Source organism: Meleagris gallopavo, chromosome 3 (assembly GCF_905368555.1).
Source record: "Meleagris gallopavo chromosome 3, MGAL_WU_HG_1.1, whole genome shotgun sequence".
NCBI classification, from domain to species: domain Eukaryota; kingdom Metazoa; phylum Chordata; class Aves; order Galliformes; family Phasianidae; genus Meleagris; species Meleagris gallopavo.
In genome coordinates, this window is record NC_139406.1 from 72,857,651 (window position 1) to 73,137,708 (window position 280,058).

General features: G+C 41.0%; 3 protein-coding genes across 6 annotated transcripts; 2 read left to right on the forward strand and 1 right to left on the reverse strand.

The window, feature by feature from the left end:
• Positions 1-36,054: 36,054 nt before the first annotated feature.
• KCNS2 (potassium voltage-gated channel modifier subfamily S member 2) lies at positions 36,055-60,006 on the forward strand. Of its 2 annotated transcripts, XM_010709169.4 has the most exons (3): positions 36,055-36,420; positions 42,127-42,213; positions 55,802-60,006. In XM_010709169.4, exon 3 carries the CDS (start codon positions 55,839-55,841, stop codon positions 57,270-57,272), a length of 1,434 nt encoding a protein of 477 aa, XP_010707471.1. In that variant the 5' UTR covers positions 36,055-36,420; positions 42,127-42,213; positions 55,802-55,838; the 3' UTR covers positions 57,273-60,006. The 2 variants fall into 2 exon arrangements, with proteins under 2 accessions (XP_010707471.1, XP_085077593.1); XM_085221467.1 differs by lacking the exons at positions 36,055-36,420; positions 42,127-42,213 and adding an exon at positions 54,706-55,298.
• Positions 60,007-66,959: 6,953 nt separating this feature from the next.
• Positions 66,960-206,556, reverse strand: STK3 (serine/threonine kinase 3). Its single transcript, XM_085221468.1, has 11 exons — positions 206,359-206,556; positions 198,434-198,514; positions 197,866-197,994; positions 196,331-196,445; positions 177,673-177,837; positions 177,064-177,231; positions 137,948-138,085; positions 134,953-135,078; positions 122,745-122,937; positions 114,324-114,499; positions 66,960-70,691 (listed from the first exon to the last, which is right to left on the reverse strand). Exons 1-11 carry the CDS (start codon positions 206,379-206,381, stop codon positions 70,533-70,535), a joined length of 1,473 nt encoding a protein of 490 aa, XP_085077594.1. The 5' UTR covers positions 206,382-206,556; the 3' UTR covers positions 66,960-70,532.
• Positions 206,557-225,527: 18,971 nt separating this feature from the next.
• OSR2 (odd-skipped related transciption factor 2) lies at positions 225,528-230,075 on the forward strand. 3 transcript variants are annotated; one of them, XM_085221471.1, is made up of 4 exons: positions 225,528-225,806; positions 227,831-228,527; positions 228,887-228,986; positions 229,356-230,075. In XM_085221471.1, the coding sequence occupies exons 2-4, from the start codon at positions 227,872-227,874 to the stop codon at positions 229,428-229,430; spliced, it is 831 nt and encodes a 276-aa protein (XP_085077597.1). In that variant the 5' UTR covers positions 225,528-225,806; positions 227,831-227,871; the 3' UTR covers positions 229,431-230,075. The 3 variants fall into 3 exon arrangements, with proteins under 3 accessions (XP_085077597.1, XP_085077595.1, XP_085077596.1); XM_085221469.1 differs by having other exon boundaries at positions 225,529-225,806; positions 229,274-230,075; XM_085221470.1 differs by lacking the exon at positions 225,528-225,806 and adding an exon at positions 227,377-227,626 and having other exon boundaries at positions 229,274-230,075.
• The last annotated feature ends 49,983 nt before the right edge of the window (positions 230,076-280,058 follow it).

Sequence of the window (280,058 nt, forward strand, 5' to 3'; positions counted from 1 at the left end):
TCTCACATGTGTAAGAGCTCAAAGTTACTCAGATTAATTTAACCTTTCTTTAGGTTTTAAGCCAGTCCTAACAGGAAAGTAAACAGCACTTTAGAAACAATTTCTGCTCAGTTACCACCCTGCATTATTTAAACCATTTCAGTATGTGCACGTCTCTGTAAATGTACATTGTGGATTTCAGGCTGTAAGTGATACTGAAGTGATGTGCGTAAAGGTAAATCCCTCGAGACCCATGCTCAGAATATTCTGAGGACATGTTCCATGGGGGCAAAACAGAAGATGGGATCTGTAGGATGTTTTGACAGAGAGCAGTGTTTCCAGTCTTCAGTGTAGCCAAAGATGGAGGAGATGCTGCCTGAGTTGGCAGTGCTGCTAGAAAATCTCAAGGATGCTTAAATTGAGTCATGCACAAGATGGGAATAATCTTCGACACTTCTCATCCTATTGCGAGTCATTTTGGGGTAGGAGAGAAGGGGTGGCTCTCATCAAGTTCTTATCAGCTTGTGTTACTTCTGAGCAATGGAGACACAATAGACTTTTTTGTGGGATTTAATTGCATGATTTCCCCTACTTGGATATTGTATTTATATCACATATTCCGTGGCCAAGTATGGGTCTCTGTTAACAGAAGATGATGTTTGTTGAGTCACAAAGTTTTGTAGACTGAATGGACACTTTGTTGACCTCAGGCCCTGGTTATCTGGGACGGTGCTTCATCCTTGTCACTCCCTGAACTCTGGCTTGTCTGTTACTGGGACCACATAAACCAACAGAGTCTTTGTGCTGTCCTTTGCATGCAGTTTCTTAGCTCTGGCTTTCTTAAGCTCCTGCTTTCTTCCATGAATAGGTTGACCTGACACTAGGGTTTTTTCATTTCAGGCACTCCATGCACTTGGTTGTCTAAAGCCTTTCTTGTTTGAGAGGGCCCCAAAGCCTATTCCCTTTCTAAGATTATATTTTGGTTGGTGGGTACCTACAGCTTCCGTAATTAGAAGATAGAATGGCAGAAGAGCAAGCTTCTAAGAACCTGCCTCACTGCCAGTCAGAGGATCAAATACAAGGGATGCCTTAGTTCTTATCATCAAAAGTTCTTCCTTTTTAATTGCATTTGTGCCCATTGGGCTCTTTTTTTGTTTCTGGTGTAATTTTCATAGCAGCTGGAACAGTCTGGAACTGCACTGTGGTTGCACTGTAGAAAGTAAGTTTTGTTGGCCAATATTCCATCACTTCTTAGAGTTTACACTTTGTCACTGTAGATGAACCACATTTTTAGATAAGGAAAGTACACGTTCCTTGTCTAATGGGTTTTCGTCAGTCATGAACACTCCTTAAGCCAGTAAATGGTTGAAGTTATGGTTACTTTCTCAGTCAAATAGGAAAGCAGCCCTTTCTTCAGGGTATGTTGGTGCTCCTACCACTGTCTGCTCTCCACTGTTCAGACAGTCTTGGTAAAGGAAAGTTCACTTCTGGGATGGATGGTATCAGCTGGGCAACAGAAGAGAAAGTGAAGACCTTGGCTTTGAGGATATGGCTGCTAGTGTCATATTAATGCTAAAAGCACAAAAATGGCACAGAAATATTTCTAAGTTAAGTCCATCAGCAGGCTTTTGCTGGATCATTTACTGTGTGAAGTAAAGGTGGTACCTGGAGCTGGGGAATCCGCCCAGTGTGAGATGCAGGTTGGGTATATTGTGTAGTACTAGCACAGAACAAATTGTGTAAGATTTGTGTAGACAGTACACTGATACTTACAAGTAACTTTCATCTCCCTTCCCTCAGAACCTTTACAAGTCCACAGTACAAGTGTGTCCTACTCCATATGCTATCAATCTCTGGAAGTTGCTTTCCATCTTGAAGCCTACAAATGTATGAGAAACAGGAGTCCTGGAATCAAGATGTACATTACAGACCTTGGAAAAGTCTTTTGTCTTTCCTTTCTGGATGGTGGATCAGTGAGAGATTTGTAGACTTTGGATATTTTCATTTTTGCCTTTTAGACTCTACCAATTTAGGCTTAATACTGATCCTTTCCAAAAAAATGGCAAAGTTCCCACTAACTTCAAAAGAGACAGCTTGAGCTCTAAAATACTTTAAAGAACAATTTAAAACAAACAAAGCTAAGATGGATAAGAATTGCATTTTCTCTCTCTATTAGGTATGCAACTGATTTTCTCCAAATGTAAACGTTACCTGGAGAGCTAGCAGTGATGTGTTTTTTATTATCTCTTTAGGAGGCTACGGTACCCAAAGTATACTCCATACATACTTGTTCATTTAGGAGCCAAACATAGCTATGTAAAGTGAGCAGCTTGTTTACAGTAGGCTCTTACGGCTTGCTATCAAATTAGTGGCAAATCAGGACTGCAGTAAACAGAGGTCAAAGATCAAACCTGCAATTTCACATAAAATTCCAGACCATGTACACAAAATTTAAAATGCAAAATCTTCAAATCACAAGACCATCAACTGCTCTTAAAACTAATCAAAAGCAGGATAGGGACCAGAGGAAATGAAATTTAAACATGATTTTAATCCAAATTTTAATGGAACAGCTACATCATGGATATCTTTTAAACCATGACAGTTGACTCCATGCCATTTATTCTCACTTGTCATGAAACAGGGTTTAATATATCTCACTCACTCTTCACACATTATTTTTCTTTTATTTCTCCAATTTGAAATAAAGATAAAATAAATTACATGAAAAGTGTAGCCATTTAAGAATTTACAGTGTTTCAGTTCCTGTTCATGCTCCTGGTAGTTTTGCCTCACTCATTTTTAGTGTAGTGATTGTTCATCTTTAGAATGAGAAAAGTCAAGACTCCATTTGTTCTATTTTGCAATGGCATAACTGAATATGAAGGCAAGTAGTGGCTAATGTTCCCTTCCTTACCTAGTGGACAAAATTCATTTAAATGTCACTCAGGAGAGTTAGAATAATTCCAGTCCCATAGGTGGGCATCGGGCTAACTCCTCAACCTGAAACTGTCTGGGAGGAATCCTCAGTTTCCTGATCCAACTGAAGGAAAATGAGAATAACTCCTTCAAGCTGAAACTTATTTGTTTAATGAAGATTTGGTTACTGAATGCCACCAGATGTCAGCATATGCTATATGATTGCGAGCAAGTACCTAAGACCTCTTAAAGATGAATGATGATAAAACTTAAGTCTTCTATCTCATGGAAATGATGTACAAGTTCAGCTTTGGTGAGGGAAAAGTATGCCTGGGATGTGCTGGAAGAAGTTGGCTGGGAGATTTTGCTTGAATATCTGCTCAGTTCTTCTCTACTTGGGGGTGTCCATTCACCCCTCCAAGCAGAGTGCTGCCCCCTAATTCCTTCTCTCCATCTGCAGACCTGCACATGGGGGACCAGACCTGTGTCCTATGGCATTTTCCTCAGATCCAGGGCATGGGAAGGAACTTGCTGTGGATCCAGATAACTTTTGCACACACATAGTGAAGATACACCACAACTCCAAATACTGCAGCACTGGCTACTCTGGCTGTGTAGGAACACAGGAACCCACTGAGTAGGTGACAACAGAGAAGTATTAGAGCTGGCTTAGGGAAAAAAATGAGTAGCAGGAAAATTGTGTTGTTGTTTTTTCCTGACAGACACTTTCCCACTCTGGTAAGTGCCAGTAAACCAAAGCATCATCCTGTTTAATCCTGGGCAGATTGAGTGATAGCAGTTTTAGATGTTCATTTAGGCACACGAGGGCTCTATGTTCTGTTTCTGAAATCAATAACAAACCTCTTTATACTAATAGCAAATCTTTGGGAACCTTCAGCCAACCCTGTCATTTTCTTGCCTGTTTGATATGCCAAATGTGCCCAGTGTACATTCTCATAACTCAACAATTTAAATGTTGATACATTTTCTTAATGAAGAGCTGGAGACACTGTTCTGCCACCTCAGATTTTGCCCTCAATCTGCCACTGAGAACAAATATCTCAAGTGGTTACAGATTATTACTCTATGAGAAAGAATGAGCCCAAGTAATATAGCCAGAGCCTCAGGGGAGCAGGGCAAGGTGATATTCCTCTGGATGTGGGAGTCAAAATAGCCTACAGCTGAGCTTCTCAGACATTATCTTTTTTTTTTTTTCTTTTTTTTTTTTTCCTCTCTTTGAGATTTAATTTAGTTTTGAGGATTTCTCTGTGTTTGGCTGACTTTCTGATGTACAGCAGCTTTAGCTGAAGATCCAGTGCAAAAACATTGGCATGCCTGTGAACTTCTCAGCCATGGCTACTGTGCTGTAGCAAATAAACCCTGCTGCAGGCACGTACTTTTGTCACCACACAGCACCATGGCAGATCTGATGCTTTGGGGCAGCTTTAGAGGCCATACATTCTTAGGAAAGGCATATAAACTGTGGTGCTTCTGGACACTATCAGCACTGTTGCCTACATGCTGCTCAGCTGCCTTGTTCCTGCTCAGCTGGTCTGGTGCATCCCAGGAGCATCAGATGTCCCTATCAGAGGCACATGTCTGCAGACCATATGTACAGCAAGCTCAGTGGACGTGTGCATGCATTTACATCTCAGATTCTCAAGCAATCCAAGGGCAAAAGATCCATCAAATCTCTCAGTTTCACAGCCTAAGCCAGAGAAATCTGGGGATGCCTCTGCCTCAGTTAAGTCTCACCTGAAGGAGTGCACATTCTGCCTATGTCTTATATTAGTGGCTTCACCACAAGGCTAGGGGATGTGCAGCCATGGATTACCTGGCATTGATCACATGACTGTTTAAACAGTCTCTAGCTATGGCCTGAAGAACCCTCCCACCTTTGAAGGGTATCAGACAGATACCTTGCTTCAAATCAGCGGAATATCCTTAGATACAGTTTGGATGCCTATGTGTCTTTGAAGATCCAACCTGTGCCTTGGTAGCTTTATCCATTGAATAGACTGTTGATTTCAGAGGAAGGATACAGCATATTATAAAATCTTTACTCCAAAACCACAGTGAAACCAACCCTGGAGCCGGATATTTCATGTATTATAGCCTTGACAACACTTACATATGGTGGCAGTGAACTGAAACAGAAATGATAAGATCTGATCTGGGTTGGATCTATCAGAAGAAAGATTAAAAAATAAAAATTATAGTAGTTTGGTAAATCCATAAAATCCCTTCAATGTTAAAGATAAAAACTAAAATAACCTTAGGCAATCTCCAGAAGAAATGGACTAAGAAAGCACTGTTTTCTTCCCTTCAATAAAATTTATTTATTGTTAACATGAATATCACATGTGTGTGTGTGTGTGTGTGAGTGTGCTGGGAGCAGGGGAAGAGCTCAAATATGTTTAATAAGTAGTCCACGTATATTGAAAAGCTTGTATATACAGAATACTGCTTGTTAAAATATTTGGGGAATTGGAAACAAGCTTTCTTCACATTACAAAGAACAAAATGATTTTATGCCTTTCCATTTTAAATTAAGATTCGAGATTTATTTCCTTACAAGTTCTGATTTCATAAATGCACTATTTTGCCTTATAAAAATAGATAGGATATCCTGATTATAAACTAGCTTTTATAAACACCACAGATCAAAGTCAAGTGTTTTTTACATTAGCTTCAGAAATACTCACTGGAACAGCGTTTTGGAAATGCTGCTTTAATCAGTGTAAATTGCAAACAAAACCTATACACATCTTCAGAGATGAGCACAAACTTGTTGGGTTATTTGGACAACGCAACATTAAATAGTAATAAATCAAGAGCATGGTGACAGATTTCTTTCTGAGAGAGCATCCTCACTGAGGTGTATGGACACAGATGTTTCCTGAAGGAGCATCCCAGAAGCATTTGCTTCCCAGAAGTGTAGACATTTATTTTGGTGAGGAATACTATCACCAGGTGTAAGCGAACAGTACTCGGATTTTGTAGGGGTATCTGGTGCAGAGGGGCTACACTTTCTTTAGACGAATGATGGAACTGTACTGCACCACACTGAAGAAAAAAACTAACTGCATTAGTGGAGAAAATATGTATTTGGTCTGTGATTTGTGGTTTCTGTAGACCTAAACAGTTTTGTTAAAATATATATTTGTTCTCAAAAGCACAGAAAGTACCTCCATCAGGGATGCTGCATGAGATTTATCTTCCGTAGGGGAAAGTATTTCTTTTCTTGCCAGAAATTTAGGTCCTTATTAGAGTCTGTAGTACATTCCTCCCTGTATTTATTATATTTTTACCATATTATAATAATTTTAAGTCAAATCAATCTTTTTTTTTAACCTTAGAATGTGTGACAGTGTCCCTTTTTCAACTTAGCCATGAGGAATTGATCTTCCTTCTGAAAATACCTTTTTTATTATTAGAAAGCCATTTGTGATACAGAGTTTACAGACTGTTTGTGATAGTTTTGAACATGATGGAAAGAAAAAAAGAGCAGCATAAATTGAAATCTAGCTGTACCAGACAAGGAAACATATTATATAAGGAAAAGATTTACAGGATTTCAATCAAGAGTGGTTTATGTGTATAACACATGGAGAGGTTTCAGTTTGGTCACTGCAGATCCTCCAATTCCTCATCCAGTCTTTGCACATGTGGAATAAATGGATTCCACCCAAATCTCAAGTCTGCAAGGTTTTCCTTTGCCCTGCAATATACTCTCCTAAGCAGAACAAGTTTTGTGGCTTTCTCCTAAAGGTCGATGATCAAATTCCAGATGCATGTGTGGGTGAGGAGAGCCCATTTCCAGCCCACAGTGGAACTTCATGCAGAAACCCACTCACCTCTTTATAAATCAAATGCGGCAATTTCTGTTGTTTAAATAAGCAGAGTTTAGACTGTGCACAGATATATGTGCTTATTACCAGATCAGAGTTTATACACTAATTTGCTAGCTCAGGACATGTGTAACTGAAATGTATGGCAGCAACTGTGGTGATTGGCTTTACAAATAGCTGAGATATACATAGAAACTATAAGCCATGGGGATTAGAGGGCTCTGACATTTTGAAGAGTTATGATTTTTTTTCCCAATTTCCTTGAGGATGTTTTAGATTCTTAGTGAGAAATGTTATTTTGGAGTTTGAAGGCTAAACCAGGTTTCCTCTAGTTATTTACACTGAATGCAAGCTGCATTTTCAGCTTCTCACCCCCCTGACTTTTTCATTTTTGTATTCTCCTTCATGACAAAAATTTCATATGGGTACATCCTCCCCATTCTCTCTCTCCTCAGATATAGGAATGGCAGAGCAGGAGTTGTGCCATTAAGCCTGTGGTGGACTTCTGAAATCACATTTATTTAACCTGCATGCTCCCGAGTTTGTTACTTTGGAAAATCAAAATGTAGACAAAGACCACTAAAAAGAAGAAGAAAAAATCTTGAAATTGCCTTCTAAAAGGATTGCAGGATTAGCTTCTGAGATGGGAAATCCCTGTGGACAGGCAGGCACCATGTCAGCCCAGATAAAAATGCACAGCCTGGATGGCAGGAGGAAGAGGACCTTGGGGCATGCTGCCTGGCATGGTGCTGACAGGGATGGATTGGTTGTGTTGACATTGGTTGTGGTGTAGCACAGACGTTCAGGACAAAGCGGTCTAAAATAACATCCTGCTATTTTTGCCTTACCTACAGCTGAAAGTGAATTTCCTATCATTACTAGTATTATCTTTTGAGAGAGCTGCTTGGAAAATGGATATTTTTTTTCTTTTGCAAGGATACCATGGTTTTTAAACTCAATATAAAGCACATCTGAGTCTCAGTTTTCCTAATGAATTTGAAGTGTCCTGAAAAGACAAGTTGGACACCAAAAAGACAAAAATAAATAAATAAATAAATAAACAAAAGTGAAATTTTCATTTGAAAAACTTCCATAGAAAACGTATTTGCCAGGCATTTTGACATTTGTAGATCACCCATCTGTCTCAGGTACAGCTTGAAAGCGTTCCCTGTGTAGGCACATCAGTAATTTTAAATGAAATTTTGCAAGCATCAATCTTTAGCACCAATTTAGTTCTGTACCATTAGCTCAACCTCATGTTGTCTGGAGATAAATACAGATTCCGCTCACCCACTAATTTCAACAAGGAAGGATGTATTTTGTGTCTGATACTGCTAATAACTTGCATTCTGGTTGTACCTACATTTCAGACTCCACTGTACAAAATAATAATGCTTTCCCCCAATAATTATTGTCACATGGAGGCAAACAGCAACTTTTGCATATTTGCTCCTTGCAGTTTGATTCAGTGCTCCAAGTTACTGAAAGCAGCTACTTCGAAATCATGTTAGATCTCTGTGTGCGGTCACACTGTAACCAGTTTGTTTGTTTATCATTTCCCATGTGTAGCACATTACCTAGTAGTGCATGCTTATTTTCCAGCACATGCTGATGCTGCTGTACTGTCAGAGACATATTCCTTCCTTTGCAAGTGTAGCATTATCTTCGAAGTTGTTGTGAGCTTCTTCTCAGTAGAACTGTGTGTGAAACTTACTGCACGGGGAAAAGCAAATAGGAAATGAAAGGAAGGTGCTTTTTAATTAATTTTTTAAAAAACCTCTTCTAGGAATAGCTTAAATACAGTGTCCCTGCAAGGCTTAAGAGAACAGTTTCATATTGATCGTATCAATGGAGAATAAAAGTTGGACTTTCACATGGCTAGAAGTTTCATAGGCTTTCATTTTGGGTAGTTCCACAGGTTGGCTGAGGTTGGCAGGGCCCTCTGGGTCCTGGACTCACCCATTACTCCAGCAGGGACACCCAGAGCAGGGGTCCCAGGCCCATGTCCAGGCAGCTTCTGAACATCTCTGAGGAAGAGACCTCACAGCCTCTGGGCAACCTGTGCCAGTGCTTTGCAATGAGCTACAGCAATGCTATCCATGGACCTGGCTTTGTAGGAGCTTTGTACATTTCGTCTGGAAGATCCTAATGCATCCAGGCTCTCCATTCAAATGTTGAAGACTGAAAGCACCATCTGCTCCTCACAGGACCTTCAGTGCTGCAGTGCAGGATTAAGTGACAGACATGTATATGAAGCAAGCCCAAGAACCATGTTGCACTAGGAGAACTCTGTGTCCAACCTGGTTTTCCTGCCACCTCAGAAGTCTACTTCTCAGTGTTTTAAGGTTTTTCACCCCAAAGACAACACAGATTTATTCTGCTCATCTCTTCAAAATCTCCAAATTTTGTCTGTGTACAAAAGTTGATCCTAAAGGACGTGACTGGTATTGAGGTTTCAAGAAAACTTGAAGCAGCCCAGCAGGTACTGCCAGTGGAAACCACTGTCAGACATGATGGACATGAAGACATTTTTTTTGCTGGGTTACTTTTGTAGCTTTTCTCCTACAGTTATACTTATCTTGATGTAGAATTCTCCCAATTCCCCCTATAAATTATGCAGACACTACAGTACGCAAAAATAACATACTACTTCAAGGGTTCTCAGGAACCACAGGCACCACATCTCAGCAAGGGCCTGCACAAAGTGATGGGCTTGCACACAGCAGAACAGGTGTGAGCAGGGCCTGAGTGCTTTAGCACAATTTGGGAATAAAGAACCTGAAATACAAACCACTGTCCTCTGGTGTTTCACTTTTCCTGAGGCATTATGTCACAAGCTGTTGTTTAAATGAACAATTTCTGCAGGTACTATTTTTTAATTTCTTCATTACTATCTAATGGCAAGGAGCCAATGAATCCTTGTTTTTTGGAGCAGCTTAATTTGCTCCAAAATACAATGTTTTACCATAGGTACCCTTGCCTAATCACTGACACCCCATTCAGTCACAAACAGAGCATACACAGCCTGCTCATCAACACTTCCCTATTCTGATCTTGGTGGCAACCTGCCAAAGATATTGGGAGAAGATTCTACTTGTTTCAAGACTGGAAAAAAATAAGATAAAATGCTATTATCTTTGAAGGCCGTTAAAAAAATCCTGAGCTACGCTGGGGCTGAGGCTCAGCCCTGCCCAATGGTGCGTGCTGAGTCACTGCTGTCTGAGACACATAGATGGGCAGGATTAGCCCAGCCTACAACTCTGCTATGCTCAGTCTCCCAACAGCTGTCTCCCAGGCCTTGTTTATGACAGGAAATTACGCTGTGGTAGTCACCAGGAGTCCCAAGCAACATGTTCTAACATGATGTAATTTCCCATTGTAAACCATCCCTCTGGTGTCTCTTTCCAGTTGCAAGGCCAACAAATAGCATTAGCACTGTGCTCAGTTGCTAGTATTGCAGAAGCGTCCAAGAATGCCAGTGCAAGGAAGCTACAAGCTCTTTTCTTTCGTGCTTCTAATCTAATCTAGTGCAGTGGTAGAAAACATAGGTGAGAGATTTCATACTTGTTCTACACGTGTATCCTCCAACCCTGGAGGTGTTCGAGACCAGGTTGGATGGGCCCTGGGCATCCTGATCTGGTGAGCGGTAACCCTGCCCATGGCAGGGGGCTGGGACTGGGTGATCTTTATGATCCTTTCCAATACAAGCCATTCTGTGATTCTATGATTCTGTGTTCTTACGATTGACTTTTCCAATGCTAGGGTTACAGGTTGCTTTCCTGTGTGCAGCTGTGACTGCTGTCCTCACCTCTGTTAGCACTCTGAGTAGCTATCACAGAGGTACTAGTACCTCTGTTAGTACTCCGAGTTCCTCTGAGTAGAGGAATGTAAGCACTCTTTCTGCCCAAGTAGTCCAGCATCTTCTACAGTTCAAACCATTTTTGCAGCAGCAACATTCACTTGCACAGTGAGAGTGCTCAGTCTCATATCTCTGAGTTACTTGAAGATTTATAAAGCACACGCCAACTGATGCTGACATTCCCTTGGCCTTCTTGATGACCAGTGGTATTTAATGATTTCCTACAGGCACAAGTGGGTGCCTTAAAATCATGTCTCAGCTTCACATACAGTTTGACATTTACACAGGACAAAAACTACCTTCAGGATGCTATGGAGAGAGACAGGAGAGCAAAGAAGGAAAAATGCATTTCAGATGGCTTCAATACACTCAGCATCTTGCTGCCATGTGGATTCACTTTGTAGGAATTAAAAACGATTATGATGATGAGAATAATAACATTTTGCAGTTGGTATGTTGCAAGGCCTAAAGCAAGCACTAACCTTACTCTGTCAGAAGGGAGACCAAGGAATTTTCTCATCCATTGGGTCTCACATTTTTTCTTACAAGGAGCTCGACAGCTGCTTTCCACCTGTATAAGTAAAAGCAGAAGCTGCTGGATTGCCTTGCTCTGTCAAAACAGAGAGGAGAATCTAGAGTTAAGCGCATGGCTTAGGAAGTTTTTCCTAGCTAATTGATAAGCCAGCATTTTCTGTCGAAAGAAAGACATAGCAATGTAGCAATACACTTTTGTAGAAATAGGCTTTTCATGACTTCTTCCAAGGCAGGTGGGGCACTGAAAAGATCTTTGCTAGATAAGGAGTTAATTTACCCTTCTTATTTCTTTTAAAGTTGGCAGGCAGAGGCACAATAGCTGTAAATGTAGTAAATCCAGGAGAGCATGGTGCTTGAACACAACCATGATTTCAGCTGAAGTATTCAAGAAAACTTAATTTCCATTCCATAGCATAGGCAGCAAGCACAGGAGCTGCAGGTGATGTTTCTCTCTCCAAAGGCATTGATGCTTTTGAGCTGACAGCAGGGATTTCCTTCTTCAGCAGGTGTCAGCAGAAGGGAAGGTAAATACACAGCAGGAAAATCACCCATCTGTGAAATCTTAAGTGCTTGAATCACATTTGAACACCTCTACACAGGAAAGAGTTTCCTCTGCAAAAAGGCATCACTTCAGACAGCAAACATGATTTTAACACAGCCTCTTACCACCACACAACCATGATCCATTTATATCGGGCAGTCATACTGTCATTAACCTGATTCTCTCTGGCTGTCAGCTGAAAACCTTTATGATATTGCTAATTTAGATTAACTAAACACAGATATATTAATAATAAGTAAAATGCTGTCTCTGTTTTGCCCTTACATCACAATGACAAGGAGAAAAAAAGGACCATTTGTTGGAATTAGTGCTGAGAGTATTTTGGCTTTTGGTGGAACCTTTTCTGCTGATCAGCTGTCATCCTCAAACAAGGGCATCAGGTGCTGGGTGGCTGCGAGCAGCACATCAGCATTGTGATTTCAGCTTGTTTGTGACATTGTCATCAACTTCTCCAAGTTTGCAAACAAAGCAGCAACAACTAGGTGTCCTATGTAAAGCTACTGATCTCCCCAGAATTTGCCTCTGCACCTGCAAAGCATCATTCACATGATGCTGAATGATTCTGATGTCCAGGGAAGAGTACGCATGCTGAAGGTGTCGAGAGCTGGCTTTGAATTAAAACAGTGAATTTATATTTATTTTCTTTTGTTGCTTACTCATTTACTAAGGAGAGAATTTGTCACTTGTTCAGTTTTTCCATTGCTGCATCGTCTCTCCCTTCCTCTGTCGGCATATTCTTCAGCCGATTTGTATAGGACTTACACTCTTTTCCTACACCCACTTAACTCCTAATGTCTCTGAAATGCCTACATCATTTATACTCCTAAGAAAGCTTTTTCTCATAAATGACAATAGAAGTGGATACCCCACAGACAGCATGGGGGAGCTGGAAGTCACCCTACATGGAGCACATCCTTTTGCTCCAGAGGAAGGCTTCCCATGCTATCCCATGCTCCAAAGGAGCCTCAGTAGTGACAACTACTCAAAAACCAACTTAGTCCCCAGGGGAGAGTGATGAAATCTACCTTGGTCCAGTGCCCAGAAGTCTGGCTGCCCCAAGGCTGTGTGCCAGCAGCTTGGGAGGGTCGATTCCAAAGCCAACACCAACACCGTTAGCACAAAGCTTTGTCTCTCCTGGGGCTGCAGAGCAGCTGAGGAGCGCAAGAGAGCCTTGCTCCGAGAACTGCCCCTGCCTTCTTGATTAGCCCCTTCTGTCCCTGGGAGGCAGCAGCAACTTCCACATGTCCCTGGATCCCATGCTGGGATCCAAGCAGAACAGCCCCTCACAAAGCTGTCACTGAAAAAGGTTTCTTTTGGTGGGAACAGTGCCTTCCCAACAGGAAGAAAATGTGTGTGTGTGCACATGGAAAGGGATGTTTTCTCCTTAATCACTACCTATCACTTTCTCAGGTACTCTTGGTATTTTACAATATAGGAACTTATTCATTTATGCTTCTACCTTTATATCATTTCATTTCCTGTTAGTCTCTCACTAAAAGCCTGCTTTGATTTAACTTCATGTGGCCAGGCAGGATATTATCAGCCAGGAAAATAGCGAGGCTCTTGATATTATATTGATATATTGATATTTATGAAGAAAACAAAAGGTAGATATTTTCTCTCAGTCTTTGTTCAGGGGGTTTTCAAATGAACCTTAACTTATAGCAGTAGCCAGGAAGGGTTGCAGCACTGTGGAGAACAAAGCTGGCCTTCTGCCCCTTCCGTGGCTTTTAGGAAATGGAAATGTGAAATTTTCTGTGATCATTGTTCAGGTGGAAAGCTAAAGCTAAAGTCTTAGAATAGTGCTCATTCAGTACCTAGCACTTTTGTTGCCTTCAGGATTCATGAATCATAAGTTCTTTCTACTTCAAAAAATTGCCTTATTATATAAGAGACATCCCTGAATCTATTTCATCTTAGTATGATAGATTTTTTCCCTTCTCACATCTAGAACTTTGTACTTGCCTTTATTGAATTTCATCTAATTGACTTCAGACCATATCTTAAATTTATCAAGACAATTCTAAATTCTTCTCATGTCCTCCACAGTGCCTGCCAGCATAGTGTTGTGTGGATTTTACAAGCATGTTTCTTCTTCCATCATTCAAGTAATTCATGACAATTCTGAACAGTACCAAGCCCAGGACAGATTTCTATGAAATACCATGCACACCTCATGTTCAGTTTGTCAGCAAATCCTTGAGAACTACTTATTTAACTATGTTTTCCAACAATTTGTTCATCCTTCCCATGGCAGTTTCAGCTAGACCAGACTGCTGAATCTCTGCATAAGAACATTTTATTCAAAAATGACAAAAATCTTACTAAAGCCAAGACAGATCACATCTATTCCCACCTCTTCTGTATGTCCATTTCTTTTCGAAGAGAGAGAGTAGATTGCTTTGATGTAATCTGTTCTTAATAATCCCATGTTCCTAACTGCAAGTTTTCCATCTAGGTGCTTCTAAACAAATACATTTATTTGCATAAATTTAAATCATCACAAAGCTGTCTAAGTAACACATTTCAGGCCCTTCCCCTACATCTCATCCCTTTTAAAGGCAAGTATCTTTATCTACATCCTTAACTCTGTGATATCATCAATTCAAATCCAGTTACTTCTTGTTCAGGGATTGTTTTGATAATTCTTTGACTCTCCAAGTTTTATCAGGCTCTTCAGCATGAGATCTCTAATTCATTAAAATAGGTTTCATATATTTCACCCATCCTCTTCCTAAAGCACTATCCACTTGTTATTAATAATTACATCGTGCATCTGTTTAAAGCTTCGTATTTTCAGTTCTTTTTTGATAGAATTCCCTTGCCTTCTAATTAGCTGCATTCATTGAACTCATTCATGTTTGCTTGGGGTTTTCTGTATCTCTTGCTGTTGGTGTTTTGACATATCTAAGTCTTTTTTGTGGTTACCTAGTTCTTATCCTGCAGTTTCTATTCAACTTAGGAGAAAGCCCTTGCTTCTCTTCTTTGGATTTCCAGGCAAAAAAGAGCACTTGAGCATAGTGTGTCAGACTGTTATGGTGCCTTTGAGTAGTGTTTGTTCTGTGTTCTTTCCTGGTGTTCTTGTTAGAGCTCACTGCCCATTTGCAAGGAAGGAAGAACAATTTGAGTTTCCACTTAGCAGGCAGTTAATAAAGGGTGAACAAGAAGCTGGCCCCATCCTGGCTAAGACCTTCACCACTTGAAGAACTCTGAGCCACATACAGGCTGCTGCAGGGCATCCCACCGCATCCCACCTCAGGGTGGAAAGTTGTAGTAAACCCAGACCAAAGATTGAAGCTGGAAAGAGTGGTGCTCTGAAGAATGATGTGAGGCTGCCCATGAGTGAACCCGTGAGTGGCTATTTGAACAGGGAAGGCAAAGGTGCTGTGATAAGAAGACAAACTTATTTTGTGGGCCTGGTAATGTCTTTTGAAAGTGAAATTGCTCTTTGGGACTCCTCCAGTGAGAAGGCGACATGCAGGAGGCTCCAACCACCTGCCCAGAGATTGTGGGGTCTCCTCATTGGAAACCTTCAGAAGCCACCTGGACGTGGATCTGGGCCCCTGCTCTGCATGTTTCTGCTGCAGCAGAGATCAGGCCAAATGGATTCGAGGTCCCTACCAGCCTCAGGCAACAGTGTTTTTTTTTTCCCAGTCCCTTCGTTAGAAAAATGCAAGATTTGGGCTGGATCAGAGAATGGATACAAATGGAAACAAAAGCATACTTTCTCAAAGCCTTTTCTCTTTCTCATTCAACAAGCTAGTTCAGAACAAAAATGCACAAAACCGTCACAGGCAGCAGTAGCATAGCAGGAGGCCAGGAACAGCAGGAACCTCTTAACTGCTCCCTGGTGAAGACAGGCCAGCTCCAAAGGGGAGACCAACTTGCAGATCTGAAGTGAGCGCCAGTGAAATGCCATGCAGAGCAGAGCTGGTCAGGAATTTTGGCTTTAATTACTTTTCCCCACAAGAAAGTTTATGTTGCAGGAAGAGGGCAATAGCCAGAAACCTCCTTTTTGTAATGTTTTGTAAATAATTGAAATAGGATAGTTCAGGGGGCTTTGGTTCAAAGCCAGCTTTTTTCAATTGTAAGTTATTCTGTAATTTTAAAAATATGATATCAACATCAGAGCTATTTCTAGATTATTAGCCAGGCTGTGCAGATGAAGGGGTTTCTAGATTAATGGCTGTTCCCTGAAAAAAAGCAGCATGGTGCCTGTAGGACAGAATTTCCATCTTCATCCCTTCTCAAACACTAAATATTTATCAATTCTCAAGGAGGAAACATAGGACAGGAAGGAGTGATTGCTGTGGGGCACAAAATGAGGCAGGGTGAGCTGGAGCAGGCTTCAGGAGTTAAACCTTACTTCTCTGGGCTGCACGCTGATGAAGTGGGAAATCTTTGGCTGGTCAGTGATTTTGAGACAAATAACAGTAAGAGCTTTAACTGCCTAAACTTGACACAGCAAAGAGACCCAAGCAGAACTGATCAGCTGATAGGGCTGAATAATCAGTCAGTGATTTACCCTTGCAAAAAAGTGAATGATAAAAACAAGGTTAACAGCATCCTGGGATGGGACAGCAAGTTTTGTGGATGTCCTGATGACCATCAGATAGCTCCGTTAGCTCCTCAGATATGTGCCAGAGAAGTAATACTGGGGTCTAGCCCTGCTGGAATGTGATGACTTTTAAGAAGTATGAAAGTCAAACACATTGTTGGTAGTGAAGATATCTTCCCAAGATGTAATCATGGAAAATTCCTTTCAAGAACTGGTGTTTAGACCTCAGAAAATGCACAGCAAATTGCATTGTGATTTATTTGTCAGTGTCTTTATAGGTTGGGCGTTACTTTACCCCACAGCTGGAGTCAATTTTTAATATTTAAAAGTGGAAAGAAAGCAAAACCTAAACATATACAGATCTGTCTGTTTTAGATTGTACTTTTCCCAAACATTACTGTTTAGAATTGAACCCTGAATAGATTTCTGCAGAGGCCAGCTGGCAACGCAGAATTGAAATAACTAGGGCTGGGTAGACTGTATAGAAAGACCTCCTAAACTGCAGTAACTGATCTGGTATTCGTAGTCACTCCAAGAAAAAATCTAATCACTCATTTTTTCTGATAAAGGACACGGCGCATTATCTTTATAATGTTTTAGCTCTACCTCTTTCGCCCTTTGTCTGCCTTTCCATGTTTCTGTCTTTCTCCTTTCCTCTCCCCCTTCCATAGCAAAGCACTGTGCAGAGTAGGTGTGGTGCAGTGCATTCTTTAAATACAGTAGTTGCTGGTTACCATGAGAGCCTGCTGAGGAAACAGATAAATAGAGTGAGGTGGCAGTGATGATTTACATCACTCTTGAATCACACACATTCGGAGCAATTAATGGAGAAATGTGCGACAAAGAAATTTTCCGGAGTCCATCAGCTTTTCCTCAGTTAGCCAGGAAAGACCAACAAAATAGCAGCTGCAGCCAAAAACAGATCCTATTTCAAAGCTCATACTGTACCTATGCGAGTAACTTCAGTATGCTGTGAGACGTTCTCAAGCTTTGTTACAAGCCTGGGCCTGGTTTGCTGCAGCGGTAAATTAACTGACAGCCAGAGCTCAAAGCACAAGGATTTAGGAATTTTATTGCCCGTTCTGCCAACGAGTCAGGTGATTTCAAAGCCTAGATGTGAAAGTGAGTTACTGCAGTTATTACTGCGGATCTACCATATAGGGAAACAAAACCTGCTGAGTCTGTTCCCCACCTCCCTCCTTTTTCTCAGGAATGGTACCTGTGGAGGAACAGGTCACTATTCCAGTGAATTCCAGCTGCTCAGTGTCTGCGTGCTGTTGCAGCACACACATGGAAACTGTACCATCTCTGCATGGCATGTTGGGCTTCACGCACAATTTCCGTCTTGAAGTTGCTGGTGAGTGGCCCTGGCACCCCTGCAGGGAGCCATGGATATGTTTACCAACAAAAGGGCTCAGTAATATACAACATATGGAGATAGGAAAAACAACTTTAATTGGGAAAGGCACAATCCCATTTGGTAACATTGTTGTACCTCTTAATAGTACTTTATTTATTCTCTCTTCCCTACTGAGTCATGGCGGATGCCAAAAGCCAGGACCACCAAGCAAAGCTGGCTCCTTCCCAAAAACATGCCTTGCCTGAGTGGATTTTCTCTGTGAAGGATTGCAGGGAGATGTTCTCCTTCAAAGATTTTTATATGATTGGAAGGGATGTTGTGAGATAGGCAAAGAACGCTTCCAGCTGAGAAAGGCTTTAGCTTCCTGCCTGTCTGGCCCAGAGCAAAAAACATTTTGGCTGTTTTCATGGAGCTGCTGTCTGTAGACCACAAGGCTCTTGGTTCAAGCCTCAGCTGTGAAAACGTGCACAAAAGGAGCATTTATTCAGCAGATGGGGGACAGGGCTGCTTGAGAAAGGCAGCTTATTCGGTATCTGGCCAGCAGCTGGCAGTCCTGGCAAGTGATCCTTTTTTTTTAAAATATCGGCTCTTGTGGTTTGTCTTCTCCATCATGAATTTTCACGTGCTTCTTTGAAGATTGGCACAATTACAAAAGGTTTCTATTACAGGATCAGAAGGGATCCCAAGAACGATTCCTTTTTTCTAAGGGCATCTGGCCTGAACAGTCAGGCTACCACACAATGGGACTCTTTATCTTCCAGAAACCTGCAGGAGGTGAGAAAGGTAATGCAGATTGCTGTAATGGCTAATAGGAAACACTGATGTGGAGGGCTCGTTACTTCTTATTTCAGACTGCATGTACTTTTTTGAAAAGAAGCATCTTGCTAGCTCTAGGGCCTACCTGTAGTCTCAGAAAACACAGCATGAAGTTTTCCCAACAAAATAACACTACATGAGAAAATCTTTTTTTCCTACTCTAGCAGTGCTTTTGTTTGATAGATCTCTTGCTCATTCCAGCTTCCACCAAATCTGGATACCATGCCACTCCAAAAGCAAGAAGCTTCCAAGCCCTGTCTCTGAATTTGGCTTGCTGCATCATAGTAGTTATGCTGGAATCCTGCAAAGCCTCATGTGGAGCTGCCACTTCCCAGCTGCAGAGACCAAGACAGGGCAGGAGAGCAGGGTGGGACTGATGCAGCTCCTGAATTTAAGCAGGAAAGTCAGAAGGCAACATTTGGGGTCAGTTTGGCCCAAGGCAACATTTTACAAACTTTTCTGAGCTCAGACACTCTGGTTTTGGACTACCTTTATTGACTCAACTGAATTTACATGTTAAAATAACTTGCAGTAATAAAATGGGGAACCCTGCCCAGGCTGAAGAAGCCACCTAGACAAAGCCATCTCCTCCCTGGCATATACGCACCCTTATCATGGGCTGTGCTTGATTCTTACTCACACAAACTGCATGATCAGCTATCTGAAGGGAAATGAATAGATTTGAACTAGAACTGCCTGTTTGCAAGAATGATCCAAATCTTACCCAACCACTGCAAAATTGTCATGTCTCTACAGAGATTCTCAAAATCAAGGATAGTAAAGAAATGTGCTTTTAAGAGCACTTAGAGCTCAAGTGGAGGAAAAAAGAAATACTTAACATACACAGAAAAATATTAAAAAATGAAGTCAGACACAGAAGTATAAAGGATTCTTCTTCTTAGACCTCTACTCATTTGATCTACAGTGGGTACGTGCCAATCTTTTCATAAATATCTTTTTTTTCTGTCTGAGGCAAAACAGAAGTACGTGTGGAATCCAGGGATGGAAAGATACTTGAAAATCATACAGCTGAATGTCTCTGGGCTGATCTCTGCATCATGTCTCAACCTTCTTGTTGAACACATTCATAACCAGACTTGATTGACGAAGAACCTGACACATCCTTAAATAAGTTGCTCCAGTGTTAAATTCTCCTCAGCAATAAAAATGCATACTGTCAGGCATTGCCAGTCTTCATATGTCCTGTTGGGAAGGGGATCTATTTGAAAAGTCACATGGCAGAGGAAGAGATTTAAAGGAAGTTACAAAGTTTGGGTCAAGATTCAACAACATTCTCATGCAGCCAGGGTCTAAGGAGGTTTGGCCTGGGTACATTTCTCTAGAGAAACCAGATGTGGGTTTGCATAGCCCCAGGACTGAGTGCAGTACATAATTTAAGCCAGGACTCCATAACCCTGCCCATGATTACTCTGTTCAGTGTCACTTGAATGTGACAGCCTTCTTGCTGTGGTCACCCCAGAGTCTTTAGCCATGTTGGTGTTCATGGCATTGACATGCCTTCAAGTTGAACAACAGAGTCTCAGAAAATCCATCCCTGATTCTTGTGGTGAAATCTCACTTCCTGGGGCTACATGTGCTGATGAGGACGGGGAATTTCCCTTCACCCCACTCTAAACAATGCACTTCTTCAGAACCGAAAGAGAAGCTACCACGAGTGACAAAGATGATCTGTGTGCGAGTAAGAGAGAGAAACTTTTACAGAGGTTCTCTGAAAAATATCAGGGAAAAAGTTATGGAACAGTTTTGTCGTCTCAATAAAGTCTTAAAGTGGATAAACTAGAAACGTCATTTCAAGGAAAAGCCTTAATGAAGACCCAGGGTAGCTTTACTCCCAGTTGTAAATACTTGCCATGTGACACAGGTGATCTTTTTCAAAAAGAGAATCTTTTCAAAACGTGTCCTCATCAGCACAGATGATTCAACAGCATGCAGGTGGGAGCAATTCCAGCAGCAGCAGTGAAATCAGCCTTCCTACTCCTGGCAAAATATGACTAAGATATTCTCCAGAGTGGCTCCTCCAAGCAGCAGAGCACTGTGCTATTGCTGGATAAGAAGGAAAGAGCACTAACCTTCAGAAACAAATCCTCCTGCTTTTCTGTGTCGGACTTAATAGCACAAATGAAGAACATGCCTGAAGGGTCTTAGCAACACTCTGATACTCCCTTTCAACTGTTTGTTTTAAAATATGCTCGAACAAGCTGTTGTCTGACTTTCTGAGTTGTCAGGAAAGGAAGCTATAATGCTGTAACACTTAAATTCCTGGGTGAGATCTTGGCCAGATTTAGTCACTGAGGTATTTGCTATTTACTTCAATGGTGTGAGAACTTCTCCGCTCTCACTTTCCTGAAACCACAGAGAGGGACTGTCTGCAAAGTTGGCTGCAGACAGCTTTCACAGAGCCATTTCATGGGATTTTGAGATTGCTGCCCCAGGAGACGGATTCTTTATGGTTTCTCATTTGGCAATTTTGTGCTTCTTTTAAATTCTGCTATCAGATAAATAGGAATCGTCTCCAAATTGAGAGTTGTGATCATGCATCCTAGGGCAGGGTTGATTTTTTTTTTTTTAAGAAAAAAATTTGACGCACATTATGTGTGAACTCCTGGATTTGAGTGTGCTTTTGAGAATCTTGGTCAGGGTAGACAAACCACTTGTGTCCTCTCTCTGTACTTGGGCAAGACCTGCCTACTAACGGTGGCTGCACCTCAGAATGACACCAAGAAATGGGGCTAGATAGTACCCATCGTGTGCTGCCAGATACCTGCTGTGGATAATCAGCAACTGGTTCCTGAGTTGTACCACGGAGCCTGTCTGCTGCTGCATATAGAGATGGCTGGGGACAGCTCATCATTTTGTTATTGTTTTTCATAATGCTAGCATGAATCTATGGGGCATCTCTTATGAATGTAGATCTACTGCAGAGCCTTCAAAAGTGAGAGATCAACTTTTCTACAGTATTACTGCTATAACATTTTTTGTTTGGATGAATTACCAGTTACTGATAAAGCTCATAGCACCTAATTTGTATATAGCATGCTCAACAAAGTATCTTGAAATATTTCACAGAATTACACAATCCCTTTTATTCTGTATTCATCTGGAAAATTTCATATCCTTGATTTAACTCATTGCTTTACACAGTCTGATGCATCTTAGGAGACAAAGGCAAACACAGTGGCCTTTACTTGGTGTAGTTATCCAAGAGAACATCACTGGTGCTACACAATCATGGGGAACCTGGAATCGGGGTAGGTGCCAGCAGTCTGTGAAGAGGGAACAGTTGTGAGGACTTACACCCACACTCACACACAGCTGCAGCTGAACCTGGCCTTGCCTTCAAGAAGGTGTAGAAATAGGTGTAGCCTAAATGTCACCTATCTCCTTATGGCGGTGTAGAAGCCTCAGAGAGTGATTCATGGGACCTAGAGGAGGCAGGAGGCAGGCAGCTGCCTGGAGCTGGGCAATAGGAACACGAGGCACAGAAATGCAGATGGAATTTGGCCCCAGTGGCTTAATATAAAAGATCTGCCAGTGACCAACCCACTGCTTGGGTGGTTCCTCCAGTGGTAGTTTGTGGTTTCAGTTATTACTTTCAACAAAGGAATGACGATAATAAAGTCTAAATTAATCTTTAGAGGCTTGTAAAAGTTATATTTTGTACCAGCTTTGTGTTAGGCACAACCAGGCAGCTTTTATTTCTGTGAATGTCCTCAACTTCTGAAATATGCACAATACGTGGAGACACTGGATTCTACAAGAAACATGAGGATGAAATCCACGTTTATTCTGCATTAAAATACTTGATGTTAGATGTCAAAGGCTTGTCAGTGGAAAATGTTTCTTGCAAACAAAACACTTCAGATAGAGCAGAAACAAAGTTTTGCTTAGAATATACAGTTTCATGCTGTATTTAAAAAAAAACCACACAACTATGCTCACATGACTAGCAAATAGGCCAGAACAAAATGAGAGTTTTGGATACTTTATGCACTTAAGCCAGCTATTGTGAAAATCTGAAAACCTATGCATGCTTGTAAACAAGTCACGCTTACGTGGAAGGAGGTCTCTAAATCCAGTGTGATTTATGAAGCTTGGGTTTACAAGAACAGATAGTGTATTGCATAGTGTTGGAGTTTCGTTAGCATTATATATTAACAGACTTAACGTATCTTGAGGAGGCTTTGGTAAGAGCACTGGGGAACGAGAGTGTCTGTGTACCTGGCAGATTTTGAGGGAAAAACAGATGAATGTCACTTTACTTTCCTTCTCAGTAACAACTAATCAGTCTAATAATTACCAAAAGGACATTGTAAAAACTTAGGAAGGTCTAATAGCACCCAGTAAGGAAGGAAATATGTGGCTATCCACAGAACATGTCCTGCAGATTTTGTAACCATTGTAACATAGGCCATCTTCTATCTTTTTGACTCCTTATAGTTACGAATACTCAGAAATTAATTGCTTACAGGCTTAAAGTTAAGTGCATGCTAAGTGCTTTGTTGGACTGCTGCTTTGCTTAAGTGCTTTGCTATGCTCTTGATTGTCTGTGGGCTCAAATTCTCATCTGTCTTCCCAGTGATTTTTGTATTTAAGTACATACTCTGCATCTACGTATCCCTGCAGGATGATGGACTCAACATCCTGTGCAGCTCCAAGTCCTTCTATAAGATCTCCTTTTGCTGGGTCAGCACATCGTTCTATGTGGATATGTATTCCCACATCTTCTGGGGCTTGTGTGCTCCCAGCCACACCAGGGAGAGTAGAGGTAAGTGGGTTGGCACAGCCCCTCTTAATGGAGGTCCTGGAGCTGTCAATATGAGACAGCAGAATGCAGTTCAGGCACAGAGATCTTGATTTGAAGCTTCTTAGAGCAGTTTCTTGTCCATTGCCTTCTGAGCATTTAGAGTCTCAGATGAGTTCTTGTCAAAAACAAATGCTCAAAGACAGCACTGACATGTTTTATACATTTTTCACATGATTCCAAGGGAATGAAGACTATAAACATCCTTTATTCGAAGCTGAAAGATGAGATTTTGGAATGCAGATCTTTGGCAAATTTGGTAAGGAAGCTGCCTGGAGCTCTGAATTTGGCTGATGAACATACTTACAGGCTTGCAAGCCAGAAAGGGGCAGCACCAGCAAACACAACAGGGAAAAGTAAAGAGCTAAACTTTGGACATATCTACTCTGGGAACCTGCTTTTGGCCCCATTCATTGATCAGCACATGCTTGAATGCTTTCTTTAACTGGTGCTCTGAAACAACACAAACCATGTGCTCCAAGGAAGGAAAGGAACTCCTGAGACTTCTGCAGCCTGAATTTTGAGCATCAAACACTAACATCATTAATTGCTTCCAACTGAGCTAGCAGAGCCAGAGCGATGCACAACACATCTGTGCATGAGCAGCTCACATTGAATGCATTTAGGAACATTGGGGCAAGCCTATCTGGAAGGCCAGTAACATTTGCTAGGCAAATCAGCCGCTGCCAATTATTCACTGTGCTGTAATTCAGAACACTGTCCTTATGTTACAGATTTCATGATCATGGCCCCAATTCAGAAAGACTCTTTAGAAGCACGATGCATTCTGTGTACAGACTCTGGCTCTGCACAGGGTTTCTGCATATGAAGGACACCTATTTTCATTGGAAGAGGCAACTGTCAAATTTTGGCCCCGTGAATTTTGTTTGTAAAAGGAAAATTTTAAATCCATTCTTTGACTTGGAAAACAACTGAGTTTGTGACTCATCTTGCTATTTGAAGAGACAAATTAATGAACTCTAATAACACATTAGTTCAATCACCTCTTCCCTCCTCTTGAAAAAAAGAAAAGATGATATAGAAAGAGTTAAATAATGTTGTCTTCCTGTGTTTCTTGAGTTACGAGGTGCACACATTACGAGCCTGCGGGGATGCAGAGCTTTGAGTGCATTTTGATGCCTTCCATTCTCTTTGCCATTGAGAAGTTTGCTGACAACCTAAGAGGGTGGAGGCACCTCTGCAGTTCTCTCTGAGGGCTTTTAAGGTTTATTTTACATTTGTGTTGTATTCCAGGCTCACAGCTGCAATTTTTCTACTGTCCATTTAATATTATTACTGGCCATGAGTTCATTTCCTTACCCAGACTGGCTCAGACCTGTTTGTAGCCATCCCATTCTCTTGCCACATCTCATGACTGAAGACATCCCCACAGCCAGTGTCTATCTGAGGAATATTAACTGAGAAGCTCCACTTTCCCCTTGCCACAGGTCCTTTCTTAGTACAACAGGCCCAGAGACCCTGGAGATGGCTGTCAGGGATCCAGAGATGAGAGAGAGAGATGCCCGAGACTACCAGCAGCCCCTTATGTGCACAGAAAGCTCCAAAAGGCTCTCTCAGCCTTGGCTGTCCTCTCAGCCCTTTCCCACTGTCACTTCCCCAGCCCCAAGCTCTGACACAAGCCCCCGGCATACCATAGATGCCCCAGGTATTGGCTCAACAAGGTCCATAGCAGAGGCAGCCACACCCTGACTTCTGTTCAGCTGACACAGAGCTGCTCCCTGACCACCCATAAGCTCAGATGCTAGTTTGAAAACAGGAGGCATATGAGGCCAAGCCACTCTTTCACTTGGGCTGCAAGCCACTCTCACATGGGCTGATGGGAATGTCCATGACAATGCAGCTTGCTAACTTGGTTTTCCCTATTTCAATCCATCCAGTTTCTTGCCACAGCATCTGGATGGCCCAAGACTGCCAAACATTCAAGAGAAACAACAACAAAATATAAATCATGAAGTCAGTATAAGTAGGAGCTGTTTGATAGATCAATCAATCTCTTCACTACTTTTTCTCCCTGTCTTCTGAGGGATTGGGATGTGTGTGTATCACATTTTGAGTTTTCCCTCTGCTGCCCTTCTTTCTTTAAATAAAGCTTAAGATTCTCACTCAGTAACTTCTCTGTGCAGCTCTAAGAAAAACGAGAAATATGATGACACGTGTGTTAGAATCAGTGTTGGCAGTACTATCTCTTATGCTGAGTTTTTCCATGGCAAAGCGTAACTTTGCCATTCACCCAGAACATGGAGCAATCTCCATTGGCTCACAGAATGACAGTCTGGTAGCCAACAGCCCCTTGGCAAGCTGCTTGTAGTATGGATGAGGAAACCAAATCTTCACTCCATGGGTGGAACAGCTCATTTGAACAGATAAGTCATGAAGACACATTGGCATAAGGTAAGATGCTTTTTGCAAACTATCCAAGCCTGTCCCACAGCCTTCACATCACACTCCCAGAAGACAAAAGTCCCTTAGTACTTACCAGAGTGCTTCTGCACAAAGCTGAGATCTCAGAAGAGGGACCATATTTATTTACACCTTTGCATGTCCCATATCATCGCCATGAAGGTATGTCATCCTGTACAAAGGACAGCATTCAGTGTTGAATGTCCACTGTCAGTAGTTTCAAACTTTCTATGACTGGGAAATATTTTGAATTCTCAAGTCTTTGTCAAGAGAGAGACAATCAGCCATGGTGTAAAATATCCATTCTTTAATGGCATCCATACTTTAATGGCATCCATTCTATATTCAGGCTCAAGACTGGGAATAATTGAGTTAGTGTGGTTTCTATTTATATCTAGTTTCTGCTCAATTTCCTCTCCTGCCTTTCCCACAGTAACTCGGCATGGCAGGCCTTGGGCTGTGGACCATACAGGAAAATTGCTAAGTCTGAGTTAAAATTTGTTTCACTAAAAAATACTCGCAGGTCATACAAACCCATTAAATGATCCCATTTTCAAAAAGCTTTACCTGTGGCCTACCTGAGCTTGACCACAACCCCCTAAGTTTTTGATTATTTGAATTTTCCCAGATATTACTTACTGTCTGTTTCTAATTCATATGCATGTTCCTGGCCTATGACAACTGGCTGCTTTATTTTTAATATCATTGCTGCACGTGAGCATTAAGGGGTGACACTTCTTCAGAAACATGCAAACTTACAGTGTGCTTCTTCGGTTACAATGGAACAAAGCAGAGCCCAGCCATCATGGAGAAATCACCAAATCTGAGGGAGAAGTTGCAAACAGGAGGAAAAAGTCCCCACATGATTTGCAACTGACGTACTTTTTTTGTCCACTCAGGTTTGTTGCAATTGCCAGCCAAGTCCTACACAGCAAACTCAGCTCCGCTAGTGTATCTGAACTGCTCTGGCACTCTGAACTTAACATGAGACTGCCCTGTGTAGGCAGAAGTGGTCTTCCCAGTTGCAGAGGATCCTGAGAGAAAAATAGAGATCATCAAGCGGATGCATGCACGGGTATCATAGCATATCTAAGGCTTCTTAACATTTTGGGAGGTGTTTCGCGCAGAAAAGTGAATTTTCAAAAGAGTTAACTACGGGTGAGAAATTACTGTTTTGAGGCTAAAGAAGCTTTTGGGACAGCACTGGGTTGGCCTAACACCCTATTTGTCTTCCTCTTCTTAACCCAAAATGAATGGAGCTACAAATTCCCCCCCCCAGTGACATCATCTCTCCTGCCTGCTGGATCTGAGTGGGATGAGCAGCATGAGCATGAAGACAGGCACAGCTGCTCTTGGATGGATGGTAGAGGGATAAGCAGACTCTTCACCACGCATCAGCACCTGCAGCATCCACCAAGGTGGGCAGTTATTATAGAGTGAAAGAGCGTTAGAGTTTACATTTCTAGAACATTGTTTATTCAGGAATTTTATAAATATACGCAAGTAAATATATCTGTTCATTCCAGCAACTCCACTGTTTTTCTGACACATCTCTTTTTGATAAAGGCATATCTATGCAAACAATGCACTTCCAGCTCTGTAAGGCAACAGATCCAGTGTTACACATTGCTTTGATGACAGCATTAGAAAATACCAATAAAGTGACCATCGAGCTGGTAAGAAACTGACATACCATAATGACAGCCATTATCAAATGGTTAACTTTGTTAAGGCTCTGTCAGGGCAAATGCTGAGCCTGGCACTGTTGATATCTTCATCAGTGACCTAGAAGCATAAAATCATCACTGAAAAGATATTTGGCCACAGAAATTAAGTAATTGTGAAGTCTGGGCAGTTATGTAAGACTGGGACTCTGTACTGATTCTAAATACTTGTTAATACAGGTAAATTCTATATTGTACACTACTGAACAAGAAATGGAAACTAAATCTTTTCAGAGAGGAGGGATGTTTGCCTTGAATGGGTGGCTTGGAATAGGATTTTCCTATTTTCTCATCTGTGGTTCCCATTAAACAAATACATTACCAGAAACTCCCAATACACAGAGGAAGAGATAGTGAGCAGAACTAAAGTCTGCCACTGATTACAGGCACCAAAACCATGGTACTGCATATCACCAGCAATTTCTTTCTTGAGCTTTTTAGAAGCCTTCTGGGAAACTGAAGATGATGCAAAAATACATAAAAATATTGAAACACTGGAGAGAAATGCCTTATTTTGGGAGACTTAGATATCAGGCTGCTAAACAGGTGTAAAAAAAAAAAAAGAAGAAGAAGAAAATACCTGATTTGAAGGGCACTTCATTCTCATGGCAAAAAGCATAACAAGAACCATGGATAGGAGGTAAAGCCAAATGAGTTCACATTGGAAATAAAGAACAGATTCTTAGCAATGAGAACAATTAACCACTGGGAAAAAAAGTTGGAAGGGATGTACTTTCCATAATTTTTTCATTAACGTCCCCTACTCAAATCTGAATGTCTTTTTGCAAGCTAACTTTCAGTTTTAAAAGCCCTAGTTGTTGGACTTTACTGAATAGCTGGAGATATACAGAAGGTTGGACCCAGCTGGCAGTTCCTTCTGGTCTTAAAAATCCCCCGAATCTATGAGCTGTGTTGCTGAAAATTTGCTTCATCTCATAACAAATGTAATAGGCAGAGAAACGTTCTTGGAACGGCTAACCGTCAGTTTTGATTGGCCAGTGATACATATCACTTAATGAAATCTAAAATGAAGTGACAGATAGTATCAAAAACATCACTGACAGAAATTGTTCAGATGTTTGTTGTTGTATTTGTTTGTACATTTGCCGAAGGGTTTCTTGGCCTGAAGAGGTGATTATGTGCCTTATTGTACAGATGGGAAGAAAGTACTCTTTTAATGTAGATGATGCAGACCATATTGATTGCAGTAGTCAATTTATTAGAGAAGCAAGCTCCAAGATGCATACCAGTTAGTTGCCTGGGGATTATAGTCAGTTGCAATTTTTCTGCTAATTTAAGTTACTGTAGAAATAAAAATATTTCCATGTTGATTTTATTTCAATAGCAATGAGATTGCATGTCTACTGCACAGCTTTATTTGACAGAGAAACCTGCGTCTGTAGTATATCACTGACAGCTAGAGCATTTGCCTGCGTTATACTATGGAAAGGTCATGATTACCAGGAGAAACATAAATGCATATGCACTCACTAGCTTATTTGACTTGGAAGCTCACAGCTAAATGTAGCTGAGCAAAGTACTGCAATAGGTAGGGATGTTTCTCAGAAAGGGGTGTAGTCAATGTGTGATTTTCAAAGAAAACCATGAATGTGCCGTCAGTCTACTGTTCTTGCCTTCAATGGGCTTGTTGGTCTGTGTTACATTACTTTAGGCAGCAGCTGCATATTACAAGATTTGTGAAGATCCTGCTGATTCTGAAAGAGCAGGTTTCATACAGACAGATTGAATAATAATACTGTGCTAGGAACCCAGCTTCCCACTCTGCTTGTGATCAATTGAAATTCTTCAGGAAAAGAAGGTATTCCTTTTTGTTGGTATCTCATGCCTATCTCCTCTCCGTGGATAATAACAAGTATTTCCCCAATACTGGCTTTGTTTAGATTTTCAGAAGATGTAGCAGTAATTGCATTGAAAGGCTCAAGCTCTGGAGAGGGGAAAAGTTCACCTCTCCTGGTAAAACTCAGCATGCCTCTGAAATCATCCAGGCTCCCAGCTCTGACTGCCTTTCTCTCCCCCACACCACAAAAATAGCCCTTGAGTTCAAAATGATCACACACTCATCTTACATAAAATGCACAGGTTCCAGAGAAGCTCGTGTCCTATTTGCTGAGGCATTTACGGAATTATTTCAATCCCTGCACATGATGGAAAAATTCAGGGCTTGTGCTACCGTTTCAGAGCTAATTCATGGGCTGGAGATTACGAAAAAGGGGATATTAGAAATAATAATGGGAACAGCACTATTACTGATGGACCTCCAAAAATAAGACTGACAAAATGAATCTATTTCAAAAGAGAGCTGAAAATGTAGGTATCGCCTGCCAAGTCTGGACCTAATGGTGTGTTTGAAGCCCAAATCACCTGTTGTGTAGATATCTGGACAGATACCTATTCTCAGAAGTTTTCCATAACCAATGGAGAGCATTTGGTCAGCCCTGCCTTTGAATGTGTGGAATGCACAGGCACCTGGATGCCTGGATCCATGGCCATTACTATACACTTAGTCCATCAGTCCCTGCAGCTGCATCCCACAGCTGACATCATGCAGACAAATCTGCCGCAGAGGGCTTTTTGTTGGATCTGACACGCTGAGCATCCAAGAGTTGCTGGGGGTCTGCAACTCTGACCTGCACTCTGCACAGGGATGGAAGCTCTGAGAGTAGGTGTTTCTCTCAGTTCTGCAGGGAGTGTTAGAGAAAAACAATCCTTCTTGCTGTGGGCAATCCTGTTCCCATGTACCAGCTCAAAGCCAGCAGCCTCCAACCTGCCTGTGGCTGCTCGCATTGTCCAGACAGGCATGGTCATTGCTCTTGCATCCACCTGGTTTGGGAACCTGATGCTAACTTCCAGCAGGCATTTGCCTTTTTTGTAACTTTCCCCCAGGGACCTAAGGTGTTTCCAAAATTAAATAGTTACTGAGCAAAGGTTTTTGGGAACCATACTTTGGGCTCTGGTACACAGGAGCCATGTATGCAAGTCCTCAGGGGAATGTAGGCCCAGAAGAAAGCTCCTTGGTGGCCTGTCTGGAAACCAGGTGATTTTCCAGTTCCAACCCATGTTAGTACCTTTGAGAGGTAGTTAGTCACAGACTGGGACTAAACACAACTCCATCTGTTGATAGCATTATAGATTGTATTATTTTTCCATGGGAAGGGAGCTCCCAAAAGCCTAATAATCAATGTGATTTGCGTTAAATACAACACACTGAAGTCCCTGTAATGTAACCAAGAGAGACTGTCCTGCTATCAGTGCCCTACTGCAGTTCAGGATTTGCCTCAGAAAGTCCTTGCAGGAGGCCATTTAATCAGCAGGGCCCAAATCAGAGTTTGCAAACAGACCTTATAATAAAAGATATGGAAGTGGATTAAGCTGAACACGCAGCTTGGCATTCCTTAACACAGAGGAAATTTGTTTTCGTAATTTCTGTAACTACAGCCTCTTAGCCCTAGGCACATAAGCACCAATCAACCTGCAGGGAATCATTAGTTTAAAACAATTACCAGCAGATTTCTTTCAGGTCTCAGGAGTGCTGGGGACTGTAAAGCTTATCATTTGGCATTCACTGCATCCTTAACCTTTCTGAAGGCAGCTAGAGAGAGCAGAAACCAACAGAGAGCCTTTCAAAGATCTTTTAATAGCTGCTTTCTCCGTTTGTGTTTATAGCGACCATAGCTGTTGCAAAAAGCTTTCTAAAGTACTCCAGGCCTCCCTGGAGCAAAGTCTGGCTGATGCTGGGCATTGTAATAGCAGCACACTCTTTTGCAGGTGCAAAGTCACTCTAAACCCTTCCCTTTTCCTCTCTCCTGAGACCTGAGCTTGCCATAATTTTCCATACCAAGCCGTCCAAGTCTGGTGTCATTACAGCAGATGTGGTTTCAGCACAGTGTATGGGGCTGGGAATTGCACTGGCAGCTCACTGCTGTGTGCCTCTGTGCTGGGGACCCTCTCTCTGGAATCACCATGCTGGCTGAATAGGAACATCTTAATGACTTCTGCAGTTCAACTTTATTCAAACCAAGGGTGGCTTTACCCCTTTATACATAGCTCTTAGGTATGTGGCTTGGTGCAAGAGATGTTTTGTGCCATTATAAGTTCAGTCATAGAGAACATTTTTCACTCATGAGCAGAAAAGTCCAGATCCTCCAAAGCAGCTGAGACTGTCTAGTGAAACTGAAGAGCAGTGACTGTTTAGTGGCTTCTAATCCTCTGTTGTACTCTCTTCAAACAGCTTAGTACCATTTAATGCTTTTAGCTCTAAAGGAATCACTGCAAGACAAACCACTCCAGCTATTCCTTTACCATAGCACACTTTTTCCTAATACAGGCTTACATGAAAAATAAAACTGAAAATCTGGTTTCTAAGAGTATTGAAAATGTGATTTTCTTCTCTGTTATTCCCATGCTCTCCAAGAACCAGGATCTCTGCACGCAGCATTTATGGTAACTGTGCCAAAGAGCAAAAATTCCTGATCTCCCCATTCCTCAACATATGGATCCACAGCTACTGCTGTCTTTGTTCCTTATGTTTTGTGTGAGGCTGAGAAAACAGTAATAACCTTCATTCCCAAAAGTAATTTCTTCATATTGCACCCTTACCTTTTTGAAGCCTCCCTACAACAAGCAAGTGACTCTAGAGCAAGCATCCTTATTTACCAACACCTCCAGCATCACACTGACACCTATGTACAAATCAATAAGAGGTCCCAGATATTTCTGCTGCCTTACTCAAGTGTCAAGAACTGTCCTACTAATGCACTCATAAGTGCAAGAAAAGATAAGGAAATAAGCAAATAAATGCTCTGTTCAGTGGTCCCCATGCATGTGTATCATCGCATGGTACTTGCCCAAGTAATGCACTGGACTTGTAAAGGTTTCACATTCTGTTCAGACATTCTCACAGCATTCCCAAGGGCTTCACAAGGGAACAACTGTATGTCCTCACACAGCTTCATAAGAGGAGATGTAAAACCCAATGTACTCAATCTGCTCGCTGCTGACCTGGCTGCCCAGACACCAAGCAGTGACACTCACTGTAGAGTGGCAGCCAATGCTTTTGTCTTTGCTTCTGTCTAACTAACTTTTTAAAGTATATCCTGATTCCAATGCTTCAGCTATAAGGAAAATGTATTTTTGATTGTGGGTGAAGTGGAACATGCTATGCTGGAGTTTTAACTGGTACCTTTCCTTTCATCCAAAAGCACTCATTCAGTTACTCTCTCCATAGGAAGGATGCAGAGCTGTCTTCTGCATCACCAACTGTCTTGATGACATGACTGTTAGACATCAGCACAAGTGCCACAGATTTGCTTACCAGTCTAACCAGTAACCATGGTTTTGACTTTTTTATAAGAAGCTTTTCCATCCACTTCACATTTACCAGATATTCTTCCTGTATTTTATTTCTAAAATGTGACTTTTACGTGGGATTTCTAATGCTCCTTTTGTCTGTTAAGAACTGTTATCAGAGAAACAGCCCTCCTTAGGACTGTCTTTTGGGCTTTATTGCACCCATGGCCCAGGCCTGGCACACAGCAAGGTGAGCCAGTGGAAAGGCTCTCCAAAGCACCTTACAGACTAAGGAAAAGGTATGGGACTCAGTATGGGATGTTTAGAAGGAACACAGGTGGGGAAGAGGAGTGAGCTAGATTGTTTGGGAGGAACAAGCATGCAAAAGATAGGGAAATAAAAAGGGCTTGTTGCATGTAGAGATGTGGCTGATCAGTATGTTTACCTGGCTATGGATTGCATCTGATAAGCTCAGTTTATTCCATCTTCTGATAAAACTCCATTTCTGTTTTCCAGTGTGAATGGATTCTTTCCTACATGCATGAGAGTGAATGGAGGCCAGCAGCTAGTTTTGGACCACAAGCAATAAGGACCCACTGGGAAGTCAGCAACTGACGCAAGTGTGAGCTCATATTTCAACACGTGATTGCTAGCGAATATCAAGCTGGACTAGCTGCTAAGTGGCCATAAGCCAGAGATCAGAGTAGCCATGAGGCTGGACTGGATGCGTGCATGTCTGTGAGGGGGACTGCAGGAACAGCTCATTTGTTTTCAACCCAGGCCATTCTATGATTCTATATACGTGTATTTGCTACTAAAGGACTTTTATCCTGATCACCCATGGAGGGAAACCAGATAAGGCCTTTGTTGCTGTTCGTGTTTCTCTGAGTGCTGATAACTGGTCTGTGTAAATCTATGCAGTTATCCTTGTGTAGAGTGTCGGTCTGTGTCTGTATATATTGTACATGCATGTTTGTGTGTGCCTATTGAGAATATATATCAGTCCTGCAAGTGGCAGAACCTGCTAACACAAAGCTGCAGTGGATTTTCCTCTATAAGCCTGCTGCATCCAGTGACTTCTGAATGGTTGTTTCTAGGTCCCAGCTCCTGATCATATCTTGCCCTGCCTCCCCTGCATGGTTTTCTTGCTAGCTCTTGCTGCAGGATTGACTGATCCCATCCTGAGACCCTGCCATATTGTGTGGACTCCATGGTGCTGACCTTTTCTCCAAATCCTGATCTACACTCTGTCATGTCCCTTTCTGTGTATACAGCATCATCTCTGTGAGTAAATTATAAAGCACCAGTGATCGTTCCTAGGCACTGAACTGCATCACAGTAACAGTAAGGTCGTAAGAACAGTCCTTGTCAGGCCTTGGGGCTATGCCAACAAACACTCCTAAACAGTTCAAAGGCATAATGTGGGATGTAGATCAAGTTTGGGTTTGCATGCACTCATCCTTTTTTGGAAGCTAAGTGAACTAACAGGCATAAATAAATAAGGCCCATCCTGTGTCTGCTAATCTCAGTGCCAGAGATTCAGCCTGAGCACATTTAATTTACTGAGTTCTCAGAGTAGAACCCTTCATTGCGTCCTGTACCCTTCACTTGGTCACTGAGCATGATCTCCCTGCACTGAAAAGTCTGTGGCTTCTCCCATCTTTCACATCAGCCTGCCCAGACCATTGCTTCCTGGCCAGCTATGTTTTGGATCGTGTGTTAGGTCATACCACTCACCCGTCATACACAGCTTTCAACTACACCTCTGCACATACCCTCTATTCTTTATCTCTCCACTGAGTCTTGATTCTCCTGGTCTGGAAGTTCACGCAGTTTTCTATAATCCTTGCACAGCCTCCATAACAAAGCCATGGGCTGATACTAAAGCTGATCGAGTTGACCAAGATTGTTTTAATGCTTCTTTGTATTCTCCCAATAGATGTCTAACATCTGTATGCAGCTGATACCGTACCATAACAACACATTGTCCTCCCCAGCTTCTTAAAACAGTCTGAAGATATCACAGACCAAAGCCTCTAGAGCAGCAGGGCAGGAACCTGATGCTGAAAGTGAAGTGTTGGCAAGTCATTTTTATGCTCCTGAATGATCCTTTGGGATATTTTCCAGGGAGAATTGTGCATTACTTCCCACAGGTGCTTTCCCAACTTGAGATCCAGTGTAAGGCTACAGGAGCTGAGAGAGGTCACATGTCTCTTCAGAAAGAGGGGAATAAGAAAGCAGATGATGAGATAGCAGAGAAAAATGAGAGTGCTAAAAGGATTGAACTCTGCCCCTAAAATAAAGAGCAAGAAGAAACTGGCAAGATGTTGAGATATCTTTTTCATGGAAGTTTAAGATGTTTAATTTGTATGTCTCAGCACCAATAGCATTCAGAGAAGTATAGTGTCCTTTCCAGTGGAAAGGAAACCTGACACAGCATTTCTCTTTGTTACTTTATCATGGGTCAATCATATTAATCCCCATGAGACTGTCTTTCCCACAAGATGAGTTCCCTCATTGCCTCCTCTGCACCAGCATGTATGGCTGAGCCATGGCAGCATCCTGCTGGGGATTGCCAATGGTAAGAGATGAGCTGCAACACCTCCTGTTCCCTAATCCTGCCTTCAGAGGCCAGGTTGCCGCAGTCATATTGCAGGTCATACTGCAATGCAGTAAGGAGGGATGCTGACTCTGCTGGAGATGACATTCCAACTATTTGAATCTCCTTCCTGCCTCCACCGTCCCTGATCAGTCACAATTATTTTCTCAGAATTTGTAAATGACAATCTAATTCCTCTTGCTGCAAATTCAAGACCTTCCTAAGCAGACAGATAGAGTATTTGCTAGTGGGAGGCAATTAGAGCCAACACAGAATAATCACTAACTGGTCATCACGACCCATATTTTACGTTCTTAAGGGATTAAGTTAGTAAGTACTCATACAATGGGATTAATGCATTCAATAAACACTGAGGAGCATAGGTAAATCTCATGCTGGTGGAGCACAACCCACATCACCAGTGATGGTGTATGAAAATCATCCCAAAAAGTTAATTAAGATTAATTTTTGCCCCCCAAAAATGCAATCACTCCTTTCTTATTGATTTAGAAAACCAAAAGATGAAGGGAATAAAGAACTAGCCTACAGCCAATCCTGAGTAAAGCCTCAGCTACAAAACATGCAATGAAAAATGAATGTAAGTTGGCTGGGAAATGAGTGCTGTCACAGAGATTGAACACAGGCTGTGAGTCCATAAACAAAGAGGGATGAAAGATAAATATAAAGAGCTGATGGGAAAGTATCTGGGGCATGGATTGGTTGTGGGGAGGGGAGGGAGAGAGGGCTAGAAATCTGCTTTAAGTCTGGTTTTATTTAATGTCTATCTACGATCTGGAAGGAAGCAGTAAACACCACATTCATTCAATTTATATTTGATGTAATGACTCGTATGAATTAGAGGGGTGTTGTGTAAACCAATGGGGACAGACACAAAACACAAAGAAACCTAGACAGGCTGGAAATAACAAAGTGAGAGCCAAGTGGATGGGCAAAAGACAACGATCTGCAGGAGGAAGCACAGCCTAAAGTGCAGATATGAAGTGGAGAAATGTGCTTAAAGAAGGGAGACAGAAGGTCCTAATAATGGCTGAGTCCAGCAAACTGGCTGTGAGCTTGTGGAACAGAGTCATCCCAAAGGAAGACAGAGGGTAAGTATCTGGACCTATTGATTTATGAGGAATTAAGTCAATGAGATGAGTTTGGCTGCATGACAGCTGAGCAAAGAGATCAGAGTGTGCTGAGGCGTTAATGCTGAGACAATCTGCCGGAGGTGAGGAACCACCCCGGGGACTTCTATCTACTTGGACAGTGTAAACACCACAAAGGAGGAGGAGGACTGATTTATGGTGTGGGGAGGAACGAGGGTCAGAAACAAGCTAAAAGAAATATAGACTGGTTTAGTAACAGGGTGAGCCGTGTTGCCCTGTGAAACAGCTACCTGTGAAACGGTCTGACATTTCTTCTTTCTGAATCCCTTAAAGCTAGACTGCAGAAAGACGGAAGAGAGAACAGGTTTTTGTCTTTAAGAGGATGAACTGAATGAGTATACAGAGTAATGACAGTCAGGGTGACCGTAGTCCAGATTTGTCTGCTAATACATCTCATCTGTTGTAAAATTCTAAGAAGAGGTGGGCCTTTCCATCCCCTCAACTGCCCACACAGCATAGTTGTCTGGGAGGCATAAGCTGTAAAACCAGGGGAATGCTACTAAGAACACAAGGATGAGAGAGAGGCCAAGGAGGTACCACTCAGGAAGAAGAAATGTTCAGATCGGGAACGTTGACATGTCACAGCTCAGGAGCTGGAGCATTCACTGGGGACACCAGAAACCTGAGCTCATTCCCCTTTTCACCGTGCTGAATTTGAACCCACACCTCACAGCTCTCAGGAGAGTCCTAACCGCTCAGCCTAGCAGAAGGAGTGGTGGTTGCCATCCCTCCTGTTGATGCTTCTACTCCTTGTATCCCCTCAAGGGTTTACTATATTGCATGATGACGAATGAATATGATATTCTCACCATGCAGTAAGTAGACCACAGGTTTGGCTTGCAGTCCTGAGGAAACACGCTTCATCATTCCTCAGGAGTGACTGCTCTAAAGTAAGGTTAGAGTAAGACATTCATGCAGTCTTTTCTACAGGAGAAGGGAGGAGACATGATAAAACTTCAAGAGAAAAAATAGATAGGGTGGCAAAGCAGACTATAAACTTCCAAGCTGGCTGCTCCACACAGAACAGATCTGTATGGCTCTGGAAGCAGGACCAGAAGCAGATGATTAGGAGGAACTTGGCTGACAGGCATGCAGATGGCTCGGGAATTTAGGCAGTCTGAGGGTGAAGTGAAAAGGGCAAAGGAATTCTGAATTCTAGTTTTGGTTATGGGGTAGGTTAATCTGGTACTAATAAATACAGGATCATTTTTTTAAGGCATTAAACCTCTTACGTACACCACAAGAATGTTCAGAACATGCTGGAAAATTACCCTTCATTTAGATAAGTCCTTTCCCCAGACAAGAAGCTATAATGCGTTGTAAAATGAGATCTCATGCACTGGGGTGAAGGTAAGGAGAAAAGAAAAATGAAAGAAGAAATGCATTGAAAATCATGTTTTCAGCTGTGAGACACTGGGAATGGACCTCCAGCTGTCTGAAGAAGATAAGGACAAAAGTGAAAATGAGGAGCATTTTAATATATCATTGGTGACAGAAGCATTAGACTTGGCAACAAGCTGTATTTCCTTACTTAGACAAATAGCTAATGTTTTTGAAAAACTACACAAGGATGAAAGTAAATATCCAAAAAAATAACCAGTTATGCTTGCTGCAGGGGGCTGGGAAGGGACTCAAACTCCCAATTCTTGAAGCAAGGGAGGAGTCCCACCATACACATTTGTGAAAGATGTTCAAACGTCAAGTAATTCTACTTTGAGTCTACTTATGCACGAGTAGAACAGCTGCCTTCAAGCTTAATGAACAAAGAGCTACCCAGTATCTTCATTTCCCATGAGGACTTGCTTGTGCTCTCTGCACACTGCTGCTAGAGTCACCAGATAGGGCAATGGCAACGTCTGGGGGTCGTCTAGTCAATCCATGCCCAAAGCAGGATCACTTGCCCAGTGTCACGTCCATCAGGTTTAAATATTTCCAAGGATGGAGATTCCATAACATCTTTGTGCCAGTATTCGACCGCCTTTGTTTGCACCAAAGAAGCTTTTTCTCAGTGGAATTTCCCATTTTCCAGTTTGTGCTCAGTGCCTCTAGTCTTTTCACTGGGCGTCACTGAGAAAAGGTTGTTCCCATCTTTACAGCCCTCTCTCAGATTTCTATGCACATTGAAGAGTTTCCTCCTCCAGGCTGAACAGTGCCATCTCTCTCAGTGTATCCCCATACATCAGATGCTTGAGTTCCTTAAACACCTCCAAGGTTCTTCACTGGACATATTCTGCTACATCCATTACTCTTGTATTGGAGCCCAGAGCTGGACACAGCCCTCCAGACATGTCTCACGTGCCACAGAGAAACTTCTCACTCCCCTGGGCAAGCAGGAGAGGAGCTTTCAGACAGCTACTGGAAAATGGTGAGGAAAGTGAAGCAATGGAAAATTATGCAAGGAGACTATGAAAAGCCTGTCACTTCAACAAGTGCCTGAGAGGAATATATAGGCCTGGAAGATCCTAATGTCAGACAGGGGAGCAGATTAAATAAACTTCCGAAGATTTTGCCATGGTTCTCAGCTAATTCACTATATGTAAATTGTGGCATCAGTATTTGAAAAAAAAAATCCTGTTATTCTAAGAATGGCACCTCTGACACAGCGCTGAAAGACAGCTACTTATTCCCAGAAGGCATTTTATGCTCTTCTCCTCTGCAGGATCCTGGCGTTCTGCAAACACTGATAATTTATGTTTGCAGGGCTCCTGAAGAAAGGGAGGGAATATGAACCTCCACATTTACTCATGGCAGCTGAGGTGTAAAGAAATAAAAATCAAAATTGTTGAAAGAAACCATAACCACAGTTTCTCATTTCAGATGCTTAAGAATAGTGTTTCATCACTGTGCTTTTTTTCAGGATCTACAACGTATCTTCAAAGCACAGTTCCCATAATAGTGACTATTCACCCGGTTCCAGCTGTCAGGGTTTCCAGAAGAGCAGTTACCATCTGTGAAAAGTTCTGAGTTAAGTGAGCAGCCCATCATTTCATAGGAATGATGTTCAAGATAATAACAACAAAATCCATAATAGCAACAAAATCCAATACCAGGACAACACTCAGTTTCCCAAACCACAGCACAATCCTTTCCTATCTTGAAATCCTCCACCATCACCCTCCAAATTCCACAGTTTCTGAATGAGGTAACCATGATTCATCCCACAGCAGGTCCATCCTGTGCAGTGAAGAAAAACCACAAAAAAAAAACAGTCTGTGGTGGTCATACAATTAGAAACTGTATGACAGTGCACACAGTGGATCTGAATTATGGCAGCTTTAGTTCTGGCTTTCTCTGTTTTGGCTTGACAGTTCAGGTGTTCTTTTCTTATGGGTTTATTTTTTTTACAGTTTCAAATAATTCTTTAGGTTTTTACAAAAGCAAACTGGAAAGATAAATTCCTTGTATGGAACCAGCTGATCTGCAGCTGGGTAAACAGCAGAACTGGAACTCTTACATCCTCTGCACATTTCAGCAGATCTATGGAGATATCCTGGCAGAGTTGCTAATAACAACACATTAAATACCGTCTTCAGATGGCATTTACATTTGCATATTTTCAGACATGGTTTAAGCATTCTAGAAGGAAACAACGGTACATCCTCTTTTCTTGAAAAAACGTATTCCTCAAACAGACTTTTAACTCCTGCCACTTCAGCTTCTTTCCCTCAGGTTTTGTTATTTTTATAGCACGCTAACTATTCCCTAGTTCTAATAAAGTCACATTGTTAAAAGTGGGTCACTTGGCTACATCTGTCTGCGCTGATGCCTGGGACAAATAACCCATGCTGGATAGGAAATTTATTCCTGAAGCTGTGCACAGTTCCTGTGCTGATTTCTGAACCTAATGTAAAACCAAGAGCATAGATTTCAGTTCTGATCTTCGACACGTTTTATGTACATACAACTACTCTGAGTCTTGCATAGTTGTTTCCAGATAACTAACACCAGTGAGTACACTAGCAAGTAAAAATAGGTTTATGTAAATGCATTTTATTATTTAAGTATGGCCGGTTTCTCATATTAGAAGATCATGTATGATCTAATACTTATATCTGCACATGAAGGCCTAGTTAATTTCTTCTTGGCAATGTCTCTTGCCTCAATAAAAGTCATCATAGGAGCACTAATCAAATAATTAGATTTGAAGTACCTCTGATTGTTTAATAAGTTCAGACCTCTATACAAATGGGTCTTCCACTGAACAAGCCTGACGCATTCCCCTGCAGATGAAAAGAGACTGAGGCTTGATGTATCGCATCTAGGATGTAGAGGCAAGAATCACAGAATCAATCATCCAAAATAAATGATATTATTATTAATAACACTCAAGAAGCCATGTGAAAGAAGACAAGATGAAAGCATGTGTTTAAACAAGTGTTATCCCGAATGTGTTTGGAATATCTTACATACAGTTCACAGTTCTCAGATACACACAGATTGGTGTGTATCTAGGCTAGCTAGCAGTTACAAAAGCACAGCAAAGCAGTACACTGGGAATCCAGAACATATAAGAGAAAGAAAGAGCATATTTTTGCCATGATCAGTGCTACTTACACCCCCAGTGACTTACAGCGTAAGGAACATTAGGTTTTTACACTTTCTTTCTTTCTAATAACTGGGCAAAATCCCCAAATGACACACTCTGAAGGAAATCTTTGAGCCACGTTCAGGACTCATGTAGCCCGTGAAATAGCAATGGCAGGCAAGCGGGCTAAAATCTGATATCTTTAATAAGATTCAGTGATATGGCAGGAACACCAATCCTTGACCAGCACATCCAGTTAGTACTTGAATCACACCTACTTGTTCTTGTTCTCTCGTATGATAGCCATGCTATGTATCAGTGTGCACATGTTTATAACTACACACACTTCAGTTTTGTTGCTCCACTAATGATGCTTGATCTGTAATTTATACCCACTGTTTGCTCAACAAAAGAACATAACGTGCCTAAGTGTCAAGAGGGCTAACATCTACCTGATTCACTGAAATGCTCAGTTCACTACTGTCTGCATTAATGTGTACTTGAGATTTTATAATTGAATTTCACAGAATCACATACTGGCTAAGGCTGGCAAGCACCTTTGGGGAGTCTCTGCCCAAAGCAGGGTCAGGTCGCCCGGGAGCATGGTCTAGTTTTGAGTACCTGCAAGGATGGAGACTCAGAGCTTCTCCAGGCAGCCTGTGCCTTTGATCAATCTATCTGTCTTTGTAAAGATGATTTCTTCTTTTTTTTTTCTTTAGTCTTAATGGAATTTCACATATTTCACTTTGTGCCCATTGCAATGTCTGGTTCAATCTTCTTCACCCAATTTATACACATAGCTGAGATCCTCCTGAGCTTGCTCTCCCCTTGGCTGAGCAGCCCATGCTCTCTCAGCCACTGTTTCCATGTCAGATGCTCCAGTCCACTGAACATCTCAATGGCCCTTCACTGGACTAGCTTCAGTAATGCCCATGTCTCTTGTACTGCAGAGCCCAGTTCTGCTTGTCTGTTTCTCATTGGAAAACATTGCTGTGCTGTTCTATTTTGCACCATCCTATTCCGTATTCTCATTCTCCACCCATTCATACACAGAATGAACACTTTCCACTTTGGGAAATAGTTAGCCTCGTTCACCTGTTTACTCTTTAATTCTTTCATAGGTAGAGTTGGATGTCCTTCTGAAAATCACCAGACGACATACATTCCCTTGGAAAAGAGGAGGACAAAGCAACATACCCACACTGAAGGTAGGTCTTCCAGATACTTCTAGTTGATCTGAAGTTAGTGGTCACAGCAGAGGGCTCACAGACATTTATTTCAGTATAGAACAGCAACTCAAAAACAGTTCTGGGAATGCATATATACTATCAACATATACTGAAGTCTTGCCTGGTCTTATGCTTTCATCATTCAAAAGAGCCAGCTATTGTGAAAAGGCCTTTCTGCTGGGTAATCCCATGTTCATTTGGCAATGTAGGCAAGCCCTTCATGTCTTATTCCTTCTTCTGACCTATGCTTCTGGGCCAACCTCCAGGAAAATCCTGTGTCCTGCACAGAGAAGCCTCACCACTCTTGTCCCTCCATCTTTCCAAGGTTGCGTCTCTGATACAAATCTACCCAGATTAACACAGGAATTTAGTGAGAGGAATTGGATATGTAGATAAGAGAAATTTTCCTGGCTTTGTTATTTGGCTACGCTGCAATAAGAATACCTATCTAGAAAGCGTTTCCTGTTACTAAAGGCATCGTTGAGGAATGTTTAATTCTTAGCAGAACTGCTGTACTTGTTCTACACAAACCAGATGATATAAATAAATAAACCATGAAATGTTCAGAGAAGACAAATCACCAGTCCATCAAAATGCCTGATAAATTAGTTCAACAGAATGGACTACGGGCATGTTCAATGAATCATCATCACCAAGAGTAAATAAATTCAGATTAAGTAAAACTTGATTGAATCATGTTGAAGTTTGGCACTTAACAAAATAGATCAGTCCGAAGTCTTGCATTAGGAACACATAATCTCTTAAGATTTATGAGTGTTGTTGCACACCACACATGTTTCTAGGTTACTGTTTGCTGTGTTGAGAACTGGATGCTCTCAGTGTACAATGATTTGCTTGCTTTTACATATTTTAATTCCAAGAAACCATTCTCCTTGCTCCCCTCTTCAGGGTACAGAATAAACTTCCACAGTAGTAAACTTCCCGCTTTCTTCCTCTCCTCTAGACAAATTCCCAGTTTCTCAGAGGCAGTTTTTGGTTCCATCTGATTATTCAGAGCAGTTTGCTGACACATCTGTAACATGTTGTGAAATAGCCAGAACATAAATGGACTGCAAGCTGAACTCAGTCACTTGGGTTCAGTCATTGGAAAGAATCCTCAGCTTTCTAAATTTGGTAACACAATCTTCACACACTGGCCATACTAATAACTTCTATTGGTAGCCATATAATAGGAACAACATATGTCCGTGGAAATCTTTTAAATAACAAATCAAGACAAGAAATAACTTGCCCTTTTTTTTTTTTTTTTTTTTTTTTTTTTAAATCAATAGTTACTTTTGTTCAGCATTTATATTGTGGCAATGTCCAGAGGTCACAATCAAGTTGGAAATCCAGATGTGCTGACTGCTATGGAGATGGGGCAAATATAAAATTTGAAGCAAATTTTTAAAAGAAATTAAAACAAATTAAAAATTATAACCACTTACAAATCTGATGTCAAGTTCTCATTTAGTATAATAGCACACAAACCCCAAATATCTTTGCATTTAAGGTTTTCTTTGTGCTACAAATATTGTCTGGGAATAGAGTTACTATTATCAGTCTTATTATACCTAGCAACATAATATGCAGTTCAAGTACCAGACTAACACTGTGGGGGACAGGACTCGCTTTTCAGCCTGGAATAGAAATTATGTTTTACAGAATGCTTAAAACAACCAACTAGGATTTACAGTGAGCATTATGGGTTGTGAGTTGACATTGTCAGAAGCTGATATTTATAACCTGAGTGTCATCACACAGGCAACAAAGTCTCATGTCTTTATCCAAGCAGCAGTGTACCTATTTGTCTGGAAATACTGATCCTTCTCCATACCCCCAAACCACACCTTGCTGAAGGACATTATCTATTTAGTATTTAAAGGAGAAATATAAGAAAGAAGGGAACAGCCTCTTTAGCAGAGTCTGTTGAGATAGGACAAGGAGAAAAAAGTTTTAAAATAGAAGAGGGGAGATTTAGATTCGATGTAAGAAAAAAGTTTTTTTACTGTTAGGTGGTGTGACATGAACAGATTGCCCAGAGAGGTTGTGGATGCCCCATCCCTGGAGATGTTCAGCATCAGGCTGGATGGAGCTCTGAGCAACCTGCTGTAGCTGTAGGTGTCCCTGTTCATCACAGGGGAGTTGGACCTGATGGCCTTTAAATGTTCCTTCCAACTCAAACAATTCTGATTCTATAATTCTGTGATTCCATGAAGTGACAGTCTTTGTAGGGCCCAAAGCTCTGTCCCAAGAGGACACAGTTAGAATATAACATGCTGAATTTTAAGTATGTTCACTAAGAGTCAAAAAGTGCACTCATTATAAGTAGTTTTACTGCTATAGAAACAAACAAAAATGCATGAAAGATTAAGTTTTAACCAAAGTCTTGTCCAAAAGGTTAAGAAATATTGCATACAATAAACAATGCATACATACGCACTCATATACATAGATGCATGCACACTAATGCTATTTCTTACATCGTGACTCCATTCTAAAATAAGCTGAGTTTCTTGTGAAACACAAAAGTTATACTCCCTGAAGGAAACTTGCCCCTCAGTTAGCCTTTAAATCAACTCCAGCAGTTGAGAGAATGGAGAGCAGAATCTCACTGCTGCTCTCCCTACCACCGTGCCTTGGCTGGCCGAGGTACATCTCAACACACATTTTGTTCAAGGAACTGCAGAAGAACAATCTGCAAACATGAATCTGTGTCAAATTCTGTCTGGAAAATATGGCATAAGGTGGGATGTCCAAAAGCAAACATGGCCACTGCATGCACTTGGCAGGGGATATAGGGAAAAGTGGGTGGAAGAACAAGGGACAGTGGAGCAAATTGCAAGGAAAGATGAAGCCTTGTAAGGGCGGAACAAGGACCGCTGCATCTCAGACAGCTCTTATTTCCAGGCACAGCAGCAATACATCTGCTGTACTTGTGGCAGATTGTGTGAGTCACAAATAGGATTTCACAGTCAGCAGCAAACTTGTGAGCCATAAAACCCACTCCCTTCAATTACAAAGCGATCACCTCACAGAGATGCTGTAAGGCTTGATCAACTGATATTTATAGAGCACTTTGAGATCCTTGGATGAAAGTCACTATAAAAAGCTGCAGATTTTTCATAGTGTTCATAGGCCACCTGCTCAGACCAGAAGCATTCACTTTCAGCATCGCTTGAGCCAGCTACCAATCTGATATCTCCACGGGAATTTCCTAAAACAGATGTGGCTGTCACATTTAATCTCTCTTTTACTAGGAACTCTGAGAAAAAGAACTCCTGGAAAAGGAAATAAAACAAATTGCATTAAAACTGATGGCGAGAAGAAGCCCCGTAATTCTGTTCCCACAACTCGTGGATCCTCCATCTGTACCTTTCAGAAAGCTGCCATAGTGACTAACTCCACTGGCTTCACAAATTAGACCTGACCTAGATTCGCTGAAGTCTTTGTTCAGCAGCTGGTTAGTGTAATATCCTGACTGCAGCAAAGTTCAGGATTGCTCTACAAAGCAGCGGGTTGAAAAGAAAAACAAACAAAACGGAATGCATGTTCCCTGTGCTCACAACATGCTGGCCAGCACTCCTCTTTATACCCAATGAATGTCAGAGAGTGGAATGGTGAGGTTTAAATGGCTGCCATATTCTCATGGATCCGTAGTTTGTTCTTGAAAAAAGATGACTATATTATTTCCCCTCAGTCTTTATTAATGGAAGAACAAACCCCAGGAGACTGAGGAAAGGCATGATTCTGAAGACAAGAATTGGCTCTAATTAAGCATGTCATTAAACGCTTTGCAGAATTAAGATTAAAAAATGTGAAGTTTAAAATCCTGTTAGCTAAGGATAGAACAGTTCATGGTCTTTTTTATGAACTGATCTGAACCATATGGAACTCTTCAGAGCATGGATCAGGACTGGCATCCCTTCAGAATAAGGTTTCCCATGATGTTTTGGACTTTCTGCGTTGTGTGTAGAAACTGAGCAAGATATCCCAACATATTTCAGAGACTGAAAACCTTTTGTTCCATGATAATAGTGGGAAACATCAATTAGAATCTTATTTAATGATCTGGTTTGGTGGGTTTTGAGGGATGATTTCTTTTTCTTTTTGAGTTGGCTTGTTCTTATTTCAAATACAATCCAAAAAATATCAAAGTGAATTCAAAGGAAATATCTTCTTGATCCTTCATTCACCAGTGAGAGATTCCTTAACAACCAGAACGTGTTCGGAAAGATGTAAGAATGTGCAAATTCCCAATCACACCCTCAGTCGGTCACGTCAGACCTCTGAGATAAATTACAGCCCAGGCTGCATTGGAGATACCTTTCAGGAAGGGCACTATTGATGCTCAGAGATGGGCTGTTGCTGCAAACTGCTCATTATCATTATTGAAGGGGTGGAGGATGCTGTCCCAAAATGGTGACATAAGCATTAAGCACGCTATGGATAAGTTCTTAAATTCCATTTGCTGTGTGGGCAGTTATTACAGAATAGAAGTTTAAAGTTGATTATCTGTTTTCCACTGAGCAGAATTTTTTTTTTTTTTCCAAAAAAATATCTGTACAAATCACAGTAAGGCTCTGTGAGGCAGAAATTTTTTCTCTTTGTGTTTTTAGTTTGTCACTAAAAGACGAGAAACTGCTGAAGGCAATTCTCCATTAGAGAAACATATCTTGTTGGATGAGTGTAATGGTCACTTATAGCCTAATCAGTGCCCTTCCAGGCTATGTGCTCCAGGCAGCCCAAGGAGAGAGATCTGTCCTAAATTGCCAGATGGCAAATTTTGCACATGATGGTTTATGAGGCAATGCTATCTGGTCCAAAAGACACAAACTGGGAGAGAGTTCTCACCTGTCCTGGGGAGCTTCGGGAAACTTGATTGCTGTGATAAGCCTTTCACTCCTTTCCTTGGGCAGTACTGGGCAGTGTGGATGTACCTGTTCTGGGGTCCTTCCTTTCATGCAGCTACTCCCTCAGCCACCCAGGGACCCTCAGCTTTCTCACTGCCAGGCTGACTGTAGTGGCAAAATTTGCTCTTCTTGTAGAGGAGTAACTGGTGCAGCTGAAGTGGAGACTGAAGAACTGTGAACTCTGAAGGCTCTGATGTACCACCTAAATACATTGTAAGAAGCATTAAGATAAAGGCTCTGTTGTCTGGTGGCTTCATAAAGACCGGACACTGCTGTTACTGTATGCAGAAGAAGCTAGAGCCATGTGTAGGATATAGGAACAAATAACTTCTGATTCTGCTCTGAGATGCACAAACCAGAGAATCATTAAGGTTGGAAAAGACCACATTCATCTTGGAGACTATATAGTGAATAATGTAGTGGGTCACCTATGGCACTCAAAAGGAAATAAAACTTCAGCCCAGGAAGAACCAGTGACATTGTACTCCTCTCTGCTCTGATCCATCCAATATGAAACAGAAATGGAAGGATGCCCATAGCCATTTGCCTTCTTTGTTTCTAAAACTGCAGCTTCCAGGTGGCACTTACTCAAAACAAAAACACAGCACAGATCATAGTCAGCAAATCACAGCTCAGGTAAACACAGCAATGGATATTGCAAGCAAGTCTCAGGGAGGCTATTCTTGCCAGATTGATACGGAAGATTGAAGAGTAGCTTCAGGACTTGTAAGCATCAGAGGTCACTTAGACAGCAGGCAAGCAGCATCAGGCTGCTTGGGATAGCAAGAGGTGGCAGAGGCAGCCCAGGTGAGACATGCAGTGCATCTTCTGCTCCATCTCTGCAGAAACACTTTTGGGACATGCAGGGAATGCTGCTGGCATGCCTGTTTCCATTTTCTTTTCTTATTTGTTATTATTTCATTCTTTAATCAGTTGAGCTTTAAGTTTTTCAGTAATCAACTAAACACATTTGGACAGCTGAAGTGCAACATTTACGTTCCCTTAGTATTTCTGAGGTTAAGCAACGTCCATGACTCCAATCTGGCCCTGTGTAGGCCAGCCTCACAGCATTTGGGTGCTGGCCATATAATGATGATCTCAGGTTTGTATTTGCCCTGCAATGAGGTTATACATAGAAAGAGAAGAGCAGGCTGGATCTATCTGTGGGGCACTCTCCGGTTGCACCTGATGCAGAGCAGAGCATGCCAGCAAGGTCTGTGCTGGGGGTGATGGGGCAGGTCTCATGGGAGGATATATGATATGTAGTGTGACTGTACTGTTGGGAGGAATTGGGCACCCATCAGAAATTGATCCAAAGAACTGGGAGAAGGAGCTACTGGCAGCAGAAGCAGCTTTGGGGCTGTTAGAAGCACAATCCAAAAATCTCCTGGGGGTTCTTGTGGACATGAGGCAGCAATGTGCCCTCACAGCCCAGAAAGCCAACTGTATCCTGGGCTGCATCAAAAGAAGTGTGGCCAGCAGGTGGAGGGAGGTGATCCTACCCCTCTGCTCTGTGCTGGTGAGACCTCAGCTGTAGTACTGCGTCCAGATCATAGAATCATATAATCATAGAATTGCTCAGGTTGGAAAAGACCTTAAAGATCATCAAATCCAACCACAACTAACCATACTACCCTAACTCTAACAACCCTCCGCTAAATCATGTCCCTGAGCAAATCATATCCCTGAGATGTGGAGTCCTCTGTGCAGGAGACATAGACCTGTTGGAGTGTGTCCAGAGGAGGGCCACAAAAATGACCCAAGGGATGGAACGCCTCTCCTATGAGGACAGGCTGAGAGAACTGGGGCTGTTAGCCTGTGAAGAGAAGGCTCTGGGGAGACATGAGAGTGGGCTTTCAGTATCTAAAGGGGAGCTACAGGAAAGAAGGGTACAGATTCTTTAGCAGGATATGTGGTGATAAAACAAGGGGAAATGGCTTCAAACTTGAAGAGGGGAGATTTAGGTTAGATGTAAGGAAAAAGTCTTTTACAGTGAGGATGGTGAAGCATTGGAACAAGTTGGCCAGAAGTGTGGTTGATGTCCTGTCCCTGGAGACTTTAGGTGAGGCTGGATCAGGCCCTGGGCAGACTGATCTAGCTGTGCATGCCCTTGTTCATTGCAGGGGAGTTGGACTAGATGGCCTTGTAAGGTCACTTTTAAGGATTCTTTGATTCTATTATTCTAATATCAATGTTGTCAATATTTGAAATGCTGATGATGAGGCTTCCATAACTCCACACTCACAGAAAAAGAGTCAAGAATTGACAAGGAGACAATCCTGATACCTATGGCAGGCAAGGATAACCACACTGGAGTTGTCCCACCATTCCAGCACCAAACAAGCCTGACCTGAAGCTCACTGACCTGTACTGTATACTGCAGAGCTGCATGGCTCTGGGCTGCTCCAGGTGCTGGGAGAGCTGGTGTGATTGGGTCATTTCACTGGAGAGGTTTCTTCTGCCCTCCCGCATGCTGCTTTCATAATCAACATCAGTTTTCCACCTACACTGAAATTGTTTTGGATTTCATTTTGGAGAGGTTTTCTCATAGCTGTGCTTTCGGAGTACATTGTTTGCAAGTAAGGATTGCTCTCTGATTTTTTTCAGCTTGTTTTCTTTTTTCAAGATAGAGATTCCTGCACCACAGGTATATACATATATATATAAACAAGAAATGATCTCAAATATTCTTGCTATAGTAAAGTGCTTTTTCTCACTTGCCTAGAATAAGTCACATTTTGACCATCTTCTTCAAATCTGAACAGAAAAAAAGAATGGAGGCAGAACATCCTGCTATATGTAAGCTTGAGGCATGTTCTCAGTGAGAGCAAATCATCTGAGAGTATACCACAAATAGGGATGTGCCCAGGGGGTCTGTGCTGTTGCTGGATTTCCTGTGTCTTTGTCTTCTATGTATATATATGCCTGAAAAGTGTAAGAAATGAAATATGAGGGTAGGTTCCAAATGCAGGTGAAATGGCCTTCATATGCTCCAAGTTAGCTGGCTGATAGCACAGAACTAGGCTTTGTAGTCACAGTTTAAAGCCAACAGCCATAACCTGCACCCAAACAAGATTCTCTTTCTCCTCACTTCCATTCAGCCCAGTATCAAAGAAGTTGTGCCCTGACAGCACAGGTGTCACAGGGAAGGCAGCAGCTGGACAGGTTTAGCTCATCATCTTAAATCCAAATTGCACTCCTGAAAACCCTTCTTCCCCGTTGCTTTAAAACCCCAAAGCACAGCCATGCATCTCCTATAACAGAGCACCTGCAGTGCAGACACCTACACCCGAGCTAGGTGTTGGTTGTATATCCACTAGCAACCAGTGTGGCTCATTCAGAACAGCTCGTTAAGGTAGAACACCTGTTGCATAATGTGCATGCTGTAGGTGATATAAATGCTCCATATATATATATAAATATATTGTCTGGCTGTAGGCTGTGGACTGAATGCCCATTTGTACTGGTATGCCTTAGACATGCTCTCGCAGCTCAGCTTGTGCACTGTTTTTACCTAGAAAGAATACAGGTCTCAGCCTCAGTGTAAATCAAGTCACAGTATTGGAGCTAGTCATCCCAAGTGGAATGCTCATGAAGGAGACCCACTGCAGGCTCCTCCAGCATTAGTCAGAGGAGTCCATAGGGCTGGCTCATCCGACCCATCTCAGACACCACTGTTGAGTAGGGTGCAAAAGACTGAAATTCTACAATCTGTACTAAATGGGAGCCAAGCACAGAACGATCCTTTCTTGCACTCTCTGCAAAATGATGATTTACTCAACGAAGACAGTCCTGCCCACAGGGCTTGCAAAGGTAATTACCATTGTTGTGTCCCTTGCAGCGGAGCACGGGGTGCAGCGGCGCAGTGGTGGCTGAGCAGGTCAGCTCAGCACAGACAACAGTCCTCACAGTGCAAAGCTGCACTGCTCACACAACCGCTGCACTGCCAGTAAGTGGGATGTGCCACTCTGCGGAGTCACTGTTGGGTGAAACTCCTTCCCCAGTTTCAGTCTGCAAATGCCACAACAACTTACAGAGAGCCTTTGCCTCCCAAGAAATCAGACACGTCAGGCAGAGCACTTACGTACGGAGCAGGTTCACAAGCAAATGGCTCTGCGGTTTGCCTGGGGCTGAGGGAGGCACGACATCCTTCTTCGCAGCAGAGCTCGAAGGCCCCACAGCTGGGCTGGCCTCAGAATCACAGAATCACAGAATGGCCAGGGTTGGAAGGGACCTCAAGGATCATGAATCTCCAACCCCCCTGCTGCATGCAGGGCCATCAATCCCCCATTTAATACTAGACCAGGCTGCCCAGGGCCCCATCCAATCTGGCCTTGAACACCTCTAGGGACGGGGCATCCACAGCCTCTCTGGGCAGCCTGTTCCAGCACCTCACCACTCTCATAGTAAAAAATTTTCCCCTGACATCCAACCTAAATCTTCCCTCCCTCAACTTAAAACCATTTCCCTCGCCTTTCTCAGTTGGCAAAAGATGGCCATGGGCAGCTGTGAGCTGTGAGAGCTTGTTGGTGGGAAGGTAAAGGTGAGGCACTTTGGGACCAGCCCTCTGTAGCACCTCCCATTAGTCGGGTTCTGTCCAATTCTGGCAGTGCTAAGATCCCTTCTATAAACATCCAGAGAGGGAAGTAGGCTGTCTGAATTTGTTTAAATTCATCGTCAACTTATTCATTCCTTTTTGACTTGGCAATATTCTGCAGTAGACCTTTTCCAGTATTTAAATGAGCATTATCTGCAAAAATATTTTTGTTCTTTTGAACACATGCACCAGCTGGCCACAGTCAGCGGTCATGGTAGTAAGAATGTTGTCAGGAAAGCTTTGCTCCCAGCTGCCTGCGAGGCTTTGCAAAGAAAAACAGATCGTATCTATCGATCTTAAACTAACACATTAAGACTCCGGGATTTTCCAACCCATCTGGTGCAAAAGGAAGCGGTCAGCACGAATGTGAGTTTGAGTCTGGCTCCAGGCAAAGGGGGACCTTCCAATAAGCGTTACGTGCAGACTTTCCACCTCCAGCCTAATGAGGTTTGTGGCCTCAACTCCAAAGCGAGCCTACTCACCAGTGGAAGTGCTGATTAAACCACTGAGCTGGGTCCAATCTCCTCATTTAGATCCTATTCAATATTTCATTAATGCTGCAGATGCAGTACTAGCAGGAGAAGCAGATTCACTTCTCCCAAAGCTGGCGAGGCTCTGCACATCGGTACCACGTCCCCATCAGTGTGGGTGGGTGTCGTGTGGGCCAGTGCACCCAGGTGGCCGCTTCTGACACCTGGCAACAAACTCCCATCCTCTCACAGTTCAGGTCACCATGAGCCCAGAGCAGGGCGTATGGCCATGGGAAGCACACTCTAGCTGATATGCAGCTGCACATAGTCCGGGTCATTAGATACCACCGGCACCCTCTCATGCTCCTTAATTAACATCGTGTCATGTGAACAGAACTAACTCTGTATCTTTCACACTGTGTCTGGGAGTCACAAGCACAGCCAGCACACCCCTTAAGCTGGTCATTTGTAATGTTGCCCTAAGGTGATATTAGTCACCCATCTACCTCCCACTCCAACAGGCAACTCCCCAGCAGCAGAAAAATGCCCTGATTCCCTCTGGCAGACCAAAGCAGCTCGTTTCCCCTGGATTCCACCATTGTCAGGGTGTCTGCAGCCTGTACCCTGTGCTCACCTTAGAAAATGCAGAAGCACTGTGTCCATGGAGCAGAATGATGCCTTGCAGAAACATTCAGATGAGTTTTGGATTACTACCTTGGGCGCTAGAGGCATTTTAACCTTATTAGCACAATGCTCTGGCTGAAGCAATTAGCCCTAATTACGGGAGCAGTTATATTGGACTTGGAGGAGTTGTATTCTCATAGTTATATTGTTTTGCACTTTGAGTTATCTCTGCAGAAATTCCACTGTGTCCTTTGATGAGAAAATGCATAAAGATCCCAGGTTAGAGGGTGACCGGTGACCCTTCCAGGGTAAAGATAACAGAAATGGATAAATCCAATTCCCAAAATGAATATGAGGCCGCCTATGATTTCTTCTAAGACAAGCAGCTTAACAGGAAAGGAAAATCTGCTAAGTGTATCTCCACTTAGTTTCTTTCTAAGCAGCATTAGGGGGAAAAAAGAATCTAATTTAAGAATAGGAAGGAAAGTAATGAAAAATACATCTTCCACAAATTTGCAATGTTCCAAGCCCTTGCTAAGTACCCAGGATGGTGCAGAGCTGGTGAAAGCACACTGCCTGATGCACTGTCAGCTGCAGCTCACCATTCCTCACTATGACACTGAGGAACATGACTTAATTTTATTCTCATTTTGAATGAGAAATCAAAGCAGAGAAGTTCTGTGAGGTAGCCAGGCCCTGAGGATTATGGGGGGACCTCCAGAAGAAAGCTCAGCAAGGGTGTCCGCAGCCTTTGTCCTGCCATCCCTGCCCCGAGCAACAGGAAGAGCATCCCCAGAGCTGCGTCCATCAGCCCCAGGAAAATGAGGCTGCAACAGTCTGCCATAGGAGCTGCACTGTGGAGGTGGGATACACAGGGGGTCCATAAGGCAAAGGGAGGCTGTAGGACAGCCTTCCTCCAGTGCCCTTGCAGCAGGAAAGCTGAGCAAGAACAAGCCTCAAGGGGATTGTTCAGTTTGGAGAAGAGGATGCTGAGGGGTGACCTTACTGCACTCTACAAATGCCTGACAGGAGGTTGTGGCAAGGTGGGGGTTGGCCTCTTCTCCCATGTAATTAGTGACAGGACTAGAGGGAACGGCCTCAAGTTGCCCCAGGGGAGATTCGGGCTGGATATTAGGAAATACTTCTCCGAGAGAGTGATCAAGTGCTGGAATGGGCTGCTCAGGGAGGTGTGGAGCTGCTGTCCCTGGAAGTATTAAGAAACATTTAGATATTGTACTGAGATATTGTACTGTGGCTTTGTGGGGAATATTGGTGATAGGTTTACAGTTGAACTGGATGATCCTAGAGGTCTTTTTCAACCTTGGTGATTCTATGATTCTATGATTCTAAGAGAAGGGCAGCACCTGGAGGAAGAAACACACACAGGTGCTGCAGGGCTGTGGCCCATGGTCAGCACTAGAGGTGTCCCAGGAGGTGCAAGGGCTCCAGCCACACAACAGCAGCACTGGTGGGAGCGGGTGGGGTGCTCACAGCACCTTGCTGGGATGTCTGAGCAGCACCTGAAGACCCGGCCGCTGGCAGGCACCAGGGCTTACTTATTGCAGGGCTGTATTAAGGAATGGCTCAAGCTGGAAGGGATCTGAAAGGTCATCTGATTCCAACCCCCTGCCGTGAGCAGGATTGCCCGAGGGTCTGAGGAACAAGCCGGGGGTGATGCGCAGGGCTGCGGAGGCTGGGGGCCGGAGGAAGCAGGAGAGGAGCACCACCGCCCCGCATCACCCCTCCAACCCTGTCAGGTGCAGAGCCTTCCGCGGTCGGGAGCGGGTCGGGCGGGTAGTGACGGGGCTGGCAGGCGGGCAGTGAGCTCCCGGCCTGGGTGTGCCGTGCCGTGCCGTGCGCTGCCGCCGCCCCCGAGCGCCGCCGGCGCGGCACCTCCCGCGGGAACCTCGGCCTCGTGTCGGGCTCGGAGGGAGGAGGGAGATCGCTTCGCAGAGCGGGCGGAGGAGCTGCCATCGGCAGCCCCGCGGTTAGCCCTCATCCCGCACTCGAGGTCGGACCCCGCGACCGCCGGGCTGCCGGGCAGGTGCGCTGCCACCGGGACGGCGTAAAGGAGCCCGGGAGCCCGCTGCCCGCCGGCCGCGGGTGGGGTCTCCGCACGGACCGGCTCTGCGGATCTCCCCTCCCGGCGGGGGAGGTGTCCCGAGGCGGGCGGGGAGCCGCCGCCTCCCGGTGCGCGGGGGCAGCAGCTCCAGCAGACCCCCCGCCGGTGCCCCGCGCGGCCCCGCGCCGCCCCCCGCAAGCGGCGGAGCTCGGAGGGGAGCGCGGCCCCGCGGGGGTCGTCGCCATGACGAGCGCGTGTGCCGCCGGCCGCCGCCGCCGCTGAGCCGCCGCTGTCCCTTCAGCACCGCGGCCCGCAGGCAGCGGAGCGAGGCGGCGGCGCGGCCACAGGCAGCGGGGATGGCGGCGCGGAGCCGGCGGCCGGCCGGGCGTTGAGAGCAGGTAGGGGTGCGCCGCCCGAGGAAGGGTCCTAGGGAGGGGGGAGAGGGCCGGGAGGATGAAGGGCTGGGGGTGGGATGGAGGGAAGGGGAGCGGGGAGCCGGCGGGGAGAGGTGGGAGAAGAGGTACGGCTGGAACAAAGGAGCAGCAGTGGTGTGTGGTAGGGAGGGGGAGAGAGAAAAGGGGAAAGGGAGAAAGAGGGGGAAAGGGGAGAGGGAGAGATAAGGGAGAAAATGAAAGAAAAGGAAAAAGAGAGATGGAGAGAGAAATGAGAGTGAAAGAGAGCAGAGAGAAAAAAGAAAGAAAGAGAAAGGAATAGAGAAAGGAAGAATGATAGAAAAGGGGAGAAAGGAAAAGAGAGACAAAGAGAAGCAATGAAGGAAGGGAAGAAGGAAGAAAGAAAGAAGAAAAGAAAGAAAGAAAAAGAAAATGAGAATGTTAGGTGAACAGGCTTCAGATTTGCCCATTCTGCTGATGTGCTGATGCTTTGTGCAATTACATTCTAGGCTTTTATTTCCTACACACCTTTGGAAGGAGGTCACTATGACAGGGCAGAGCCTGAAGGCTTTATCTGAGGCGAATTTTGAAGACAATGAGATCAGCATCAACGTTGGAGGTTTTAAGAAAAAGATGAGATCCAACACATTATTGAGGTTCCCAGAGACCAGACTGGGCAAACTGCTGAGCTGTCACTCGAAGGAATCGATCCTGGAGCTCTGCGATGACTACGATGACACCAAGAATGAGTTTTATTTTGACAGGAATCCTGAGCTCTTCCCCTACGTGCTCCACTTTTACAACACTGGCAAGCTCCACGTGATGGGCGAGCTCTGCGTTTTTTCTTTCAGCCAGGAGATTGAGTACTGGGGAATCAATGAGTTCTTTATAGACTCATGCTGCAGCTACAGCTACCACGGGAGGAAAATGGAGCCAGACCAAGAGAAGTGGGAGGAACAAAGTGACCAGGAAAGTACCACATCTTCCTTTGATGAGATCTTGGCATTCTACAACGATGCCTCTAAATTTGACAAACAACCCTTTGGAAACATCAGGAGGCAGCTCTGGCTTGCTTTGGATAACCCTGGCTACTCAGTCTTGAGCCGAATCTTCAGTGTGCTCTCCATCATGGTGGTGCTGGGCTCCATCGTGACCATGTGCCTGAACAGCCTCTCAGATTTCCAGATCATTGACAGCAGCGGGACCCCCGAGGAAGACCCTCGCTTTGAAATCGTGGAGCACTTTGGTATTGCATGGTTCACTTTTGAACTGGTGGCGAGATTTGCAGTAGCTCCTGACTTTTTAAAATTTTTCCAGCATGCCCTGAATTTGATTGACCTAATGTCTATCCTACCATTTTATATTACCTTAATTGTCAACTTGGTGGTGGAAAGTAGTCCAACCTTGGCAAATTTAGGCAGGGTTGCACAAGTCCTGAGGCTCATGAGGATCTTTCGCATCTTAAAGCTTGCTAGGCACTCAACGGGTCTTAGGTCCCTTGGAGCCACCCTGAAGTACAGCTACAGAGAGGTAGGGCTCCTTTTACTCTACCTCTCTGTTGGCATCTCCATTTTCTCAGTAGTGGCCTACACCATTGAAAAAGAAGAGAACGAGGGGCTAGCCACCATCCCTGCTTGCTGGTGGTGGGCCACTGTTAGCATGACCACGGTGGGCTATGGGGACGTTGTGCCAGGGAGCACTGCTGGCAAGCTGACGGCATCTGCATGCATCCTAGCTGGCATCCTGGTGGTAGTGCTTCCCATTACACTGATCTTCAATAAATTCTCCCACTTTTATAGGCGTCAGAAGCAGTTAGAAAGTGCCATGAGGAGCTGTGATTTTGGTGATGGCATGAAAGAAGTTCCATCGGTCAACTTAAGAGACTACTACGCCTATAAAGTGAAATCCCTTATGGCTAGCCTTACCAATATGAGCAGGAGTACTCCCAGTGAGCTGAGCCTGAATGATTCACTGCATTAGTGTACAAGTCTGACAGCAGTTTGCATGAGAGCTATCAAGAGCTGTGTTTATAAATGTTTTCCTATTTGTCATCCTTTTTTTTTTTTTTTTCCTAGAGGGTAATGTTGCTGACACTGCACTAACTTTGCACTTGAGAAACAAAAGAAATTTATATTCTGAGTTGACAGTTTGCACATTCTCATCCTGTTGCTTAGGCACCGAATGCTGACTTTTCCATCTGAATATTTCCACTCCCCTGATATTAGTGCTAGCAGTGTAGTGATGATTTGTTACTTTGTGCATTTCCTCATTTGAGCAAAGAAATGAACATACCCAAGTGGAATAAAAATTCTCAGCTGTGAAACTAATGATGAACAAAGCACCCACCACCTAAAGTGGTATTTGTAGCAGTTCAGGACCATCGCAAGACAGACATAGGACTTCCAATGCATTTCACAACTGTTTTCAAAAAAATCACCTGGGAATCACTGACAAGGGACCGCTCTTCTCCATCTTTCTGACTGGTAATTTCAATCGTCACATGTCCGAAAACACCCCCAAGCTTCATATTTCAATGGAAGCTGGCTTACTCTTAAGCACGTGTTAAAAACTGGGTATTCTTGTTTGGAAATGTTATGTCCAGTAATATTTTTTAGACGTTCCTCAGCATAGGCCTACCTCTATTTCCAAGACAAAGTCAATTGCTAGCCCTCCAGAGAAGCCCAGCCTCATTTCTGGTGGCTGTGTGTGCCAAGGCCGCGCTGTCACAAGCAACTTGAGGTATGGAGGCCATGGAGGCGTCTCAGGTTCCTGCTTTCAGAGGCACACAGAGTGGTTCCAGTGAATCTGGAGATACTCTGTATTTCAGTCCATTCAAATGGTTCTGAGATTAGGCACACAAAGATGTGGGTTTTCAGCGATTAGAAGCTCCAGTGGAAAATCTGGATTTGTTTAATGAAGAGAAATATTCCCACATGAACAGTGCAGGCAGCATTTTAGGAACTGACATTCATATACTGCAAAAAGACTAATTATAAAGATGCCATATGTGACGCTGAGATACAGAGTCTAATTTTATCAGGAAAACTTGAAAGCAGGTGTTGATGGCAGCCAATTCCATTACACTTTCTGCCAAGGATACTCTAAGAAAAAAAAAAAAAAAAAAAGCCCTGCAAGTCACATTTTTCCTCAGAAAGGAACTCACAAGTTACAGCTAAGAAAGAGTGCAAGGGCCTAAGAAAAGAACAGATACAGAAAAAGAGCTTAATGCTGCATGCACTGTGGGCAGATCCTCCCACCAGTTCTGTGACGCAGCCAATGCAAACCCTCTCAAGGGCTAGCCTGTACTTTTATTTAAAAAGAGAGAGAGAGAGCAGATCATCTGGGTTCTCAACAGTAATCATGAATCTGCATAAACTTATTGAGCGATCAGCCTTTTCCCTTATGTAACTGTTCCGAGATCAAACACTTGTAGCCAACAGGCAGATCCAACCCCTTCCTCTCCCAACACCTCTGTTGCTCTGTGCTGTAATATCCCGCTGGCACTCAGAGGGCACAACGGCATTTCTTTTCAAATCCATCGCCTTTTCCACCCCATTTACTACATATTGTGTAGCAATTGATTGTTTTTCGTTTTAACTTGTGAAGACTAGAGAGGTCCTGAAAATACATTCAAATACATTGCAACTGAAACTGAAATACTAAAGCTAAAATTGCCTTGTTTGGAAGCCCATGTTTGTGTACTGCAACAAGGAGTGGTACCTAAACTAAAGCAGCCGCATTGGCAGAATGAAGCAAATATGGTAAGGATATGTCCTCTTCCAGACTATCAAGGGTTGCCATCTGGATCTTTTGATGATGATATTGTATCAGCTCGACCTAAAACCAGAAGGCTGAGCACTCAGGATCAGACTCCAGTGATCTACCAAAGAGTACTCAATAGGAAATACCTTTCCCGCACACAAAATGTCCTTTGAACACTGTTCCCTCAGAATTGATTTAGGCCACGATCTGAGGGAAACAGGTCCTTCCCAGCCTTACCAGAGCAAAACTCTGAGAGATTTCAGCACAGCATTCATAGATGTCAGACGTTGCTCTCTATCTCCAAGCACCAAACAGCCATATACATAGCCCTGAAGACTGACTTAGGTGCTGAATGAAGCATCTGAACTTGAAACACTTTTCACTCCTTTGTTACCCAGGGGATTGAAATTCCATGAGTGAAAGAAGAGAAGGGATGGGCTTGTGTAGCACATTCACAAGCTCCAGTTGAGCTAAACACTGCAGAGGAGGCAGAATCTCCCACTGGTGCGAAGGCCAGCGCAGCTCCTATTAGGTTTGTGGGTTTGGGGCCTGCAGAGAATCTTCCAAGTCATGGTTTTATCTCAGTTCCACAATCAGCAGATTCACAGAGCTTAAAACCAGTGACTTCCAGGGCAGTTATTGGAAGAGACCTGTAAACTTGCCAAAGAGTCACAAATTCCCTCAGCTGTTATTAGTTTAATGTTGCAAAGGTTGGATCCAAACTTTACAACACATCATTTCAATAACCTATAGCTTATCTTATGTTCCAGATTTATTATTCATCGAGCTGATGCTCTGTCATTTCTGCGAGTATTGAATGGAATGTGTCCAAATTGTGTTTCACTAAAGAAAATGAAATACCCCAAGGAATTATGACTTTTATTGTACCGGTTGAAAGGAATTTTCGTTATTGCTTTTTTATATAAGTGCTTTGGATCAAAGACACTAAATAAATAAAGTACTGAAATTTAATATGTTCTTATTATCATGACAATGACTCTATGCAGTACACAGGAATTCCCTTCATAAACTTAACTAGCTCCATGTCAGAAGTAGCCAGCCTTTGCTCCCACTCCCCTGGAAGTGCATTCCAGAACCGCGCTGCTCTCCAAGACTTGTTTAATTTTTAGCGTAATTATACTAACAGCTGCTTCATATGAGGTTTTTCTGATGCCAGGACTTTTCCTTAGTTTAAATAATTCCTTTTCCTCCTAGTGGTTACATGCGTGGTGTATACACAGACAGCAATCATACGCCATTTCAGGCTTATTTTCAGGGGATGATACCTGCCAAGACTGTTTTAGTTTTCCTTTTTGCTCTGATCATCCTAGGAGATCTAGCCTTATTTTCTGCTTTATTTCTGCTTAGAGTTAATCTGTTTGAGCTGGCACTGCACACCACTGTATCCTGAAAGAGATTGCTTTGTCCAGCAGCACTAATATTTGCTTAGGCTATTGGAATTTTTCACTGAGGCAGATGGTAATTATTCCAAGTAATGTTGTCTTAACTCACCAAATATACCCACGTAAGGAAGAATGAGGCACATCCTTCCTGCCATTTGATGGAGTAACCAACCTCTATGCCAGGGCTCATCCCAATAATCATAGGCTCATAGAAGTATTGAGGTTGGAAAGACCGCTAAGATCATTCATCCAACCACCAGCCCATCACCGCCAAAGTGCCAAGAATTCTCATCTCTCGTTAAACAGAAAAATGTTTATATTTTAAAGGAAAATTTCAATATCTCAGAAGTCTTTGCAACTGTAAGAGGTTACATTTTGAGTAATCAATACTTGCTCCAGACTTATAAAATCATTGGTCATCTTCATTTCTCTAAATCTAAAGGTCAGAATTCAGTTAGAGAACTAATTGGCCACTTTCTCCAGGATCTGAAACATGAAAATTATTGTAGTCAGTGATCTGCTTTCTATGGACATTGAAAAACATTGCATGTGCTCTTCTGCCTTTTGATGGTCACTTTTTTGTAACCAGTGAAGATGCTGCAACTTCTCTCTTAGGGCTGAAAGCTCTGAAGTGCTTAAATGAGGATTATGATAATATTTCAAATTAGGAAATTATCAACTCTTTGAAAGGGTAGATAACTGCAGGACAAGGGGAAATGGTTTTAAGTTGAGGGAGGGAAGATTTAGGTTGGATGTCAGGGGAAAATTCTGTACTATGAGAGTGGTGAGGTGCTGGAACAGGCTGCTCAGAGAGGCTGTGGATGCCCCGTCCCTAGAGGTGTTCAAGGCCAGATTGGAGGAGGCCCTGGGCAGCCTGGTCTAGTATTAAATGGGAGGAAATTGGTGGTCCTGCATGTGGCAGGGCCATTCTCTGATTCTGTGATTCTGTGAAACTTACTTCAGGAATGAGCAAGTATAGAATCTTGATTTCTAGTACAAATCTAGGCTATTATAAAGATTCAGAAATGTCCTTGAGAAGCAATGTTACATTATTTTCTTGAGATGTAAAATCTATATATAGGTTGTGATTAAGCTTTTTATGTACATTCAGAGTTTGTATTATTGCCTGGTTTATGATTCACATACTTTCATCAGTTGCAAATTCTCTTTTTCCCTGCAGACTATCGTACTCACTTATAAAGCAATGTTTTCTTCACATAATGTAGCACAATCTCCTTCACAGTGAAACTTCAGAACAATGAACTTTGCATTTAATTTTCCAAATTTATACTCCAGTATTTCTTCCTTTGGTACAAGACTTCATGGGATTGCAGGAAACTACAGTATCCGGTGCTCATTCTGCTGCATTTCTTGACCCCATAGTGTACTGCTGTACTGCTCATTCAAGAACTCTGCTTTGTGCCACATTATGGAAGTTAAATGCACCCAAAAAAATGCATCAATACAGGGTTTAAGAATAAATCTAGATTTCAGGGTATTGTGAGTATATACAAAGGAAAAAAAATATATAAATATATATGGAGAGTATATATATATATTTATATATAACAAAGGAGAAGCATACCTTTGTTTGAAGGTTTCTTTAAAATGAATACTTCTTTCTTTGTTTCTTTTAAATGTATACTTCAGGCTAAATTTCTGTTTTTAAAAATGTTCTTAATTGGGGGTGTAGAGAAGATGAAACACATTTTTTAGTTGAGCAAATAGCACAAGCTTCTCATTCTCTACATCATCAATTAGGGACTAAGCAGCACACCTATAGCACTTGTAGGTACTAAATCAATTTGACATGACCTTTCATCTCTTCCAAGCGGCCCCTCTCCTGGTGGGCCCCAGCTGCACACACACGAGCAGCAGAAAGCCCCTGGAGTAGCTGTTCTTGCTTTCCCAGTTATCCATTTCCTTTCACAACACTCCTGACTTCAATCTACCTTTCATGGTATTTTCAAGCAATATTCAACCCAGAGTCACTACTCATATCCCTTAGTGAGGTGTTGAGCCCAAACTATTTTTTTCTCATCGTGTTCTTCTTTTTCTTCTTTTCTCCCAATTTATGCACCTGACTTCCTCATGGGCCTTCTGTAACATATTTTCAGGCTTCCCACTATTCTGGCAGAGTTGAGCAATATTCCCATCCAGTCCTGAAGCATCTTTTACAGATTCTGCCTTCTTCCTAAAAAAACCCACACAAACACCCACCACCAACCTATGCTTTTCAGCTGAGAATAATTTACAGTCAGCCACAATGTATGGGCACTCAACGCAGTTGTTTGTCCCGTTGCTGATTCCTTCAGTGTTCAAACACAAAGATATGGGCCTTCAGCTGGAAGAAGCAACCTCCAAGCAGTCCAGAAAGTGTCTCCCACATAGCATGATGCTGCTGGCAGTCTGTTTGGCATTCACTTCTCCTGTAGTGCAGCAGATGGAGAACCACCTCACAGCCTCTGGCTGACCTTCTACTGCACACAGAGACATTCATCTGCCCCAGTATGCACAACCCTAAACCTGAAAGTCCTCAGTTTGGTGAATGCATGCATCTGGCTGGACAGGCAGGGGAATGCATCCAACCCTTCAGAGAAAAACAGAAGAAACATCAGCACCTCAAATTGTTATTTGTTTCAAGGTACCAGTAGGATTTAGCTTCTCACTGAACGTTCCAAACTTCATCTCTTCTGAACCTTTTCATCCCTCTCTGGACGTGCCTTTTCCCAGTATAGTGCCCCTCCATATCACTGTGGGAGTATACTCTTCAGAAAGCTGAGGTCGATAAGAGGTTGGTGATGCTTGCAAGTCCCTATGGGAAGAGTAAGCTGTACCCAACCATTTTCCCAACGTGACTCTCTCTGTCTTGCGCTACTGGCAAGGCCAGCTTCTCACAGTAAGACCATCTCAAATTGAGATGGAATCTTCTTGTCCCAGTGCTGAAACAATGCAGGAGACAAGAGTCATGCTGCAAGGTGGGGGCAGCAGGTGTGCTCTGCTGTGTTTGGCTTTCTTCAGTGATTTCCATTTAGGCACAAAGAGAGCTAAGTCTAGACACGGCAGGAATATAGAAGAGAGCGGCTGTGTACTTTGTCAGAGTTAATGGTTCCTGAATGAAGAGAGCTGGGGTGTCAGGAGGTTTTCCTTCCCTCTCTCCTGGCAGCAACAGACAGCTCTGAATGCTGTGGTGGCCCTCAGTATTTGAGGCAGAGCAAGCAAGTGTTGGGAAAGCAAAGCCACACAACTCCTGCAAACCCCGTAGCTGCTGGTGCTGCAGCGCTGTGCACATTCGGTCCCGAGCAGCTCCATTTCTATACATCACTGCAGAAGCTGGAAGGCAGCTGAGAAGCACAAGAGTAATCTTTTCTTAAATACAACTTAATCATTGTTCCTTCTTCTAGAGCAAAGAGCTGAACTAAACACTTTCGTTCAGCATCTGTCTACAAAATAAATTATTAGTCAAACACTTTGCTAATAAGACTTCCTCCTACTTCAGCTGCAAGATAGGACCTAACTATTGTGCTTTTTGTGGAGGCAGTAACTGAAGATAAGTGCTGTGAGATCTATAAAAATTGTGTCGGTTGATGGGCTGAATAAATCAGTGTTAACCACATTTAAAAGGCTTCAAACTTATACCCACTTGTGGAATAAATTTGCATTAATGATTGGGATGTGGGTCTGCTGTATTGCTGGTCCTACACACAGAATCACAGAAATTCTTGATTATTTATCCCAATAATAACATGCTCGGGGGCTACTCATGGATCTGTGTCAACAGAACACAGCTACACTAAGTAGGAGAAATGCGTCGATTAAGTCTAACATATCATTGCCACTGATCTCAGACACTTTTAATTGTGGGCTATAAATAACCCCCAAAGCAAACGAACATGCGTGAAAGCTGAACAGTCTGCAGTGGACATGCCTTCCTCGGTAACTGAAAATAAAATGGGAGGTGTATGGTCGCTCAGCCCTTTTTAGAACAGACCCACAGTGGGCTACCAACTCACTGCTGGTTGTGTTCCCATGCCTGATAGGAGGAGAGGTTCTTGCAATGAGGAAGAGCAGTGTTTCAGAAGTGCAGCTGCATTTAGTGAAATACAGCACCAGTACTCACTGCATTAGAGACCTCTACTCAATTTGCAGAGGTAAATCAGACTTTGCTTATAATTACTTGTATGTGCATATAAATGGCTGAACATTGGCGAATTACCCCACTATTTTCTGGATGGTCTCAACGATGTTACTCTACAAAGATCAACAACAACAACAAACACCAGGATTTTAGGAGACTCAGTTTGTTAATTGTATCTGTAAGTACATAGTTTGATCTGTTTCTGCTTTTTTTTTTTAATCACAAATAAAACTTTAAAAATTTTAACCTTCTTCCACAGTTTCAGCAGAGAATTGGTATATGACAAATAAGTGACCTATCTGAGAGAAGGCCTGCATTTTAAATAGATTCTCATGCTTTTGGATATGGTTGCTAAGAAAATTGGTAGCTCTACTTAATCCTTCTTCAAATAATCTCTGACCTACATAATCCCTGGACTGTGACACCTGTTTTCATGTGCTGGGAGAGATCAAAAGGACACCTCTCGCTGTTTAGTCTGTATACCCAATTGTGCTGTAATAAAAATGAAATATCAATTGATGCATCACACTAAAGGCTTAGTGTCAGATAAATCAAACCAAAACCTTTTGGTCTCTCTCTTTGATGTAGTCGCCGTGTGTTTTTCCTTAACAGTAACCACGCTGGCTTTGCAAGTCCAGGAAGGTGTGAAGTGGCAGAAAAATCTTAAGGGCATTGTGCTGTGAATATCTGAGGGCCACGGACACTTTCCCATGATGGGAACGGAGGAATGAATAGAAGGCAGAGGGTGTGTGTCTGTGTGCTCATGCACACACCTGTGTACAGAAAAAGAAGGATTATACCAATTATACCAGTCAGGTCCAAATATTGTGGAGAAACATGATTAGGAGAGCTGTATTTCTCTCTAGGAGTGAAGCAGGGAGAGATTCTGGAATATAAAATCTTTTTCTCTATAAGAAATATCCACATAGGGCAGTGTCTAGTTCTTAAGTAAAGACCATATGCCTTAATTAACTTGTAGAAGTGAAATATATATCCAGACAATTAGCATGTGGTTGCACAGCAAGTGAGAACTCTGTTTGCCACACACACATGAAAACTTCTTATTCCTGTGTCAGGCCATGCTGTCAAAGTGTCAACTCCTGCCAACAGAGCAATGCTGCACCAAAAGCCATTTGCCACTGCAGCACGGCTTTGCCCATTTGATGATGAGCTGCACCCTATCAGGCTTCCTTCACAACAGGCACCGGTTTGATACAGTGCTACCCTGATGCTGACCAGCAGTTTCCAGATCTGTGCCACATCTCTTGGTGGCAAGGAGACACACTGCTTTGTGCTGCTTCCTCACAGTTCTCGGGAGCCTTGATGCCACTACAGCAGAGGACTCTTGCTAAAACCATCTGCATCCATACAGCATGGATGGTCTGTCCATGTCAAAACATCTATATATTCATCATCTGCAGTAAAGGCTTCCACGACCCAGAGAGGAGTAGGAGAATAAAAGAAGAGAGAATCATTCTTTCAGTGACTTCTTCCTGAGGTTTAAGTACTTGGCATTGTTATGGTGTTTTCAATTATAATTTGTTTAAAACCACTAAAAGTGGCAACTGAATAACATAAAGCACAGACATAAAAGACAGTAAGCATTAATGGAAGCAAGTCAGGTATGAAACACTGATGAAGAACAGTTAGCTACAAAGGCACTTTTGTTAGCCAACATTAGTCTCAGAAGCAGCATGTCCAGAGCAGCTGAGACTTCGCTTCAATGATCTCTTATGAATGACAAAAGGAATAAATGCCATTGTTGGCATCTGTGGGACAACATCTCAAGGACACTTAGCTCAGGGAAACACTTGGTTTAAAGCAATGCCCACATTTGTCTTTCTGAGCAGGGAGAAGCAAACCAGGAGGAATGAATAAGTATTCTTCAAATACTCTAACAAAGAAAAAACCAAAGGATGAGAGCACACCATATAAATAGCAGCTCCTTTCCATAGTGAATACGCTAAACAGAGAGAAAAAAAAAACAACAAACATTTTGTGAAGGAAACTTGTTCTAAACTTAATGGGGCAAGTCCCAGGGACAATGTAATGAGCTTACATTGAACTATTATGAAAGTAATTTTGCCTTTCCCTCAAAGCAGTGCAATATTACATCATCTGGCACCTAACAGTGGCAGGAAGCACCACCTGTTGCCCAAGACTTTTTTTCTGCAAGGCCCTCGTTGACAATAGTAGACATAACAGTGTTGTACCACAGCCTCGTACAGAAAATTCCCTAAGCCAATTTTCCAGCTCACTCTATGATATTAGAGAACATCCTCCTAAGCCTTCAAAGTGCAGAAAGAAACACCACAGTAAGATGGAGCTCTTAATATTTACAAATGCAAAGAAATAAAGGCATGCTTATGTTATAAAGTCTTTTTAATTAGCTTTATAGCCATGAATACAATTAAAAGGAAAATGTAACCTTCACCACATCACATTGATAAAACAACATGCACACAAAGTGCTTTACAGAATTTGTGCAGAATACATTCCATTTAGAAGCACCAATGCATGTCAATGGTGACTAATGTTACCTCATGGACTTGTGCACTGATTCATTAATCATTTACCATCAACCACTTTTATACTGAGAAGCTCAACATACTGTGCAGGTGGACAAAGAAGGAGCCCGAGCCACTGCACCCTCTCCTCTGAAAATACCTGGGCAAATACAGACAAGCTGTTATTTACTGGTGATACAACTATATAAATGAACATTAATGATTACTAGTGACATTAGCTTTAGTTAGAATGAACAACAAGACAGCATTATACACGAAAAATTCACTTTTATTACAAATGTTTAGTAAAAGGTAATTATTTTTCAAAACTATTTCTCTTTTTCTTCCTAAACCTAAACAGACAAAATCAGATGCAAATAAGAAACCACTTGGTTAAAATCTTACTGAAGGTTACCTTGTCAGTAGTTCTATCAGATTTTCTGCAAATCTCGCCTTTAAAATGCCGTATTTACTGTACTATCTGCTTTCCTTTATGGAGATGCTCATCCTGCAGTAGAGATGTGCAGCCGTTAGCACGGATGGTTTGATTCATTTGGACAGAAGAAAGGAAAAATGAGTTGTAATCATCTCTTAATATAAAAGCTATTTCTACAAATTATGCTTGCACTTAATTTAGAGGCTGGAATGCAAGCTTCTGGAACCAAAGACAGGTTTCACACTGTCCCAGAAGGGCAACACGAATAACTTCAGTTGTGGAAGAATTCTTTGGTCACAAACTGCTGATACCTACGCAGTTCAAAGTGTTTCAAAAGCCATTTTTCCACCTCTATGAAGTGGCTTGCTTCATTTAATTATTTTATTCCGTGACTTTTAAATTTTTCTCCTCTATGTGTGTATGCTCATGCACTAAGTTTACACAAATTGCTTCTATTCAGACAGATCAGGAGTGAAGAGAGGATGTCCTTTATCTTCTGCTACCTTTCAGATGTCAGACTGCAGCACCTCTAGTCTAAAATGGCCTTTTACTGGAGTCCCTCTGGACAGTTAATTCATATTTAGTGCACTACATTAAAAAGCTTTCAGGATACATGAGATATGAAAGTTCTGATCATTACGTTACACTGTTATTATACAGATTATACTGCAAAGACATTATTCAAAATCAAAGCCCTTTTTTGGTGGGAAAAGTTTCAGAGAGTAAGGGAAAAGAAAGCTGCTAATGATGAAGGCAAGAGTGTCTGGACACTTTGCTTAAAAGGCACACCAACAAAAGGCAAGTTACATTCCTCTCCTGATGGTTTACGTAATCCTGTTCTATATTTCTACTTATAGACATGCATATATATACACACACACGTGCATATAGACACACACACACACCAGAAATTTGAGGAAATAGGAATGAATTTTAAATAAGAATCAAACTAATGGGGGAGGTGTTTGCTGCAGTTATTTTCTGCTGCATTATGATTATAATCTAATGATATGATTATACACTTTTTTACTTTACATCATTTCATTGTATAAATGTGAGGCATAAGATTACAAGGTGCATTTATCTTACCTAAAGTAATTTTTATGGATCTTCTGTGTTCTTGCTTCTTCAGAAGGGATGCTCATTATTTTAAGAAATATAAAAAGAGTTGAGGGTAAGGATGTTCTAACAATCACAATTAAAATTTATTTGACTCTGGGGTGTACAGATCAGAGCGTGGCATGCACGCAAACACACACAGAATGACAACAATGGCTGTAATGCAGCTCAAAACCAAATTCTGGTCCCAGCACGGCTGTAATATGCTGATATTGTAAAATCTTTTGTTTTTTTTTTTTCCTTTTGCTTCAATTTTAAGATATAATGCACCATTTCCAAAACCTGCACTGTTCCATCTAAATGGTCCACAAACGATGACAGTAAATGTTAAGAGGTATGAGATGATTCCTAATTTCCAGAAAACATTCAACAGAAGATGCCCATACAGTAGTCACCATTAAAAGCTTAACAGCTGGAGGTTGAAAGTAAAGACCTTTTCAGTTGTATTGTTTAAAGAAGTCTGACTATCACAGTAAGGTTAGTTATAAAAAGGTAACAACGGTAAAGATTGCAACAGAGAACCCAGTAGATTGTTCAGAAAGTGGATCACATTTTTGGTTAAGTCTGAAATAGCTTTTGCAATGTTGTAAATCTACCTATTAGATATTACACAATATAAATCAGACAGAAGAAGCTGTAAAAAGATATTAAAAGCTTGGTCCTGCATTTCTGATTTCCCAAAATCTACCACAGAAGACTATAGGAATTTTGCATGTTTAGTGATTGCAGGACAGAACTCTCAGAGATCTGCAATACCTTGCTTCATTTCAGTACTTACATTATATATAAGTATTCAATTGATATTCTTTGGCTTTTAAATTACTATCCCTTAATATCTATAATGTGAAACCAAACCAAGCCCAAACCACTAATAACTCCCCTCTTCCCTCAAAATAGTGCTAAAAAATTAAATGAACTAAAAAACATATCCAGTATGTGTAAAGTGTAGCTGTTACTTCATTATAAAACTAGGATATAACTACGGTGCAAAACAGGAAGGTGATACTGGTCAGAATTGCAATAGCAATTGGAAAATTACACTGCAGGAGTGACTGCAAGCGTTGCTTCTCCTGAATAATAGAAAAATCAAAACCAATTAGGCACTTGTTTTCTTGTTTAATGAGAGACCATTCTGTGTGCGTAAAAATGACAGAAATATTCTCTAAAAGAATGCTCTCTAGTGTAACAATTGTATTGCTCAACTGCAGCCACAATCCTTCAATCAGGAGAGCAGAAAAACATGTGCTTATTATTTCCTTTATGCTTAGAATTCTGTTGATAGGAATGGACTGAACACAGGTTCAAATGCTGTCCTGAATTGGGATGCTTGCTGAAATTGGAGTATTAAAAGATAATATAGTGGTGAGCTTCTTTTCATTCTACTACAATACTAACTTCATCTAGTCTAGCTCTTCTCTCCACAATATTATCAAATATTTCCTAATTAAAAAAAAACAGGCATAAAATAAATAGGATAATCAAAGATTACACAATAAATATGCTACTAAGTGGGAGGAAAAGTATATTGCAACATAAGGCTCTGTAGTGTTGTACAATCAAGAAATAGTTCCAGGTGCTCCAAACTCACCTCCTAATGTACAACACAAAGTTACCACAATACACCTGAAAAAGACTGGGAAGTAACAGACCAAATTTCTATTACATTAAACGTTTGAAAATTTAACAAGTGGTAATGTGTTTCACTCCCTTTGCAGAACACCACGTGTTTTTTCACTGCTCCAATTGTCATTGCTTGTGAAGGAAGAATGAAAAGATTGTGTTTTTTTTAAACTCTCACAATAAAATTCCTTCAGACCTACAAAGTTACCAGTGTCCACACTGACTCATAGCATTATCTCTGAAAGTAAAATGAACTCAGAAATTTTGTTGTCTCCTCTTCTTGGCATCCATTGCATCCAGGATAGGTTGCCTCTTTGCAGTGTACCTCTGACGAAGCTCTTCAATTTCTCTTTCCATCATAGGGTCCAAAGCCTTTAATCTCATCTGTAATTCTTCTAAACTTAGATTCTTCAACTGCAAAAAAGACAAAACAAGCAAACAAAAAAAACACAGAAAAAGATTACAAACTATTTATAAGCAATATGAAAACCATTGCTTTTCATAACCCTTTAGTTTACAGTTGCAGTGTGTTTTTACATACCCTGTGTGTACATATATATATATATATCACTGTTTATGTAGACAGAAGCTCCACAGTAAGTAACAGCATATGAAAACACACACACACATTCAGCACAGTTAATAAAAATAATAACAATTAAAAAAATCCCTTTGAATACCCTGTAATTAGACTGTGAATAAATATAGGCCTGGGATTAAACTCCCTAGGCTGAAAATAAATGCATGCCATAGTACACAAGATTATATTCACACATATAAATTACACCGGCTGATCAAATATTTCTTACTGAATTCAGTCTCTCACAGAAGCCTTAAGAAACAGACAAGTGCTGTAAGCAACAATCTGAGAGATATTTGGAGGTACCCTCTGATCAGAGTGACAAGACACCTGTACTCCTCGACAAACTGCTGCCAGAACCAGTCAAGGCCAACAAGATGCTTAAATAACACAAAATAATTTCCGGAATTCATGGGAGGAAATTACCTTTTACCACCCTCTTTTCTTTCTAAAAATGCTTTCTCACAGTGTTAAAAGAGTTCATTACATTTCATTCATTAAGAACGATGGGTGACACAAGAAGTATGCAAGCAAAGGCCAGGTTCCCGGCAGGCACCGGGACACATCAGGTATCAATGCCCCACCTGCTCTTGCAGGGAGGATCCACTGTTAAAACTCCTTCCATTGGTTGCCCTATGTAATTCTTTCCTGGGGAAGTCCAGTGCCTTTCTTCACTTCTCTCTCCTGCTGGAACTGCCTGTGTGTCCATTACTTTTCACACAGTGTCATGAACATCAACAGATTTCAAAGATCCTAGGAAAGGGATGATCTATACTGTGTTTGCAAACATGCTGGCATTGCAAACAAGCATATCACCTAACTCAGGAGAAAAAAATATATATATATATTTTCTGAATCAACCTATTAATGAGTCAATGCTTAGTTTACGAATCTAGGGCAGTTTTCCATCAGCACCGTCTGATCTGCTTTCCCTGAGGAACGAAATACTACTTTTGATCTTTATTTTTATCAGCATCTGAGGCATATAAATTAGCAACACATATTGCTACATACAGTCCAAACCCCAGCACTATGATTTCTACCGATACTCTACACCATACATAGTAAACAAACTTAAATGCATAACCAAGATGGAGTGAAGAACAGAAATGCATAGAAAAGTGTATAGAAAAAGATGCCTATTTTCATTCAATGCTGTTTTAATGATAAGATTTCTGTGAAGGTCAGAATTAAAAGTCAGCAGTCAAAATATCCCCAGGACCAGAGACCCTCAGAGCAGCATCAGCTTCAGAAACTCCAGATGCACTCAGCAGCCCAAAACCAATGTTTGTCTCTGATGAGGACAAATGGCACCTTTTGCATCTTAGGATGGAAGAAGTTGCCTCTGCCCAGTTAATGACATTTCTCCCACCTGATAAATGTAAGAAAGGATGGGGGAAAGGAATCATCATTCCTCAGTCACCAAGACTCTTAGAGAAAAACTTCCTTCAGTTTTCAGAGAAAGAAAAGACTTTAAAAAAAAACCAACCAACCAACCAAACAAAAAAAGAAACCCTCTTTCTTTTTCAGTCCATTGGTAAATATTACTAGCATAATACAGAAACTTTTCAGAGAAGATGTTCGCTAGATGAGCGAATTTGCAGTACTATCAGAAGATACAACAGAACTGATTCCCCTCTTTAACTGGTTCCTAGCAGTAGAGATGAGAGAAGCAATAAAACCACTGTTTTTAGCACATCTGAGAAATGTGTTTGTGGCTCCATGGACTAGCAGTGGACCAAGACAAGCACCATCAATGACCACTTGTGTGAGTTTTCTATTGTCACTGATGAAGTCCTGTGTCTGTTCAAGGCCAGCTTGGGCAACCATTTACTCCCTCTGAATCACCACTGCAGACATCAAGTGTAAACTGCACGTAATAGACTCAAGCTTATGTGATCACATAACTATTCTGCACAAAAAAACCCAATTTTTTAAAAAAATAAATTGTCAGAGAATAATGTGATGGCTCAGTTTTTATTTAAATTTCAGTCAAAAAACAGAGCCAGCAAATGGAATTAAATATTCTTTAAGGATCACAGACAGCTGGGCTGGAAATTAAAATACAAAGAGAATGAATTTTTAAATCCAGAGAATAAGAATCTTTCAGAATGATCTCAGTCATGTCACCCAGGGGACACGAGGAACTGCAGTGCTCATCTGTATGAACAGATGAAGCTTGGGACACACAGAGGAAGCAAATAACAGAAAAAAAGGGAAATTAAGAATCTGAAAACAGTTATGAATCTCATCCATCTGACATCAGATGTTAGATTAGACAGTAATGGTCAGAGAGCTCCATGTACTATAGTAAACCACTTAATCACGTTGAAATGCTGCAGCTCACTCTAGGAAGTGTTTCTGTGCACACACACGTATATCTCCTCATTCAGAATGTTTGCTTCTTGACTTTTCTCTGTGCCATGAATGTTTTTTTGTGAACCCTAAAGACTGCAGAAGCCCAAGCACTGATTGCAACAGCAAATATATTAAATGAGATGCGCAGAAACAACTCAAACAGGAAATGTAATTATTCCTATGCAATTTATTCCCATGCATGATGAATATTTTTATTCAGTTTCTTAAAGTGATAGAGCTTGGCACTCTCATGCACTTCCATTTGTAAAGAGTTCACAATCTAAACTGCCATAGCTAATTTCCCATGTGGCTTGTTGAAAAAAGGGCTACCAACACAAACGGGAAATTCTCTGCAAGCAACCAGAATTCAAAAAGGTTTTAAATGATAGTTTGATAGCATTTTACAAGCTGCAAAAACAGTGGTTCAGTAATCAAGCTATTATTTGTCTGATAGTGACCGTTTAATCTCTGCCACTCCAAATAAGAGAATCAATCGCGTCCTTTCTGAGCTCAGATGCTCACAATCAGATGACAGTTAGTGTCAAGATGGTCCAGCTCCAAGGCAGAGGCAGGCTTCAGTGAATGGAGCATCTGCAAGGTGCATGGGAACACTCATCTTCACTGATATCTTTTGGATACCAAAGCATATCTATCTAATCCTGCAGCTGAACTGTTATTTTCTAGGAAAAGGCAACACAACCATACACTGCACACTCTCCTCTAAGGAAAAAGAAATGAGGAAACCTGGTATAGCTCATCTCGAACTTTTACCAAATGGGATACCCATCATTTGCCTCCTCCTGGTTCACTTTTCAACCTACTCATAACAGGGTAAGCAACTTCTCCAAAAAAGCTAAGTGCAAAAGTTAAAAAGCAGCAGAACAGATTCAGAATTGTTAGCAACCTTCTTTTAATTTGACCACCTTTGTTACTGAGAACTGAAGTTGGGATACAGCAACAATCAAGAGGCTGGGAAAGTTCCAGGCACATCCACAAGCTGTGATCAAATCACAGATGAGAGCTACTGAGTCTCCAGAGACAGGTACATTCCCTGGTGTGAAGCTGGCAGGAACCACAGCTAATCACAGTTACATGGGTTTTTAAGAAGCAGTGATAAGCTCTGCAGCTGAAGAAAAAATAATCCAGTGCTATAAATGAAAGATAGAAGATTCATCAGAATATTTTCTATGCAGAAAACATTCTTATTCTGGTCAGCACTGGCTTCAGGCGGTTTGCTTTCTTTTACATCTTCAAACAGTGACATAGAAGGAATTCCTTCCTCCCATGCTGATGCAGTCATCTCTCAGAACTAAACCCCAGCAAGGGAAAGGCAACAGTTTTTATGTTTTTCAGTCTAACTGAGTGTATCTCAGATAGATCAGCTACATTTGGATTGTTATGTTCAGCAAGACAAAGAATCACTTGCAGTCAATACTCCTGCCTGCAGGAGGACCCACACCATACCTTATATATTTTGTTTGCAACCCCGATCAGACCATATTGACAAAGATTTGAGCCAGAATATGCAACTGGAAAATATATAGGCATTCCTGTCTACAGACCAGAGATCTCTGTTGATAAGTTGAGAAGGAAAGAGATAACACACAATCATATGTGGACCTTCAAAGGTCATCAAGACAAGCGGTGCAATGTGAATCCTAACTACCTGTGTCCAGCACAGGAGTCAGAAGGAAGGAAATGTATCTGAGATACTTGGCGGTGCTTGCAGTCCATGAATTGCAGTCCATGAGTGAAGGGGTCTGGAAAAGAGTCTGGAACTCATTAGCTGGTCTTGGCCAGCACACATCTGTAGCCATCCAAACTTTTCAGGGGGCGAAATCCAAAGTTTGGGTGGATGTAGCACACTACAGTCTTAATCCACCCTTGACAGCTAACAGAGGTAAATAAAAGCTCTAGGCCTGTGATGTTTTCAATATGATAAAATTAGATTTCATTAGCAATTCCATAATGCATGAATTACTATTGCAAACCTCCAATTCTATCAAACTAAATTATGGAATACTGCCATTAAGCTGCTGCAATGAAAACAAGCAAATGCATTTTCGGGGTTTAAATTGTTAAGAAAATAGATAATTGATCAAAAAATAATCTGTATCAAGTTTGTTGTATTTACTTGAAAAAACAAATTCTTCCTAGCAACTGCTTAAACGAATCTTACAGATGCAACATGCCTTATTAGAGGCCTTTGATTAAAAAAATATGGATTGCTAATACTGTATTCTGAGTCATCTATTTTCCCATCTGCTAGTAATTCCTACAATATGAACTATCAACGGAATAGCTAACAACAATAATTTTCTATGGCAATTGCAAGAGTGGGTTGCCTATAGCACTTTCTAAGATTTAACCAGTGCATGCCTTGGATTGCTCTGTGTTGTTAGTGGCCTCAGGTAAAAGAAACTTTCTCTCCACTGTAGCCTTTCCTTTACTTTTGTTGAGCAGTTTTCTTCTCTCCTAGTGAACAAGACCCACTGATGATTTCAAAATCCTTTTTACTAATATAACGAGTTAGACTTGAGTCAGGATCCCTGAGACAAAAGGTGAGCCTTCCTGACAAATTTTTCTGGTCTATAAAAGTTCATACCCAAACTCCAAAAGCTCACTTATGTGGTAGTTTTCTTATCCTTGCATGCAAAGAAATATGCCACAGTTGCTGTTATGTGCTCAGCAGTAGCTCTCCCCTCCCTGCTGTACTTGTCAGGTTGCATGTCAGAGCTCTGACCTGCTGTCATCCCTACCCCTGCTGTCACTGGAGGAGGCAAATCACACACAAGCAAACCACCTATAACAGAGAGTAGAGCAAAAGCAATTATTTCTGCATGTTAGGGAGCAGGTTTCCTTGTTGCAAAACACAAAATACGAGGCTATACAAATATAAAAAAGAACTCAATTACTACTGTTGCTTTTGACAACTTATGGGAGAAAAGAACTAGGAACGTAAGACTTTAAAACCTAAACTTCATTCCACAGGACTACTTTATGCATGGGGAGGGGTAAAATAAACACATAGAATTAAGAGAAAATTAAATCAGGACAACTTCACTTACTTTTAAGAAGTCCTTTTTAGGAATAAAATATTATATACAAATGTTCAATTATTTATTCCTATCTTCACTACTCAAACCTCCACAGTTCATACATGAAAATGTAAATTGTTTTCAAAACACAAAGCTCAATCTCCCCTACTATAATCATTTTTCAGCCTTTGAAGACTTTTCTCAGCTTCAGACAGTATTACATATGAATAGCAAACCACCAAGAGAAAAAAAAAAAAGAGTTTTCTATAGTGTTACAGCGTAGTATGATTTGCATACTACCCAGGGCTTTTCCTCTTAGCACATTAAGCACTGCCAATCCTAAAATTCAAAAATTATGAGCTGGGTCCTTCATCTTTATTAAACTACCATAAAAAATTAGATTCCTAAAACGACAGTTTTAGGTCTTTCTACCTCTCTTTTTATTTCTGAGCCATGAGGAGGTAGCTAGAATTTAAACGTTTCTGCTTAGAAATTGCAAACACTAAAATGTTCAGGGAAAAGAAAAACACCAATCTAGGAGTTTAAAGCTTTTATGAGTTATACTGACTACAGGAATTGAAATCTACAGAAAAGCACAAATCATCATGAAGAGTTGTGTAAAAATCAATGATATTACAACTCTTGCATACTGCAATTTTCCACAGTTCCTGACAACACCAGTTAAGTAGCATGTGTTTATGCTTGATCATATCGTAAGCAGCTCAAACATAATTCACTTTGCTTTTACTACTAAAGAATATGATGTTCATGTGGCTGGATTATAATAATTTTCACTAAAAGCGGTAAAACATAAAAAGCAACTAACAGAGGTAAATAAATTGCAAGCCATGTGCCCTAGAAAACTGGTAGCTCAAAAATGTTCGTTGATAAGTGACTGTGAGATCATTTTCTTAGTATCTGATAATAAAAAATTAACTTTAGAAGTGTACAAAAGGAAAAAAAAAACAACTCCTTTTATTCCGTTTCTTTTTGCTTCTGTCACTTATTGTAACATTATACACTTACAATTGAATCTACTGAAGCTCAGTAATTTGCTATTGTCCTCTCTTCAGAATTGCACCATCTATCACAGACATTTTTCAAAATGACTTTTAAGAGTATCACAGGCAAATACTCACCATTTAAAATGCCTCAGAGAAGACTTTGGTTTTCTTTAAGTACTCTGATTTTCTTTATCAGGCATGTAAAGCTACAGTTAGCCATGAAAAAAACAGTGGAGTTCCCAACAGAATAGGTAATCTAAAGCTTAGGAAAAGCCCTCCATCTGGGTTTCCACTGTGCTATTTAAACTGAGTTGCAAATACATCCACACAGTAAGGAGAGCAGAGCAGCTACCACACCAGATCTAAAAACATACAGGATCTCCCCTCTGCCCTTATTGCTTATAGAGGGAAAAACAAAACAAAACAAAACAAACAAAAAAACAACAGCAAAAAAACCAAACCTATGAAAAAATAGTTTTTCAAACATAATCCACATAGATACACAGCTTTAAAACAAAAATGAACTACGTAACTGGAGTTTTTAGTGTAGTAATTATGTAGTAACTAAAAGCATTTTATCCATATTAATGTGTAGATCTCCAGGGCAAGTAGTTTGTCTTTCATAATTAGTTCTCTCAAAAATAGCACGCTTAAGGTTGTAAAAACTACATATCCCATTTCAGCAAACTGCAGTTATCATTCACCTATATAAATGCAAACATTACTCTGTATGTTTTTTTCAAGGTAAGGTACTGTCTCCTTGCCATTTCATTTCTCCATGAGAGAATCACTTATAAAATGGTCAGAAAACAAGATTTTTGTATCTCTTTAAAGTTCTACTGATCTACATGCAAGTACAAGCTGTATTAACTACTGACATACAAATGATTTGGGATCTTTTTCTTTACCTAAATTAATCCAGGTAAGACGTCCAAGTATAGTAAAGTTAAAATAATAAAACAATAAAGATGTGCCATTTTTGCTAAAATATTTAGTAGATGCAAATTTATATTTGGGAGTAAAATTAAAAGCATAAATAATATGAAATAGAAGTTTTGAAGTTAAAAAGAAAACAGTACCAAAGCAAACAAATTAATGCAATACGTAATGAGTAATGTACAGCAAGTTTACATAATAGTTCAATTCAATATTATATTTAAAAGAAAAACTGAAGTTCCTTGAATAATCAGAATCTCTGCCATATAAGATATATCCATGCAGAATTTAGCTGCAGACACAGAGAAGAGTTTAACCTGAAGAGGTAGGAGAGTTCTTAAACCTTAACCTCAGTGTCCTAGTGGAAGACAATACACATGAATCTGAAACTTCTTAGAAATACAGAGTGTTCATAGCTCAAACTACAGCAAAAACAAAAACAGCAAAACTAAATTTTCTAGACAGGAAAAAGTTTGTGGGGGGGCAGCATCTCCCCAGCCCAAAACACACAAATTCTTATTTTATTTGCTGAGGAACCTTGAATTATATTCTTTACAGGGAAGAAAAATCAATTTAGTTTAAAATAGCCTATTCAGAATTCTAGGAAAATTCTATTTCATTTTTATTTTATTCTAGGAAAATAACATATCATCTTCAATAAATGGGAGAATGATAGACATTCTGCTTGTTGGTTTTCATTTCAAGCAGAAAGCATTCTAACAGGTACGTCCAACAGCGTATAGCTTTCAACCACTTTTGGTACGAAATGAACTGGAAAAAATCTATAGTCCAAAAACCAGAAAGGGCAGACACGGAATGCAGCAACTAGACAAAGCAGGGCTAAGCAGAGAAATGTAACTGAGCTGTTAGTCACGGCAGGGAGAAACGAGACTCCTGCTGCACAAAAGTCACAGAGGTTAAGGGAGAAGAGGACAGCAGGGCCTAGCTGAGGGAGCACCACCATGGCTGCTGCACAGGGACCTGAGGCAAGTGGGGGGCAAGGCTCAGTCCCAGCCCCCTGCCATGTAACGACAGCTCCCATGTTAGGGAAAACAGCTCTGAAATTTTCTTATATTCAAGAACTGAGAAGATTTGTGGAATATCTCTTTAGAATTTAAGGGATACTTTAATTCTCCCTAACAACATCACTGTTTCACTGAAGTCTTATCTACAAATCAGCCAGACAATGACATTTCAGCAGCTTCACACAGTCAGTTCTTCTTTTGATGAAATGCACCAGCTCTGCATTGAATTATTTAACTAAAATTTAATCAAAGAACCACTGATTACCATATAATTTTTAGCCAACCTGGGGAAATACACATTGCAAAGCTCCAAATGTAATACAGGTACTATTTTCCTCCTAATCTGGACTAACCTATAACTAAAATAAGTTCATGCATACAGAAAGTGATAGCCAATCAAATAATACTACTTAGCTTGCAGCTTTTAAATAATACACAGTATCTTCTCCTGCAAAGACAGGTAACATGCTACTCACACTACAAGTAATATACTAAGAAATATCCTATAAAAAATATAAGAATACTAAGAACAATATATTAATTAAAACACATGAATTAAAAGGCCCGCGTACTAAAGTACAAGTAGCAGCAACAGTAAATAATAAAAAAGCCACTACCATCTTAATGAATAAGAAAAGCAGGCAATCCCAATACTGATTCTAATTCTAATCTCTAAAGGAGACTATTCTACAAAAATAATATACCTTGTGAAAAGGATGATGCTTACGCCATGCAGAAACCCCATTTATTTATTAAACAAGATTCAATGACTCAGTGGCATATTCACTTACAGAGTCGAGAACTGCCAAAATAATTTGCCAGATAAATATTTATTATCAAATATTTTGCCTATGACTCAAACGTGCATGTGATTAAGCCAAAAACTAGCTTTCTTACCTGCACAATATTATCTCCTAGGAAGGTCTAAAGCATTCGATCTACACACTTTGAGCATTACTTTGTTTATTCAGTTTTTTTATTATAAATTTATAGTTGTAGTTTATTACGATGAAAGAAAAGCATTAGATAGAGCTAACCTCAGTGCAAACAGGTACCATGGACGCTTTTGTGACAACACTGTCGATTAATACCAGTTGCAGTTCTAGCATTCACTACTCCATGTTCACATTTCTAGAGTGAATTACATCAGCTACAGAGCCCACAGCTAGGGAATGGTCTGAGCCCTGTAAACCCTGTACACATATGATGTGACTCCAGTTTTGGTAAGAATCCTTCTGTTCTCTCTATCCCCTGCTGGTTTTTCACCTCATTTTTCTGATTGTTTACACTCTGATTATGTTTCACTTTTCTAGACTTAAATTAGTCAAGAAAAAGAAAAAAATCACTGTACAGTAGCAGTAAAGAAAAATAATTATAAAATTCTAATCATTGCTTGATGTATCAACAACAAAAAAGCTGCACTTGCTGCATTTGATTTTGAGGTGGCTGCAACTTCAAATGTAAATTCTTAACCTGAAAAGCCCTGTTGGGAGTATAATCTAGGTTTTATAATTGAGGTAGCACTCACAATCTGGAAACAGAAGTAAAACTAAGGGCATTATCTACATTATTTCCCACTGTAAGAGCAGGAAATAATGAAGAGTTCCTATTACGCTCAAACTTGCACCAAAGAATCTGTCTACCTCATTCCCAGGCCACATAAAAAGCATAAGGAAAATGCGAGCCGGGCAAATGCATTCCTCCAATGCAAGGTGTCAGTACTCAGAAAAAATCTGGGCTTGGCTCAGTCAGTTGTTATGTAGTTCATCTTTAAATGAAATTATGTTTCACAACTGCACATTCAGAAATAATTAAAAGCCAAATAGAATTTAATTTCAATTTACGGTGTCTTGTAAATACAATTCCATTGTTAAGACCATTTTCAGAGTAGTGCTTTTCTAAAGTAAAGACCAAATTACCAATGTTGATACTATTAAATGCTTTTGCAATTTATTTAAAATTCATCAGCCAGTTTTCTGCTTACAGCAGACTTATTCCTCAGTTTGAATGGCGTAGTGCATTCAAAGATGCAAAACTGAAGAGACAAGGTACAAATTAATGGGTTTCATCATCTATTAAGTGTCATTGTTGAGAGTTTGTTAGAACAAGAGAGTGTGAAAAAGCCCTTTTCACCAACAGGCTCTAAAGCATATGCATGAGTACAAATGCAAGGAAACACAGGGTTAGTGTCAAACAGATTGCCTATCTGTTCCAAACCTTCTGAGTTACACATGAATTTACCAACACAGGGATTGCTTCTTGATACAGCTACTGCATGTATCAGGATGCACCACTGAAAAAAGTCCTGCTCTCAGGAAAATATATGAATACACTCTACATATTCCTGAATTGATGCTAATGAAAATCAACTTATGTTGCAGAATGATGCAATTAAAAAAAACCATGTATTTTAAAAATGCTAACATCCTTCACAAGGAGGAAACATCACCATATTCAGAGTTTAAAAACTAGTGTTAATGTGCAGAAATTACAGTTGAAATTACACACACCATATACTTAATGATAATACACAACTCTGTAAGGAGAAAATCAACATCCGATTATATTTACAAAAAAAATTTGGTTTATTACAGGTGAATACCAAATTCACCAAAGGCCCTGTTAGAAGGCAAAATGAATGCAAGTAATGACTTCTAAATATTTTAAAATATCAAATAGATCAAGAGAGTTTTTAAAGTCGCAACGTAGCACAATGTATACAAAAACCCGAGAATCTGGTTCATCAGTTCATTTTTTTTCTAACTATGTAATTTGATTATAGCATTTTCAAACTTTAAATACTTATTTATACAGATATTGGCTCCTTGCAGTCCTCAACCATTTCCATCTCAAACCACTTTCCTCTTTCCTACACGAGCATCTTCTCTTGCTTTATACAAAATCTTCTGTCATTTTTGATATTAATATCTCCAAACATCAGCCATCCTGGAAGCTTGTCTTTATAGCATATGACAGTTTGTATCATGCAGGGAAACCTAGTTATGAACTGAACACCTATTAACCTGATTGTTATCAAGTTGCTTATCAATTTAATATCATGCAATATTTTAAAAGTAGCAATGTCAGTTGAAAACTGACACATTTGCTATTTATTGTTGCTGTAACAACCACAGAAAATTGTATAAGAAAATACCAAGCAATAAAGGATGAAACACCATAGAAACAGATAAGAATAGAACAAGTTGTGTCAGCACTGGCCTGAAGTAAAATTTTACACACGAACAAGTGTGTAAAAGATAGAATTATAAAAAGCTGGAGAAACAGAAAAGTGCAGTTAAGGTGGGGAAATAAAAAAGGTAGTTATACGGAATACTAACAACGTTCTCCAACAAGGATTACGTGCAGATTACATGAAACCTCTGTGAAAACTAAAACGCATTAAATGAGAAATTTTGAGAAAACATCCAGCAGAGATAATGATACAAATTCATTTCAAATATATATTTCAAACCTCTTGCTTATAATAATACTGCTGCAGTGTCATGCTATATAAATAGCCCTCAAAACCAGAAGACAGTAATAGCTACATTGCTGCCAGTTCTACATAATTCTCTAAAATTCCCTCCAGCAGAAGGAACTAGCAATTGATTTAGGAAGTTACGAAGGAATTTAAATGTGGAGATCTATTTTCCTGTAGGTCAACCCACTACTGCACTGTATAATGAATGTAAACATGAAATGATATCATTTCATCTCTGTTCCTCACCTTTCCAATGACCTTTCAGAGAAAACATCCCGAAGCCTGAATTTTGTTTGGCATGGAAGTCATACAGGCTGGATAATACGATATTCCTATCTACAAGCAGAACACCTTTAATGTATTAATTTCACTGAATGCAAAAAGAAACGTTAAATAGATATCTCTATACCAAAGCTAGTATCAATACAAGGGGCATTAAAAATCAAAGTTTTAGGTCCAGCAGAAGAAATAATACATTTACAGCTCTTTCTTTAATGAATCTACAAAGCCAAAATTGAACTTCTGTCTAGTAAATCTTCTCTTTGGATGTTATCCAATGACTTGTACTAAGAGCATAGTCAAGACAAAAACACTTATTCTTCACATCTCTCTTGTTTCAAAGAAGGACAAAAAAGCAGATGGTATTAAAATGCAGCTCAAACCAAAGGTGATAAATTTAGACTTGATTCAGCAGACACATGGAAACCATTACCTAAAGAAGGGAATTCTTCCATAAAAAGTTAGTTCAGGTGAGATGTTACTGAACCACAGACAGGAATCTTAACAGAAAGGACTGTCCTGATTTGCTGATATTAAAACAGTAGTGGAACTGGGGACCAAACAGAAAAAAAAAAAAAAAAGAGTAAGGAAGCAGCTTCGTTTTACACTTAATCTGACCTAATGAAAGGAGGCAGCCCAAAGGGTCATTCCTACTGTGTGAAACCCTCAGGCTGCTGCCTGCCTCCTTACATGGGATTCACCAACTCACAGCTGTGGGTGAGTGGGGAGGAAAAGGAGAGAGGATGCAGGAAGGGAGGCTGATGTTTGCTGTGCAAGCCCAACCAGCCTACCTTGCTGGGCATCTCGCTGCTCTGATCAGCACGGGTCAAGTCACAGAACTAGATGGTGCTCTTTTCTGCCAGACCCCTCTCACCATCTAATACATCTCCCACATGACTGAGGATACAGTGCCCCACATTCCATGCTTCCAAGCTCTGGCGGAGGAGGTCAACCCACTGGCAGGCCAGAGAAAACTCAGACCACAGCCCTCATCTCAGCGCAGATGTAGGACTGCCAACTTCTTCTTGGACACTAACTATTTTATGTAGAAAACTTGTAGCAAATCAACTTCAAGATCTCCACATTTGCTGAATTTGGACAAAAAGGCTCCAAAGTTATCAAGACAAACAGCACAGTCATCTAAGTCTCATTTTGTCAGGAAACAGACCAGAAATAATACAAAGCCAGATTGCAAAAGATTTTTCTCTGAACAAGGTAATTAAAAATTAGAGACACCAGCATGATTAAATGTTAACAGAACACACATAGTGAAATTGAGTATTGCATTTTGGGTAAGTATAGGTTTGGGGGGCAATCATAAATACCTGTGAAGGACGGTCATGCTTTCACGACAAAGTGAATCAAATTGATTTTATACATTACAACTACTAAAAAATTAATTGTATAACTTTTTTTTTGCCAAAGTTCTGTCAAATGGATTGGTAGTTTCCTCAAATTCAGCCTGTAAGTAATTCAAATGCAGCAGGGGGGGACCCTGCAGGAGGGATGTGAGAATCAGAACCAAAGCTTTTTTCTCTTTCTGGCATTCACATCCCTTCAGAAGAAACACAGAGATGGTGTATTCTCACCACATTTTAGGATTCATGTATTTGAGAACGTACTTGACAACAGAGTAAGAAGACTGCCCTACCTACACCAAAAATGGCAGGGGATTTCAGAACCAATCAAGCTGTAAGTGAAAATCTAATACAAACAGGCAAAGGTTTTGTACCTACTACTTACAGGGTAAACTACTTGTCTACTTCAGAAATACATTTTTAAATGCTAGATGCAAACAGCCAATGCTGTGGTATGATTATTAGACATCAGCAATGGATTGTACAACGCATGCTTTTGGAAACAGTATTTTAAAATATCATCTTAGAAAATTATTGCAATAATTTTGTAAGTTTTTGTGTATCTTGATAATATAAATTAGAACTATCACAAGAAATGAAAAGGGAATAAAGGCTTGTTTTATCCTCTACATAATTTTAATCTTCTCACATTACAAAAAGAAGTGTACATTATGCCTTAGCAGTGGATGTAAATGGGGATCCACTTAAGCACTGCAGTTGCCCTGCGGTTGCCATCCAGCAATATATTTTAAAACATATCCTAACTCATCATATGTATTTCTAAAAAGATTTTGCACCTGTGAAGTAGCAGAAATATGGTCTTTGTAGAAAAAGCTTATGGTGTCACTGGCAGTCCACTGACAGTCCGTCCTTTGTATTGCTGCAGTGTTATCGCAAAGTCCTGCCTTGCTTTGATTTAACTGCTCAGGCAGCCCATCGCTTAATTTGGAAGCATTCAAAAGCTCTCAGAAAAGCGCTCAGGGACTTGGCATGTCTTTTCTCTGCTGTGCAAAAGCACCACTTTGTTTTTGCATTTTCATCAGAGCTATCGGAAGAATTGTGGACTCTGCTGTTCATACACTGCTTTCAAATTTGTGATGGTTTCGGCAATCTTAACACTTCAACAAAACCTTTAATTAAAGTATTTCAGAGAGAATATTGCTATTTCACTTTATGCAATTTATTTGGCTCGATTACTTAAAAAAATACAATTCATTTGAAGAAAAGCTTACATTACAATCGCAGTCTAATTAGGGAACATTTCACCAGAAAGTGAATGTTAAGCAATTCTGTCTGATTAATTAAAAGGCATTTGTGGACCTACTGAATACAGGAGAGAAAACAGAAAAATACAAATCTGCAGGTACTACAAAATAAGCTACTATATAGCCGACTAAAACTTTCCCAATAGTGTATCTTGATTCTGAAGTAATTTCACTTTTTACAAGTAATGACTAAAATACTTCATACAGTTACTTCACACTATGAAGCACATCACACAGAGGTCAAAAGGTGTCATTAAAATGCCATGCTAGGGCTATTCACAGCCTAAACTGGCAAACCCACACCAGCAATGAAGAAGAGGAGTCTATTCAAGGCCATTCAGAGCAGCATGTGGGCCAGGACCATGAAATGAGCCCCAGCAATAGCTGAGCCATAGCGTAGATGGCTTTTAAAGGAACAAGTCTGAAGCGCAATCAAATTGTATTTAGATCTCCTGCATCACATCAGCATGACACACTCATTAATTTAAAGGATTCAAATAATTTCAGGGGACTGCTTTGAAAATTTCAAAAGCATACCAAGTCTGAGATGGTTACTGTCAATGACAAAGCCCTAACTGAGCATGTTTCAGTTTGACCTTTACATATATAGACTTGGAAAGAAAATATCATTTCTTAACATAAGCCATACACAGATAAAAGCTGAAAGCCCTTCTATGCTCAGACATGAAGTCACTTAATATTTCTACACAAGAGTATAGAAATAGAATTCTTTGCAAGTAAGGACAAGAAGCTGTCTGTTAACGATTCCTATGATTGCACATCTAGTTAGGAACTTCTTAACATATCAGTGTCAGCATGAGACTTCCTACTTGCAACATCTATAAAAATGATTACACGCCTGAAGGTATCATCACTAAGAAATTACGAACAAAACAAGAGAAGCAACAAAATATTTCATAAGAATTTACATAAAATTAAAACCATGTTATTATCATTAAATGTGATCTGCAAGTTAACAAATGATTTACTAACCTCCTCAGATGTGTTCTGTAGATCTCCCTAAATTGATTTAAAGTCCTGCTGTATTTACAGCAAAACTCTCTTGCCTATTTCACAAATACATGTGCGTTCACAGAAGTAACACAAAGCACGTGTTGTATTGTTGTATTGTTTTCCATAAAATCAACATATTTTTTTCTGTCGTACAACCACTGAAGCAAGCACTCCCTTAGAGAATGCACCAAGAATGAATAATCTGCTGAGAAATATGTAAGACATTACTCATACATAAAAATGTGTATCCCATGTCTATGAATGTATCAAACACAGCAATTGCAGTTCAGTTTCACCCAAGGTTAGTTGTGATCCTAGACTGCTTGGCACCAAGTACCATTTATTTAGATGAGTACAATCCAACCCAAGCATGAAGCTTCCTGGCACAGTCAGCTAAAAAATAAAAATATTAAAACATATGGACAAGCCAGCCAGCTTTCACTTAAATACCTGACACTTACTCAACTGATAACCACCTGCATACAAAGTCCTTCACAGCTTTAAAATGACTTCCTTCTTTCTGTTTTTTCCTTTGAAAGAATAAAATATTTTTCAAGCTATTTCCCATCATATCAAGTAAAAACATGCTTTCATTTAACTTCAGGAATGGAATGTGTCTTATTTTGATCTTTCACCTTTGTTCAGTTAGAGAAATTTGTATTGTTGGTAATAAGAGGAAAACCAGATCTTACTTAAAATAAGATTTATGCTATGTTTTTGTATATTCTCAGGGACACTGCATTCCAAATTGATAATTACTTACATTTTCTTTCTTTCTTTCTTTCAAAAAAAAAAAAAAAAAAAAAAAGAGCAAATATGTATTTAATGTAGTCAGTCCTGCAAAGACAGCTGGCAGGATCACCAGCCTCCTGAGTCAGTAGTATCATACATCAGGCATTCATTTTAATTCTTAGCTGAAAAACTTACTATATATCCCATAAATCATGGTCTGGTAATAACAGACAGGGATGTCTGCTTTAGCAGGGGGGTTGGACTCAATGATCTCCTGAGGTCTTTTCCAACCCCTGCGATTCTATGTTCGCATGACTCTGGCACTAACACTTTTATAAAGGGGAGTGCATGTTCTCAGAAAGGGAATACAGGAGCTATGCAGTTACAGACTCTATATGTAGTTACTCCAGTATCTTGTTGGATCCCAGTACAGAATAGGATGGTTGGGCATGTTAACACATAGAATCATAGAATCACAGAATGGTCTGGGTTGGAAAGGACTACAATGATCATCTAGTTTCAACCCCCCTGCTATGTGCAGGGTCGCCAACCCCCAGACCGGGCTGCCCAGAGCCACATCCAGCCTGGCCTTGAATGCCTCCAGGGATGCGGCATCCACAACCTCCTTGGGCAACCTGTTCCAGGGCTTCACCACCCTCTGTGTGAAAAATTTCCTCCAATATTTAACCTAAATCTCCCATGATAAATACATATAGACACTTCAAAATGGACACACAGAGGAACTGTGCCAGTGTTCAGTGCTATACAACCCCTAGGGCCAAAGAGGAGTGCTGACAGCTGATGTAGTTGATCATCAATTACAGTAGCTACAGTGTATGCTGCAGCTTGCTCCAGTGCCACACAACCCAGGAACACCCGATCATCTTTGCGTTTCTTTCTGTAATGGGACTTTGGCAATGTCAGCTGCTTTGTTTTGCAAATCAAGAGCAGGTTTATGAGAAACCAGGGCAATAGTTTGGCTGTAGGTTTCAAGAAATGAATACTTTTGCAAATCCAAAATTGTTGGGAAAATCTGCAAAAAAAAAAGAACACTTTAGAGTAGAAAACAAGATTAATGAAAAAAATGTGGGCATAAGGAAAAAAGAATTAGTTATATGGCAATAAACAAGGGGAAGGCAAGAAAAATAAGTATATATTTATAAACACAGGCATTAATCTGACATGAAAATAATCCTATACATCATTACATTTCCATAACTGCAACTGAAACAGCCCGGGAATACTATGGCTATCCTTACTCCTCACCTGGGAACAGGCCAGAGTTCTAAAACGAATAACAAAATTAAACAAGATTACAAGTTGTTCTCTCATGCTGACCCATACTCTTGACAATTTCTGGGCTTGTTACATTTCTGGTGCTATCCATACAGAATGACAAATGACAAAAGTAACATCCCAAATATTTTGGTTGAGCTTTCTAAAATTTCTATCTCAGAAATTACTGCCTGAGCATAAGATTCAACAACTTGTTCCCGCTGACTGCATTACTGTAGGAAGTGAACAACTTCTCTACTCCTGTGGTCCTTCCAAGGTATCTCTTCCCAATTCCTGGTTGCTTTTAAGCAGAGAAATGTTATTGACACAAACTGTTGAGAGTTTGTAACCAAGAACATTAGAGTTCTAAAGAAAACGTGCAACTCTAAATCATCTAGTTTTTATGATTTCAACCACATAGGATATTTAAAATACAGAGATTCACGAAAGCTAAGTATAGGCCTTTCTTGTTTTATCTGAATTCGGTGAGACCAATGTATAGTACCTCCAAGTGACTGATTTCAGACAACGGACTTCATTTTCTGAAACTACCACCAGCATCTCCAGTGGAATTTTCCAAAAAAACTGCTTGTTACTTTGGTAAATACTAGCTTAAAATTTATGTACCTCTGTAGCTTGGGCCTACTTTTAATTATGAAGACAAATTTAAGGGGCGTTACAGATATGAAATCCAAGAAACATAATTACTATCTATGTCTTTGACTTAACTTTTCCAAAAATAAACAAGGCACAATAGTGAGAAGCACAGGAGAAGTTTGGCTGGGTCAGAAGTACAGAAGCAATGAGAATCATCACTGATAAATCAGTTCTGTCCCCATTAGCATTTGGTTACTGTGTGGTAAACACAAGTTTCCACCACTGTATTATACAGAGCAATTACCAAGAAAGAAATTCAACCCCATCAACACAAAAGTAGTCCGTGTCCTCTCAAGTATGATTTCTACCACTTTGAGTCACTTGCTTGGTACTGTGGCTATCAGTGGAAGTGCACCTTACTAACATTTTGCAGAGTGTCTAATAGACTCTCCTGCTAATACCTTTCTCTCTCTTTCTTTCTTTCTTCCTTCCTTTCTCTTTCTTTCTTTCCTTCTTCTTTTTTTTTTTAAATCTATGCCACAGAACTATGTATCATATACATTTTATCTCCACCCAAATTCAGCACTAGGCATGGGAACATATTTCTGTGCTACAGGTACTTTTGTAAAAATCTGTGAGTAGTTTAATTTAAAAGCATGGACAGCAACCTAAAGCAACTTTTAACCATGCAAAATGTTTTATAAATACTTCCATGTGCGCTGTTCATCTGGAGTCTCACCAGAGACGAATAATGACCTTGTATTTTGTTCTCATTTACTCTGAATTAGCCAAACCTTGTGTTTTTAATTATACATTTAATACACCTGGCATGGTCTAATTACAGAAAACAAAACATCATTTAAACAAAAGGTGACCTTGAACTCAGTCTATCAAAATACCAGTTACTTCAAGTTTTCAGTTTTTAACAAACTGCCAAGACATGCAATAGCAATTTTCCAAAAGCGATCATATGCCTTTAGAGCAACAGACCCACTGCATTAGGAAACATCTGTACGTACTCTTTATGGCTTTCTTCATTATTAATGCAAATCCCTCTTAGATTTCAATCGTGCAATAAACAGTTCTATAGGTAAACACTAAGTTCACACTACTCATATTTTTAATGTGTTAGAGTGTACTAAATCTAGATTTGACAACCAGCAGCCTGATGGAGCTAAAGCTACATTTTTCAGGAACTAGTGACTTTGCACGAGTATTGCAACCACGAACAAAGGGAACATGAAGCTGTAGCAATGAAAATACAATGCAGAAGGGGCAAAGGGCTTTGAGACAAGAAACTATTTTAAAAGGCGTGTTTATTTTAAGCACATTAGTTATCCTACTGCTGTAATGCGGTTACTTACATGCCTGAAATTGAGTATGTGCTTAAATTTCTTCTTCAGTTGTGTTGAGTTTTAGTGACAACTTGTTTTTATAAGAATGATTCAGTGAACGGTTTTTACATATTTGATGCATGTTTTTTAGTCCTATTTGTGACCAAGTAATGCTAAGAAATTAGGCACAGCATATTTAATAAAGCATCTGGGATTTCAAGTAAACAGAATATAATTCTTACACAAAATTAAATAAAGCATACAATTTCTGTAACATAACCAGGCCACATATCATTTTATGTTATAGCTTTTTTTGACATTACAAATTCACTTTAGTACAAGAATAACTTCAGTATACATTTTCCTCAAAAGAATCCTAGTAATTTTCTTATACCAGTTACTTTGGTCATCACTGCAATCCTAATCCTTCCCACATCAATGAGCCAGAGCATTGAAAGTACAGTGCATTTGTGGTAAGCAATATTAATAACAGTATTAGAAAAAGGATGAATTAAAACATAAGCACACTCATCAAAGATCTACCTAACTGTGGCAAATTCATAAACAGCTGACTTTACAAACGCATAATCTCAGAATATTCCTATTTCTGTATCATTGAGCATTGCATACTTCTAAAAAAGAATACTTCACTAGGAATACAGAAAAAGCTGTTCAATGTTGACACTGTTTCAGCATGACAACAAACTACCATCACCACTCAACACACAACATTCTGAACAAGCTGACAAAGAAAGTGTTTTGCACAAGCAGTAGATTTGAATGGGTAGATGCTTGTAGAAAAAAAAAAGATTTTTAATCCATTTTTCAGTTATACAAATTCACGTGAAAGTATATTAAACAAATATCAAAGAACAAAAATAGATCAAAGCAGATCTATTCAAGTCTATCATGAATGTTAACAAGCATCCATCACTTTTATTAGGCTGACAAAACAAGGAGAATAGTTATTGTACAAAGGGGGAAAGAACCCCAAGCTTTTAACATCCAATAGATGGAATTTAATACAAAGAGAAAACAGTAGGAAAAGGCTTTATAACATAGGTCATTTATCCAATAGACGTTGATTAAGTAATGAAATACATTACTTTTTATTTACCTGAACTGCAACAGCAACTAAACCAAGACTATTACACAGCACTTTCTGAACTGCAGAGAGTGGGACACAGCCTAAGATAAGCTTATCACAAAACAGGAGATCCTTTGAAAGTGAAAGTAAGATACACCACAATGAGCAATATTCACACCTTACATAAGACCTGATGCTAAAACTCCTGCATCTTATGGTAGCTCTGCTGTGAACTCATCTTGGAAACACCTTCTGTTTTTGTGGGCTGAAGATAACATGTTAATTTTTGTTTTATAAAAGGTAACAAACACATGAACAAATTCTTAGATCTGAATCCTTTCCACTGTCCATCAACAAAATGGTCCCTGCCAGTGCAATTACACTGAATTAACCATACCAAAAACTATGCTGATGCTGCGACACAGGCTAGGCCAAGCACACAGATATTGCACCCAGTGAAGCACACAAGTGGTTGGATCTAGCACCTTTCTCCTCAGGAGAAGAACTTTCCCATCCCTACGTCCCTGCTTAACTATTGCTCTCAATTATCTTTTCCTTGGCCAACATGCTGACATGACCCAGTTAGACAGCACAACAAATTTTCAAAAGGTTGACAACCTCGAGGCATTTCTGTTTAATTTATTAAGATTTTTTTCTGTCATTTTGTATGCTGAAAACTTCTAACTGAACATACTGTGAAGTATGTTGTTCAATAAAGACAAGTTTCCCTATAAGCCACAATATTTGAAACTTACAACTGTCTGTTTTACACAAACTGTGCTATTTATACACCATGAAAACCATTTGTCAGAAGTTCAGTCTTTCATTCCCATAAGACCTGGCACAGCTATGTTAATTGGGAAAGAAAACGAGTGCTGTCTGTCAAACAATGCTAGTGATGCAGCCTGGAGAAAATATGTGTGTCACTTTCGCACAGAGGAATAAAATCAGAACCAGCCGTTAAATAATCTTGATAAAACACCTTGAGACCATGCAGGACAACATGTTAGTCAAAAAAAGGAAGAGTGCTTTCCTAAATTATAAATACATAAAATAAAAAATACCACCTATCCACAATCACAACAAAGGCAAATCAATATAATCTTTGTGTTCAATTAAATCTGATCCAAATAAACTCTGAAAGTATTTAATCTTTAGGCTTTGAATTGTTCAAAGCACATGTTTAATCATTTCTATAGCTGGAATGACAACACAATAAACTTGTCAAAATATTGCAAGAAGGTAAATCTACGGTAAAAATCAGAACACAATCCTAAGAATCATCACAGAACTTTTTTTTCATTTTTGAGTCAAGACACCACATCTCTGGAGGGATTCAAGGCCAGGCTGGATGTGGCTCTGGGCAGCTTGATCTGGTGCTTGGCAACCCTGCACATAGCAGGGGTTTGAAACTAGATGATCATTGTGGTCCTTTTCAACCCAGGCTATTCTATGACTCTATAATTCTATGACACAATCCAAAAAGTCTTAAGGCTGTTTCCTTATTGTGGCATTCCTATTTCTAGTAATGAACTTAATTAACCTTCCTTAATATACTGTACAGTAAAAGATACTGCCTTCTTTCAAGCCCTTAATACCAGCCCTAAGACATCACAGTGTAGTCCATTCACTCCTACAAACTGCTGGATTACATGAATGAAATACTGAAGATAATGGCTGCATCTCCACTTTGAACACTACAGAACTACTTTAATAACCCTGGCAGTATCCCTGAGGATAAATTCCTTTCTATCTACCAGTTACTAGCCTCTTCCTTCCATGAAGCCAATAATTTATTTACATGATATCTGACAACAATTCACACATGAAACAGAGTACTTTATCTATTTATTTATTTTTAATTTGACAGCACTTTGTCTTAGTGCCCAGAAAGAAAGACTTTGAGCTCAAAACCCTTTTCTCCATGTCTGTCTAGAATCAGTTTGGTATCCAGGCAGAGTGAGCAGCTCCTTTGAAAAGGCACACAGATTGATGAGCTTTCACAGTCTTGCTGTTGCCAAGGGGCTGTGAGGTAGTTACTGTACTTTTTCCTGTGCTGCTACAAAGACAGACTGTCACAACTTCAAACCAGTGGCCCACTGACAGATGTCCCTAATCCTGAAGAACAAGCTATTCCCACCTGTGGATGGCTCAAGATGCAAGTACAGAACTGACATATGGGGAACTGATCATATTCTTGGCAGCTACTGACAGCTTGGCTGTGCTCCAGGGCTCTTCAAAGTAGAAGTGAACTCCAAATCTTCATAATAATTTCTGGGGTGGCTATTTATACACTAATGTATGTATTGTTTCATTTGTGCAGTATTCTTCCTAATAGACATGTAAAGGAAGATTAAATAACCACAAAGAGAAAGTTATTTCTTGTTGCAGAAATCAGAACTGCTGAATACTGTTTGAAGAGCAATATTTAGGCATCACATGATTAAATTAAAAAAAAAAAAAAAAAGAAAATCACTTAGTATGATTAATAAAACTGAGACCGTCTCCCTCAAGGAAAATTATGGAAGCACCTTCAATTTAGACTTGAAACACTTGGATTCAGTAGCACATTGTTGGGACAATCTACCTCAGGAGAGATACAGAAAAGATCTTTTAGTAAGTCATTTTAATCTCTCATTTTTTAGTATTAAAAGTTTAGAAGAACTACCTTACTAAGTGAAAATAATTCAGCATAAGACAGTGCTGGAATCATTAGCTGCTAATCTACTTGAAGATGACCTCTGCACATACTCAAACTTGACTTACCGCGTCAACACTTCTTAAGTATGAGAAGTTCAGAAACTACTGGAAGAATGAACTGTTGTTCCAATGATTCTGAGCTGCAACAGATATTACCAGTACATTTGTGTGGTTTTGAAACTTGATGATTTCTCCAAGTTAGGTGTTCAGTTAAACATAAAGGAAAAGTGAAACTCAAGCTTATTTGAATGCAAAATTCAGAAAGGACAAGACAAATTCATGACAGTCTACAAAAGTTACTCTTATATGCTTTATAAGAAAACCACGTATTTGCAATCTGTTCGACCTACCTGCTTTTAACTTGATAGGGAAAAATAATGTGTAGAATTCTCTGGCAAACACTTAAGAGAACCAGTGTTATTCAGATTATTTAAACCCTCAAAAACCAAAGACCAGAAAAGAGTGATTCTCAAGCAGAATCATATGCAGGTACAATCTATCTTCAGAGAGAAACTCTTATCTACCCACAAACTAATAGCAGAAGCCACTTTTCCTCAAATACAAGGTGTTTTCTAGATAACTCTGCCTACTGACACATTAGCGGTAGAAACAAATTATTACTGAGGCTCTCCAGATTGTCTCACATAATTACTTTGATTTTTTTCTTTTGTTTATTGCATCTGCCAAACTACCAGGCACGCTGCAGAAAACATGCAGAAGGCAGACTTCTGAGACTGTCTCAGTTTTAGCTGGGATGGTATTGTTTTCTTCAGAGTGTCCGGTATGATGCTCTGTTTTGGTTTTAGGAGAAGAACATTGCTGATAATACACCAATGTTTATAGACACTGCCAAGCAATGTTGTACGGAGCCAAGGCCATTCTCAGCAAAGCGCCCAAGGAGCTGGGAAGGAACAGAATGAGGATAGTGACTTAAATTGGACAAATGATATTCCATGCCATATGACATCACATGAAAGGAGTTTTGGAGGGGGTGGGAGTTCATCTGGTTCTCTTCCTCTGTTCAAGGGACAATTGCTTGTACATCACTTGTTATATACATTCATATATACGTACAGTCATAACTGTAATCCTTTTCCTTCTCTCTATCTTAGTAAATGGTTTCATCTCAACCTACAAGTTCTATGTTGTTTTTTCATCCCAATTCTCTCTCCTGTCTCACTGGTACGTGAGAGTGTGTGGTGCTCAGCCACCAGCTGGGTTAAAACACAACAGAGACTAAATAAATGATGGTGTAAGAACAAATTGGAAACCACAGTTTAAATGACACTGGTAAGATAATATCATACTGAATCAGAGGTAAAATCTGCTATTGGCACAGAAAAGGAATGAGAGGGTCAAACAGGGTCAGTACAAATTCTCAGAGAGGCAAACAGACAAATATCTTGCAGAAGTAAGAAAGTGTAAGTAGTTAATACAAATTACTGCTTACGAAATGTAACTAAATCAGAATTAAGTTTACACATCTTTACACTTCATACAAAAAGTTCCTATTTAACTTGTGATACGTCATATCTGAGATTAATTGGTTACAAGTTCTTTGATCTAGCCAAATGACTTTGAAGAGGAAAGAGACCTGAGGGTGTTCGTTGATGCTCGGCTGAACATGAGCTGACAGTGTGCCCAGGTGGCCAAGAGGGCCAGCGCCATCCTGGCCTGCATTAGAAATAGTGTGGCCAGCAGGAGCAGGGAGGTAATCAGCCCCCTCTACTCAGCACTGGTGAGACCACATCTCGAGTATTGCGTTCAGTTTTAGGCTGATCACTACAAGAAAGACATTGAGGCCCTTGAGCGTGTCCAGAGAAGGGCAACAAAACTGGTGAGGGGTCTGGAGCACAAGTCTTATGAGGAGTGGCTGAGGGAGCTGGGATCGTTTAGTCTGGAGAAGAGGAGGCTCAGGGCAGACTTCATTGCACTCTACAAATTCCTGAAGGGAGGCTGTTGTGTAGAGGGGTTTGGCCTCTTCTCCCAGGCAACAAACAAGATCTGAGGAAATGGCCACCGGAGGAGGTTTTGATTAGACATAAGGAAAAACTTTTTCTCTGGAGTAGCCTGCCTGGGAGGTGGTGGAGTCACCGTCCCTGGCAGCATTCAAGAGGCGTCTGGATGAGGAGCTGCGAGATGTGGTTTAGTGCTTGTGGTAGTAATGGTGATGAGAGGACAGTTGGACTAGATGATCTTATAGGTCGTTTCCAACCTTGTGATTTTATGATTCCATGATTAACTGCTATGACAGCATAGTACTCAGCAGTTACAGTAAATGGAAAAGCAAAAGTATAAGATAGAATAAAGTGAATGCGTTGGTATAAAGGTAACTTGCTGCAATTTAGGAAAAAAAAAATAGAAAAAGCATCTAAAACAAAGCTTGCAGATTCTGTCAACAGTCTTAGAAAATGTAAAATAGCTACTGACTCAGATCAGTGATTACCTTTACTAGTTTAACTTTATATAAATCAGTATTTTGAATTTTGAATCGTAAGAAACAAAACATTTTAAAAATAGAAGAAAACATACATTTCAGAAAGTAAGAGAATTGGGGGCTAAAAATATTCTCCATACCAACAATTTCAATACAAGCTGAATAAAATTTTCAGTGCTAAGTAGCATTAATTGCCTTGCTCATGTTATCAGATGCCTACGAAAACAGAATTGAGGCAGCAGCTCAAAAAAAAACCCCTTTCATCTAATTTCAAGAGTCACCTTCTGCTTTCTGTTCTTTATTTTTAAAATTTTCAATACTATACAGATATCCAAAGAGTTTCAGCCTTAACTGAAACAACTGAAACAACAATAACTGCTGAAATAAAAGAATGTGAATATCTTCTATAGTCATATTAACATATGAAAATATAACTTAATATGTTACACCAGCTATTTACCCCCAAAGACCCTGCTACTCTAAATGGTTATAATTGGATTGTACTATCATGGAGAGAACACCCAGAGTCCCAGCTTTATTCTAATTTTGGTTGCTGCTAAAGTTTTTGCTTTCATCTCTCTCCCAGAATGCCTTCCTACTCAAAATCAATCAATCAATCAATCCCAGTTCTTCTAAGTGCCCAGATAGGAAATCAAAAACATAAACCTGGCAGTGAAAAAGAACAAGAATTACACATTTTGTAATGTTACCAAAAGACTTGCAACCTGATGGTGGTTTCATTATTTTTTGGTTTTTTTTGGAGTGTGTGAAGTTAACAATCTGCAAACTTAAATGAGTAGTTATATAAACAAACAAATTAAAAAAAAAAACAACCCTATGCATTTAGATGTAGGATTCTTCAAGGAGAAAGCAAAATAAGCACAGTCCAAACCTAAACTTTCTTGTAAAAAAAAAATAAAATAATAAATCTGATGTCTCAGTCCTAGATGTGCATGACTTCGGTAAGAATGCAGACAGGTTCATTTCCCGGCTTGACTCAAACTCTGCATGAATCACTTGAAGTGCAACCTTGTACAAGTCTTTCCAACATAAAGAAATCCAGTATGACTTGAGACATATTTTTCCAAGATGGTAATCACTAGAAAAGATTTTTCATTAAAAGTATTAGAATAATGAAGTAGTGAACACATAGCCCTAAGTTCACAGATCCACAAGGGTATGTAAGGACAACATTAACATCTCAATAAAACCTGGTTCACTAAATCAGCCAGAAAACTCCAATTAAGCTTCTGGGAAATTTCATTGAAGGATGTCATGAGAACACTTCCAAGAGATAGCTGCACCCCTAACAAGTGCCTAAAAAGAGCAACACCTATTCTTGTTTTCAAAAACTGATTTCAAGTCAAAGCGACAGAGACCTCCCTTTCAAAACACAGAAGATAAGAAAAAAGTTGGATAGGTCCATCGAAACACGACCCAGGTCCCAGAGAAATGCCTTGAACATTGTCCTGAAAACTACTCACACAGTTCTCCAGCCTCCCAATATTTACCCATATAATTACCCAATATTATTAGAGATGTCAAGAAACAAACAGTCAACATAAGAAATTGATATTAAATTAACCAATTCCAAATATCATCTTTTCTGTAGATCAAGAAGGTCTCATGCTTCTTTGTGTGGTCATATAAATTATCAATCTGGTATGTTCTTGCCATTCTTGACGTATGGAGACTTGGATTGTTCCTATTACTCTGTGGCTACAGGGGAACACACAGTGGGACGGGGCAGTGGGAGGAAATCCATTTCTTCAACTATAACTGCCTGCAGATCTATACCTGTACAAAATATGGGCCTGCCTGACAAACTTTACCATTTGTAAGACTTAAACACCCACCAGTGCGGCTACTTGCAATCAGCCAGATGCTGCAAAACACCAAGATCACTCTAAGTGAGCTCTGATCATGATTTATCATGATTTTGAAGCTCGCTATTCACTACAGAAAAAGGCCACGAAATGTGTTCAGGCCACCCGGAAGATCTTGAAAAGCAGGCAAGACATTATCTGAAGTCTCAGAGGAAGCTGTTGACTTTAGTAAGGAGGAATTTGGAAGTAGAATTCTATACACGTGATAAGGAACAATCTCAAAACAGTTCTGTAAAAGGAAATTACAAATAGTGATTTTACTAGAAATTACTAGACTGGTAAGTGTGAGCACTTATACAGAAAATCACTGAAATGATCTTAACTGGAGGACAGATGGTATTTGTGCTTTAGATCACTGAGAGGGAACCAGACCTGGTGCTCTTCCCACAAAGCAAGCATCTGCAGTGGTGCTAGTTACTGAGCCCTAGCATGATGGAAGTGCAGGGGGCCACTGTATGGCCAGCTGTATCTGGAATAGGGAAGCATCCTGCCTCTTCCTCCTGCTACCAAAACCTTGCCACAGACACTCAGCACTGAGAAACAAAGAGATCTTGCATTATTTAAAAGCTTAGGCAGAGCTTCACCTTCCATTTCATATGACAAGACTTTGCTCAAAGTGGAATAAAGGGGAAACTTAAGTTAATGACATCACAGTTTGTTCCAGGAAAAGTTCTGAAATCTACATATAATTGGTGCCTTTACGAACTTTATATGGGATGCCGAAGAAGAAAGAAGGACCAACTAACTTCTGTTTTTTCAGTTGCAGACAAACCTGAATGTCATGATGTGGAAGCTGTGCTCGCTGCAGCATGAGCTCACAAACAACCCTCTGGGCATTTAGAGACTGCTTAGAATTAGGAGAAGGCAGAGAAGATGAAAGCAGCAGCAAGTAAATGGCTTGCAAGAGCACCTGAGACATTTTTATCAAATCATAATTCAAGAGAACCCCTCAACTTCCTGCTGAGATAAACCAATCTGAAACGTGAAACAAGAAATTGAATAAACCTGATTCAGAAGTCTAAATAAAATCAAATAAAACCTATTAGGATTATATAACTGAAGCAATTCTTGATATTTCCTTAGGACTCCAGACTTAATTTCTTTATAAATAGACATTTCGCAGTTATGTTGTTTTTTTTCCTCATCAAAACATTGCCAGGAATCACCACTGTATTCCAAACACGATATAGTTTATACACAACAGATACTACTAGAACTCACAGAGATTAAGCAATTGTAGGCCCAAAATGTTAGAGCAAAAATGTTAAATAAAATCAATATATGAAGTAAAATAACAGTATGGCTCTCCAAAAGACCAGAAGAAAGTAAATTCAAACACTCAATAGGAAGACCAAATAAAATATATTTCCAAGAGCAGCTAAAAAACTAGGAATAGCTTAGGAATAGGAGACCAGTGTTATACAGCTCAGCCCTCTCCATGTGGGTGTGCAACATGGTAGGACTATGGAAGTGTCCAAAATTCATACAACCATGCACGAACATGTCTAGGGAGCACATTACTTGAAGGTGAAACTAATTGAATCAATCATGAAAATCATTAGTAGTCAAACCAGAAAGTCCATTTCATGGCAACATTCCAATTAAAGCAGAAACATACAGAGGTATTGTTATTCTCATCAGGCTGGTAGTAAATTTTTCAAATTTTTTCAAAATTTTCAAAAATTAGTTCTTTAAGTGAGTAAACAATACAGCTATTTCAATATAATCTCTCTCTTCAACTTCCCACAAAAGTTGTTAGCATCAGTTCTAATGCTCTCACCATCACTTTGATAATATACCATTTGACAAAGGGTATCTATAGAAAATTCTCACTTCTTAACAGCATAATTTGATACTTGAAGTTGCACATTTCTCTTAAAGCAATGGTACTTTTACTGTAGCAAATAATTTAGCATGTTATCTAAATGTACAAAAGAAACTGATCTAGTGTTCTTTTGCAAGTTTACAAGTTCTTTCATAATCGAACATTTGTTCATACTAAAACCACATCAAACATTGATTTTTACAAAAACATTTACTATTACTTCAGGGATTAACCAATACTGACACTTTTAACACCACAGCCATACCTATCACAACCAAAACGTACCAAATGATGTGGTTTAATGGGCAACCAGGATAGCTCATATGAACACAGTTCTGACTCACTATTTTGGATAAACTCCCTTTACGGTATTTCTGTACAAAACAAAAAGGAAGAGTGAAAAAAAAAAAGCCAACCCTTAAAGACAAAGGGAAAGTACTAAATATAAAAAGAATAAATTCTGCCATTTTTAATCAGACTCAAGTACTCCTGTGGCAAGCACTTCACTCAGCTTAGTGTTACTGGGAAACTTCATGCCTCTGAAACAGTCGTCCAAGGTATGTTTTCCAAACTTCCATAAGGCCAGATACTTTACACATCACTGTGTATCCAAAGTTCTGTTAAAGCTAGCATGTGAGTTGAGGTTCAACATGGAGTTTTACAAAATATATGATCACTCTCCAAAAGGCAGAGACATATAGCAGTACACACACATATGCTTAAGGAATATGTGCATTTGTTTCCTCATAAACACAGGTGAATATTTGCATAATTGAGATTGAAATAATTTTATTAGAGGAAGTTAATTATATTTTAAATAAAACTATTTCAAACTCATTTATGTGTTGCTAGATGACTAAATAGTGAATTATTAGGGGAACAGAAGATGAATGAATATTTTAAAGTTCTCCAAGTATTTCAATATTTTGAATATCTAACATGTTCACATTCTCACTTGCATTAGACATAGTCCAGATGACCTGCTCTGTGAGAAAAACAGAATTTGACTAGACACAAATTCAAATGGGGGAGAGGGTCACTCTTTTAGGAATGTGTATAACACACACTTGATATTGCAGAATCGTTGAAATTCAACAAATAACTCAGAAGAAATAGAAAACAGTGGCTATTAGAGCTGGTTAGGCAGATGCCCACAAGAGGAAACAGAAGGTATGCCTGTGTACCATATTGTACTCTTCAGTGCACTGAGATAAATGACTTGCTAGGACAGTATTGTGAACAAATTAGAATGCTGCCTCTCAGCAGCACAGCTCAGATCAGGCCAGGGCTGGTTTCTACTCAGCTGTAGAACACTGGATACATGTACCAAGAAGCAGGAAGATTATCACAGCAAGAAGCAGCCAACTAAAAGCAGTACAAGTTATAAACAATTTTATTCATGTTTTAAGATCATTTTTCTCCATCACTGTCACAGCTGTATTTGTGTCAAAGAACTTTCATACTTCACAAGGTCAGTAAGTCTCAGCTTGTAGTTGCCATAGCCCAGCTTTAGGTCACCTGTGGCTCGTACTAGTTTATATAATTCTTGTACCTATGTATTTGTGCATGTGTTAAATTTATATATGCCTGAAAGAAAACTCAATTTTATCCCAGATCTTGAGATTTCCCGTTTTAGCATAAGAGGCCTTTTTGGCATGTACAGCAGCAACGACTCACAAATCCAACACCTCAACACAATGTGTATCTCAGGGCCTGCCAACTTTGACCATGCAGCAAGGCAAGCATACCTTCTCCTCTTGCAGCAAAAAAAGGAAAGACCCTGAATCGGCCATATCTTTTCTGTCAATACAGTACTAAGATCTAATAGGCCCAGTACTATTGCAGAATCGCACAAAGCTAAAGGTTGATATATGCCTTCAGGCAGGCTGTCACTCATTCATCTGCCCAGTACGGTGCAGACAGACCTCACTGAAGCTGTAACCCACTGTTGCTTTTAATGATAGTCAAATCCAGAGAAAGGCAATCAAAACCTAATGGTATCTCTTCTGATATCTGGGATGGCTAAGAGTAGCAAGCGTTCTTTCCTCTCTTAGATCCCACTCAACAATTCAGAGGCTCCAATATAACTACAACTAAGGTGTTTTGTTGGATCCCTACTGAGTTGGAGTTATGACTAGGTCTCCACTTGTGCTTGGCAAGAATGTCCTTTCCTTTCAAACACGGATCACATTACAGTTGCTTTTCTCACTTCATAATACAAAAAATTTGCAATAAAATGAAAATTGGATTACACCTCTATTAACCAAACATTCCTGTTAGCATGCTTTACTGTGGTCCACTTACTCAGAGACTGTTTTCACAATAAGCAGAGTACACTCCAGATGTCAGGTGAAGTTCACCACGCTGATTTCCAACTTAAAGCTGTTAAACAGTTTTTTGTATTGGCCATCTGCAAAATCTTCTCTCACCCATATGTTACAATAGCAACTGCCAGCAGCAGAGGCATTTCAGATAGCAATTCACTGATTAAAATTGTCAGGCTATTTTTCAGTGAAGGCATCTCAGCTCTGGAATTAATTTCTCCCTAACCTATGGTAAAATAGAACTTATGTTTGCTGACTTTCACAACACGGAATACGGAACTGCAGAAGAATGATCATGGTGTTTAGTGACAGGCCAGCTTGAGGGCCACATGGATGTGCTAACTACTGTTCTTCGGAGGTGCACTATTTTGAGAAGTAGACAATTAGAGGGAGATGATGAACAAATGTATTGAAATTATGCTAGTAACTGCTCCATTAGGATTCAGGCAGAGCCCACCCAGTGCAGAGCAACGCAGCCCCTGCAAAGGCACAACTGCCAACCTCAGTCTCAGAAACTCTCAATCTCTGCTAGCTACTGTTGCTATAGCAACAGCTCTTTAAAACACAGAAAACAGGTCAGGTAGTTTCAAACTAACCTCTATTTCTTATGTCTGTTTTCCAGCATCGCTGTTTTGAATTAGCCCACCTCAGTCAACCAGTGGGCTGTTGGCAGTGTCACCAGTCAGCAGAGAGGAGAAATGCAGGCTTCAGAGTTACCAGGCCACAGAGATGCCCAGCAACACAGCGCCTGGCCCAGCCACCACTTTTTTTTTTTAATTAAATAAAAAGGCACTGCTCAAAATTTGAAGGTTTAGTCTTGTAAATCAGTGAACGCAAGTAAGTGGAAGAAAAGAAGGTTATCCAGAGAGTTAATGTGGATTCACCAAGAAGAAATCATGCTTGACCAATCAAGAAGCCTTCAAGACTGGCTGGTAGTGAGGGAGGAGCACTGGATGTTGTTTACCTTGAGTTCAGCAAGGCTTTTGATACTTTCTCACACAGAATCTTCAGAGCTGAGCGGCCAGTGACGTAGACTGAGAATTGTCTGACTGACAGAGCTCAGATGATTGAGATGAGTAGTGCAGAGTCTAATTGGTGTTCTGTAACTAGTGCTTTTCCCCAGGACTAGGTTTGATCTTGTTCAACATCTGCATCAATTACCTGGATGAAGGGATAGAGCGCTCCCTCATAGCGTTTGCTGACGATACAAAGCTTGGAGGAGTGGCTGACACACCAGAAGGCTGTGCTGCCGTTCAGCAAGACCTGAACAGGCTTGGAGAGTTGGGTGGAGAGGACCCTAACGAGTGGAGAGGAACCTAATAAGGCTTAACAAGGGCAAGTGTACAGTCCTATGCTTGGGGAGAAATAACCACATGTACCAGTACAGGTTATGGGCTGACCTGCAGGAAAGGAGCTCTGCAGCGAAGGACCTGATGCCCTGGCAGACAACAGGTTGGCCATAAGCCAGCAGTGTGTCTTTGTGGCCAAGAAGGCCAACAGTATCCTAGGGTGCATTAAAAAGAGGGTGGCCAGCAGGACAAGGGAGGTTGTCCTTCCCTCTACCCTGGAGTACTGTATCCAGTTCTGGGCTCTTCAGTTCAAGATAAGAAACTTTGAAAAAGAGTCCAGCGGAGAGGTGCAAAGATTGTAACAGACATAGGGCATCTCCCTTAGGAAAGGCTGAGAGACCTGCGGCTGAAAGGGGATCTTATCAACCCTTATAAGTATCTGATGTGTGAGTGTCAAGGGGATGGATACTCAAACTTCAGAGCACTTGACACAGGAAAAAACAATCTCAGTAAAGCAGAGCTCCTTGAAACCTGTGAGAAGGAAGTTAGCTGGCTCAAGAAACAACAAATAAAACAGCAGAGCATACACCGGATTACACAAATACATCTCACTCTGCATCGTGATGGACACATTTCCACCTTTTTCTCCTCTCTTCCTGCAGTTCCACTCCTGGTGGGTAGAACACAGGTGCTCACATCTCAGTGGGTAATTAGTGACAGATGAAATCCCAAAGGAGCAGTGTTAGCTTCATTTTTTTAAATCTAATGTCTTTGTTACTTTAATTGAATCTGTCTGAATACCGGCTTACTTACAGCCATCTCTTTATCTTGACTCATAGTGGTATATTCTTATTAGTTAATGGAAACTCTTTAGAAAGACAGAAATAGCAGTGAAATTTTTAATGCTGCAAAAGTAAACTAAAAAGTCCATCTCACCTTACACATACACATCACAAGCACCACAGAGCTCTCACAGTTCCAGCGCTATTAATCCATCACTACCTGGATACCTTTTATCTTTTGGTGGCCATGTGTCATGTTTTTCTCATGTATGGATAGCAGTAAGAACATGTACATATAACTAATGGCAAATATTAAGTAACAATTTATTTCTACTAAGAGTAAACGATAATACTGTAATAACCCAAATGACAATGCAACAACTCAGGGGATGACAGCCCAACATTCCATTCCTAACATGAAGCTTTGCAAACCATATTTTGATTAAAAAAATATGTAACTTCTTCAGAATGAGCCCATGAGAACAATCTTCAGTGATGAGACTTAAGACATTGTTTTGCTTTCTCCCAAATAACATTAATGGAAATAATTTCAATATAAACTGTCCTGTAATTTTCTTTCCTCTATCAGTGCCTATTTCGACTGTTAACTTCCAGGAATTTTCCTTTCCATACTGGAGAAAAAAAAAAAAGTTTGCTTTAGAAGCACATGAAGAACTGCTTTGAAAACAGTATAAGCACTTTTTAGGGGTTCCAGTGGGACTAATGCTCAGAGCTCCAAGATAGCCCCAAACAACTCTCCCTTTTCTTTTTGCTGTATTCTCTTTGAAGACTGTGCTTTTTGACATAGGGAGTTACTTTAAGAAGTCTCTGAATAGAAGAGGCAGCTATCTTATTTTTACTGGAAGCAAGTTTTGGACCTCAGAGAACTTTCTGATGTGATGGAAAAGTCTGGTCTGAAGGTGTCTTCAAAGAACATTTTTTCTCCCATCCTTACTTGAAAGAACATCCAGATAAAAAAACGATCAAATATATTGGTCTGTAGTGACACCATGAGGGAAAAAAAAAAATCAAATGTGTTTATAAAAAGTTCGAATTCATATCTACAAGCTCTACAGGAGATTGATACAATAGCATGCAGTCAAGGCTGCACAGTATGCAAAGTTCCTGTTTCACAGCTACTAAAACCCTAACCTTTTCCAATGCCTAAGCTTGTTGCGATGTAAATAAAATAAGTTAAATTCTTTAAAATGGTTTAAGTTAGCTTGTTTTAGTTCTCACTGTTGCACACTGAAAACTGTCAGGATTCTCAGTGTTAAGCAGTTCTTTTGGAAGAACTATAAACTATGTTATTCTGACTTCAGAGCTTTCTTAGAACACAGTTTTGTCCTTGTACCTCTCATTTTCATTAAGTAATTAAATTTTCTTTCTACTCTTATTATGCCTGTACAACTCCTATTCTCAACACAAATACAAATGTGCATAAAACAAAGATCTTTATGTAGACGCTATACGAGTGATAATTAATCAACATACCAAAGATAAGGAGATTTTGTTTCTCAGTGTTAAATTTGCATGATGCTTTCATAGAAATGATTCTGAAGAATTCTGCTGAAGTGCACAAAGTGGCACACACACCTCTTTGCATCAGCGTTCAGTTTGGGCATCTGACAGAGGTGTGATACACTGTCCTGTCATTAAGAGTGATTTATGCAACATGAAAACAATTTGGATTAAGTATCTCCCTGCTTAAAACCACCAAAAAACAGAATACAGAGATCTGAAACTGAACCATTTTGATGCACAAAAAACAAATACTCTAAAACTTGTTCAGCCTTTCTATGCCACCCAAGGATCCCAAAGAAGTGGATTAGTACAGACAGCTAATTATTGAGGTAACAAGGCGTTACTTTAAACCAGCAGTGCTGCTCCATCTTGTCAGTTCCTCTCATTTCTTTCACTTGTTCTCTTCAAACTACACATGAATTACAGGCACACTGTATACTTAAGTTTATACACTAGGGCTATGCTTCAGACTACCTTTGTGCTAATGAGAAATAAAACCAGTTTTTTTGATCTTTTCAGGTGTTTAAATTTAGACTCTTTGGAGTAAAGTAGTTTCATTCTTAACTCTGTACCAAGAATTAGAAAATTGGTTGAAAAATAAATTTCAAAGTGTCTTTTCAGTAGAAGCTGTTTTCTAACTAAGAAAAATAAGAATTACATTGCACACTGAAACTATTAGACATGATACAAACACAAGGACAGTAGGGATGCTTTAAATTTTCAGGAGAGAAAACACCGTTCACTGAATCTTGGCTGAAATTTTTCAGAGGCATACTCATGTTTGGAAACGCTATTTGATTATAATTTTATTTATTTATAACTTTTAATTATGAAAACTCTCAAGGTTACCCAAGGTCTAGATCCTCCAAAATACTGAGACTTCTAATAAACAAATTAGGCATGTCAATATTTTTGAGTACTTGAGTTTGTAATGACCTACGTGTTCTCAATCTCTTCTATGCTTATAAAGTTCAGCCATCAGCAGTAGCTTAAAACTCCTTAGGATTTATGGCTGCTGGAGACATTACAGGATGAAGTCACCTACAACAGTCCTCTGGTCCAAGCAGACTCCACCAAGACTGCTCCTGACATGTTTACCTGATCAGATCTTTAACACCAACATCAGCAGCAAATTCTGCAACCCTCTGAGCAAACTGCTGTAGTACTTTGCTATCCCATGAGATGTTCTTGCTATTCAACTTCAAATACTTTGGTGCAGTTTAAGACTTTCAATTCTTATTCTCAGAGGATGTATGAATGATAAGTAAAAATACATAATTTTGTTATTCACGTCCGAATGGAAAAAAGCTTTTTGGCCTAGAGAGTGTCTTCCATGCACTTTTAGGGTAGAAAATTCGTATGAGCTTTGTCATATAGTAAGATTCATCTTCCAAAACTGCCCAAGTATGGTGCCAGCCCTTTGACATTAATTATTTAGTGATCAGAATAACAACTTTTAAATAATCCTACAATTTAAGACAAACAGAAAGAATGGATTTTGTTTACTAACTAATTTACTTATGTATAGCACCAAATTCTTAGGCTTGGTTCTCAATTATTCTACAATGATGGGGGAAGGGATATACTCAAGGAGAAAGGCTCCTAAATTCAATACCAGTTGGAGAAACACTTTGTTCACACAGTAAATTCCCTTATTCTGTTGTTGAAATAATTCTCCTTTTGTGGTTAGACTACTCAAACAAGATTTAACTAAATCAGCCAGTATTTGACTTGAAGAGATTAAAAAAAAAAAAACAACACAGAAGTTTAATAGGTTGGTCTGTCCTCTTTGCCTAAGGGAAAAAATAAAACAATAATATATTTTTAGTCTACACATCAGAGCAGCATAACCTCCCATACTGAATGCCTGCAGAGCTGTACGATACAACCACAGATAGCATACAAACTATCCACACTGGATTCCTAATATTGACAGTGCTCTGAGTGAATTATTCCCCACATCTTTTATTTTTCTAAATGACAACCCACACACAAGAAGCTTCCGTACTGGCTTTCTGTTATAAGAGGCTGAGAAAATCTCTGCTGAGATTCACACTCTCCTCATGAAACAACAAAGATAAAGGACACTACATCTATTACATTCAGTATACAGTCTCTTGTCTGTTAGCTGCCTCTGAACTAAAATGAATGAAATTCCGCACAGAGATTAACTGTCAACATCAATAATACTTTTATTAACTATATGACCTGGCAAATAATTTTCTGTTTACCTCATCTACAAACAGTACCTGTAAACCCAGACACCTAAGTTTCCTATTCCCTCAGTTAAGAAAATGCATGCATCTCTCTCTGTTCTGTGATATTCTTCCTGTCAGCATCTGAAAATGCTACATGATATTCATGCAACTAATTAAAAACAAAGCAAAATGAATATACATTAAAACATCATTTAAAATTTTCTTTTAACTCAGAGGGAGATTTGAAAGGATTGAAATTAGAGGAAATACATTCAATCCATAAACTAGAAAGAAGACTATATCAAATTAATTCATCTTCTGCTTAAATAAAATCAGACTAAAGCAGCCAAGATTTTGGCCAAAGAGGTATTTCAAATGAAGTGAACTCAAACTAGCTTTATAAATGAAATTTTTATTAAATTCTTAATGATCTTCAGTCATATTATGGTATTTCATTTTTGTGAATCAATTGTCACATTATACTCCATATGAGCAATATTATTATTTCACCATGATTATATTCTAATGTATTTGATCTGCTTGAAACCCAAGGAAATATTCTGCCTAGGGTAACAGATGGCTTTTAAAATTTTTGTTGCTATTCCAGAATCTTTAAGTCACCCAAAATGCATCTACTTAAACATGATACTGTAGTTACTGCAAAACATGATCTACATGTTCACTGTTTAATATTTAACAATCTGGATATCATTCTTGTTTGGAAATAATTCTACTAAAGACAGAAATCATTACCCTATCATTGCTACAATAAATAGATTTGCCTTTTAACATTTTATCATCAATATTTAAAAAAAAAGTATTATTATTATTTTTAATTTAAAATGAAATAATAGATTTTTCAGATCGGTGCAAGTGAACTTGAGCACCTGAGCAGCATCAACTCACAAGTTATTACCAGTTAGATATTACTTCATTGTAGTTCATGTAAATGCTTTGTTAACACTGCGTCCCATGCTAATACAACACACCTTACAAAGGAGCAGGAGGTTTTGCAAAGCAATTGTGTATCTTAATGAGACCTAAAATGTCATGATATCATACTATGGTACAAATGTAAGAAATAGGTTAATTCACAATATGTAAACATAGCACACTACTCTTGAAAGTTAGTATTTAGCTGTTTTTCCCCATATTAAGTTTCAAACAAGTTTTCCTTATTAAAAGTTCACCGTATTTGTTGTGAAAATTCTTATATAATGCTCATTAAAAAAAATAAATACTCTGACAAAAGCTTTATATAAAACACACAGCAAACACTGTAAAAAGCAAAAGGATAAATCTGAGCAATCTGCTTCAATGACACCTTTAGTTATTCTCCTCATTTAACACATGCTTCTCTCCAGCATGAACACAGCTGATGGAAAACCACCTCATATAAAGAAAAAACCTATCATAACAGAAACAGGCCAATGCCTACCATCTATTAAAAAAATAACTGTTCTTAAAAGGACTGGGCATTCAAGTGGCCAAAACAAGCACCACATCATTCAGCCTAATCTGGTACTCCATTCCAAACAGCTGCCTTGTGAGCTGCGAGGCAGAAAGCCCAAAAGTTGGCCCATTCAGCAGTTAAGCTTCATTACAAAAAGCTGCTTATATTATGTATCATTCACATTGCCATAAATAACATTACTACTTATTCAATGACACGATTCCACTTCACAATGAGCAGTTTCTTGTTGACATCAGGGTTCGCTGGGAATAAAACATCACTTAAGCCCAAATAAAACTGAGTAAATTAAGAGTTGGAAATACTGATTTAATTTCATCATTTGCTGAATGCCTTAAAAAAAGGGAAACATAAAATGATTGCCTGTATTCAGAAGTAATCACTGAAAAAGAAAACCCACAATGATCTTTGAGAGTGCAAAGTATAGGCTGAAATTTAGTAAAAGCTGACGTTTGAACAAACATTGGTTTCTTTTTGTAACACTTATATCCAGAGCTTGAGCATTCCTTTTTTGAAATGCCAAATTGAACAGAACGTTCACAAACATTTAACCAGAAATACATTTACCTGAGAGTCGCTGATATAGAAGATCCATATTTTGAGTTTTCCAGAATTTACCATGATATAACATAAATAAGTAACAGAATAAATGAAAGCTAAAATTAAAAAAACAAAACTATAAAAATTCCTAGGCACAGAAAATATAGCATTGAAGAATATATATATATATATATTTTTTTTAAAGAGCAAGGAAAAAAATGTAGAAAACAACAACAGTAGAAAGAAACAAAAAAACATCCACATCTCATCCATGAAAAACAGCATCTTAGCCTTGAAGCACATAATTAAGGCAAATTTGGAATAGCATAATATTCCACTATCTATCTATAGATATACTATATATACTATTCCTATATATATATATATATATATACACACACACACATATATATATATTCCACCCACATATATATATGTAGGTCACTATTCAGTATCAAAATTAAGTCTCATGAGAAGTTATTTATAATATATCCGATTCAATACAATGCTAAACTTGAAGATCAGCAGTGAAAACTTGTTCCTCATCAATTCATGGAACATGACATCCATAACCAGCACAGACTGATCAAGACTGAAGGCCAGCAGGACCAACAGTAAACAGGAGAGAGATGGATCTCCCATATGGCATTTGTGAAAAAGAAATATGAGCAGTTTTTGACTTTCGAAACAGATGGACTTCAATAGTAAAAAACAAATCCCAAACACATACTTTCAGAGTGAAAAAACGTTGCTGACATTTCTTATTTTAAAACTCAGATTGGTGACCAGAGCATCTTATTTTCTTGGACAAATCTTCTATTTTCATTGGCAAGTAGATTTTAAAACATTTACATCAGGACAGAAAACTATGCCCACACAAAAACTTTCAAACCAGCCTTAGTGCTAAATTAATTTTGCATTATTTTACACTTTCATTTATCCAACTTATAATTTCCTGCATAATTTATTTACATAATCTAAAAATGTTAGCAAGCACGTAAAACCATTATATCTGCATTACATGTCTATTTAAACAAAATTAAATAACCATTTATTATTTTATCAAACAGTAAAGTACATCAGTAACAGGATAAAATAGAACTGACAACTAACACAAAAACATCCTTTGGCCTGAAATATTATCTCCTCAGGTCTCACCTTATACACACAAATGAGTAAATCAATTACTTGCAGGGAACTACAAGGATTATTCCTTCTTCCTGTTCCCTCAAGTCTCCCACCAGCTTCTCAATGGTCTTTTTCCCTCTCCATTTTATGCCATAGGAGAACTACAAACTAATTAATTTGAAGTCTTTCCAAGTGATATACTCAAATAGCTGTTCTCAGCATGGCATTGTCAGTCTGCCAGGGCTCACAGGTAAAGCTAGCAGTGGCATGCTATGCGTGGCTTGCATGACCACGTGGTTAAGAAAGCTTTCTTAGAGTAATGGTGTCATTCAGCAAACAAGTTTGATGATCTCCAGCTTACAGAGCTCACCTCCCCTTCCTCATAGGAAGACAGAATTGCAGGAAAGTGTATTAGCATTAAGCTAGATTTTTTCATTTAGAACTTCATCCTAGTGTATTAATCCCTTCTTTAAATAAAATGATGACTGCAAGCATCTAATGTCAGAATCCCTTTCTAGATCCCATTAAGGATAATTCCAACCAAAATAGAACTATTTACTAGGAAAAGTTTCCATTATTTATCCTTTTCATGAATCATTTAGAGACTTTATGCCAGCAACAGCAAACATTCATGTTCATCTTACAAAAAGTGGACAATATATTATGCATGCTGCCCACTGATTTAGCCTTTCAGAAAGTCTCTCGTAGGTCGCTTATCAATAATGCCACTCACTGTCTAAAAGATCAACGGAAGTCCTTCTAGAATGTATGAATAAATAATATTTGCCTATGGTTCAAACCAGCAGGCTGTTAAAACCAGTGTGCTGCGTGACATCACCTGGCAACACATGCTTCAGAGAAACATTGGTTAGTGGTCTGCTCTGAAGCAGGACATCCATTATTGATGAGTCCTCCTGAACTCTTTCTTAGGCTGACTTATCTATGGAAGTATTTGGCTTTTGTTATGTTTAAAACAAAATCCCTCCAAGACTGAGTACATACATTGCCCGTGCAAACAGTCATTACACTATTTGTTCCAATATCAGAATAATTTTGTAGTGACAAGCCTTTCAGCGCTGCCTGCCTCTTCAGAGAGACAAGGACAAATCGCATACTGTGCATCTTCTGAGGTCCTTCATGTGCCAGTCATACTAAAACTACCAGCAATGTCTGCCTATCACACACAACACACATACCTCTGAAAATAAGACCTCCTCGGGGCATGGTTCTAGGACAAACTTATTACAAGAAAACTTGTGCGTATAAGCAATACCAACGAGCTATTACGAGGATTACTCATGTGCAATTATTCATGAATAAGCACTTACAAAATCAGGATCTTTAGCATTTACAAAAAAAATCATTTATATTTGCATTTCTCAGTACGTGATGGAAAAGACAGAATAAATTTTCAATTGTTCTAAGGGCAATTTTATTGCCACTTAGAGAACAGTCACTTTCCAATGACTAAAGAAAGTAATTGTTTTGTTCAATTATCAAGAAGATGAATATTACATTTTAGGGTTTAAAGAAAAGAAAAGTCTAAAAAGCCCACCCAAACTAAAATCTAACTCAATCAAAACTCTCTGGCAGCAACAGCTTGTACTGTGCTGTTTAACTGGCTTTACTCCAGTAGCTTAAAATTTAAGAGTCAGCTTTATGTAGAGATGCAGTAAGTGAAAACTGGAAAAAAAATCCCACACCTACAGCTGTCACCTAAAATTAAACACAACGTTTTTCTCCAAACCCCAAGTGTACTTTCAAAAAGGTGCCATGTGATCACAGTTAGCTACTGCACTGCAGTGAAGAACATGTATAAATTACAGCAGATAAACTAAATTCTTTCATTAACAATGCTAAAAAATATAAGAAAAAAATGTAAGAAAAGTCAAAAAACAGGTGTAATTATCTCCAACTTTCTAAGCAGGAGATATTTACACTATTTTGAGAGTATCCTAAAATTAAGGTGTACTTATAGATAGCTTTTTTTTTTTCTTTTTTCTTTTTTGCTTGTGTTATAATTTGTAACATAGGGAAAAAAAAAATAAAAAAAAACATATTTCGGAGGGGAAGGAAAAAATGCCCTTGAATAGATAGACTGGTGTTAAATACAAAAATTCCATAAAGAGAGGTACACGTTATTGGAATAGCATCAACAACTTGGCTTGTGCAAAATAGTAATTAATCTTGACCACCTCAGAGCAGATGGATTTGATGTCTCCATCTACGTCCAACTGCTTATTGTCTCACTGACATATTCACAAAACATGACAATATTTCACACCTCTAGCAATGTTTTTTAATAGAACTGGGTCAAATTTGAAAGCTTTTATAACACAAGTTGTAGAATCAAAAGTGCTTTTTACTAAAAACCTGTACTTATAAAGTTTATTTATAGTGTCATATAGCACCATGTATTAGAAAGGCACAGCCAATATAAGATATGAAGATAATTGGATAGTATTCTTGAAAGATTACTTAATTTCCTTGTATTAACATAGTTATAAAACAGGATTAACTATTTTGGCACATATAAAATAAACAGCACGTACCAAAGCAAACAATAAAAATGTACTTACAAAATCAAAATCTCCATCTTGAGGGACTTTCCAGTTATCGGGGAAAACATTTTTAGATATGTGGTAAGGTTCATGCATATTCTGATTACAGTTTTCAGGGCTTTTATTCTTAGAATCTTGTTTATCAAAGTAGTCCATGAAAGAAGGTCTTTGAACTTGAGGTGAAGTAGCATTTCCTTGGTTGAAAGAAAATAAGAAAATAAGATGAAACAATTTAAAGATGTAAGATTTACTGTACTATAAAATTAACTCAATTTACTAAGTTTCTTGGAGTTTACAGAAACTAACACAGTCATCTGTATGTGGTGCAAGCCTCCATTTGTCCCCTGAGGATCTCTGGCATAAAAGCTCATAGAAGAAGAGTGATATATTTGTAGCAAGATGCAATGTGGAGAAATGTTCAAGACATTTCAGAGCTGCACACACTGATAATATTAGAAATTACTTCATGTGATATCTATTTGTTGTTATAGAAACTGAATAACACAAGGTGCTAAGCATCCCTCTGGGTGCTGAATGTCCTTAACTTTAAGGCCTAGTCCACATGCACTTGTAGTAAAGTAACAGAATACTGTGCAGAATACTGCAGTTTCACAAAAGGCGGGACTTCGATTTAGAAGAACTTGCAAAAAACAGCCACACAAATGGTGTCTAAATGCTGCTTAATCAAACTTACTGCCAGTTTGTGATTCTTAGCATATTATGGGATCACACTTTCCAGACGGCCATAAAGCACCCATCTTTATGGCGTGGAAACACTGCAGGATTTTTGTCATCAGCTACACAGCTGCAAGAGCTTTATGAAGCAGATCAAGACCAGTGTGAGCCCCCTGTCTGTTATCCTTTTCATGAAAATAAATTTTTAAAAATATATATCTACAACTCTAAATGATTTGGATTTGTTTTCATTTGTGGGATTTCAAAATAAGTTCATTAATAAACAGAACAATAAATAAAACATAAGAAATATTTTAGTAGTTCTACATAGCTGTCTCCTCAGGGACTATATTCTGCATAGCATTATGATTCATGAAATGCATACTTGCTTACAGTATAATATTTTCTACATAGAGTGAAATTAAATATATATTTACAAGTAAGGTACGAAACAGGAAGGAAAATACAAATAACCAAATTGAAAAAATGCAGGGAGGACTATGCCCTTTAATTATAAGAATAATAAAAGAATTAGGAATTTTAACATGAACTACTTGTTTTAAAAAGAGAAAAGGAATAACACTGGAAGACTATTTTTGAGCTAGTTTTTAGCACAAGCACCAGGACTTGCTTATCTTCACACTTGGCCTTATTTTTGTTTTCGTTAATTCATCAGATGTTTATTCCTCCATTTTCACCTCTTATCATCTTTTCCTGCCCATTCCAACCCATTCCCTCTGTACGGAGATTTTAATATTCAATCTAATTTTGCTGCATGATGAATAGCAATCCTTTTTCATTAATCCATTTCGGCACTGCTCTTTTTCATGGCATGTTGATTTATCCTTTCGTTTCTGCCAGTACAATTTCTCCTGGGTTTCTGAATGTGTTTTTTCTGCCTTGCCTTTTATCCTAGACTTTACTGCACAGACCCCAGTTGCTACTCTTCCACCCCATAATGATTCCTCCATTCCGTCTGCTACATTTCCATACAAGCCCCCCCCCCCATTTTAACCACATTTTCTTTCAGTTGCAACCGTATTCTTCTTTGATCCTACACCTCAGTTTTCTCTACTATTTTCTATTTTATTTCACTTTATGGCAATTGTTTCCTATACAAAAATATTCCAAGAACTAAACTCCACTTGAATTTAGCAGACTGCAAAGCAGTTATCCTTCTCCAGAAGCTGCCAGGCTTGCCCCACTCAACCCAGATTATCTGAATGAGGTTTATGGATCACCGGACTAAAGAGCAGTGGACAGCATAAGGAAGAAACAGCAGGAATGCCAAACAATACAGAAGTAACTACTAATGGGCAAAAATGGAAGAATCTATATTTCAGCAAAGCATACATTCAGAAAACAGATTCAAGAGAAAGTAGTAGTATGTAGGGAGGGAAAGAGGATAAAAACAGAATACAATGCACAATCTTAACAAAATATTTATTATTAGAATTTCTATTTATTTATTACTTGCCAAGTACTGCTACAAATGCATGAAAGTATTTGTATCAAAAAGGTAGGACACCACACTGAGGACCTTTCACATTTCAGTTCTTTCTTCTGCAGAGATTGCTTTCTGTGAGTTTCATCCTTAAAACTTGTAAATAAGATTAACAGTGTCTCTGTTAGAAACACTGAAGTACCACATTGTTGGCCCAATCTGTTGGTCTTAGAAACAGGCTGAAACTGAAAGAATTCTGACAAGGAAAACTAATTCTAAATAGGCATTTCAAAGTAAGAAAAAATACATGTTCGACTCTAATACAAGCTTTGATCAAATTCAATTGATGTCATCTATAAAGAAAAACATCTTTATACTGATATATTTCCAACAGTGAGATATTAACATTAAATTGATTTTAAATTCCTTTAGAATCCCTTCAGTAAACTATTATTACTGTCAATGAATAATACAGTAAGTCAAGATCTGTTCCCCTGAAATTCAGGATCTATATCTAACTGTTTTTCTCACTCAAGTTCTTCAACTTCTCCATTTTATGGTCACTACAGCCAAGTTGCCACTGACTATCAATCCCAACCAGTTGTACCTTGCTTGTGAATAGTAAATCAGCTGTGCATTACCCCTCTTAGTTAATCCAGTATGAATATCACAAAATGATTTCTGATGTCCTTCAGGAGTCTCCTGAATTTCTTGCATTTCACTGAGTTGCACCTTCCAGCTGATGTTAGGAAAGTGTAAACTCCTGTGAATGACCACTAATCCCCTACAGTGAGAGAAAATTCAGATGATGGGCAAGGGCAGTGTGCCCACGGTGTTAAGGGAATAATGGAGGGTTTCGTCACGCTCTGAAGCTGCAGGGAGTAACATAGGGTACAATCGCAGCTGGAAAAAACTAACTTCATCTCAACACAAAGAGAAGCCTAATTTTTGTTTTGGGTGAACAGCTATACCAGCTGGTGATGTAAATATTTATCCCTGAGTTTACTGAACACCGTATATCTCCCCAGGTTATATACGCCTTCCATACTGCTCTGGCTACGTATGTATCTCAGGCCACCACAGACTTTAAAACTGAACAACTAACAAACTAACTTCAAAGAGAGCATCTCTAGCTTGAGCTGCCTGTAACCCATGTAATCCTTCCCAGCAACTGGGGACATCTAGTGTCAAGAGAGTGAGTGTAAAACAGAGACACATTAATGGGGATCATCTTCTTACTCTGAATGAACTACACACTGCTATTCCAACATTTGGATGAGTGTAACTAACTACGATTTCAGCATATCTTGTATCAATTCTAAATCAAAAGTCCCACATAACATCAAATATCTTCAAATAAGTAAAATTGCTATTAAACATTACGCAAGAAGCTGATCAGAGTCTATTGGACTCCAGTACTCCTACATTAAAAAAAAACAAAACATAGAACAACAAAAACACAACCAACAAAGTCTATACTCCAGAGACTTCCTCAAGTAGTTTCAAGACCTTTTCCACCTCCTACACCTGTCCAGGTGGCTTCTATCACAATCTGCAGGAACAGAAGAAGTTCCTTCCCAGCAGACAAGGGCCTATATCTCCTAGGGAAGTGTCTCCCACAATTTCCTGTTTCTTTTGTTTGCAAATCTGCAGAGGAAAGCTTTCTGCTTTTGCCTAAAGCCACAAGTTTCTTAGCCTTCCCTGTCCTGGCAATCTCCATCTACTTGACCATCATTTGCTTAGACCAGAGCAGTTGGGAGTCTACCAGAGAACTAAGAAATACATCTAGAAAATGTCTGACTGCAAATACATGCCTAACAAAATACTCATTACTGATTTTACAGTTTTCATACCAGTGACTTGCATACCCAAGCCAAGTCTCATTCAATATATAGGGTAGACAGCTAAGAGGAAAAAATGAAAGTATAAAACCGTCATTTCTTAAACTGTTCAGAATTCTATCATCTAAGGGAAGATTTTTATTTGCTTTACACTATACTTAGTAATCAATAATTGCAACTGGTATTTAAGTGGAAAACTCAAGTATTTTTCAACCAAATAAAGCCTTCAGATTTTTTGAAGTCTAAGAACTCAAGTTTAAAAGCTTTATATGGAAAAGGTTTTCTGCACAAAATATTTCTTTCCTACCTGAGAATGGGACTTGTAAAATTACTTTAATAACATTAGATCTATTTTTTCCACCTTCTGGAGAAAGGGGAAAAAAATTAAATGACAGTCCTGTTATAAACTCACTACTCTGCTTCAGCTGAGTAAAGCTTTATTTCTGCTTTCTGCAAAACAAAGAAAATCCATGTTAAGCCAACATTTTGCAACAGCTCTTGATCCAACATAATCTTGACAGATCCAACAGATCTTGAATTGCCAACATGGTTTTTTCTTTGAAAAAGATCCCACCTGTAAAACCTACTCCTATTAATGGAATAAATGAGCAACTTAATTATCAATTATAAAGGAGGTCTCCAGCAAGCACATTTATTGTCTTTTTCTCTCTCACTTGAACAAAGCTACATCAATGAAATACTAATGCCCAGGCTAAAGTAATGTTGAAATCAACCCATAATTAAGCTTCTTTGCTGGATTCTTATAAATTCATAATTACTCCATTCAAACTAAGACTTCCTAATTGCCAAAAAGAGGAAGACAATTTTTAAGAATTGTTTTCAAATGCAAGAGAGATATTTAAAGATCCAAAGAGTCTCTTTTAAAGAAGAGATAATTCTCAAGAGATAGTAAGTGAAGCACTAAAGAGATAATTAGAGAAGTATTGTCTGAATTAGGTTGTTGAGTAATTTTAAAAGCCATTTATGAGAACATTTGAGAAACCAATATGGAATAACTAACAGTGCTACAGGAAAAAAGTCACGCCTTACTAACTTCTATTAGCACAGCTATTCTTTTCTATTACTATAGGAATGCAGAGGGGTATTATACTGACATCTCTTGACTGGATTTTCCAAAAGTGTTAAAACTCCACAGTAGAGAATGAGACAGATGTCACAAGCCCCCACCATAAATGCAATAGTCATTCATTCTTGTAAATTAACTACGAGAAATACGTGTATAACAGAAAACTGTCCCAATTCAGAAACATCTTCTAATGAAGTCTTGATTGAAAAGAACTACCTCTGAGACTCTAGTTTATCCTATGAATTCATCTCTTAACACTGACTACACTCTTCTGCATTATCTAATAAATGTATCTGTCCAAGAAATTGCTACGTGGAAACTTGTTCACATCTACACAGGAGTTGTACATGAGTCTAGCTCATGGTGAGGCTGTTACGAAGTCCTGGGTCATAGATTGTTATTAGAAACAAAACAAAACAAAATTTACAAACAGCTTTTTAAGTTGAAAAACAACTGTGGGACCATACTAATAAGTATGTACTTCAGTAAACCAAGTGGTCATCTCCTGTTACAAAGACTGACTTCTATGGCACGCTCTTAAACAGGACGGATTTTAATCACTAATAAATTAATTAATAAAATCAACTTTCAAGAATTTACTTTCAAATTCTTACACTGGATATGTAACTGGTAGTGATTCCTGCCATCAATCCCAATCTTTCTTTGGCTCCATGTTAAACCGCCCAAATTTAACTCCGTCCTCCCGCATATCAGTACTCCGCATTGTGTTCCCTTCTGTTAGGTACATACTGCATCATCTCTGCTCACAGCGCATACAGGCACACGAAGTAGGAAAGCATAAATGTTATTTATTGCTTGGCTGTATGTGGTATGTTAGGGTAGGATAACAGACCTCTTTGTTCCAAATCCCTGTTTTATTTGGGCACAACCCACTATTTGTGAAAAAAATATATGCATGTTTTTAATTATTTTCTGTCATGGCTCCCAGAAGCCTCTAAGCATGGGCACTTATAAAAAAAATTATTATTGTTTCTTATTTTGTTCTTGAGCAGAGAAACAAAAGACAGAGGGAAACAAACGCGAAACGAAACACAAGAGCATTACAAAAACATTTGTCATAACTATTTTGCGTCTCTAGGAAGGAAATCAAGTCCCTCTCCCTAGTTAACTAAGTTTATTTATCCACATTGCTTGCAAGTGTTTTGTTATTCAAAAGTACTGAAGAGCACTTTCAAGCTACCTGTTCTGCTGTATTCCTACTGAGTTATGCAGACAACTAGGAAATGCCCACTGTGCCCACTTTGCCTATAAAGGCACGCTGGAAAAAGCAACCAAACACAGAAATCTTGTATCACTGTCAAGCACAAAGGAGCACAGATCTGTGTCCTCTCTCAGGGAGAGCAATGATTTGCACACTGTCACATTCCCAGTGACATTTCTTTAGGACATCTGCTATTGCTCCTGCTTCAGTCCGTAACATACGAATCACAGAAGCAGAGGAATAGCAGCTAAATTAGACACGATTTATATTTATTTACAGCTGAGAGATGTGGGTGCCCTATTCTTGAAATACTTGAAAGTTTTAAGCATTGGACATCTAATGCAAAACACAGTCAGTTCAGTGTGCAAGTGCAGGAACCCAAATCTGCCCGTCAGATGGATGAGGAAACCATCACTTGCCATCATGCTGCTTCCAGAGTGTCGACTTTCCTTCCTTACTGTTACAGGTACCAAGAGAGTCAGCTACAAGGGAGGAAGGGGAGAACGCCTGCTGTCTCAGAGATGACATTCTTCTGTTTCATGTGATGTAAGAGCAAGCTTAATAACTACACTGATTAACCCTCAAAGATTAGAAAGAAAGGTAGTTCCCTTTCTTAATAGGAATTGCTACCAAAAGCAATTCAATTTGTTTTTTTGTTGTTGTGTTTTTTTAAAAATTTTCAGGAACGTAAGAAACTAAAAGGATAAGAGATAATAGTGCAAATGGAAAGGCATTTTTTTTAATTGATTTGGCATACTAACAGATATTCCCCCTCAGCACATAGAAAATGGCACGGATAGTTACTAAAACTTATGTGATTTGAAAGGCTGCACAGAAACTGCAGAAGTCCCCTGCTTCATAATAATCCCATCATAGGAATTATTTTATTTGCTTATAATATCTTATAATAATATAATATCAAGTATTTACTGTCACTACTCTGTTCCTTAGCTTGCTGAAGTGTGTTAGTTTAAGATTACTTATTCTAACCCCCCCCTTATCCTCACAGTTTAATAGGTAAATACTGTATCAGCATGAGAACAAATTAAAGCATGCACTGTTTACATGAAGTGAATCATCTTGCTTAATTTAAACACTAATCAACAGGTTTATAGCCTTATTACTAAGAACACTGAAGAAAAAAAGATCAACAACAACAGAAAAAAAAAAAAAAACAGGGAAAAAAAAGCAGAAATGAGCAGATCTTCCTCTCCTCCCAGTTTGCTGTACATTCAACCTCAAGGTAAATGCACCTGATTTACACTTCCAAACAATCTTTCCAACCAAATTACAGCAGGCTTTTGCACACAAACAGAAATGCAATCTTGTTTGATACAAATCATTCAACAAATTTATTTAAACAATTGCCTGGAGTTAAGCATTATATTTTGTCTCACAGAATCAAGCACTACAGTATCACCTATTGATGCTGCCCTTTCAAATAAATGGATTAACTTAAATTCAGTGGGAAATCTTCAGCCAAGTAACAAACAGATCAAAAGTAAACATGTATGTTTACTGTATAACAAACACATTATACACATCTCAGTCTAACTGACAACTTCATCTTTTAAAACACTCTTTTCCCTCTCTTTGTTATATATTTCACACCACTGAAGTTGATTTTGACTTTTTAATTTATTTCAATATGTTTTGGCCATTCCCTTAAATCAAGCATTACCAAATTAAATTTTAACAAATGCCATGAATTTACAAAATAATTTTGCAGCAAGATCTGCAGTACTGACTGCTGAATCCATGGAGAGTTGCAATGAGTTTCCAGGAACACCGACACTGAATCAGCACCTTCCCAGACAATCGCACCACTTGAGTGTAGTTCCTTGGAGCTGCTCCAAATGGATGCAGGACAGGAAGCAAAAAGCAAGTGACAGGTAGTAGAAGGGAGAATTCACAGTAGGTTAATTTCTGAGTCCTCCAGAAAGGCTCAGCAAAATACAAAAGCTACATGTAGTGCTTTGAATCTCCCACTATAGTTGCCCTTCTCCAGCAAAGGACAAAGTGCATTCATAGAAACAAACAGCCCTCTCCCCTGATTTTTAACCACTGAGCTTGAGCCTTAAAGGACACTGATGATAGAGTGTTCTCACAGAAGATGAGAAAACATAATGCATCATTAACAGAAAAGGAAAGTAAATAAAAAAAAACATACTTTTCATGGTCCCATCTTCCTCTTCGTCATCGTCGCTATTTATTACCATGGTCCCCAGGTCTGACTCTAGCATGGTACTGTTGTGTTCAATCATTGTCTGAGCACCTTCACTCATCGTGCTTGTGGCCCGCATGGTACTAGCACTCTCTGAATTGGTCTTCACCATGGTGTGCGAGTCCAGCTCATCCTCATCCTATCAAGAAACACTGGTCAAAATGCAGCAGAGCATTTCAGAAAACCAAGTTAAGAAGCAATAATTTAGACGCTTATTCACTGTTTTTTTAATGTCTTCACACAGCCTAGCTATACTGCTAGATTAGCAGGTTTAATAATACTAAAAAACATGAAACAAAAATGGCATCCTATAAAAGTCGAAGAAAAATCTTCATCCTATCTGCCAGCTGTACAGCAACATCGATTTACCGGAAATATGTCCCACACACTCACTTTTGCACCCAGCTTTGAATATCTCACTGATCTTCTGGACTCCGTATGCTTCTCCGGGACCGAAAATCAGTAACACATTTTGTTTGGTTGGTCTGTAATAGATCATCATCAAGGGTATCACCCTTAACTAGACAACATGCTTTGCATCTAGTATCTTGACAACACCCTGTCTTGTCAGAACATCAAGAAGAGGGACAATCCAAAGCACAAATAGAGGTTGGGCAGAGAATGGCTTGAGAACAATCCTAAGGAGATGGATCTGGGAGTGCTGGTTGATGGAAGACTTGACATTTCCTTAAATAGGGACACTGACAGCTGTCAGTGTGTGCTTACAGCCCAGAAGGCCAACCGTATCCTGGGTTGCATCAAGAGAAGCGTGACCAGTAGGTCAACAGAGGTGATTCTGCCCCTCTACTCTGCTCTCATGAGACCCCACCTGGAGTACTGCATCCAGTTCCGGGGCCCCCAACATGAGAAGGGCATGGAGCTGTTAGAGCAGGTGCAGAGGGCCCCAAAGATGATCAGAGGGCTGGAGCACCTCCACAACGCAGACAGGCTGAGAAAGCTGGGGCTCTTCAGCCCGAAGAAAAGAAGGATCCACAGGGACCTTATAACAGCCTCCCAGTACATGAAAGGGGCCTACAGGAAAGCTGAGGAGGGACTTTTTATAAGGCTGTGTAGAGACAGGACAAGGACAAATGGTTTTAAAAAGGAAGAGGGTAGATTTAGACTAGATATAGGAAGAAATTCTTGACTGTGAGGGTGGTGAGACACTGGAACAGGTTGCCCAGCAAGGTGGTGAATGCCCCTCCTGAAAGCATTCAAGGCCAGGCTGGATGGGGCTGTGAGCAACCTGGTCTAATGGGAGTTGTCCCTGCCTGTAGCAGGGGGTTGGAACTAGATAATCTTAAAGGTCCCTTCCAACCTATTCTATGATTCTTTGATTTTGAATCAACGTGCCAGGAACGTAAAACAGAGAAATAACGACAATCCAGTTAATTAATTATTAACTTTATATGTAATATCAATATTTGAAAATACTGTTGGAAAATGCCACTCATTTTTGAAGTTTGATTTCAACTATATGCACAACAGCACAGCACTTCACGAATGCATACAAGCATTTTCTACACGAGTACATTTTTAATGTTCCTCTCAAAAGAAGAAATAATACCCACCACTGTAAAGACAATGCATGCCAAATTTTATAATTTTACATATAAATACTACTTCCACTAATTTTATAAACTTCCCAGTCCAACTGAAAACAGTCATGTATGTGTATATACATATATTTTTTTGCTACTGTAAAAGAACTTCAACTGCATCCTGATACAAAATATCTCTGGTTAGGAAAATATTCCAGCTACACAGCTCATATCATAAAAGTATTATATAACATTATGGACCAATTACAAGTAACATGCCTGCTGTTACACAGAACATTAAAACAAGATTTCACCCACAAACTACTTTTTCCTTTCGCTTAAATCTGTGTTGTTTTAGTATACTTCGTATTTCAACTATGGGGAAACCTGTAAGGAGTGCAAAAAGAAAGAACTCCAGTTACTCAACTCTCCAGTTTTGGCCATTTTTACTTCTTACTGAACTAGCTCTTTTCCTTTCCTGTTATTCTCTGACACGGCAGACAACTTGCCTGCAGAACAAATGTAATTGCAAGAACCAGAGACACTGTGTGAGTGCCTGTTTCACAAATGAGTGGTCAAAGTAGGTATGGAAACCGTATTTAGTAAGAGTACCAAGAGATCACCTCCCGCAAATAGTTCTCTTATGTCTTGGCCCAGAGACACAAAAACAGATCTCACTTTGATTCAGAATCTAGCCAACAACACAGTGCACTGAAACCAGGATTCAGAGCAGATTTGAATAAATTGTCAAATGTCAAAAGAATCATAGTTTTCCAGGTTATAATTTGTAAAAATATTGGAGTTCTTAAATTTCATTTCTAAGCTGCATGCTAAAAAACTCCGTGAAGTACCATACCCTTAAAAACTTACAAAACTCCTAAGGAAAGACAGCTTACAGATACAGCACCAGATAACTGTGCCTGTAATAAACAGGAATAGTTTAGTAGAGCTCCTCCTGGTGGCAACTTTGATTTTCTTCTTTTTTTTTTTTTCCCCTGAACATTCATGCTTATCTCACTCCTTTCTATACGTTTCCCTTCCCAAAAGGGTACTGTGGGAAGGCAAAGTATTTTCTTCTAATATTCCCTCTCCCCCTTTTTTGCACTTCTGTATTTGAGAAGTGTCTAAAGCATTTATTAATAAGTGCTTCTTTCAGTATTGCTACACAATGGAAAGCCAAATCAGGACATACTGCCTTTTTTATCTTAATAAACACTGAAAATGAAGCATCTCTAATACACAGAAAAACAACTGAGATTAAAACAGAGTTAACATCTGATGTATGTTTTTGCTTGACTAATATTAATATCCACGTATTAATATTAGTAAAGTTGAAAGCAGAAATGAAAGACATTTTCCTGAAGCTTAAATTCTATTTTTTTTAGAAGTGGGGAGAAAGAAAAAAAAGAAGTGATGACCACCAATATGAACAACTATAAAATGGATTCATAAGTGACCATTTTCATGTCTTCTCCTTTATCAAAAATACTATTTTTTTAATTTTTTTTTTAAAGTTCCTAAGCCAAATCAAGCATCTGGATTCTTTGAAGGAATAACATTTCATTTTCCAACCTAGAGTGACAGTAGTCTTTGTCTTACTATTATCTCTCAGCACAAAGAACAGCTGTCATCCAGTACCAAGAAGACTGAGGATGACAAAAGCCAATCTCAGTACCAAAAGAACTGTCCCCAAAAGGGATGCATGCAAAAATTCTGATCTTGTTTTCTCTAAATTAGAAATGAGCTACTGAAGGAGAGCAATATAAGCTTTTTCAGAGCCTGTGTACATCTTAAAACAATCAATGCTGTAGATTAAGCCAGGTTGCTTCCAGAATTATCCTTCCAGTATTGCTCACAAATAGGAAATTTAGCTAATACTACAGCAGATCATACTGGACCTGAAAAAGTAACAGGATACTTTCATAAAGTTACGTAAGTGTGTTTACATGATAGATGAAAGTGATTCTTTAGAACAAATTATGATTCATTCTTTACAGTTCATAAATATTGATGTCAAATTTCTGATTTGTTATTAAAATGGTAAACTCCCTGATTAAATAAAAACAAATATAATATTCATTTTAATTACCAAAGAACATAAAGTATTAAAGCTGAAGTGACATGTTTTCTTGCTGTTTATGAAAACAGATCCAAGAATCAAGAAATAAGAACAGCTAACTATGACTTCAAACTGTCTGCCATTCTCTTGTGCACAACTACTATCAGATTTGTATTTGCTAGAGGTTTCTGATACACGTAGACAAGATGGCTAACATCTCTTGACAGGCTAAGGAAATTTCAGTCAGCCACAGAAATTCTGAACATTATATCCCAAAGTTAGAACTTGGTTTCTAAAAAAAGAAAGAGGAGAGGTTTAGATTGGATATAAGGAAAAAGTTTTTTATTAGAAGGGTGCTGAAGTACCGAAACAGGTTGCCCAGAGAGGTGACGGATGCCCTATCCCTGGAGACACGCAAGGAGAGGCTGGATGCAACCTGATCAAGCCGTAGGTGTCACTGTTCACTGCAGGGGAGTTGAAAGGAACCATTAAAGGGCATTTGGTCCAACTCAAACAATTCTATGATTCTCTAAGAATATGCAGAAGATTGCCAACACTTTGCCACCCTACGTGACTAATTCTTCTCCATCTACCAAACTAAGTTAGAAGACTAACAAAGCAAATCCTTAAAGCATGAAGACGTAATCATGGAGACTCAATTGCTAGAATAAGAAATTCAAGAAGTCTTCGCTGGTAACAGTATGCAAGACTTCACAAAGTGCTTGTTACACAGAAGATACCAACACACAAGAAAAGTTTTCAGTTGAGGTGAGCTTGTGTATCATATATGAACCTACATTAGGATATAATCAAATGAAGTGAGATGATAAAGATTTATGGAATTTTTCAGTTGTATTTTTAAGATTCATAGGGAAAAAAGGGATGAAGACTAGCAAAGAAAAACAAATGACAAGAAAATAGGGCAACTTCCCCCTGAAATCTCTAACTGCGGTTTGTGTAAATTAAAAAAAACACTAGATGGCACCAAAGACAGCGATTAGTCTGCAATACATTAAAGGAAGATTTACATGCTGGCAAAATTTAGCATCCCGTAAAATAATTTCATTTACTATTAACACTTCATCATCACCCTTGAAAAACGTGCTTGTAGTCACAGCTATCTTTTCAAAAAAGCACTGTAGTAGCTACATAAACACATAATACATTTTGGTCAAGAACAAGGATTTTTAAAAGTTCCTAACACCTACAAAGCCCAACTACAACCTGAGTACATGCTCAGTACTGAGCACACACTGAAGTTTAAAAGCATTAACAAAACACATCAAGACGACTTTCAGCACACACTGAAATTCTAGCAATTCCAAGAGTCCTATGTATGAAGACTAAGTCATTACACAACATTTAAGATTTTTTTCTACATATGTTTAATCGCTACACCTACAAACAATGACTTGCTGCTCACACCTTCTGGGTCTAAATTGCTCTGGACTTGAACAACATGTTTATGCTTTTTAGGTAGATATATTTCACAAAACATAGCAATCTACACATTTCTTACTTCCACAACACTTAAAGGATTGCAGTCAAAATCCATTAGTACATATGACAAATGTCCTTTGACTTAAGAGAAAAAATGCTATGAGATCAGAAAGTTTTATTGCTGTTCATCCTGCAGAGCTACATAGATAAACAGATAGATATATATATCATACACGAAAGGCACATTAAAATAAACATAAAAACCTCCAAAAATACAGACTAGTGTACCAGATTTAAAAGACAGAATAACTTGAATGACTCAACAGGTCCTTTAAAACAGTACAAATATTATTAACATAAGGGAACATTTATAGCAACTGTTTCTTAATATCTCAAAAGACAGAAGATACCTTCCTATATACGATTAACCAAAAGAGCTTTTGAGTGAATGAATAAGCCTAAAGGCAGGAATAATTGATAATTGACAGTTGTCCAAGCTGCTGATTGCTGATAGTTGTCTAAGAAAAAACAGAAGCGGATACAGAAGTAGTGATTACTCGTTTCAGTACTCTAAAATAATTAAGCATTCCTCACATAATAGAGGCATTAAAATGTAGAAGAAAACATAAAGGACGAGTTGCTTATTAGCTCATTCCTTTAAAGAGCCACAGAAATAAATATTTAGGCATGTTTCCTGCGAGCTGCCAGGCAACGAGTCACTTTGCATTCCCATAATACAGCTGCCCAACCTCAGACTTAAATTCACATCACACTTCAAAAACTGCACAAGAGAAGAGATTGGTCATGTTTAGCAATGCCTAAGCTAACATTTAAACTTTGATATTGGGATTAACCTTCTGTAGAATAAACCACTTGCAATTTTTGCTTAATTAAAAAAATCTGTACAATTACCTCAGCACCTATCAAAACATGTCAGTTTGTCAGAAAGCATTCTCATCACACAAGCAGCTCTTGTAATAGGCATAAAATCAATTCAGAGCGCACTATCTGTAATGATATTATATATCTGCTGGAAGGATACAGACATGAAGACTGTATTTAACGTGGTCATTTATTTATAGCCATATAATGAAGTTTAGAAGGGCAAAAATTATTTACGTTATGATTGACAACTTCCTGTGCTACAAAAGATTCACAGAATGTTGTAAAAACTAAAAATAGGAAGTACTTTCAGAGATGGGACTCTTCCTCACCTGAACAATAATGATCCAAAATTGATCCTGAAAACTAAATACGTAGCAGTGAAATCTTTGCATCTGACTTAATTCTTCAAAAACGCCCACTACTTTCCATTGCACTTTCCCCTATGTATATCATTTATAACTCAAGTGTCCATTACCATACAGACATAACCCGAAGAGGGAATTAAATATACATATTCAAATATAGCCGGTCAGGGTCAAATCCTATTTCCTAACAAAAAGAGCATTACACTTGGAACACTCACACCTTTCTTCCTGACAGCTCCCAGCACACGTAACAGTGAGTAATTAGCATGACTGCTCCAGCTTTACATAGGAAATTCTTGGGGTTTTAGAGCAATAAATTCAAGCCCCAGACAGGTTAACTCAAACCATTCTTTTTCAACAGTATATGAACTCAAATCACTGCCCATGAGAGACCTTTAACATTGATAGACTGTCTGCTTACCATTAACACCAATGCTTGCTCTTGCTGCTAGGTGTTACTAAATACACATTTCTCAGGCCCGAGACTGCCTTCACTTCTATGGTTAGAGCTCCACAGCAACATCACTGAGACCAATCCTCTTTTAAGGTACCATTTTGAAGAATTTGTGTGCTGTGTACCTGTTATATTCTGACTGAACAGTGACTCCAATTCCACATACGTTCTGGAAATTAAGCATTATTTCAAATTGAAGATTTCAGGGTTTTGTTTGTTTTCCTTAAACAAACACAAAAGTGCTAATGCTTTCATTTTATCCTTCTGTTTATTGTGCTTTGCTCCAAGAACCTCTGGGTCCGTTCACCAATCTCTGCCTAGGACAATTTACAAACTGAAATCTGCACTGTACAGAATTTAATTCAGAACTTAATTCTGGCCTCAGTCACTCCTGTGTGTTGCTCCAGTCTTCTAGGATCAATGCACTGCACTGTGAACACATGAATAGCATGAGGTCAGGACACACAGTACAGAAAACTTCTCAAATTATATAAATTGTAAATAGTTCGTCCTGCTCTGCATGTTTTGTGCTTTTAGCTGACCAGAAACTTGAGCAATTGCAAGTGAAAAAGATGTTGGTGTAATCTCTCAACCAATGTGGGGTATCTTACAGTGTAGTACTGCACTGAAAGCCAGTGGCAAGATACGAAAAACCACTGTCACAATTGAATTATTATTGAAATCATCTTTTAACTCAATGGATCAACCTTGCCTTCAAAGTCTTCAGAGATGGGGCATCTACTACCTCTCTGGGCAACTTAGTCCAGTGCCTCACCACCCTCAATGCAAAAGACTTTTTCCTTATATCTAACCTAAATCTAACCTTAAAGCCATTTTCCCCCTTGCTCTATCACAACATAAAACCATAGAATCATTAAGGTTGGAAAAGCGCTCTAAGATCATTCAGTTCAACCACTCACCTACCACCAGTATTTCCCACTAACTCATGTCCCTCAGTACAACATTTAAATGGCTCTTGAACACCTCCAGGGACAGTGACTCCACCACCTCTCTGGGCAGCCTCTGACCAGTGCCTGAATGCTCTTTCAGAGAAGTTTTTCCTAACATCCACCCTGAAACAGAGCCTGCTAAAAGAGTCTTCACCCTTCTTTCCTGTAGCTCCCCTTTAGATAGAAAGGCTGCTATCAGGTCAACTTGGAGATTTCTCTAGGCTGAACAGCCTCTCTCAGCCTGTCCTCACAGAAGAAACATTCCATCTCTTGGATATTTTTGTGGCCCTCCTCTGAACATGCTCCAGCAGGTCTATGTCTCTCCTGTACTATTCACAGGTCACTACGTAATATGGATTTCTGACAAACAATACTTTTCATCACTTCACTGTCAGTATTCTCCATTTCAATCGCTTACAACTCTACTTCTTCTATCGAAGGGAAGCATTTCCCAACTTTTTTTCACTTCTGGCTTGCCAAGATATAGAGGTATATGTTTAGTGATAGCAAAGATCACACCTAATATCAAATATATAAATAACTTTAATAAAAAAAAAAAAGTTACATCCCAATCATCACTTTATCAAGATTATTTTTGAGAAATATAAAAGCATATGAAAACAGGGAAATAAAACTGTACATATCTCAACGGCATAAAAGAATATAAACCAAAATCTTTTCTAAAAATTAAACATATAGAAACAAATGTCCTATTTTACTTAACCTTTTGGTAAAAGTAAGCTTTTTAAAATAAAAATAAACTACTCAATGTAAATCTTAAGATAAAATTGCCTTAACATCCTTTTGTTAATTACACAGTACTTTTGCAATAGCAAATAGCTTCTGGTAGGCATGGTAGCTTTGATACGTCTGCCAAAGATAATGGTGAAAAATGCACAGAACCTCTCCACAATAACTAAATCCTAGGAACAGTGAAATTTATTTATCCACAGTTAAGAAGAAGAAAAGAAAAAAAAAGAAATTATGACAGAGACCTGTGCCATAGGCCGCTCTGTGGGCAGCAACAGTTACTACTTTCGTTTTGTTTGCCCCACCTACAATTGTATCTTCTTGTTATAGTTGGTGCTTCTCTACAACTGGAACCTCCCCCTCCAAGCTGGAAGAGAAGACCTACTCCTTTTCCTATTAGATTTTGCAAGAATGACACAGACTGCCCTTAAAGAAGTATCCATTTTCTCCGCCACATGCAATGCTGGCCTTCGCTGAGCAACTACACATTTGAACTCACAGTGACAAGTACCATGGTAATACAAACACATCCTCTGAATTAAGGCAGCCTCAAAAGCACACATAGAGAAGCAGCAAATACAAGACAGCCTGATTTGCCTTAGTTCACAATGGATCTGACTACAGACTATTGGTGTATCCTGGGCTCAACAACTCCAATGTGTTTCATTAAAATAAAGTCACACATTTCATTTCTCCACTGCCTTCCTTTTCTGATTTGACTAAACTCATTAAGACTCTTTCGTGCTCTTCTCCCATACTGTCCTGAGAAGCCAAGTTAATCTCAGATTGGTCTCTTCCATTCTTTACTCATTAAGTGAAGTAACAAGTTGGAGTGGGTCACTCTTCACAGGTCCCCTACTAATAGTGGCAGGGCAAGTGGAAGAAAGAAAAAACAAAGGAGCAAAGCATGCTAGTGCCAGAGCTCTCCAAGCTGATTAATCAGTCTCTCTCCTGGTGCCTGCCTGCTATCCATTCCAATCTTCTGCCTTATATTTAAGACCAGTTTAAGACCACAAAATCACAGAATGGCCCAGGTTGAAAGAGATCTGAAGGATCATGAATCTCCAACCGCCCTGCCACATGCAGGGCCACCAACCTCCACATTTAATACTAGACCAGGTTGCCCAAGGCCCCATCCAATCTGGCCCTAACATCTCTAAGGATGGGGCATCCACAACCTCTCTGGGCAGCCTGTTCCAGCGCCTCACCACACCCATAGTAAAGAACTCCCCCTGACATCCAACCTAAATCTTCTCTCCTTCAACTTAAAACCACTGCATGATATTCATGCATGAGTGTATGTCACTATTGCTCTCAGTCATGAGAAACAATCATACTTCAGATACTTTTGGATTTGAACATCTCTCTTGCACAGTAACAAGTAGATTTTTGCTATTTTTTTTAACTCATATCCTACCATTTGGTTGAAGTACAGAAATAGATTGTAAAACTAATATCTAGTGCAACAGTAACACAAGTAAGAGACTGCTGTTCAAATCCTGTACTTGAGGTTCCCTTATATATTAAATAGTAAAAAAAATAATAATTATGCAATCTTAAGTTCTGACATTTATACCCGTGCAAGAAACATGAAGAGTTGCTAAATGCTTCTTCCGTTGAAGAGAATCAAACTTGGGCTGTATCTTCCACACAGTATGGGAGAACCAGCTGTACACCACACGCTGAGCTGGTAGGGATCGTCTTATCCCCTGCCTGGCAATCTGATTCCCCATATGAACCTCAGCCTACGTAATCAGAAGTCATACCTGGGCTAATGGAAAAAGCATCAACAATGCCCAAATGTTTGAGTTCTACAATCTGTAAGGCAACAGTAGGGAAGAAAGCATGCATTAAACATTAAGTTTTAACATCTGTAATAGATCAATCTCTTCAGATGCCAACTATTCTATATATTAAGTAATGAACATCAACTCTGCATGTAAAGTCACACATCACATAGGTAGCACTTCTTAATATAAAACAATAATCCACAACCTTCCACATCTGATTTACTACTGATTAAGGAAATACTATCCAGTGTAAAGCAACCTTATAAAAGACAAGCTATCAACATTCTTAGAACATACCCTTAAAACAGAAAGACCACAGTGTATGCCATATCCACAACAGTCCACAGAATCTGCTTGATAAGAATTCCTACTTACAGATCATCACCTAATGCTCCATAATACACTAAACTTATATGATTTGTGGTAGGGCAGCTTGCCCTGCTGTCTTTTGTTGACTGAGATCCTTAAGACTTCCACAGGTATTCCATCATCTCTGTATATTATTTCTGAATAAATCTGGCTCTCATTGTATGTGTGTCAATATGCTTTTTTGAAGAACACTGTGCTGCATTGCACAATACTGCCCTAATACATGTAGGTTATTTTAAAAGTAATGTTTCCTATATATTCCAATGGAGACTACAAACAATATATAGAGCACAATAACACTATTTATAGAGCAAATCTAAGCTACAAGAACTATTTTTCAATGCAGTCACCACCATTAGCTATGCATTTTGGCCAGTAATGAACAAGAGCCTGAATGATACACTCATAAATATCTGCATGGCCATACAGAACGTGGCTTGTATTTCATGTTGATGTCACCACTGCTGAAGTGCACCACCCAATGCCTCACTGTGCTCATATCCACTGTTTGGGCTCCATAAACATTCAGCAAGCATCGATGAACATCAGTGAGTGCCATTTTTTCCACAAAGAGGAATTCAGTTACACACCTTAGGTTCACACACACCTCCATGTCAGATGCCAGTTTGTCAGGGGCATTACTTTCGGAACAGCCCTTGTAAATAAATGTCTAAGCTGTGAGACGTCAAAACTCAAGTGTGAGGGCCATGGTAACATAACGAGCGTTTATCTTTGCTTGCCTAACAGACATCCCATGCCCAATTTGTCCTGAACTGGCCTTCCACCACTGAGCCTTGAGTCCAACTCTGCTTTGCCCTGCCTTTTACACAGTGCTCTCAGACAACTTCCATGTCCCTGGGTGAAACCTGAAGCCACAGCAAACACAACAGCTAATGTCATTGGCCAACACTAAATAGGAGGCATTACTTCCTTCAGAAGAACCCTTCTTCAGAACAGCCCTCATAAATCAGTTAGAGTAATAATGCTAGGAACAGTGACTTATTTCTACCATTGCCAAATAATTGTAATACAATTTCTCATATGATCTATTTCCACCCTAAATGTGTGTTAGTATTATAAGTAAGGGAATTAAAAGCTGTCATCATTTGTACTTCATATGCACAACTAAACACTACTTATTGTGCTGCATAAGTAATTACTTTGTGTATAACTCTACTAAAAAAGCTAAGTGATCTGAACTTGTGAAAATTTTAGTACTTTTCTAGAAGCCCATGTGTGAAAATGAGACCCCAACAGTATTTATCTGTTTTTAATGCTACTCAAAACAGCTGAACTTTACATGGTTTCTTTACCCACCTCCTAAAACTTACTAGGGCACTGCATGAAACAGTACTGAAAGCTGGCTCATACAGCATTACTCACAGAAGCATTACTCATTATGAATAAGGGACAAACAACTTGAACCTTACAGGCTAAAGAAGTGGTAGGAAAAGACAAGTATTTGAAGATGTGAGGATGGGAAGCTGTCAAAAAAGAACAGTAACTAATCTATAAAATATGAATAGTTCTAGTGAAAAAAAAAATACAGACCGAATTTTCCTCCTCTTCTTCTAGTTCCCTCTGCTGCTCCTCGTGTCGCTTTGCCTTTATCTCCATAGCTTCAGTGATAAGGTCCCTTAAAATTGAAACTGGCTTGGCATTCTTAATAAACGTATGCTAGGAAGAAAAAAAAAAAAAGATTCAATGACAATTACAATAAATATGGTTCAGATATAATTGCAAGCATTATTCAATACCAACGACTTCAGTGATAAATGGTACTTCACATCACACAGCAATTCAAACCTAAAATGTGGTAATTTTCAATTACTTCATAACTAAGATTTCACTTCTATTTACCCACTCTATGCTGGTACGGCCCTACAATATAAGGACATTAAAATATTAGAGAGCATCCAAGCAAGGACTATGAAAATGGGGAAGGATTTAGAGGGCGAGATGTACAAGGAGTGCTGAGGCCGCTGTGTTTGTGCAGCCCAGAGCAGAGGAGCTGAGGGGAGGCCCGATGGCGGCTGCAGCTCCTCACAGGGAGCGGAGGGGCAGCGCTGAGCTCTGCTCTGTGTGACAGCGCCAGGGCCCGAGGGAACGGCATGGAGCTGCGTCAGGGAGGGGCGGGTGGGGGTCAGGGACAGGGTCTGCACCAGAGGGTGGTGGGCATGGAACTGGCTGCCCAGGGCAGTGGGCACGGCCCTAAGCTGACAGAGTTCACAGAGGGTCTGGACAGCACTCTTGGGCATGGGGTTGGAATTTTGGGTGATCCAGTGTGGAGCCAGAAGTTGGACTCAATGATTCTTCAGGGGTCCTTTCCAGCTTATTCTACATGACTATGATTTTTATAAGAAAAAAATAAACAAACAAAACAAAACAGAAAACAGCAAGACTTGGGAAATGTAACTACAACACAAGTGCTTTATAGTTAGGGACATAATTGTCCCAAGGAAATGTGCATTAAGTAGTAAATAAATAGAGTGGTGATTGTCTGACATAGAAAAACAAACTTTTTTCAGATATTCAGTTACAGTATTTAATTAATCTTAACAAGCTGACAGCACAAATTAGTGGCTGTAAGGAGAGCAAGTATGGCTGTTGCTTACTTCAACAAACCTGTACTTGAATATGTCATAAAACATTTCTTCATCTAGGAGGGTGAAATGTGGAACAAACAAAAAAAAGAACACATTACTTTTAGCAGGAAGAGTAATTTTAATTCAAAGCCATATAAAGCATTATTTCCTCCTTGAAGAGAACCTGTGGATGATACCATTTACATTCCTTTTACTCTCTAATAACCCCCTACTGTTATAAAAATTCTTGTCTTGCATTATCATATGAAAGTACAACTGAGTCAAAATGTAGCTCTCAGCACTTCAGAAACATTATTACTGATTAAAAAACTGTTCCATGAAGAACAAAATTGACAAATCCTACTGTCCTCCTTTGCCTATTACCTATCCTGTCCCTTGATATATGAATTCAATTACCCTTCTTTCCCCTCCATAACTGTTCCTTACAAGTGGTATTTTCATTCCCACTTGTACCCCTCCAGCATACCCATGGCACCTCCTGTTCTACTGCACATGCTCCAACTGGGAAAAAGGCAACATATACAACTAAAGGACGCAGAAGTTGGTCTTCTGGCCAGTACACATAGTGAACACGTAACACTGAAAGTTCTTTGTTACTTGTATGCATTAATACGAGTCTCTTTTAACCAGATCCAGTTATTAGTTAGCATACAAATTTCTGATCTTGAAGGTCTTAAGTAATGATACAGTCATCAAACTAAAACCCTGAATTTCAACTTTTACTTCCCTTCTATTTTACTTTCCACGAGAAGTAAAAGAATTCATACCATTACATATGAATTTTATGATCTATTACTGAAAACTATTTTGAAAGTTGTTCTTTTGTAGTGGAGTAAACTCTAATTTAAATTTAAAATGAGCATGCTCCTACCTTAGGACAGAATAAAGGTATCACAACTGTCTTAGAGCAGGAATTTCAGAAGATCAGATTCTTATGTAGATCGACAAAATGAAAATTAAGAACAGTATTTACCAGTAGCAGTGAAAAGCATACAAGAATACCAAATTATCTAAAAGCTTACTTAATTTTTTGCTTCTTGTTAGCAAAGGAAGCTTATTTCTGGGAAATTTTAGATTCCATTTCAATCATCAAGGAACCTACTACAGATATTATTATTATTATTTTTTTCTTTCAACTGCCTTTCTTCTAGAACATAAAGATAGACATGATTTCCTTTGGTTATTTGAAGGTTGACTATGACAGTATTGAAGTGGATAACAAAACTAAAGGAGCAAACAAAACTAAAGGAGCGTACTTTCTTCACGTTTTCCGTTTTTACTGTGCACCAAAGCATGTAGTCCTCATAAAATTTTGGTTTCACAATACTACACCTTCCTTGACAGATCAGTCCCTCTTGTTTGGTTTTTGTAGTTCTTTGAAATTTCTCTGCTTTATTTCTATTTAAGTACCAAACTGTTAAATTTCCTAGCAACATACAGGTTAGTTCACTGAGTGACCTAAAGCCTGATGCATCAGTTCACACTGCCAACCGTGGTTGCAATTTAGAAGTGCTCAGTTGGAGTAACAGCCCAAGAATAGCCTCTTTATCCTGTCCATTCATATCAGATCCTTCTAGGACACAGAACAACCTGTCTTGTTTAATTTGGCATGACCAAAAGGGCAGACTAAGTATACTCCATGGGTGGTCCCTACCTACCTTTACATAACACTGGCCTAAACCCTATGATCTACTGAAGGCCTCTGATCACCAAACAAGAACCCATTTTTAATACTAAGAACCAGCTCTAACCTTCAAAAGAGGAAATAATTGTTTAGAAGTAACAAAGAAGGAACGAAACAGGGCTGGAGATACACAAGGCGATAGAAGAAAGATCTCAAAATGGAAAAGAAATAAGGCAAGAGATGTACTCTTAAATTTTCACAACCATTCTGGTTTGAGATTGGGTGAGAAAGCCATTTCCACTGAAACTTGACTGACCTGCAGCAGCTGTGTTGCTGTAGCTCTTTGTTCAGGATTTTTCACTAAGCACTTCTTCACGAAATCTGTGAATTCATCAGACCAGAGCTCTGGCTTCCGAAAGGTTGGAGGGGGATTTGTAGGAATCATAAAAATGGCCTAGATAAAAAGCAAGAACAACAGAAAAGTTTAAACAAAACACATCATCACAGCACTAAATTCAAGGAAATAAATTGCTTTATCCACCTTTCTTATCAAGTTAAGAATCTGGAAGACAAATTTTAAGTAGGGTAGGATTTCCACTCAGACTGAGATTCAGGAAGTAAATCCATCTGCTACTAATGTAGCTACTTCCCATCAGATTTTCTCTATTTAAACTGTATCCCATTGAGCACATCACTCTCTACATTATCTATTACTGTTCATCGCTCTCAGGATATAATTTTTTCTTTCAGAAATTCTTAGTAATGGTACTGCTTCTTCAAACAGACCCAGACTCTATGAAAAGCTAAATTCACCTTTTCATCTCTTAACTGCATTTAGTCTTATAGGAGAGCTGCTCAGGAGAGTTGGTGGGTCTTTTACTTGTTGCTGCATGCTTTATTTGGCTGTATTTTTGAAACTTGCTTAATTTTTTTTTTTTTTTAAACAAACAACAAAAGAGCTAAAAGCTAACAGATGACAAAACCAATCAAGTATCTTCCCTATTAGCAAAGAGAATTCACTTAAAATTAGAAAGGAAGCATTTTACCTACACGTAAAAAAAATTCCAGACTGTTGAGAACTATACAGAGTTTTTTCTACTATGAAAAAGATTCATGCTACACTCAAAAAAAGTCCTACTTGAGGCTCTATAAATTGTGCTATTTCTTCTATGCTTTTCACCAGACTTTCCAATTACAGATTTAAGAGGTAAGAAGCAAAGAAAGAAAGAAAAAAAAAAAGAGAGAGAGAAGACAAGCAGTGCGATTCTGAGAGACCACTGTAAAATAATTGGTAATTTTGAACTTCCACACATAATACCAAATGCATACAGCTTCACTTCTGAAGCAACAAACTATTCAGACCCAGATCTAGTGACAGAAACTATATTTCTCCCCTCCCCCCCAACGCTCAGTTTAATCACAACCTCTGAACTGAAAATAAGTGAACATTATGTAAGCTTGCAATCCGTCATTTGTTTCTCTCTACAAGCACAGACAGATTTACGTGCTCAGAAAAGGGGGAAGAAGGTGAAACATGTGCACCATTAGCACAGTAGTGGTACTGGAAGCTTCAGACTGTGCCTGAAGAACAGCGAAGAAGGGAGAAAAAACTTGCAAAGATTTTACCCATAACTTCTTGAGAAGCTTGACTGCCCTTCAAAGCCTGTTTAACTTCTACAAAATCCTCATTCTAAATTTTTTTCTCATGCGCTGAAGAAAAGCAAAAAACATTGCTGAATAATATAAGAACTATTTACTACATTTTTAAAGAAAAAAATATTTCAGTATCAAATACTTCATTTTAAATCTAATATTACAGAGCTTATTTTACTATATAATGCTGTCTAATTCAAAAACTAGAGGATCAGCACTTTTTTTTTTTAAATAAACTAAGATGTATGTTGTAACAGCTTTCTATTTTCAATGGACAGCCTTGCCAAACTAATGTATGATCTCAGATTGGAAAAGTAGTGCTCTAATACCTTGTAATTGTCCTTAATTACTTACTTGTGATATAAAATTGTCGGTACAGGTGAAGTGCTTCTGGTGAAGGAGTGGCTAACAAATTCAGCTGCTCCTGTCCTTGAAAGTAATGACCTATCTGAACTCTGAACTGATGATTTTAATCTTATCTTTAGCTACTCCTAACAGCTAGCTCTGCAGTAGCTATTGAAAGCACACAGCTATAACAGAAAACCAGTGACTTCTGTTTACATGGTATCAAAACATATACCTCCTATTTGACAATGAGCATTGACCTATGTCTCAGCATATAAGCAAAGCTTAGCTCTGCAATTCTACTGAGCTGCAAAGTTCTGGAAAAATTATTTCCTTCTGCAAACTGCTTTGATCAACTACACAGCAGTGAAGAATCACAGCAAAGAACTGACATCTTTGTAATTTACAAAGGACAGCAAGAAGAAAGATAGAAACCATGAATCATTCTTTTACAGCAGGCAATAAAAATTACAAAGAAGATATTCAAGAGCTAGAGTCAGGATCCTAAGAACACATTTACACTTCGTAAATTTGTTGAAAGTGACAATTTCAGAAACACGTACATCTATTTAATGCATATGCTACAAGTTTTTTAAAATCTTGGTATGTTACATAAGCTGTGATTATCTGAAAATAAAAATATGGATTACGTCACCATTTTTTTAATGCAAGGAAACATTTAGAAACTAATTCCTTCTTTCCAAATGTTTAGTCCAACTTCTTAATTATGTCACACGCTTCCTAGTGTGAACCTTTCTTTTCCATCTGGAACAGGCTGTCCAGAGAGGCTGCGGAGTCTCCTCCTCAGGAGATATCCAAAACCCACCTGGATATTTTCCTGTGCAACTTCCTGTAGAGAAACTGCTTAGCAGGGGAGTTGGACTGGATGATCTCCAGAAATTCCTTCCAGCTCCTACAATTCCGTGATTCTGTGATATCCCATCACTCCCTTTCCTTACTTAGCCTGAAACGCTGGAGGTTATATTCAAATCAACCTTGCCCCTTCACTTCCTAATTTTGGCTTGCACGCTTCTATGCAAAACGTTAAGCTCCCTTTCACCTTCAAAGAAAGTCTATGATTTAACTTCCAGCTTCTTCACTTTCCTTCCAAGAAACTTGCAAAGCAACCACTGGAGAATCATAAACTTCATTCCAGATCACCAGGAATAAACCAAAATTCTTATCTAACAGGAATTTATTCATCATTTTTTCTTCCATTTATTACCAAATATATCTTTTCTATCTCAACAGAACTCAGTCATTTTAAAATAAATCTAAGGTATTTCAATTACTGCCTTTCATGGCTGCCAAGATAGGATGTTACTTACATTCTTCTTTCATCCTGTGTTTCCCACAGCTATTAATGTTGATGGTTTGGGTTTGTTTTGTTTTGTTTGGTCATTTTGATGTGTTTTTTTTTGTTTGTTTGTTTAGAAAAGAATAAAGAAAACACACACCACAAACATAATATCAGCAAGCACTTAATATATGCTACCATCCACCTAACTGCATGGGCTAAGCTGGCAGTGCCAACCACAGGAAACAGTCAGGGAAATTGTTCCACAGACAAGGCTCTGGCCCATTAAGAAAGAGACAGTGTTAATTCTTCTCTATCCCACCTTCAACATCACCTTCCACACTTCCCTGTGTATCTGAGACAGACTCGTACATCTTACTCAAGCAATACATCACACAAGCAGCTGAGGTGTTAGATTGAATGACTCCCAATCTTCCATTTTAACCATTTAATCATCCTTTTATTCATAAATAAATGCCTAAGCTGTGAGATGTCAAAACTCAGGCCTGAGTGACCATGACAACTTAATAAGTGTTTATCTTTGCCTGTCTAACAGACAAACCATGCCCAATTTGACCTAAACTGGCCTTTCCACCTCTGGGTCTTGAGTCCAACTCCGCTTTGCCTCGCCTTTCACACAGTGCTCTGAGACAACTTCCACAGCCCTGGGTGAAATCAGAAGCCACAGCAAACGTGCTATCTATACAACTAAAGAATGGGGAGTGGCATTGAAGGTGTTGTAATAGAAAAAAAAACACAAATTGCATCACCACAGGGAGCCTTCAGTGGCCATTTCTGAAGTGGGCACTATATAATCTAACAATTTCTACCATAACTGTTAACCTGTTTACTCTGAAAGGATGTATCAGCACAATAACCAGCTCCTGTAGTCAATCTCAGTGTTGAACAGAGGACCAAGTCCCAAACTAGAGCAAAATAGCAATTCAGCATAGAATTTGCTTTTTATGATTCTTAAAGGGACCAAAATTTTGGGCCCTATAATGAAGCCCAGGCTGCAATCATTTCTTCCATGAAGAATCTTTCATGGACAATTTTTATTGGTGTGAAAATGCAATTAGATGAATAAGGAAATGCCAAAAGAAAAATGATATCCTCATATACTGCATTTGGAATTTCCTAATCAGAAAATCCTTGAGGCTCATTCTCTCCTGTCAGTCAGGGTAATACCACAGCCCAAGAACACATTAAGTAATCAACAGTAACTCAGTTGAGGTTCTACTCTTTTTTTTTTTTTTTTTTAAGCTCCATCACTTAGGTTGAGTAAGTGACTTGTAATGAAGTATTTTGATTTCCTGCTATTTAACCATTAGTTGTCATTTGTTCACTATCATGTATGTAACTGAAGGATACAGCAAAGATTTTTCATTTTTGTGCTGTGAAGTAGCATAGCTAGCATCTACAGAAAACAGACTCAAAAATATTCTTAAATCCAGTAGTATGAGTACAAAATACTATTTAAGGCTCAGAATGGGGTTATATATTGAATACTGCAACATGTTATTGCTTTAGAACTGAGAAAAAACATACCATTTTCTTCTGATTTATGTTAAAGAACTTTCTTCCCTTCTTGCAGAGCCTTCAATACAGCTATTGAAATATCACTTGCTTATTTCTCACTGCCTAGGAATAAAACCACAGCATGGGGAAGGTCAACAAGACCAAGTGCCAGGTCCTGCACTTCAGTCACAACTACCAGCACTACACTACAGGCTTGGGGCAGAGTTGTTAAAATGGAGAAAAAGGATCTGGGAGTGTTAGCCAACACTGAGCTGAACAAGAGTTAACAGTGTGCCCAGGTAGCAAAAAAGGCCAGTGGCACCCAGCCTTGTATCAGAAATAGTGCAAGCAGCAGGAGCAGCAAGGTGACCGTCCCCCTGTACTTGGCACCAGTGAGGCCGAGTGCTGTGTTCAGCTTTGGGCCTTTCCCTACAAGGAAGACACTGAGGCCCTGGAGAGTGTACAGAGAAGGGCAATGAAGCCGTGAAGGTTCTAGAGCACAAATCTTATAGGTAGCAGCTGAGGGAATTAGAATTGTAGAAGAGGAGGCTTAGGGGAGACCCTATCGCTCTCTACAACTCCCTTACAGGAGGTTGTAGTGAGGTGGGAGTCAGCCTCTTCTTTAGGTAACCATAATAAGACATGTGGGAATGGCCTCAAGTTGAACCAGGGTAGGTTCAGATTGGATATTAGGAAGAATTTCTCAGATAGAGTGGTTAGGCATTGGAACAGGCTGCCCAAGGAAATGGTTGAGTCACTGTCCCTGGGGGTGTTCAAGGAATGGGCAGACATGGTACTTAAGGTTTAGTGGGTAATAGTGGTGGTAGGTGGACAGTGGACTAGATGATTTTAGAGGTCTTTTTCAGCCTTCATGATTCTATGATACTGGCAGGTGGTTCTTTTGTTGTTTGGGTGTTTTTTTTGTGCATTGGTTTTTTGTTGTTGTTGTTTTGTTTGGGGTTTTTTTTTGCTTTGCTGTGCCTTCTGTTTGTTTTGGCAAAACATAGTAACGTAAAAACTAAAGTTACTGAACAACTCCTTCAGTGTGTGACAATAAGGAAGTTGCTTTTTGTTCTTTCAGTGCGCATTAAATTTATTTGTTGGAAGTACCCTAAAAATTACTATCTTCCTTTACAGTCTGCAAACTGGACTTCATGAAGACCTCAGACACCAGCTTTCTGTTGCAGAGCATTACAAATAAGTCTGGTTCTATCAGCCACCTATATCCAAGATATATCCAGATATCCAAGGAGATTTTCACCATCCAGTTTCAATAAAATCCCTAACTCAAATCTGAATGTGTGATTCAAAGCATTTAGAAAGCTTATTTATCTTTGTGTGTGAAAAACTATTTTCACCACAGTACCCCATAGCAGTCTGTACTTCTTCTTCAGTCATAATCACGAGAGAGTTGGTTCATATTTATTTTTTTTTTCTTCTTGCCCAAGTTGCTTTTTTCCTTCTTGCAATACTGTTGCTATTTACTAACCTCAGTGACCAGCACGAATCAGAGATCAAGAACTATTCAAATCAAAAATGTACAACGAGTGGCCCATGCAAAACCATTTTCATTTTCCTTGTCTTACCAACTTCTACAGAGGTTGTTTGAAGAAATACACTGAAATGCAATATTCATTTCAATTTTATACAAGAAAAGCTGAGCAACAATTTATCCTGAATTAAAGAGCAGAGAAATGATGCAGCTGTCAAGTAAATTTCACCTCCAAATTTATCACTAACACTTCCTCAAAACTGTGCCATAAAAAGACATTTTCTGAAGGTATCTTCAGTGAATACGCACTCCAGATGGACCTACCTACTCAATGGACAACTGCTTATCCAATATCTTAGACAAAACGCATTCCTGTTTTAAGCTAAGTTGTTGAAGAAGCTGTTATCCACTTATATATTTTATATTAAGCTTTTTTTTTTTTTTTAAGATGCGCTGGACGTATCAGTTAAAAAAAAGTTCTCTATCAAAATGAAAATTGGCCACAACCACCTTACTTAGGACAAAGTGGTATACATAATCAGAAGATGTTATTTCACAAATCAGCACTGTATTGGTCCATTTGTTTGCCTTTCCTCACAAAGCTGATATTTAGATGGCTCTAATATGTCAGACATCAAAAATATGAGAGAGAAACACCTTCACCCAGGGTGCCTAAATTCTTCTGAAACCTTTAACCATCATTTTGACGGAATGTGAAAAAGAATAATGAAGAACTCAGCTAGAAGATGCCAAGGCTCCTTCTCCTTCTCCCTCTTTAAGAAACACAGAGGGTTTTGCACGATTTAAGCTATCATTTATATCTGAATACTGATTTATTGACCCTGTCCTAAGTAGCTATTTAAACAAGAGCAATAGACGACGGGGAGCCTGTCCCAGTGGCAATGCTAGGAGCAGACTTATCAGACCCTCTGGGAACACACTTCATAGGGTCATAAAGACAAGATAACTGCTGGAAGCTCCAAATGGGAGTAAATCTCAGAGGTTCAGCTATATATGTAAATTATGTATGTAACAGTAAATTATCTTATGGCTAATATTATTAACGAAGTATCAAAGTAAAATGTTTTGAAATGATATCTGAAAAGAAAAAAAAAAGCAGCAGTTATATTCTTCCAAAAGCTAGATCTGTAATAGAAGCAAAAGTAGTTTTCCCCTTTCACAAAACTTGAAAAACTGATATTGCCAAATATTAAAAAGCATACACATCTAGGCAAAAAAAAAAAAAAAATTAGAATTCCAACATTAAGCAAAAATGCAAAGACTTCTACCAGTGCTCAGTCAAAAAGTCACTTTCTTCTCGGAGTTGCCAGTGACAGAAGAAGAGACTTGGAAGGCTGGGCTGTCACACTTGCCTGCCTCCTCAAGGTCCCAGTCCTTGGGGTAGAATTCCACAGATAAGTGGAAATTTAGTCCAAAACTAAATAAAAACAATAACACTACGAAATGAAAAATTTGGTAGTGTTACTGTTTGTCTAGAATTTTTCATTTGTTAGTGTATGTATAACATCCAAAATGTACACCTATTGTGCTCAATAGTTCTTTAATATCAGCCAGTGATTAAATTATGCGTGCACTAAAGTGAAAATGATATCCCAGTAATTTTAAGAAAAAAAAAACAAAAAACCCAAACATCTCACATTAGCAGCACTACCAAGAACAAATGAAAAATGAAAACCTAAGGGGAAGAGGGGAGCACAGGTGAAGAAAAGAAAGAAAATAAATAAACACAACACAGCTGTTAGCAGTGGTTTAACAGTCATTCACTGGAATGGCTTCTCTGGAAAGATGACCTTTGCTGTTCAAAGCAAAGTATGATGCACTGGTGCACTTAAGATGTAAAGTAATAAAGCAATAAACACAGCAAAAAGACAGATAATGGACAGAATAATCACATGATTAACAGCAGAGATGGGTTACTGAAAGATAAGCCATATATATTGACCTGAACATTTATTATTGGTAGTGAGTTCATAACATTTTGACAGCGTTACAATAGGTCAAGAATGTAAAGATACCTATCTCAAACATTTTGCAATAGCAAGTGCAATTGTATACCCACTGAAGAGAAGCAACCTTCACCTTGTGAACATCATCACGCAACAGCTGCAGCTTAAGATTCACATTTAAGTTTATTCTTTCTACTTGAAGGTGATATTTAATTAAGAAAAAAAAAAAAAAAAGGCTCACAGGTTCAAAAGAACATTACGGATCTTTTGTTCAGCGACAACAAGCAGACACAGTCAGCATTCTACGACCATGGGTTTGTCCAGACCGGTGTGTCATTTTGCTTTAAACAAGCTCACTTATACAAGTATTTTTTAAATACCATGACATGTCATAACTTTGAAGTTCTAGCATATCCTGAGACAAACCTGCATTGGCATTCTTGAAAGTCAGAATTTATTGCTCTGGCCTTTATTCAATTAGCAAGACAAAGAGCCAATTCTCACTGTTAACTCATTTAAAATGACTGAGCCATCTACACCTGCGTTCATTATTCAAATTCTTTTTTCTGCTGAGTAGTAAGAATCTTTATCAGCATGAACCCTTTACCAGAAATACCCCCTTTATGTACCGTCCCACTGTCAACTAGCTCACTAATCTATCGTGGATTTTTTTTTCATAAGTTACCACTTGTACTATTCAAAGAGACCCGGAAACACTCCAAAGCAGTTGATCAGGTTGTATGCAAAGAAACAACTTATCTTTTGCCTTATTTTGTTTGCTTATTCTTCTATCTCTCCCTCCAAGTCCAGCATATGTATCTCCTTTTCTCCAGACTTTCTCTCAATATAGTTAAATAATTCACCACAATTTGGAGAAACTTTTGTGATGTTTGCCCATATGTTTTTCAGCTATTATCTTTAAAAATGGCATAGTTACAATTTTCTATCCAATTCAACAGGACTCAATTTACTGAAGCCAACCCTTCAGCAGAAAATACCCTTCACATCTCCTATTCACTGAACTTCATTCTTACATTTCCTTTCTTTTTAGAGATATAACATTAAATGCCCATTTTGTCTACATTACAAACTCACTGAAGTCAATGAAGTTGTAACAGAAGGAAGAGCAATCAAACTTGCAGTTTTCTCCCCACTTTGAAAGTTAAGATAGCAAATCTGTGGAGAGTAATAAATGTCTTTTTAAAGCCTGTTTAATGAAAAACAAAGTACCAAAATATCCATAATCTAATGAAGGTTTCTGCCTGTTCTCTTGTTTTTTTTTGTTGTTGTTTTGTTGTTTTTTTTTTAAATAAAACTGCACAATTTTCAAAGTGAAGGCATTCACTGAAAAGTGAAAACAAAGATCATTCCAGGGTACTAAAGACTTATTATGTAAACTACTCCAGGCAGCTAGAAGTGTAGAATAATTCTAAAAATAAAAATTACATTAAAAATATATATATGCATACGCAAAGGATTTTCAGAGAAATAAGTAGCTAGCAAATAACCCAACATAAGTACAAAACCATATAATTACTTAACATGTTATGATCACATCACCAATAATCACAAGTCCACACATTTTTACAGCATGCCAGGACAACAAAATTCACCATGTCTTACCAACACACAACAGTTTCAATTACCTGAAAGAAGCTGAAGGCTGAGATACCATCTATGACAGGACTGATAGTATCTCCAACAAATTCAGCAGATGAAAAACCTCAAACGAGCCACAAACTCATTCATTATCAGTCTGAAAAGTACACTCAATCTCAACACTGACTGAGCAAAACACATTTAAGCAGGAGTAGAAGGAGAGAAGATGCATGCACATTAACTTGTTAAGATTTTTGCAAGGTAAGAAGAGTTTTTTTTTTTATTTAAAGCAGGACAAAATAAATAGGTATTAAACAAGTTGTCTCTAGACTGAAAGAAGCATCTTAGTAGTGGTTTCATGTTCTGACTCAATTTTTACTTGACAAGGATTTGTGAAATAAGGTATTTTTAAACACAGTTGTGTAGGAGCAATTTTCCTTATAGGCAACAGCTGTTCTTTGTAAAAAAAAAAAAAAAAAAAAAAAAAAAGTCAGAGGGATTCAGCCAGTCCTCCACTCCAGAAAACAAGGTAAGACAATGTCCGAACAGAACCCTCCAGCAAGATCAGTCAAAACAAAAATGCCTCTCACTCCAAGTTCTCCATGATGGCAGACCTTACTCAAGGACCAAGGCTAAAAGATATTTACCTAAAAGATATTTCATAGCCACACCAGTATCTAAGAAAACAAAGAGCAAGAAGGAAACGTCATTAATTCTGAGTACTTCTCTTGAATAAAAACATCTTAGAATCACTAAGGTTGGAAAAGACTTCCAAGATCATCCAGTCCAACTGTCACCCATCTCTAGTATTTTCCTGCTGTACCATGTCCTTCAGTACAACATCTAAACATTTCCTTAACATCTCCAGGGATGGTGACTAAATCACCTCCCTGAGCAGCCTGTTCCAGCACCTGATCACTCTTTTGGAGAAGAAATTTTCCCTGATATCCAACCTGAACCTCCACTGGCACAACTTGAGGTTGCCTATGCTATGACCTAAATCTCAAGTTTCACAGAATATGAGACATTTGGAAGAAGCATGGAACTTGAACAAATACATTTTTTCAGTATTGAACTTTAACAACTTTTTTTCTTATCAGTTACAAAACAAACAAATTGTTTTGAAACTGTATGTTACAGGACTAAACTCAGGGAATACTCTTTCTATTATTTCTGCTCTTCTTTTACTAGTTCATTTTTACAACTAATCCAGTAGTATTTTTAAATTCACAGATACAGTGGTGTACTGTCTACAGTGCAAGGCAATTATATTACCCAGACTATGAAACTTACTTTCCATCCAAGAAAACCACAACAATATAGCTTACTTTAATAATAAAATCTTTTCTCTTCTTCCCACAGTATTTTCTACAGTTTCCCAGAAAATGAGACAGTGGTTACATCCAGAAGTCTATTAACATTCATTGAGACATGAAGTGGAAAAACTGCACATGCAATTATATTTACTAATAGAGGAGTCAAAAAGTGAGTAACTTATATTTGTGAGAAAAAGCTGCAGTAAAGTGGCTGGCCAGTAAATGTGAAACGTCTGCCATAACCACACACAGTAGTAATGACAAAAGAGATTCAAGAAATATGCAGTAGTTCTTCTTTGTTTAAGTGATGGTGGACCTCCAGCAGCAGTATTGTGTTCAGTTTTAGGCATCATGCTTTCAGTGAGATGTGTGCCAATTGAAGGTGCTCCAAAAAAGGAGCAGCTACAGTGCTCAGACACTTAAGGCACAAGATCTAGAAGGAAAGACTGAATTGATTGGGATTGCTTAGACTAAGGAGAAAGTGAAATACATATCCAGCATGTTAAATGCAACTTCAAAAAGGGAGACAATATTAAGTTTACAAGAACAGAATAAACAGCTAACGTTCAGCAAAGGATACTCGGATTAGAGAGTAAGAAATATTTTAAAACAAATAACCTGAGGAACGATAGAATTTCTGTACGACCAGTCCTTCAAATTACTTTCTCCCGCTAAAACAGCTCCTTTGTCTTCAACTTCATGTGGCTTATGTTAGGACTTAGATCTAAGAAACAATACTTCAAGAAGTTACAGGTAACACAGAAGAAAGCAATAATTTAAACTGACAGTGACACAAAAAAACCAGAATCTTGCTAGTAAAACTACCTGCGTGGTGTGAATGCAAAATCTGCTCACTGGGTTCTCTGGAGGTGTTGTTGATAACAAGAGGATTGTAATGTTAGGTTGGCCAAGTACAGAAACAGAATGACCATACGTAACACACTGACATGAAACATGAACTTCATCCTTCACAAATGACAACAGACAAACAAGTAATAAAGCTAAAACCAATCTCAAGCACAAGGACTCATTCATTTGCAGTGTTCAAACTAAGAAAAGAAATTGTCCAGATATTAAGTACCCACATCCCAGTGAAATAATGGAAGTGTTTAATTAATTACAGAACATTTTCCTAGAGTATGAAAGTGTAACTGAGCACTAACTTCTCATGTCTCAAAGTTCTGTCTTCTGTCAAGAAAATAAGAAAAGCATCTTCTTCAGTCTGTGTCCCACTACCACACAAGGTGCTAAGAAAATATAAGAGAGTTGCCTTCCTGTGTTGCCCTCCTTACCCAGATAGAATTTCCAATGTTCTCCCTAATAGTTTGACAAAAATATCATTTACACTGCAGCCCTTTTATTTCATTGCTAGATTAATATCCCTTCCTGTAAGAGAATGCAGTTCTGGAACAAATTTAGCTTTTTTCTACTCCATAGACAAATAGAAACTGTAGGAGGCATAATAAAGTCAAATCTAGCTATTCGAAACATCAAGCAAAAAGAAGAGTAGAACCAAGGCAGAGTATTTTTACACAATGACACTTATCTCACTTTATAAGATCACAGAATCCAGAATGGCTTGGGTTTGGAAGGGACCTCAAAAATCATGTAGCTCCAAACTCCCTGCCGTGAGCAGGATCGCCAACCACTAGATCAAGTACTAAATCAGGCTGCCCAGATCCCCATTCTGCCTGATACTGAGCACATGTAAGGACGAGGCATCCACAGACAATCTGGGCAGCCTGTGTCAATGCCTCATCACCCTCTCTGGGAAAAACTTCCCCCTGATATCTAATCTAAATCTCCACTTCTTTACTTTTAAACCATTCCCCCTTGTCCTATCACTATCAGATCATGTAAAAAGTTTATTTCCTTTCTGTTTATGATTTTTCTTTAAATACTGGAAGGCTGCAATGAGGTCTCCCTACAATCTTCTTTTCTCCAGACTACTGGCCTTCTGGGCTGCAAGCACACATTGCTGGCTCATGTTAAGTTTATCAGCCACCAGGAAACCTAAGTCCTTTTTGACAGGGCTACTCTCAAGGAGTTCTCCCAGTCTGCATGCTTATTCGGCACTGCCCTGACCCAAGTGGGGCCATCTTTTGATGTTGTCAGTTCCCTTTGGTGGCACCCCTTCCTTCTGCTGTACCAGGTGCACCACTCAGCTTGGTGTCAGTCGCACTCGATCTCATTTCTGTCATTGATAAAGATGTTAAAGAGTACTGGACCCAAGATGGACTCCTGGAAGATGCCACTCATCACCAGCCTCCACCTGGACATAGAGTAACCAACAACAATTCTCTTGCTATGACCACACAAAACAATTCCTTATCCACCTATTAGCCCACCCTTTGAATGCACACACAAAAATGGATGCCAATTTCTATTTTTAAAAGATGACACTAAGATGTAAAATGAACTCTGAGCCAAAGTTTGTTCCCCATATTTTCAGTTTTATTTATCAAACTGAAAAATCTTTCCAACTTTCTCTTTTCCTGTATGAGACCAAAACTATGAGATGTTCTGTTTGTATTACAATTACGCTAATTCAATGCAGGTCACTTGCTTTTTACTGAGTCCAGATGACATTTAGTAAACTAAACATTGGCCAATTATCTTAAAAAAAAGTGTATGGAGGGAAGCTGACTGCCGCTGGGTAGGTCATACAGTGGCTACAGAATACAATTGCTTGAATTACATCTTGACTAAAATCAAATACAGAATCAGAGCTAAAAGCTATTCCTGCACACCTTCTTGATTTCTCACATTTGAATGTACTAACTTAAAAGCCATCTCTTTTTCACCCCGAGGTGATAGGCAGGAAAAGACTCAACAGAAGTTTGTTGTTTCCTCTCTCTCTCTCTCTCCCTTTCTCTCTCTCTCTCTCTCTCTCCCCACTCTTTTGTTTTTTAAACTGTATTTTTAATATTCTAAGAACTACAAACAATGGAGTTTCCACTTTAGTTTTAATATCCCAAGTGGCTAACTAACCTTTTCAAGTCTGTTCAATTGAACTCCGCACAGTAAAAAAGAAAAACACAGCACTGAAGATTTACTGAACACTAAAAATAATAATGGTCTAAGCCTCTTCTATTTCTGCAATAACATTTGTATTCTTAAATCAACCTGAACTGCCATGTAATTAGCCATAGAATAACCTTTGCTGATAATGCAAAGAAACTAGTTCCAGAGGGGTAGGAAAATCCTCAAGCTTATCTCCAAGAAGCAAATAAACAATATGTCTTTGTAAATGTCTTAGTCGTGATCAAGGGCTGAGATTTTTTCTGACAAAATCACTAGCTTTAAAATAATTAAAATCTACACTACTAAATAAAAAACAAATTAGACCTATTGTAACTGGCATAGATCTGCCAATGATGTTATTTCTACACGTCTGGATTTGTTATGTTCTTTTCCCACAAGTTTTACATTTCTGAAATAGAATTATCATCTGTTAGAATAAAATGTAACATACATGTCAACAGTAGCACAATTAGAAGCTTATTCTATAATGCACTGAATGATGTGGTTGTTATTATTTGTAACATCTTAACGTGTTTCTGCCCATCTCTACTTCCTTCCCAAACGACCTACACAGCTTTCAACAAACTTCACCAATAGACAAAACAGGACCATAGTGCAATACACACGAATTAGATGTCATTACATCTTCAAACATGGTCATTATCTTCATAAAAGTTGACACCCTAAGGGAATTATGCAGAATTCATGCAGATAAACTCCTTAGTTGCATGTACATGATGGCACTCAACAGTACTGAGGAAGAAAAATGTATAAACATCATCGAAAAAAATGCTTATAGCATAAAATGTGAAATTTTGAAAAGAGAAGTAGATACAGACACTCAGATAAAAGATTTGTAATAGAGTGAATTAACCTTATATCTAAATTTCTTTGCTGAAACCAAATTTTAAATGAATCTGAAGGAAGATTTTTTATTTTATTTATTTTTTTTTTTTAAGAAAACAGCAGGTACCTATCAAGATTCCCAAATAATTTAACCTTGAATATTTTATTTCAGTACTGACAAGATTTGCTAGGCTTTGGTTCTGATCTGGGGTCAGTGTTTTACAGCTTCGTTCAAACACTCCACTTACTAATCACATTCTCTAAACTTTTGTTAGGGTCTGGTTTAACCTCTTGCATTGTGTTCCATTCAAAGACGCTTACCATAGCTTCCGTAAGTGGCTGACATTAGGGAGGAAAAAAAAAGAAAATAAGCTCCATTACTGTAGGTACACGCAAAAATAATGTTTCATCACAAAAGATTTTCGGAATAAAAATTCACTACTTGCGTTACTAGAAAAATTTCAGTTTAGCAATACAGTGTAGCAATCACTAAAGGATGCAAACAACACAGCAATGGTTGAAAAAGTCACCAGAAACACTGATATGTAAAGGGGTCATATCATACTCTTAATTCTTAGCAGCTTATTCCGAGATTAACAGAAGCAAAAGATCTTTATAACAAATAAAAAAATAAACGGTGCCTGATAAATATAATGTTAGCTATGGGATGTATGCTAAAAAATAGCTGGTTAACCTTCCAGTGTAAGAAAACAATAAATTAACCCAATAAGAGACTGCACCAGTATCAAGAAAATTGAGTGAACTGATCTGTTTCTCGTGCAGATAATGATCAAGAGAAATTAAAATCCCATTAGAAGTTAAAGATGGAAGCCAATGGCTACAAACTCAAAAGAATTTCTGAGGTGCCACAGAATGAGGCCAGAGGTCAAGGTTGGAAAGGACTTCAGGAAGTCAACTGGTCCAACTCCGAGCAGCGTGCCCAGGCCCAAATCCAGGCTGCTTTTGAAAATCTCTAAGGAGGAGATGCAACTGCTTCTCTGGGCAACCCGTGCCAGTGCTCCAGCACCCCCAAAAAGAAAATGTTTCCAGATGTTCAGAGGGAACTTCCTATGTTACAATTTATGCTCATTGCCTCTTGTCCTCCTCCATGCTCTCTGCACCCTTCCCTTACATATTTAAGGACAAAACCTTCTTAAGCCTACTCTTCTCCATGCTGAACAGTTTCAGCTCTCACATCCTCTACCCATAAGACAGATGCTTCAGTCTTTTCACAATCTTTGCGGCCTTTTGCAGTACGTCCTTTTTATCTCTTGTACTCAGCACTACAGGTGAGGCCTCTCCAGTGCTGAGCAGAACCATTCACCTTCTTAGCAGCAGTGGCACACCACTGCCTCGTATTTAGCTTGGTGACCACCTGGACACTCAGGTCCTTCTCTATCAGGCTACTTTCCAGCTGGGTAGCCCCTAGCATGTGCTGAAGCATGAGGTTCTTCCTGTCCTGACTCTCTGAACTTTCAACATCAGCCTTTGATGCTGCTACATAAGAAAATCTCTCAGTACAAGAAAAAAAAAAAAAAAGAAAGAAAAAAAAGTTTACCGTACTTTTAATCAACTCTAACTGCTACTAAGGGTTTGTAAAGCTGAAGTTATCCACCTACCACATCACAAAGATTAAGTGAGAAACTACTTCTCTTATTTCAGCTCCCTAGAATTGAAGAAGTATCTAACAAGAAAGAATATAGAAAAATCTGGTCCCCTTCGTGCTAAAAGTATTACTGTTACAGTGTCCTCAGATGCATCTGACATAGAACCACATATATACTGGCCTTACGAATCACATTTCAGAAAGTCATGTTGATCTATAACCCCAGCAAATAGATCCAGAACTTAAGGCAGAGACCACCTCCCTGCTCTGAAAGAGTAAGAGCAGATTGAGGAGGTGAAGTATACTTCAGCACACCTCTCAGCTGAATTGAGCTCCTATCACTCAAATACAGCATGAGTGAATTAAAACACTACTTCACAGGAAATGATAGAGATAAAATTAACACAAGTGCTGAAAATCTTTAGACAAGTCCTGAATAAGTGAGAATTCTTTTTTTCTATGGATTTCTAAGGTATAAAGGTCCTACTTGCAGCCCAGAAAGCCAACTGTATCCTGTTCTGCATCAAACAAGGGGTGGCCAGCAGGGTGATGGAGGGAACTGTCCTCCTCTATTCTCAAGGCCACACTGGATGGGGTCCCGGGCAGTCCAATCCAGTGACTGGCAACCCTACCCATGGCAGGGCAATGGAACTGGATGGGTTTTATGACCCTTTCCAATTCAAGCTACTCTATCATTTTGTGATACTTTGGCAAGTGCCTGATCTCAAAGGGCAAGTCTTGAAACACTGTCCCAGACCTATTTTCTGAAAACTGCCAGAAGCTGATCCTAAGAAATACTATATTACTGTATAAATTTGAGATGAAAAGATAAAAACTGAGCTGTGACTAAACAGCTTCATATGGACTTGAACATCCTTAGATGTGTGCTGGAACAGGCTGCCCAGAGAAGTTGTGGATGCCCCGTCCCTGGAGGTGTTCAAGGCCAGATTGGATGAGGCCCTGGGCAGCCTGGTCTAGTATTAAATGGGGAGGTTGGTGGCCCTGCATGTGGCAGGGGGGTTGGAGATTCACGATCCTTGAAGTCCCCTCCAACCCTGGCCATTCTGTGATTCTGTGATCCTTAGACTTCTTGCATCCCTCTTTTGACAATGTTCCTCTGATAAAAGAGATTGCTCCTCTTGGTCATATTTAAGTACAATGTTCTCAGGCCACAGAGGAGCGATTATATCAGAAGTTTTAGCTGCTGTAGATAAGAGATGGAAGACAGCATTATCCTATGGATGTGGACTTCAGGCATACAGTCCACGCTAACCTGAACAAAACAATCTGTGCATACACCAGGAGACATCATGCAACTTTGCATGAGGAGTGCCATAACAGAGTAACAAATCTCTACACCTTTCTTAGTCCTTAAACTTTTCTGGAACAGTCCTCCTTCACAGAATCACAGAGTTGTAGGGGTTGGAAGGGACCTCTAGAGATCATCGAGACCAACCCCCCTGCCAAAGCAGGTTCCTTACACCAGGTCGCACAGGTAGGTGTCCAGGCGAGACTTGAATATCTCCAGAGAAGGAGACTCCACAACCCCCCTGGGCAGCCTGTTCCAGTGCTCCGTCACCCTCACCGTGAAGAAGTTCTTACGCACATTTGTGTGAAACTTCCTATGCTGCAGCTTATGTCCGTTTCCCCTCGTCCTGTCTCCACGTACCACTGAAAAGAGACTGGCCTCACCACTATGGCTGACACACCTCAGATATTTATAAACCTGGATCAGGTCCCCTCTCACTCGTCTTTTCTCAAGGCTAAACAGACCCAGTTCTCTCAGCCTTTCTTCATAGGGGAGATGCTCCAGGCCCTTCACCATCTTTGTGGCCCTCCGCTGGAATCTTTCCAAAAGATCCCTGTCTTTTTTTGTACTGGGGAGCCCAGAACTGCACACAGTACTCCAGATGAGGCCTTACCAGGGCAGAGTAGAGGGGGAGGATCACCTCCCTCGACCTGCTGGACACGCTCTTCTTAATGCACCCCAGAATGCCATTGGCCTTTCTGGCCACGAGGGCACACTGCTGGCTCATGGCCAACCTGTCGTCCACCAGGACGCCCAGGTCCCTCTCTGCAGAGCTCCTCTCCAGCAGCTCATCCCCCAGCCTGTATTGGTGCATGCAATTATTCCTCCCTAGGTGTAAGACCCTACACTTGCTTTTGTTGAACCTCATCCGGTTTCTTACTGCCCAGCTCTCCAGCCTGTCCAGGTCTCGCTGGATGGCAGCACAGCCTTCAGGCGTGTCAGCCAATCCTCCTAACTTCGTATCATCAGCAAACTTGCTGAGGGTGGCCACTATCCCCTCATCAAGGTCATTGATGAAGATGTTGAACAAGACCGGACCCAGCACAGACCCCTGGGGGACACCACTGGTTACAGGTCTCCAGCCAGACTCTGCACCACCAATGAGGACCCTCTGCGCTCTGCCAGTCAGCCAGTTCTCAACCCACCTCTCCGCCCACTCGTCTATCCCACACTTTCTCAGCTTTGTTATAAGGATGTTGTGGGAGACAGTATCAAATGCCTTTCTAAAATCAAGGTAGACTACATCTACCGCTCTTCCCCATCCACCCAGCATGTGACAGCATCATAGAAGGCCACCAGGTTGGTCGAGCACAATCTCCCCTTGGTGAACCCATGCTGACTACTCCTGATAACCTCCTTTTCTCCCAGTTGTCTGGAGACGGTATCCAGCACAAGCTGTTCCATCACCTTTCCAGGGACAGACGTGAGGCTGACAGGCCTATAATTACCCGGATCTTCATTCTTGCTCTTTTTGAAGACCAGAGTGACACTGGCTATCCTCCAGTCTTCAGGGACCTCCCCTGTTATCCAAGACCTCTCAAAAATGATGGAGAGCAGTTCGGCAATGACCTCCGCCAGCTCCCTCAGCACACGTGGATGCACCCCAGCAGGTCCCATGGACTTGTGGACCTTAGTACTGCCTAGGCGCTCACGCACGTCCTGACTAAAGGGAAGTCTCCCATTCCCCAGACCCTCTCACTAAGCTCCAGGGTGTGGGAAACCTGAGGGAGAGCCTTTTCACTGAAGACGGAATCACCATATTTAGAGATTCACAGGCTGATATCTTTGCAATGCAATCCCATACATTTAGCTGTAAACCGCAGTTTTACAAATTCATTTCAAGCCAGAGAAAGAAGGGCAATAGGATCAAAATCTAGCAAGAGCTGGAAAGCTTCTGAAACTACTGGCTGAAACTTAAGATGGAGAGAGTCTGGGTGCTCTACCTGAAAACATAGCACTCAGGCTAAATACAGTGAGCACAAGTGCTAAAGCAAAAGTTTCTCTAAAACAGACAACAAGACCAGAAATCACAGAGGATGATATCTCAATTATTCTTGCTTCAGTTTTTCTTGGCTCCTCACACAGTGCTGTGTGTGGCTATGTTCTAAGCCGTGGCTGTCCAACCTTTTGGCTTGTCTGTGCCACACTGAGTGAACAGGAACTCTCTTGGGCTACATACTCAAAGGTTGCTCTGAAAGCAATACCTCCTATTTATTTCCATGAAAACTACAAAAAGCACAACAGTATTTCATAGAGCAAAATCTCAGCTACAAAACATAACTTTTCAACATAGTCACCACCATTAGCTATGCATTTTTGCCAGGCATGAAAAAGAGCCTTTACACCATTCTTATAAAAATCTGCACCAGTGGAAGTGACCTACTGTCGTCACTGCTGAAACACATCACCCACCACCTCACTGTGCTCCATATCCACTGTTGGTCTCCATAAACATTCAGCAAGTGTCGATGAATGTCAATGGGTGCCATCTTTTTCACATGGAGGAATTCAATTCCCACACCTTTGCTTCATACTCACTTCCATGTCAGACGTCACTTTGTCAGATTGCCCCTCTGCTGCTGTCTGCAGCACGGCAACAGCATGTAACGGCATACTGGTGGGAGGGTTCAGCCTCGGCTCCCATATCACCAATCTCTACCTTTGACACCATGGGCCAATATAATAAAACAGGAGGCACTACTTTCAGAGCAGCTCTCATAAAATACATAATATAGTTCATGTAGGTAAGTAACAAAACTTAATTTAATCTTTAATATTTTTTATTAAAAAAAAAAAAGAAAAAAGAGGAACAGAAACAGAACTAGTGGGATATGTGACCTTGGTTTTGTGAAACTAATGCATCAATACCTGTTTTGATGTCTGTGGTTGCAATTCCTAGTGAGTTCTCAAAGTGTTCCTCAGATATTTTTGATGCCATTTTACTCTTCTGCTTCGCCCTTGAAAACAGTTGTGCAAAAATGTGTGTACTGTCAAAAAGCAATGACAGCAATAAGGCATGATTGTAAAGTTCTGAATTTTTTTTTTTTTGTAAGAAAAGGCTTATAAAAGCAAAGAGACACAGTCAGATTTTTGAGTTGAGCATCTGATTGCAACTCTATACACTCCATGCCTGTTCTAAGTAATGATTCAAAACCGGCACTGCACACTCCAACAGGTCCTTCTGAGGCCATAGCCCCAGCCATAACCAAGGCCCCAACAAACCATGTTTTGGCAAGTTATCTTTGTCCATAAATGGATGTGTTCACTGAAGAAGGGAACAAGCCTTCTTAAGTTGAATGGAACGCAAAAACTTAGCTAAGAATGCCATAAGGGTGATTAAACAAGTTATCCAACCAGAATAAAGAGCATTAACTGAAAACAAAGAAGATGCAGAAACAATTTCACTTATGCCAGCCTTTACTTGAAGCATTAGCAAACCCTGAAGACAATCCTAAATCAACTGACATACAAGAGGAAAGGGAAATATGAGATTATCCTACTCTTCTTCTACATACAAAGAGCTAAAAAGAACCTGTCTATTCCAGAATACTAGGTTGTAACGCCTCACCAAGTTAGACCGACAACAACACCAATCACCATTTAAATGTAACCATGCAAAGAGAAAAGACAGGCAGACACTTCAGTTGCTTGAACTGAAGATCAAGCACAAATTAAACTAAAATGTTGACTTTCAGAATAATGGCATAAGCTTTACCTGCATGTAACCAGCACAGCTGAACAGGACTAAATCCATACAGAGGTTTGATGCTTGTAATCACATTTTTTTCATATGACAAGATCCAACGAGTGGAAGTCAAAGTTTAAAAGTTTCCACGTGAATTTGTTTAGTCGTACATATAAATACAGACTGATATACCAGGAGCTCTGGTAAAATCTGCTCCAAAGGAAATATGTGGCATCCAATTAATACTAGAATTGCAGAACTACCATGTAAACAACAAACATTTTCTACTCACTAGTTTAGCATTCCTGAGGCATCCATTCTCAGCAATAAAACTTACAGAGCCTCAGTTTAGGTGGAGATTTAAGTTAATCACAGCTAAGCACAAACATTAGTTGAGAGCTATCCAAAAAACCACACTTGTGGTCAGTTACAAAACAGTATGCAAGCTGTTGAACAAATAATGCTTTTGGAGTGTTGGTAACACAGAGATTAAAAAAAAGAAGAAAAAAAAATTAAAAAAATCTGCACCTCTTTGCCCATGTGAAAATTTCCAACTGTAATGGGACATCCAATACAGTCACTGTAAATAAATACAATATAAAAAAATATTATGTGTATAATATGTATATATATATACACATATAATCCATATATACACACATATATTTTATATACATGTGTATATGTGTGTACATATATATAGGCAAAAGTGTATACACACACACCTCACAAACATTTACATGAAAGAATTAGCTTCATAAAAATTCACTGTATTTTTCCACTTCACTCAGAGACAGAATTCCACTCGTTTGGAAGTAGCTTATAACCATGGGGAAGAAACGATGGAGAACATAATGCTCATTTTTGTCTGAAAATCCTGAGGCTCCTGACCATCTGCCTATCTACCAGAGTAAGTTTTTCAGATTCACTAGTCTGCCTCCAGATAAGACTTACACACACTGCCCTACTGTTCTTATCTGAGCTGAAGCATAATCCTTAAGTATGTATCCACGAGGCAAGGCACAGCAGTTAAGAAACAGTGAGTTCTTACAGTGTATCAGTTACATCATGTCAACTACTCATGCCCACATTCTGATCTTATAGCAACTGTTCTGTTGGATTGGTGTTTTGTTGTTGGTGGTTTTTATTTTATTTTATTTTATTTTTTGTTTTAGGAAGTTAGTGTCAAAAGAATGCAGAAACATAGAACTGCAAAATCTGAAAGCAGAGGTTCTTTCAGCAAAGGAAATCACCGGATTAAATAATGAATAGCACTCAAATACACACATACCTGCACAACTATTTTCGAACACATTACAAATGTGCGTGAAACAGCACAGCAGACCTACAAGGACACTTTGCAAAGCATCCTGTACTCTGACTTCACCTTTTCTCTCCTGCTGGCCAGAAAGCTTCCCTTTGCAAAACCAAATCAACAGGGGACATGAGAAGAAAGGAGGTTAATGTGAGGGAAACCTATGTGAGAACAGGGAGACAGCCAGGAAGTTCTAAGCAGGTTGTGCCTGACCTTAATGACACAAAATGATTATCAAATTCTAGTGCAGGTCCAGCCAAGCTTTGGTCCAGGCATTACTTTGGTTTCAAACAGTGTTTCAAAGGACATGTCAAAAGACACAGAATTTTCATTTGAGCACCAGTGTTCTATGCATTAAAAATATTGATTAAAAGTCAGAAGCTAAGCATACACTTCAGAATTTTTTTAACAGTAAGTCACCTTCACCTTCACAATGAATACTCAAGCTGTTTCTGTAATTACATTATAAAGATACTTAATGATGAACTCAAGAAGCAATTACAAGCATCAAACTTATCTTAGACATTTGCCAGAGTATCCATGAAGAACAGCATCTGAAAAAAAAACACTATAGTGCCTTTGCAGCCACTCAGCATTAGATTTCTCTGCCATTTGGACTTAATAACACCTCATACATATAAATGACTCTCTAAAGGAAGGAAAAGCCATCTTTGGTTGACTATCATTTGAATGGTTATTTGAACCCAGTAATCATACAATTCTTTCAAATTCTTATCATATTACCAATATTTTATTGGAAACAGATGTTAGCAGCGCAACTTAGTCAAAATTATTGAACTTTGCTTTTACTTTCATAACAAATTAGGCAATGCCTAGTTGATGCATCTGAAAAAAATTACAGAATCACGAGCCTTAAGGCCAAGCACTGGGTGTCATAATTTAAACCATCACCACTGAAATGCAAAGGCATAAGAAACATAATGTATCACTTTGTAGAACAAATTTCTCTCGCAGAAGATGAACATTATTTGTGAATAAATCCTGAACAGCAACCAATAGCTAACATTTCAGTGTCAAAAGCCAAGCAGAATACTAACAAACAATATAAAAATCCCTGAATGTTTAAAAATAAACACAGAAACACAAATACACAACTAAAACCAAAAAGACTCCTGTAATTTGCTATTAGGCATGGAGGAGAAGGAGGAGGAGGGAACATTAAGACCATATAAAAATAAAGAAGAAGAAAGTTCCTGTAATATTCTGGTAATATTTTAAAATGCTCTAGGATAACCCTGCTAGCCAGATAGAAGTCAAATTCCAAACAAATCTAACAAGAACCAATAAACTGTAAAATAAGACAGAACTGGGAGAGCAGAAACTAGAACCATTTGTAATCCTTATTTGCCAAAATACAGAATGGGATTGACACTCCTGCCGTGAGGAGGGGAAAATACAAGTAGGTATTCTGAGATGTATCCACAAATATGCAGCCCCCCTACTCACTGAGAAATTAGAAAATATAATTGAAAACATACATATTTAACACTGGAGTTATCTTTGATGGACACTTAAGAATTCCACAGCATGCCACTATGCCTCTTCTGACTATTGTTATGAGTTAACTGTGTTACAAACACAATTATGGTAACTGCAGTAGACCCTCCATTAACAACAATATTAACTTCATGGAAAACAAATTTCCTTGATGTCTGAGAGAAAACTGAGCCAACCATGTTTTTATTGTCTGCATTTAGGTAAGTAATTATAGTAACATACTAACTGGACTATTGAGCAGCAGCAGCAAACAAATGCATCTGGTGCATACAATAGCACCTGAAGGATGTGTACAGTCATTAGTGACTTGTGAAAATGAACACTAGACACAACTGGCTTCATCCATAATAAAAGGATAAAATAATAAAGCTCAAGAATGAATCTACAAAAAGACAGTCAACGAGCAAAAGCTGCCCCAAAAATCCAAAAAGTGCTATAATAAAATCTGTATTTATAAGGTTTATCAGAGATATAACATCGGGAATGATGTTATAGCAGGAATTATATCATCTCTGTACAACATAACTTGCTGAAGACAAAGCAAGGCTAACAGAAGCCAAATACGCTTCTTTAAATCACCTGTCAACCAGAAGTAATGACCACAGGGGTTACTCCATCTACCAACAAAACAGCACTTTCAAGAGGCACATGAAGCAGAAGCAGGCAGTTTTCATGTGAATGGGACACTTGTAACTGCAGCATGTTTTCAGATCACAGACAATGCAGCACAAATCCAGTGTGAAAGGGCAACAGCCTGCTTTGACCTCTTTTACATAATTCAAAGTCTACAAGAAAACGTGCAAAAGGAGATCTGATGAGAGAAGAGCTTTCGTGAACAGTGAAAAATACACTGTCATTTAAACATTATGCATAATTCAGAAATGAAGGGTGGATTAAATTTAGATTACAAGAATGAAGTTAGCTTCCTGTTTTCTTTGTTGGGACAAACACCAGGGACTTTTAGTCAAAATGATTGATGCTACCCAAAAGAGAAACGTTTCTTCCCAATTTTTTTTTTTAGGTTTTTCCACCTAATTCTTCGAATACCATAAATATGAAGAAGTAGCCTTTCCTTTCTCTCAGAATCAGCACCAGTGAGAGCTCAGGTACAACAAGCACAATATTATTGGTGGTTGTTATTGGGTACCTCTAGCAAAATTTTAAAATAAAAATCTATAAATCTACAAACATTTCAAGATGGCTTGCTTCTTGGAACACAACCAACCAAGTGCCAACAACTTTATGTGCACGTATGCTACTATAAATCTCTTCATCCCTTTCATTTTCAACCTCAGTGAAACAATTTACAATGCTATTCAAGAAACAGTTGTGTCAGCACAGCTGAAGCGATATAGTTGTGCTGATACAACAGCTTCTTACCACTGAAGATGGAGGGGTAAGAAGCTTCTCCTGTCACATGCTTCCAACTTCTCTAGTGCACTTCCAACTGCATTGAAGAATTGAGCCCCCCATCAGAAAACTGTCCCTCCATCTCAAAAAAGAAAAAATTAAAAAAAAACCTCTCAGATCATAAATTTGTATCAGTGCACTGACAATAACAGGCAAGTTCGTCAGATATGACTAGCACAACAGATCACAAAAGACCAGGGTGCAAAATTCCTTATGTACCTTAGGGCTCTTCCCTTCCTTGGCAGCAAACTGAGGTAATTAAATGTTAACACTTTTAAGTTGGTAGATAAAGGTAGCGGAGGTGTTTAGTGTCTGATTGTCAATCCATATTTTGAATAGTTACAGGTTTTTGTTTGTTTGTCTGTTTTTGTTTGTTTTTTTTAATAAAAACCTTGGAACTATTTTAATTTTTTCTTTATACAGGTCAAACTCTGAAAATTTTTGTCTTAAGTTAAAGCCAAGCTTGCATTTTTGCTGAAGTTTTCCAGAGAATCCTGGGAGGCAAGAGCAGCATTGGAAGGGGTGACTGTGCTGTTTCATTGTAGGCAGAAAAAGTGGAATCAAGTCATGGTAAAATCAATTTTCTGAATTCATTGAGTATGTTTGTCCTGGTCCATTGGTCAGTCCTCCCTCACTGCCATTTCTGTCATAATCATTGCTACTGCTGCACATGCTAAATAAACTGACATGTGTCAATATTAGTCCCCCTAGCACCATTTAGCCATATTATAAGCATGTTAATCAATGTGATTTTTAGCAAGGCTTGTTTCAGATAACGCTAAAGCAATCTCAGGAATCCTAGTGCCACATCAGAAATACTGCAACAGAATACACTCTCTCCCCCAGGTAATGTATTTAAAAACAGAAATTTAGTAGAATTAACTTTTTATAAGCTAATTTCATGCTGAACCAGATGTTCATCTACCCTCAACTGAAAAAGTTACATTAAAAAAGTTATATAAATAAAATTAACAACCAGCCCTGGCAGTATGAAGAAATCCAGTATTAAAAATCATGAGCTACAAGCTGAAACAGCAGGTATTTTTACACGGAGAGAGGTAAATGTAGATAAACTCAGAGGCCAGCTATGCCACTCTGGTTACACTTGGAGGGCAGTGCACAGCTGCAGAGCTGGAGCAGAGGCAGGCACTGCTGAGCACTGAGAGCACAGGGAGCTGAGCTACTGGCCATGTTTCAGTGACCAGCCAGGCAGCCATGCATGCTGGCTTTCAGCCTGTCCTAGAGATCAGCAGAGACAGATACAGCATACAGCAGAAAGACCTTTCTCTAGCACCAGCAGCTCACTGTAGTATTTCCAGTTGAGCAAGAACCTTCTAGCTACTTCGTACTCAACGTGTTTTCCCACTAAGAAGCTGGCATCACATCCAGTTGCTCCAGGCCCACCATGTTGTTCTAACTTAAGTCTAAGAATATCTGACAATTAACATAAATAGAAGAAGGATCAAGTCTTAAGAATATTTGTACTCACTTTCCTGCAAGATTTAATTACACCTGAGTGTTGAACAGCACTGCATTCATGAAAGCTTTTTTTCTTTTTCTCTTCTTTTAAATTAGTAAATTGCACACTCATTTTCACCCCAAAAAATTGTTTACTCCTTTTGAATATAAAAAAATTACACAAATTTGTTTCCCTGAACAAAAAAAAACAAAAAAAAGCAAGATAGAACCTAACATCCTACCCCCACTGACCAGAAAAAAAAATTCAAAAAACTACTCAAAGGACAGTGTCTGTGCTGCAGACATGAACCATGACCTTGGGACAGAGAACATCATTATTACATCTCATAAGGAACATTCCTGTTGAAACAGGTGACGATTAAAAAACATGCAAATTAACTTCCCAATAAACCTTGGGCTTCCTACTACCTGGGGCTCCAATAACGTTCACTGTTCACTGAACATGAAATAAAAGAAACTATCACCACCAACAACAAAAAAGACAACAAACAAAAACTGAAAAAAAGAAAAAAATAGCAGCCTGGGCAATCTGATGTAGTGGGCGGCAACCCTGCCCACAGGTAGGAGGCTGGAAGTAAATTATCTTTAAAGTCCCTTCAGACTCGAGTCATTCTGTGTTTTTTTATTTCCATCTCTATTGGCAGCTCTGTAGTTATGGTTCCAGCACTTCACAGATACTGGGAATTATCGTAAGGGCCATCATGTTCCCTGGGATCTCTTCAGAATCCAACCCCACTACAGTATTCTTCTCTTAGATCACTTTGCAAACTATTCTAAATTTCTGGGGGAGAATAAAAAACGCAACATGCTCGAAACTTCCCAGCTGTATTTCTGTAATTCTCACAAATCAGAAATTGTCTTGCTAGTTCTTATTTGCTCCACTAGAACGCTTTTATCACCATCCGGCTGCCATGATGTTCAGAAATACTTTGCAGAAAGACTTCTGTTAGTAGAGTTCTTCAGGTAAGCATGTAACAATAAGCCACGTTTCTACAAGTTAATTCACTTCTGCTTTCTAAAACGTGGACTAATGCAAAAACCCATAATGCATTAAGATGTGTATGGCATTCCAACACCCCAATCTTCATAATCAATGTGAATTCTCGAACAAGGCAAAGAGGCAAAAAGAAAGCAGGAATCTGGAGGCAACATTTGCGTTGGCTTACTTTCTTTCCTAGCAGCATGTCAGTAATGACAACTTACATCTGGAATAAGAACTCGGATCCATACAGCTTTGAAAACAGACCACACTAGCTAACAGATACAAACTTTTACTCTACTTTATGCAAGTAGACAACACAGGTTTCTGCCCTGGGATATTATTCAGTGTACTTCCTACGTAATCTCTTAATCAATTTTTAAAATAACATTAAAAAAACTGCAAATAGTACCAAAAATTTTACTACAGAAATAGAAAACTGCATACCCAATCACTAGAGTTAGTTCACAGACTACTGACCGCGTGCTCAAGCTCTATTTAGACAGTAAAATAAAAGACTGAAATCAAAATGTCAGCCTGGTTTCACTCTTCTCTGAAACCAGGGTGGTCCATGGGCAATTTTTGATACCACCGCTGTTGCCAGGGAAACAAAATGAAAACAGGTGCCATCAATACAAATAAAGATTTAGTTCTGTTTTAAACCACCTTAAAACAACGTTTCCATAAACTTTTTAACTGATACTACTACAACTTTGACAATGCTTTATAACAAGAAATGGATTATAAGTTGTCTGTAGACCATCAAGTTTTAACTGAAACAAATTTAGTCTGATTGGCAACCTTTCATTTTATATAAATTTCTTACATTTATTATGCATCATCCTCTTTAAAAGTTACCAAGAATATGTTTTAAGGCAATATAATACCAAGACGGAAACAAGGTACATACAATTTTAATAAGATTTATCAATTTGAAATTTTACCCTCCTTTTAATCTAGGTCATTTTTAGACTACCTTTTTTTTAAAAATTATAATGCTTAAAAAAACCTTACAGTGAGTAGCATTAAAAGCTTAATATTATCCTCGTAATCTGATTGTGGTTTTCTCCCACATGATTCGAAATCAAGTAAGTGTCCCCCCAGCCAAAACCCAATTAAAGACACTTTTGCTTTTTAAATGTGTAATAACGCATTGAGACTTTGGCAATATTCTGGTCAAGTTTCCTTAAAGAACTTTCTTCAAGCCTACAAGCTACACAGACAGAAAACGAGCCAAAGCTTATGAAAAAGAACGAACGTATCATTCATTTCAATAAAGCAGCATTGATTCAAGATGCCAATAAACTTATTATTTACTTAGTTCTTTTGGAGGATTAACAAGACACTCATCACAACCAAAAATCCAAGTAGACCAACTTCAGTTCAAGGCAGTACACAAATTCTCTCTTCGTCAATAAAGCTTGCTGCCAGACCTGCAAATAAAAAGTTCACCTTGTATATTTTGTGTTAATCGTGGAACTTGAAAGATGATGGAAATAAAAAGAAATTGATTCATTTGTAGTAAATATATGTATAGCTACTCCCTTAAAGTTTTGAAATCTGTTGTATATTTTACAATAGTCCTGTAGGGTGTTGTAGAATTTTTAGTAAAAGGAGTTCTCATAAGTCTGTGCATAAACACTTCACTGAGTATTTTTCCAAATCCATACTGCGAGGTAAAAATAAACTGAATAAAATCAGCACACAATTACATGCACAAATGATGGAAAGGCTTTTTCAAACAAGAATGTCCATAAAGTTAATTAATAAAAAAGCATCATGTAACATTCAAATTATGATTCTATTTTCAGTGCACTTGGATGATTTACCACTGGTTGCCTATTTCAAATAAAATTTTCTTGAGATCTTCAAGTTGCCAAATAGTTTTGCTCTGCACTTTGATCTATGTTTACAGCTTTCCTAACATCACAAATGAGCAGATCTATGGTGATTTAAAACTTCTGAATGAACTTTTAGGTAGAAGGTTCTTTTGCTTTTGTTTGTATATTTCTAACTTTCCTCCAGGGTGAAAGCAGCCAGCCCAGTAGTAGAGGATAAGATTAACCCATGCTGTCCTAGGTTCGTTGAATTTATTCCTAGCTTTACCCACAAGCAGTTCTATTAAATAATCTTTAACAATTGTTACTGAAGTAGCGCTGGATCCAATACTATCTGAACTCATCAAGAATCCTTCAACCAATTTGATGGCTTCATTCTGCCTCCATTTACTGTTTCAATGTCTTTGAAAAATAATATTCCCATGTCAAACATTTCCCTATTAAAGTACCTTGCAAATAACATAGTAGTACCGTAGTATGGTCATTTTTTCAGATTAGCACTTCTAAGAATTTGAATAATACACAGAAGATACACAGCATTACATGAAACCAACCAACATCAAACTTCTCTTACAGTTATTTTAGTTAAAGTTTCAAGTTAACTCACTTGTACGTAATTATGAAATTACTATACTGATCCTCCACTTACTTTGAAAGTGATTAATCAAAGTCAGAGAAAACCAGCCATCAACTGAAGTATGTTTCAAATTTCCTATTTAGGGATAAGTCTAAAAAGATGAACCAATTTAATTTTAATTAAATCCTCATTTAGAAGCATGAAATAAATGTTTTCCATTTAATTCAAATTAAACTCCAGTTCCAGTCCAAAATTCAAATATTCTTTGTTTCTGCTACTTTATTACACATGACAGATTAACATTTCCTTTTCTTTCTGTGCACACATGCAACCAACAGACTTGATTTCATTTAAAAAAAAGCATGTATACTTTTAACAATAATAAACATATTATTTATTCTGCCCAAATGATTTTATTGATGTGAAGGAATGAAGGTGCATCTTCCAAACCATGGTGAAACATTTATGTTGAATTCTACAACCACACATACTTTTAATTGCACTTTATTTATAGCACAATAGTTTCATTATGTGAACTTTCAAGACATTTCTTCACTTAAGGGAAGAACAAGCTAGACAGATGTAAGAAAATAAAAGAGAAGATAATAGGAGAAATGCCTACAGTGGTCTGCAATTATATGCACTCGCTCACAGACATTTCAAAATCTGTAATGTAGAAAGGAATAGCTCTTTGTCACTCTCTGATTTAGTCATACACACCTCACAATCTAATGCTTTCACAGCATTAGTGCAGCAATGCTAATAGTCTATCATTCCGTACTGGCTAGTAAACCAAATAAGAATGAGTGAGAACCTTCATAATGAACTGATTTCTTCTCATTACTGAGCTCTTCCAGATTTCACATAGCTTCCCCTGCCTTACCTCAATAGTAGCTTCTGGATTTCTGAAGTTGAGCTCTACCCAATCCTGTTTGCCATTATCTCCATCTTACATTTTCCTCATTTCCTTACATCCTGCTCTGTGTCATTTTTCCTTTCTGTGAAGAGCCACGTGCTGATGAGGCAGTATCTTGGCTGAAGGAAACTAAATTAGCACGCCAGTTGAGCACCCTTTCGTGATTCCCTACAGAAACAGATCTCAGCTACTAAATGCGTCCACTCCTTTATGTGGTTTGCACTCTTAGTCCCATAAGCTGCAACTATCCGTCAATCTTTTCTGCGGGAAAAAGGGAATACTGGCTCTGCATAAAGCAACGTGGCAAAACCTCTTCAAAAAGTTCTTTAGAGTATTAGGGAGAAAAATCTCTCTCATCTCTAAGTTTTGCCAGAGGATAAATGACATTTTTCCTATCTTGCTTTCATAAAAATATTACAAGAACTCTCCTTTCCACATGAAATGTGCTGATGTTAAGCATGCTATGCCTTTCTGCACAGCAAGTTGTCAAGTCTTGAGAGCTGGATGCTGCCATGCTAGCATATCACTGCTGAGCAGATTCAATACATGTAGCTGAACCCAACGAAGCTAAGCAGTGAATTACCAATTCCAATTAAGGAAAATCAGTAAAGTATGACAGACTTTATTCATACACTTTGCAACCTGACATATCTATATCAGACATATCAATGTCTGAGCACAATTCACATACCTTTATTTTACTCTGTGTGTAGTTTACCAAAAGTAAGCAATGTTGAGTATTTATGAACTTCCATTAAAATTTCATGCTATATGTGCTGAAAAATGGGAGGAAATTCTATTTCCATATCTCAGAAACACAACTCCAAAACTCGTAACCTCAGTTGACCTCCTCACTCATCACAATGTTCCCAGTTGTCTCCTCCTCCACCACCTCAATGTGCAGCGCAGAGCAGAAGTGGTCACAAGCAAAAAGGCAAATGAAATCCCTTCAAAATTTGCTTCCTCCCTGAGCTCTGAGGGCAACAGATACTCCAGAAGAAATTTTCCAAAGGGTAATACATCTGTGTCTGTGCCTAGCATTTTCACAAAGAAGAGGAGCTATGAAGGAAAGTACCTGAATCCTCTCCAGAACAGCCTACATACCTAAGTGAACACCAAGCATGTTTTAATCAAAGCCACATTAAGTCATAATTTGAGGTTTGGAGGTCACAGAGTACAAAAATGCACTTTGTTGCTCAGTGTTGGTATTAGTATAGGCTTGAACCACAGAACACTACTTAAAAAAAAAAAAGCATAAACAGCATTATTTTCTGTTACACAAACATTGCCTGGTACTAATGCCCACTGCAAACTCACCCCATGAAGTTCAGCCACACTGTAGCCACTGTATTTCAAGCTGGAAGAGCAGAATGTTCAGAGGCTGGGGAAGGAGAGAGGCTTTGCAGCAAGGACATCCACCCTTAAGAAGTCTAGAAAGCTGTCTCATATTATTGATGCAAACTAGAAAATCCAAAAAGAACAGGTAGGATGGGCTACACAAAAGTAAGAGAAGTTTTGTGGTCTGCTGCTACTTCCTAGTCCATCAGAAGAAGAAAGAGAAATCTCTCTTCCCCTGAGACCTTCCCTGTATTCAAAAGGTAAATAACATTGGACCACCGAAAGCATCACGGCAGTACAGCACCTGCAGCTACAGCTCCCAAGAGCATGAGAACATCAGGACAGATGATGATCTTCAGCAAACTTATGTATACACGCATTTCCCTAACTAACTCTGACATTTTAATCAGAGCAAATTTCTGAATGGACAGTTGAGACTCCAGCTTTGCAGCTACTTTAAGTCAAACTCAGCTGCAACACTGGTAACCCCAAAAAGGGATGATTCTCTCATCAGTTCCAGACACTGAATTTTTTCCCCAACCTGGTCCCAGCACCACGTTAACCACATCAGTATGAACTACCACTTGTTTGGTTCATTTTTGGATGGATCAGTTATCAGAAAGAGTTCATCATATAGCTGCCTAAAAGCTTACTGCAACAAAAATGGATGATAAAGACATACAGAAACAGGAAGAAAATCCCTTTGAATTTACAGCAAACACTTCAACCCACATAAAGCCCAGAGACATGTGAAGGTTCCCTAGCAGGCTACTGGGAAGCCTGCAGCAAGACGCACACCAGCAGGATGCACACTTCTCAAATTGCAGGTGCGTGCTTCAACCACATCATGTCACAGAGTTCAATCACCACTGTACACTCATGTTCATATACTGTATCACCAGTTGTTCTTTGACAATTTCATTTGAGCGTGGCACTGTTTAGACAACACACAGCAAAATCTTATCCTGAGGAACCCAGCTTTCTTAAGACAAGACACAACAAGAGATCCGGTTAGAAAGGGAAAGTCAGGTTTTTTTGTCCCTTTATTATATGCTTTAATACAATTCTTCCACTGACAAAAATGGATGTGTTAGGGGCTCACATGCTTTTTCCGAGACTTCATATTTCATTATCTCAAAATAATCTTAGCACTTTAAGTAGCTTGAAAGCACATAGTATCTTTGTGGGCAGACCACCACAGCACAGAAGGCACAACAGAAATAGGGAAGAATTACAACCTTTCTGAGGAATCCCAGTCAGTGAGTGTTACCACAGCTCACTACCCTTATTCCACAGGATTCTAAAGAGGCTGTAAAGTAATAAACAGTAAGATACAATCAAAAATCTCTTTAAATATTAGCTTACTCTATCTAGAAACAGCAGGGAAGATCTCAAGTTAGAAATTAACAAAAAGCACCTCATAGAAAGTTCTTAAAAGGGAATGACTTTTGGAAGTATTCTCTAAAATTCTCTTCTAAAGATAAACGAAAGCATTAAAATAAGAAACTAGTGTAATATATTTTAAGTAGGCTGCTTTAAATTAAAGGCAGTAATGCCAACGATGACCTCTGAAATAAAACAATAGACACCAATGAGACAATTCCATGTGTCAGAGAAAAAAACAAATGTAAGCATTCCTTCTCTTAGAACTGACTACACAGAAAAAACACCTGGCAATGCCAACAGTGTTTTTTTTCCTCAACCTCAACTTCTGGCATAGAAGATGGAAAGGAAATTGTTTCCTCAATGCATGAAAAACTTGGCTAACCCAGACAGCAATACTGAACAGGACAACTTCCTTGAACAGAACAACTTCCTTGGTTCTTCAACTTTATGCAGCAATAATTCTCACTTCAATCTCCATTTTTAGTGCAATATGCTGAGAATAAAAAGCGGGGAAATGGTAGATTGTTATAAGATACATCAGGCATAAAAGGTTATTACAAACAGATTAGTCCAGGATGGAAATGACACAGGCTAAGCAGGAGGCATGGATAATCTGGGTAAGTGCCATGGAAAAATAAATATCATGATTGGACTTAAAGCAAATGGAAGCAGTTCAAATTGGCTTCCTCCAATTCACTGTAGAACATGTGATGCCCACATGTCCATTTCCAACAAACCTCATCATAAAGAAACAAAGGCCAATACTGTGAAGTGTTGAAAAACGCATCTACCACCAGCTTCTTCTCTTCTTCCATACCGTAGCAACATGAATTATTGCAGCTGCCTGATAAGCATGAAAGAGATTTTTTTTTTTTTTAAAGTGAGCTACCAGCATTCATCTGAAACGCTACATCCTGTCAGTAAGTGTTGACCTTGCAAAGAAGAGCAAATTTTATAAAATGCAGGCTACAGTTTTATTGTTGGTCTACACGGATCAGCACGGAGCTGTGGCCAAAAGCACCAGCTCCTCTCCAAACACTTCCCCCATCCATCTGTGTGCTCCTCCATCTCCTCTTGCTCAGCTCGAGCAGGTTCACGTTTTAGATCATTTACTTCGTCCAACTCCTTGTTGAGGCCTCAAAAATGCCACTGTTTGCTCACAGAAAGGTCAGCAGGAGCTCCTGGTAAGGGCTAGGCTGTGCCTATAAGCAGCAGCCCACGCCTTGATTGCCTTAAACTGATAATGAAAATCACAGCCTCATAGCAGTAAGTGAATATAAAGAAAATATATATGATATGGGTGGTCTTAGAGAAAGGATCTCAAAAGCCGCCATTCTTAATGTTTACAATTATTTTAATGGCAAAGTGCTGTTAATCTATTTGTTAACACAGACAAATATCAGCAGTGGGTAGACTGTGATCAAGTAAAAACTTCACAGCTTAGATGATCTTCTACCAAAACCAGCTCCCTTATACGGCAAATTTGAGACCACGGCTTAATAGGCAAACACAAGATATTTCAAAAGCCCTTTACAAAATTCCATCAAAAAGCATGACAACTCCTTTAGAAAAACTGTTAATCTCTGTGTTTTCCCTACATAAAATAAATTATTTTAAAAGGCCTCTAGAAACAAACGGATAATAGGGACAGATATCACGAAGTCACTGGAAGGGATCTTTAGAGGTCATCTAGTCCAACTCCCCTGCAATGAGCAGGGATACCTACAGCTAGATCAGGTTGCTAGATCCAGCCTGACCCTGAACGTCTTCAGGGATATGGATTCCACCACCTCTCTGGCCAACCTGTTCCAGTGCCTCACCACCATCACCACAAAAAACTTCATAGTGCACAAAAAGAAGACACTGAACAACGCAGTTAACAGTCTGAATTAAATTCAGATATAAATAGATATTAGAACAGATCCGCATACATACTTCAGTCCTTTTGTGACACAAGAGCACAGCTGTTGAAGACCAGCAGTGAAAGTACAGAGCAGGAGCTCAAGTCTTGCTCTAGAACCACACAGAAGCCCTCTTTAATTAACTCTCTTACAATTTTCAGAACCGCTCATCCCAGCAGGGCAATGAAAGGCAGACGCACACACTGTTAGCCTGATTAACAGTGCCCATTAAGCTGACTAGTGCAATCAGTCAACGAGCTTTTAGTCCTGCTGAACAGGTTGAATTATCTAGCTTTTAGTCATTTTTATACTTAACAACAAATTCGCTACTTCTAATGGCTGTACCACCATGTTTTCATAGAATCACAGAATAACCTGGGTTGAAAAGGACCACAATGATCACCTAGTTTCAACCCCCTGCTATGTGCAGGTCGCCAACCGCCAGACCAGGCTGCCCAGAGCCACATCCAGCCTGGTCTTGAATGCCTCCAGGGATGGGGCCTCCACAACCTCCTTGGGCAACCTGTTCCAGTGTGTCACCACCCTCTGGGTGGAAAACATCCTCCTAATATCTAACCTAAACCTCCCCTGTCTCAGTTTAAGACCATCCCCCCTTGTCCTGTCACAATCCACAAGGATATCTGTATTTTTTTCCCCTTTAAAAGTGCTCTAAACTACTTAAGACTACTTTTTGTGGGACACTTGTCAGAGAAAACATAGAAGTTTCCCTTCTCGCCATTAGCAAAGCACACCATGATTACAGCACCACCAAAAGCACAAAAGAGTTCTGACATCGAACATGCAAGGCATTTTCTAATTCTTAAGTGAGTGAAGTATGAGAGTGCTGGACTAGCCAATGGCCTTGACCTTTGAGCCTCAAACCACATATGACAACTTCAGGTTATACTTAACTCAGATGCCACAGAAACAAGTGAAATAACACTGATGATACGTATGCAGACAATTAAGCTTAACATGAAATACTTCAACAGAAAGAAAGTGATTTTTTTTCCCCACATCAAATTCCATTTTGCAACCCCCGCGTCTCATTCTTTCCCAGCTGAAACCAGCACAATTTTTCAGAGTAGCCGGAGTGTGGTTAAGCAGAGGAAGCTATGCTTGTTTGCATGGAATCTGCTATTTCCTCTCTGCCAAAACACTTGTTTAAAGAAGTCATGTAATATTTCTATTAAGCTGTAAATGCAGTTGACAAGGAAATGGCCTACTGGCAGCACATTACCTTTGTGGCAGTGCCAACCAGCCTACAGCAAAATAGTGCACATGATAATTTCAGCATGCATTCCCAAGCAAGAAAATTGTGCCTTACATAAATACCACAGAACTCCAGCAACATCTAGAAAAAGCAATGAAAATTTGCCCAAGCTTTCATGCTTGCCTATATCAATTCTGTGTCATAACTAAAACAAAGTAGGAAAGCATCTACATATGTCCAAATGTCCTGTGAAGCTGTATCATATGACACTGGGAAACCTACTGCAACTTAAATCTGTGTATTTCTTGTTAACCACTGTAACAACTCACTAATAAAAATTAAGAAAAACTCTAAGTATCAAATATACAAAAGAATACGTAAGAGCATACAAAGCCCTTAAAACCATAACGTAATTTATTAACAAGAACATATGTTCAATGTAATCCAGAATTGTCGTGTTAAATTACTTTGGCCTTTGATAGCACTCATTTGATTACAAGAATTAAACAGATTCACAAGCCTTCAAACTCAAACAGTGACCTTTGATTTATAAGCAGCTATTGTCATGCTTATAAAATCCTTCCCGATAACGCAGTCCTCACCTTTCAACAGCCAGTGCAACTACAGTCTATTTTGTTAAAATGAATTCAGACATAATGAAGACTACTTCAATCAAAGTACAACCGAGAAAACAGCACAATCAAATACAACTGATTTCTCATCAGTAGTTCTTCAAAACATTTTTTTCACGTCACCCCATATTGAATTAAATTACCCATTAAAAACAAGCGGTAGAGATATTTATCTTGTTCTTCTCAGCTTTCTTCTGAGTATTTTCAGTTCAGACACTAATTTTAAAATAGCTAATTACCCTGAAAAAAAAAGTGGAGCTAGAAAAATACAAAGTTTCATTTTCAAAATGATGTAATGCCTCCAAATTGCAGAACACTCACTAGCTCTAATTGAACTGCACACAGAAAAAGCTTCAGGAAACATCTTGGTTCCAAAAAGCACAAACGAAAACCAAGAATCCAACAGAATTAAATACCCTTGAACTTGCATATGTGCTACCTTTCAATAATCACATATGAACAGCACCTTCTCTCTGAGGAGTACTGGCTTACTTAGATTGAGATCCTGATATGGAACAGAAGCAAAATAAAACTATGTGCAATAATCTGGTATGTACGTTGTTTTTGCAGCAAAGCACAAAGATGAAAAATTTGCTTCTAAAAACACGTAGTGCCTTTTTACTACCAAAGATGTTTTAGATGTAAACAATCCAGGAATGGAATATCTGTTGATGCCAGTCGGTGTAGTGAGTCCATAGTTCATTTCAGAGAAGAAAACAGAAGTATGACTAACACTGGCAGCAGTCATCCAGAGACAGTTTCCCCCATGAACTTCACAGAGCAATTCCTTTTAAGTGCTACTTCTCATACAGTGACTAATTGTATTTACATTTTATTTTGCAAGAAGTGTATTAATGCAGTAACATACTGTAAGAGCCAGTAAAAAATACAAACTGCCAAGGGTTACTAACATTAACAGTGCTCACTTAGGACAATCCTAAATTCTTTCCCAGACAACTTTCAAATCAAAATTCCCTTAACAAAGGAGAACGGCCTCTCGGTTGTGGAACTCTGCAAGTACAGCTGCAGTCTGAAACAGGCTCTGTACGTTGCCCTAAGTCAATTAAGCAATTACTGCTTTCCATCTCTCTCACTCTAAAAACTTACAAATACACATTAAAATACAAAAGCAATCAGGAAGTGAGACAGCAAATGAAAATCTTCAGTTCTAAAGTTTGTCCATGAATGAACAGTTTTATGATTCCCGTATCATTATTGTTTTCTTTTTCTTTCTTTCCCGATACAACATTAAATTGCCCCCACACACGCTTACCCTCATTGGATGAATATCAGCATAGGGAGGCTTTCCTTCAGCCATTTCTATGGAAGTGATACCAAGGGACCAGATGTCTGCCACACAGTTATAGCCAATCTCTTGTATTACTTCTGGAGCCATCCAAAATGGAGTTCCTATAACAGTATTACGTTTTGCCATTGTATCCTGTAATTATATTATTTATACAATTAAAATAGAGATGTTTATTTTCACAGATTCCTTTGATATTTATTCTATATTTAGAAATTAAATTAGCCACCCAAAGGTCAAACTGTAATGACTTCCAATTAAGACTAAACAGATTCAGGCCACCAGGCTTTAGAAGCCAGAGAGTTGTCACCTCAATCTTGATCATAAACCTTGAACAGAAGTTTAAAATGAGATCAGCAAGCGCTTGAAGTGCAGTGGGTTATAATAATAAACCACTAGAAACTAAATAATCTTGCAGTACATAAATAATCTATGCAGTACATAAATATTCATCATGATAAAGACTGTTAGCACCATTAGTTCCTCCTTGGACTCAAAATTCAAGGCAGAAGAGACTGTGTAAAACATGGTTAGGAGTGGTAAGCATTTTTAAATCACCATTCCACAGGTACTTACTGTTAGCTGGCCAGCCACACCAAAATCAGCTAATTTTGCATGTCCTTCAGTGTTAAGAAGAATGTTTCCAGCCTTTATATCTCTATGTATTTTTCTCATAAAGTGCAAATATTCAAGTCCTTTAAGAGTAGATTTCAGAATAGTTGCAATTTCATCTTCTGTTAGCTACAAGAAAACAAAATCATTAACACTTTCAGGAATACACGTAGGTTAAATGCATAGAAATAGTCTATTTAAAATATGATCATTTCAGGTTTATTATACACAATGCAGACAATGTACATTAGGTATTTTATAGACAGGAATATGCTGAATAGCATTTACAGTTCAAAACTCTAGTGACTTTATCCATACAGCTAGATTCCTACACCTCCCAAATCCAACTCAAGCAAGCAAACTGCAAAATTAGTAAAGGGGCTCAGTGATGCAGTTCAGATTATGCATTATTCTCTTGCCTGTCAAAAATTATTACTCTTTAAATGTTGCCATCCTTCATATATACAGTCACACAGTTTAGATAATATATAACAAAACATTTATTACTAAGGTCATAAATATTCCTTGCCAAGTTATGTATTACCTTAGTCAAAACAGGTGCTCACCACTGCATGGATGGCACATAGCAGGATACTTCCCTGCTTCCCAGCCCTTTGCTGCAAAAAGTCAGAGCTGCTAAGAGCATTCATGCCCCAAACTTCCTTATACAGTTTGTACAACAAACCACCACGGTCCTTCATTTGGAAAGGGAGAAAAGGAATGCCACATATTCTTAGTTTCTCAAATTTCCACATGTGAAGTGACTGTTAAATCTGTTAGCACTAACAGGAATCTGCTTTTATCCATCAACAGTTCCTAACTGCACCACTCGCAGCTTCTCACCGCTGACAACGTACATATTAGAGAGAATGAACCCAAACAAGAACAAAGAAACACGCAACAAAAAGCAAGGAATAAAGGTATAAGTCTGTCTTTTAAAAAGGGGTTATTTTTAAGACTAGTCCCATCATGTTATATGGGACTTAAGTAAACACTAATTTTTGAAAATAATTTTGGTTCACTCTGCCTTTGCTTCATAGTGACACAAAGAACTACACCCATACAGATGTGCCCTTTTAAGCTTGCCAATATCCTACTCTGCCTTGAAAATGGCCAACTGAGATGTCAGGGCACTCTGACGCTAGAAGGTGCCAGTAACGGTTATCACCTGTTCTTTTGATCCACAGACAATTATGGAAATGATTGGGTATGAATGCCAGCCAGATGCTTTCCGCTTTTTCTTCTACCATTCTTCTTTCTTGTTGCTGACTGATGAAGAAAATGAATTCTCCCTGAACTTCTGGGTACTTTTTCAATTATTTGTAATATACAGCAATTGCTAGATTAGTCTCACAGGAAAATATAATCAGACTGAATACATGGGTCTTCATTTCAGCTGCAAATACAGAATCTTTAAAATATCTAAGAATGTTAATTATTTTACTGTCTATGCAAAGGTTTCCTTCGCATAGATAATCCACAAAAGCTATACTGCAATACAGCATGTTACTATGGCACTGTAAAACTGCATACCTGAACTGAGAGGAGCCTACATAGCTATAGCTGGCCCCTGATACACTTTATTAAATGATCCACATTTTAATGAGCGCAAATATTGCTATGTGAAGATCATATAACACATCCGTCACAACTTTCAAAGTACTCACAGACTTAACCTTTTGTCTCCAAAAAGCTTATTCCCTTACATAACATTTACCAGTTCAGAACACAACTGTCTATAGCTGTTCTAAACATTTCAGCTTTCTCTGAAGAACTCTGTTGCTTGACTTCATTTCTTTTAAGGGAACCAAGCAAACAAACATTAGTTTTAAAGCTAAAAAATAATAATAATTAAAAAATATAATAAACAATGGTTAAGTGGCTGGATGATTGTGAAGAGGAAAAGGACCTGGGGATGTTCGCTGATGCTCGGCTGAACATGAGCTGACAGTGTGCCCAGGTGGCCAAGAGGGCCAACGCCATCCTGGCCTGCATTCGAAATAATGTGGCCAGCAGGAGCAGGGAGGTAATCAGCCCCCTCTATTCAGCACTGGTGAGACCACATCTCGAGTACTGCGTTCAGTTTTGGGCTGATCACTACAAGAAAGACATTGAGGCCCTGGAACGTGTCCAGAGAAGGGCAACGAAACTGGTGAGGGGTCTGGAGCACAAGTCTTATAAGGAGCAGCTGAGGCAGCTGGGATTGTTTAGTCTGGAGAAGAGAAGGCTCAGGGGAGACCTCATTGCACTCTACAACTTCCTGAAGGGAGGTTGTGATGAGGAGGGGTTTGGCCTCTTCTCCCAGGCAACAAATAGGACCTGAGGAAATGGCTGCAAGCTCGTACTGGAGGAGGTTTAGGTTAGACATGAGAAAAAACTTTTTCTCTCAGAGAGCGGTCAGGCAATGGAATGGCCTGGCCAGGGAGGTGGTGGAGTCACCGTCCCTGGCAGTGTTTAAGAGGCGTTTGGAAGAGGAGCTGCAAGATATGGTTGAGTGCTTGTGGTAGCAATGGTAATGAGAAGACGGTTGGACTAGATGATCTTATACGTTGTTTCCAACCTTGTGATCCTACGATTCTATGATTTAATACAAGAACTATGCAAAACAATTTGGCACATGTTTTGAAATGCAAGAAAGTATAAAACCTAAGATGAATATCACAGAATCACAGAATTGTAGGGGTTGGAAGGGACCTCTAGAGATCATCGAGACCAACCCCCCTGCCAAAGCAGGTTCCCTACACCAGGTCGCACAGGTAGGTATCCAGGCGAGACTTGAATATCTCCAGAGAAGGAGACTCCACAACCCCCCTGGGCAGCCTGTTCCAGTGCTCCGTCACCCTCACCATGAAGAAGTTCTTACGCACATTCGTGCAAAACTTCCTATGCTGCAGCTTATGTCCGTTTCCCCTCGTCCTGTCTCCACGTACCACTGAAAAGAGACTGGCCTCACCACTATGGCTGACACACCTCAGATATTTATAAACCTGGATCAGGTCCCCTCTCAGTCGTCTTTTCTCAAGGCTAAACAGACCCAGTTCTCTCAGCCTTTCTTCATAGGGGAGATGCTCCAGGCCCTTCACCATTTTTGTGGCCCTCTGCTGGAATCTTTCCAAAAGATCCCTGTCTTTTTTTGGACTGGGGAGCCCAGAACTGGATGCGGTACTCCAGATGAGGCCTTACCAGGGCAGAGTAGAGGGGGAGGATCACCTCCCTCGACCTGCTGGACACGCTCTTTTTAATGCACCCCAGAATGCCACTGGCCTTTTTGGCCACGAGGGCACATTGCTGGCTCATGGCCAACCTGTCGTCCACCAGGACGCCCAGGTCCCTCTCTGCAGAGCTCCTCTCCAGCAGCTCATCCCCCAGCCTGTATTGGTGCATGCAATTATTCCTCCCTAGGTGTAAGACCCTACACTTGCTTTTGTTGAACCTCATCCGGTTTCTTACTGCCCAGCTCTCCAGCCTGTCCAGGTCTCGCTGGATGGCAGCACAGCCTTCAGGCGTGTCAGCCAATCCTCCCAACTTCGTATCATCAGCAAACTTGCTGAGGGTAACCACTATCCCCTCATCAAGGTCATTGATGAAGATGTTGAACAAGACCGGACCCAGCACAGACCCCTGGGAGACACCACTGGTTACAGGTCTCCAGCCAGACTCTGCACCACCAATGACGACCCTCTGCGCTCTGCCAGTCAGCCAGTTCTCAACCCACCTCACTGTCCACTCATCTATCCCACACTTCCTCAGCTTTGTTATAAGGATGTCGTGGGAGACAGTATCAAATGCCTTGCTGAAATCAAGGTAGACTACATCTACCGCTCTTCCCCATCCACTCAGCATGTGACAGCATCATAGAAGGCCACTAGGTTGGTCGAGCATGACCTCCCCTTGGTGAACCCATGCTGACTACTCCTGATAACCTCCTTTTCTCCCAGTGTCTGGAGATGGTATCCAGCACAAGCTGTTCCATCACCTTTCCAGGGACACACGTGAGGCTGACAGGCCTATAATTACCTGGATCTTCCTTCTTGCTCTTTTTGAAGACCGGAGTGACATTGGCTATCCTCCAGTCTTCAGGGACTTCCCCTGTTATCCAAGACCTCTCAAAAATGATGGAGAACGGTTCGGCAATGACCTCCACCAGCTCCCTCAGCACACGTGGATGCACCCCAGCAGGTCCCATGGACTTGTGGACCTTAGTACTGCCTAGGCGCTCACGCACGTCCTCTTTCCTGACTAAAGGGAAGTCTCCCATTCCCCAGACCCTCTCACTAAGCTCCAGGGTGTGGGAAACCTGAGGGAGAGCCTTTTCATTGAAGACGGAAGTAAAGAAGGCATTCAGTATCTCTGCCTTCTCAGCATCCCCCGTTACCAGAACCCCCCCCTCACTTAGTAAGGGGCCCACATTCTCTCTAGTTTTCCTATTGCTGTTAACATACTTGAAGAAGCTTTTTTTATTATCCTTTATCAGTTTAGTTAGATTCAATTCCAGGCGGGCTTCAGCCTTCCTTGTTGCATCCCTGCAGGCCCTGACTACATTCCTATATTCTTCCCAAGTGGTCAGACCCTTTTTCCACATTTCATGGACCTTCTTCTTTCCTTTGAGCTTGCACATGAGCTCCTTGCTCATCCACAAAGGTCTCCTGCCACCTTTTCCCAATTTCTTGCTCACAGGAACGCACCGATCCTGAGCTTGGAAGAAGAGCTGTTTAAATGCTGACCAGCTCTCAGAAGCCCCCTTACCTTCTAACACCCAAGCCGACGGGATAGCTCCAAGTAGGTCCCGGAAGAGATCGAAGTTGGCTCTCCTAAAGTCCAGGGTAGCAATCCTACTTATTGCTTTGCTTCTTCCACTCAGGATCTTGAACTCCACCATCTCATGATCACTACAACCCAAACTGCCCCCCCACCTTTACTTCCTTAACAAGTCCATCCTTGTTGGTGAGAATAAGGTCCAGTAACACCCCTCCCCGCGTCGGTTCCTTCAAATATACTAATTTGCTTGCAACATCAGCTGTACTTTTCCCTCTCTTTTCACAATCCTATGCAGAAATTAAATTAAGCCACACCAATTTCCTCTAGTTTCAGTTTTGAAAGTGTTGGTACATGTTTGCAGTTCCCTTCCAGAAACAAAACAAAAACAAGAACCAAAGCCACTTGCCATCACTGTCAACCAGCAGAATGGGAGCTCCTGAGTTACTCATAACTAGTTTTAATCTCTTAGTAAATAGAACCATTTCCCTATTCCTGCTTCAACCTGGTCCCATAAAACCTGGGTATGAAACCCAAAGGCACCGTCATATGTGCACTGACTCAGAATCAGAGAATGGACAGGGTTGGAAGGGACCTCGAGGATCTTGAATCTCCAACCCCCCTGCCACATGCAGGGCCACCAACCTCCACTTAATACTAGACCAGGTTGCCCAAGGCCCCATCCAATCTGGCCTTGAACACCACCAGGGACAGAGCATCCACAACCTCTCTGGGCAGCCTGTTCCAGCACCTCACCACTTGCATAGTAAAGAACTTCCCCCTGACATCCAACCTAAATCTTCCTTCCCTCAACTTAAAACCATTTCCCCTTGTCTGCTGTTATCTACCCTTTCAAAGAGTTGACTCCGGTCCTGTTTGTAGGCTCCCTTCAGGTACTGAAAGGCTGCAATGAGGTCACCCCACAGCCTTCTTTTCTCCAGTCTGAACAAGTCCAGCTCCCTCAGCCTGTCTTCATAGGGGGAGGTGCTCCAGTCCCCTGATCATCTTCGTGCTCTCCTCCGGATCCTCTCCAACAGCTCCCTGTCCTTCTTGTACTGGGGGCTCCAGACCTGGACACAGTACTCCAGATGGGGCCACACAAGGGCAGAGGAAAGAGGGGGACAATCACCTCCCTGTCCCTGCTGGCCACCCCTCTTCAGATGGAGCCCAGGATACCATTTGCTTTCTGAGCTTCCGACTCAAATAGCAGCATCAAGCTCCAGTCTCCCCTTTCACCGAAGCCTCCACACTAACTCCCACTGCCAGCCCTTCCACTAAACAATTCTAACTGACCACAATAAACCCGTCTGCCAAACTGTTCTTCCAAGAAACAGTTTCCTGACTCAATTCATGGCACAGTCAACAAGGATGTAGCAGGGACACAAGCTGCTCAAACTTGCACAGTCTTCTGAACAAGTCCATGCATTACTACTCCTAAAGATTTTCACTGACTCATATAAGCTTTCCCTTCCCTCTACAAGCAGAGGACGAACGTGATGGTAGCATTAATTTGACACTTCACAGCGATGGGTGGCTGCCTTCACAGCACATTATGCATCCCCTGTCTGCCATTTTTCCTCGAGATTTTTCACAGTGGTTCTACTGAGTGGTTGCTCAAAGCTTTTATTTGTGCTACTTTTTCATGCTGACCACTATGCTGCTTCAAAGGGTGCATGCTGCAAGAACCAAAGCCAAGCACAGCTCAAACAAGACAGCTCTCCTGGCATTGCTCTGTCCCTGAAGGAATGAAAGTGCTCACCTGGTCTGCAACCAAGCACGAAGGAACTCTAAAGCCAGCTGTGAAATAAACTGAACTATGGGCAGAAGAGTATCCGGAGAAAGAGACAACCCAAAGTACGTGAGCCAACCATTTTTGCAATAAGTATAGTAAAATGTTATCTGAAGACTCACACTACATGTAATCTAAGTTCCAGCTATTAAAAAATCCAATTATGTAGAGTTTAGGACATCTGGAATGTAACATTTTCTGTCAGAGCTTTGCGAAATCTACCCCACTTCAGAAACAATACAGCACCCTTAGTCTCCAAAGACTTCCATGCCATTAGTCATGAATGTGCACACTGAAAAAAAACACTATATATACACTACAATATCACTATATATATACACAGCTTTCTGCCTGCCTTCTTCTTGAAAGTAGTATCGTGAGAAATTGTGATTAAAAGGCTCTACAGGAAAAGTATCTTCAGTACAATGTGCTCTTATGGAAGTAAATACCTAGTTTCAGTTCTTGAAATATTAGCAGTAAAACCACATGGATATCAGGGTGACCTCTGGGTGAAAAATGCTTTTACAGTCACCTGGTAAAATCCAGCTCTCAAAAGGAGACGGTAACAGAATACTTGTATCAAAAGGCTGACAAAGAAGTTAAGGATCAAGGAGCCAGCAAATAAGGTGAACTCTCATACACTGCAATCCATTACGCTATCCAGTCCATTAATAAAGGAAAGCCGATGGCAACTTGTTATGCAAGTAAAAAGTATTTAACATCAGAACATACGCAGTGGCCAGAAAAGTCCACAGAAGCAAATGCAGCCTATAAAAAAGTAGCAGAGTACGAGTGACACTTATCAGGAACAGAAATAAGAGGGAAGCACGGAGAGATAAAAGGGAAAATAGACATATTCTGTCTTAAAATGACACATGACACACATCAGTCCCAACTCCAGATGTCCTAGATCCATCCATGCTTCGTAAGACATGTGTAACAATCATCTTTACAATGTGACACAATTATGGAAGGAGTTCTTTCTGTCTGTATTATGGCTAAACACAGCCAAAGGTATGCACAACAGTACAAAGACAAAATACTAAGCTTTATTATCTTGTAACATTTAGAAGGATATAATGAATCATAGAACCATAGATTCACAAGGTTGGAAACGACCTGCAAGATCATCTTAGTCCAACTGCCCTCCCAATACCACTGCTACCACAAACTAAACCATATCTCGCAACTCCTCATCCAGATGCCTCTTAAACACTGCCAGGGACGGCAACTCCACCACCTCCCTGGGCAGGCCATTCCAGTGCCTGACCACTCTCTGAGAGAAAAAATTTTTTCTCATGTCTAATCTAAACCTCTTCTGGTACAACTTGCAGCCATTTCCTCAGGTCCTATTTATTGCCTGGGAGAAGAGGCCAAACCCCTCCTCATCACAACCTCCCTTCAGGAAGTTGTAGAGTGCAATGAGACCTTCCCTCCTCCCTGAGGAGATTTTCATCCATCTCCTTGGTATCCTCGGCTAACTCTAATTCAGTAGGCCACGTCCCTTTGGTGTGTTGGCACTACCCTCTAAGCATGAGTCAGCCATGAAGCAACTTCAAATCCAAGCATTGATGATAAAAGAATAACAGCTGCTAGACAACCAGCAAGCACACAGTCAAGAACAGTATAACTCCTACAGAGCCATGAAATACACTGCTCGGAGGATGGCCTGGAACCCTGACATGTCTGCTGGCATTAATGTAATGGCATAGAGCCACTGGATGTAAAGACCACGTGGGTTTAAGAGAACACACCCAGATGTCTTCTTCATCATTAAAGTCACATGCAAGTTAAACATGAAAATGAAGGAGAAAGATAAAGGTCAGCAACTCTATAGCCTACATAAAAGCACAAATAATGAAGCCAATCTTTAAAAACCTTAAAAAATGTATGGGGCAAATCAGATCACAGCTTATGCACATATTTCTGTCTAACTGGCCATGGATGCCACACACAAGGGAGACTTAAGGGTGCATTTATGCAGCCAATCACACACTACCTAATCCATGCAGCTGTTGAGACAACTCATCTAACCAGTCTCTCTGCTCACAGTCAATCACTCTTCTTCCTGAGGGCCCCATAGAAATGGTTCAGCTCAATTGCTTTAACTGCCTACGTCCTTTCCCAGCTGCTCTTTTTACACTAAGTCATACATGCACGTGAAGCCTGGAAGTATCAGATCACTGCATCTCAACAGACTGATTAGATCAAGCATGCTGGGTAGGTCCACTCCCATGGCAAATGAAGGAGGCATGGATAACCAATCTTTCCCCCAGAAGAATCTGTAAGATCAGACACCACCAATCTCACCTTATCACATACCTCTCCTCCGTTTTTGTGAAGTTAAGGCTGGATGGGGGACATAAGCAAATAAGAAGGGGAGAAAAGAGGACAGTTACTGAGACACCTTTCCTGCTTGTAACATAAATTAACCTTCAAATAAGGCAGACAGCTTCAGAGACAAAAAAAATAGTTGTTATGGTTGCTGCTCTACTCTGGATCCAGCATTTGAATCTGGTTCCCACTCTGACTGCTACAAACACCAATGGGGTTACACTTTACTGAAGCCAATAATTATCTGACCATCACTTTCTGAGCAATTACCTTTAAGTTCTTTTCTAAGTAGTTCTGCACACTGCGTGAAGACAGCGTTCTTCAAATAAAATTCCCAGCCTACATCTTGAGTGAGATACCACACATGACATTGAAATTCTGCAAGTAAACATGGTTTGCTCTAAGTCTTGGAGTAACTGCTCAAACTAAGGGACATAATCCCTTCTTCTTCCTATACCATAACTAAGAGCATACCACAATATCATGGCAATGAAAGGAATAAGAACTCACTACTATAGGAGAACTGTCAATTTTACAGAAGTAGAACTTAGAATCACAGAATGGCTTGGATTGGAAGGGACCTCAAGGCACAGGATCATACAGTGAAGGATGAGATGCAGCAACAACTATTCTTCCTAATAAGCCTAAGCCATTCTACATATACAATCACATGGAAAATATGCAATAATAGATATAACGGTGATATTTACAACAGTTGCACTGCACAAGTGAATGGGTGCTCTTCAGATTTGAGTTTTTGACTATGCATTCCCAATAGCAAAACCTCTGTAATGTTTCTTGAATATATTAGGCAACAGATCTTGTCTTCTCAAATTAACATGTTTAAAATAGTAATTCAACAAAGTGCTAGTAAAACAGCAATTTGAACTGTAGGGGATATAACTACAGTTCCAGCTGCAGTTTGAATATTAATATAGCCCAGCAGCAACAGACAATTATAAGAATAATAAGAGAAAACTATTTCAGGAAACCTTATGCATCTACTACTGTCATGTGCTTGCTATCAGCTGGCACTAATTAGCAGGCAAAGAGAGATCAAGAACTGATTTGAATATGCAAGTTGAACTCTTCGGGCCTTACTCTTCAGTACCAAGTTCCAGTTTGCTGAAACACATCTATGAAGTACAAAACTGGATGCTGAACTGAGCTAACCAGATGCTGACAATCCTGGAACTAGTACAGAACAGTACAGAGCCTCTCCACCATTGGAGAAACATTGAGCCATGTGCCCAAAGTGAATGAGGGGCAATGTGGTGATTTTTCTTGTCCCCGACAGAGAAGGCGGCTTCTACCTTGAGCAGATGCATCTGTAGATCACCACCTTTTAGCATGCTCGATAACACCACCAGAGCATTACTCATTTTACAACCACTTACAGCAGGCATTCCACGGGATCAGCTAATTATGAGCAAGAAAGGGAGCAGGGATGTAAGCCTGCAGCAGCTTTGGTGGTGACTATTAGATGGTAGAAGTTAAGCTAAAGAGGAAGTCACAGAAGCACGTAGCAGAACCAGATTTCAGATAGAAAACCGAGGCTTATTAAAGGAATTAAGATGGGATCCCAGGCCTTGCTGCCCTGAAGGCTAATGGAACCTTGGAGAGCTGGTTGAACATCAAGGGCAACCTTGTCAAAGCAGAAAAACAATCCATCCAGATGTACAAGATATTGAGCAAGTCTAGCAGGAGGCTATCTTGAAGGAACAGCGAACTTCTGATTGAGATGAAGTACAGAAATTGAAGTATTAAAGAGGCAGAAGCATGAACACACCACAAAACACAAGTAAAAAACTGCCTGGGTACTAAGGAGCTGCATTAGTAAGGCTAAGCTTAGGCTGGTTTTGAAAACGTACAGAAATATACAGGACAGCAAAAAAAAAGCTTCTTTCTGCCTATATGCAGGAAGAAAGCTCAAAGAAAATGTTGGTCTATTAATAAAGAAGGTGGTCACTCTGTTGACAAGAGGTGCAGGAAAGGTTCTAGGTATCTTTTCTGCCTCCACCTTTATTTCTCTGGATCTCAGTTCTCTCTGCCTAGCAGCAAGTTGGAATGAGCTAGGACAAGTTAGAAAGCACCGGCACAAGCTGCCCCAAAGCTGTTGAGTCCCCTCCTCGAAGATCTTCAGATGCCATCTGGACATGGGCCTGTGCACCTTGTTCCAGGTAACCCTGCTTCAGCTCCAGAGATCTGTGACAACTTTGGTTATTCTGTCATTCTGTTTGATTAGGAGGTACTGAGGAGTCGGCTAGTACCACCAACACAGTGGCAGTTTTTATCATCTTTAAGAAATTAAAGCAAGTAGAGAAGATCCCTCATGAACCATATTCAAACAGGGAAGGAATGAAGATTTGAGAAATTACAGGCTGACCAATTTGTCCTCACTCTCCAGGAGAAAATCCTCAGATAAATTATATTCTAGGCAGAAAAGAAGTAAGAAGGTGAATAGAAACCAACAGCACAATTTTACCAAAGAAATATCATACCAAACTAACACGGCCACTTTTCTAGAAGGACTAAAAGACAACTGTGGATGTAATTTACTTTGACTTTATGAAAGTTGTTGATATCTCTTTTTTCAGCTGAACTGAGGACTCATAGAGCAGATGAAGATGAACAACTACAGGGCTCCGTGGTAGTGCAAAGTTTAAGTATCAGCCAGCAAGTGATATTTCTCAGGGGTTGATTTTAGGACAGATATTCTACGATCCTCATTAACAACCTAGACAGTGAGCTAGAACACACCCTCATCATGTCTGTGGGTGACAAGAAACAGAAGAAGCTGCCACTGCACTAAAAGGCAGAGCTGCTACTCAGCAGCAGCTCAACAAACTGAAGAAGTGAAGCTGACTGCAAACTTGTGAAGTTCAAAGGCAAAGTCTTACGCTTGTGACGCACAAACCTTATACCACGCAACAGTATGGGCTATGATCAGTGGGGCTCGTAGGATCACTGCAGGAAAGGGTCAAGATAGGCAACAGGGCCAGCAGGCAAGATGAACATGAGTCAGTGATACACCCCCACAGCAGCAAAGGCTCGTGGTGTGGCAAGCTTCAATAGGAAAACATAGTCGGCAAAGTAAGGCAAATAAATATTCCTTTTCATTCAGCACTTGTAAAGCCAAATCTGGAACAGTAAGCACAGTTGCAGGCTACTATTAAAAGAAATGCTGACAAATTGGTGAAAGTCCAGCAGTGGACCACTGAGCTCTCTGGGGGCTTGAGTACAAGTTAACAGAACTAAATCGTCTGGTCTGAAGAAGAGGTGGATAGTTCAATTTGGTTTCCAAGTAAAGGAAGTGTGGTTTAAAAAAAAAAAATGAAATAAAAACTGAACATACACACCACAGAAAATTGTGAGGAAACAGCAGAACAGACAGCAGTTACAAGTTGCCACAAAGAAAATTCCAGTTTATTTGAAGAAAAAAATTGAAGAAAACAATGGTGAAAGTGGATGGAAAGGCAGCTTAGAGAAAGGGGAATGGAGGGAGGGAGGGAGACAGCTGAACTTCCTTTACAGATCTTCACCTTCACAGATTTTTCAAAATTCAACTGGACAATATCATTATCAACTTAACTGAACTTCAAAGTTTACCTTCCTTGGAGCTAGAAATTAGATTAGACCACTTTCAGAGGTCCCTTCCAAACTACTATTTTCAAAACAGTGTCACCCTGTTCACCTCTTTCTTCAGTATCTCTCAAATAAATATTTTTTGTAAACCTGATCGCCACCTTTCAGTATCTAAAGAGGACCTACAGGAAAGAAAAGGACAAACGCCTTCGTAGGGACTATGGTGACAGAACAATGGGAAGTGATTTCAAGCTCAAAGAGGGTAGGTTTAAGTTAGATACATGGAAAAATATCTTCTACAGTGAGGGTGGTGAGGCACCGGAACAGAGGGATGGCTGATGCCCCACCCCTCGGCTTTCACCGCCAGGCTGGAACAGGCCCTGGGCAAACTGATCTAGCTGTGCATATCTGTTCATTGCAGGAGAGTTGGACTAGAGGCCTTCAGATGCCCCTTCCTACTCTAGGAATTCTGTGATTCAGTTTTAACACAGTAACATTTCCTTTATTTGCAGTTTCTCTGTATTTCTGCCTATTCCTCTCAGCAATAATACACAATACTAAATCCACCCCAACCATGAACTCAGGTTGTTTTATTTATATATACATATAAACATGAAAGATTTCACAGTTCTGGGCTTAGTTCACTAGACTGAGACAAATTTTATTGGCTCAATTTTAATTTTACATGCTGATAAATTGACTCAAGTTGGAAATACACTGGTAATTTATCATAGTCCTGGCCAAGGCAAACAACAGTGAAGCTCTGGGGGACTAAAGCACCTCTTCACTGCACTGTGAAGAGGGAATAAGGATAACTTCCCTATTAGTACAACAGAAATATGACTGTTTTGTGATGTCAGGTGTATATGGGGTATCAAAAGAGAACTGTCCTGATTAAAAATTCATTTGAACAGTTACCCCTGACTGAAACACAAATGTATGAACTATACAGTATACTATATACACAGCACAGAATATATACTATTGGAACATATTAGTACAGAGTCCAGCAAACACTGCCATTAGAACTGAAATAGCATTCTATACTTTTTCTTCCAGGAAGCACATTTAAAAAAAAAAAAAAAAAAAAAAAAAAACAGAAAACCAATGAATTACGCGATGCTAACCTATTAAAAATTTAATTTAGTATTACATGCTTACTAGTGATGTTAAGATTGCTCACAAAATGGATCTCAAAGGTCTTAGGCAGCTACCTAAAGCAATCTAGGTGGAAACTATAGAAATCATCCAGGAAGCTAGATCTCCTTAAACGTGATTTGTATATTTTCATAGCAATATGTACAATTAGTTAATACCAGTATTTATTTTAATGGGAAGATGAAGGTCAGAAATCTGGGGGAAAATAATTGTCTTCAGAGCAACTTCAGTATTTTGGCAAATATACATGAGATCACCTGTTATACAGTATTTTACTAGAGTATACCATTCCTCACTGAGTGAGCATGATTAATCCTATAAACTGAGTCTTGTAGAAAACAGGGGAAAACAACATTTCACACTGCAGATACACCACAGGACACCATGTGGCCAGTCTTCATCCCAAGCCTTCTCAACTTCTGGAGGTACTATATAAACATCTAGTTCCAACCCCCTGCTATAGGCAAGGACACCTCCCATTAGACCAGGGTGCTCACAGCCCCATCCAGTCTGGTCTTGAATGCCTTCAGGAGGGGGTATTCGCCACCTTGCTGGGTCAACCTGTTCCAGTGTCTCACCACCCTCACAGTAAAGAGTTTCTTCCTAATATCTAGTCATAATCTGCCCTCTTCCGGTTTAAAACAATTTCCCTGTCCTATCACCACATGCCCTTCTAAAAAGTCCCTCCTCAGCTTTCCTGTAGGCTCCCTTCAGGTACTGGAAGGCTGTTATAAGGTCCATCCGGAGCCTTCTCTTCTCCAGGTTGAAGAGCCCCAGCTTTCTCAGCCTGTCTGCGTTGGGGAGGTGCTCCAGCCCCCTGATCATCTTCGTTGCACTCCTCTAGACTCGCTCCAACAGCTCCATCTCCTCCAGGCAGGGTCTCACAAGAGCAGAGTAGAAGGGCAGAATCACCTCCCTCAACCTGCTGGTCATGTTTCTCTTGATGCAACCCTAGATATGGTTGGCCTTCTGGGCTGCAAGCACACACTGACGGCTCATGTCAAGTCTTTCACCAACTGTCACCTCCAATCCTTATTCTCAGGGCTGCTCTCAAGATATTCTCCACCAATTCTCTATCTGTTTGGGATTACTCCAGCCCAGGTACAAGACCTTGCATTTGGCCTTGCTGAACTTCACAGGGTGTCACAGGCCCGCCTCCCAAGCCTCTCCAGGTCCTTCTGGATGGCATCCCTCCCCTCTAGTGTATCAACTGTACCACTCAGGTTACCAACCAGTTAGAGCTTAGCTTTGAATTTTGCTTTCCTCATTTCTTAGCCAGTAGAGCAAAGCACAGTACTGTTCACTTTCTAGTAAAAGAAGAAAACTTTAAGAAAAGAAACACAGCTACGGAAAAATGAAGATCTGGTGAATTCCTAGATCTGGAGGCAAGAATATATGCTTAATCAGGTCTCCTCTCCAAATATGAGGAGACTTCTACTTTTTCCTATCACTTATTTTTAAATAACTACTGCAGTAAAGTAAGGGTTCTTACGTACTTCAGTTCTCTCTTCCTCAATTTCTTTTTAATTCAGCATGGAGAAATAGCAAAAACTCCTCTTTGGTTCAACCATAGTTTTCATTTGACAGCTCAGGGAAATTAAAGAACACATGCCCCCAGCTGCCTGAGGCAATTCAATATACATTCTGACAAAATAAGAATCAATTCCCTCCCCACCTCCAAGCAACAATACTTCTCTATTCTTCCAAAAACAAAAATACAATAAAACCACTTCTTGTTTCCGTTAAAGAAATTGAGATGAGCAATACAAAGCTGAAAGACTTCAAGCCTCATTTATGTAATTAAAAAAAAAAAATCTACAAGTAGTCTGGGTGATTAGATCACCCTTTCAGAAAACTAAGAGTATAAATTATGTGTTTGTTTCTCAATTTTTTATTTTTTGGAAGTGATTTTTTTTTTTTTTTTTTAGACTTACAGAATGGAACATGTCTCAGCTTAGAGTTACTAAGATTATATTGTAATTAACAGTACCTGAAAAAATTAAGAATTAAAGCCAATTTTATAAAAAAAGTAGTTAAACTCTACAGTGGTTTACTAAATCGGCCTGAGATTATGGCCAAGTCGAAAAGAACTGCAAAGTGAAAAGTAATTTTAAAATAAGGCATTTAAGCAAATACAAGCCTCTACTTAAGACTCACTAACTAGGCACAACAGAAAGAAACATACTTGTGTTTAAATTTAACCTGTAGAAGAATGAATACCTTAAAGAACACACAAATTGAAAGAGTGAACTTCTTGTTCTCGCAGTACAAGTGCACATGCTGATAGATTCATGTAACAACTGATACAGACCACCAACATGTATGCCTGCCAGGAGAAACTGAGCCACTTCAAGTTGTTTGTTCTTGTGACAAGAATATTTTTCCACAAGATCATCATACAAAACATTCATAAAGACATGCAAATTCAAGCAAGTTTTCAAGTTTCAAATTCAGCGCACAGATACAACAGCAATTGTCCATCTAAATTGTCTTAGGCAGGTAGAACACTGAATACTTTCTGTATTTAACAATACAACAAAGACGACTGAATGGCAACCCTCACCAGTATCTACAGAACAAGTACTCACTGACATTCAAATTTCAGAATTTGTTTTGTGTAAGATAGAAATGCTAAAATTATTAATGAAACGTTCTGCGGGAGTAGAGCAATAGAATTCAAATAAGCCCAAAGATCTTGCAAGACTATCCCAAAGTTTGCATGAAAAATAGAGGATATCTGTACTTTTCTTACTCTACATACCAGAACACCCAGTATTCTAAGGGAGAATAAAAGTTCTATGTAGCCTGGCAGTCTTTCTTTTTGAGTGGTCTACAGAATGGAAGAACATATAAACAGTGATAACCGTCTGCTTCACCTTTCTGTAAGCAAAGATATGAATTTCCTGCTCCAGGTATTTAAATATTCGCATTCCACAGCAGTCATTTTTCCTTGGTCTGGTTCAACTCTTCTTGAAAACCAAGTTAAAACCAATAAGATCTTCTATCACTACACAGAGGACACAAAAAATTTCCAAAAGCGGAGAAAAATTTTTTGCTTTCAGTTTAAAAAAGTGATCCTTTGTTGTTGTTGTTTTTTGTTTTGTTTTTTTTTTTTTTAAACCAAACAATACATAAACACATCTTATTCACTTTGTGCCACTCATTCTTTTCTAAACTTTCTACCATGTCCCTCCTTCCATGTACCCCTGCAGATACCTGAAACTGACAGGAGTGGCTGATTCACCAAAGGGCTGCCACCTCAGCAGGCTGGAGAAATGGGCTGACAGGAACCTCACCTACTTCAGCAAGAAGTGTAAAGTCACACGTCTGATGAGAAAGAGCCCCAGGGGCACACAACTGGAAAGCAGCTCTGCAGAGAAGGGCCTGGGGGTCCCGTGGACACCACACTGAACACGAGTCAGCAACATGCCCACGCCACAAAGAAGGCAAGTGGTAACCTGAGTTGCATTAGGCAAAGTATTACCAGCAGGTCAAGAGAAGTGAGCTTTTCTCTCTACTCAGCACTGGTGAGGTTGCACCTGGAGTACCAGGTTTAGTTCTGCGTCCAGGTCTCTCGTGTACTGGGGAGCTCAATGAATAAAGTCCAACACAGCACCACCAAGATGCTGAGGGATCTGAAGCAACTTTCTTGTGGTGAGAGAGCTGGGAGAAAAAGAGGTTCAGGAATATCTCACCGATGTCCATATGTACCTGATAACAGGGTACAGAGAAAACAGAGCACAGAGAGGCGTAGCCCTGCTCTGTACAGTGGTACCCAGTGCCAGGACAAGAGGCAATGTGCACAAACTGAAACACAGGAGGTTGCCTTTGAACATCAGGAAACACTTGTTTACCAAGACAGCAACCAAGCACAGGCTGCCCAGACAGGTTGCAGAGTTTCCTCCTTGGAGCTCCACAAATACTTCCTGGACATGGGCCTGGGTTCCCTCCTCTGGGTGTCCCTGATGGAGCAGAGCGTGGGCAAGATGGACCCGGAGGTCCCTTCCAATCTCAACCATTCTGGGATTCTCCTAACCCATGTATAACAAAAAACTGTAAGAACAGCAGTTATAAAAGATGGAGAAATTTGATCCATGCAGTCTCCTGTTTTTGATTTTTCCACAGTCATCAGTTCAACAACACAGCAGCCCTAATATGTTTTTATCTTTTCCATCAAGGCTCCCTCTATACTGGACATTACTTCCTAACAAATCCAATTCCATCTTCCCTTATAACCTTTTTTCCCCCCCTCTAAGCCTAAACACTCTCTTCTCCTTTCTCTTCCCCCACTCATGTGTGGTACAAGTATACTGACACATGTAGAAAGCTAGCAATCGGAGTGTCATCTCACAGTAGATGTCAGTTAAAAGAATATCTTATATTACAGGCCATCACTGGAGATCCTCAAAGCAACTAAAGATTACTGGACATCTACAACAGAACCTTTAAATAAACAGTTTGGGGGGAGGAGGGGAGGAAACACAGCAAAACCTGTTCCTTACAGGTCTGCATTCTCTTCTTCATTACAGCTCTTATAAGCCCACATCAACTCCTCCTAACAACTCTGCCTTTTGGTTCTCTCTCACATTCCCTATCTAGTATGCCTTTCCACTCTCATTCTCTGAACAATTACTTTTCATGCTCCCTAATTACTGAGTGGAAACAAGTCAATATTGAGCTAGCTTTCACGTCATACTTATGCTAAATGGCCTGCTGACAGGCTGTCAGGTGGAAGAAGTCATACAGTCTTGCCTTTTACACAGCAGTAATTTTCACGAAGCTTACAGGACCTTCACATTTCAAGATGCATTTTTTACTACTTACCATCACACACAAAGGAAAAATGAATAAACACGCAGCCAGAGCAACTGCACAATCAAGGCCTAAGTACATCTCTTGGCATCAGCCAAAACCTTGTCTCACAGCTCTTTTATTCAAGCTTCTAATCGTAATTCACAGTTTAATGTTAATAAATGTTACACATTTTTGAAGGAAACTCACCGTTTTATTACGAAGTCTAATTATGTCTGAAACAGATCCAGCTCCACAATATTCCATAACAATCCATAGATCAGTGTTCTTAAAATAGCTGCCATAGTACTTGACAACATAGGGGCTGGACAGAGAGGAAAAAAGATAATTAAACATATGAATTCTTAATGGAAAAAAAAGAAAAAAAAGCAGCACAAATACTCTTAAAAATTACAGTTTGGAAAAGACAAACAGCCAAAATGCAACTGTAATCAAACACATTTTAAAGCTGCAGTTAGTTTAATTGATACCTGGTTAGAACAATAAATTTGACCAATTAATGAAATGCCAAAGATACTGCCATACACATCACAAGCTTCTAGTGATCTTGCTCCTTTAAGGAAAGTTACTATTACCTCTGACAAAAACCACTGATTTTTGTGACTGCCTTGTAAAAGTTAGCAGCTAGCTATTAATGAAAATAGTGTATTCATACTGATCAGGACAAGATAATCAAGACAGCAAAAGCTATTCAATCTCAAAACACTGTTAACATTTAGTTACAGCCTTGTCCTAGTTAGCTATATGAGCTAGGCTTTTCCTATCAACTGATTTAAAAACACAAGTACAGCCCATCTTCGTGTGCTACCACCAAACAAGGGCTTTCTCCTCTTTTCCTATTTAAGGACAACTTCAACATCACCACAGCACAAAAGCAAAAACAACTGAAAAACAACAGACCTCCTGCTGCAATACAGTTCACCAAGTTAGTGACAAGAGCAATCAATATTTTAAAGAAAAAAGTTTCTCCCAACAAGAATTAAATTTCAATTTGCAAACAATACTGTTGTAACGCTGACCAGCCATGAATAAACACACCAGCAAATTTGACTGGAAAGTTGTAACCACAATCTTAAGATTAATCCAAAAATAAAAAAGACAAAAAATATCAGTAACTTTATAGAGGGGGAAAGAAAGGAAATAAATTTCTACATTCTTGCCAACACTCGATGCTGAGGCCTCCATTTGCACAATATTAAAGACACGCTGTTTTTCAGTAAGCGTAAGGGAACCAACTTTCAGAGCCATTAGAAGATTGCTAACTTATCAAAGATGTGTTTCTGCATGAAAAAGCTAATGATAGAACACCGGTTTGGAAGTTCACAGCCAGCTATTAATTTTGCTCTAGGAATGTCCTTATTGGTCTTCAGAAACAGGTAATTCAGAATTCACATGGCCTAAGCAGGTATACAGGAAATATAAATCTCTGGGCTTGCCAATGCAAGTAAAACAAAGCAAGCATGGAGAATTCTAAGCAAATGCAAGTACTTCTTTCATTTAACAGTTTCTGTGATGTACATTATCTGTATACTTCCTTCAGCTCAAGCTAAGGATAGGAGCCAATCTTCAAAGCAGTTCCTTTACACACACTGTTCAATACAGACTGCTTTAATTTTCCACATAAAAAAGTTGGCAGCTGCCTGTATTTCAGCTGTGTTAACAAAACATTAAATTTTCACTTGAGTCTTAGAAAGGGAGAAGAACTGATACACTGATACACCTACCTGTCACACTGCTGCATTATAGAGATTTCTTTAATTATTTCTTGAAGGTCAGACTCCACAGGGACCTGCTTAATTGCTACGACTTGTCCAGACTCTTTGTGTATTGCTTTAAACACGCTACCATAAGACCTAAAAGAGGGATTCAAAACATTATTTTTCTTACAAGATAAGTTGCCTCTCATTTCTAGTATGTAGAAGTCATGTGTTCATGTAGCAGAAGTTTGAGGTTTTTCTCAGGCTGCCAATATTTCATTTCTATCAGTATCTCAGCAAAGGTGTGCCTCCTTTGATATAAGATACCAAATCTTTGACAAGCTATAGCATATCTCATTTTCACACAAGCACAAATGTCTTTGACTTAATAACTGAGGGACAGTAAAAGCACATAAATAGATTTGGGGAAGCATGGAAGCTCACTGATACGTGTATTTGCCTTATTATCAAAAGTTGCCTAGAAAAAGCACTCCTTTGGACACTTACAGTCATTCTCTCTGTAACTTAATATTGTAACACATGCTCCATATACTGCCTTCTTCTCATCCCATCCCTCATAAATAGATGCACTTACCCTTCACCAAGTTTCTCCAGAACATCAAAGACCTCCTCAGGCTGTTTAGTTAAACTGTCCTCACTGAGCTTTTTCAGTTTGCTAGAAAAAAGACAAAGCTCTTATTTTTTTGCAGAAGACAAGCACAGAACTCAGAGGAAATTTTCACACAAGTAAACAGACGTAAGAAAAGGATTACAAAGAAAAATACACTGCAATGAAAATAAAATGACTAATTTAGAACACAGTAACAGAATTCTATCAACCATCTTATAACATGGACAACTGTACTATATTGTTACGTTGTCAATTTTTGTCATTATTGCTTTCTCACTGATGTTTGCTCAACTCAAAGCAGCATGGGACAAATCTACTGTCTAATCTGTTTCCTTTGCTAAAGCAGAAACAGCTTAAGAACACACCAAAGCACACTTTTAATCAAAGATCCAGCAAACATACAGTCATTACTGAGAGAAGTATCCCAAGCCAGTATCTATGAAAGTATAAGCCAACCCTTCACTCACCTGAAGTTTCCAGTTTTTAAACTATGCCATTTGTAATCCAGTGGATTACATCAAGCTAAACACAGAACCCAAAGCCAGGATGACTCTAGAAGCACTCGGTAGCACCTCAGCTACACATATGTAGCAAAACACTGCATTTCCAAGAATTAGGAACTCTTGGAAGAGTTGTTGGTGCAGTTCTTTTCCCCGCCAGCCTTCTTTCACAGTTTCAAATCGCTCTGCATTGCACTGTCACCTCTCGCAGCACCACCAACTCACTCCCACCATTCATCCTTTGTTCCTTACAGCCTATCCCAGCCTTTCCCCAGCCCCCAGATGCCTCACAGATCTAAGAACACCACCTGGCTGCAAGCCTCTGATGAAGCTGACACTGAACATACTGCAGGCAAATATAACCACCCAGATATTGCAGTGAGACTGCACGGCTGCAATGTGTAAATCTGTCATCCTAAAAGTTACAGGGAATTCTTCTACAAGATTGAAGTAACAAGTTAACTCTATACGGTAGCCAAGGGTACTATTAGAGTAGCAGACAAGCTGAAGAATAGTTGGTGCTGTAGTGCTTGGTATAGCCACTAATTCCATATGCAGGAGGAGAAAATGGTGAGGAGAGAAGCTATGAAGCACTGCACATCACTGAGACCTCATGGAAGGTACATTATCCTGTGACAATTTACTGGAAATGAATACAAAACAGGGGAAGGGAAGAGAGCAAAAACAGAACAGTCAAGCGTAACATAAGAACAGCATTCAAAAGAAACTCCTTCTTATAAAAAGATATATTTCTGTGATTCACAGAACTAGGAATAAATCAATAAATGAAGTGGTTGATAAAGTAATTCCCAAGTCAAAAGGGACACGTAATGCTAATCCTCTAAGTAAAGAGGAAAAATTGAACATGGATAAGTGCACAGTAATGCAGTGTCAAACAAGGGAAGCAAACTGTGTGCACGTGCTACACACAGATTTATATAGCAAACAACTCTTCGACAGATGGAGCAGCGATATGAGTGCAAAAAGTACCCATCACTGGTAAAGCAAGGTGTCTCAACTGCAGTAAAGCCCACACAGTTAGCTATGATGAACAGGCAGGAAGCTGGAAAGTGTGTGACAGAAGGGAGAATAAAAACCTTCCCTATGAAGGTAGAGCAGAATGCAGGAACAGAGAGAAAACAGCTGAAAAATCAGATGGGAGCAGCTAAAGAATGTCTGCAAAAGCAGCCTACAAATCAAACACAGGAACATGCTGCTATGCCTTCTTTTTCGCATTCTCTCTGCTTGTTAAGAGACTAGAAAGCAGGAAAATGGAATCAAGTCCTACAGGAAAGCACATAGGCAGTAACAAAACAAATAAATAAAGCAGAAGGGGAGAAGACTTGGCAGGCAAATATTAAAGAAATAATTCATTCATTTTGATTCTTTTGTTTCAAATTCTTTCCCCCTTATCCCCAAGCTCTCTCCAGGTTACCTGTATCCTTAAAGGCAGCGCTAACAGAAGAACATTTATTAGAATCATTTTTTGCCTGCCACCAATGGAAAGCAAACAAAGTATGTTTACGCTGTCAGCAGAGCCTTAAAAAATGAGAACCACGACCATTTGCTGAGTCTGTTACCTGACCGAAGAGCTGCAGAGCAAAAGACACACTCAGGAGAGCACTGCAGAGACTGCAGTTTTTAGTAGTAAGGAAAAAAAAAACAAAACAAAACACCACCACAGTGACCTTTCCTAAAAACACAGAAGAAAACACTTCCACCTGCTCCAAAGAACACTGCTTTCTAAAATAAGAAAAAGCCAGGAGGGTACACGTTCTGAAGCACATTCTGAAGAGATCTTAAAATTCCCCGCTTCTGGATGTATCTGTTTTATCAATTCTGCTACATGGAAGAGAACTTGAGGTTACTGGAAAAGCTCTTAACTTTTGGAGACACTCAAGGTGAGGCTGCGTGGCCTCTGAGCGCCCTGCTCTAGCTGCAGGTGTCCCTGTTCACTGCAGGGGAGTTGGACCAGATGGCCTTTCAGGGTCCCTTCCAACCCAAACGATTCCATGATTCTGTGATATGCTCAGGGACAAAGGGTTTTCAGCAGCACTGTTAATGGCAGTACACTGTCCTGAGCTACAGAAACAGTTTATAGCTGGCCATGATTGAACAAAACCAACAAAAACGAAAAACACACAGTATCTCAAAAACAAAGGCACCTTGGAGACTGAAGAAATACGTATAGTGCAGTTTTAAATTTATTTCCACATTATTCAACTCTGACAAATGTGTTCTGAGACCAAATAGAAATGAACACCAGCACAGCTAAACACACCAAACCCACTTAGGGGTGGAAAGACATGTTAACCTCAGAATGTTATCAATAAATACACTGCTCAAAGTACTTCACAGTGCTTCACAGAGATACTGCAGGAGTACAGACACTCAGACCGGTATTCAGGCAGTTGTATTAACACTGCAGCTCTTTGAACTACAGAAAGATCTTAGTGGCTCAAACTGCTTAAAAGCTGGGAATTCTACTGACCTTCTAGAAATAGAAAACATTAAACAGCAGTACATGATACAGCCTGAAAGGGCTGCCACCGAGAGTGGTTCCGAAAACTTAGGGAGAAGCATGGAGGAAGATGGAAGCTGTCGTGTCAAGAGGCATCTGGATGAGGAGCTACAAGATATGGTTTGGTAACTTGTGGTAGCAATGGTAGTGGGAGGACAGCTGGACTAGATGGTCTTGTAGGTCCTTTCCAACCTTGTGATTCTATGGCTTTAAAGCACTAGGTAAAATACAAGAAGAAAAGAGCTAGAGATACTAACATTAATTAAGAGTTAATATTGCTAGTCTTACAAAGAAGCAACTAAAACAGAGAAACACATTTGAGACTTCATTATCAGCCCATGTGCATCCATTCTTGCCATTTGTCCAGCCTAACAGCATCACCTTCTGTGCACAAGGCAAACACGACATACTGAGCCCAACACTCGAGAAGCATCACTGCTTTTTCTGAAGCATTAAGGTGTTCTGCACTACAAATCAATGCTACGCACTCAATAAAATGCCTCCCTACTATAGTGGGGGCACTGAAGGGACAAACTGGTCAAGAACCATCAGATTAAAAGCTCCAATTTCTCTCCCTTCCAAGCCCCTTCCTTTTACAAGACAAGTGCTAAAGTAGAACATCAGCCAACACAGAAACTCTGGCCACAAGATACAGGTGTCACATGTATAAACTGTGAGAAAGATCTAAACAAGATGGTAACTATAAACACTAGAGAGAAAATCATCCCAGAAGGGAGTCCACAAGCATCAGGTAGTGATTATGGGAAACTTCAATGGATGTCCAGAAGGAGAACTCTTCCTGGAGGCAGGACAGACTCAATTACAGGTGTAGGACAAGAGCTGTCAGAAGGGTTTTCTCACTCCAAGCAGGTCTGACTCCCTGCATCAGGCCTAGTATCTTGAAGAAGAAAAATGCACTCTAAGAATTTTACTTCCATAAATCCAGGTGATAGGAGACAACATCCATACTTACTAGCATGACTAGAATCTCACACATCATTGAAGTACTCCAACAAAACAACTAAACGGAAGAAAAAGATTGAGACAGAGTTACCCGTGACTACCATTCCTAGCATAGAAAAATCTCAACTGGGACCTCAAAGAGCGTGAGATTTTCTCCCATCAACACCTGAAAAAGGACTATGATTTTAGTGTCCTATGGTCACAGCATACAGATGTTACAGAATAAATTGGTGATGCATTATGGAGGTAGATATTACAGTAAAAGTAAAAAACTGAACGCTAACAGAAAAATAAAGCGAGACTAAAGATACAGCTCCAACAATGACCATCATGAGTTAGGGAAAACTGGAGAACTACTCCAAGAAACATAAATACGTGGTTTATTTTGCAGAAGAATTAACACGATGAAACATTCAAAAAGAATGGCTGGCATCAACTACACGGATGCACTACAAGGGAAGATAGTAAGAGAAATCACTGCAGTCATCAGAAATAGCACTGGCGCATGAAAGTCTTGAGATATTAACATTGCTTTACATTGTTCACACAAATAGAAGTTTAAGAGAGTTCACCTTGTTATACTGTGTACTTACCATTAGTCTTCTACCAATAAAACCCAAGCAAATTTGCACATTTGTCTTATCATTTTCAAGACAAACTTGTCATCCACATGAACTTAATGTCCCTCCATATGAATGTTAATAACTACATATTTTTCCACACACATTCCATACTTTAAAAACAAGCATTTCCTTTCCCACAAAACATGGGTGTATTTCAGTGAAATTTAGACTGAGTTACGACAAATTACTAGAAAGCCTTAATTAATGCTCTCCATGACTGCTACAAGGCCTTTTATTTGGTAGTGGTAAAGGAGACAGAATCAAGTCTCTCCTTTCCCAGCAAGCTATTTCCTGTTACATGAACATGTCAATATAAACAGAAAAATGCAATGATAATAGCAGGGACAAATTATAAACAACTCAAAGGCAAGACTCTGCAGCTAAAACAACTGTCAGTCACTTCTTGTAACTGACTATAGGAAGGGCATTCACTTTAGAAATAATGAGGAGCTACAAAACACATCTAAAATAGATGTGAGATTTAGATGCAAGGGAACACCTGGTATCAAACACTGTGACAACTGTTGAGTATAAAATCAGAACGCCCACCCTAAGTTATTCTTTTAACCATTACTCTGAAACAACTCCCCAGAAGTCTTCAGTTACTGCACCACACTGATTAAGCAAGAAAGCCTTGCCAGTTAATAGTATTCTCATTTGAAAGCTACAACAGCCTATTCTGTTGCTGAGGCACCATCATGGCGACTTCTGATGGCCTGTTTCAGAGATTTGCAAACATCTACCCAGAATTTTCGTGTGTTCCTTTACAGGGAAAGAGGGAATAAATGCCCTTTGCCTGCAAAAGAACACTGAGATTTTAAGAAGCTCTGAAACATTGCATGAAATTCTTGCTACCTTCAGACAAACGTCTCACACAGCACGTATCACCCACAGGTCCCTCAGTAGCTGCTCCCATGGATAGCAAGCACTGACACAAAGCCACCTGGTGATCCCATCTGCTTTTCCAAGAAAGTGTGCTGTGTCCAACCCAACTCACTGCTGCATCCAAAGAATGCATCGAAAACATGCAGCCCACAAGAAGTCATCTGTACTCCTTCTGTACTTCCAGAAAGAAGGGGGACTTAAGCTGAACGCTTGGGGACACCAAACAATCAGAAAACTGTGAAAAAAAAATACATTATAATAATAAAAGATAAAAATAACAGATGAAGAGGATATATGCACACAGGCTGTAAACATTAGTATTTTATGGAGAAAAAAATATTTAATTCTTCTAAAGGGAGGTGAGTGGTGAATGGATGAGGCCAGGCTCTTCTCAGTGGTGTATAATGACAAGACACGGAACAATAGCCTAAAATTTGAACATAGGAAGTTCCATACAAAGATGCTGGAGAACGTCTTTACAGGGAGTGCAACAGAGCACTGGAACTGATTGCCCAGAGAGGTTGTTGAGTCTCCTTTTCTGGAGATACTCAGAACCTGCTTGGACACCTACCTGGGCGACCTGCTGTATGGAACTGCTTTTGCAGGTGGCTGGACTCGATGATGTCTTGAAGTCCCTTCTAACCCCTGCAATTCTGTGATTCTTCCCTCTCTTCAAGAAACAAACCCACTAAGTTCCCATCATATTTAATCTTCCAAAAATAAAACTTCAAAAACTATGATAAGAACATGCAGGAGTTAAAAAGCTCTCATATCGGCTTTCTAGTTCTTCCTGATTCAAACAGTTCACCAACAGCAATTAGTCTAGCCACAAGCTTACAGTTAGGTAATAATGCTAGAGCAAAACTAGCTCTTCAAAACAAAACCAAATAAAGAAATGCACACAATGCTGCAGGTTATGCTAACTTCAAGTTTTATTTTCGCTCCTTTGATATCACCAGATCCCAAGATTTGCACTGGTGCCTCTAATATTGATTACTTCTCAGGTATTCCCATTTCTTCTCTTAAATCCTTACTGGCGCCTCTCCTGTTCCCTGCATTCAAGGCACAGAGCACTGTTAATCTGAAACCACACTGCAGGCCTATGCTTTCTCCGCTGCATATCCTGAAGTGTCAGACAAACTTTAAAAAGTCTGCTGAAGCCTTCTCTTCTAAGTCTTTTAAGTAAGAAAAAAAAAAAAATGCAGAAAACATGTTTGTGGGAAATACTGTCAACATTAGCATCAGTTGTAGGAATGAATTCAGTCAACAAAATTCCACCAACCTGCTTCTACATTAAAGACTGCCCCACGAGTTCCCTCATTGTGCATCACAGAAATGCACTGGGGCCAAGATGTCCAGCTCAGGGCAAAGGGCTTCATCACAAAACAATGTCAAACATCACAAAGCTTATCATCAGACCAAAGTAATGCCTAGAGTGATTCCTCTCACATGTTCAATTAGGAGAAAGACAAAACTGACCTTCATGTTGAGTGCAATGTAAATTCAATGGAAGCCAGACAACCTTTTGTTTGGGATCATAAAATGGCCTGGATTGAAAAGGACCTCAAAGATCACCCAGTTTCAACTCCCCTGCCACAGGCAGGGTCACCAACCACTACACCGGGCTGCCCAGAGCCACATCCAGACTGGAATCTGAGAATCTGGGATCTGAGACCACGATGAAGGCACTCAGCAGAACAACTGCTAGTTGACTCTTTGCTTAAGGATTTCAGCAGCAGACACTGTTACTTGACATATCATGGGAGAAAGAAGGACACAGGTCCACAACAGCACTCTTCCGGAGCCCTGGGAAGTCACTGTAAGAAATTTCAAAGGCTCTGAACGTAAACAATTGTGTTTACATGAGGGAAAAAAAAAAAAAAAAAAGTTTATTATCTCCTGGTAGAAGAAAAAATAGTAACTACATAATATAAGCTAACAGGAAGTAAAACAGTTGGAGCTCTAACACAGCCAGTACGTATGTAAACTATGTACAGCCTGCACATCTCACAGCTCTGCTCCGCACAGCACATAACTGCACCACGAGAAGGCTGCTCCGCCTAAGCATACCACACGGTTAGTTATTTCATGCACTCAGATGACAGCACCACATTTACAGCAAAAGCTGACGGTTTCACGTCCTACTTCACACACAAAAAGCAAATAAACATTAAAAATCAAAACAATAAAACGAAGGTTAAAACGAAGATTCGCGTACGTACGGAGGAAAAACACTCCGAGCCCACCTCAGCAAGCCCGGAGGCGCGGGGGGCCGGCAAAGAACGGGGCGCTCAGCCCGCCCGCAGCCCGACCCCCGCCGGCCCCGCCAGGCCTCGCCCCGCCGCGCTCGCTTCCGGGAGGGGAAGGGGCCGCGGAACGGTTCTGAGGGATCGTTACCTCTTGGGCGCTGCCTGCTCCATGCCGCCGCCGCCGCCGCCGCCGCCGTCCCCCGGCCGCCGTCTGGGCAGCACCGGGCCGGCGCCCGCCCAACTCCTCGCAACTTTTCCTGCGCGCGCAGCTGGCCCTTTAAGCGCTGCTCGCGCCCTCCCTCGGCCGCGGACGTCGCCGGCCTCTCAGGCAACCGCCGCTACCGCTGCCTACCCCGGGGCTGCCCCCTCGCGGCTCTCATTGGCTACGAGCGGCGCCGTCTCGAGCGCTGGTTGGGCAGCGGAGGCGTCGCTCGGGATGGCCCCGCCCACGCGTCGCGGAGCGGGCGACGGCGCGCCGGCGGGGGGGAGAGAAGGAGGCAAAAGATGGAGGCGGCCGTGCGAGCGGCCGAGGCGCTGAGCTTCCGGCGTGCCCCGCGCCGCCGCGTCCCCCCGAGGCACGCCGGGAGGTGTAGTCCGCCGAGCAACCCGCGCTTCCCATCCCGCCGGGAAGGGCGGCGGGGCCGCGAGCGAGGCGGGCGCCGAGGTGCCGCCGGGCGAAGGACGGCCGTCCGTCTCCCACACTCTCGCATCACGCCCCGTCTCGAGGACCCTGGCCTGCGGGCACGGGCAGCCTTGCGGCGGAGCCTGCCGGCGGCTCTTTCCCGGCTCTTTTCCCCAGGCCATTCGCCTGGCCCTCGAGGCCCGCACCTCTCGTCCTCAAAGTAGAGGGGAGCGAGCCGGGGTCAGCGCGCCGAGCTCTGCTTGGAAAGGCAGGGCTGTTCCTCCGCGCGCTCCGCGGTCAGTCGGTCACGGCTGCGGGCCGGCAGCGCTCCCCTCAGCTGGCCCGGTGAGGCGGTGCAGCTCCGAGGTGAAAGCGCTGACAGTTGGCGGGAGGCTGTTTCAGTGCCAAAGCATACAAGTTACCCTGCGAAGCCAGAGGAAGCCATCACGTAATTACTCAAGTAGCAGCTTTTAGGCTGCTGAGTACCGTGTGACAGTTATCTGCTATTTCTCCACGTTACAACTTTCCGTTTTGTGTGTTTGTGTAGAAATGAACGATGCTGACTGACAGCATCCAGATAGAGTCAACCAACTCAACACAAGAACAGTTAAATGCTACAGCCAGCATCCATATCCCTTCCTGAAAGCCCAGTTTAGGTTTATTTGCCTAATTAATGGAAGTTAGAGATAGTAAAACATTTGGGTAAGATCCATAAAAGTCCGGAAATGCCCATGTTCCACTTTAAGCTGCTTTTAGATGTACAGCAGCACTCAAAACATACAAAAAATCCACACTCCACACCTAATTTGATTTCCCTGATGGGCATTAGCAAGGAAATTCTGAATGAATGAAGTCCCACTCTTGTGGATGTTTTCTACTTTGCCCGAGTCAATTCCAGACAAGTTGACTCACTGTGGTTAGACTAAATGCACAATGGCAATATTGAATGAACCTGTTTAACAAATCACACATGAGCATATGACCTTTTGGTTTTCTTTCTTCTGAATCATGGAAAAATGGAGTAGGACATCTTCCTTTGCACAACAGACCAACACAGAGCTCTTCAAGTATCATCCCTTAAGCCAGAGTGGCTCACCAGCAGTACTGCCAGATTTCTCCATACCACAGAAAACTGTAGGTAGGAGGTGCAATAAATAAATAAATAAATAAATAAAAATAAAACCCACACCTGAGAGAAGGAGCCAGTAGCCACTTCAGTCATCATGCCTTAGATAGTGGTGGAGGGGAACCCTGCAATACTCCCAACCTGCCTGTTCTAGGAATGGTGAGGAGAGGCAGGTAGGAAATGCCACGTGGCTATTTTCCAACTTCATTTTGGCTGACACACTGACCAGTTATTATTATTTACACTTCACTGATTTCATTGAGCAAAGGGCAGCCTGATATCCCTATTTGGCTGTGACACTCCTGGAAGGGTAAAGACTGTCCATCCACATCTTTTAACGCAGGTCTTGAAGACAGTATTTTGTCCAGGTTATTTCATAGGAGGCAGGCGCTTAGTTTTTTGGGTGGGTTTTTTTTTTTTTTCTTTTTCCCAGCTCCTCATTTCAAGCCACAGCTGAGATAAGCATAAGCTGTGCATTCCAGCAAGGAAAAGCAGTCTTAAAAAAACGACAGGTACTACATTATGTCTCTAACACCAAGAAAAACAGAGAGCCAAAAAGTGTTCCATCTCTGCATTCACACAAATTTAACTTTCTTTGGAAAGAAGTTAGGCTAAACAGCCTAATCTGCCACTCCTTCCCCCCCCCCATTAAAACAGTTGGAGAGATCAAGGTTAAAGAAATCTAGATCTAGAATTTAGATGTTAGCTGTCCTCATTTAGAAGACAAAACCCTCTCCCTCAAAATATCATTAGGTAATTGAGGAAGAGGGGTACAGGAGAATCCTCCACTTCTACCAATGAAGAATGAGGAGTCTAAAATAACCCAAGATGTCTGAAACAGAAAAAGTTAGTAACCTAGCATTATATCCTAGTGGGATGAGCAATGCCAAAAAATACAGACTAATTCCATGCCTTTTTCACTCACAGAAGTTTCAGTTGTGCTTTACTCAAATGCCAGAATGCTTTCTAACTACATTTATGCTGAAAATGTCAATAGGAAGATAGTATGTATGCCATAGAGTTCTTCAGGATCACTTTCTTAATCTCTTCTCCTTTCAAGTGGTATTTTTATGCCTATAAGACCAGGATAAATAACATCATCTCACTTCTTCGCTGCAAGATGAATTTGGGAACCTTGCAGTGAAACATGACACTGACTTGGTATTCATTACAACATTATACCTAGCCACCAGCAAAGAAGGAATTTTGAAAGGGAAAACAGACTCCCTCTGTTCCTACTGCCTAATTCAGGCTTTCCAGTAAAGGGAAGTCTAGATGTTCTGGAGGCATGAATATATGAAGTTGCTGGTGTCTAGACAACATGGAGATGAGGAAGTTACAGGCAATCTATGGGAGTATTCCCATGATTTCTTCCAAGAGTGAAACTATATGACACTACTAAGAATGTAGGTGAGTAAGGAAATACTTAATGTAGTCCAGTCTTAAAAATACAGGAGAAAACTGAGGTTTTTCTGAAGTATTTCATCCACTTCCACAATCTACCAGCATGCATTAGGATTCCGTTCTCTGTGGAACTGGCATCAACATCAATTCTGTAGACCAAAGGATGAATGGAGCCCGTACTTAGTTTTTGAGTACTAAAACTATTTTATATTAAAATGTAATTTTGTAAACAAATAAAATAATTTATATTATAATTACTTAAACTGCAATAGAATCAGGAATCCTGATGGCATTGACAAGCATGAAGTCTGTGTAACAATCACAAGCTAAGACAGTGTCCAAGCCTCTAAGTATATGACCCAGCAAGCTGCGAGGTGTCAGTCGTGCCTCAGCTGTGCAGAATTCACAGTGTGTCTGAGAAGGACAAAATGTTACCTGAAAAGCTCATGTCTGAGTCTCTGACAGGTATTACTAATAGTAACATTTAAATTCCAAATATATACTTCAAAGTCATATTCTTAAATATAATGCAAATAAATTCTGTATGTTATAGTAGGGACCTTATCTAGTTCCTTTGATTGCAAATAAAAGAAACATTTACTTCAGAAGGTATTAGATCAGGCTCATTTAAACAGTATGCATTTTAGCTAATAAACGGTACTCCTAGGAAAAAAAAATAATAAAAACACCACAGAATTAACAGTGCACGGTTTTCTGCTGATTTGTGTCAGAAACACTTTATGCTCTTTGGGCAACGTACCCCCAGCCCTTCCTGGCATCCACGGTGCCATTTACAGCCCAGCTTCCTTCTCCACATGCTTTCTGCCCTTTCACCACAGGAGCCCCCCAGTGCTCCCATCTGTCATTCTGCAATGATTTTAGTCACCTTTGCACATCGAAACTCATGGCACCTGTAATGCCTTAGTAGGCACTGATGCATGCTCCAGCTTGAAGCTCTTTCCAAACCCTCCACATCTCCAGCAGCCCACTCTGGCCTTACCACGCAATTATGGGGCTGGATTCCCAGCTGGGAACACAGTTCCGTGTTCAGCTGAAAGCCAAAGGCTGGCAGGCTGCACCACAGCTCGGTGACAATTCCTACAGCCAAGCACATTTCCCCTGCTGAGGGGCAAACAGCTCTGCAAATAGGGCATTTCCTCCTTTGTCCATCACCTGTGGGTTTGATACAGATGGGAACTCAATTCAGTACAGACCTCCAGCTTTCCATTCAGTGTGATTAATATGGTTCCTAAGTCACAAATTACTGCAAACGGATAATAAAGGAAAAAAGTAAAGGAATAATAAAGGGAAAGTTTGGCAGGCAAGCACATAGGCAGAATGAATGCAGAAGCCTTGTTTCCTTAGGAAACAAGTTCATAAATTCAGTAGACAAACAGTCAACAACAACATGTTTGCATGTCTCTCAGGGTGACTGCCTGATAGTAATCTGGTATGCTGAAAGTTAAGGAAAAGGCCTTGAATGAAATACCAGCTTGTTTATACAGATGATAAGAAAAACTGACTTCTGCCTGTTTGTTTTTTTTTTTCCCCACCTATCATGCATAATGAGAGGTAACCTTGAAGGCTTATCTAAGAATTTGTCCTATACTTTCCTAACCCTGTCAGTCATAAAATAGTTAAAAATAAAATATAAAAGAACAGCACATTCTCAAGTTTGGACTAAAATTTCCTTTTTTTTTTTTAAACAAGTTTTTTTGAAGGTTAAGAATAAACAACTGTATTTATTCTCTTTTCCTCAACTCCTCACTACTTAATAGTCAATACTGCATAAAAGGAAGTTGACTTTTTTGCTGGTCCAGCAAAGGAAAGGTAGAAGATAAACAGCCAGGACATAGAGGTACAGATTATAGCACCCAAATCCACTCTGCCAAAACCGGCGTGATTCACAAAGTTCCTAAGATCTGTAATAATGAAATATTAGTTGTACTGCTGCATTTCTTCCCACTACTTATAACGTATTATATTAGTATCTGAAATATCCTTACTAGACCTGCAGACAGTTGTCGATTAGGCTAGGATTTTCCCGTTGACTGACCGTTCAGCTCACAGTCTTAGTATAGATATAGGCTATGTATAGACTTACATTTGCTATTTTTCTTAATATAGTAGACTATGTTAAAAATAAGCAGTGGATACAGAGTCGCTGTTTACAGTTAACCACAAAAGATATCCCAGAGTGTACTACAGCTGCATTGATTGTACTCATGGGATCTAAGGATTAGCATCCACTTGAAAAAGAAAATGCCTTTTGGTTTGTAAAAGAGTTACTGCTGCTGCAGTAATTAATACTCCAAAATACTCTGGTTTCCTACCTTCATGAAAATGTTCCCCCCCCCCATGATTCTGTGATTCTTTATAGGGGCGATCATCTGCAGAATAAATGCCACTTAACTAGCATAGCTTGATGCCTGAATTAGGACAGAGACTGATATCAATAGTTAAAGACTAATGAAATCATCATTACTTGATGGAACAAGTACAAGCTTCAGCTGTCTGACCATGAGCAGCTTTGCACTCAAGGCTTTCCTCACTGTGAAGGCTACAGCTTCTCCCATCCTCCTTTATAGCTCCTGCACAGAGAGTTTGGAGAAGGCGCAAAGGAAGCCTTTCCCAGAAGTTCAGAGAAGATCAGGATATTTTTTATTTTGGGGGAGAACATTTTTCAAGAAGCTGACAAGACTCATTCTTTCAGCTTTAAAGAAGAAAAATGTCCTTGCAGTTGAGGGCCTTTCACAGAAGTGCTTGAAGCATAAAAAGTGCAAGTACAAAGCAATAAGGAACAAAAAAGGGGAACCCAATACTACTGGGAAGCACACTGTGAGTACTGACTATTATAAAACATAAGTTACAAAATGCCCGTATTTTATTCTAGATGTAGGGTTTTCAGTTGTTGTTCTGTTTGTTTTTTAAGGAAAACCCTACTTGTTTATTTCTGCAGTTCATCTCCAGCTTTGTTCCATGGCTACAGCAAGGCAGGTGTTCTGTACGTGAAAGAATCACTCATTCTTATGACTTCACAATCAAGAAACCACCAAATTTCTGTTTCCTACTTTGTTCCGATGTTTCCCAATCAAAACACATCGGAAGATCATAATTCAAGTCCAAATAAGCTACTCATATAACATGTACAGTGACACTGAAAAAAATATCCAAATACATTTCTAATACCCTACAAAAAACATTCAGTGCCATAATAGCATTGCCATTTCATGATTGACTCTGAAGTGACGGGTCTGATTACAAGATGCCATGGAAATACAAGAACAAATTTAGAACAAGAAAAAGATTAGGATTTCCACTTACATTCCCATTCTGCTCTTAAAAACAGCAGGAAGCTTTCCCCATAGCAGCCCCTGTACTAAAGAAACAGCAAAATCACAAATAATACTGTTTTGTTGGACATGTTTTATGTAGTACACTGATTTGAGCCTCCACTAATTAGGCTCAGTCTGTATCAGGAGGGTTTACAGCAGCCAGGCCGCTAAAGACAAGGGCTTAAAATGCCATTGCCACACAGCAAGTGTACTTTCTGCTGAAGACAAAACTTGAAACGACTGAGTTTACGTAGGTCAAACTACAAAAACACAGCAGAACATAAAGCAAGTTGCTATCTAGAGTGCTTATGATTCACATTAAGTTTCAGACCTAAGCTTTTCCCATTATTTCTTCTCTGAAAAAAAAAGCAGGGAACCAATGAAACATGGGTGGAATTACTGAGTAGCCAAAAAGAGTTTGTCAACAACCATCAGCACTGCCTATTTTCAGGCAGACTGGAATTAGCAAAAAAAAAAAAAAAAAAAAAAGCACTGTTCTTGTGGCATAAATTTCTCTGCAGAGCAGAAGAAAATAGAGCAATTCCATATGCTAGGAACCTTCTAATGGAAACAGTTAATTTACCACATGAGGAATATCGGATGCATACCACTTCCACCTAAAATGAATCACTCCTTCCAGCTGAGAAAACTGAGGCCTTTTATCTTCCTCAGGGTGGAGTCCGTCTCCTCCCCTAAATCCCTACAGAGCAAAGCTGCTAATCGTTTTAAGATTTGAAGACATTGCTTCTTTTGTGTTCATATATCACATTTCAATGTCTTCTAAACAAGAGAGAATTTAATGTTTTGTGTAACCTTGAACTGGACAATACGCCACTTTTATTGCTTCATCCTTGAGCTCCTCTCTAGTTCCATGATCTAATTCATTACACTGGTAGCATTAAGCTGTTCTTCCTAGATTAGCAAGTCACATTTTAAATTCCTTAAAGCTAATTTTAAAACGAATGTTCTAATTTGAATACTAGGCAATACAATGGGGGAAAAAAAAAACAAAAACAAGTAAAAAAAAAACAAGAAAACAAGTAAAAAAAACAAGAAAACAAGTAAAAAAAACAACGAAACAAGTAAAAAAAAACAAGAAAACAAGTAAAAAAAAAACAAGAAAAAAAAAACAAGTAAAAAGCACAACTTCATGTATTGGTATGCGCTGTGTCTTCTTTCAGTAAGATTTATAGATAAGAAATCCTTGCTTTACACAGCTCAGACTAGGCAAAATATCTCTAGGACCTGATCCAAAATCTATTAGTATCAATAGCATCTTTCAAATACGCTGCTTTGGAGATCAGTTCTCAAAGGAGAACCCTGTCTCATTCATTCATGGGCGTGTGAGTATAAAACGCAAACTTTTCCTTGCCTGCTGTTTCCATCCTCAGCCCAATTCATCTCCCAGAAGGATGAAAGAAAGGTCAAAATCAGACATAACCTCTTAATAATATGTCATAAGTTCATCCAATTAGAAATGATGCAGTTCAAGAAGATAAAACAGTGCAGTCTTCGTATCATGGAATAATAAGAATCTGAAATTTTAGACAATGGGAAAAATTGCTGTTCAGAGTGACAGGGGCACTTATGCAATGTTGGGCTGGCTCTTTATATGGTAGAGTACTTCTGAGAAAGAAAGTTTATAGGAAGATTAAAATCACATAACTGAATTAAAAAGGCTACCCAAAAATGCATAGCACTGGTTGCACATAAAGTAACAGGAACACCACATTATAAACACAAATGATTGATTCTGTATTCTACGATTAGCATTTATCTTGAACTTTCAAAATGATCTTTCAAAAACACGTACCTCATTTTGATGGATGGATGACACTCGGCAGCTCTTAATTAAATGCTCCAAAAGTAGACTTCAAAGCTGTGCATGCTCCAAAATACATGAAATTAGGCTCTACAAGACCACTTTTTGACACCTGTTCTTGAAATAAGGAAAAAAAAAAAAAAAAAAGCACACTAAACCAAGATTATGTATTATTTTCCAGGAATTCAGTAATTTCTTGGAGCGATTAAATTTACCGCAGCTTTGAAATGAAAGGGTTTCTACAAATTGTGACTGGTTGAGTGTCTCTTGCAAGATGAGTAAACAGCTAGCACAGAGGGGTCTCGGGGGATTTTATCACGCTTTACCCATCCTCTAGGTTCTGTGCCTACTTTTGCATGAAAAAGAAAATGTTTATGCTTAAGACAATATTTATAGCCATAAGTAATAGCCAGTTCCTTTCTGGTTTTACTGTACCAGCATGTACAAGAAATACATAAAACTACATCTATTATTGCTACTACTCTGCAAGATGTTGTATATATTGTAAAGCTGGCTCTCTAATAGAAGGCAGCTAAAGACCTCTGCACTTAAATCTGCCAAAGCTGATACAGCAATCACAAACATGTGTTGTTACACTTCTTGTGGCTCATCTCCACATGGTGCAGCTGTTGTGTTGGCTAAAGAAAATGCGAGCCCAAGGGAAACAAATTTAATTCAGCTGGGGTGACTTCCACTAAAAACAAAAGTGTTTTAAGGAGAACAGGTGTCTTACAGTAAGGGGGATTGTTTGAAGGGTTTTCCCCAAACTTGCTGTGCTTCTAGGAAGTCTGCTCTAAAGTGTTGTGCCTGCAGTAATAATCTCTCGCAGTGTAATTTTTAAATAACACCCTGAAGAAAAGCAATGGATTCCAGAAATTCTGTTTCATTTGTTTGTCCCAGTTGCAGAACAAGATGATCAGCACAAGGCCTTGTCAGCAAGCCAGAGGCTGAAGGAGCCTCAGGGTTCCTCAGGGGGTTCGTTGAGCCAGCTAAGGGCTGTACTGGGCAAACCCACAGCTGCTGTCACTCAGCAGCAGGCACCTCTAGAGCTGGGTCTGTTGATACTGTCTGAAGACACTGAACTACAGCATCCTTCTAAATCAATTATTATTTACTCTAAAATAAAGAAACTAAACTAACATGAAGTTTAATCTAATAAAACTCAGTGGATGAGATTTTCTTTTCCAGAAAGGTGCCTTACCTTGCGCAACATAATACATCCTTCAAGTTTCACTGGGCCTGCCTTCCCTTGTCCCCTGCTCCCTCGGCAGGGAAGGCTGTGGCTGAAGCTGGCTGCCTTGGCGGTCTTCGAGTGGGCGAGGAGCAGGCCCCAGAGGGCCAAGGCTGCAGGATGACTGGGAGCTAGGCAGCACAGGACCTGTGGAGCTCTCTGTGTCTGTGCTGGAAGAACCAGCCTTGGGGCAAATATCACAGCGACCAGCAGATTTTTCTCTTCCTGTTGTCAGCCCTCTTTCCAAAATAAAGGTGCTCCAGGGGGTTCTCTGTTGTTGCGTAGGTGTCTTCATGCTTCAGTTTCCAGCTTAGGGCCTGTTCTTTCTCTCTTCCACAAGGTCAAAATCCCTTCTCTTTGGGAAGCAGAAGCTTGAGTGAGGAATTTGTGCACACAGCCCCCAGTCCCTCATTCCTGCAGAGCTGGTTCTTCTGTAAGATGTGGCTTTTGGCTCTTCCTCTCAGGTGTTATCCAAATAAAAGATATGATGGCAAACTTCTGATTTTCTTTATTGTAAGGTTCAGCAGGTTAGCTCTTGCATCAGTTTTTCGTGCTACACATTGCGTCCTTAGAGTCTTATACAGACCTTGGGCAGTTTTTTTAGGCTCGCTCTCAAGTTTCTAAGTTGGAGACCTAGCACTCCTACTGAGTTCCTCCTTTTGAATAAAATCCAAGTCTCTTCAAGGTCCATAGCAAAATTCAGGAGATTTTGTCTTCTGTGTATATGCACATGAAATGCAGGAACATTTTCACAGAATTTCCCTTGCCAAGGAAAGCAATTCATCCCACTCTTTCCACCTTTCTCATCAGAAATTGTTCCTAAGTCTTCAGGTCTCACTGTCTGTAGAAGATGACAGCCACTGCCCGAGCTCTATTTGCTTTGCCCTAATGTCAAAGCCGGGAGAAGATGGACCAGGGAGTGGACCAGGTGTCTTCCAGAGATCCCTTCCAGACTCAGCCATTCTGTGGCCTGGAATTTGCCACAGTGAACAGAGAAAAGAAAGAATGAACAAAATTGGAGGATGGATTGGGATTATCCAGGTTGGATGGAAGCCTGGGCAACCTGATTTAGTGGCTGACAACCCTGCCCACAGCAGTGTAGTAAACTAGATGATCTTTAAGGTCCCTTCCAACCCAAGTTGTTCTATAATTCCATGAAAATGAGGAGAAGAAACTGTATAATTAAACTTGGGCTCACAGTGAAGCTGTCACTGGGACATCTGCGCTTTTCTTTATGTATGTGCAAGTGGCATCTTTTCCAGACACTGAAAAACAGAGCTTTTTAGAGTGAAATCAGTTCAGCAAGAAAGCTGTTTGAAGTGACATCTGAATTTAAGAGTAACTTCTTGCTTTTCATGACATTGGAGTATGTGCTTATCAGGGAAGTTTTATGTTTGAGGTTCAGGGAGAAGGTGATGGCCATCTCCTCTGAATGCTTTCAGATGACTCATTTTCAGACTGCAGCTGGCAGTCTTCCAGCAGGAGGCCTGGCCATTAGATAAGCTTAATATTATGGTGGCCATTTGTAAAACAGATGAGAGCAGAAATAGCAAGAGGAAATGAGAAATTGAAAAGACCTGCTGGAATTCCCTTCAAATAAAGATCCAACCTTGGAAGGAAAAGTTTCAGATCCTTCCACTGGAAGAAAAACTGGTAAGTTTTTATCTGCTAAAACTACAACCACTTTTATCTCAAGGGAGATAAAAGCATGAGTCAAAGAAGGACCACCACAAGTGCCAGCCTCAGGAAACCTAAGAAGCATTGCACTTGTTTCCTTGTGAGAAGCTGTATTAAATTTTCAGGTGTCATCAGATAGGATCCATTTTCTTCTGCTTTCAGGTTGTTGTATAATGATAAAGCCTGTAGCCATTCTGGCAATGAGTTCTGTTTCATAATCCCTTCTTTGCTGGTATTTAAATGCTGTCACATGGCACAGGAGCATTTTGGCAGTAGAGGACATTACAGATGCCCTTTGGCAAGCCTTGTGGTGGCAGTTAGCATTCATTCCCCGTCTCTGTCAGAAATTCCTGCTTCTGGAAGTGGTGTGGCAAAAGGGACCACACCTGCAGTTCAGTCAGGAGCCATAACTTGAGCTTGCAAGCACATATAGCTGAGGGCCATTCATTTTTTGTTCTTTTAATAGCTAACATCTCCTTTGGAAATACTGGTGTACCATGATCTTTGGTTACCATGTTTTCACTATCAAGGTTTCACATGGAAATGGAACTGATGTGGTAACAGTAATGGGGCTCTCTCCACAGACTTTCCTGGCAGAGAGAAAATATTAAGTCATCTTTTTTTTTTTTTTTTTTTTTTTTTAAATCAAATAGTCTCACCTGAGTAAATATTCCAGCAATTCCAATTTTTAAATTTTATTATCATAGCCTATTGCTCAAGCTGTGTTTTCTGACTCTGTGGCAATAACAGTGCTATGAACACATTAACATTTTTTAAACTGGCATTGTATCTGGTTCCTCTTTACATTTCCACACATAATCTGCATAACATTATTAAATCTTTCCTGTACATTATTTAGCCTCTGGGATCAAATGAAATCATACATAACTGGAACTCTTTGGGCTTTGACAGATGTCCTCTGGCAGATTTTTTGCAGTGGTTTAAGTTCTTACTGCTCTCGGCTATTTTCTTGGCCTTTTCCTGGAATAGGACGTATCTCAGCTGCTCTGGTGGAGAACACTGATTTCTTCGCTTTTAAGGATGATAAAAGTGGACTTAAGTTGCCGTGCCAGACCTTGGGCTGAAATGGCTGACATGCAGGCAGGGAATTCTCGAGCAGCTCACCTGCAGGAAGAGCCATTGCACGGACAGGCAGCTGCCCTGAGCAGATGTGATAGTAGCATGGAACGCTCACTCCAAGTTCTTGGAGGAATATTTATAGCATCCAGCCTCTGCTTCTTTTTCCATAGGAGAGCACAGGAAATCTGGGTATTCTCTTCAAGCAGTGAAGATCACAACCGAAATCCCTCACTTTTGCAGCTCCTTTTAAACATGTAGATCCCTGAGCAATGCCAGCTTCTCAGGCGATCCTGTTCTGTGGGTCATGGAGTCACCCTAAGTAATGGTACCATGGTACCTAGATGGCAGAATTTGTGTCCATTCATCTATACACCCATGGAAGACTTTTTATGTGAAGGAGAGCTTTCTTCTGTCCTGTGTAAACAACCTCTTTGCTGATGAGAAGCCTGAGCTTAAGGTCTCTACCTCTCCCTACATTACTACACTTTCTACAGATTTGGATTGAATAAAGAGTCGTCCGAACATCCCTAATTTGTTTTTTAAAACCTGCTATAAACCATTTAATAGGGGGAAAAAGAATAAACCTTCTAACTACCATCACGTTTTAATGAGCCCAGGCATTCTTTGAGCAATTGAGCATTTAAATCTGTGATTAAACATAAGAATGTGCCACTGCCTTCGAGAAACGTACTTTAGTTTTAAGAAACCACAGCTGCAACAATAAGATGGAAATTTGACACACGCTAGGTTGAAGGTGGCGAGGATTAAAGGTATGGAACTGGGAAAAAAAAAAAACCCTTGTGCTGTGGAACAGAGTACAGCACATAAATCAATGCCTAGCATTGGCTGAGCCGCGTGCTGTGGAAGTATGCAACACTGCAGCTTCACAGTTATCAGTATTTGTCATCTCGAGTATCAGTACACATGCCAGATGCAAAAGAGGGGCCCAGAGAGAACATGGGGGATGAAGAGAAGAAAATTAATAATTTCAGTGACAATGTACACTATTTTGATGTGAAACAGAACTTCTGTAATATTTCAAGGGACTTACATATATATATGTGTGTGTACGGGCAGAAGCTGTTGGAAGTAAGCCTATGACTTCAAAATGTCTGATTTAAAAGAATCCTGATAAGAATTGGGAAGAGAACAGCTGGAACTTTGATTGCAGTTATGTTTTCTTCTGGATGTTTACTTCTAGATCACTCTTGCAGCTGCTTTTATCTGCTCCTTAGAAGTTATGGTAGATTTGAGGAACCATTAGCTGCTAAAGTAAACATCGGCTCCACTCTGCTTTTATATATCTTCTTGAAACCCTTGTGGGGGGAGAAAGATAACATGAGACTAATGCTGAACTTGATCAGACCTAAGCTATGCTTTGAACAGCCTTTTAGCATTTCAGGCTCCACCTGTAATTCTACCGGTAAATTGTTACTAATATTCTTGTTTACCAGGCACATGTAACTGCTCTAAGAATGAAAAAGCTCTTTCTGAAAGACTAGAATTCCTATCTCGCTGTGTTTCAGAAGGCAGACACGTTCAAGTGTGCTGCTACTATCTACGTATAGGGATGGGGATGGTCCTGAAACCAATTGCACTCCCTTCAGTATCTGTCATCTATAAATATTATGCTTTGAATAAAACAGACCTGCAGTTTTGGCTTCGTTTCACTCTATTTTATTACTGTTGTTGAAATGTCCTTTAATAATTGTGTTTGTATTTGCTCAAGAGCTGTCTGCTTGGAGGCTGGAGACAGGTCAGGGTTACTCTGCTGAGCCGCTGGTGACCTTTTGAGAGGTCTCCTCTGCAGATCCCGGCAGTGCCAGCACTGCTGCTTTGGCCCCACAACTCCCACTGATGGTAACACACCACGCCGTATTTGCTTGCCTCTTCTTCCCAGCAGAAGTTCTCACTGTGCGCCGTGTCAGGCAGAGCCCTCTGGCCAAAGTCATGGAGAATTCTCCAACTGCAGGTTCTACATGAGATTCTTTTGTCCAACAGTCCTGTCAGGTGGCATCAAGAGTCTTCCTGTGGAGGCTTTCTGAGATTCAGAAAATCTTTTTCCACTTACTACGGTGAGCTTTGATTTCTGTCATTAGCTCTCGGGCTCCTTGAACACCAGCTTCCCCCACAGCCGGGGACCCTCACCCCAAATTATTCCTTGTCCCAGGGTCTCCACTGCTCCCCTCCATGCAGATACAGCCTTCCTCAACAGCTGGCACAGCTGTACCTATGTGGGCAGCCTCCAGACAAGCACAGCGGGGAGGTTCAGACGGCCCCGGTTGCATTTGAACAACCAGCAATCATCAGGACAAATGAAGTGGAAAAGGGGAATTCATACTGCACTTGGAAGTCCGCAGTGAGGCTGAGGTATCTTTTTCCCTTCTCCATCCATCTGTGAAGCTCAAAATAGCAGCCTGGAGGCACTTCTGGTTCTGCTGCAGTGCAACGGCCTGGGCTTTCAGCACTTCTCTTGCGGCTAAAATGAGTTCTGCTGTTGAAATGAATGAGCTTTGTATTTTTCTTGGAAACCGTTCCCAGAGGGGTGTTTGGACAAGCGATATAACCCACTAATAGGCTTCCCCATCCTATGGAGGGTGAGCAGGTCAAACGAATGGAGCAGGCAGTGCAAACAGCGCAGAGCTGCAGCAGTCAGCAGTAGCCTTTACTGGGCATACCGTGCTGCCTTCACAGGGGGAACGGGAAACACCTTTCCATCAGCTTCCATCCCCCACTTTTCCAGCCTGTGTGGGTCCTTCAGTTACTTTTGAGAGATTTGTGAAGGAAACTAAGAAGAGTGAGCTGGATGCTGTCCTCTAACCAAGGATCAGTCACCATAGGAGGAGAATGCAATGTTTGTGAGTAGAGGAGGGAGAAGCCCACTGCCCGCTCTCTGCTCGGATTCACTCTGGATTCTTCTGCTCTCTGCCTGCTCTGTCTTCCATCCCCATTCCCTTCCCAGTCCTTCTCTGACCATACAACCTTTCTCCTCTGAAGTGGGGTCATGCTCTTGTCCTTCTCCACAGTGGCCATGGAGAGTTCAGACAGAATTCCCTTGGAGATCATGGAAAAATTTCTCTTTTTCCCTTGCTACACTGTAGATCCAAACTGCTCTGAAAGCCCCCCAAGGCACACTGCAATCACAACCCCAAGCTTGGGTTGGAGCAGTGTCCTCCCAGCTGCTGGGCTGCTAAAAGGTGGCAGTGGGACAGCCAAGGGCCACCAGCTGAAGACAACCTTGCTTGGAGCAGTAGCTGCTCTTGTTTCTGTGTTGTGTTTTTTAATAAACTACTGTTCATGAGACATTCTAACAGTAATGGCCTCGATTCAGAAGATCTTTAAAAACAGTGGTAAAACACACGCTGAGTGTGTGACGTCAGCATATGGAGAAGGTGGGGCACTTGCTTGGGCAGCACAGTGCCTGTTTGGGTAGTGATGAGCTCAAGCATACACTGAAGTACTTCTCTGGATCATATCCCATAGATACATGCCTTCTTGCAGAGCATTCAATGCCACTATGGTGCATTTTCCCTCAATTTCCTTGTGTTTGAGAACCTTCAGTCCCTTCTTTAGAAGACCCCAATTTTGCTCAGAAATGCAGTGTTCAATCAGCAAGGTCTGTCTGGGCATCCCAGGGATGAGTATGCCCAGGAACAATTGGGGCTTATTCAGAATATCCATTATTGTGTTTTTCTTCAAATCTGGTGCCACAAACAATTGAGAGAGCATGCAGGGATTAATACATGCATTGTGCACAGCTGTATGTGATGATTTGCATATGCTTGCACCGTGGTTGCAATACTTTGAAAACCCCTGAAGCGCTCTGTATTGCCCTGGTTTATAACAGAGTTTGATGCAGTTTAGACATGGAGAATGCATGCTGAAAGCAGGAAACACACATGTGGAGGGTGGGTAAAGGGGATTACAGCACACAAGAGCTGAACAGAACAGCCTTGGTTTCAGAGCATCGTGCTAGCATAAACAAATCAGTGCTCAGCCCACAGCTGTATTAGTGACCATATGTATTCTGCTCACTCAAAACTGCAAATACCCTTCTGGGCTTTGCTGTTGTTTGCTGACCTTCACCCCGCAGCACTAACCCTCTCTGTACAAACTGAGCAGTTCACTCGGCTACAAAAAGTCCTCAGAAGGATGCAAAGTTATTTGATGTAAGCGACAGAACAAGATGCACGGGCCCTATTCTCAGCTTGCATAGGAGTTCTCATATCCTAAGTGAGTTACGAGGCAGGAGAACAAATGCACATCGGCATTTCTTAAACCAATGTATGGTTTCTGTGCAGCATTCCCTTCAGATTTCTCCCACTAACACTTGGCTCTGAGGTTGCCAGCCTCACGAGCCCCCCAGCCGCGGCCAGCTGCCGAACTTCACCCGGTGCCCAGCTCCTCATTCCCAGCAGCGAAGGGCACGGACCCGCCCGGGGCTCTGCAATCCGTGAGGTCCCGTCGGGCTGCAGCCCGCTGTCCCCTCAGTGTGCGGGATTGCCTCCGCGATGAATCGCGGCGATGTTGTGCGGGGCTGGGACGGGTGATGCCGAGCAGGTGCTGCGGAAGCCGGCGGAGCTCCTAAGCTCCTGCCTCTACGGGCGGTCGTGAAACCCTCTCGCCGTGAGCGGGCTGTTAAAAATAACAACAAAAATCAATCGGAATGAAGTAGAGGACGGCTGAGACACCGAGAGGCGCCAGCGGAATCGGATGGCAGATCAGCGGACGGTCACTTTTTCTTTAAAATACATAAATATTTTAAATAAAAAATAAAGTAATAATAGTAATAAAGAAGCCCACGGCGCGCAGCCCGAGAACCTGCAGGCACCGGGCGGACTATCGGGGCAGTCCCTCCCGTAAGAGGGGACCGACCCCGCCGCACCGTTCCGCCCGCCCCACTGCAGCCCTGGGGCAGCCCCCGGCGGCTCCGCACGGTGCCGGGAAGCTGCGGGGCAGCACCTGGGGCGGGGGCGAAGGTGCCCGCAACACCCGGACCGCGGGGAGCGGTGAAGCTTTGCCCCGTGGTTACGCTGCCAGAGGAATCATTGCATGTTAATCTGAACGACGGCAACGGTTAATCCGTTCCTCGCCGCGGGGAGAGCACCGCGCCGCTCCGTGCTGCCTTGCGTGGAACCCTGCGCTGGGGTTCCGTATTGCTCGGTACCTCCAGGGGGAGCTGCAGCACCGCGGGCCGCCGCCGGGCGCGGAGCTCGGGGCGGCCCCCGCAAGCCACGCTGCCGTCGGGGCTGGTCCCGAGCTCCGGACGGGGGAAGGCGCGGGGCGGGAGAGGCCGCCCGGGTGGGCGCGGGGCGGCGAGGCGGTGGTTGCAGGCATCCTCGACGTTCGACTCTCTCGAGCACCTGCGGACGCAACCAGACCCCGGTGGAGCGGCCCCGATGGTGCCTCTCCGCTGCCGGGAGCCGCGGGTCCCCTCGGACTCCGGTGGCTGGGAGGTGCCCGGCCCCGCATCTGCAGCCCGCGGCCGCCGCGTCCCAGGCTGGGGCTGTACGGAGCCGGAGAGCTCTCGGGGCGGCGTGTGACCCCGCGCTCGGTGCCTGTCCCGGGCCGGCAGCGGCCCGACGAGATGCGGCCCGGGCGGTCTCTCTGAGCCGCCTCGTTCTCCTCTGCTATTCCGTTTATTCTGGGGCTTTTCGTTCTCGGAGGTTCGGTTTGGTTGGTTTGGTTCGCTTAGGTTCGTTGTGTGTTTTGTGCTTTTTCCCAACTAGCGTGGCTCATTTGAACTCGCTGTAAACGCGCTGTAAATTGCTGAAAACGCGAAGTCCCCACGCCGCAGCGGCCCTAAAGAGCCGCGGGAAGGGATCCAAGAGACATGCGGACCCCGCGACAGTGGGTGTCGGTGACAGCGACTCCGGCTCGACCGCCCGGCATAGCAGGCGCCGGGGATCGTCCTTCTCCCCAAGCCCCGGCCTGGAGCGTCGCCCCTCTGCCCACAGCACGAAGTGCTATCGCTACGGGGCAGCGGGGCAGCAGCTGCGCGTTTTCGCGGTGGTTCTGTAGGAATGGGAACGAATCCCGGCCCGAGCGGCCGTCACTCCGCGGGGACGCGTCCAAAGCCGCCGCCGCCGGCTTCGTTCCCCCATATGGTTCCCGTTTTTGCGGTGAAATAAGAAAAAGTTCCCAGCGCGGCCGTCGCGGGTGTCCCCTTCACTTCTGCGCGGTGAATTCAGCGCCACACACAGCACCTAGAGACATTCTCGGAGCTGTTCGCCTGACCATTCTTCCGTACAGCTTTCCATACCTCTCAGAGACTTTCTCTTTTCTCCCCCCACAACACATCACGAATTTCCCCCGTTGGGGATGGAAGCAGCGCACAGACCGAGATCACGTTATTGCTAAAAACTCGGCCGAAACCCGCGCACCGCCGCTGTCGGGGACAACGAACGCAACGCTCCTCGTCCCGTAACGCGCGGGGCGGCGGGGAGGCCCCGTTCAGCGGCGAATTTCCCGCAGTGACCCCGACCCCCGCAGCCCTCTGCCTGCCTGGGTGCGGGCTGGATGCGGGGCACGGCGCGGCCCGGTATCTCCGCGCCGAACGCGTCTTTCGGCTGTTGAATGTCTGTTAAAAAGCGGAGCTGAGACTGGAAGGGGGGGCCGTGGGGTGACCCCGATGTACGGACCTCGGGCCTTCGGGAGGGAGCGTTACCTGAGGGCGCGGCTGCTCCCGGGGATCCGCGCTCGGGTCTTTGGGGGCTTTTCTCCTCCGCCTCGGTGCCCGCTCCGGGCTGCGAGGGGCACGGCGGGGGCAGGTTGGGGGTCCGCGCCACGGGGCACGGCGCGGGGAGCGGGGCGGCGGGGAGCGGAGGAGGCCGCGGGGGGGAAATGTCACCTCAGGTAACGCGGGGGGCTGGGGGGGACGAGCTGCCCCTTTAAAGCCCAGTTGCTACCCAAACACAAGTAAACAGCGAGGCCGGCGCGGCGGGGCGGGCCGGGGGCGGGCCGTCGGGGCGCGCCGCGGGGTGGGCCTGTGGCGGGCGGGCGGGGACAGCTCTCCCCACCACTCAGCGCTGTAAATGTGATGGACCGGGCAGGGGGCGGCTCAGAGCGCGCCGAGCCTCGCCGGGCTCGAAGGCAGCAGCCGGCTGCGGGCGGGAGGCGGCCGTCAGCGCCCGGCGCCCCGGGAGCGCCGTGGCCACAGCCCCCCCCGTTTTGCCCTGCCCGGCCCGGCCCGGCCCTTCCCGGCCCTCCCCGCCATGCCCCGGGCCCGCCGAGCGGCCCCGCTGTGGATCTAATGTCCCCGTGAAGGTGCCGGAGGCCCGGCAGGAGCTGCCCGCTGCGGTACGTGAGCGCTGCCCGTCGGCGCGGGGTCGCTTTCAGTTCGCGGCTCAGCGCGGGGTCTCCTCCTTCCGTCCCCGGGTCCCGCAGAGCCCGAGGAGGGCTTTGCCCGTGAGTTTTCCACGGGGCGTCTCCGGGTCCGCGCTGAGCCCGGCGGTGGAGGGCCGCGATCTGGGGGTGGAGGCGGGGAGTGGGATCCGGGTCTGAAGGGATCCGGTCGGAAGGGCCGTGCGGGCAGGTGGGGAGCGGGCGTGGGGCGGCGGGACTCGGCCGGTGCGCGCCGTGCGGGAAAGGGAAAAGGAAGTGCCAAGGTTTAAGGAACATCCGTTTGAGGTTGGCTTTTCCCCCCTCGCCTCTTTGAAAGTAACCTCAAAATCCCGTTTGCGGGCCGTTTCGATCGGGTTTAATAAAGATCCTTCCGAGGATAAACAGTGGCGTGAGTACCGTGGCTCAGGCGACGGGTGCAGATCGAAAATTTTGGGAAAGGGGCTGGAAGTGCTGCGGACCGGCGGCGGGCTCCGACCCTCGGCACCCAACGCGCGGGGCCGAGGGGCACCGGGCCGGACCCCCCCGGCAGCGCTGTGCCTGAGCCGGGTCCCGGCCCCGGACCGCGGCCCCTGAGATTTCGCTTCGGCCCTGGGGGCCGCCGCAGCCGGGAGGGATTTTCCCCGCTCCGCGTTGAGTTGTGCGGCAGATTCAGAATAAGAGCCAATGCTGAGATATCTCTGAAAGACATCTTTAAAAAGACATCCTTAAAAATGAATTCAGTTTATAACAACTCTTCCAAAAAAAAAAAAAAAAAAAAGAAAGAAAAAAAGAAAAGAAAAGAAAAAAGAAAAACGGAGCGGCTCTGAAGAGCGGCCGTACCTATACCACAGCCCGCGGTCCCGATACGGGAGCGAGCGATATGGGAGCCGGGCGGCAGCGTCGAACCGTTCCCTTCGGAACGAAGGGAACGAAAACGGAGCGGGGAGCGGAGTGCTCGGGGCCGGCGGGGGCAGTCAGGACAGAGAAGGGACAGAGAAGTGACAGAGCGGCGACTGAGAGACATCGCTTCCCGGCCGTGCGTGCGCGGGGTCGGGCTGCGCGCTGGGAGCGCTTCCTGTACGTGCTGCTGAGTCTGAGGGCTGTTTTTATGTTTTTAAATCTTGCTTTTGTTCTTTATAATTATTTTTGTACTTTTTAAAAATAATTATTTTAATAATTTTTTTAATAGTGATTTTTATAACGATTTTTTACGTTTTATTTTCGGAAGCCACGCTTTGCCCTCCGCCCGGCTCCCAGGAGGAGCTCTCGGCTCCGCCGCACACAGGCCCTGTCACTGCTTTCCGCTCCCCGCCTCGGGGCTGCCGCCGCGGACAGGAGCCCCTCCGTACGCACGGCCCCGGACCCCACTGGGGCCGCCCGAGGGCTGAGCGCGTTGCCCGCCGCGGGGCTGCCGAGAGGCCTCGGGCCGGGCTGTGTGGGGCGGCCGCGGCCATCTGGAAGGGATCTGAGCGCAAAGTGGATTTATTTAGGACCCGCGGGCGGGAGGTGGGGGGGCGGGGGGGAAGGGCGGGGGTGGGAGGTGTGCGTGCGTGTTGGGCAGGAGCTGCTTTTCTCCCCCTCGATTATCTTGACAAATGACCCGGCGCCGAGGGAAGAAAAATAAGCACCGCGCGGGGAGCAGCGCCCGCCGCCCCCCGCCCCGCGCCTGGGTCGGCCCTGGGGCTGCGGCGGGGCCGGGGCAGCGCGGAGCGGGGCAGCGCGCTGTGACCGCGGGGAGCGGAGCGGTCCCGTCGCGCGTCGCACGATCCGCGCGCGCTTCTGCACGCACCTGAAGGGTTTATTTATTTTCAAATTGTTTTGCCCGAAGGTTTTAGGATTTAAAAGGAAAAAAAAAAAAAAAGGGGGGGGGGGGTTATTTTTATTTTGTCTGGAGGGAAGGGGCGTCCCTGGGGGCGATCTTTTCGTTTTTCTCTCTTTCCCTCCCGCTTTCGTTTCGCGCTGCCCGCGCTGACGCTGTCCCGCTCTCTGCTCTCCCTCAGGACCTCGCCCCGCGCCGACGGCCCCGCGGAGCCCCGCCACGATGGGCAGCAAGGCGCTACCGGCGCCCATCCCGCTGCACCCGTCCCTGCAGCTCACCAACTACTCCTTCCTCCAGGCCGTCAACACCTTCCCCGCGGCCGTGGACCAGCTGCAGGGGCTGTACGGGCTGAGCGCCGTGCAAACCATGCACATGAACCACTGGACGTTGGGCTACCCCGGCGTGCACGAGATCGCCCGCTCCGCCCTCACGGAGATGGCTGCCGCGCAGGGCCTGGTGGACTCGCGCTTCCCCTTCCCCGCGCTGCCCTTCGCCGCGCACCTCTTCCACCCCAAGCAGGGCGCCGCGGCCCACGTCCTCCCGGCGCTGCACAAGGAGCGGCCCCGCTTCGACTTCGCCAACCTGGCGGCGGCCGCCACGCAGGAGGACCCCCCGAAGGCGGGGGAGCTGGGCAAGCTGGGCCCCGGACTGCCGTCGCCCCTCTCGGGGCTCAGCAAGCTGTCCCCGGACAGGAAGCCGTCGCGGGGCCGCCTGCCCTCCAAGACGAAAAAGGAGTTCATCTGCAAGTTCTGCGGCCGCCACTTCACCAAGTCCTACAACCTGCTCATCCACGAGCGGACCCACACGGACGAGCGGCCCTACACCTGCGACATCTGCCACAAAGCGTTCCGGCGGCAGGACCACCTGCGGGACCACCGGTGGGTGGGCGAGCGGGCGGGCAGGGGTCGGAGGGGGCGGCTGCGCTCGGAGCCCCGCGGGGCGGGCGGCGGGAGCCTCCGCTCCGCTCAGAGCTGGGCGGGCGGGAGCCCCGCTTCTCCTCGGAGCCCCGCGGCCCCCGGGGAGAGGCGGTCGGGAGCCCCGGTCCTCCTCAGAGCCCCGAGGCGGATCGTGCGGGAGCCCCGCGGGCGAGCAGGGCGGGCTCCCGCCGGCCTCGCGGCTCAGCGCGGCCTCGGGTGGGGAAGCGGGGCGGCGTGCGGGTGCCGCGGGTGCCGCACGTCGGGCGGGAGAGAAGGGTCGGGGAGCACGGCCCGGCGCTCAGCCCGCGCTTGCCTTGCAGGTACATCCATTCCAAAGAGAAACCCTTCAAGTGCCAGGAGTGCGGGAAGGGCTTCTGCCAGTCCAGGACCCTGGCGGTCCACAAAACGCTGCACATGCAGGTGAGCCCCGCGCCGCCCGCCCTGCTCCGCGCGGCGCCTCTGGCCCGGCGCTGCCTCGGGGACGGGGAAGGGGCTGTGCGAGAGCCGGGCGGGAGGGGGACGGAGCCGCGCTTCGGGCGGCCGCGGCGTCGGGGCGGGTTTCGTTGTCGGGAGCGCGGTGCGGCGCGGGGCCGGGATCCGTTCCCGACGTTTCAGCCGTGCGTTGTGTGATAGCGAGAAGCGCAGTGCTGCGCGAAGTCAGGTAGTTTGTAAAGGATTAATCCTTTGCTTGCTTCAAATCTGAACAGGAATCTCCACACAAATGCCCCACATGTGGAAGAACCTTTAATCAGAGAAGTAACCTGAAAACTCACCTTCTTACCCATACAGACATCAAGCCCTACAACTGTGAGCGGTGCGGCAAAGTGTTCAGGCGAAACTGTGATCTACGGCGGCACAGCCTGACGCACACCCCGCGGCAGGACTTCTGAGCGGCGCGGAGCCGCAGCTGAGCGCTGCGTTGCGGAGCCGCGGCCGTGCGCGGGGCCCCGGGGAGGCTCGTTGGCACCGCGCGTCCGCCAGAGCCGCCCCGAGGTGGGGTTGGGGGGGCTGCAGGATCGGGCCCCTCTCGGCCGCGCCGCTCCTGTAGATATCGCGGCTCATTTTAGAGCTCTGTACAGAACGTGGTTTTAGTTTGTTCGTTTCGTTTCGTATCGTCTGTCCGATGCACATTGATAACGGATCTGGGAGGTGAAGTATCTCTTAAAAATGTATTTCCAAATAAATCCCCCCCATTCCCTTTTTTTTTCTTTTTTTTTTTTCTTTTTTTCTTTTTTTTTTTTTTAATTTCTTCCCCAAATACCTCCTGCCTGGTTGTATTATTCTCGGAGCATTTGGGCTTTTTTTTTCCCCGCTGTGTCGATGCAATGGCGAAGCATATTGAATAAATTTCCCCGTCGGGTCATTGTACTGTCACAACAATTTTGGTGATCGCTTTTGTTTGGCCGTTTCGCTGTTGCTTTTGTGTTATCTATTGTTAAGTAAAATGAAAGTGCCGGATTTCAGAGTTTATAGCTCTATTACTTAATACTACGAATGTCTAAATATTAACTTCTGTACTTTCATTATTTTCCCGAACGAAATGCTTTTATTTTTTTCTAAAAAAGAAGAGAAAGAAAGAAAGAAATCTTCGCAAATAAACAGATCTGAGGAAATAATGCATAAAGCCGTTCTTACACCAAAGCGGCTTATTAGTAACTTATTTGCGATCAGCCCACGTATTGTAAAAGTCATCCCGTCGTGGCGATTGCAGGAGACGGTCCCCTGCCATTAGACTTTGGCCACGGGCAATTCACCCGCGCAGACAGGGACTTTATCCCGCAGAAGACGATTCACTGCGGGCCGCCCGCGAGCAAACAGAGCGGTGTGAACGCCGCCCCCCGCCCGGGGCTCGGCCTGCACGGACCGGGGGGCTCAGGGCTCGCGGAGCCCGGCACGGGGCCTGCAGCTTCCCGGGGACCCTCGCACCCTGCGGGAGCGTCCGCTGCGTCCCCCTCCGCCCCGGCCGTGTGACCTCCCGCTCCCTCCTTCCCTCGGGGGCGGTGACCTTACTGTGTCCGCCGGAGCTCAGAGTTCCAGGCGCTGTTCTTTCCCAGGCTGAGGACACCTGTCCTGCCCTACTCCTCGCCCAGACTCTGATCCAGGTGAGGACAACTAGGAGAAACCATCCCTAGTGAGCTGTGACCCAGGGCGGGATACCCTCCCTGCAAGGGTGGGCTCTGCTCCCGAGCTCCGCCATGTCAGGGATCTGCAGCGGGCTCCCTGCTGGGGACAGGTCCCCCAGACGCAAAGCAGACCCGAGGGGAGCGGATGCCCATGGAGTGTCCTCACCCCTATCCCTCCCAGGTCCTGCAGCAGAGAACCCCGTGAATGGAGTCAAACCCATCAATGCTTGGCTGCAATTGGGCCACTGGGGCTGTAAATGTTGCGTTGCCATTCATGGTGCTCGATTCCTCTGTCTGCCACCCTACAGATGGCCCCACGCCCCTTGTTCAGATCCACTCTGCCCCAACTGGGCAGTCAGGTTAGCTCCCACCCTGAGGCAGCTTTATGTTCAGCCGAATGTCCCGCGGTGGGCACGGGCTGACTCTGCATCTGCTCCTGTCCAACAAGATGGGGAGGGAAAAAATAGTCCCTGCAAGCCAGAAATACTGCCTTGCTGGCTGGAGGACAGCGGCCCTTGTTAAAGTGAATTTAAAGGCCATCAGCTCCCTTCCTCTTCACACCCCAGATTTGGGGTATTGCTGGGTCATTGCACCCCTGAAACACTCAATGCTGGCGGCCTTTGCCCCCCATCCTCCCAGCACCCTAGTCCTCCCAGAGCTCCGTGGGCATCCCTTGCCCCAGCTCTGCAGGCATCTCCCCAGTAGCACAGCTCTTCCCATTAGACTGATTTTTCTATTCCCAATGCATTCCCCCTCTCCCAATAGGTTACTTCCTCCGAGCTGCTGTTCCCTCATTGTTCTCTGAGTTCCTGTCCCCAGGACTCTTACATCCCCAGCTCTCAGCCCCGAGCACACAGTGGGGCTGGGATCACTCTGCTTGCAGAAACACACTGTCAGGGTGCGTGTGGGCTCACACTGCTCCTGGGCCAGGCTCTATGTGCAGTCTGTTTGGGAAGAACTTAATACGATATCAAAGGACTACATTAAAATGATTGCATATATCTAAGGTTCTATTTAATTGTTTGGTGTCTCTCCTCTAGCAGTCTCCCCAGAGCAGATGCAGGCTGTACATTTATCTCCTCAGGATTACGAAGTTCAGCGGGCAGAACAAAGACCGAAGGGCTGAGCAGGGGCAGCGACAGCGATCTCCAGCAGCCAGTCCCTGGGCTGTGTTTTACATTGAAACCAGTAGCAATGGTCTTAAAACATCAGAAGATGATTTAGGGTTTCTCTTTTAACATCCATATATTTTCCTTTGGTACTGACATGCCTCATTCACTTTTAAAAGATTATCTCTTGTTGGGAAATTTCAAAGACAGCTATAAAAGGTTGTTACAGTGTATATATGGTTCATTGTTTTTAGAGCTGTTGGGAAGAGAAACAGGTTCTGTACAGCTATCTCTGGGGCAGGGCTGGTTTTCCTACAGCCATAAAGTGCCATCCTGCATTTCCCAATGCAAACACTAACTGCAATAACAGCCCTGTTACTGCCGTGTAGTTCTGGAGCTCTGTTCCAGCACACTGCCACTTCTCCCCAAGCACCTGCCCCTCTCCTCTACCTGTCCCTCTGCCTCTCACTGTCCCTTTACTTCCTCTTCTGTCTTTTTGCCCCTGTTCTGGCACTGCTTGCTCTGCCCCTCTGGCCACGTTATGGACAGCAGGCAGCTGTGCTGGGCAGCAAACAGGAGGGGAGAGAACACAGCAGGTAATAAGATACTGCAGCCATAAGCCCTATTTTGGAGGAAATATCAAACAAAAAAATTATAGTCCTTGGAGTTACATCTGCTAGTAGAGCTCTCTGCACATCAGATGCTGGGATGAATGCAGCTGACGGCAGAGTGGCTCAGTTCAGCAATGTGTGTGCAGAGTTCTTTTCTGCATTCTCCCACACAGCACCCACTGCCCACACGACTCCACACCAACTCTTCTGATGGCAGCACAGCCTTTGCTGGCAGCATCTACTGTGTCTGCCCCACTTCAGCAATACAGAGTCACACAGAACCCCAGAACAGTTGAGGCTGGCAGGGCTCTCTGGGTCCACGTGGCCCAGCCCCTGCTCCACCAGGGATATCTGGAGCAGGGGGACCAGGCCCACATCCAGGCAACGTTTGGATATCTCCAGGGAAGAGACCCCATAACCAAACACAGCCCAGATCTAAATGAGGACAACTTAGTACTGCCACATGCACAGCACTATTTGAATGAGTCCACCTCATGTGAGAAGATAATGTCCCAGTCTGCAATTTATCAAACTCCCTCCCATCTCCTTCCATTTGTGAACCCACCCTTTCCAGCCTTGTTGCCTCCTTCAGCTCCAAGCTCCCACAAGTTCCCCTCTCTTCTCTTGCCCACATCTCTCAGTCTTCCTCCTTCCTGCTCTCCCCAGTGGATGCCACATCCCTGTGGAGCTTGAAAGGTGTGAGTGGAGGTACCTCAGGCAAACCCAGGCCACTGCAGTGACACCAAGTCTGGCACAAAGCCACCAGCATGGTCCTGGGATCCTGCAGGTCAAGAAGAGAGAGGCTTTGAGATGAAGAAGAAACACTGAGTGAGAGCCTGCAGTGTCAGGATGGAGTCAGGCAGCCAGGCTTCACTGGTGGGGCAGAAGTCTCAGCAGTTCTGTGCTCATAGTTTTACAGCCACATGCACGTTTTCATGTGTAGAAGGGTGACTTCGTTTGCCAGCTATGTTTCACAATGTTCAGGCTAATGTAGCTTTTATATTAATACTGTGCTATGTTTCCAGCTTACAGTCTCTTCTTGCAGCATCTCTTTTCCTTGCTGCTTACAGGAGCTCTTACAGCTTCCTTTACTATTTATAAAAGTATAGTTAAGACAAACAAGAAGTATCTATTAGCCAAACAGATATTTTGTTGAAGTTACTAAATACTTAGACTAAAAAACATTTGTTTATATATAAGGGGATGGCAACTGCATAAAGCATTCATTTTAATCTCAATTTTAAAAAACAGATGCAGCTGTTTATTCATGAAACTTTGCAGAAAAGCTTTAAGATTGTAGAACAAGAAATTCAAAAACCTTTATGCTAAGAGAATTAAAAAAATGAGAGGTGTAGGCTTCCTTCCTTCCCCCAGCTCCCCCAGGATGCTGAGCACCACTAGCAGGGTGCAGTATTCAGCTACTGCTTGCAGGCAAGTGGGATTTTCTGATGAGCAGAGCATGGCCTGAAGGTCCCAGCACAGTGGCCTCACATCTCCATCCCCATGTGACTAAGTGGGCTCATGCACAGCTGCCTGTCCTGGTGAAAGCACAGTGCCGTCGGTGGAATGCTGTCTCTCCTTTTGTCAGCACAGGGATGAAACCGAGTATAGATGGACTTGTGACAGCAAGGAAGGCACTGGGCAGTGCCCTGGCCATGCAGGAGCATCTGAGCCAGTTTTCAGGCCTTGGTGGCCCATCTGTCACTGCCGTGCTCAGGGCGAGACTGGGCAACAGGATGATTTCTTTTTCCCTGAAATTCTCCTCGGATCCAGAGAGTGGCTCCATCGCCTCACAGGGCTGCAGGCTGATCTGGGAGAAGGCTTCAAACCCCACTCCTTGTGCTTCCCCTCTGTACAGAAGTGCCCTGGCCTTGTGGCTTTGTGAAGGAGCCAAATCACCTTGCGCAGAGCTGAGGCATCCAGTGCTCTGCACTCTGCCTCATCCTCTATAGTGCCCCAATTCCTGCTCTTTGGCATTTTGTTGCACCACAGCTCTCTTGTGAGGGCTGTCCTACAGGTTAGGGCATTTTGGAGACCTTCATCAGAAGAAGGAGGCTGATTGATTGATTGATCGATTGTTTATTTTTCAAGCTCAAGAGGAAGTAAGATCTTTTTTCCCTCCTTTTTCCTCTGAGGTTATTTACGAGACATTGTCTCTGACACTGCCAGCTGACATCCTTTGGCGTCACCACCTGTGAAGATGCCTCGAGGTGTGTCAGTTGCACTTCATGTCAGCGTGCCTAGATGCACCTCCTTGGCTGCGATTGAAAGGTACAGTTTCTAAATCTCCCAGTGACCCATTTTGCATGGATCACTGGTGTGCTAGAATGTAGCTGTTCCTTCCCATCGTGTTAGTGCAAGTTCACCCACGTTCAAAGCAGGTGAAGTGCCATGCTGCACACATGGGGAGAGCTCGTGCTCGAATCTCTGTGCAAAACCAGCAGTCATTCCAGGTTTGGTAATCTCAGCACAAGTTATGTGCGTTCAGAGCTTTTTATCTAACCCTTGTAAATGCTTTGATTTGATAAACAGAGACAGACGCTGGCTTACGTTAATGTGGGACTCGCCGGAGGTTCAACAACCAGCAAGCAGAGCAAGTGCTCCCAGACCAGCGGGACCCCTCCTGCTGGAGCCTGGCATGTGTGTGAATACCCAGCGCTCAGTGTGTGAGTGGGGACAGGGCTGCATCACCTGCACACTCAGCACCACCTCAGCCACAGGCTGCTGCCGCCTGCCCCTGCAGCCAGGCCTGGGACAGCAACGATGAGCACTCCCAGCACAACCCTGAGGCAATATGCTGTGCAGGCTTGTCTGCCTCTATGCCAGGCCAGCGAGAAGGGCATCAGGAAGACAAACTCTCAGGGGCATTTCTAGAAGGCCCTGAAGCCCGGCTGTGATGGCAGATGGGATTCAGAGGCTGATCTGGCTTCAGGGCCTGCTCAGGCTGCCCATGGGGCAATGCGAGACGGCTTAACTGCAGGCTGCTCCTGGTTTTCAGCTTGATTTTGAAACCACCTGGCTGGGGTACAAGGTAAACAGCACTGGATCCAGGCCAGGAGCTGGTTCTGCTGGGCTGAATCATGCCACTGTGCAAGTGCTCGGTGTCTCTGCATCTTGCTTCCAGGCTGCAGCCTCCTGCTCCCCTGCACTGTTGAAGTGGTGGCAGCTGAGAGACCTGGTCCTGTGCTGGACAGCAAGGGTATGGACTGCCACATGGCAACCCCAGGGAAGCAAGAAAGCTTTCAAGATTTCAGTGACAAATATGGCAAAATGAATCCATGTGGATGAGTCAGAACCTTTCCATATTCTTTCACCGTGTGCCCATTATCCCCTAATTCTCTTTTACAGAGAAGTGGGTCTTGAAATTAATGCTGTGGAAAGAGGCATGTGGCAGCTCATCCCATCACGTCATGCTCTTTCTAAGCTACAACCATGTCTTTGTCACGCTTTTTGTTTTTTAACTGCCATTTTAAAAATGAAAAACTTTCTAACTGAACAACTCTTTAATGGTTCAGCTATGGTCAACTCCAGTGTTTCCGAGCCTCATTCATCTAGTTAAATAAAAGCAAACAAACAAACAAACTCCAGACACACAACATTTTAAATGGAAAATTGCATAGCACTGCAGTCGCATGTTCCTGTTCTTTCATAGGGCACAATGGGCTCATTTCCCTGAAATCAAACAATAAATGACAAACGAGTTGCAATTATGATACAGAAGCTTGGGCTGTAGCTGAAGACCTTGCTGCGTTTGTCAAAGTGTGGTTCTTGAGATGCAACATTTGTTTGTTTTACTTAAAGAGAGTTTTCTAACTGGGAAGCGAGGATACGGGCACACAAACAAGTTACTGCAGGGAAAACTGGGAGTGTGAAAGTTCAGCAGCTCAGCTACTGCCAAGAAACTGCTCTCATGTATTCTTTAACCCCCTCATAAATACAAACTAGCTTCCCCTATCCCACCCAAAGGATGAGATGCCTAGCTTTCTCCAGCAGGCCCTGCTAGGTATGAGAAAGTGTTTGGGAACTCACGGTCCAAGAGCAACCCAACCGTGGACAGATGCTACCTTGCTCTGCATTAGGCTGTTGGTTGCTCCATGCTCTGAGGCACAACCAGTTAACTTCCCCCAAAGTCCCACAGAGACGTCCCGATTCAGGTGAGGGAGCAGCGGGTGCTTCCTGGCTCCCCGGCCTTTGCCCCGCAGCCACTTGTGCACAGCAACCCGGTCTGACTGAAATTCTTCAGGTTTCAGCAACAGGAAATTGCAGATGAGAGAAAGCGCTGTAAAGTGCAGTTATATGGTTTCAGTCGCAAGCTGTGAAAAGTAGCAGCTCCCCAAGCTATCAACCTTAACACCGCTGTTAATACTATATTTTTCTAATAGCATCAAGATCGATGGAGAATCAGGGCCTTGTTGAGTAGACGTCCTACCAACAACTCTCCAAAAACTCTCATCCTACCTCAGCGCAGTTTGCAGCCAAGCATCCTAGCAAGTCCCCAAGCATGATGCAGTGCCCAACTTGTAATAAAGGGGGGTGAGAAAAATTTATTTTAAAACCTGCTTTTCAGGGGCATTCTCTGCTAGACAGCAGCTGAAGTGCCCTGGAATGCTCCTCACTGGCACTGATAGATGTGGTCAGTGGCCATAGGAGGAGAAATTGGTTTTTGGCCAGTGCATTATGCTTTTGGAAAGCCCCAGAGAAGGAGCTCATAAATGTGTGATTGGAGCAGAGGTGGAGAGAAGGTCCCCTCCCCAAAACTAGATGGGCTTTCTACTGGCCTGACCCTGGGGTTGGACCAGAGGTCCTCCCTAGGCCCCTTCCAACCTAAAGCACTCTTTGATTCTGTGGAGACTTGACAGTACTCCCATTTCCACAACCTGGACAGCCTATGTCAATCAGCAAAGGCTGGTTGAGATGCTGACCTAACCCGCAGGTGAGGGGTGGAGGAGCAGGGCTCTCTTTGTGTGCCTTGACCCTTGTTGCTCCTCAGAGACAACAAGCCTTGTCCTGGGAGCGGACTGGCTCCAATATGGGGCTTTCCATCTTGATCCAGTTTGGATGGGTCAAGACATGTTGAGACATGCCCTTTCAATATGCTGCATTTTATTAAAAACAAAGTAGCTGTGGGCCAGATTGTAAAACTAGGTGGGCCTCATTTGTCTGTCCCTACTGTAAGCCAATGAAACCTTCAACATATCCAAACTCTCACCTTTTTACCCATTTGAATGAAAAAGCATCACTAATAAAAGAAAATGACTCACCTAATGCTAAACCTGAGCTCTGCAGATCAGCTTTGATCAAATTCACTGACATTTGGATAACTGCGTTATTATAACTAAAACATCTTTTAAAGTTTTTTTTTTCCAGACGCTCATTCTTTAAACTTTGCTTTGATCACTGTGCATATCCTTTTCAGCAGAAATTTGTCCACAGAGAGTGAAGTTTCTTCATTTGTTTTTCATATGGATACTCTTTCCTTTGTTCGTATTTTAAATCAGTGAAGCTACCCTTCCAGCTAACCGTTATAATAAAAATGCGGCTACTGTGTGACTTTTAACAACTCATTTAACCCATCTGTGTCTCAGTATCCCTGAAAGCAGCCCAGGAAATCTAACACGTATTTGGGTAATGAGGGTGATCATGAGGCTTAATTCGAAGGTTCTTTTTTTTGTAGCATAAAGCAGACATTTCACTGAGTCAAGTGATAGTACTCTCTCACAGTGGCCCAACACTACCAATGTGCAATATGTTACAAAAGCAGTGTTGTGGGATACTGTATAAAAGAACATTTCTTTCAGAAACAGCTTTTGAATTAGCCTAAACACTTCACTTTCCAAATAAGAGATGCAATCTGAGATGATTGAAATAAATGGAAGCAGGAATGTGTCAAGACAATTACAAATGAAAAGATTGAAATCAGTGGAGCTGGAAGGGCAAAAAACCATCTGTGTGCAAATATTTATCCTTGCATTGAGCTGAGCTGTAAATGCTGAGGAAGACGAAGCTGGACTTTTATTTTTCCTATGGTAAAAAAAAATAAAAAAATAAAAAAATATAAAAAATAAAAATTAAATCACACATCTAATTATGAACTTTTGAGGCAATCAAGTTCAGGTTATCATTAAGAAAAATATTTATAACTGATTTTCCCTTCTTGAGCAAGCAGGAAAACTATTACAAACGTGATTTGCTAATTATTGTTTATCATCATTTAACCACCCAGCTGGGTGAGGTAGATGCCAGTCCTTCGTTCCCAAGGTGGCAGCTGCCAGGCTTTGAGTCAAGTCAGTTCTTATAGCGCTTTCTTATAACATGGGCAGAGCTCTTGTTCTGGCTTGTAACAGAGACGGATTAGCAGCAAATAATCTTCAAAACTTTTAAGTCTAAAACTTCATCACCTTTTACCATATTGCAGAAAAAAGTAAATGTTTTCAAATAGCGTCTGCTGGTGAGATTCTTCCTCTGTCTCATACCAAAGCATGGCTTTTAAGGCTCGTACAGCTGCCTGTGCGGCCATTTTGCAGACACGTATGCGTGTCATCCAACGGAGCGAGCTGTTAAACTCTGCAAAGCTTCTGTCACAAATAAAACTATTTATGAGCGCGCATATTTGCAAAGATCAGGCCCTGCGAACATGAGCTCCACATCAAGCTTCTTAGGGATTGTTTTCCCAAAACACTTTGGGCTTAGGATTCCTATTAATGTAAATCTGCTTTAAACAGGAGATAGTCATTTTTTAACACAGACATCCTCTAATAATTTCATGATGTGGCTCATACCTTAATAGATAGCAGTTGCGATGCAGATCTATCTGTGCAGCCCACAGTTGCAAAACATACTTGCGGTAATGAGAACTCTTGCCGACATGGAAAATTAATATTAAGAAAATTAATGTAAGGAAAATCTCTAATAGGTTTTTGTCTGCGTCTAACTCGATTTAGTGGTTAGCAGAAGGAAGAAATTTAGTACCAGGTGAGCAGTCAGCTCTCCAGAAACCATGCCAGGCTGACCATGCTGTAGGCTTGCTGCTTTGTCCTAGCGCATGGGGAGGAATCCCTGCTTTGCAAATGACAGCCTGGAACGCCTCACTCCGGATCAGCCCCACAATCTCAGCTGTCAGAACCTTGCCCACAGAAAAAGCCCCTTGGCACGAGAGCTTTTCATGCCGATGTCCTTTCTCTCAGTGGAAATGTTTTCTAAGCTCAGAAGTCACAGCAAGGCAGGAAAGCAGATTTCTTCTCTGACCCACGTACAAGTGACAGGGTGGAAAGAAGTATTATCTTTTTGTTAGTGGCATCTGTCAAATCCTCCAGCAAAACAGAAGCTGCAGTTATTCCAAAAAGACAGGCTGCCCGCTTGTTCAGTGCGCTTTTAAGCTGCACACTGTCACAGCAAAGAGTGTAATGTGGCCATTCAGCACATAGTGCCATAGTTTGCTATGAGCTCTTGGTAAAGGCAGGGCTAATTAGCAGCTGGTGGTGTGCTGTCTGTGCCCTGGGTTTCTCTTGCACTGCAATGAAGAAAGTCTGGTGCATTTTTCCCTTTTTGCCCATAGGAGGGTAGGTACTGCCCGCCCTTCATTTTGTGAGGGCTGTGGATGTTTTATATGGTGCAGGCATGAGATATCTCAGAGGATAGGACAGAAATCAAGGAAGCAGAGAATTTTTGGAAGAAATTCTTTTTTTAAAAAAGTAATTATTCTTAATCTAGACAGTTTTAATTTTTTTTTTTTTGGTGTGTGTTTTTTTTTTTTTTTTTTTTTTTAGCTCCCACCTAAATTCCTTGAAAACAGACAGAGAGGAGACTTTCTTGGTAAACACTGTGTTTTGTCTGCTGCTTGTCAAAGACAGGGCAGGCTCTGAACAAACCTCCAGAGCCCTCTCAAAGAGACACCAATTACGAGTAATGGTGGTATTCTATTCAATTCATAAGGAACATTTTCTGCGAGCGTGCAAATAAAGTGAGCAGCATATCCAGCCCCCTTCTCTCCCTTCCTTTATGCACACCAGAGCGCTTTTCAGCATCACTCCCAACCCTACAGCTACTGCTTTGCAGCAGATCCCACTGATACAGCCATAGCTGCTGACCTGTTCCGGGCACAGGACTGGGTCCTATCTTTCCAAAACCTTTCATTTCACCCTTTCATCCTTACAGCCCAAAGGAAGCGAAAAAATGAAAGTCAATTGTTTTCTGCACTTGTTTAAAATAAAACTGAAACAGATGCCAGAAATCCCTTGAAAGTGAAAGATAATAATTTTTTTTTAAGGCAGTGACATCGTTATTTGTTTTATTTTTTTTTTTAGAAAACCTCTGCTGCTCATCTTTTCATTGCTAGGAATGCGCAGAAAGAGAGGGCAAGGTTCACTTTATCACGTATTGTGAGAAGGAGCAGTAACGGTGAATGTGCTGTCATCCTGGAAATCTCAATCAGTAAATTTTTGTTTGGATTAACGATCTTCCAGTATTTGGATAGCTCGTTTTACCTCTATCAGAAATAAGATCTTCCACATAACTAATTTGGAGAACCTTCAGAATAGCAAGATGTAACATATATCATTGTCTCAGATCTTGGCAGCAGTTTGATCATATTGTTCAAAACCAAAGGACTTAGAAACGTGAGTACTGGTGTCCATTCTATGATATTCACGCCCAGCTTGTGAATTTACATCCTTAAATATTTAACTTCATTTTGCAACATGTAGAAGATTTGTTCATAATTAGTTCATATTTTAAAAGAATTCAAGTATTGCATTTTTTTTCCCCCTGGAAATCTGATACCATTAAAATCAACTTCTGTTTTCTATGTATTTTTATAAAGAGTAAATAATACATATATACTTGGACACATATACATTGACTGTCCTTCCCAAATACGTTGTTTAGTGATTAAAACAGTTGCATTCATCATCAGTAACAAAACACAGGCTCGATCCAACCACAGTGCACTTTTCTGTCACATAAATGCAGTAAAGAGATGTTAACACTGTATATATTTGTACTTACCACACTACAGAAGAAAGTTTTCATTCTAGTTTTCCAACTCTATATTCCTTTTCGCTAGAACTGTAAGCTATTTTGTCTCACTTAAGCACATTTCTTTTCCTTCAGATAATTGCTTCTTGCATTCTCATAAAGCATTAGCAGAGCCATATTAAGATAAAAATGTGCACGAGGAATAGATGACAAATGCTTATATCAAACAACAGATATCAAAGAGAATAGAGCACTCTTCCCTTTTGCTACCTCCATCCGTACATTTAACATTAATCAAATCATTATTACTATATTGCTGCCAGCCCCAAATGGCTCACATTCATTGTTTCTTCTCATTCAAAACATTTTTTGTTCTGAATCCTTTACTATCATTATATGAAAATAATACACCAATAAACATTTCTAAAATCTGATCAGGCAGTCCATTTGAACTTGCAGTCCTTATGTTAAATCTGAAAACAAAAACACATCAAGAGAAAGGAAAGTCTAAAAATTCAATTAATCTTAACCAGAAGTTCAAGCAGTGAGAACGTTGAAGAAACTTCATGTTACCCAAAATTCCCTGTAAATATTTAAAATCCACGTGTGACTATAAGGGAGCCTCTTGCTTTCCTTCTTTGACACGGAACTGTCACTGGAATAAAAAGTTCAGTAACTCCTGAAGGCAGCAGAGTGTGATTTGCTCTGATTTCAGATTAAGTTATCTGTTTATCTCTTTCTGCTTTTCTCTTTCAGAATGCAGAGAGGATTTGTTCGTTCATGGTTTTTAAAAACACTGTCTTATTTTCATTAAGCTAAGCCCACTGCTGATGTAATTCTTGCATTACAAAGGTCTTAATTTAAACCATGACATAAATGCTTTTCATCAGTTGATTTTTTGTTCTTTGTGCCAAATTTCTTGCATTTTTAAAATAAAGAATATGGTGTATAATAACTGCTGCGGGACAGGCTGCTTTATTCTTCAATATGAAAGACAAATGGGGTGTGACATGCATACGTTTCAACATGCAGCACTTACTTCTTTAGGACCTTACTTTTTCCACTGTTTTCTCAGTAGACTATTTGATTTCCTTTGAATCGGGCCTAACGATAACACGGGATTTGAAGCACGGTTCTCGGCGTTGAGCGCACTGACGGGACCAAGAGGTGAAAAGTGCTTCTAATCTCTCCTCTTTCCCCCTTCTCTGCTCTCTCCCTCCCTCTCCTTCCTTCCCCCTCCGCTCACGGATTTGGGGTCTGCAGATGATAATTTGCAGAGCGTTGTGGAAGAAGGGTGGGGATGCATTCCTAACACCCCAAATCCTGGTTTGCATTACACATTAGGGATTTCAAAGCACACCAAGATTTAATCATAATCAGAGAGTAGGGAAATCGTTTCTACAACATTATGTAGTGTCTATTCTTCTTTTTTCTCTTCTTTTTTTTTTTTTCTTTTTTCTTTTTTCTTTTTTTGCTTTGTTATCGCTGTAACTAGCACTGCAAAATCGTACTGCTCTTGTGTCATACTTTCGTTGCAATGATCGATGAGCTATGCTAATGCATCTGGGAAAACTTCATCAGTTGTTTGGTTTGGGTACTATTTTGAGTTTAGGAGCTTGCTTAATTTTCAGACGGAGTCGAAAGACACCAGCTGTTTTTCTACTTAAATGTGAAAGTACAGGAGAAATTTTTCTTGATTAGCATTACTAGAAATGAATCAAGATTACAACGGAGCACATGCAAGTATTTTCCTTAAGCAGAAATCTCAGTATGATCTCGCTGCAGTGTGCGAACAGCGAACTGCAGAGTTATTTCACTGATCTCTGCAGGACAGCGCTGTCAGACACATAGCAGATTTGGAAAACCTCACACAAAATTTGAGGAAGAATAAAATCTTCTACTTTGCTTTTGGTCATCTATGTTTCAGGAGATGTTGACCTGATGCTTCTCTTCACCTGGCTTTATAATTTGTCCTTAAGCAAACACTCTGAAAATTTGCCAGAGAAAGGCAACATGCAGTGACAGATTGACCTTTGGTCTGTCAACTTTCTTGTATTGTGTAAGACATTAAATTCAATGGAAATAGTCTCTTTTTAAAATTCAGATTAACTATCCATAATTAATTCATTTGTACTTAATGTAAATTTACTTACGCTTATTCTCTTGAATTCTGGGCATCTCAATAAAATCAAAACTGGGAAAATACGTATTTTTCTTTTACAAACTCCGGACTAAGTTGTGTTGCCTATTTCTAAATTGCGGAGCATATCCATAATGTTTCTAATTATTTGATTTGTTATTTCATCTTTTATCTTAATTTCTATTATATTCTGTGCAAAATTCTCTGCTACGGACCTGAGAAGAAGAAGAGGAAAGCAGGGCCATTCTTTGAGGGTGTGTTCATCTTTACATTTTTTAAATCTTTTCTGATAGATTTATATCAAGGCTGAAGTAATTCACCCTGGGATGGAACTTGGAATCAGAACTTTTAAATACAAGCACATTTATGTTTCTTTTGATTTTTTTTTTATAAAGAAAATTTTAAAATCGGTCGGCATGTTCTTAACAGCAAAGGTTTAAATCCTGATCCATTTGAAGTCAATGGGAGTTTTGCCATTAATGTCAGTGGAGCCAGGATTTCCTTCAAATGGCAGAGAACAATTACATTTAGTATTTTCAGATGGAAAAATTGCGCTTGCATAAATGAAAATTGTCTTTTTTGGGGGAGGAAGGGGGGGTATATATTGTATATAATCCACAGCGTGAACTCATCCCTGGATATCTTTTTGTTAAGTTACTATCTTTTTCTCATTAAGATAAGTAACAGTTCAACATATGTGGTTACTTAAGAAATTCCTAAAGATCTTTAGTGGAGTCTTTTGGGATAAGATGTGAAATCAGCCGTTGTCATTCATGACAAAGATCCCACATAATTTTTCCTAAGAGTTCGGCATGCCATCACAAGTGGATTAGCATGGGTGATTGTAGTCTACCCATGCACTCGTCAGCTGAAGTTTTGATCTGAAGTCATAGTTTTGCTTTTCCTGCCCTCAGCTGCTATCCAGTACTGCTTTGCATTTGGTAAATTTCATACCCTACACCTCTAGCCAGATCGAGAGAGATGCATGAACTTAATTAACTTGTTTCTTTCACAAAAGGATTGAGTTATTGTTGGCAAAATCCTGCTAGCCTTAATCAAAGGACCAAACCCAACTCCCAGAGAAGTTATTTGAGATGACACAGATGAGGCACACAGCCGTCACCTGCAGGATGAGACTCAGGAGCCAGCCTCTCTCCCTCCCAGGTAGCTCTTTTCAAAGGAGACTAATTGTAAAACAAACCTGGATTTTCCAGCTCCAGTTCTGTCAATCTAATCGAGATATCAAGGCTATCAGAGACGCATTATAAGATTTCTGCACACAGGACAGGTGGTTCAACCCAGCCTGCCATAAATTCCCTACCTCAGACCAACTGCTCATTGATGCCTCTTTCATCACGGGTTTTACCCCATACATGTTACCTTTGGGAAGAGCAAGGTGGCTGTGGCAACAGCAGCTCCTTTCCCACGTCTGCAGAGTGGGGCAGTGCCCAGGTCTGCCTACTCGTACTCATAACAAGCAAGCATCTCAGGATGTTAGAAACTGGGCAAGGTATACTGTCACATTCTGGTCTGAGAGGTGAGACAGTACTTAAGGCCTTTTGGGTGTTCCCTTTGGATGCGAGATTGAAAATAATTCTCTGGTGCAGCACTATTTATTTATGAAGAATAAACAGAGACTCTGCTTTCCTAAACCAGAGGAGAAACCAACAGCATCATGCAACTTCTTTACTCAGCCTTTCCAGAGAGTTTTCTGCTTCAACGCAGCTCTACTTCCTAGTTTCCTAGCTAGGCTCTGCAACAAGCACTTTGCCAGCTTCATCCCAACTCCTTTCTCTCCTGGTTCACAGATTTTTCTGGACCTTTCTCCCCATTGCCTGTGCACTGTGCCATTTCTGCACTGAAGTAGGCTCCCACAAACCACAGGAGCACGAACTTGACAGACCTGAATTTCCAGACACCTCCTTGCTCCCCAGAACACTTCAGACCTCTACAAGCAGGGTCAGAGCAATCATACTACTGTGCCCTTCTGTTCTGGGCATTGCAATGCCATTGCTGTCTGTGGCTCAGCAGAAAACTGAGTGACATGTGTCAGCTGTCTGAACAAATGGCAAGTTCCTCTAGATGTACATGCACCATGGCCTTCTGAGCTCAAGTCTCCGTCCCACTGTGCTAGTGAAGAACAGACATGACCACAAAGGCTCAGAACATGCTGACAGCGAGCACTGAGAAGAGGCTGAGCAATGTTGGACTTGGCTGAAGTCAGTGGTTGCTCTGTGACAAACAAGGAAACAGAGCCAAGATAGTGAAACGTTTGGTTTTTATTCCATCGTCCACGTATCATGTCCTTGCTCAACAAACACTTTCTGAAAACAGGGTCCCAGTACCTCGTGGCTGTGCTCTGTGTGTAAATGTACACACAGTGGTGCTGCCTTCACACACACACTTTCATCATTACATTCCTTTCATTTTTCTTCTGGGAATAGCTATACTGCAGTGTTAATACTACCGATTGTTTGTGATGTTACCATGCAGTTATGCTCCCATAAAATTTAATCATAAATACAGTGTACAGTGTTAGAATTTCAACATATATGACCAAGCATATTATTTGCTGTCTAGATGAGGCATTTTCTAAGATTTTCTAAACTTCTTTTTTTTCTTTTTAATTCAATACATTGTACAAAGCTTGACACAGATCCAGCAGCTGCTAAATGTCGCAGGGACTGCCAGGCAGCCCTATGGCAATAGGTTGTTACCTGCTTCTGCAGGGAACAACCTTCCCACATCCTGTCATATGTTGTGTTATTCTATGCACAATTATCTTATTTTATTGTAGTCTTTTTTGTTAGTTGTGCACAGTAAACATTGGCCTCTCTGTATCCATCCTTCTCTCTGTCCAGTGTTCTGAGAGTGAAAGCAGCAGTAAAGGTGGGGCTTCAGACATCAAAGATATCATACATCTTGAAACTAAGCACTGCACTAAACTCCCTTTAATGCTTCTGTGGGAAAGTGTCTCCGTATGTCATCCCATGTATTTTCTTTGCTATTTAAAGTAGTGCTTAATAGCACACTAAGCTGGTGGAAAACTATTTGCTTTCTTGGGTTAGTTCTGCTCTGGCTTAACATGGGGTTGGGTAAGCACCAGCACTGGGGCACAGGAGCTGGGTGGGAGGAAGAGGGAACAGGGCAGCCAGCAGGCAGTGGGCTGAGAGCGCTGGATGAGCAGTCATCCAAATGGGGGTTGTCCAGCCTGGCGGTTATCCAGCTCAGGGGCTGTCCAGCTCAGTGGTTATCCATCTCGGGGCAGCCAAGCCTTTGGCTGGCTGGGAGGTGTTGAGTTCGGGATGCAGCTGCACTCTCATTTGACAGTTGCACAAACTCCCCATGAGTAAGCGAGGTCTGTTTCTCGGAAGTGTTCCTACCCTTCTCTCATCCCTGTCTCCTTAGCTAGTCTCACTTCTCTTGGACTACCCTTCCAGCTTCATGTCTTGTCCCTCTCTTCTCCACCACAATTAAAGCCTCCTCCCACAGTTTTGTCCTCTCATTTATTTTCTTCTCTCTGCCTTCTAGTGATTCTCTCAACTCTGTAATCACTCCTGTAACACGTCCTTTGGAAAATCTCTTGTGCTTCTCTGGACCATCTCATCCAGAAATAGAAATGTAAAAGTCATTAACATGCTAATAACTCATAGACCTATTTACTTTCAGTGATCATTTTCAAACAAAAAAGGGCAATTTCTTAAATCTGGGTCAACACTAGCTGAGAATGCAGAGCTCCCAAGGCCAGTAGGACAGCCACTCTTTCTCTTTTAGTCTAGTTGTTTCTCTGGACTTTTAAGTCAACTTCTTCCATAATCTCTCTCTCTCACTTTTTTTTTTTTTTTTTAAATTTAGGCTTATTTCTTTCCTCTCTCATCTAAAACTACAGGTCTTGCAACACCTTTGTCCTTACAGCTGTCATTTATTTTCCTTTCCAAAAAAACAGTGACATTTGTTTCTGCTTTCTGAGCAAGAGATCTGTTTGAGAGATGGGTCCTCTGGAAAGAATGTGATAAGACTGGTAGGACTGTCTTTCAGTGCACAGTCTGGTTATTATTACATTAATTACTTTATTTATTTACACCACGGTGGCGGTCAGGAGCCCTACACTTGCATTAATACTGCAGTTGTATGAGAAAGGGTTACGGTAATGAAAGTCACAGAAAAACTAGTTCAGCCACAGATCTCTTCTGTATGACCTATTGTCTGTCTTCCTACATGTGATAAAGAGGCATGAATCTGTTTGTAGGAAGCACCTGGTAGTTCCCTGCCTCTGTGTAATGCACTCTTTTTTTATTGTGGTATCTGAGACTGAAAGTAAGATGTCTTCCAAGAATATTTTTATGGGAATAAAGGTGAATTTTCAAAGGGGATTTTTAAATAGAAGACAGATAGAAAATTTCAAGGCTACTACTGTTTGCCTTCAATATAACACTAATGGATGCATTTCACATGGAAATGAACTTCAGTCCTTAGGGATGCGTGGCATTACAGTTATTCTGAGGGCTTTTTTTACAGTTGCGGTATTTTGCAAAGACCTGCACTTATGGACAAGTATTTTTGGTTATAGAGTGCTCACTACTTGTTATCCAAAGGGTCTCACAGCAATTGTGTCCAAAAAGGAGGTCCTGCAGTTCCTCATGAGACAGGTTGCTACTGTGACAAGGGAATTGTTTTGCACTTGGAAAAATTCACAAGAAGGGGATTTGACCAGGCTAATTCTGTGCAACCAAGGTTAGAGAAACGCCGGTCCATCCTTTCACTTTGTTGGAAGCACAACTTTCATTCTAGCCAAAGGGGTGAGAACTGCTGGTTCCTTTACATTCTTTGTTTTGGTTCTGAAAATTCAAATGTGAGAGAAAGCACAGCTCTGACACACTGAGGGATGAGCCTGCACTGACCTGAGCGCAGCTGTACCAGTGTGAACACGGGTGGTACTGGACTTGATCCCTGTGTTTGTGCTATATGTTTGCCCCTGTTCACCAATGGAAACTCACTGGATTATTTCCATTAGGAGGAGAAATTGATGATAGGAGTCAGGAATGCCTTTAGTTTATTTACACAGCATGTACTCAGAATCTTGTTTCTCTGAACGCAGTAGAAACAAACAGCAGGCACTTCTCTTACTCAGAGTTTCCGAGCCTACTTCTGGTGCAGAGCATGTTTGCTGTGGAGTTGCACTGCTCTGATGCATCCCCTCGAAGGACAACTTCTCCAGCAATGGTTCCTTAGGACAGACAGACAGGCAGACACATGAAACAACTGCCTCCATGTGCCCCAGCTGACTCCGCTCCAGTGCAGCCCACTTTAGCCTGGGCTTGGCTATGATTTGGCTGGCATCTTCTGTGTCTGAGTCTCCAGGCTCCTGTGCATGTAGTCACTAAGCTGCTCTTTTCTCTTAGCTTTAAAGATAGATGCCAGCATCAGCTTTGCTGAAGTATGTGGCTGTAGATTAAAAAGCCCACTGCAATAGAAATTCTATATACACAGCCTACCACCACTTGTGCACCTATGAGAGTCCCTGAGCCTATGGCAGAGCTGAGCTGCTTGTAGCATAGCAGAACTTCTGCGTGGTCTCACGTCTAACTAATGAACTGTTCTCAGTTCCTTTAATGCAGGCAAACTTTCACACTAGTTCTATAGTAGCACAACTTGTTTCAAATCTGTGGCAGGAACTTTTGTCAAGGGAAAAAGAAATAAATAATGGCATATAATCCTGACAGTTGAGAATCATTCGTGAGCGCTTACAACAAGCCAATGTTCTCAAGTTTCAAATGAGTGCAGATTTTTGCAGCACTGCGCCAGTCCTTCCCTAGCTCTGCTCATCACATCTTGATAGGAAGGTGCAGCATATCATGTCAGAAGGAGATTCTTCTCCCAGTGAAAATAAATTGCCACCACATTTCAGACCAAAAAAGTGGAGAATAAGGGCAGCACAGTTGCTCCGCATCGTGTATTTCTGCTCACTATCTTAACAGTCTTTTCTACCTCAAGTAATACTTACTTGTGGCAAAGAACATCAGAGTAATGTTAATTGCAGGTGTAACCCACATCAAACCCATGGTGTAGAAATGGGAGAGCAGATGGCAGCAGGGTGTCCTCCCGGAGCTGCTTCCCTGCAGTGCTCCCATAGCTTCTTCTCAGGACAAATTGCTGATAGCTTCAAGTGCACAAAGGTTCGCTTTTTCTCTGACCTCTATAATTCCCCAGTGTCTTTAATTTAAGTGTTTTTGTATGGAAAAAAGATGGACTGGCTCAATTTTAGGTACATATATACTACTCTAAAACAACTCATAAAGTATTAGTGGGGTGCAACAAGTATCACATTTACATCAAATAACAGAACAGCTAGTAGTTTATGAAACCCATTCTTTGAACCTGATGTTTTCAGTGATTCATTTCATGTTTATTGGATGTGCACATTGCTTGTGTTTGTCAATAGCATTGAAAACTATGACTAGATAGGGAAAAATAAACATTTTAAAACATGAACAGACTGCATTAGTAGCAGTGGAATGCATCTAGTTAACTAAAGACATTGTCCTCGGGCACTAAAGAGATCATAATTACATTTGCAACTCCACCTTCTGGCTTATTTTGCTCTGAGGAGTCCAAGAGTTTGGACTCTTTATTTTGAATAAACGTGGATACTTCCTTCAGGGTCTGAAAAAGGAAAAATTGGCAGCTACATTCCAAAAAAAGTGTAGCTGGATGGAAAATGATGCTTGGAATGCTAATGTGCTCTTAGTTTTGTGGTGTAAATCAGTATCATCTCTTGAAAAAAAAAAAAGTGTAGCTAGAATGAATATCAGATATGAGACCAAGGGTTCTCTTCATTTCAGAGTTGAAAATTTCCATGTGAAAATAAGCAAAAAATTGTGTAAAATCTTTTTAAATAACCTTCAACAAATTTGTGGGAGAAAATACAGTGGAAAGCTTTTCTTTCTATTGGCATTTGTGTTGCTTCAAGGACACACCATGCAAGCACTAAAATAAATGAATCAGATGGAGAGTGATATTCAGCTACACCCTTGACTAATTTTGCTCAGTGATATCACAAAGCCTCATTTTTTCCATAGTTCTCTCCTTATTTGTAAAGCTTGGGTTCTGCCACAGATGCTCCCCTATCCCAAATGCAGTGCTTTTAGCATTTAATATTCCTCTTTGTCTCACCTATCTGTAGCAATTAATTTTTGATGTAGTGTTATTGGCTTCAGAGTAATATCGAAACTTGTACTTGGGCAGAAGGATCTGAAGCATGTAGCTCTTCTTAAAAATAACATCGATTTGGTTATAAGCATCTTTTTTCATCCTTAGAAATCAATAGGGACTGCTAGTCAGACATGAGGTTCAATGGAAAAAAGTTGTAATCTCATATAAAGACAAACACCAGCGGTGGAGCAGTGATAAATGAAGCTGCTCAGCTCCCTGGCATGTAGATTCAGCAGAGAACATTTTACTGAAACAGTTTCTATATCATGTTTGGCCTCATGAATGTTCAGCGTTAGAGGCCAAATCCTGTCCTCAATCAAATCTCTGCAATTCTCTTCAACTATGCTGCAGCTTTCATCTGTTTTCTTACATCAGATTCTTTCACAGGAGTTCAGCCTTGCCAAGCATCTTGAAGTTGTATTACCAAGTATGTTTCAAGCACAAATCTCAGCCTCACCACCAAAGACAAGAATGTTTGCCCAAGTATAGAAAGGCTTGCTTTACTCTAAATACAAGGGGGAAAAAATGGCAGTTTTGCACCATTCTGGGCTCTGATCCTGGCTTTTAAGGCTATAGTATAGTAAACAGAAGTGTCAAAACAAAGTAGGGTTTGGACTTTGTGAGTGGAATCAGTGTCAGTAGGAATCTCTGAGACATTTCCAGGTGAAGAGAGCAGTGTGAGCCCAGGGGCTTGGGAAAGTGCTTCTTAATTCTCTCTACTACTGTCCACATTTGGAGACTAAAATCACAGCTGTGCCCTGGGATGGATGCTGTTTCCACCCTGCCTCCCCGCGGTGTCTGCCCTCTCTTCCTTCCTTCTGGGTTGAAATGAATGGGGAGCAGTGAAGCTTTTGTTTGCCTCAGCTTGGGACTGAGCTGGGGCACTGGTGGGCTAACAGATTGTTAGGACCTCCCTGGAGGAGAAAGGGCAAATGGAAAAAAAAATGTGAGCAAAGGCAAAAAAAAGAAAAAAAAAAAGAAAAAAAAAGGGCAGGAGCACAAGGGCTGAAGGCTCACAAGTAGAACTGTGTCCACAGCGTGCAGAGGACCCTTGAAGATGCCCACCATACTGTAAGAGCATGGGTCACCCCTCAGTCCTTTACATTTCCTTAGCTAGTGTGCTGCACCTGGGAAAAAAGGTGGGAGGCGGGAAGCTGTGGAGAAAAAACAGCTGATGGCCAGTCATGAGGAGATGAGAAAGGTATTGCCCTTCTCTCTGCTGAGAGTGGGACTCCTCATTTGGAAAAGGAACACCTGAGAAATAAATTTCTAATTACAAAATAATTTTAAAATACTGTCTCATAACTGCTATGACTAGCAGACATCAGTGAGGGGAAATCTGCCTTTAAATTCCAGTCACTGGAACTGTATTTCTATTGTGTTTAAACCAATTCAGTCAACCCCACTTAATTTCCATTGTTGAGAGAGTCTAAAAGAGTCAGGAAAGAAAGAAAAGAAGTCTACTGGAAAGATACGCTGAGAAAAAAAAGAACATTCTGAGAGGAGAAAAAAGTGGAGGAGATTGAAGTGAAGAACAGAAAAATTGGATGCTAATAATTCTTTGTATTTTTTTTTTTTCTTGACAGTTTTTGTCATTGGAGTGCTGTAACTACCCACCTGTTCAGTAACGATAACACACACAGTGGACATAACAACCTAATCTTCCTACTTTTCTTTGCGTCACCTCTATGGGGAAAATGCCAGAGGAGAGATTTATTTGACCTGTTGTCATACCTCTTTATGTTTTAAACCTCTCCAAAATGAAAAAGCGAAGTAGTTTGTTTGACTTGCAGAAGGGGTTTTGGCTTACTACCCATGAAAATATGATTATAAATTCCTCCTGCATTTACTGTTGGCATATTCTAAACAATTGAGTCCACTGATTACTGAGTTATATAAGAATTCTTGTGTTATTTGATACTTAATACATCAGATGCTTTGTAAAAGTGACATACCTATTTTTTAACATTTAAAATCCAAACCAAAGAGAACTTATTCTGTTTTGTAGGATTTTTATTGCAGGCTGGGGGAGGAGGAAAGAAAACTGTGGGAATTCTTGCCTCATACTCCCAAGTTGATGCTTTCAGTGCAATTTTTACCCACTTGCAGCTGGGCTGTGAGTATTGCTGCTCTGTAATAGTGATATTGATGTCCTTATTTAAACCTCTGGGGCTCAGCCTCTGCATCTGATTCAAGATTTTGAAAGTCTTGGCATCTGCCCTTATACTTCTTGATGAATTGCAAGACATGAAAGAAACTGCATTTTGCCCATTCCACTTTTTACCTTAGTTGTGGCATGCCACGTTATCTGTCACAGATGGGAAAAACACATGTGAATGAATGTAATCCATTTATTGGTTTATGGTCACAAAGTCCTCAAGGGAGTGTTCCAGATCCAGAATGCTGGATTTCCTATTTCAGTGAGTAAGCAGAAAGACATCGCTTCCTATTCAGTATATGTCAAGCATTATTTGGTAAACTCATCAAAGGTGAAGAACAACCACATATAAAACTATTCCTCTCAGACATTTTTGATGAATAATTAAATTGATTAAATTGATTAAAAAAAAAAAAAAAGCTCTCTGAGATCTTCAAAATGCAAATGAAGAGATTATCTGCAGAGGGATGACAGCTGAAGAACATATTTTCAGACAACAGTGCTACCCCATGCTGTAGGATGAGTAATTCTGTGTATTCTGTTGTATCCCGTGTATGTTCCATAGCATTTGTCCTATTCTGACACAGTCATATTTTTAATGTTACTGTCATATCAAACCTGATGTCAAAACTGAATCTTAGACATTTAGTCGGAGTGTGTTGTAAATGTGACTTTTCTGTAAGTTGCTCTTTGGTTGAAAGCTCTCCTTAAAGAAACGTAAAGCATAGGTACTAAGAGCAAAACACACTCACATTATCCTATAAGTGTGCTTTAGTTTCTTCACAGAAGGAATTAGCAAAAGTCCTATCAGAGTGAACAAGCAGTCTTTGTTCTTTTAGATTGGTTTGCCAATTGTGGAACAAGTTTTTCTGAGACAAGGACATCTTCCTAATCAGAAAGTTGTGGAGACGAACATTCATCTGCTGGAGTCACTGAGCATCCAGCATATTTGGATATCTCCAGGTCACATTGGGTTCCCACCATGTTCTGAACCCACAAGGTGTTTAGAATGGATCATAGATCCCATTTGATAAAATGTGCAACTGAGGCATAATGTGTAACTTATTAAACTGGTAGCTCAGGAATTGATTACTCATTGGCAAGAAGCTCGTAGAGCAAAGTAAGAATATACTGAAGAAGAATGTATTAAACAGATTCCTGCAGGTAGGCTTTGCGGTCTCCAACATTAACAGAGGAAGCAGGAATTCCGGCGCTTCGCTCTCGATTCCTCTATCAACTGTTTAGTAGCACTGTTTATTCTTATCCTCACAGTTTGTCCAACAGCACCACTTTGAAGCTTTAAACATGGGACCCCAGCTGAATCCCTTCTTCTTTAGGGTTCAGTTTCTCTATCACATCGATGTGTTTTAGAACTGTACTGTTAGGATGACTTGGCAATGTTTGCTGAGCACTTTGAAGAAATGAAGCAAAGTATTAAGTTATAAGTAGGGTTGTTATTTAAGAAAAACTTCATTATTTTTCAAAAGCAAACAATTTTGGCAAGATGATAAAAGGAAGAAAGAAAAAGGGAGTGTATCACTGAAGACAGTATGCTCATTTTCTTCTCACCAAACAGTACACGCTTTAGGAAAACTACATTCTTTCATTCTCATCTCGCACTCAAGAGCAGTCATTTCATATCTGTATTTACCTTTCTTAAGCCATTCTCTGTGCTCATGCTTTTCAGCACTTTATACATTTATTTAAGGATCAACTCAGAGCACTTATTCATCTTATTAGGAAAACACATTACATTCACACATCAGAGCCTGCAACTGCAAAGCTACTATAAATCATAAGGTACCACTGACACCCTCCTTTCATCTTCTCAGAGATGCAATGCTCTTTGCAGGGTTTTTGCTTTCACTGAGGTTGCTTTGCTACTTCCTCCTGGGGACTGAAATAAACAGTTTTCCTTTCCTTTCTCAGCCAGTATCTTCTTTCCTCCTGATAGCACACGGCAGCGTGGCTGTCAGTTGTTGGTGTATACAGGTCAACCCATGCATCTCTGGCATTCCAAAGCAATATCATAATGACAACTCCTTTACCAAAAGACAATGCTCTTATCAAAATCGTTAATGTAATTTTCATGTGCTCACATTATTATGGTACTTCTATCAGTAATACATTTACTGTACATTTACTGAACATATTCTTTTCTAAACAGAAGCAAGGAAGATAAAAGCAAGGAGGTGCAGCTCAAGACATGACATTCGCATGTTGTGAAGAATTGCACGAAACGCTGACCTTGCTTTCAGTACTTTTGTGCTGAATTCAAGTAGTGTAAGTCAGGAAAATGCCCAGTGAGAGGAGTAATTCAAACAAAAGGAAAAACTCGTAACACAGAAGAGACAACATCAAGAATGGAAGAAAGTTGTGCAGAGGGATCAGCAGTGGGATAGTGTCATAGGCAGCCAGGAGAAGGATAAGATTTGGAGGATGTCTGCAGAGAAGCAGTCAGAACTATTTGAAAACAACAAAACCCAAATATACTACCCACTGTGAGCCCTGCTGGTAATTCTGTAGCATACTTTGGCTCCATCCACAAGTTGCTGCCTGCCGGCTCATTAAGTCAATCCACTTGCTTTTTTATTGCTGATGATAAGCATGGAAATGTTTTGGGCAATCTGTGACACCATCATTCAATCTACAACATAGCTGTGGGGAGATTAATGAAACTCCATAGCTCTTCTGAAATTTCTTTTTGGTGATAGGGAAAACAGAAGTATAATTTCTGAAAAAAGAAAGGTGATAACTCCTCATGAACTTTCCTTTAAAATAAAGCCCCAAAGCAGTAATGTGATCTGGACAGTTCAGGTGAAGTTAGCAGGTGTGAATCAGCAGTTAAGATGTGATGCAGCAAGCTGCAGTGTCTTGTGGCAAATTTCTTGATCTTTTCTGCTTAAAGTCGTGGTGAAGTCCATTGCTTGTTTTAGTTATCTGTTTTCTGAAAATTGTACGTTAGCTAAAAGGTCTGATGTGTTCTGCGGAGTGGGTCACAAGGTGCTGACCTGACGGTACATTGAGAACATGCTGGAGATAAGCTGTTTGTCTGCCTTTCTGCCTAATAATGAAAGGCATGACTCCGATTTTAATTAAGCTGATCTATCCAGAATAGGAATGTAAGTTTTTTTTTTAAAAGACACTTTCTGAAAAGATTCATTTCCTGCTCCATAGTGGGGAAATGACTTCTTTTTGGGTTAGAAAGCATTATCTTCTTCGGGGTTTGCAGGCTTATGTCTCCACGGCGTGAACCCAGTATTCACACAGAATTGTGTAATGGTAAAAGAATTTGTCTCAAGCAGCCAGCTTTATGATTGACTGGTGAAATTCTGCTGAAGAAGATCTGAGTGAAGATAACATTTTCAAAAGAAAAATATTGCTGGCACTTGACTACCTGTTCTGTACAGCATTTATTCGCACTTGTCAACTAACCAAAATAAAACCTTTAATGCTGCCAATTTGTGACCTTCTCTGCTGTAAAATATTCTGTTACTAAATCAGCACTTCTCTGCTGTCTGTGTTTGTCTTAAACCTTTCTGTGAAACAGTATCTACCTCCTTAGAGCCATTTACTGCTCTCGCTGTGTACGCAATGAGAGTTCTGTGCAAAGATCAAGGGGACATGAGGTGTAGTTACATCCAGGTGATAGTGATGTAGGGTTTACTTTAGGGTTGCTCATTTATTAGGATACATTTCTTGTGTTCTTACTTAAGGACAACTCAGCGGTATTGGAGCCTGAACTTATTGTTCTCAATATTTAAATGCTTTTTCACTGAATAGGTAGGATGAGCTGGGTAAATGTTTTGAGGTTTTTTAAGGTAATTAGTTGAAGACACAGTTATGTTTTACCAGCTTAATACAGCTGTAAACTGAAATGCCTTATTTGTCCTGATGAAAAAATGAGAAGATACTAACATTTCTCAGAATAATCTGTGATGAATAGGAAGTGTTTTTGCCTATGGCTATGTTGCGCTAGCTAGGGTCTGATTATAGCAGAGCTCATAAATTAGAAGGTCAGAAGGGACCACTATGATCATCTGGCTTGGCCTCTTGTACAATGCAAGCCATGGGACTTCCCTGAATTAATTCCTGTTTGAATGGAACACAAAGTTTAGAGAAGAAGCCAATCTCAATTAAAATATTTCCAGTGATGAAGAGCCCACAGCAACCCTTAGTGAATTGTTTCAAGGAACAGCTATTCTTGCCCTTACATTTTTGTGCCTTATTTTTATTTTGAATTTGCCTTGATTCAGCTTCCAGCAATTAAATCTTGTTATGCCTTTGTTTGCTGGACTAACTCTCGTTTGTCAAAATCATATCCCTGCCATAGATCCTTAAGGACTGTGATCATCTCATCTCTTAGCCTCCTCTTTCTCAAAATAACAGATTCAATTCCTTGAGTCTATTGCTATAAAACATATTTTCAGAAGCTGTAATGAGTTCCCTGGCTCTTCTCCATGGTCTGAGTAATCTATCAGCATCCTTTATGGATGGTGAACATCAGGAATGGACTGAGTCCATCACGAATCCTAGCAGTGCTAAATCTAGCAGGCACATCATCTTCCTCACTCTTCGTAAGTGTTCCTGGATGGTCCCTTAGGATTCCTTTCAGTTACAGTGCCCATTGAGAGGTTGTAATCAGCAAATTATTGACCCTCACTCCCAAATTCATTTTTGGAGTCAATTTTTTAATAGCACAAACTCTCCATCTTATAAGCGACATTTTAATTCTTGGCCATGTAATTCTCATACAAGAAGAAAGTCTATATTCCTTGAGGTTTTGTTTGGTTAGGTTGGGTTTGTGGGTTTTTTGGTTTTTTGGTTTTTTTTTTTTTTTTGCTTGTTTTTTTTTGGTTGTTGCTGTTTTATTCTTCTATTTTTCTTTTTCTTTAACCAGCATATGGAGTCATCTGCATCTGCCTGTGAATGAGTTTTACTTCCAACAATATGGTGCTGGTAAAAGAAAACGGAAGGCTCTGTCTCAGTGTTGCATATGAAAGTAAAAAGGCAGCATTAGGAGGTTAAGTCAATGTTTAAATGTTAAGACTAACATAAAAATAAAAAATGATGTATATTATAAGAGATTTTATCTCCTTTATGTAGGACTAGATTATATCCAGACTGAGCACCATTGGCCCCAGGAGTTTGTAGGGAGCACAACAGGAGGCAGGGGGTGCCTGGAGGTGGTTGCTCCAAGTCCATGTCAGCAAGAGGCTATCTCACTCAGAATTCAAGCAGGACACAGGGAGAGTTGTCAAGAAAACTCTGTAGCCTGGCAGTGTTCCTTCTGCCCTGTGTGCTGTCTGTTCTGACTAAGAACCTCCTCAGTCACTCTGGAGTACAAATAAGCACCCTCGCATCAGTCCAGACGGCATCACCAATAATTTGTGATTTGTACGGGCACTTGTGTAGAGCAGTCACTCAACCCGGAGAGTGGGGAAGCTTGTGCTGAACCTTGCTCCTGTGCAGAGTTACTGCTGTTGCAGGAGCTATTTAGATTAAAGCTGACACAGGTATTGCTCCTGATGCTGTCATTGCATTTACTGTGTCAGCATAGATGGGCCTTCACAGATATTGTTGACATCAGCCAACAGTTTTTTACAGGAAATTACTCCCTGACAATAGCCTCACAGCAAATATATATATACTAACGTCCCCTTTACTGCATTTGTTTGACATAACAAACTAAAATGCAATAGCACGGCCATTTCACGTGCCTAATGCTGTTACACACCCTCAGAGTCTTGTAGCATTGCACGTTTTAACACTTTTAACAACATCTATCTCTTTTTCTTTCCTTAACTGTGCATGGAATCTCAGGTCTTTTCCTCAGGGCTGGGTGAGCTCTTGCTCTGCATCATGCTGCAGCGCAGGGTCCTGGATGTTCCCCGTAGGAGTTTAATGAGTGTTTATCTGCTGATAGTGCCAAGAGGCTGTCTCGCGCCCAGGCCTTCCGGTGGTTGCAGTTTCTCAATGCAGTGCTGATGCAAATATCCTGGTGTTGTAACAATAATGGCTCACAGGAATACATGCTTGTCCACTGCTGTGTTATATCAACAAGAATTTACTTCTTCTATGCCCAGAAATTTTTCAAGATCAGAGTTTGTCCCGGGGAGATACCCGATTACAACACAGCTGGGGCCGCAGATGCAGAAGTATGCAGACAGCACAGTGTGCAGCCTTGGGATGCAGGCCCAGGGTCTGGGTACACGCAGTGCTTTATTCAGGAAAGGCTGATACTTACTCTCCTTGCTTTTTGCAGACGCAGTTCCATGCTGCGTGCAGGTGACTGCAGCCACCCCAGCTATCAGATCTCTGGTTAAGGCACTGCCTCTCAGCTGTGAGTCTCGGCTCCCAACATGGAGCACAAAAGCAGTCATTCAGACTACATTTACACTCGTCTGCGACAGCACCTTAACTTTGCTTGTGCAAGAGATGTCTGAATACACACTCTGTAAGCCAATTCTAACTGAAAATTGTAACTTCTTGTGGTGCATTTGCTCTAGAGCTCTTTCCCTATGGTGCTCCGATGTCTGCTGGGGATGCCGCAGCCTTTCACAGCCTCTCTTGCTGCTTGGACCACATTTCCCCACATGCTCACATCTGCTCACCAGGTTCCTGGATATCCTTGATGTAGCTTGGCCAATCTGCTGCCTCTCCAAATACAGGCTTCTATTCCAGCATGGCTCTGCTTTATACTCGAGAATTTCTATTTTTGGTCATCCAGCTGCCCTTACATACTGTAACCTCTATGCCCAATTCATCTTCATTGCCCCAACATCCTTGAGAGGCAAGCAAAGTTTTTCCCTAATGTCTGGCTACTCAATCAGAAAGATAGACACAGCACTTGTAAATCTTTATCTTGGAAAATTTGTTGTCAGATATTTTCCAAATCCTTACCTTGAAACCAGCTGTATAAGAATAAAAGAAAAATAGGCACTTCATACATACATTTGTAAAAGGCCACTTTTTTTTAACTCTCTAGTTAGAAATGAGAGACGGTTGGATTTTCTCTCTGTCAGAGCACATTCCATTTTCTGTATTTTCATGCTTCAGTACTGCTCTAGCTAAAAATTCTGTGTATAAAGAGACAGCCTAATTTTGCAATGTCAGAGGTTTGTGCTGAAAGTTGTTTATGACTTTCTGCCCTTAAATATACACTGCATCACAAGACACTCTTTCCAGTGCATGTTTGTATCCAGTTGGTAAGAGTGACCTTGACACAAAAGGATGTTTCTGTCATCAATGCGATGCCTCAATCATGTTTCAGTGGCATATTATATGTTTGCATACTGGTTAGAGCCATTAAATTTGAAGTTGTGAGGTATGTTCCCTGATAAGTGTAATGGCAGCATCATGTCAGAGTTGCTTACTTCCTAACGGATAAATTTTAGAAGGAAATCCTTTATTCAGAGGGCAGTGAGGCACTGGCATATCTGCCCAGAGAAGCTGTAGGTGCCCCATTCCTGGAGGTGCTCAAGGCCAGGTTGAATGGGAGCCCGGGCAGCCTGAGCTCATGGGTGACAACCCTGCCCATGACAGGGGGGTAGGGACTGAATGGTCTTTAAGGTCCCTTCCAACCATTCTATGATTCTATGATAAAGTATCTTCTCGTAGGGGTTTTCCACACATCCAAAAGTCTTGGAAGAATTGTCAGTTGACATTTATCATAATCTAGTACAGAAAAGGAGGGGAAATTGTTTGGAAAAACACAAACATAAGTAATACATCCATAAGTAAATGAGTTGACCAGAGTAGATAATGAGAATGCAGTGAAGAAAAGTGGCAGCAGTCAGACTTCCTTGCCTCTTCTTCATCTCTTCCCCATGCCCACCACCACCCACTGGGAGGCTGATGCTCCTTGTCCCTGTCCTAGCACTGAGGGCAGATGTGGTGCCCAACCAGCAGTGAACCATGTCAGCTGGCATGCTGCAGCTCCTGGCCGTGCAAATGAGCCAGACAGGGCCTGGAAGCAGGATGGCGCAAGGCAGAACCCGTCTGTTCAGGCACATGTCTCCTGCTTGTCAGCCCATGCTAGCTCAGGCAGGAGTTTCTTCATCTGCAATGTGAGCATGTCCTAGGCTCCTGGACATTTTTGGTGCATGAGACTAAGCAATGCTTGTCTGTGAGTGCAAGCTTTAGGGACATGGTGTGTCTTCTCACAAAAACAACAGAGGGGGAAGCAGATACTATGCAGATTTTGAGCAACATCAGTATCAAAATCTCAAGGAAAACCATTGGAGAATCACGGAATCCTAGAATTATTAAGGTTGTAAAAGACCATTAAGATCATCAAGTCCAACTGCCAACCCATCACCACCATATCACTGAGCCATGTGCCACATCTTCAAGAGTCTTGAACACCTCCAGGGATGGAAGGGTCTGTCCTGAGGCATACTTGGCAAACAGGTGAGGCAGCCTGGGAGCTGTTTGCCATAAGAGAAATTAGTTGACTATAAAAAGGATGTGGCATCATTCAATGCAAATAATAACTAGATGTTTAGACTGTGGCTGATATTTCTGTCTGAAATGACACAGATAATTGATGGTCTAGTCCAACCCAATTGCTGCCAATGACCAGCTGTAGCTGGCTGTTAGACACTGGGTCCAGAGCTGGGGCCTAGATCTACCCACTTTCTGTCTTGCTTTATTTGTAAGACAGAAGACATGAGAATGCTGGGGCACAAAGAAGGTGCAAATCTTTCAAAGCTTGCTGATGGACACTGGCTGCTTCCATGGCTGCCATGGTGAGCCAAGGTTACCACTAAAATGGTGGACCATCCTGAATTTCCACCTGTGTGGTGGGGCACTGAAAGGAGAAAGCACGGGGCCTCAGCTCTGTCTGACTTCAGCCAGATCCTTGCTTAAATGATCAGCAAGGGAAAGTCTCATGGGAACTCAGAGGGTGTTGGCAACAGGCACATCACAAAGGCCAAGAGCCGCAGCTCTGACAGGCTCTTGGCATGATGTGCACTGAAACACTCCCTTCACATCCTTGCTATGTGGCTGGTATATGCCATGTGCTGAGGCTCGGGCCCACGGCCACATAGGCTGAGGAACTGGCTGGGCTGACAGTGCTCTCTGTGGGTGCTCTCCCTCCCATGCAGTGCAGATGGAAAGATGTAGCTGCAATGCACTTGTGAATCTGCTCTGCCATGAGGGCTGTGCTACCATCAGTGCTTTACGTAGGTGGGCTAGTAAAGTCTTTCCCAGCACGTGGCTGGGAGCCGTGTCTCCCTGCTGTCCTTTGCATGTGCAAGAGGAAGAGAGGTTACCTGGAGAAATACTGTAAAATAGGTTCCCCCAAATCCTGACAGAACTAGCCTCACTGATGAATTTGTGAGTGTTTTTGTGCCACGCAGTCAGCCCTGAGAGGGGTTGGCACCATTGTACCATGCAGACAATAAGTCAAGCACAAGTCAATAGTTACATTTGTCCTTCCTTGCACTGCTTTAGGGAACCTCACTTCTGTCACGAAACCGCTCTTATTCTGAGAATATTATTTTTCCAATACTTTGAGTTTTTAGCTCCTTCTCGGACATGCCTGAGGACAGGCACAACAGCATAAAATCCAGGGTGACAAAAGCATGCTGTAAATCTGAAAGTCCTCTGACAAGTTGGCACAGCTTTCTCCTAAGATCAAGTAAGGATACTGATTTGTGTTGGTTGCTCAGCAAGCTGCTACCAAAGACCCGCTGTCCCTTTTCTTTTCATATATACATACAAATATATGAACAAAAGAGAAGACTGTAAGCCTGTCTCCTGAAAAAAAAGGAAAGATTTTCCAAAGTGGAGGAGCAAACTCGCTCCCCTACGATGCTCTCCAACTGCTTTCAGCCCTGCTGACAGCTCATCACTCCAAACCTGAATCTCTTCACTTGAAAGAATCTGAGGGTGGAACAACCAGGAAAGGAGAAAACACATGAGAAGGACATTCCATACAGATGTGGAAAGACGGTCTAGAAGAAAGCGGGGTGCATGTGCTGAAGAAAGGTTGAACATGTGTTGCAGTGGGAGGCTGCATTACAATTCCCACATAAACTGGCTCTGGCAAAGAGCCTGCGAGCGGGGTTTGCAGTGATTTGCGGAGCCTGCATGTACGAACACATATTGAGGAAATCTTCATGTATCCACAAATTCATTTTAGTTTTGAGGTGCTGGTGTAATGCATGCTCATAGGAAATAATTGGAGTGCGTGCAAGCGAAAGAGGAGAGAGGGAGAGGCTGGTTCTGTGAACATGCCAGCAGAGTATAAATGCATAATTTGTGGTGTGGGAAGGAGCTCACATAGAAGACTTCTATGGCGATGAAAGTATGATGGAACATCTGGGTTAAAAGATGAAGACAAAGAAAGCCCACAAAGAGTCAGACTGAGAAACATAGGGAAGAGGAGGAGCAGTAGGAGAGATCTGGAGAGAAAGGGTGAGAGCAGAGAACAGGAGGAAAACAACCCTGCATGGTACAAGAGGAAGCACCTCAAAAGAGAAAAAGAGAAGAAATTTAAAATGTGCTATGGAAACATAAACATGCTCACAGCTAGTTTGGGTTGCTTCTTACCTCTCTCATGATTTTATCGTAATTTGGACATCTTTCTTCATTGTCACAGAATCATAGAATCACAGAATAGTTTGGGTCGGAAGGCACATTAAAGCCCACCCAGCTCCAACCACCAGCTGTGGACAGGGCTGCCACCAGACCGGTCTGCTCAGGGCTCCATGCAGCCAAGCCTTGAATGCCTCAAGGACTGGAGATGAGTTGTGTTGATGATCCTTCTGACAAAGGGCATTTTTGTAGCTGTACCTACCTATGCAACATTGCTGCTGCTGATACATCTTCAGACTGGCCCACTGAATTACTGAAAGGCTTCTGTATCTGAAAAGTTTCACCTTTAGGAATTTTACCATGTGAAGGGAAACTCCATTCTGTGTGCAGCTGATTTACTTCACGACCACTTTGGGAAAATATGAGAAATGTAGAAGTTTCCCCAGAGATTTCCACTGCACCCAGTCAGGATTTCAAGCAGATGGGCTATCACCAACATAGGTGAGGGGAATGGTAGAGTTGGCTGGAAAGGGACTGTGGAGCTGGGATGGGGGTGAAGGTGAATGACACACAGTGAGGGCAGCAGGAGAGGGGCTACAAACAGGAAATGAAGAAAAGCAGGGTATAGAAGAGGAAAAGCTTGCAAGGCAGAGGAAATGAAGTGACATGCAAACTAAAAGCGCTGTAAAATAGAATTTAAAGGGAGAAAAATGGTAGGTAAATGGAAATACAAAAGAATTTACCCACGAAATCTAGAATGGTGGGAAGGAACTGAGGAAACTGCAGAGCAAGGCAGAAGGAAGTAGAAACCATAAAAGATAAGATGAATACGGGGAAAGGAAGCAACTGAACTGTATTTTATGTAGTAACCTTTCACTGAAAGCAGTGTTTAATTGTTTATAGGTCTTATTAGGGAAGAAACGCACTGTATTTTTATGTAAAGCCTCTGAAGTAGACAGAAATGTTTAGATAGGCACTCCTGTTGGAAGATAGGGCCTTTTATAAACAGAGTTAGCCCTCTGTAGCTAATTACCGAACACGCTATGGAGGGTGTACTGACATTGAGGAGCGGACAGGAGCACAATGGGCTCAATGAGGTGTGGGGAAGCATTTCCAGCTACACCCACACTGGAGTAAGTCCCAGCTCTCTTCCCTCAGAGCACAAGGCAAGGCCCCAGATGGGCCAATGCAGTGAGGTTTCAATCCTGCGACACAATCAAAGGAGATCCCATGGAAATCAGTAATTGGGCTCGGTTTCTTGGACCCCACTTGTAGGTGTACACACTCTCATTTATTTTACTGCAGCAATGCAGATCTTTGGGGTCTGCTTGGGTTCATGTTTAATCAGAACACTGTCTAGTTGTTCCATATGTTTTTGACCCCAGTTTTGCATCATTATTGATATTTGCAAGCATTTAAAACTCAGTATTAGTAAGCATATGCCCACTGACTTTGCCTGTGTGTGCAAGGACTGAGTATTCCTAATAAGGCCTTCTAAATGCCTTAATTTACAGAATAAATAGTTCCTTTAGTGTGAAACCGTACTTTTTATTGGTTAAACACAAGCAGCTGGCTGGACTTCCCATGCATTTTAAGAAGGACAACAAAACCACCCTTTTGTTTTACTTTGCTTAGTCTGTACCCTCATTCCTCCTATTTCCTATTTACAGTATTTAATTCAGATAGTTTAAAATGCTTCTAAGAGCAAGGCAGGGAACAGTTTAACCTCTGACAAGGGCAGCATTTTAAAATTTAACTGTAAGCACTTAGTTAAGAAAAATCTGTTTCCACTTTTCTGATGGGATACCTTTAAACCAAATGCAGGTTAACTGCATGCAGCAGAGACATGACGTTGCCCTTGCCAGAAAGGCCTCATCCACAGCTCCCTGGTCACATGAGCACTCCTTAGAACTGCGAGGTTTTTTTCAAGCAAAAAGCAATACTCGTGCGATTTTAGGATTTGCAGAACTTGGCCTCCTGCTCACCACTTGGCAATGCTCGTGCCTCCATAATATTTGTACTCCCAAGTAAAACCTCCTAAGTGGTTTTTGATTCCTTCTCAGTGTCAAACCCCTTCAGAAAGAGGAGCTTGCCAGGTGATGAACTTTCCTGGGATTGAGAATGTTTGCTGAAATGATAACAAACCAAGCCCCTCAAAGCTGACTCATGGAATTTAGGAAAACAAATCTTTACAATGGGGTAACCTAGGGACTAATGACTTCATCTTACTTCCTCTATGGATTTACATGAATGTAAACAAGAAGAAGAATTTGGCTTGGAAAAGCTGATTGAAAATTGAAGGATCATCTCATCATTTTTAACGGGCCGAGTTTCTCAGCCTTACAAGAGCAGATTTCTCAACAATGACATTGGACAATGAAGGAGCTGCTGCCTGACTCAGGGCTCAGCAGCAGGAGGTGTATGTCCACAAGGGCTGATTTTATTCCCTTCCATCAGTACTCTCAGCAAAGCCCTTGCTTCCCTGGATGAAAATAGAGATATCCGTGTGACCTCTCCAGCCATTCTCTTGGGGCCAGTAATGTCACTTCATACGGCTTCACCACACTATGAGCCAGCACAGTGTCAGTAACCTTGCCTGGAAGGGGAAGATAAAGCCCACAGAGCTTTCATTCCTCATATCACTCCTCATGTAAGGTTCACAGTGGAAAAAAAATAGTACAAGTACTGTAGGCTCACAGCAGAAATGCAACTGTTCACAAGCCCATGGCATCATTATCTGATTATCCAGAAGGATTTGGCAAACGTCTAGAAGGGATGATATGGTTGTCTATTCTTGTGGGAAGAAATAAAATGTATGAAGTTTATTTCTCTCAGTGAGAAACACCGATGATTTTTTACTGGGTTTGCCAACAAAATTAGCTTCAAAATGTTGGAGGTAATGATAACACCCTGGAGAAGCCCCCTGTGCAAGGGATGCAGCACATTACCTGAGGCAGCACAGAAGTGTACTCACAGGAGTACAGCCATCCTAAGCTGAGCTCAGCAAATCTTCTCCTGTAAATCCTTGATCTTTCTCAAGACCCTTCTATTTAACATCAAATTGTTAACTATGATTTTATTCTGAATATATTTTCAAATCTGTCTTCTAAAATCAGGCTACTGATTTTACAAGGGTTCAGTCAGACGACCCAGAAGAGAATGTTTTACGGTTTAATAATAATCTAAAATGACCCCAAGATAGCTGCTCTGTATTTAATATTGACACAACTTGGCATCTTGCTCTCTCTGGAGCTCTCCTGCACAGCTCCCCCCATTGAATCTATCCCAGATGCAACACTGTGTCTGTAGATGTTTATATCTCTTTGTCCAAGACCTGTGCTTGTTCGTCCTCTGAAGAGGAAAGGAAAGCTCTATCAGGCAATTTGTATTTTTGGTTATTTGTTCCTAATGTATTTCAGGCTTCTTCATATCAGTCCTAGAGGCCCTCAGAGCAGAAAGCAGGTGAGACTGCTCATGATAAATGAAATTTATCTCACGAATATCAGTACCTCACTCGTGTACGTGTGTGTTTTCCCCGTTGCCAAGTTAATTACTCTTGGTAATAGTACTGAGTCAGGCACCAGAATGTATCATTGCAGACAAACCAATGTTATTTATGCATTTTCACTAATCTAATCCTTGCTGCAGGCAAGATTTTAACCTTGTGAGGGGTTGCAATCTGCTCACGCACACAGCAGCTCTTCCAAGGAGCAGGCAGTGCAGTGCAGTGCGCAGATAGACTTGCAGCCCTGGTTTGTGCCATGCTCCTCCTCTCCTGTGGGCAGAGGGAAGAGCCATGACCACCTGAAACACCCAGAAAACAAGAAGGATATTCTTTGTGAGGTTCATTTAGGAGGTGACTGCAAGTTCTTTTCTGGGGGAAAGAAGAAAGTAAATAAACTCAGTAAGAAACAGAATAACTCAATTACAGAATTCCCTTCCCCTTCCTTCCCCTTCCTTCCCCTTCCTTCCCCTTCCTTCCCCTTCCTTCCCCTTCCTTCCCTTTCCTTCCCTTTCCTTCCCTTTCCTTCCCTTTCCTTCCCTTTCCTTCCCTTTCCTTCCCTTTCCTTCCCTTTCCTTCCCTTTCCTTCCCTTCTTCCTTCCCTTTCCTTTCCTTTCCTTTCCTTTCCTTTCCTTTCCTTTCCTTTCCTTTCCTTTCCTTTCCTTTCCTTCCCTTTCCCTTCCCTTCCTTCCCTTCCCTTCCCTTCCCTTCCCTTCCCTTCCCTTCCCTTCCCTTCCCTTCCCTTCCCTTCCCTTCCCTTCCCTTCCCTTCCCTTCCCTTCCCTTCCCCCTTCCCTTCCCTTCCCTTCCCTTCCCTTCCCTTCCCTTCCCTTCCCTTCCCTTCCCTTCCCTTCCCTTCCCTTCCCTTCCCTTCCCCTTTCCCTTCCCTTCCCCACCATTTTTCTTCTCATTTTTTTCATTTTCTCTTTTTCTTTTTCTTTTTCTTTTTCTTTTTCTTTTTCTTTTCTTTCTTTTTCTTTTTCTTTTTCTTTTTCTTTTTCTTTTTCTTTTTCTTTTTCTTTTTTCTTCTTTTTCTGCCTCTTGGTTTCAAGCCCACGTCAAAACATTTCGTTTTGCTAACCCTAACACAGTGTCCTACAAGTTTCCAAAATAATGAAACTGGCTTGAAAATATTATTTTCCAGAAATAAAAAAATAGCTGGAATATTTAAACTTCTAACCATTTATCTATTCTGTATTTTCAGATGTTACAAATGTGAAAGGTAGAAACAAACAAAAGAAAAAAAAAAGAAAAAAAGCTTAAAACAGTCATGAGTTCATTCATGTCTAAGAATGCTGAGGAAGAAACAAATATTGAAACTTCAATTAAAATCTTGAGACTTCTAAAAACTGAACTCCTTTTCCATCCCCCCATACCGAACGCAGCTTTTATTTGGGTATTCAGATTGCAAATCTCTACCATGAAAGGAGAGCAAAAATATAATGGAACAGTGCAATTTTTCTAAAAAAACAAATTAACTTTGAAATTACCTACAAGTAAAGCCATTTAATGCTTGGCAGCTGGTAGGAAAAAAACCTCAGGGAAAGACTAGCAAATGCAAACTGATGTACAGTTCTGGTTGTTCCTCAAGTGCAGCAGTTTTGTCTCTGGCTCTACTTGCTCAGTGAATGCCCTTTTTGAAGTGAAGACAGTTAAATCTAGACTATCGCCTGGCAGTACCTTGAGATTAATGGGAGTTTTTAATGTGAAGGGGCTGCAGCACATAGTTCTGGTTAGGTGGCCACTCCAGCAGGACCTGCTGACCTACTGTGTCCTCAGCCAACGCTGATTTTTCAACAAGACAGTGGAGGAGTTTAAACTCTTCAGAGATTCAGAAAACCAAAATGAAGGAAAAGCACATGACTGGAGAGCATCAGTCCTCGTGGAGAGTGTAGTAACTCAAATTTAAGCAGGAAAAGTTTTCAAGTATGCTGTCCAAAAAAAAAAAAAAAGAGAGAGACATTTGCATAGTTTCATAGTTCATACCATGCAGTACAAAATTCTGTCCAAGGCAAGAGTCCAATGACAGGAAATGTGCTGCAATTAGAATTTGGAAGGAGGAATAAACAGGGGTTGAATTCAATTCAATTTATATTAGAAAGTTCATTCTAGCTCTTGCATTACAGAAACTGCAGCCGCTCAGTGTAATAAACAGCCTACAGGTGGGGATCTGAGTACAGCTTCAGCAAAACAAGAACAGTGGAGATCATATGTAGGATCAAAAGCACTGAAAATAAGTCATTGTGTAATGTGGAGAAGGTGTTCGTTCAAAGGCAGGCTGAGAAGTTTATAGAACTGCAGGGTATAAGGTTTAACTTAGTGGAGCACTTCTCCAAAGTGTAAAATACATTGAAGAACTTCTTATCCTATTGTTCAAAAATGAGCTACTTCAGCTGATACAGAAGCTCATGATACACAAATTTATCAAAGGCTTGGCTGAAATCCAAATAAATTGTTCTGTGTGAACTTCTGTATTTTTATCAGCTTTGCAAAACTCTAAAAAGATAAAGTCGAGATAGAAGACTAACCAAACAGAGTGAGGTTTTCTTGCCATACCTGCAGGCAGTGAAATAATCCAAAGCCAGTAAAGCTAACATGGGTGGAAGCAGCTTGCATGAAATTACTGTCAGCAACTTTGCTCAAAATGCAGAATAAAACTTTTCTGAGACTTGAAGTGACTGCTGCAGCTTGAGAATGATTTTATTCCTTTGCTCTCCCATTTGCTCCACTTTCTTTTGGCTGGGCCTGAATGTAGAGTGGCTGCCTTTTCTGTGTGCGGGGCACACAAAGCCAAAACATTCAGAGCCTCTTTGACAGCCGTTCCCTGGGGTCTTCCAGCCCACGTCTTCAGGCTCACAGGAACCTGAGAAGTTGGAAACCTTCTGGATTGCTGGGTGTTCTTCCAGGCTGAAGTCCTGAAAACCATTGTGGAGAAATCAAAATTAGCATATCGCAGTCATTTGGTTTCAGAATACACAATTTCATCCCAAAAGGTGAACTGAACAAAACAACAAAATAGCCAATACTGCACATCTGTGGAGCTGTGGTGCCTCTGTTGTGTACTTGATGAGAAGTTCTCCTTCTCCTGAGATGCAGATGTTTCCTTTGCACACGCTGTGAGGCAGGAGCGGTGCATGACAATTTCTCCAAGAACAACATTGTTTTTTAATTCCTGTTTTTCATCTTTAATTTAAAATAAAAACAACTTAAAGACTAACAGAAGAATGGAAAGATTCTGTGTACGTATGAACACATATAAGTAAATAAACATGAGCTACACACATATATGGTGTTATAACTTGGTAGCTGCCTTCTGTTCGCACATACATTTTATTGGAGAAGGAATAAGCAGCACTGCAGTGACCAAGGTACAGAGCTGTGATGGGATTCCCAACAGTCCAGAGCAGCCAAATGCACAGACACTGCAGGTAGATCCCCTGTAATCACATGAGGTGCTATCAAACCATCAACATCCACTCCTAGCTTTAATCAAACCAGCTGCAGATTTCACAAAATGACTCCAGTTTTGAGTAAAAAAAATGATGATTTCAACCACAAAGGCAAAACCATGCTTTACGTAAGCAGCTCTCAACTTCCACAGGTGCAATAATAGAAACACCAAAAGCCAGTAGAAAAGCCCCTTCTTTGGTATTCCTACCGAGCGAGCCCATTTTGTCCTTCAGAGTAATGCACTGCATGGCATTTTCTACCTTGTTTGGTATTTAGACTCCGAATTTATGGCCAGGCTTCCTGGCAGCAAGCTGTGCAGGTTGCAAGCGGAGCCTGGTGGAGGTGAGTGGATTAATGTGGTGGCTGCCTGGAATGTCGTCCAGCTGCCAGTTAGAATTATGTTTGTTTGCCTTTGGCACAAGTGTGAAATGAACAGTCCGGGATTTCAGAAGTGTGAGCGTACATTTTTATATCTCACACTAATGAATACATTTTTTTGTATCCTATACATTTGGGGAAATAGTAGAATTTATTTGTAGATTTTATTTACCACTTGTGTGGTAAAGAAGGTATGTTTCCTCAGAGACCAAACTTGTGCTTTAGAAAAGAGAAAAGAAAAAAAGGAAAGAAGAAAAGAAACAAGGGGAAAAAAAAAAAAAAAAAAAAAGGCTGGACTAATCCTAAATGACGTAATTGAATTTACCCTGATTTCAATCTTTTTGCAACTATATCTAAAGTCAGATCAAGGGTTAGTGAATTACAGTGAGATTTGAAATGCTCTTCATTTGGCATGTTTTTGGGAAAAGAATCACTGAAAGAGGAAATTTTGTTTTTGTCTTTTGCTTTCCTTTACCAGTGGCCTATCAGATATCCCTACTCTCATCCTGTGCTAGCAGTAGAGGGATGATGTTGCTTGTAATGTGCTCTGATGTGAAAAGCGCTATATAGGATTGAATTGTTGCTGCCAAGAGGACCAGAAATTTCCCCAGTGAGATCTGTCAATAGCTGACACTAAAACAACAAGGTACAAAGTGCATCTGAAGGCTGTCAGACACCACTGCTTCTTGTTTTCTCTAGCAAACTGCTCCTTGCATAGGCAAATTGACCCAGCACTGTTTAAAAAGATCAAGGTCTCAATGGCTCAGAAAAAAAAAGAAATCGAGAAGAACAATATTGGTGACTCTATGCTATGTTGAGTCTAATGACCTCTTGTCCCATTATAGCATGTAAACAAAATTGTAACTTACATCCCTTCTGTTGATCTTAGTGTTACAGCAAAGAAAAGAACTTTTATTTTTTCATTTTGGTTTGGTTTGAAAAATCATATCCCAAAAGTCACATTACAAGACAGATTTCTAAAAATAAGAAATAAAGATTATACCTCGGTTCTTATTTGTGTGTGCAGATGTATGATAGACATATGTGACCAGAAACATTGCAAACGAAAAGGAGATCTGCAAATGCATTTGAATTTTGTGTACTCCAAACTGCATCTTTTCAAAATATCTCCAGCTCGTAAACAATTGAATTTTACTCATTTTAGTTTTGTTGTTTATATGTACACAGATTGATGTTAGGAATGAAATATACTGTAACATATTGCAATGATTATTTGAGGAGAATTAAGCCATTAATTATTAATGAGAAAATAATTTGTCAAATTAATATTCCTGAAGTCATTGCTTAATTCAAAATATTTTTTAAAACAGATGTTTGCAACTCTGATCATAACCTATTACCTCCAAACAGGGAAAGGTGTGAGTACCAAGTATCATGAGTTTTGTAAGCAGGGTTATTATCCGATAGGATGGAGGTGTGAGATCACAGAATCACAGAATCACAGAAACACCAAGGTTGGAAAAGACCTAAAAGATCAGCCAGTCCAACCATCCACCCATCACCAGTAGTGCTCACTAAACCATGTCCCTCAACACAAAATCCAACCGTTCCTTGAACACCTCCAGGGTCGGTGACTCCACCACCTTCCTGGGCAGCCCATTCCAATGCCTGATCACTCTTTCAGAAAAGTAGCATTTCCACACTGGAGATGGGATCAGGCGCAAAAGAGATGGAGACAAGAAGAAAGAAAAGGAAAGTGAAATAAAGAAAATGGGAGAGGGGGGCAGGAACTGTATGATAGAGTGGAGGTTAAAGAATGCGACAGAGAAAAGCAAAAAGTGTGGTCTGGTGGGGATGGAGAAGGAGCATAAGAAGCACGGAGTTGAGAGGGAATAAAAGGGAAATAAATTAATTGTGGACATAATGAAAAGGCTAAAAAGAAAGGAAAAGAGAAAAACACACAGATGAGTGCTAAACTGAAGGAAGAATGGTAAGACCCTCTTGGATGAATCAGTACTTCCCAATCACACACATGAACCCACCCCCCCGAGACATTCTGCAGTCATAGCTGCATGGTCTCAATGCCAAGATGACTATCTGGGGTTGTTGTCCAGTGGAAAAAGAAAGCAGAAAGTTCTGCGAGGTGTAGAAATGCCACCTCTGCCACATGGAGCAGAGCTGCCATAGAGAAAGCAGCAGTCCAAGGCACCAGGTTACTAGCCTGGGCTCGGGGTGACCTCTGCAGCCTCCATCATCATTAAATGATGGTGCTTAATGAGGTGAGGGTGGATGGAAAGCAGGAGGAAGGGGCGATGGGAGAAGTGAGGCAAAGCAAAACTTGTCCCTGAAGTGGGTGACAGAAAGAGAGCGGAAAAATAGAAGAATGTCTAGAAAGAATTGAGAATAGCAACTGATGGTTATGGCCTGTTTGGAGAAAGGAATGACTCATGTATATGTGATTCCTGAAAGCTCTAAGTAGGATAACACAACAAAAGCTACCTACTTACCATTCTCTTATGACCAGCAAGTTGCACAGGAAAGCATAAGAATGATGTTTCTGTCCTAAATCCAGCCGCTCCTAAATGTGGCTACCCTTCTCCTAGGGCCGCTCAGTGGGGTATGCACGTACCTGATTCCGAACGGCTTTGGCCTTCGGCAGTAGACAAGCCATGATTTACCCCCTATATTTATCCTGTCAGCATGGCAGTATTTGGCAGCAAAACCATGAGTCGGGCAGGGAGCGCTGGGAGCAGCCTTCCAGTTGACATGTGCTCCCTCTCCTGGCTGGCATTTGCCTCTACACTACAACGCCAAAGAGGTTCGGTTCCTCCAGGTTTCTAAAAGAAAGTGTCTTAAAAAATTCTGTTTATTGTATTGTATGTATTTTTGATATTGCTGTCACTTGTTCCACCTTTAGTGGGTCAGTGGAACACAAAGGCTGACAGTCCTCTCTTTTGGACAAAAGCTTTTACAGTCCATGAAATCCATTCATGGCTTTGTCTGATAAAATGGTATTTCTGTTGTTTTACTGATAAGAATATGCATTCATGTTACCATTTTCCTCTCTGCATTGAAGTTACCCTCACAAAGCCATTGCCAGCATTAACCAGGGCTACTGCTCTCCTGGCTTTGTGAGGATCTGAGATGTGGGCAGACGAAGGAGAAAACCACTGCCTCCAGAGACCTGAGTGTCAGGGCTGCTCAGCTCCGGTGTGACAGCAGCCACAGAAGTATCTGCACCTCACAACCCAGCCCAAGAGCAGCTGGCTCTGGAATTCCAGCCCTGTCCTGGTCTAAATCTAGTCATGGTCTTCCTGATTTGCTTCCACATCTAAAAAGTGGGAATAATCTTTACTTATAACAGTTACCAGGCACACCGAAACAGATCTTCTGCATTTACACTTCATATCATCTGCTAAGCTGCCTCTGCTTGACTAGGTCATGCCTCTTTGGTGCTACCACATAAATGTTAAAACTTACTATCATCTCATCTTTGAGTAGAACGGATCCAATTCTGTGCCTTTTTTTGGAAAGCTACCCTTTGAAATACTGTTTTAATAAAAAAGAACAGAAAAAAATCTACTTGGCCAATTCCTATGTCAAGATCCAGGACAGATTGCTGGATAGCATTTTACATTCAGGCTGAAATTATTACTGCGGTCCTTAGGTAAAATGTTCCAGAAACTTGTCTTGGGTCATGCTAGCAACAAATGATGAAGAAAGCAAACATTCTTTATTTTAAATATAGTCTGTGAACTTTTTCAAACACAGAGGCTAAATTTAGACAATTGTCTTGGAAATAAACTCAGAAAATTTGGATTTTGTTCCTGCTCATTAATTTTCTAGCTGTTCAAATTTAAAATAAGGAGTATCAGTCAATTGCTATTTTCCCTTCTTGAAAGTTTTCTTTACTCTTTTTAACTGTTTCCTATCATTATCACAGTTCAGTGGTTGCAGACAGTAAAACAGCTGAACAAAATAGGCATCCACTAATATCTCCAAGTCTTTTCCAGCCCACAGGCAAAGCTATATTCTATTTGTCTGCAAGAATTTCACTCAAGGTTGCAGAGATTCCTTTTGCATTTTTATTGCATTAAATAAAGATTAAAATATGTATTAAATTAAATTAAATCATCATACAATGTTGGCTAGTGCTTATACCTCAGAAAGTCAAAAAGTCTTTATATATATGCATGTATATATACACACATAATCCAAATGGAAGTATGGTTTTTGTAAGAACTGCTCTAGTATTATTATCTGTTACGGTGTTATTTTTAAGACACAAACTACTCAAGGTACCTTTAAAAGTTTACTGATATTGCTATTGCCATGATACACCTCTCTCTCTCAAATCTTTTTTATCAACACTGTTCTGAAGGAATAAACCAAACAATGTTAACTTTCATTTTAAGAGGGAAAAAAACAAGTGGAGCCAATGGGGTTCGTACTCATTTATTTTCTAACCAGACACCGTTGACCAAACGGAAGATCTGCTCCCTTTCCTGCGAATCTGGAGAAAAGCTGGCACTTTGGAGGCACATATCTTGGAGAAACATTTAGCACATACAGCTCAAAAACACCTCAAGTGACAGGAATTCCTGCAGCACATTGTAAACATCTGAGATACAAAGCTGTCACCCCTGGCTCTTTTCCCCGCATCACTGCCCCAAACACTGCTGCATGAGAGCACTCTGAGCAGATGGTGGCAGCTTGGGGAATAGTGCCACGGCACATAACAGAGCACAGTGCTGCGGCTGTCACACACCTTTTGACAAAATGCAGCCCCTCCAGTGCTAAGTGATGCTCCGTGAGCCGCAGCACAGCACAACACTGATTCTTGCTCAGACCTGGACAGGGGCTGCCCACTTCAAAAGGAAAGTGGAATTTGAGTTATAAGAAAGATGCTCGCTTCTCTTGCTTGTGGACGCCGAATTGTGTGGGGTGAGGAAATCCACCTTGCCCAGAGCACAGTGAAGCCTGAAGCCGTGCCTGAAGAAGGACTGCGCCATGACAGGTAACTGCTCAGACCCGTGGTTGATGTGTCTGTTTCTTGGACTGTCTTGTTTCCAAAACATTCTGAAAAGTCTTCATCAGAATGAAACCAAATGCCAAAACCTCAGAATTTTTCACGAAACAGAATCCTTGTTTCCTGGCCAGCCCTATTATTGAACCTTAATATGATACAACATGTGTCCATATTTGCACACATGGTCCACAGCCCTTACACATGTGTAAATCCTACTGAAGTCATGTATAAAGGATCGGGCTCCAAGGCTGTTATAGAAAAAGTTCATGTTTCACTGACTTTTTGGTATTCTTTGAAGATATTACATTAAGAGTAAATATAGAGAAGTACATGTTATATGCAAGATTTTCAGAGAACATTTAACTTCCACACCAGAAGGTCACATCTAAAGCAATATGGTCTTGGAACAAGTTCAAAGTTGTCACACTTGATAAAAATAGCTTAAAGGGCACATAACTGTGCTGGAATACGGGAAAACAGTGGAACATGAGAGGGAGAATGATTGAAGGCCTCATTACTAATTATGTACATACTTTGTTGCTATTGAAAGCTAGATTTCCGAGCATGTATATGGTACTTAAGTTAGATAAAAGTGCAAGCAATTAAATGAATATAAATCATTTTGCACTGTTATATCTAGGGAAAGAACGCTTTACAAATACAGTTATCTGAAATAATGGAAAATCTTTCACTGGCAAACAAACAGAAGACATAAATGATCTTTGTTCCTGATTTCATAATTATGTTTATACACTTACTTTTTTGCATTAGCTACCAATCTTTATTGTTTTACTTTCTTGAAAAACAAGGTATCTGTTTATTTCATTAATATAAGAAACAACATTCATTATTTTATGTTTCATTTGAAATCACTGCAATTATTTTGTAGCTTTTTAAAGTTATTTTGATAGCTTCTATCATGAAACATGGACAGACGTACACAGTGGGCAGCTGAAATTGAGGAAAATGTAAATGACACAGGAAGACCTGATGGGCTGTTACAACACAGTGTGGTATACTGTAGCCAAAATTTACATCAAGTCACCTCTTGAAATGCACATTGCATCAGCTTGGCAGTCATTAGCACTTATTTCGGATTCTGTTGCATGCGCTGGATACCTGTTAAGCCATGGGTCAAACCTGCTGGTAATACTTCAGTCATAAATCTAGGCGAGCATAAAACAAGATGCTACAATCATTCTGCAGACTGATTCACTCACATGGAAGCTCCACTGCAAGGGAGGTCGTTTCATATCCCATGGGACACTCAAATACGTCGTAGGTCAGGTGTCTCCTGCACAGAAGTCAAAGCCTCACAGCTTCTAGATTCATGTTTTGATTTATTGCATTGTTGTCTTTGTCCCTTGAAAGAACATGTCATGCCAAGGAATCTTTTCCTTTTCTCCTCTTTGAGACATTTGCTGTATTTTGGACATGCTTTTTAAATGATTTATGGCATGCTGCAATCTTTATGTCAAATCTTAACAACAAAAACAATAATAATAATAAATAAAAGAACAAGAAAAGGAAAAAGAAGTAAAACAACAACAACGATAATAATAAAACAAGAAAGCTTGATGATTTCATAATGCAATACTTTTGACTTAGTTTTGTCCAGAATTGCTACATCATATGCTGATCCTGAAGCCCTTAATGGTGAGAAAACAAAATTGTTGTCTTCCATGCTCAGAAACAGTGCATTTATTCTATTGCATTCTTCCCTGAGAAGAAACTTCCTTAGATACAGGGGGCTTTGACAAAGTTTCCTCTCATAGGAGGCACAAATAAATTACTTATTACATATATAAATATGCATCAGTCAGCAAAAAGTCTGTTTTGTGACAGTCACAAAGTTGCCACAAGCAGTTAAGCACTTAATTCCCTCAACCAGAGCAAGAGGGCCAAATGCAGAGTATCTCTGTCCTCCCACGGCAGAAAGAGTCAACAGGAAGATTTTATATCTTCCATTATTCGGAAGAAGGTGATATCAGAAGTGCTTGAATGCTGTTCTGCCTGGGGACAGGGAATAAGCAGACTCCAGGAGGTGCAGTGGATACACGGAACAATCCTATATACCGCCCGTTAAAAAGGTATAGCCAAGGGAAAGGTTACCTTATATTACAGTAGAGAAGCAACAATGTAATTTATGCTGCTCAGTTTTAAAGCATCACATTTTTATGCAATAACAAAAAAGCAGAGAGTCTGAGTCATTAGAAAAATACTTGCACAGCTGGTAAATTGTATTTTCTATGGACCTTATACATGTGATTCTAAGCGCTAAGTATACACATTATTAGGGTCAATCCAAATCCAGGCTGTTGAAAAATCCAAAGTGTTGGAGGATTTAGGATCTTCCTGTGGATTTTGTTGTAGCCTCCACAATCTATGCTTTCATTAAAATAATATATGTTCTAACTTTCCAGGTTCTGAAAGGAGCCTTTAGAATATTAACTGGTGCACTGTCTCACAGGCTGCACAGCCAAACAGGCTGAAACAATACGACCAGGATATGTGGTCTAATAAAAATATTTATTCTGTATTTTTGTCTTCTTGTAATGGATTGAGCACTGATTCACTGATTCAGAAGCAAAGTACTACTGTGATATGGCCCCGGTTTCTCACCCAGCTGGAGATGGCAATGTTTCAGTGGTTTTAGTGCTAACCATCTATGAAGGAGCACAAAGCGAGCACACTCCCTGAGAGCAGGACAGACAGGGTCGATCCATCTGTTACAACCTAGTTAAATGCATCCTGTTTGGTTCCTTTCTCTTTGTAAAGTCAGAGTGAAACAGTCCATCAGAAGTTTGTTTAGCTGAGAAAAAAGACACATCTGCTGTCCATTCTTTTTTTTTTTTTTTTTGGTCCCACTGTCTGGAAAGAAGTGCTTCATTTCTTATTGCATCTGGACAAAGACAGAACAACTGGAGGTGCTCCCAAGTCTTTGAAGTTTGTAGGACATTTTGGTTTGAACTCCTGTTCTACTCAGCCTTGTCTTCCTCTACTTTTCCACTCCTATTTACACACTGTCTTTCCCTGGCTGCATTTCTCTGCGGTCACCATCCCCTTCTACATAGCATAAAATTCTGAGAACTGCCACACAGGAAGGCCTTTGGTTCTCCTGCCAGTTCACATTTGCTACTGCTGGTAAGCTTCTGAGCTGGAAAAGATTCATACACAGCTTTACAAACTGCATAATTCTTTATGAGCCAGTGCCCATTGCTTTTAACACCAACAGTTTTAAAGATTGTCCAAGTAGTGCAAACTCAGTTTGCATTATTCAAGTCCAATGAACTGAATCTAATTGAAAAGATTTTGCTATCTGCATTGCAGTAGCAGCTAGCAGTGGTAGTCATGAATTGATGTAACACTTCACAAGACACTGTACCAATCCAGAACAAAAAAGATGGTCTCTGCCTGAAAAACAAACAGTATGAAGGTGTCATCTGGCTTTGTTTTTCTCAGGTGTAACAAATGGCGTTTTTTGTTTTTTGTTTTTGTTTTAAATCAGTTTTGCCACAGGAAGAAATGTTGCAGCTAATTACATCCTAGAATAAGAGAAAATGTGGGAATATGACTGATGGATGGAGAGCCCAAGGCCATAATCATTAGACAGTGATCCACCAGAAAGGGAGTGTATCAGTTCACTTGCTCCTAGCTGTTGTCATTTTGGTAGACATCCTGGTGACAGAAGGAGATGACAAAATAGAGCAAGGGCCTTCATAGGCGTTCTAAACATGCTGTCTCCAGGCATGAAAGATTGCTTAGGAGAAAACAGAAAATGCATGAAAAATAGTCAGTGAATTGTGATTTACATCACTGAGAGAGCAGAAGCAAGTAGGGATCCGCTGAAAGTGTAAAAGAGGGAGGGAAAGGGTAACGTCTCTTAAAGTAATGCAAAGCACCAAAAAATAAAATCCTTTGTGTTTATTGTGACAACTCAGACAACTTCGCTGGATACAAAAAGGAAGTCGTTATGCTGTAGAGAAGAAAAATGGTGTAGACCTGTAATTGTCAAGTGTTGCAGCGAAAGATGTTGCAGTAGCTGAGCAGATTATGAGAAGAGAGAGAGTATGGAGAAGACTTATTCTTAGTCAAGTAGGATCTGGTCAGAGAGCATCTGGGCAAACATGGGCACAAGCTGGAACACAGGAAAGTTCCATATGGACATAAGGAAGAACTTTACTTTGAGGGTGACACCATTGGAACACACTGCACACAGAGGTTGTGGAGTCTTCTTCTGTGGAGATTTTCGAAACAAGCCTGGGCACTTTCCTGCACATCCCATTCACAGGAACTTGCTGT

What these genes read in the sequence shown, in the direction of transcription:
- STK3 (XM_085221468.1), bottom strand. Translation starts at nt 206,381, where the DNA reads ATGGAGCAGGCAGCGCCCAAGAG. An exon ending in CAGCAACACAGCTGCTGCAG is followed by an intron (nt 135,079 to 137,947) that starts GTCAGTCAAGTT and finishes TTTTCTTCCTAG; the next exon opens with CATACGTTTATTAAGAATGC. An exon ending in AAGATGGAGATTTTGATTTT is followed by an intron (nt 70,692 to 114,323) that starts GTAAGTACATTT and finishes TCTTTTTTGCAG; the next exon opens with TTGAAGAATCTAAGTTTAGA.
- OSR2 (XM_085221469.1), top strand. Translation starts at nt 227,872, where the DNA reads ATGGGCAGCAAGGCGCTACCGGCGCCCATCCCGCTGCACCCGTCCCTG. An exon ending in GACCACCTGCGGGACCACCG is followed by an intron (nt 228,528 to 228,886) that starts GTGGGTGGGCGA and finishes CTTGCCTTGCAG; the next exon opens with GTACATCCATTCCAAAGAGA. An exon ending in ACAAAACGCTGCACATGCAG is followed by an intron (nt 228,987 to 229,273) that starts GTGAGCCCCGCG and finishes AAATCTGAACAG; the next exon opens with GAATCTCCACACAAATGCCC.
- KCNS2 (XM_010709169.4), top strand. Translation starts at nt 55,839, where the DNA reads ATGACAGGGCAGAGCCTGAAGGCTTTATCTGAGGCGAATTTTGAAGAC.